A 288358-nucleotide genomic window follows, 5' to 3' on the forward strand; every position below is an offset into this window, starting at 1 on the left:
TTTCATAAAGCAACCAACAATTTGTTACATACTTCCCATTTTAAAATGACCATGGTTACAAGGGCAACAAGAGCTGCCTATGAGGGAATCCCCACAATCTTGGGGATTGTATACCATCAGTATACCATCGTCTTGATTATCCCACAAGAAAGATATAATACAGCATGCCTGTATGATCTTGTTATCCCAGTACTAGATAGGATAAGGGGCTTAAAAATCAGGACAACAGGGCCTATTTCTTATAGCACATCTTCTAAATAAAAGGCCTGAGGAGGGAGTGAAAACCTCCTCCCTCTGCTCTCCTTTGAACGAGCCAAGCAATAGAAGTCATGCCAAGCTATCTTGTGATCTCTGGCAAGAGAATTAAAGCATGAACTTCCCACCTGTGGCCCCTTGCCTTCACTCAGGGGAAGGGAGCCCTGTTTCCACCAAATGCTGAGGAGATGAGTGCTTTGTCTCTGCACAGGCTCTCCCGGAGTTATTCCACTGAGGGAACAGCTTCCCTCCCCTGAGCTGTGGGTGCTGCTGGCGAGTAATTGCCTTAGCTAAGCCCGGGCTTTTCACAGTCTGGCAGATATCACAAGTTCAGCTGTAATCTTTACTAGTCTCAAGTGTCTCTTCTCACACAAAAGGTCTGGAGTCACAGTACCTTTCAAGTGCTGCTTTCTTTTTCTACTCCCAGAGTTTGTGATGTGGCCAGATGCAGTGGTGTGTTCCTTGGTAACAGACCTGCCTTGACCACAGGTACAACACCATAAATACATAGCTGACCTCTACAGACATCATCCTGCAACATTACTTCCCAGAAACACAGTGTAGAACACCCCCACTGGCCTATTGGACTCACAGAAATCTTTGGAGTTCAGAATGCAAGTCAGCAGCAGGGCAAAAGGATCTGTGACAGCATTTCCAGTTGCATCTGCCTTATCTGCCAGGATTTGAAGCAATTCTGAAAGAATTATCTCAGAGATTTTATGGAAATATAATATTTCACAATCCACATATATAATTCACAGAGAGTATGCTTGAAACACGGAAATGTTTTTAAAGATGGACAGACATAAAAATAATCACTTCAGTACAATCCATTTATCCCTTCTTTGTTGCAATCAAATTGCAGTACCTCAGAGCAAACATCAAACATTTCATATTACTCAGTATTTTTACTGCAGTAGATCAGCATTTCTAAAAACATCTAACACCCAGTGTCCTGTCTTAACAACACTAAAACATCAGGATTCTAGGACCAAAATTGAGTTATCTATCATGAACATGAGACAAAATAGACTGGATACATGTATTTGTTCATAATGCAACTTTTGTAGGAAACATCAGGAAGGCAGGCAGGCAGGCAGGAAGGAAGGAAGGAAGGTTGGTTTGTAAATATTTTGCTTCTCTATGCCAAACAAATGCTAAGGAAATGACCACACAGCTACCAAAAAAAAAAAAATTTCAACATCCAGAAAATTTGGAAATTGATGAGGCAGCTGAATTATCCCAGTGGAGTTTGGAAGGCACCTACACTTACCCTGCTGGGAGCTAATCACACCTCTTTTAGCAGCTTTGCACCTCCATTAATATAAAGCCGATATACAATCAGATCCAGCGTCAAAACCTACTCACCACCTCCAAGGTCTGAAGCTCTATTAGGAAATCATTTTATGACACCCAGGAACTCTTTCACACCTATGCTGAGCATTGCATGTCCCTGAGAGGAAAGTAGTGATGATTTCAGGGGTGCTCCGCTGATGAGATCACACCTATTAGCAGTCAGGCAGCTCTCTAATGTGGTGTCAGTAAATAAAGTACTCCACAGCCTGCTCAGGGAAGCAGAAGGTAGGAAAGGGATGGGGAGCACTTCTGCTTGAGGCAAAGGTGACTGAAGTGAAGCAAAGTCATCTCTGTTTGGAGATGTGGGAGCTGTGCTGAGGGATTCAGAGTTTAGGGCAGGGTGAGCAGGTCTGACTGGGGCAGGAAGATAAAATAGTGAGCGTATGGCAGCAGGGGCACAGGCAAGGAGTGACAGGCAGGCAGGGAAGCTGCTCTCCTACCACGCTCCTCCTGCTGCTGAGCAGAGCTTTCCCAGACAATGCCTATTACCACCTGGTGATTTATAGTCCTCTCTCTCAGATGAACCAAAACACATGTCTCTGCTGATGGACTGTGTTCTGCAAAGCATGAGGTTTTGCAGTACAGATGCTCCGTGTTATCGCCTACAAAGCAAATGTGGGAATATTTATCTATTTTTTATAATACAACAATATATTTTCCCAGATTCTCTTGACTGAACACGTTGCTAACAAGAGTGCATTCAGCTTTCCTTATTGTCTTTGGAAGAAAGAGAGAAAATATTAAAAAGCTGAAGACTCAAAGGTAATTTTTAAAAAGAAAAACAAGCTTTCAACCCCATCTGTGATTCTTTGTTCTCACAACTGTTCTAAAATCTACATTACAATATTGCTCATTAGCTGCATCTTATTAAGCATGGCATTACCCAGAGGAGATTGGTCATACTAACTGGTCGGTTCACCACTGTAATAGAAAACAAACAATGTCATACCATGTGAGCAGGCATATTGCATGCTAGTAGCTGAATGTAAGCCCTCTTTATGGGATAGAAGTTGAGTCAGATATTAAACAGCACTGAAGTTCTAACACTCAGAAGATTGATGGAAAGTTTGTTGTATTTGTTTCAAAGTTTATAAGAGCATCTTCCTTAAACATTCATAAGACCATTTCAATTTGTACAGCTTATTCATTGATAGGTGTTAATAGATGCCAGGAAGTCAGACCATTTGTCGTAAAATGCATTTCCTTATAATGCTTTCTTAAACTGGAATTAAACAGATCACCACAATCAATTCTTGGATATATAACTTGATGTGTGTTTCTATTGATTCTCAATCTCACTGACATGAATCAAGCATATTTCATTGTGAAGAATAAGATATCTCAAAGGCTTTGAGAGTCACCAAGTATATCTTAACCACTAGAGGAAATGCTTTTGTGAGAGTCTGTTTTAGAAAAGGGGCACTTTCACATCTCTATGTGTTCAAACAATTATAACTTGTCAGTTTTTTTGTGATCCTTTGTCACTTGAGCCTTCCTGCCACAATCACCAGGTTAGTTTGCTTGACTATTAATGATGTTCTCCCATTGTCTCACAACTCCGCTGCTCTTGCTCTCAGGCAACTAAGTCCACATTATTTTTTTCTACTGAAATTAGGTCGACATCTGTACTACTTTTGAGGCTTTGAAAGTATACCTAGAATAACAATATCTAGCTACTAAACGTAAATGAGTAGATTTCTTTGAAATGTATATATGTGCTACTAATAAACGTAATTCTCAAACATTTACTAGAAAGTGCAGCAAATACATATATATGTACAGTACTTTAGAGCTGCTAAGAAAAACAAATTAAATTAGAAAAGAGTTTAAAATATATCATGTTTGAAGGTAATGTTCGTATCATTAACCTACTTTGAGCTATCTTGATCAATTCGAGGCTCTACTTAAAATTATATTAAAAAAAAAAAAAGGAAAGAAAAAAAAAAGAAAAAGAAAAAGAAAAAGAATTCATCACAGCAGATATTTAATTTTAACACCTTCATCTGTTAAAAAAAATGTAAAAATAAAGGAGAAAAATACAAAATAATCCAAATAATAAACCAACCTGCATATAAGCAATCAATGCAGCTGCAAACGGACAAGCACAGTTCTGGCAAATATTAAAACAAGATTACAGCCTCTGACATGTTGAAGTAATCCACCTGACATACTCATCTGATAGTAACCTTACTGTAGTATGACACTTTGTTTTGGACACAAAATTTCAAGGAAGATATGAACCCATCAAAGAGAGAACAGAAGAGTATGACCAAAAGTCATATGACGTTACGTAAGAGGAAAACAAATATAAGTTAGAACAATTATAAAATAATGAGATGATCACCTTACAGTACATAAAAAGTTGTCTTTGGAAGGAAGAACCTCCTCTTCACTGGTAGGCAGTAATGTGTTTAAATAACAAAAAAGCAGATTACAGTTAGACATTAAAGAACAGACTGTTATAGTAAAGACAAGCTCTGGAATAGATTGCATGGAGAGGGTGTCAAATTATTTGCCGATCTTTAGGAAAACCTTGCCTAAATATTTTATGGAGGAGATCTGGTAGAATTAACCCTATCTTGTAGTAGTGCATGGAATGGAAGGCTGTAGCTTTTCCTATGATTCTATGTTCTTAATTTTAAGCATAATATGTACTAGATTCAGTTGGTCTTTAATTTGCATTAAATGGTTTCCTGAGTTGAAACAAACCTTGAAAGAGTGAATGAATTTAGAAACCTATGAATGCCAGGCATTCAATATCAAAGGTCATTTTTGAAAGTTGACTTTAATCACTTCAGTTTCCAAGAACACTATATGAAATCAGCTGCTAACAACTTTGACCAGATGTGCATTATCAAACAACCTCTGTAGATGCCATACCTCAGAAATACTTGAATTCCTCTGAATTTTCTTTGTTAACAGAAAATGCTTGCAAATTCAGAAGCCATGGACTAAACTAGAATAGAGAAGAGACTAAATGACTGCTAGGGGTGCCTTCTTCTAAAACCCCTTTTACAAACAGGAATACACTATAATCTTGTTATGTTTACTTCTAAAACTGTCTGCCTCCTTCTGATATCTTCATATGATGTAGGAAAATTTGCATTTCTCAGGCTGTGTTCACATCTTGAAAAGAGATAGGACTTTCCATCTCCAGAACTTTATTTTGATATCTTCACCATCACTAAACCACATAAAAAGAACTCAGACTTCAGGTAATGTACATCAATAAAGTACCACAAATGCTGTGGAAATTTGGTAATTAAGAACAGTGGAAGATCTAGCCTAAAACTGTAGTTGAATGGGGAAATGGGGCTCTGCTAAGATTTACAAATCTTGCATAGAGGGATAGCATTTCTCTACGAGGTGTTTTGTTTGTTTGTTTGTTTAATATTTCAGTAGTTTGCAGGCAACTATAGAAGTCCTTATATAAGCAAGCTTATTTGAGTAATTTTTTGATTAATATATCCCCACCAAATTTGTTTGCATCTTGGATTTTGAGAATGGTGTATGCATAATCATTTGTTACTACCACAGCCACTGTTTGCTCAATTGATTGTTTTGTTATTGTCTTTATGTCTGCTCATTTATACAAGTGAAATTATCTTGCCTTTTTCTCTTCTCTCACTGTTTTCTCAGATCATTTAACAACGAGCTACATTTTCCACATAGCCCTTTCAAATGGGATGAAAATGGAGAAAAGTATTGGGGAGGGACAGAAAACTGAAAAGTCGGTGTCAAATCTGTACTAAGTAATTTGCTTGCTGACAGTGATTTTTCTGTTTTTCCAAAAATCATTGTCTTCCTGGTTACATGCATTTCATTTTTCCTATAAGGTCATACTCAGTGATTCATTCCTGCAATTTATTTTTATTTCAATCTGGAAATACTGAGATTGTATTTCTCTTTTTCAGGAAACAAAACAAAACAAAAATATATTTTTTGTAGTAACCATTAAAATGCACTGAAAATTACAAAAAACAGGTAAGTCATTATATTCCCACTTCTTTGGTGTTTTTTTTTTTAATATTATTTACAATATTATTGCCACCTCATTCCTGAATAACCAACATTGTATGCCATAGCCTGCAGTGAGGGTCTTCTTGAACTCTGCTGCTGGGTGTGTGCTAGATTGTAGCCCAGACCATTTGCCTACTCAGGACACGCTCACAGTTTTTTATCACCTCCACATATCACAGGCTGGGGTGCCAGGGTAATCAGTTATTGATTACCCCTCCTTCTGTCCAGGAGGATAGGGAAGAAATTGGCACATACCTCGCACCAACTATCAGAGCATATTATTTCTCCTTTTTGTCTGGATGGTTAGCAAATGTGAACTAGACCAGAGACAGACTGGAAGTGTGCCTGTCTGAGGAGGGATTCCTTCCTTTCACCTTTCACTGTGCCTCAGCATGGCGCCTATACATCTGCGCTGACCTCAGTCAGCTTGCATACTCAAAGTCTAACAAGTGTGAGACAAAAGTGAGTTTCACAGGCTTAAAAAATAACAAGTATTCTGTTCCCTGAGTAGCAATATGTTAGTCCTTAAATTATGTAAGACACTAAATTGCAAATGATTGTGCTGTGGCTAATATTTAGGAAACCTGCAAATAAACAGCTGGCCTGCTTGGTTTTTTTGTTGTTGTTTTGTTTTGTTTTGTTTTGTTGTTTTTTGTTTGTTTATTTGTTTTGTATATATCTGTCACCTACCCAATGTAATATAGGAAAGTATAATACCATTTTGCTTCATTAAATTAGCTCACATTGTTGTGGGCCTTGTCACATAAAATAAGAATGTTTCTGTGTTCTGCTAATCTGCAGAGTGAACAAGGAACAAAAAGAGTGAAGAACAAGGTGGGAAGGGGAAAAAGCAGAAAATAGCCACTCAGCATAGGCTGTCAGTTGAAGAGTAAGATGTCGTCTAGACATAAAATAGAGATTGTCACAAACAATTTCCCCTGAAGTAGTGTAGAAGCAGAGAACCAAAATGTGGCTATCCGAGCCATTGCTTTTTCTTAATATCCTGTTATTATAGCACAGCTAGGCCCTATCCTGTAATAAGAGCAAATAATATTATTAAAAGGAGAATCATGTGGAGAGGAGAGGAGAGGAGAGGAGAGGAGAGGAGAGGAGAGGAGAGGAGAGGAGAGGAGAGGAGAGGAGAGGAGAGGAGAGGAGAGGAGAGGAGAGGAGAGGAGAGGAGAGGAGAGGAGAGGAGAGGAGAGGAGAGGAGAGGAGAGGAGAGGAGAGGAGAGGAGAGGAGAGGAGAGGAGAGGAGAGGAGAGGAGAGGAGAGGAGAGGAGAGGAGAGGAGAGGAGAGGAGAGGAGAGGAGAGGAGAGGAGAGGAGAGGAGAGGAGAGGAGAGGAGAGGAGAGGAGAGGAGAGGAGAGGAGAGGAGAGGAGAGGAGAGGAGAGGAGAGGAGAGGAGAGGAGAGGAGAGGAGAGGAGAGGAGAGGAGAGGAGAGGAGAGGAGAGGAGAGGAGAGGAGAGGAGAGGAGAGGAGAGGAGAGGAGAGGAGAGGAGAGGAGAGGAGAGGAGAGGAGAGGAGAGGAGAGGAGAGGAGAGGAGAGGAGAGGAGAGGAGAGGAGAGGAGAGGAGAGGAGAGGAGAGGAGAGGAGAGGAGAGGAGAGGAGAGGAGAGGAGAGGAGAGGAGAGGAGAGGAGAGGAGAGGAGAGGAGAGGAGAGGAGAGGAGAGGAGAGGAGAGGAGAGGAGAGGAGAGGAGAGGAGAGGAGAGGAGAGGAGAGGAATTCTGCTCCATGATACCTGGTGATAGCATGTCCTCAAATATGTCTAAAATCTGTGGCAAGTACTGTGGTAGTGCCCTGGGTAACAGACTGGAAATGCTACAGTAACTTCCTCTTTCAAACTTTTCCAGTATAAAATGTGAGATTTATTAATAGATCAAGTGGAACAGTGGAATTTTCCTTTTACGTTAAAAAAAATAGTTAAAAGAATTCAGTGTTTCTTGCACTTTGGGTTGTCATCAGATTTTCAGATTTCCCGGTTTTAATATACCATAGACAATACTAAAACATCGAGCACTATAAATGAATGTTCCTGATGATAGCAACCATGGAAAAGCCTGCACATGGCAACACATGTTTCAGTCCTTCTTACACCAGTCCTTTGGTTTTAAACAAAAGCAGATGACATCAGAGAGGCAGATGGTCACATCAGGGAAATTGCTCTCTTGCCAGAGGAAAAGCTGAGAAGCTTATGGCAGTTGTGTGGCATCCTTTCTGGCATATGAAAAGGTTAGTCAACAGGCTGGAACTGTGGGATAAGCACCGTATCTTCATCTACTGAGATCGTCTTTCATTAACTAATTTAGATGGAGGTGGACATAGAGGCGGGTGGAAAGGAATGTATCCTATGTAACTTTTGGCAGTAAATGCAGGTGCCTACATAAAGAGCTTAATCATACGAATTTTTCCCCATAGTAAACAGAATGGGGAAGACAGAGAGATCTCAGCAGATGTTCTAGTCCATCTCCAGAGGAAACCATCTATCTTCCCTGATCACATACAAGCCTAGGAAAAACTAAATTTTTGGTTCAAGTAGCTCTATCAGATGCCTAAACCTGGGCAGCATTTCTTAGGCCATTACCTCAAATTTTCTTCAGTCACCCTTTTGATCAGATGAGTTTAGATCATTCTTTCTATTTCCTGAAACAGAACTATTTTTTTCAGGCTGCCTGCAGATTTGAGAGGACAACATTACATTATTGGGTGGTTATTGTTTGTTTGTTTGTGTGTTTGTTTTTCTGCATTTGATTTTTATTGGACCATTGGAAAGAAGAGGTTTCATTCAAAGCAGACCCTGAATCCAAAGAAGGGGATTCAAAATTACTTTCCTTTAATCACCTCTACACTATAACATAAATTTTATTTCTATCTGTTCACTATTTTTCTGTATCAGTAGTAGATATCTCAAAAATAGGGTATTTGAATTGAGACATATTTTTCAGCTTTTAGTGTCTCTTGAATCGTTTCACTTGTTTTGATTGAAATTTTGTAGTGGGAGGGATGTTGAAAAATCGAATGACTAGTGAAGTATAACCAGCATCCAAGATAGTGTGAAGAATGTGAGGCTAAATTACTTAGGGGCTGATATATAATACTTTTGTCAGAGACTTATACTTGTTGAGGTATAAATTGCATACAGAGGAACTTTAATGTGTGGCAGTTTGTGGAATTTTGCCATTAGGTTGTTTTTCAGTATGAGTGGAAGAATTTGAACAACTCAGATACTATCCATCATTTGATGGATATCCTCTAAACAAGTGTAGGGTTGTGTGTGGCTTTCCAACAGCCTTCTACCCATAGACACTTAATCCTCCCCAAAATATTCACACTTCTGGATACTCACCAAGTTACCTGTATACTGTTTAGTGTCAGTGTCCAAAGAGTCTATCTGGCTAAAAACAGACATCTGCAGTGCACGTGCCTACTTCTGAAGCTGTTATCCCAGTGTCCCATTTAAACCACTGGAGAGAATCAGAGTTCTGTTCATCAGCTCCTTAGGAGATGTCTTCACAGATTCTGCTGACCTAAACCTTTCACTTCAGTTAACACATGCTTCATTGACCATAAAGCCAATCTGGGGTGACTAGCTCACATGAAGATGTCTATGATGTTGGTGTCTGAAGTTAGGTGAGAAGACTTCTTTTTGTGGTTAAAATGGTCACAAGTGAACCACAGACACTGTCTACTGTCACTGCAGTACCTGGTTTTGACACAGGCTTTCAGCACCCCTAATGGAAAATATGGCTATTTCTCAAGTCATTCTTGGATCTCTATAAAGCAGTGCCATTAATATGACTTGTTTGTGTGGGATTTTTGTTTGTTTTTGTATTGTATTGTATTGCATTGTATTAGCTTGGTTTGGTTTTAATAAATACAGTATCACATACAATGTATGCTTTGACATTTCTTTTTCTGGAAATCTAGTCCCCCTCTCTGTGAGACCCTCCAGTGCTGTTCTTGTCCAAAGGAAGTTCCAGCAGGATAAGGGAGGGAGGGAACAACAAAGTCCATTAATTTGACTAACATGTCTGATGTTGCTCCGGAAACTGTGTTTCAGTGGCCTACTACCCATCTAGACCATGGTAATTTAGTAGCTGCTACTTAACAAGTAGTGGGTCATGTCTATTATTTGCTGAGAACATTATTTTCAAAGATTGTTCCCTATCATGTTTCAAGAATATAATACACCAGCCATTTCCTGAAGAAAAAAAAAAAAAAAGATACAGTCCTTACTTCAAAGAGTTAGCAGTGTTAAAGTTGTTTATTTAGCTTGTAAAGCATGATTTACTTCATTTTTCACTGTTGTGTATATTCTGAGGTCTTAGGACACAGGAGAAATTCATACACTGAAATCTTTTACTACTTGCTTCCACCAAATGGGATATTCGGGTGACTGAAGCTGGTATGTGATGTCAGTGATAGGCTCTGCTGCAGGCTAGGATTTGTTTTGGCAATCAGTCCTTGGGGAGGCTTTCGGCATTTACACGTTCAGATTTCTTGGGTGGCATTTGAGCACCAGGAGGCAGCTCAGTTTCTGTCCATGGTGCTGATCTCTTCGGAAGCCTTCCTGCTACTGCTTTTTTTTTTTTTAAAAAAAAAAAAAAGGATTAAAAAGGCAAAAATAATAGGTTTACTGGAAACTCAATGAAATTATGGGGAATTAAATGCATGAATTAAATTTTAAAACACTAATACTAATTATTGTATTATAAATACAATAATTAATAATTAATTTAATGCTTAATAATTCATATATTATAAATATTAATGTATGCCTCCTGCCAATTTATGTCTTGAAATTACAACCCAAAACCCTTCTACAAATTACAAAAAGAAGTTAATCAAGAAAATTCATAAATTAAGATAAATATGTGTCTTTCAGTTTTCTTCTACATGCTTCTTCTTGTTACTTGTTGTCATTTAACCCATCAGGAAGCTAAGCACCACCACACAGCTATTCGTTCACCTCCACTTGGTGGGAGGAGAAAGGGAATCAGAAGAGTAAAAGTGAGAAAACTCGTGGTTTGAGATAGTTTAATAAGTAATGTAAAAGATGTGCACACAAGCAAAATAAAGAATTCATTTACTACTTCCCCTAGAAAGGCAGATGTTTCGCCATCTATAAAAGTAAAGCTTCATCAAACATAACAGTTACTTGGGAAGACAAATACCATAACTCTGAATGTCCACCCATCCTCAGTCATTGTGATGTTCTCCCCCCTTTCCACCTCTTTCTTTCATGCAGCTTTAGTGCCAAGAATGATGTTATATGGTATGGAATATATCTTTGATCAGTTTGAGTCAACTGTACTGGCTGTGTTCACTACCAGCTTCCTGTACACACACAGCTTACTTGGGGTTGGTCACTGTAAGAAACAGAAAAAAATCTTGCTGTGTAAGCACTGTTCAGCAATAACTAAAATGTCGGTGTACTATCAACACAATTTAATGCAAATCCAGAAGATATGAAGTGGCATAATACAGATAATTAACTCTATCCCATACCAAATCAGTACATTAGAGAGAGGGTGTACATTAGAGTACATAAGCAGAGAGGGTGAGATTGCATTTTGAATGCTTACATTCAGATTGATTTAAAACAAGTATATATCCACAAAACACATGTAAAGAAGCATTAAGTCAGTAAGAAGGCAAGTGGGAAGGGCTACTGAGTTTCAGAAGCACCTCTCATTTATTGAGATAAGTTTCATGAGTTTTATATGAGAAATGTTTCTATATTGCCCAAAAGTCGTTTCAGATTTGCTATCTTCCACAAAAGCACACAAGTTCTTTTTCTTGTTCTCATTACATCTAAGAGATGCAGGATGGATAGCCTGTAAACCACAGAGCATGTAATAAATAATGAATCACTTTGAAACATTACTTTTATGAAAAGTCACATACAAGTATGATGTTTACTTGTAATTTGTTTAAGTTATAAAAACACTAGCAGAGAGTGTGACTTCCCAATAAATCTGCTGGAGTACAGGGTAATGAAGCCTAGCTTCTTTTCTTTTCTTATTTTTTAATTTTTCACCTCTGTTAATTTATGAGCCCTTTCCAAAATTATGCTCCAAAGCACATTTTTTAGTAAATTCCCCAAGTCAAATGCATCTACAGAATTGTCACGAGGTTCACTTCAGTTTCACATTTTCCCAGTTTCAAGTTCAAGGAACAACAAACAAATCACTGAAAAACACCAGCTTTCATGCTATTTGCATTTGCCTCCCAAATATGTCAAAACAGTAATACCTTAAGGATTATTTCACAAATGTGAACTTATTTATTTATAGTTATTTTTTCCATAAATAAAGCAATAGAAGTAATTATTCTAATTAGAATATGAATTATTCAAAACTGCCAAAGAAAATTGTTCTGCCAGTGTCAGTTGCATTTCTGCTTTAGTAAAAATTACATTCTAAATTGGAGACCTAAGCTTCTTACAGATCTATAAACATGTTTAGCATGTCTATGCAAGTTTCCTACTTACTTGTGCTGCTGTGACTCAGGTTTGCAGGAACCATAGATTTTAAAAGTTCACCTGGTCTTTTCTTGAGTATACCAAGGTGACAGCAATTTTGACCATGAAGTGGGCTCTATTTTGACATGAAGGCACCCAGAGACCCCAGAATGCCTTACAAACACAACCAAGGAGTAGCTCTAGGTAAAAAGGTTTTTTTTGGCCAACATTTGATCTTATCCTACTAGCTTCAAAGGTGCCTCAGGAGATTGGTATTGGACATTCTAATCCCAGTCTTCTTTCAAAATCCTTCTTGCTGGGATCAGATGAAGTTTTATCAAGTATCTCACAATGTGGAATCATTTTTGCCATTTACACTTTACTTTGCAGACTAAGACTCCTGTAATAAATCTATAGCATTTGGGGACTCAGTTTTATTTCTTTAATTCACCCATTTTTTCACATCTTGATCCAAGTTTCACTGAAGTCAATGACAATAATTCTGCCAGGCACTGAAACAGTCCCCTTGAATTGGGATTACGCACTTACTGATACATAGAAGCTACGAGACATTATTCAGAATTTTATCAATATGGATTTGGATGCCAAATATTTTCTGACTGCATTTAAAGTACTAGCTTAGATCAGAGAAATAAAGGCGGGGGGGGGGGGGAGCGTTTTTTTGATAAAAACATTCTCAAGATAAAGAGGACATTTTTGTCAACTGTTAAGAACATTCTACTGAAAGTATTAGTTAGCTTTGACTTATTGGTTTCAAATACCAAAAATGCAGTAACTGAATTTATCATTTAAAATTTGTAAACCCATTACTGGAACCACTGAAATCTACAGGATCAGCCTCATTAACAATTAGTTATCCATAGGAAGATCTGAACTACGGATAGCAGAGCCGGGTTCATAAATAGCAGTAATGGACACCAAAACATAAAAGTAATGTTTAGTTTAAACAACTTTCATTATAGATGTGGTAAGGAAGCAGTAAAGAATTAAAAAAAATAACAAAATGGTTAACAAATAAGAAAGAACTATGCTCTGTGCCAAATTAATCTATGTACAGGGTCCTACAAAATGCCCAGGCAGTATCTAAGGTTTACTGAAACCCTTAAACTAAAATAAACATTTTTACATTGTATCTTAAAAATAAATAAATAAAATAAAATAAAATAAAATAAAATAAAATAAAATAAAAAGTAAAATAAAATAAAATAAAATAAAATAAAATAAAATAAAATAAAATAAAATAAAATAAAATAAAATAAGTAAAATAAAATAAAATAAATATTATCAAGGTAATCCAGTTGTTTTCCCATTCTGCTCCAAATCCTTTGAAATTACTTTATGAATTCAAAGGGAACACTTTTCTGTTCTTGAAATTTAAGTTTGTTTTTTTTTTTTAATCTCATGAATTTCAACCAACATGTTCTAAAAGAAATAGATATTCTCCATTCAGCTTCAGCCCAGTGTTATGACAGTCTGCTAGACAACATTTATGAATGTGCATTAGTAAAAGAAAAAATACAAACCAATGTACTTCTCCTGCGAAGTTTTAGATTACTCAGCAATCACAGAATAGTAACTCGTGGTCATAAAAGATTATCCTATTGAAAATAGATAGCATTTGAGACCAGAATTATTGGCTTTGTGAATCTTGTCATTAAATATGCAAGTTTTCCAATTTTACAGTTTTACATAAATTTAGAATATCTTTCATAACATCTAACTCTTGTAGAACTTATAGTTAAACAGTGCCTTTATAAATTCCTAAACACTTTAAATACCACATTTCCCTCACATTCCTCCAAGGATATATCTACCATGATATTCTTTTCCCACAGTAATTACAAACACTCTGCAAATTCCTGAGAGAAGTAGATGTGTTTATAAAATCATATATCAGATGAATGTGATGAGAAGAATGACTTCAAGGAGGATAAAATCAGAATAATTTTACTTTTTGTTTTCATTTTAGCTGTAAATATTATTTCAAGTTCTCTGGCTTAACAATAATGAAATGAGATATTTTCCATTTTTATGTAGCCAGATGATTTAATTTGAAAAGACTAAATTATATTTCTCATAGATCATTTATAAATTAGATCACAGAATTCTGAAAATGACTGAATTGTGTCCTGATGGCTGTATGCAGCTGGTTGGCCACTGAGAAGCTGACACTTTTTTCTTTTTTTTTTTTTTCTGGTAACATGAGTGGCTTCTACAATAAGGATTACCATTCTGATTCTCCTCTGTTTGCCCACACGTTTTGCCTTGTGTGTGTTTTTTAAGGTACTGATAAGAACATACAATAATTTTCCTAAAGGAAAGGAACTGGGAGCAAATGAACTAATACGGATGTTTAAATAGATACTGGATAACTTTCAAGATAGAATAAATTTTAAATCTTTGCAGAAGACAGGTCTCATTTTTTCTGAAAGCCTTAGAAGTATGAACAAACACTGAGATATCATGCCTAACGAGATAAAAAAAAAAAAAGTTTGATTTACCTTATCCTAAACTCCTAAACTCCTCACAGACTCAAGTCAATATTTTCAGTTTTTCCCCTCAAGAAATCATTGATTCTCTAGCTGAAATGTATGGGCATGAGTGTAGAGAAGTTGAAACCAAACAGCACCAGCTTCTGATGTATCAGTTTAAGCACTGCCATAGATAAAATAATTTATATTGTTTAGTTTCACTTACTGGTAATGACTCACATTTCCTTCATTAGATTTTTTCAAGGAATTTCCCATGAATAAATCTTAAGGGGATTTTCTTCTTCTTTTCTTTTTTTTTTTTTCCATGTTCTTTGTCTGTTCCTACTTGGTCAAAATTATGCAATAAAAATATTCAGAGAGTTTCTTTAAAAGTGTCTTTTGTAAGATGACAAGCACCACACCTATTAATAATGGTATCATTTAAAATAAAGCTTAAAGTATATCTTCAGTTCATGGTTAACCAAATGCAATTTATGTGTGGTTTCATTTAGTGCTCATCAACTTTATACTGTATTTTTTGCATTGAATTCAGTTGGCTTTCTGATTTCTTATTAGAAGGTGGCATACGGGGATCTATGAAAGGAATCAGAATTACAAACATTTTCACAGATTTCCTCTAAATACTGAAGCTCTATTAGAGTAAATATTGAAAAGTATGAAGATGGGTTGTTGTTTTATTTCAGTGATGGTACAGAAAAATATTTTCTGTAAATTTTTCTAAAACTGCCTTTGTAAGACCATCTCCATGCTATCGCACACACGCACACACAAATCTTCCTAAACTGAAATTTGTAAACTTGATGCTTTTGAAAACCTTTCTCAGTTCCTATGTTTTTTTGGTTGGTTGGTTGGTTGGTTTGGTTTGGTTTTTTTTGCAAGACAACAACAGGAAATTGTCTGGTAAATAATGAACAATTTGAATTCAGACAAATTAATACAAATCCTTCATGACTGGCACTGGGACAACGTAGCAGATTTTAAACTAGCTGAAGGTGTTTTAAACTCACCTGCTAATCTTTTCATCCAAAAGATATTTTTTTTTCTTGTGTGCTAAACTTAGGATTACAGGCCATCTTCAGCACATTTTAAGAATATTCATATAGTCAGTAATAACACCAAAAGTGTTTCTGAAGCTGCTCATCCTCCTTTGATGGCTTTATCTTTGGTGTAATAGGGCAGGTGACTGTCTCCAAACAGACCTGTGGCCCATTTCTGCATCAGTTCACACATGAATTTGTGACCTTATTTGCTGGGGTAGAGCTCTGACATTCTCCATTTACCAAGCACTTTTTTCAGCTTTTGTTTTGTATCTGGATTTCTGTTTTCTGAGTGGATATGAGGCTCTAATGTGGTCTAAAGATCATAATACACAGGCAGGCATACCCCTTGCCTTCTCAGGTATGTGACCACTGACACACTGTAAGTCATCATACAACTCAAATTATAAACAGCACAAGTGCTAGCCTAGCTGTGTGTTTCTATGCAACTGTCCACCAGTTCAAAGGTCCTTTACTGTAAGCTTAACAAAATGTGGGTCTCCTTTCAGACAGATTTATTGCTCAGGGATATGTTTCCCCAGAAATCCAATAAGCATTTCAATCAGCTTGATCTTACCTAGTTCAAGACACCCCCAAAAAGGTGGATCCTTGGTATGTCTGTTCCCCTTTGCTGGTCCCAGCTCAGCATCTTTTCCAAAAATCAAAAGGAGAATGACAAGCATTACATCCAAGTAGTTTGCCAAATAGCTATTTTGTACTATGTCCTATGTTAAGAGTCACTAATTTGTATTATAGTTTTATTTCGTTACAGTTATTTTATTTTTCTTACTTTCATGTAGTTCACTGGTGCTGATCTACAACGCAGAAAGGCCTAAAAGATGTAGTTTCTGTCTCAGGGTCTTCCCTTCACCATATGTTTACTAAGTACTTATCACAATGGAGATTTGATGTGACTGGCTCCTGGGAACTGCTGGCAATATCAACGTTAAATAACGATAACAATACACAGCTTCCTCCCTTGCTTCTCTTTAATTATATACTCTGCACAGTTCTAATATAACAGTTTACCATAAGGCAGTGTATATCTTAGATCTGATTCACTCTTATTTACTCTAAGTTTAAAAAAATAATAATGCAATACAGCTGGTGTGAGACAATAAAAAAAAATGAACACGTTCTATTTTCTCTTTCAATCCCTTAATTTCTTCATTTCTAAATTTTTATGATAGCTTTCTTACAACATGTGTTGAAAAGCTAGTTAACTTCAGGTTGCCTGAAATTTCTCACAATAAAAGGCTTACTTTTAATTGCATACAACTTTGCCAGGGATCAGGCTACCAGCTGAAATTTTTCATGCCAGATGTCTGACTTAGATTGAATATTGATTTTCTTTTCTTCAGCATTTCAGGAAAAACAATTTTAGTTATTTCTGAGATTTCCGTAAACATGGAGTAAAGAAGCAGTAGAAATTGACTGGAACCAAATTTTAAACATATAACACTATAAAAATGCCACCCGTTCCCTTAGCGTGTTATGTAGATATAAATCATCAGAATCTGTGAAGCACTAATACCACGCACTGAAGAAACACCTGGAGGAAATCACCAATTCTGTTTTCATTATAAAGTTTGAATGAAGTGCAAAATATGTAAGGCCACATGATTAAAGAGGAAGATAAATTAAAATCGTGAAGATTTACTCTCATTGAAAGAGACAGTCATCTCAGGGAAAAAGTAGTATATGATCATGAAGGTAAAGACTATAATTAAGACAAGAGAACTGTATTAATATTTCACACACTATCTTAACTCTGCTTTTCTTATGTTTGTAAGTACTTAACTTTTCAGTCTTGTCACTCTTCACTGTTTGTGTTGGGTTTTTTTAAGATTATAAATCGACAGAAACTATGCCACACTATTAAATAATATGTCACGTGTAGTATTTGCCACAGAAGGAAAAAGAGTTTTTGCTTTGACATTTTATCCAGTTTACAATCAAAAGTGTCATAGCAGTGAACTGCACTGCCTGGAATCCTGAAATCTCAAAACTGCAGCTGTATCTGTATCTTCCCTCAAGGTAACAAGGGACTGTTACTATCTTCAAAATATATCTTCCAAAAGAGTTCTCGTCCAGGTGTTTTTTCTGAGCTGTTGAGCAAATAGATGGATAATTTCTTTGGGGACTCCATGGTTAATAAAGAAACTGCACAGGGGAATCTAAGATGGATGCTAACCCCCAAACCACAAACTCATTGTGAGGCCCTTTTTTGGAATAATTTTACCATAAACCTTTCTGTAGCATCTGTCTCAGAAAAGCTTTTATTACAGGGTTTACAACAAGCTGTAGCAAAAGATTTCTTATGAAGGGAACTCTTATCAAAACCTTGTGCTTTTTTGTTGTTGTTATTGCTTTGTTTTGTTTAAGGAAGCTAGTTGTTTTTTTAAGTAACTCTGTAGTCTGATTTTATAAACAACATCATTACACTATGCAACACTTAAACATAGAAATCTGCCAGAAAATACAGTTTTACCTCAAAAGTGTGTTCAGACACGCAGATATTTATTTTTTAGAGGTTTTATATTATGACTTAAACATGCGGCAGCTCAAATACTATTAATTATCTTCCTTATCATAAATGTTCACTCTATTTAGACTTCAGTTTCTGTCCCTCACATTTCCCAGTATTCAGATTCCACCCAAAGACCAACTAGCAAGAAGCATTAAGACAAATAAACTAGGTGGCAATTAGCCTCCCTGGCCATAACCAGATGGTTTAGATTGGATCAACTCCACCTTTTTCTAAGCAAAATCTCAGTAATGGACATGGGTTTAAAAAAAAATAAAAAATCTTTACTGGTACCAAGAGAGAGTTCAAATAACTATATGTAGGCTGAGGAAATCTTTGGAAATATAAATTGAAGGCTCAAGTCATCTAATTTGGGATGAAAAACAGTGTTCTGAAACAATCTCAGTAGAGCCCTGTACCTTTGGTCTTCTGCTCCTTTATAGTTACCCTGCCCCTGTACATACTCCCCGCAAAAATATTCAAAGGATTTGACTGTCACTGAAGTAAACATACATTTTAATATTTAGAAAATTGCCACAAAAAAAAAAAAAAGGTGAGAAGGAGGAGAAAATTTGATGCCAGTTAGAGGAGTAAATCTCAAATACATTCAAGTAACTTACTTTGCATTGCTCCAGGTTTTCACTGTGGCTATTTAAAGTGAAATCTGGCCCTTTACTAGTGTTTAACAAAGTCTGGAAGATAAAACTGATAGCTCAGCGCAGAATGAGACTTTGGAAGCTTGCAGCAGACTGGAGCTATTTGAGAAAAACTTTGTTTACTGAGGTACGCATATTCATCAGATTATTCTTCAGTGCTTCACATTGATTCAGCTAATTCAACCTGAAAGGAAAGAGCAGTAAGCCAGTTCTGCCAACCCACCCCGTCTTCCAATTTTGGACTGCCATGTGATGGAGTTAACAAGTCCAGTGCTGTCACTGTTCAAAATAGGATTATTGCAGTTGGGCAGGGGCTGTCTATGGTGATGGGCAGCCGTGAATTTCCAACATGGATAGAAAGACTTGAATGTGATGTGAGATGAGTAAACGTAGGCCAACTTTCTTAACTATGAAAACAAAGTTTTAAGATTACTGTTTGAATAGTGTGTTTTGCAAGCTATTTTCTTAATATATATATATATAAGAGGATAAAATAATGTTCATGCAAGGAATTATTATTTTAAAAGCAACAAAGTGCCAATGGACTGCCCAATTGCCTTTCCTGGAAAATATGATTTCAGATCTAAGTGTTTCTATACCAGAAGAAAATCTTTTTGTAAATGTGTTCAGGTCTAGTATGGAAGTTAGGAACTCTGGCATCACAGTGCATGTTTTCCCAAAAGCCATAAAATTTACTGGAAACCATTTGTGCACACCCTCAGATATAAGAAATGAACCTTATGTATGGCTCTGTTTGATGGATGGGGTACAGCTGGCATAATGCACACAGGGATCCAGTGGAACAGGATCCTTCGCTAAGACAAGCACTAAAAAACTGCCTGAAATGGTACTAGTGGATTAGCAAAGGGATACTCAATTATTAAATCAATTAATGTTCACATCTCACTAAAATGATTGTTTCAGTCTTTCTATCTACATTCAGGCAAATGCAGCTTAAAAACCCAAAGCCATATCTGCTCAAGGAACCTGTGGTTTAAATGAACACTTCATGAGAGACAGAATGTATGATTGAATTTATCTGTGGTTAAATCACTACAGGAGTAGATACAGGTGTAAGGTAAAACAGCTACTGAAGTTGATTCACTGGTGGGAGGTTGTAAACCATTACAAATAAAAATTAATAAATTTTCAGGATTCATTTTAATGAATTTCATTGAAATTTAATTAATTTAAATTATTTATTTTTTAGAAATGAATAAAAATAATGTTTTGCACTTCAGTCCATAAACAGTGGTCAATTAAGCCCACTAAGAACAGGAATTCTGACGTACTCTTCAGTGAAGACTGAAGCTAGAATTTAATCTAAGAAAGACTTATTAATTAATTTATTTATTTATTTATTTTGTCATCGCATAGCATTTTTTGAATGTGCCTAAGAAAGACTTTTGGTTAACACATTTTCCTAGAATTTTCCGTACTTTATATTGTCATGTGTTTCTCTGTATTGAGCTGCAGTAAAACAAAATAAAAGGTAATTAATCCTTTCCATAAATCTAATTTAATCTAATATTAGCATTTTAGCATTCCACCATTTTCTATCTCGTTTTACTTGCTGGAGTTCACGTATTTACTTCTAGTTGAGACAGCCTTAGCATTGTTTTCAATGTCTCTGACTTCTACTTATTATTGATGTTATGTTTGCCTACAATGGGATTTCTGTTGAGAAGGTGCCATGATGCTCCCCTGTATCTAAAGTGCATCTCTGTTTCCTTTTGCAGGGAGGAGTTTTTACTGCAGTCTCCCAAAGCAAGCATTGCATCACTAGCGTCACTCAACAGTCCATGAGATGATTGGCTGGCAAATATAGTAACTTTTATAGCATATGATTTGTTGGTCACCTTTATTTGGGCGTCTTCAACCAAGCCAAGAGATCCGAAAGCAGTATTACGTGCACACTTTGCAAATATGCAATCTTAATTCTTTGCACAAAATGTACATAGTAAATGGCTGGGGCTAACATGCTCCTTGTCATGATGGGCTCACCAGCCTCTGAGTGGGCAGCCGAAGGCTCTCTGCTGGCCAGACATTTGGCAGAGAGCAGGAAGGAGCCAGCTCTCATGTTGTTCATTGCCATGGGCTGAGCATTGCTGGTCTACCACCTTCCACTTGTTTTTGTATCTTCCCAGATCACGGTTTTCCTTCTTGAGTCTATGATGATTTTATACAGTCTGTTTGATATTAGTTCTGACTTGAACCAGTCTCAGCTCTTTATTCCTATGGACATTTCATCTCTACTTTTCTATCCTGCCTGGACCAACAACCCATGTTACCTGCCTCTCATGGGCTGATAGTGACTGGTGAAGCTCAGCGTGACCTTCCCTTGGTAAAAACTGGGGCAACAACATGTATGGGTCCTCTTTGCATGTGTACCCTCATTTTCAGCCCTTAGGAGCCCATTGATCCAACATCATTTGCAGACAGAGGCCAAGTGCTCTTTCACAGAATATCTGATATCACCATTGCTCTGCAGGTGGGCTTTGAAAAAAGGCATGGCAAAATGGGAGACCCCCAAGTACCAGCAGTACTGTTGGTGGGAAACAGGGCTGCAAAACAGGTTTGGAAGGGAACTGTGGGGAAGGATGGTTGCAATCAGCCCCCTGTAGTCTGCCCCATGCTGGGTCCAAGGGCAGTGCAGGAAGGGTGCCAGGGAGGGCAAAGAGAGCACAGAGTGCACCTTCCCTCTCCCTACATTTGCTTTCTCTCCTTTCTCCATCCCTCTTTTCAGCATGCCTCTGTTGATCAGCTTTCTTTTCCTCCTCTTTCCCTTTGGTTCCACACGATCCTGTTCCTTCCCATCTTCCCCTCATCCCCTTTTGTTTTCTCACCCCAGTTTTACTTCCTGACCCTGTTTCCCTGCCATGGCACGACAATCACTCTCCCTTGAGTCATCCTTAGCTCCCCACAACGTCCCTTAGCACTCTGACGTCTTTCCCCCTTCCTCCCCCCAGCTCTGACGGACACGGTCCTCTCACCCCACTCAACCCTCCTCCTTTATAAAGACATTTTCCTCTTTTTAATCCACGATCCCCCCGCCGCAGCCTCAGCTCTCGGTGCACCGCCGGCACCTCCGGGGGCGGGGTGGGGAGGGAAGGAAAGAGACGCTCCCACCTTTACTCCTTCCCCCCCCCCCCCCGCGGCAAAACCCGGGCCGGGGGCACAGCTCCCCGAGCCTCACCCCCTCCGCCACCCCGCGGGGATGGGCGGCCGTGCCCGGGGGGCTGCGGGGCAGCGCGGAGCCGGAGCTCAGGTGGGGCGGGCGGCCGGGGGGCTCCGCTCCCCGACGGCGCGGTGGGAAGGGGCGGACGGGCGGGGGGGGGGTGCGCGGCCGAGCAGGGCGGTGCGGAGCCCCGCGGAGCCCCCCGGCAGGTAGGGCTGGCTCCGCACGGAGCCGTCGGGGTGCGGGAGGGTCTCGGAGGCGCCGCGGGGTGGCAGCGGGAGAGGAGCGGAGAGGGGAAGGGGGCTCCGGGAAAGGGCTCTCCGGGGAGAGGGGAGCCCCGGGGTTCGCCCCCGCTGCGGTTCGCCCTCCTCGCCTTTTTCTGCCGTTCGACAGCTTGCACGCTTTCCACTTGAAAGTGCGAGCGCGATTTGATTAATACTTTTTCCCCGCTGGAAAATCACCAAAGAGAAAGCGGAGATTTTTAAACGTGGGAGATGTCAGGAGGAGGAAAAGGCTCAGCATCCCAACACGTAGACCCCAAAGATGTCTTTTGCTGTTGTGTTTATTACTTCTCTATAGTTCTTATATCACTCGAAACAGCTCAGTGGCTTGTCTTCTAACTGGAGGCTTCGGTAATAGCCCTCATGGCCACGATCTTCTACCCTATTCCATGTACCATTTCTTGATGGAAGAGTTCCCTGGCACTGGGGACTTGGTGACTAAAAGAATTCTGAGTTCTCTAACAGATTTCTAAGACCAGCATAGCTTTCAGCCACATCATTCATTTTCCATCGTAATCGCTGGTTACAATTGTTAGTTGGTGCTCCACAGGCGTTTTAATTGGTATTTAAACTTAATTTCAATTACAACTGAAAGACTCATTTCATAAATTCACCAGAACAGCCTCTTTAATAACCATCTGAGTTTTCTTTGCATATTGATTCTAAAAAGCATCTTAGCAGGTTTGTTAAAAGCAGACGTATTATTGCATTTTCTCCAGAGGTCTTAATGAAATAGCAATCAAGGAAACAGTCAGGACTTCAACATGCCTTTCCATGTGGAAGGGCTGGTGGCCATAGTTGTATTTTACCTGGCTATCCTGGCAGTTGGGATATGGGCTGCTTGGAAAACCAAGAACACTGGCAGCGAAGGAGATCGCAGCGAAGCTATTATAGTCGGTGGAAGAGATATTGGCTTGCTAGTTGGTGGATTTACAATGACTGGTATGTAAAAATTATTTTTCCCTTTTTTTTTTTTTTTCCTAACCGGTGTATAGTTTGTCGGTTTTCCATCTGAATGAAAGAGAACTATAAACTGTATGTTAAATAATACAAAATGGAGAAAATATCTATACTTTCTTTTCCAATTGCTGCTGATATTGTTTAGTGAAAAGCCAAGTAACATCTAGATAAAAACAACAAACTGTTTAAAATTGTACAGGAAGAATATATTATATTTCTTATTAATTGCTTTTATATTCATCTGTAGAACAGATATGTTTCTGACAGAAATATAGGAGTTGCATGGATTAATAAGAAATCCAGTTTTAAAATAATTGTTATTGTTGTTAAAGCCATCCAAATTCATGAGTTATTTTTGCTTAATCTCAGTAAGGCAAAGTTTATATGGAAAAAGATTTGAGGGAGAGGGTTTCAGCATCAGTTTAGAATAAGATTCTAAAAGGAAATTGGCATAAATCTAAATTTATATGTCCACTGACTTACAAGCAAACTTACTTTGTGGATTCTTTTAGTGTCTTTCTTTTTTTTTTTTTCAACAGTTTGACAAAATAATACATTGCTGTGAACAGTAGTATCAGTAGAAAAAGCCTCAGTGAAGAATGAGTTCACTAATTTTGTAAGCAGTGCTGTCTGACTCCCAGAGCCATTTGAACCAGATAACATGTGGGTAAACAAGTGTTTCACAATGTGATTCAAAATCTCAAGTTTTGCAGCTAACAGATGGGATCGGAACAAAACTACTTTATAAGAAGAGTGAATTGGCCCACTCTTTTTATTTAAGCAATTTAATTTTATTTAAGCATGCTTAATTGTTTTGATATTCTAAATTCTATTCTGGCAAAGCCCTTTCAATTCCCAAATTTGATTTATGAGGTTATGGGAGTTTTCATTCTGTCCTGTAGTGGTTTCACATTTACCTAATAAGGAAGAGATGCATAAAAACTTGAACCAAACTTCTGTATTCTTTAATCGGGAGTAGTCCCCGTCTTCTTGTAGAGTCATTTTCCTCATTGAAAGATTGAATATTTGGATAAAGAGTAAAGGATGTTTGTAAAAGTTGTTAAAGTTTGAAGCCAGGCAATTGTTCTACTGTTACCACTTCGCTATAATGTCCTGGAGTACATCTGATGCTTCAGTAGCCATATATCCATCAGCTACTGAGGCATCAGATACGACGACGTTCTACTTACAGCAAAAGCTGGTTTGACTGTTTTCTGCCGCATTAAATGTTTTCAAGACCACCAAAACCAAAATATTTTGTAGAGATATTGCTTGCCGCAAAAATGTAATCATTAAGTTGGTGGAGTAGAGATGAAACAAGACATTCCCTGCACAGGTGGCTGTAACTAAGAGCCTTGCCTGTGGAAGAAGACACAAATTCTCGTCTCCTTAATCCAACCTTACAGGAATAGTTTTTGTAATAGCTGAAGCAGAGATGAGACTTGAGATTAGCCTTGCTGCATAAGAGCTAACTTTTATAACTACCACAATTCACACCCACACATGCTCATTCTATTTCATGCAGCCTCTGGAGATGTAGTATATCATCTCTGTGGTAGAGCATCAGATTGACCCTGAAGTCTTTGCTCAGGTAAAACACTCTGGTTTAAATATCAGGGTTTACACACTTTCTCACCTCCACCTTCCATAAATATGGCAATTAAAGCTTGAGATGCCAACTAAATTCCACTTTCACTTTTGGGGAACCACAGCTTGCACATAGAGCCAGGTGTGGACACAAGCCTATGGAATCAGGGGCTAGTTAATATTTTATCTCAGTGAGAGTGATTGGGATACGTAGTTTGTAAAGCTATAACAAAACCACTGTGATATTTTACAGCTTTAGTTGTCTAAGAATTAAAAAGCAAAGCCTATCTATAAAAGAAAAACTAAACTTTTTTAAAGAGAAGAAGGATAGAAAGGATATTATTTATATGTGCGTGAAACACTTCGGATTATGATTAATTCTGTCTTTCTTGCTTGAGACAAACTCTACCATGTTCCATACTTAGAAGGGAGGATGACAGGATTTAGTCTATAAATTTAAAACATTCAGAGCATAAGGAACATGACTTCATAGGATGGACTAGAGATTCCTGAGTATTTAGTTCATTTTCTAAATGGCATTTAAAAGCTTTAAAGCAAGTGCACTCCCTATGAATAATGGCTATGGACAAACATGGATTCAGACTATGATCCTGAAGAAAACATCTATACCAGCTACCCACTGAGATGCCTGAACATGGAGGTTGATTGGCACTCGACTGAAAGTGGAGTATATCTGCAGCTATCAAAACAGGAGGGAAAATCTTGAATTCTGGATGGATCACAACAGCTCATATTAAAATGATCTAACATAGTTTTGCAATAGGCATGACTTTAATTTGTGTATCATTTTTACATGAGGATAATTTTACATAAATATAATTAAAATGTTGGATTAAATATTAGCATTCCTTAATTTGTAGGGTGAATTTCTTAAATGGTGCCTGTGACAAACTTGAGTCTATCCTGATTTTGGTGATTGAGATTAAACCCCAAAGGAAATATTTGAAATGACGTAATTAAAATCCTTACAAGTGCCACTAAATTGTCATAATCTATTAATGTAATTATCATTTTACTTGGATGGAGCTTTGTATCCTTGCACACGAATAAAAGAAATAATATTAATATTATCAATATTCTGGGGCTTTTTAATCACTGGATCAGGAATTTCATCTTACAGAACTTGACGATTCAATAATTTGAGTGGTTAGACAAGCAATCATTTACAAAGAAGTGCCAGAAAAATCTGACCTGCTAATATATATCAATATATTTAAAGAACTCTGAGATTCTTTTCTTTGTTCCTCAAATGAGCTAAGTGCAGAATTACACTGCATATCCTCAGTATTTGCCTGATTGTTTTTGAGGGTGTTTATTTTAAATGGACATTTGTATTTGCAGTGGTTTGGGGTCCTTCAGATGTCAGGCAAAGAGAGGATTAAAATGGATTACCACGAGTATTTCTATAGATTATTAAATTTTATATTCCTTTTGTCTGATTTAGAAAAAGAAAAAGAAAAAATTTCACCAAAAAAGGTATTAGACTAACTTTAAATTGTGGCTTATCAAACTGAGGATCAGAACATTAATATCTTCGGATGAAATCCCCTCCTACCATATCCCATTATTTTCTTTCTAATATATTTACTGATAACAGTATATCCATTAACCCCCTGACAAAAAGCTGTGTAACACATTTCTAACACTCTGGGGTCCTTGGCAGGTGTTCCAGAAGAGCAATGTGCACACAAAAATTGATCAGCAGCTAATTTTTAAACTCCCAATCAAGAAATGAAGTAATCAATTAGAAAATGAGAGCTAAATCCTACGTGCCAGCCTACCTACCAATACCTGTTCATAGGATGTCATTCCTGTCCCCAGGCAGGGAAGGGCAATGGCCCCTGCAAAATCCTACAGAACTGAAGTGACCTCGTCCCCTCCAGGCAAAAACTAGGGAGCTGGGTACAGCATTCCAAGATCTCCTTGGAGGGCACACACACTTTCAGTGGCAACCCCAGGCAAATCAATGCTGGACTCTGAAGACTTCTTGCACCACAGCTGCAGTTTTGCTGAGCATTTTTCCTTGGCTATGGAATATCTTTTCCTATCTGGAAGTGGGTATCATTCATGCAGTATTCGTGCTCATGCTTTTTCCAGGGAGGGAGACAAATACAAATATTTTTCTAATTATTTATTCAGTAACTTGCTACAGTGTGCAGGTGCTTAAAACATATTCTCAAAGTATATTCTGCTTGAGACACAATAACCAACACACATCCCAGGTGTATATTGACTCCAGTAACCAAAGTATCATATTCCCACCTACTTCACTAGATTCGCATTCTTAAGTGGCACAAAATCCCAAATGTCTGATGATTTTCTATATAGATTCCGTACCCCTGTATCTTCCTGTCAAGGATCAGTGGTCACCCATCTTCTCCATGTGATTCCACACGGGCATCAATCACTTGTCTCTGTAATGTGCAGCAGGTCTCAATACCAAAAAGTCTACCAATGCATGGGGTCACTCCTTTGCATGAGGATACATGGGGTCACTCCTTTTGTTGCAGATTTTCTCTGCATACACTTTTTTTGTACAGGCCCGTTACAGTATTTCCAACAACAGTTCTGTCTATTCCTGTGTTTCAAAATGCAGGAGGGGGGACAATTGCAATGCTGCAACTTCCAGAGATCTTTGATTCTAAAGCCATGGTGCAATTTAGCATCAAGTAGTAATAGAGACGTACAACAGTTAAGTGGAAAAGAGTGGTCAGCTAGATTGTCATTAAAGCTCTTTAGGAATTTTAATTAATTCTTCATCATTTGTGTCCAACTCCATTTCTTTATCTGAGACACAAAATTCTGAAAATTACTTCACTACAGAATTAATTATGAATGATTTTTGCAAGTACAATCACAATAAATTTCTGCATTTGAGAATTTCTTTCAGACATACTGTAGATCCAAAATTCTCAAATGTAGAAACTTCTCTTGAAGGCAGAGGATCAATTCTTTAAGGGTCTGGGGACAGTATACTAAAATAATGCTGTTTCTTAGACAAATGTTCAGAAATACTGCAGATAGTACAGTTCACTTCTGGAATATATCTTCAGGGAACACAAAAATAAATGAGACAACTTTCATAACTTAAATAGCAGTACAAAACTATCACAGCCCTATGTAGGGATTTCCCTACTCAGGGAAATCAGAATTTACTAAATGTGCTTCATGTAGCCACAATTTAAAATTTAGTAAGATTTTAAGGGCACTTTTTTCATAAAGGCCCTCTTAAAATATGCATGAATTAAACTCTTGTCTAGTTTAAACGCTCTGAGTTTTCTCAGCTGGGATGACTTTGTCATTTTTTTGTTTATTGTTTTTCCTCTGCTCTCCCTCCTTCATTTGGACTAACACAAAGAAAATGATAATGATTAATAAGTTGATATGCTTCATTCATTGTAAAAAAGTAGTGAGGGATTTGGGCCTCACATTTTCACTCACTGTGCAGAGTCCATCTGGTTTCTCTTTCATATGTTTAAGTTGTAAATTTTTTTGGATTAGGACTACATTCTATAGAAGGATGTCATGTCTGGGACTTGTACAGTACACATAATAAAATATCGTTATATTATAAGTGATGATGATTTCATTCTACAGCATGGAAGGTTTTCCTTCTTTGTGGGCATTAAATATTTTTTCATCTCTTCTTTTTCAGCCACATGGGTTGGAGGAGGTTACATCAATGGGACAGCGGAAGCTGTATATGTCCCAGGCTATGGTCTAGCTTGGGCTCAGGCACCTATTGGTTATTCCCTTAGTCTGGTTTTAGGTAAGCAAGCAACTAAAGCTAACAGTCTCTGATTTTAAACAGTTCTGATGACAAGACCATCATCTGAAATGACACCACTAAGGTCTGATAAAAAGACACTGAGGTAAACTAGATCCCTTTTGCTGATAGGCTTAGGCTATTAAAAGGAAAAATGTGAAATCACTATGAGTAGTTTGATATCTCAAGTCCCCTGAATGCCTCATCGAGACCTAGATGATTATGAGCATAGTGATCTATGGGGGTCATAATAAGAAAGGGATTTTGTTTGTTTGGGGGTGTGTTAATTATATGTGCTTGATTTTATATATTCAGGTTTTCTTTAAGAGCCTATATGATCTGGAAAATAATATCAGATTACTGATTTTCAGATTATCAGATAATATTCTAAATCTTGGACTTCAAGAGTGGCAAATATCCTTGCAGATTAGAGAACTACTTACGTCTTTAAATCTTCAGTGAGAGTATAAATAACTTGCTTAATTTTAGGCAGGTAGTCTAGAGCAGAACCAGTTTGTTGCCTTAAAATTTGTTAAATGTCCTTTTAACTGTAGTAAAAAACTCCAAATCATGTGCCAAAATGCAAATACTGAATCTTGTTGTGTGCAGGGTTGGTGTGTAAGATACAGGCAGCATTGTAATTTTAATGCTGTGTTCTGTAACTCCCCAGGTTTAGTCTCAGACCTTCCTTACTTTTCTTAATATCAGTAAAAAAAATCTCTAATCATGTCTCAGCTGCATGGAGCAGCTCATAACAGAAATGTTGCCTTGTAAGCCATGATGAATGCTCCACAAAGCTGTCAAGTGCATCCTCTGTTTGTGAACAGATCATGTCCCTAAGGGAAGTGCTGGTGCAACTGCTTAGAAAGAATATGTTTGCAAAAATGATCCTGTGTTTTTCATCTTTTATTAATACTACTGGTATATTAGACTTTTAATAATACTTAGCCTCTCAGTCTATTTCAAGCCTTTTCTCATGGTCCTCCCAGCTAGTCTGTCCCTTTGTTCCCGTTGGTTTCTTTTCCAGCTCTTCTTGCCCCTATTATTTCTTCCTGTACAACTCATTTTCCCCTTGGAAGTGCTTTCCTATGGTCTGTCCTGGTTCTCCTCTCTTCCCAGGCAGAAACCTTCCACATGATGCATGTTCCTCCCTGGTGTATGCAGGCCAGCTCTAGTTCCAATAGTAGTTCCCATCCATGACAGCAGCGTTATTTCCTGTAAGGCAAACAGTAATGGTAGATGTCTGCTTGAAGATCAGTTGATGTCATTTTGAGGTCATTAGGGTCATGATCGATCTGTGTCATTAAGTGATCATTAAGATCATAGCCATGAGCATCTTCCAGGCTCATAACCTCTGTAGAATTGGCAAAATTAATAATAGGGGGTGAGTTAGACACTCCCCTCATTTCCAGCTGTTTTTTTTTTGTTGTTGTTGTTGTTGTTTTAATGAAATCCACATTTTTTCCCTGAACTGATAAGTGTAGGCCACTACAGAGAACAAAATAAACGTCTGCATCATGTGACCACACATCCCTTTGTAGAGCACAGCAAGGAAAGCGTTTCTGTAGGTATGATCCGTATGTGAAGATTTAGGGGCAGGAGGAAGAGTTGTTTACACTTTAAAAAATTATAAATACAATAATAGAACCATAGAAGAAATATTATTGTTTCAGACTGAAAGATTTAAGATTAAATCAATCTCTCTGGTAATTCAATGCTCTGCTGCATAGCATTTTTTCTAATTTTTCAAGCAATTCAATTCTAAAGGTTAACATATCTCCTATTACCTTTGACAGATGTTTGAATGGCCTAATAGATTATATTACCAGTGATTTTTTTTTTCCTGTTTTAGCTGTATTTTGTAGTGATGATATAACAAGTAGAATAGGAATGGGATTCATGAACAATGCAAAAATAGTAGAAAAAAAAATCTGGAGGTTTTCTGCCTGAAAACTACTTGTCTAAAGAGAGTGTAACACAAGGGGTATAAATACATTGTGATTGGTAAGCAAGTAGCTTCTGTTCAGGGAACTTAATGAAATGAAGAAATGTCAATGGTATAAGGTAAGACAGAGAAATTCAAAAAATTTTCTGGACAATACAATGGATAGATAACTTGTGATGAAGAACCTAACTAAAGGTCTCCAAATACTGTACAGTTGATCTTATTAGGATCTCCCTGGTCTTATAGTTTTTTAAATGTAGTTTATGTATTGTATTTCAGCAGTTTTACTGTGAGAGAAGTCTACTTAGCTGTAGACGCGCAAGTATTAACAACACAGGTGAATGGCTGTTTCAGCTTTTCAGAGATGTATCCTTTTTTTCCTTTTTTTTTTCCTCCCAACCAGAAGGAATTTGTAGACTGTATATTAGAAATATGTTAGAAATATGAGGACTTTGTACATTTATGTACATAGGCAGCACATATGTAAGCCAGGCAGAGCAGAATTGTGATATATCAAAATTTCTGAACATGCACAGAAATAACGGAATGATGAATGTTCAGGGAGCCTGACACCTGCAGAGCCCAGAAGGCATTTGACCTACCCTCCAGGTGGAGTAGGGTTGATTTAAGCATACATTATAAATCTGAATTGTCCTGGAAGAATCACACTTGCTGTGTGCATACTATACCGTGTGTGAACTCATATTTATGATCCAGTAATCCCAGACAGTTTTATTTTTAGAGTAGCCTCATGTAAAGAAATCAGACCCATAGTCATGCTGGGTTCTGCTCTAATTATGAACAGAATTAGGTAGAAAAACATTTCCTTAGGCTGATACAAAATTACACAAAACCCTGACAGCATCCATAGTGGCAGGTGGAGAAAACTGAACCAGACAAAATAAAACACTAATTTTTCATTATCACACTGTAGACGTGAATAGTGTGAGTTTGCTTATGTAACTCTGTAGATAGATGTGAGGTTAGAGTTCCCAGCAGATATTTTAATTGTACCTATTTCTTAAAAAAAAAAAAAAAAAAAAAAAAAAAAAGTATACATATATATATATTTGTACCTTTAATTCAAATTCTATGTTTTACCCTTTAATAGCAACACATTTCTCCACTGCAGCCTTCTGCTACTTTTCTTTGTAGGTGGTCTGTTTTTTGCAAAACCCATGCGATCCAAAGGCTATGTGACAATGCTAGACCCTTTTCAGCAGATTTATGGAAAAAGGATGGGAGGTCTCCTGTTTATTCCAGCTTTAATGGGAGAAATGTTCTGGGCTGCCGCCATCTTCTCAGCCTTAGGTAAGGAATTAGCATTATAAAAATTAACTTGTAATGGTTGTAAATGATTAAGAAAATCAGAAATACATAAAAAGCCTGGCTTCAAATGCTAACTATCCTAACTAAATGACACAGAGTGTGGAAGTTGTCTTGGTCCTACGGTAACCAGAAGTCAAAACTAATAATGGCACTCCATTGATTATTTCGGTAATGGAAAGACATGCAAGATATCTATTCATTTTCAGGTACCCTTAAGTGGTCCCTTGTCAAAGCAGCATGGAAAGATTTAGCCACAAATTTCCCTTAACAGTGAGGGTGACATGAGTCATTGCAATTACTCCTTTTATGTCAAGGCTGATTGAGCTTCTCTTTTATACCATTGAGACCACAAGAGACAGCTAAAATTTCCCTGAAAAATATGGAACATCATTGACGATGCATCTAAACAAAACAATCTTTTGCATTAAAAAAAAAAAAAAAGACAACTTCCCATAGCACAAATAATAGAAGTAAATCAAGACGCAGATAAATAAATTTAAGTATTATTCTATCTGACATGGCTTTCTACTAGACAAAATGAAGAAAATGTTTAGGATTCAAGAAAGGATACAGAGAATTAGTGGAACTATGACTCAATAGAAAATCATGCAACTTCTCATCCAGTCCTGAAAAAATAAATCAGTTTCCAGGGTTTTTAATTATATTTCAGGTTTGAATTCAGCAATCCCTTCAAGAAGTGAGAAAGCCCTTGAGCTGAAGCACCAGCAGTTGACTTTTACCAGCTAATCATACTCATAGTGCACATGCATGTGGCAATGCTTTCTAGCACAAGCTATTTTAAACAGAAAATAAATTTTGAAGGTACTCTCCAACTGTGCTCTGATGAACTGCAAAGCAATGGGGAGCTTGTTTACCACAATTTCGTCACAAAACCCTTAAAGGACTAAGAACAAACTACATGCTGAGGTGATAGGAGCTGAATAGCTTGAAGAACTCTCTGAGTATTTGGAATATACTTTCTTTTTGATTGAGGACAAGCTAATCTGTGATATTTCAAAGCAAGTGATGTGAATGCCTTTCTAGTAGCTTTATATTAACAGCTGACAGCTAAAGACTATCAGTGACAATAAAGGTCTTTGAAAATTTTGACTATCTGTGAATAGACCTATTTATATTATATCTCCTGATTTGCACATCTGTCCTCACTGATGAATGTTTAATCCCAGTACTCTTCACTTGTTGATCTTACTCATGATTCCTTGCTTGGCAGGGTTATAGAAGGGAAAGACAGGACTTTCAGTTTGTGAAAGAAGTTCAAGCCTGTAATTCTAAGACACATGAATCTTGAAGGCTCACTGGAGAACAAAAAGCCACCTGTCAGCTCTCTGCAACTCTCATATACCACACATCATGCTGTGTCGTACTGCCAGAACTTTTCCACCTATGTGGTCAAGAATATTCACCTGCCATATCTGCAAGGACTAAAAGTTATTGCTAAGCATTTAATTTAAATTATCCTAATTAGAAAGAGAGGAAATTTTAAACATAGTGTTAAAAGACTGCAATCACTTGAAATAGCTAATACATCTAAGAAAAGTGTATAAACACCTTGATAGCAACTGGAAGCATGCTGCTGGAGGACATAAAAATTTCAGGAGACTTCTGGAATACACTGACAATTTCCTGGCAAAAATAACCAGGGAACTGATGGATGGCATTGCTCTGCTGAACCTGATACTTGCAAACAAGGAAGAAATAGTTAGAGATGTGAAGGCTGCTGGTAGCTTTACCTGCAGTATTCAGGAGATGGTGGAGTTCAGGGTCCTGAGAGGAAGGAACAAGGCAAAAAGCAGGATCACAGCAACAGATTTCAGGAAAGTAGATTTTGGTCTCTTCAGGGGTCTTCTTGGAGAAATCCCATGGGAGATGACACTTGGGAGAACAGGGGTTCAGGAGAACCAATTGATATTCATGGATCACCTCCTCCATGAACAGTCCACCCCAATGATCAGGAAAACAAGCAAAGGTGTCAGGAGGCCTGCATGGATGAAAAAGGAGCTCCTGGCTAGAATCAGACATAAAAAGGAAGCATTCAAATGCAGAAGCAAGGAGAGGTTACCTGGAAGGAATACTGAGATGTTACTTGAGCATTTCGGGGTGGATTTAGAAATGCCAAAGTCCATACACCTTTGAATCTGACAGTAGAGGGCAATAAGAATGGTTCCTAAATGTACATAAACTAGGTAACGTGTAGGCCTGCTGTTGAATGGGACAGGAGACCTGAGGTCAAAGGATATGGAGAAGGCTGAGGTACTTACTGCCTCTTGCCTCATTCTTTGCTGGTAAAACCAACCTTCAGGAATATCCAGACCCTGAAAACCCTAGGAAAGTTCAGGGCTAGGAAGACTTGCTGGAAAAGGATCGGGTTAGGAAACGTTTAAACAGACTGAACAGACACAAGTCTGTGGGACTTCACAAGATGCATTGCTGAGTGAGCTGGTTGATGGCATTGCCAGGACACAATCTGTAATATTCTAAAGATTGTGGTGATCAGGGATGTTCTTGAAAACTGGAAGAAATACAAATAAAAAATGCCACTCCCACCGTCAAGGTCAAGATGGAGGGCACAGAGAACCAAAGGCTGGTCAGCCTCATCTCGATCCCTGAGAAGGTGATGAAGCAAATAAACTTGGAAAATGCTTCCAAACAATTGAAGGATAACAGAAGGATTGGGAGGAGTCAGCATGGATTTATGAAGGGGAAAAAATGCCTCACTAACTTGATTCCTTCCATGATGAGCTGACTGGCCTGGTCCACAAAGGGAGAGCAGTGCATCTTGTAGATACCAGCAAGACCTTTTGACACTGTCTCCCATAATATTGATAAACTGATGAAGTACATAGTAAAGAAGTGGACAGTGAGGAGGACTGAAAAGTAGCTGAGCTGCCAGTCTCAGAAGTCTGTGACCAGAAGCATGGAATCCAGCTGAGATGGCCACACACCCAGTGGAGTTCCTGCAGGCTCAATACTGAGTCCTGTGCTGTGTAATAACTGCTTTAATGATCTGGATGATTGGCCCTAGTGCATCCTCATTTAGTTTGCAGAAAATAAAACTCTGAGGAGTTGCTGACAGATCAGAAGGTTGTGCTGCCATGTAGAGGGACATCAACAGGCTGCAGAAATGGCCAAGAACCTCATGAAGTTTAGCAAAGGGAAATGCCAAATCCTGGAGAAGAGCAACCTGATGCCCCAGTACAGGCTGAGCGCTGACCAGCTGGAAAGCAACTTTGAAGAGAAGGTCCTAGAGGGACAATGTCCTAGAGGGCAATGAAGTTGATTCTACAAGCTGTTTTGTGGAAACTGACTGGCAAGATCAACATTGTGGTCTGTTTTCTGCAAATGAAATCTTATTTGATGGTGCTTGCAGAAGTGCATGTTTTCCAGGTCAGCAATGGTTGTTGAATTCTCCAGTTTGCAAAGAAACCCAACTTTCTCCTATATAAATAGTTCAAAGATGCTTTAGAAAAGTCAGTGAATGATTGTCTCGGTGGCTGATGCCTCCTCTACCATTTCTTCCCTAGTCAAAAGGGGCCAGCTCAGAGCACAAGTGAGATACAAGAGTATCTTTACTGCATTTATACACTTGTTCCTATGCAGCTGTAACTCATCCAGGGAGGCTTCAGGTGTCTATATGTGGCTTCTTTTCCCCAGACAGAAGATTGTAGTCTTTGCAGAGCTTGAGCAGTTCTGCAAGTAAGGAAAAGCTGTTGGGACCCTTCTCTTCTCCATTTGGTAAGAACTTGCAAAATGATAGATCTTAAATTTAGACCAACAGGAGTCTTCCTTTTCCCACTCCTACCAGGGGTGCAGACGGGATGTTCAGAAGATAGAGAGGGTTATGTCTTCATGCTTTTGTAGTGTCAGACTGGATAGCAGACCAGTACCGGTATACACAACCTGACAGAGGTGAACCTTCTCATCATTCTGTGACATACACTAACACAGTGTTTTGTTTTTTTTCCCCACAGGTGCCACCATAAGTGTGATCATTGACATTAATATCAATATTTCAGTCATTGTTTCTGCCCTGATTGCAACTATGTACACTCTTGTGGGTGGGCTTTATTCTGTGGCCTACACCGATGTAGTTCAGCTATTCTGCATCTTCTTGGGGCTGGTAAGTTTGGCTTTTTTTCCGCTTTGTTGAAGATTTCTCCTTGAGAATTATGACAAATACTGAGACCTGTTGCCCAGCTGAGATTTTGGAACTTTGTCTTCACTGAGAGGGCAGAGAAGAAATATCTCCACTCACAGAGCAATGACTTTAGAATCTGTATTTACACCAATGTACAGCCCATACTCTGACAATACTGCTGACAAGAGGTAAATTTCCTGCTGAGCATCTAACTCAGAATAGTACTGGTTCTGATTCCTTCCCTATCTGCCCATAAGACCATATCACAGGCACTGGAAGGAGACATCAGATGCAGAGAACAGTCAGTAAAACAGTCCAGAAACATTGGAATTGGACCTGTGCAACTGACACTCTCCTACTTCTCTTTCCTATTGCTGTCACCTACTCACACAACTTAGTTAACCTCCAGCTTTAAATCATCTTCTGGGTTTTTCCCTCTTTTTTCTCCACTGACTTTGGAGACCATAGTCTGGGGAGTATCACCAGAGGACCCTGCCATTCAAATATGACGGTATGATTTGTCCATCAGTTATCAATGATATGCTTGTGGGCAGCCTTTTCCCATTTTACTACTGTTCTTTGACTCTTCTCTGAAAAACATCAGTGCAACCAAACAAGGCTGCAATCAAAGTAGTTGCTGTCTTTGCTTGCCAGTGCCAGTAATAGATTGTCACAGTTGTGCAGAGAACTGTGACAGGCTGAAATAAAAGGGTGGCTCAAGGTGAAGGAGCTGAATTGTGCCTTGGGGGACCTAGGGTTGTTTCTCCACTTTCACTGGAGTTCCTGGGCTCCTAGGGAAATTGCTTCAGCCAGGCTTGCACAGGTGGCCACTAGCCAACCCTGTGTGAGTCCTCACTCTGTGGTGTCTTATCATGAGGCCTGTGGCCTTATTTGCAGAAGTGCTAAACATTCCCGGTTGTAACTGACTTCGTGGGAATGGTGCTAAATACTCTGAAAAAGCAAATCCAAGTTCCAGCTGGCCACCTCCAATGAGAAGTTATTCCAGAGCTTCTTCTCTCACATTTCTTTTCTTCACCTGCACAGTGGGGAAAATACTGTCTCCTTCCCTAACGTGCATGTTAATATTTGTGAACCATTCAGTTTCCACAGATGGTGTACATTACAGAAATTCCCAAAATGAAGTAAATCACTCATGCACTACTAAAGACCCTCATCCTGTGGGAATAATAACATGAGATCCTGTAATTAAAGGCAGCATGAACCTTACAGGGAGGGGAAGACAAACAAAGGTTGTGTAGCAGTTTTCTATATGGTTGGTTCTGTAGCTTTAATAGTGTTCTTTTAATCCAGGTTGGGCACTATATGTAATTTCCCATTTAAAATATGAAATAATAACGTCATGTAGAAGAAATCATATGCATTACCGTAGGAGTCATGAGAAGCTGGAAGCTTCAGATAGCACCTAAATGGTCATGCTGTAGGTGAAGTGGTTTTAGATGAGATGGAATACTTTCACAGCAAGTGTCGCAGCAGAAGATGTTATAGGCTCAATGTCCCAGCTTCCCCTACAGACTCTGGAGCAGTTTGTATTCCCACTGGCACAGAGCTTTACTGCTTATTCCTCTAATGTCTATTCCTTAACAGAGAGGCGATGTTTGTTATAATCACTTCTGTTTGCTACCCTGGCTCCTCGTTTCAGGCACAGTCTCTTCCTTATGCTGCTGTAAACACTGGCCCAGCCCAGGCACCCCATGTACTTCCCTGGTTTTCTCATACAGCCCCATGTAGTTTCTCTCCTTCCCTTCTCACTCTCCTGTACCCACAACTGCAATTCTCTGCTCCATCCTGTCTTTACCTCGTCTAGTCAGTCATTCCCTGATTCTGTGCTGTACCCACACTATTTACGGCCTCTTCATCTCACCTATATTATTAATTCTCCATTCTAAACTCTTAGCTGTCATGCAGAAGTCCATTTTTTTTCTGAGTTTTCAGTCCCACCAGTTCCAAATCCTTTTACTTCTACCCCTGATCTCCTAGTCACAACATAAAGTCCCAATTTCTACTTCACTTCCACAAGCTGTTGTTTTATTTTTGCTCCATTCAAAAAAGTGATTTTCCTATTCTCATTAGAAAGAGCTCAGAGAATAAATTGGGCAAGAGGAGAGAATTTAGGATTATGTCTGTGTTAGCAAGCTAAACAGTGCCTAGGTAAAAATACAAGATCATCTATACTATTTAATTGTTGGCAGTCCTGGCACTGTTTTGGCCCATGCCAACCAGTGCTTTCCCAGGTAATACCCAGGAGCAGTTCAGGGCTGTCTTTTTCAGCAGGGAAAGGAAACCTAGACGTACAGATGTGAGCTGTGACATGACAGTGAACTGCAGGGCCAGATAAAGTGTCTTGACTTGTTATATTTTCTAATATAGAAGTAGTCCTTGAGATCACCAAGAGCTAGGTTGCTGTCAGGAGCCAGAACGGATTACAAAAGCTCATAATGTGCTTGCAATGCAGTCCCTATTAAATCCTGGGCTGTGGCATGGAGGCTGCATATGGATCTTCAGAAATTTACCCCATGAAAATCTCATCTGAGTACGTGCAAACTACATCTCTTCAGAAGCTCATCTCTGACATGTATGAGACTTAAGATTCAAAAAGAACAATAAATCCATTTGACATTCTCGTTCGCTGTAAATTTCTCAAAAAAAAAAAAAAGTATTAGTATCCTTTCATTTTGGCAATATATTTATTTTTTCCTCCAAATATCTTGGTTGAAACATTTTGGTGATATTTCCCAGAAAAGCCTAAGCAGACACTGAGAAGCAAAATTTTCCATCCAAGTGCTTAAATTTGCAAAGTTTAATATGTAACTGAGAAACTGTACTTGATAAACATCCCAATTAATAGGCAGGGCTGCAAAACATAACAATAGTTCATGTCTTCATCACAAGTGGTTGCAATTAGTGTGCAACAAAGAAGAGGAGGATGTTTGATTTCCCATCTCCTTGCACCTCCATGCACTTAAATCTAATCATTTGGACTGTGGTAATCTGCTTATATTTGGATATTGCTGAAGGCTTAAGGATGCTTTGCTTGCAATGGTCTGCTCCAGAGAGCATAAAAACTGGTTTTCATTTCAGTTAAGAACTACCAAGTTCTTACTTGGTAAGAAGTTACTGAGCTATCACTGAAAAATTAGTTGGAAAGTAAATGCACAAAAAGTCTGTTGGTGAAGGAAATCCATCTTCTGGCAGAAACTGTTTCCAGGAAGAATTTCACAACAGATGCTCCAGATTAAAAACAGAGAACTGAAAATAGTGAAGAACCCAGAGTGAAATTGTTCTTGAGGTAAAAAAGTGCTGTGACACGTGTATTGAGTAGTTTACACATTTTGTATTGAGTATTTTATATATATATATGTATATCTCATATAAATATATTTATACCAACTGATGTCATCTACCTGGACTTCTCTAAGACTTTTGATACAGTCTCACATGACGTCCCAATCTCCAAATTGGATTTGAAGGATGGATAAGGAATTGGCTTGAAGGCCGCACCCAGAGAGCGGTAGTCAATGGCTCTATGTACAAGTGGAGGCCAGTGATGAGTGGTGTCCCTCAGGGGTCTGTCTTGAGACCAGTGCTGTTTAATATCTTTATCAATGACATAGACAATGGGATCAAGTGCACCCTCAGCAAGTTTGCAGATGACACCAAGCTGAGTGGTGCAGTTGATACCAAAGAAGGAAGAGATGCCATCCAAAGGGACCTGGACAAGCTATAAAAATGGGGTCCATGTGAACTTAATGAGGTTCAACAAGTCCAAGTGGAAGGTACTGCACCTGGGTCAGAGCAATCCTGAGTACAGACTGGGAGAAGAACTCATTACGACCAGCTCTGCAGAGAAGCACTTGGGAGTTCTGATGGACAAAAAGCTCAACACACAGTGCAAGCTTGCAGCCCAGAAGGCCAACTGCATCCTGGGCTGCATCAACACAGGAATGGCCAGCATGTCAAGGGAGGTGATTGTCCCCCTCCACTCTGCCACTTGGAGTGTTATATCCAGGTCTGGGGCCCCCAGCACAAGAAGGATGTTGATCTGTTAGAGAGGGTCCAGAGGAGGGCCATGAAGATGATCAGAGGGCTGGAGGATCTCTCTTATGAAGAAAGGCTGGGAGAGCTGGGGATGTTCAGCCTGAGGAAGAGAAGGCTCTGAAGAGACCTCATTGCAGCTTTTCAATATTTAATGGGGGCTTGTAAAAAAAGATGGAGAGAAAATTTTTGCTCAGACAGATAATGACAAGACGAGGGAGAATGGTTTTAAACTTAAAGAGGGGAGATTTAGATTAGATGTTAGGAAGAAATTCTTCACTCAGAGGGTGGTGAGACACTGGAACAGGCTGCCCAGAGAAGTTGTGGATGCCCCATTCCTGGAGGTGTTCAAGGCCAGGCTGGACAAGGCCCTGGGCAACCTGATCTGGTGGGTGGCAACCTGCCCATGGCAGGGGGGTCAAAACTAGACAATCTTTGAGGTCCCTTCCAACCCAAGCCATTCTATGATTCTGTTTTGGAGCAAGAGATCTGGAGATTCACCAAAAGCACCCCTCTCTTGTTATGATACAGTTTTGTTAAATTAGAAACAAATTTTCAATTCTTCAGTTGTGTTTGTGATGTCTCGTCCCCCTATACTGAGAAATCCTGAATCTTTTGCATGCTTTTATATGTAGATATTGCTCTATAGTGTGGTTCAGGAAAGGGTGTAAAGACTATATGCGGAATTTAGGGAAAACATAATGAAAATATATAAATGTGTCTCCTGCTGGTGGTATGATTTACACTGATTAATTCTCTACTCACACTCACACTGTCCGGGACAGAGGTAAGCTATCTCTTACCAAGCTCTCTGGATTTTGGAGATGTTCCTCTGGCACATAGTCTGACTATTCTGCACGTGAACTTGTAATTTGATTTGCAGCATGCAAGAAGAAGAGAAACAAACCAACGTTAATATAATTTCATGGGTTTATCATGCCTACATTAGAATTGAACAGAGTGTTTCTCTTTGGTTACAGTGGATCAGTGTACCCTTTGCGATGTCCCATCCTGCAGTAACAGACATTGGGTTCACAGCTGTGCACCAGGTGCACCAAGCACCTTGGCTTGGATCTATCAACTCACTTGACATTTACACATGGCTGGACAATTTTCTTTTACTGGTGAGTGGTGGCTTGTGTGAAGGAATGAAGCATCTAAGTGCTCACACTGTGTTACTGTTACAGCTGAAAAAAAAAAGAAAAAAAGCAGAGTCTATCCGAGTTTCCAGCAACCTGAAAACTCTTACCCTCTTGACTCCTGCTAAATATTTCTGCACATTTGAATGATTTCAGTGAAATATCAGTACAATATTGTGGCACGGCTGTCAAAGTCAGCGGTGCCAGGAATGCAATTTAAATATCATCAGGCTGCAAGACTTGACTTATGCTAAAATTAATTAAAAGTGTGTGGCTAATACTTAACTGATGTCATTCTTGGCAAAGGAATTTATATATTGCAGAAGGCAATAAATACATTACACAAATGATTAAATATTCCTTAAGGTGAAGGTGATGTAGCAGAAGCTTTGCAGAGATGGATGGATGAATTCATACACACACACACATGCCAGAATGAACTGAAGGTTTTCATTATTTAACACCCATATATTACACATGGGATTGGTGGATATTAAACGCTTTCCATTAGAAAACATTTTCCATTCTCAGTGTCCCTGAGCAACTCTACAGCACTTGTTATCATACTCTAGTTTGCGATTTTTTTGTCTGTATTTTTTTAAACAATCTCAGCCAAACATCTTCAGAGTTTTCTGACAATAGAGTTAGTAAAACGCATCATTTTATCCAGTTTAGTTTTTTTTAGACATTCTCAGAGAGCAAATGTATGGCATTAGCACAAGTAGCTGAATTCTGTGTTGAAAGTTTGAAGGTTTCATCTCTGCTGATGAACAAAGGAAAGCTCTGATGTTGCAAAATTGTGACACATTTCCTTTTCATCTTGTTTGTTTTATTAGAGCTCAATAAATTTACACATATTTTGAAAGCTTTGTTAGGGGAATGTTATTAATACTGCAAAGGAAAGCACTCATAAATAGTATGTCAAAATCTGAGTTGCCTGTGAAATATTCATTTGATCCCTGTGTGTGCATGAAGCATATATGAAACACCTGGACACACACTATTAGATCCAAATGCCTCCTGCCTCATTTAGTGTGTAAAACTGGACTGTTCATGTTTAGTGAGCAATTTGCTTTGTTTTCTTTCCATACTGTTTAGTCATAGGCAGTTATTTACTCAGTGGAGGCTATTCAAATGTTGCTCCAAAGAGAGAATTTTAGCACTTGTTTTTCAGCCTTTGATAAGACTCCTTTATATCATATTTTGCAGGTATAACTTTAAGTCTAATCAGGATTTTCATTTATATATACCCAAAACAAGAGAAGAGTTACCACCATAAAATAAAACATTCTTTTACTGCTTTGCACCTAATTTATAGTGGTATCATATTTGATCAAGACAGTGGAAGAATTATTTTCAGATTCTCAGGTTGAATGTACACAGAACTTGTTGCCTTGTTTAGATGATCACATGCATTCACAGTGCAAGATAAAATTTTGCTTTCAAATCCTATCAGTAACTAACCTAATTTTGAGGAGAGAAGCCAAGTTCTCCAAATATGAGATATACCAATACTATTTTATAAATTTTTGTAAGGCTTCATCAAATATTTATGCAGCTCACAATACCTTGAGATTACAGAACTACACAAATGTGAAGTGTTGTTGCTAATTGTACAAAGGAAAACTTGTCTAGAAGAGTGGGATTTAAGTAGTCTTACAAAGGTCCAACATTACTTGCAAGAGTGCAAGTTACAGCTATTATTAACTGACTGATATTCAATAAATGAATGAAAGAGCAGCATCACAGCTTTCAGCATTCAAAAGATGTTTCTATGTTCTCTCTATATGATGATAGCAAAGAAATCCATTGTCAGCCCTCAATAACAGGATGTTGTCCATTGTTTTTGCAGACATTAGGAGGAATCCCATGGCAAGCATATTTCCAGCGGGTTCTTTCTTCATCATCTGCCACATATGCTCAAGTTTTGTCATTTCTGGCTGCTTTTGGCTGTCTTGTGATGGCTCTTCCTGCAATACTCATTGGTGCAATTGGAGCATCCACAGGTAAATGATTAAAAATGAGTAGTATAATAAATGTGTAAAAACCCCATTACGTTTTTAAGTTTTTCCCATTAAGAAAAAAAAATCTCATGGTCTAAGATGAGGACAGGTAGATCATTCAACAGTTACCATCATGGGCAGAACAGACTCAGCATAGGGAGATTAATATTATTTGTTGCCTATCACTAGCAGGCTAGTACAGTGAGAAACTAAAAGCAAACTAAAAATACCTTCCCCCCATACATCTTCTTCTACATCTTCCCCCTGAGCAGCACTACAGTAGGGCTCCATGGGCTGCAGCCTCCTCCAGGCCACATCCACCTGCTCCACCGGGGGCTCCTCCACGGGCTGCAGCGTGGAGATCTGCTCCGTGTGGGACCCATGGGCTGCAGGGGGACAGTCTGCTCCACCAGGGGCTGCTCCACAGGCCGCAGGGGAACTGCTGCTGTGTGCCTGGAGCACCTCCTGCCCTCCTGCTGCACTGACCTGGGAGTCTGCAGGGCTGGTTCTCTCACATTTTCTTGAGTTAGATGCTAGTATTTTTATTTTATCGTAACAGTTATAAGTGTAAAGTGACTGTGGTTTTATTCTAGTTGTTTCAGGGAAGTCATTTATCAGGAATTTATTGTCTTGATCAAAACACCCTTGTCACCTTTGTTGTCATAGTGAGAGTTGTCCCTATTGCAGTGACCATGTAGCTCAGCTGTTAGAAAAGCTCTATTAAAAATGTTTGATACAAGGCTTTGAGCTTTGAGCCTGTAATAATTCAAGCGAGTAGTTAAACACATCACAAATGAACTTGGATCTCAGGTTGATTTTACTGAGGAAAATGGTGTTTATGAGTCATGTAGATTTAATACTACACATTCTACTGCATTACCACAGGATGTGGTCAAACTTAGCTTAGAGGTAAGGAAAAATGCTGAGCAGAATTAAATCTGCCTAACAGAAATCAGTGGGACTGTGCCTCTCTCAAATGCTTAGGTCCAGCCCTAGCAAATTCAGTCACTGAATACGAATGAAAATGTAGCAATATAAATATTTTACTATACATGAAGTAAAGCTATACTGTAGCTGATGACTGCACATTACTCACAACACACTGGTGTCCATGTTGCAGCCTGGAATCAGACTGAGTATGGTGTCCCTGACCCCATGACTAAAAAAGAAGCGGATATGATTTTACCGATTGTGCTCCAGTACCTTTGTCCAGTCTATATCTCATTCTTTGGCCTTGGTGCGGTATCTGCTGCCGTCATGTCATCGGCTGACTCTTCGATTTTATCAGCAAGTTCTATGTTTGCTCGGAACATTTACCAGCTCTCATTTCGGCAAAACGTGAGATTACATTTCCATTTTTTACTTTTAGAAAAAATTTTCAGTGAGACTTTTACTAGGTGAAGCACAGAGTGTCATTTCTTAATGAAACACCTCTTCCACATTCCTGCCTATGACTAGAAAAAGTATAGCATTTCTTTCCTAACAGTATATTGAGTAAATTGAAAGTCACAAAATATTTATGGTTGTAACCAATGGCACAGTTGAAAAAGATCAGGGGAGACAGCTTTCAAGTGTTTTCATGGCACTGGAGTTTATTCTAAACAGCTCCTAATTAGTGTTGCAACCATAAGTTTTACCTAAAATACTTAATGAAACAAGGCATCTTTCTGAATTACTGATTTCTTAGGAAATCATTTGACACAGAGGAAAGGCACAGAACAGGCTAGTGAGTTACAGATTTTCTTAGGAAATGGAGAAAAAATATTCTGACAGATGTTTTTTTCTTGTTGATCCATATTGTGGTAATTTTTAAAAGTTATTTCTACAACTCTGTTGTTGTTTTTTCTTTGACACACTATCAAATTTCCGAACTTTTTCCAAACAAACAAAGATTAATAACTTGACAGCCACACCCCTTGTTTTTTTTTCCTGTGCTTGAGATAGAGATAGAGATAGAGATATTAGTTTGTAAATATTATTGAATGTCTTGCAAAATTTCCTTTTACAATGTAGTGTCTTATACATACTCTGCTCATAAATGAAAGCATATGTATATCACCACAAAAAAACACCTAACACTGCACTTTTTTTGCAGGCCTCAGACAGGGAAATCGTGTGGGTCATGAGAATCACTGTTTTTCTGTTTGGAGCATCAGCAACAGCAATGGCACTGCTGGCTTCATCTGTTTACGGCCTGTGGTACCTCAGCTCTGACCTTGTTTATATCATCATATTCCCTCAGCTCCTCTGTGTGCTATTTATTAAAGGAACCAACACCTATGGTGCCATTGCAGGATATTTATTTGGCCTTGTTCTCAGAATAACTGGAGGAGAACCATACCTTTACCTTCAGCCCTTGATCTACTATCCTGGCTGCTATCCAGATGAAAATAATATCTATATCCAGCGATTCCCATTTAAAACACTTGCAATGCTTACCTCCTTCTTTACTAACATTATAGTCTCCTACATAGCTAAATACTTATTTGAGAGTGGGACTTTACCACCAAAGCTGGACTTCCTTGATGCTGTGGTTGCGAGGTACAGCAGAGAACACATGGACAAAGCAACTCTTGTAAAAAGTGACAATATTGTATTAAACGAACTTGCACCTGTAAATCCACGACACAGTCTGACTTTGACTTCAACATTCACAAACAAGGAAGCCTTTAATTATGTTGATTCAAGTCCAGAGCTGTCCAACACTGAAGATAATTAAAAAGTCCTATACTCACAGACAAAGCAATGCAAAGCAGGGTATTCTACAAAGAATAGTCAGAGTCATTTTATCAGAAGAAAAACAAAACTTTGGAATAAAATACCACTTTAAGTTGGTTCTATGACCAGGAGCATCCCATAGGAGGAACTCTTATCTGGTGTTATCTGACATGTTGGATAAGATCATAGTCTGTTTACTGAAAGATACACTCAGATCCCTTTCTTTCCACCCAGAACTATACACTATGTAATTAAAAAAATATTTACAATTGAAAATATAAGTAGGAGAAAAGTGCAACAGTTATTTAGCTAAGACATCATATGAAGAAATTATAATACAGTCACTTTGAAATACTATCAGTCATTTTATTGGAATTGTATGAAAATATATTGTCACAGCTATAAGTGATTTATTACTAAAGAGCTAGTTGCCTGGGCAGACAGATATATAACTTCCTTGGGTTTTTGGTTTGGTATTCTTTTCCTCATAAAGTGTTTCAAAGAATACAAATCTAGTATTTTATAATTTGTATAAGACAGTAAAATGTGCAAATATTAATAAATTCCTTATGGGAGTGCTAAACATTATATATTCATTAAAAAAAAAAAGATTAAATCACAGGTTTAAAGTGATGTTATACCTAACGCAAGATGACCTTAAGCAAAGTATGTAATTATAGGTGTTCTTTTTTCCTGTGTTTAGTGGCTGTCACCAATGGAGGATAACAACAATTTTAAAGCAATAATTAGAGTTGAAACTCAACTTGTGAAAAATGACAGAACTTTTATAAACTGAATAGAACTTTGCAATGTTGTAGAAAGAAGCCTTATCTTGATTTATCATCAAAATGAACACTAAGCAAATCAGTCTGACACCGAGCAACCACAACAATGGAGCAAATATTGAAAAGTAAAGAGAATGAAGGAGGCTGCTTGAAAAAATTAAGATTAAAGGGCTTTCCATGGGGAAAATGCCCATTTTTCACTTATTAAAAAAAAAAAAAAAAAAGCATAGTCTCAAATACAACAAAAAGTCTTTTGGGTTGGACTTGCTGGGATTACTCTGGAAAGAGTAAATTTTCCATGGAAAATCACCTTTTCTCAAAAAATTGATTTCCTATGGGAAGAGAAGCTTGGTGGAGAGCTTTCCATGTCTATAAGTGTCCACCTCCAGAAGCAGCAGCAGCAGCTTGGAGGGGATCTGAAAGGAAAGCCGAACCCACAAGCACAGCAAAACACACAGCATTGTCTATATAGACTAGACTCCTTTATAACAGCTATCCTCCTGGGCAAACTTGGTGGGTCTGTGGAGCACCAGCAGCGGTCAGGCACAGGTGTGACTTCACTCATAAATTGTAAAGCTGGCTAGGAGCATCAAAGTAGGGAGATTAAGCCTCTTCTGACTTCGGTCTGGCCAGCAGGGAACACGCAATTTTGTTTCCGTTTGCCCACGGCTGAGATGATTGGTCCTCATTAGTACCGTGCCTTTCACAGTGGAAGATCTAATAGCTAGTACAATTAAGAGTTATGCTCCAGTAATTCTTTTTAATATCTACACATGATACAAAACATGCAAGTGAAATCCAGATATCTTCCTCTTGCTAGTCACTGGTGAAAATTTCTTCTTAACATCTACAGCAGGAGGAAATATGCTGGAGGATAGAAAGTGTAAGAATAGGTTTTGCTGCTAAAGGAAGAAGCCATCAACTTGTACATTCAGTGTTGACATAAACTTTCTCAAGGTTGAATCCTTAGATATGTTTTTGCTCCTTTTGTGGAGTTTTAATGGCATATATATATTTTATATGTAGATAAAATTAATTTTAGAGATATTATTTTTTCCTGCATACAGTGCATTAGGAATAATACTACATTTGAGTTCTGGGTATGCATTGTGAACTGCAGTATTACTCTGTGAAAAAGTATTGGGTGTGGTCTGGGCAAAGGAAATCAAAATCAAGATCTACACCAAACCCCAGAAGAGTCAATATAGCAAAGAGAATATAAGTTCCTGTGGGGTGAGTGAACAAGCTACTGATGAATTTCAGGGTGCTGCAGATCTCACAAACCAGACACGAGCCCAGACTGTTCATTGCCTATTGAACAATGGAAAAGAGAAGCAGAAAGAAATCGCCTGGAAGAAAGAGAGGGAAGAACAGAGCCACTGGTGAATTATCTGTTTCTGACCCGAATCCGCTAGCCTGAATCCCTTTTTATGAGGAAATACCAAGTGAGTTTTACCTGCTTCCATAGCCAATGCTTTACATTGAGGTTTCAAATTAAGTTAGGGGATCCTGATTGACAGCTACCTATAAATTTTCCTGAAATTTTTATCTTACTTTTGTTTTGTCTAGGAATTGGTAAAATTTCACTATGAGAAGCTGCATATTGGCCAGCAGCATTTCTGTATTATGTATTTCAAAATTCTCAAGAGTGGGAGAAGAGGGAAATGGGCAAGGGGATTCAGCTGGACTCTTTTAAGGTATTTTATTTCTCTTGTATTCCCTCATTGCTATAAAAACATAAAGGCTTTTAAAATGCTTAATATGAAATGTCAAATGAAAAATTAAAATGTGTTGGTCCAAAAATTTCAACCCAGATGCTTTCAACATTATCAGAATATTTTATAGTGTTTATCCTATTGAATATTCTTGTGAGATCACTGTGATTTTGCAAAGTTTTCCTGGTTAGATGGAACTACACTTTCTGCGAGAAAATGGTTCCTACAAGGTTTTCCAGTCCTCTCTGAGGAAACTGAAAGGTTATTGCACTGTTACAAGCCATGGAAGGTTTATCATGCAAAAGGTAGAAGCAACACAGAAGTCTGTTCATAGTTTGACCTCAGCTCTGCTTTCTACATGGCAAGTCTCCGAGTGTGTCTTTGCATGAGTCCAACAATGGCTGCAGTGGCTGCACTGGTGGGCTGCACTGTGGACTGGATGATTTCACAATCCAAACTAAAACAATCCATGCAAAGTCTGTTTACAAGTTTTCTTGCCTTAGCTCATCTATCCTACCAGTAGATTTATACAAAGCTGATCATATAACCAAAGGCCGTATCTATGACAGCTGCAGAAAAAAAAAGAAAAAAGAAAAGAAAAAAAAAAAAGAGAGAGAGAGAGAGAAAGAGAGAACAGAATACAACCAAGTTGTTTCTACAGGCAAAATGCCAATAGGATGTGATTCTTCAAGTAGACTTTATTTTCCTGTGAATCATCAAATGTTCCTTCTCCACTTTTGCTATTTGTAGACAGTAGTAGTGTGTGCAGTAAATTGGATCTACAATGAGTGAAGTAAACAGCTCGTTTTCAGACACAGAGGTTATTGTTTCTGAGCCTAAGATTTCTAGATAAAATATTCATATCAAGATCATACACTTCACTTTTAGATTCTTAACATCTGTGAATAACAATTATTTGACAGGTTTTTTTACCTCCTTTGCATGAAATGTGTTCATAAAATCAAAGTTAATACGTAGCTGAGACATCAAAAAAAGTTATAATTTCATCTATATTTATCCATATGGGATAGTATATGTATTATAAATAAAACATGCTTTTGTGAACCTGAACTGAATGTAAACATTAAGTGATCAAATAAAGTAAAAGTCAGACTTAGTCTTTTATTTTCTTATAGTGCAATAATTTAGGATTTCAAATATTTCTCGTAGGAAAAAAATTGTTACTCATTTTTCCTTCTGCCCTTCAAGCATATTTGATCAAGTACCATGTGCAGTTAGACAGTGAGTTATTGTAAGTCTGTTATTAATCAGGGCAGTATTTGTGGCTGTTGTTAAAAATTAAAAAGTATATTTTTGTCTGTGTCAGAGATGTTATATAAAGACTATAACTAACAAAGCAGATAAGAAGCGTAATATAGATATATATGTTTTAACATCATTTGTATTGTATTCAATAGTGCCCATGCAATTCAGGAAAATACTGTCTAGTTTTGGGTCTGTTTTGTCCATCTATTGAAAATAAAGGCATTTATTTTATTATCGCTCAGCGTCACCAGAGGTTTTATGTCATGGGTGCAGCCCAGTAGAAGTGAGGTGAACTTGGCCAAGAGGAATCTGGCCCTGGCCTGGGGGTTCAGTGGGGCTGCAGCTGAGCCTCCCTACAGACCTGCTCCAAAACCTGGTCCTTGTGTCAGAAGCAAAGTTCATATCTCAGTAATCTCCTCCTCACTGTCACAGCCATGAAGAACAGCAGAGACCCCTGAGCCCCACGAAATACAGAAATGGGACTGAAGCCCAACAGGACTCCCTCCCACAGATGCACTGGGAGGGATCTTTCTCTTGCAAGTGTTGTACTAGAGTACAGGAGGATTGACAGCATTGGCAGGGTTGACAAGGAGCACAAATGTGCTATGGGAGCAGGAATGCACGTGCCTAGAAGTTGCAGGTTTAGTTCCACCTTTCATGAGAGTGGACTGGAGAAAGGGTTTGACAATTCTTCACATAGAGGATGAGCCCTTTGTAGAGGGACATAAAGTCATCATAGGCACTGAATGTGTTATGAATGCAATTATGTAGAAATCAAAATTTTAGCTGACTAAAAATGAAAGCTCTGCTTTTATCCTCCTACTAAAATCTTGATTTAATATCCAAAGACACAAATATCTACTGTACACAAAGACACAATAGCTATTGTAATGTTACTATAATGACATGCCAAATATACAGTGTATTTTATCTCCCAGCTGCTTTACAAAAATATGTGGGCAATACCATCCACCCGTGGATGGAAGAAATAAGGAGCACTGGCATGTTTTCAAGGGCAGAGGCACCCACTCATGGAGCAAAACAGAGCCTATGAATATCAAACAATGTGACATAGCTCAGACATTTCTTTGATGCTGCAGGGCTCTGGCCTTCCTTGCAGTTCTGGAGCTGAATTCCCACTGGTACCTTTGAAAAAATAAAGCACATGTTAAGGCAAAAGCCCGGATGTCTTGTAACTTACATCTCAGAATGAAAGCAATTCCATAATTCTGCTGGGTTAAAAGGACAAGAAAAAAAAAATAAGATGTAGTGATGATTGCTTTGGAAGCATTAATGAACTACTTCGGCACATGACAACGTAGGTAAAATGTCATATGCAGGCCAGCTGTGCCAGAACCACAGCAAAAATTATTCCATATTTTCCTGTCAAATTCACAAAAGGGAGAGTGGGCATAAAAACAAACAGTGGAGAAGTAAATAGGCAGAGAAAGAAATTAAGCTCTTTAATATAAGCATTTTTATCAAGGAATATTGAACCATTCACTTTCCACCACAGCCACACAAAGACTGATGACAATAGAATATTGAGCAATTACATGAAACGTACCCTCTCTTTAGAGTATATTTAGTTACCAAGCAGTTTAATATCCACGAAAGGAACTGAAAAGACCACAAATACTGAGTAGTTTTCCACTTGAAAGTAGTGAACCTGGGTACATCAAAACACCATTAATTCTTCCTGGCTGGGACAGTACTTCCCACTGGAAAGGTTGGAGGAGAATTACACCAGACGTGGGACAAAGTTATAAGAGGTTTAAAGAAGACATTGTTACAATGTGAAATGATACCCAGAATTGGTGCCAGGCCATTAAGGTTGTCCCCAGACTGCTTTTGTCTCAAGTCATACATCTCTCTCCCATACAGCCCCCAGGCATAACTAAGGGACTAAACTGATCCAAGGGCTCTAAAGAGCCTTTCCCAATGGACTCTTCACAAGCAGTCATCCTTTTGCAAGAGGTTGTTGGCATAGCCTCAAGCCAGATGTGTTCACTGTCCAGGAACATGCCTGAACACCTTCAGTTTTGTGGTGTGGATACAGCCTCATGGAGAAACAAAGCAGTTCTCCTCTCCTGATCTGGGCTTCCTTTGTGGTCAAAGGAGAGAAGCTGACACATATGATTAATCTCACCAAAATACACACATTGCCAGGAGATGGATCACAACCTAGAAATACCCATACAAATGTCTAAACATTGGTGATGTGGCCCACCCCTTGCTCCTTGAGGAGGAGGCTGAAGCCATGACTATGATCACACCAAACAGATGTCTCAGGAATTGGTGTGAGGGAGAGGACTTTGAGATGTTTAGTCTTTAGGAACCACTCACAGAAAGAGCATAGTTCTCAGGGGAGTTTACACCTGACTGCCTGGAGCACTGACTTTCTGCAACCAAGACTACAAAAATAGATGAAGGAAAACATCCATCTAGGAGGCAAGTGTTTTGTTATGGCTGGGAGAGATTTATGCTGTCTCCACTGTCGGTGTTAAAAAATAACAGGTGAAAAACAATGTAAACAACAAGGCTGTGGTCTGGAATAAGGCTATACTAAAGAATAAGATAAAAGACACCAGAACAAAAGAATGAAAGAAGGAATGAAAGAAGGAATGAAAGAACAAACGGAAGAAATTGAATGAACAAACTTCTGTGGGTGAGAGAATTGATCAGGTTGGCTATATTGAACTGATTTAGGAAATATCATGAAATCAGAAGGAAGTAATGAAGCTGTTTGTGGAGTAATGCAGGAAACCTGGGTAATGAGGTGAAGAACTAGAACTACCGAAGCAGAATGTGACAACATCAAATACAGAGTAGGGAAAGCACAATAGAATAGTTCTCAAGATGAAAAAGGATTTGTAAAAAGCTTTTGCTGAGGTTACGTAATGAGTTATGTAGGACTAAAGAATTTATCTTGAAAGTGAACAGAAACAATTTTAATATTATTAGTGAAAGAAATACTGCTTCAAACTGTATGATCATGTCAACAGTTGAACTCTGCCAGAGCTTGGGGAAAAAAAAAATAATACTGTTACAATGGCAGGAAACAAAGTATTTTTGGCCCTCCTGGTAGTAGAGTTCCTCCTCAAACAATCAATGCACAGGTAAGAAGGGGGGCTATTTCGGATTTGAATTAAAGTGTACATACATCATTTGAAAAGATCTGGTGACAGAAAAAAAAAAGAAAGAAAAAAAATCTTGAATGCTGAAAGAGATTAAATTATCTTTGTATACAAAGAGCAATGAAAGGAGATATTTAAGCTGAAAAAATTATGCATTAATTCTAATACAAATGAATATACAATAGTAAAGAATAAATCTGGAATGGAAATTAGGAACAAATTCCTCACCAAATGATTGAATTTCTGAAATAGTCTTCTAGTTGGAATATTGTAGATAAAAAACAGAAGTAGTGCAATTGGTAGCCATCTTTCAATGTAAAATGTCAGAAGCCAATCAATTCTTAGCCACTTGTTAGTTCTTCCAAGTACGAGTTTTCTGTGGTTATGACTTGAAGCACTAAAATTCGCTTACTTGTTTGGAAATGGATGAGGCATATTTTGCCAAAATACCAATAAATTTTACTGCAAGCAAAAGAACTGAATATATCCTGCCAATTTACTAATGGAATGTAATTATTATCTGCACGTTAATAACTGAGATTAGAGTGCTGCACTGCACTTTGTATTACTCTATTACTCAGCAGTTCACATCCATCAAAATGTTGGACACAGTTTTCAGGAAGACTTAAAGAGAAAGATGCCCTCAAAAATGATGGGTCACAGAGAGGATGTCACGCAAGGAGTGAAGCAGCTCCAGTTATCCATCTTGTCATGATTTCAGCATGATTAGGTAAAACACAGATTATCTTTGATGATATTTTGACAACAGACGTTTCTGCTTTATGTTAGTTATGCCAGTAAAAGCTGCAGAGATGTGACAGCAAAATTCTTCTGTTAGGTTTGGCAGAAGCATGCCAATGGTGAGAGGAATTAAATGGTGCCTGCTGCCCAACAGCCTTTTGGTCCTCATTCTGTGTCTCCTTTCTTTGATGATTACATTGTTCTGGGTTATTGCTGCATAAAATTTTAGCCTGTCCTTGGCTCCACAGTAGGTGCTCTGGGCATGAACTTGCATAATGCCTACATACTGACCTTGAATCAGGTGAGAGAGCTTTCATTTAAAGACAGTTGTGTTATCTCATAGAATAACCAACAACAAACAAACAAATGAACAAAAAACAAGTTGTATTGGGTTAAATTGTATGCAATATTGAGCAATTCTACAAGCTATTACTTTAACAAATGTTAAGGCTTTTTTTTTTTTTCCCCTCCTATATACTAGCACATTTGAAAGATACCAGAGTGTCTTAATTTGCCTTCTTTCACAATAAGGTTTTCACTCCAGTACTCCAACTCACTTCACTCCAACTCCAACAGATCAACCACTACTGTTTTCATCCCATGAAGTGCAAGCCTAGTTGCTCAGCATGTGAGATGAATACAAATATAAACAATGGAAAAGATTTCTAGACTGCACAGTGTGCATTCTTACACACAAAGTCAATGTGACAGAAATATGACAGATAAGTAAACTGATTACCAGCAGTAATATAATTGGCCGATGCTGGTATACCAGAGAGCTATGTAAAATTTAGTATTCTGTGTGACTGTAAAAAAATGTTACAGCAAATAAAGAAACTAATAAGTTCCCCTGCTTCATTCCTGTACCCTGTCCGTGAGGAAACCAATATTTGAAGAGATGATGTCTTTTTATATCTGTTGTCTGTTATGCAGGATATTGGTTAATGTATACTTTAATTATACTTTCAAAACAAAATAGTAACTGCAGATCATTGATAAACTTCAGTAACTAGATGCAAGACACAACCTCAACAGGACAACTGCCATTTCATAAGTTTTAAGGTAGGTTATTAAAATGAGTTATTCAATATGTATCATAGAATCATTAAGGTTGGAAAAGACCTCCAAGATCATCTGGTCCAACTATCCCCCTACCACCAATATCACCCACTAAACCATGTCCCTAAGCACAATGTATAAAGCTGCACAGAACAGTAGGTTCTGGCTTATTACTCCATGATAAAAGGAAAAATATATATATATGAATCCTAGTTCTAATGGGAGATTATTTTACTCCAAACTTTGTCAAGACAACTGCCAATAAAAATGTAAATGTCTGGAAAGTCATCTCATGGTGCCTCCAGATTGCAGGCACAAGATCAGGAATTCTTCCTAGCATCACACTTGAAACATGCTGTCCAGCATGATCAGCTGCACATGTGGAGGCAGAATTTGTAGAAACACTTACTGTGGGAGAAAATGAAAGTAAGATTCAGACCCAAAAAGTTAAAACTCTAGTCATCCAGTGATCCAGTCATCCAGTCATGGTTACTGCCAAGGGCTGATTGGTATTCCTCTACTGCATAAATTAGTACGATATTTGCACACTGCCTGACATTTGATCATACACTTACTATAGCAGCTATCCATGCAGCTAATGACTCCACATTAAAGGGAAAACACGGTCATTCAATTTTAGATTTGAAAAACAACTTTATATTTTCCATCAGTATAATTTCTGTTTTTCTGCTTCTAGTGAAGTATCCTCAAGGATTTCACTTTTCAAAATTGCTTATAACATCATGGAAATGTCTTTTTAGCAGAATAACATAACATTTGAATAAGAAAATAAATAAGATAGATTTTCATAAGAAGCTTATTTTGATGCTAAAAGGGAAAGATGGAACCTTCATTCCTGAGCAGGACCTCTGGCAGGATTTCAGTGCTGATATTTTAAGGGGAGCTCATTTTCAGAAAGCTCATTTTACAGAAAGTGTTGAATGTTAGCTCCTGGAATATTAAATCTGTTGAAGCTACTTCAAAGTAGATATACAAACTTAAATCTGGAGCTTTTCAAACAGTTCAGTCTTATGCCCAGTGAACTGAGTACAATGTATGCTTAACTCATCTCGCATGAATGTTTGCATTAAAACTTGGGATGCTTGGCAAAGCCTTTTTAAAACTAATTTTCATTCATAAGAAGTTTCTATTCAGATACACTATGAGAAAAGTATATGCACAAGTATAGGCAAGGCACAAACAAAAATGAGTTAAGTCTTGTAGCCTATATGTTCAAAAAGAAAGGTTTTGTATGAGGGATTTCTCATGTCATTCTATTTCACCTAATCTAGTAAAGCATTTCAAGTTGCACCCCTCACCCATTTTCCTCTCAACATTAACTTCTGTAGATTTATGTTGCACTACAACAACCTAAGGAATACTGAAAAGGTTTTCAATGGGACTAGAGAAACTATCAGTAGACAGATATATTTCACAATATTGTCATTTAAAAATGAGCACACCAAAAAATGAGGAAGTCTCATAGCAATTACAGTATCTGCAGTTGTGAGCAGAAATGTCAGTGAAAATAGGCATTTGGCAGTATGACACTGAATGGCATTATCAGGATAATGATGAGTGTTTCCATTACTCAGTTTTGTAATGAAGGCTAATGGTCCTGCCTCTGCTGTCACTGTATGCCAAAGTAGTTTAAAAACAAATAGTGGGTATGCAAGTAAAGGCGTACAAACTGCAATTGAATATTCAAAAATAAAAGTCACATTAGTGAGATTCTTGTTAATCACAAAATGAGCCATTGTGAGAATGTTAGCAGTGAAGAACATCTGATTTTCCACCCCATTTGAAATGCATAGGCTGGAATTGTTCTTAATCATGCAGAATGTTGAGGGTAATAATTTCCTGTACCAAGACCATTATTAAAAAAAAATAAAAATGTTGTGCCTTACTTGCAGTATATGTCTGCAGACCTTAAGCAAATTGGGAATAATGATAGGCACTAACAGCGAATAACCTTGATTCCTAAATCAAGGCATTTCCAAAAGCAGAAGAGGGACTGGAAACATTAGATATGTTTGTCCTGCACCCCTCTATGGCGTGGCTATGTGATAGCCAGTAGTTACCTGTATATAAATACTTTGTATGAATAGACGGCTTCTGGATAGGTAATGGAGTCTTGCAACAGTCATTAAGACATCAAGAAATTACTTTTCTAAATACAGATCTACCAAGATTCATTGAAACTGAGGATCTGTGACAAGGAGTTAAAAAAAAAAAAAAAAAAAAAAGATTAACGTGGATGGTATCCTTTGCCTTGCAAGAGAAGAAACATTAGAGAGGGCTGGAGCAGGCCTTTGATGCAAGTTCCTTCTTGCAAGACTACACACTGTTTGTCCTAGCTTTGGTTTTCTAAGCTGCACTAAGAACAGAAGATAAGGGAAAGGTAGGATCACATATTTATTTGTTCTAACAAATATTTGCACCCTAATGAATATTTGCACCAGACTATTGTACTAGTGTCCTTGTCTAATTTCTATAGCTTACACAATTTCTTCCTTTGCTTACATCTTGATTTTTACAATTTTTGCAAAGGCCAAATATCTGCTGGTTCACTGTGCTGAAGAACAATATGAAAACGTAGGGAAAATTATTCACGTACACCTAAGGAAGAGTATATGTGTAAAACTATGAAGGATAACATGGCAGAACAAGGGCAAGCTAGCTAAGCACACAACTTCTGAGCTTCCTCTTATATCTTTGCTTATAAAAATAAAATAGTAATAAAGTCCAGCTTAGGCTATGTGCTTCTCAAGCATCCTGTTTTATATACCTAACAGAAGCCTTGGAACCAGAAGGGTAATGGCATTGTCTGCAGTACAACGGACTGGATAGCTGGCAGATCCACTCAAAATTGTCTTCCCAGGTATCTTGGTCATGGGCACCTTTGCAAAGCAGGTGTTTGATGCCGCTGTTCTAGATCAGGCCATCTGGGCGGCTAGAATGCCTGCCCTGAACAGTTCTTGGGGAAGGGCAAGGGGAATGGACTCAGCCCATCTGCCTGTCACTCACTTGTTGGCTGGCCAGAAGTAAATCTTTTTGTATGTAGAAGTATGTATCTTTTTTCCTCTGCTTTTCCTTGTCTCACCTATCTTGTTTTGATTTAAGCTCTCAAAGGCAACATCCCTTTCTATCTGTATGCAGTGTGTCTAAGGAGAACTAAATTTGTCTGGAATACCTGCATACTGTTGTAATATAAATAATAATGGAAGCTATACATACATCCCTAGACCTCTGCTTTGACAGACACTTCCCCTGTACAATATTATTAGCAATACTAACTTGAAAGCTGGGTGTTCTTTGGCTCTCATTTGTTCTAAGTAATGTCTGGCAGCTTTTATATAACCTTGTGAATGCAATGTGGTGTTAACAATTAGACATGCAGAAGAATTTCCTGTAGTAGAGTATTTATAAAGCTGTCACATTGCCATGCAAAGATACCCCCTTCCAGTCAGATACTGTATCTGGCACTCAATTAGCAATTGCTAATTTGGTATGATAATGTTTTTTTCAAAGAAGCATTTCATTTCACATAAACTGCCTACTCTTTTCCAAAATTCATGTATTTGACAGGGAAATTAGAAACATCTTAGAGGCTTATAAATTCAGTGTTCTGCGTCTATGCCTGCAATGATCCTCCCTCAAAAGAAATGTGAATCCTGTAGGATTACAGGTAATGAACTTTGTAGTTGTTCATTTCTCCAACCTGTTTTTAAGGTCTGGGTTATTGCTCTTACAATTTATCTGTGCTTTCATTATCTACAACTCAAGGTTTTACTATGTATATCTCATCATAGATATTTCAGTTGCATTGCTGGCTCTTTCAGAACTGTTCTTTTTTTCAAATAATAAAATGTATTTTGAAGCCAATTACTAAAGAAACCCTGAAGTAACAGCATGTCTTCGACAGCCTGTCAACCATATGCTGCCAATATCATACATTAATACTAATCCTGTGTTAGAAAACAACCATTCCCTGTATTTGACAGTGCATAACTTTAATGTTAATTGGATTTTTCATATGCATGTAAGTAATTTTCTGAAGGGCTTTAAATTGCAAACTCTTTAAGCCAGGATTTATGTTTATACTTGTCTCCTGTTCTGGGCCAAGTATTATTACAAAAAAATAATTGAACACAATAGCATTTTTCATATGGTTCCCAGATTAGTTACCCAATTGGTTAAAATTTAATGTTTTTCTTGTAAACTTTAAGTTTTGTGCACAACTGACAATGTAATCTCAAGAACACTGAAGCAATTCTAATAGTATTGCAAATAGAGCAGTAAATTAATTGCATGCATACATAGAACCTTGTAAGTACATAAGCTGAGAGAACTTTATTAGAACTCACATTTTAAGTCATTTTAGGATGAGTTGAAATGTATAATCTTTGAAATATGTTAACTTATAGTAAGAGAACAACAATGTTTCATTCATAGCCTCAATCCATAGTTTAGTGTCTTCTGCTAGTAGATTTTTTCAATTATCTAAAGAGAAATATGTATAAGTGAAAAGTCAAAGGCATCTTCAAAATAACTGTCAGGAATTCCACAGTAAATATACTGTGAGTAAAAATATACGTAATTAAAACATGTTATTTTATAGTTGCATTATCCTCTTCTTCCAAAATGATATGGATGATACACAGATATTCTTCTTGGAACAAAATCTCCATGATTATTCATCTTCACTCTTCTAGACCCAACGGAAGAAGAACTACTTTGCAAGTCAATCATTTTGAATGGACATCAAAGTGAAATCAAGAGCGAGAGTGAAATATAAATCACCACCACCAGTTCTGAGCCCGTTGCAGTTAAAATCTCAAATGCAAGGTCAATGCGGGTGGAAATGGGAAGCTTCAGATGCTGAAGGTCTTGCTTTCAATAAATAAAATGCTTGGATGTTATTGGTCTCTTCCCACTATACCTTGAACGGACTGGCATATTACATTGCTGCCACCAACAGTTCATGAAAGGTTTTGGGGAAGGTTGGTTTAATTTTGGAAGTGATTTTTTCAGACTTACTAACATTAACCAGCTCTGCCAAACCCTAACATCTCAGGCAGGACTAAGATAAACTTGTTTCTACACAACAATTCCAGAATAATCCTGAGCAAATCAGTGTCACTTGAAATAGAACAGAATGAAATTAAAACACTTCAGCAATCCTATATTTAATGAAGATATGAGTGTCTACTTGATTAAAGCACTGAATAAAAGTAAAGCTATGCTACTGCTCTGTAGCTGCCCTGCAGTGAACAGGCAAAGATATTTGGAAGCTTTTAGCAGCACTAAGATTTGGCTTGACACCAGTATAATACCAACCTATTCCCTTACAGGTCTGTATTCTAAAAGAGTACTCTAATGTCAGTATTTATATAGGACAGCAAGACATATAAGTGCATACCACATTCAAATAACGAAGTAGACAAAAGTCATGAGGAGGAAAAAGCATAGTCGCCGCAGCCACTTCAGCTCTTCCCAGACTAAATCTTCAAATTCTTTGCATTTTATCCTGAGAAAAATCATTCAGTAGTGCTGTGGGTTTTTTGTTTGTTTGTTTGTTTTGTTTTTTCTTTCCAATTTCCAGTCTGGTTAATCCAAGATACTCTAAGTTATGACAACTTCTCAGCAGACAACAGAAATTGATTGTTAGCAGAAATTAGGATGATATTTAACATCTGATTTCTTTAAGGCACTAAGAAGACCCTGAGAGTTGCTTAGACAATGCCCATATACCAGTATATAGAAGAAATAGAACAATGTACAGGTCTCTCCTACTTTCTGTGCTCTGCCACTTAGCTCACACTGAGATACATCACAGATCAAAAAAACATACTTCTGAAAGAGTCACTAAAATTAGAGAGCAATATGAGAGAGCCCTGTTTCAAAAGACCTACTAGTTAAGCAAAATAAGAAGGAATGAATCCATCAGCTCACCATAGACAGAGAGGTAAGGCAAGTTGTTACAAAGCATGATGAAAGAGATGTTTGGATGCACATCTGAAGAACTACAACACATGGTATTCAGAATGCATGGTGTTGGGCACTCACTTCTAAGATGTGTGTTACTGTCATGTCAAAGGACACTTACTAGAGTCCAGCGTTTACCTGTTTCAGAGAGCCCTTAGCAGGGCTCTCACTGAGACAGTCTCAGAAATTTGGAAGTATTTATAGTTCAACCTTTGCCTGTTTCAGAGCCCTGCCAAGGATTTATACTATCCTGAGTATTCTTCACCAAAGGGTGAAGACGCAGAGCTTACCAAGAAGGCATTCCTGACTGGGTGGAGGAGAAGAGGACACAGCATCTCCTCAGTTTCCAATTTCATCTTTCCCCACCAAGCTCTTCTTTTTTTCTCCCTCTAACTTCTTCTTCTTCTCTTTATTTCTCTTTCTTCTTCTCTTATTTACACCAACTCCTAACACTCTTTTATATCCTAACCTTATCTATTCCCTCCCTGGGGTGATGTTTAGCATGATTTGGCATGACCTTATCAGAACAAGTCTGACTGTTCTCCATAGTTCCTATGTTGGATAAATATGTATATATATATATATATATTGTTTGTGGTACATACATGAGGCCATTGTTTTCTGCACTGACAACTCCTGCAGCTTACATTTCCTCATCAACGGATGTCATGAGAGTTACCTTCATACAGGCCAGTTCTTTAAACACAGCAAAGGCAAGCAGTCTAAAACTTTGAGACAGCCATTTTAAAGCTAGCTAAATGTTTCATTCACATCAAGGGAAAACTTGTACTCTCACAACCTTCTTTATTACAGGTCCCTCTGTCTGCCTCTTCTGGCACTCTACAGGATTGTGTTTATTGTTGACTTTAAACAGCTGTCCTGTTCTAAGACTGCAGTGTGATGCTATACACAGTAGAGTTTACCAGTTTCTAAAGTGCTTTCAAATTCTTTAACATAAAAAGTCCTGGACACATACTATATTATTAATAATAGGAAGATAGAATGTTCCTTGCATAGAGAGTTTTTGTTATCTTCTTGTTGTTTTTAAATTAGCTTTCTGTTTATGTTTCTTAGGAAAATTAATATTCTTCAGCTGGATTATCATCTAGTATGGGAGACTGCATTAATCAGGCAATTTAAATATCAAAATGCAATATGGCGAGACAGATATAATTGGCATTTGTACATCTTGTGCACTAGTTTAAACTGATTGCAGAATTATGTCCAGAATTCCTACTGTAGCCAAAAGCAATTTGGTGTTCTCCTAAAAATAGATTCTTGCTGAAGACTTGCATTGCAGACATTTTCCAAAATGGTTTCTGATTTCAGTTATTTTATTCTTGGGGCTGGAACTAGATGATCTTCAAGGTCCCTTCCAACCCAAGCCATTCTATGGTTCTGATTCTCATGGGCTCATTTTTCTAAGCCTCTCCCCACCACTCCTTATACCTGCTATTCATGGGTGATCCACTCTTTCAAACAGTGGACTCAGCACACGCTTGGTTTGCAAGAAAACTTCACAAATGCACAATTAAAAGAGTAAGTAGAAAGTGTTTATGTGTCATGAGGAAAAGATTCCTCGTGATTATTTCTGTTTGATTTCCAAAGCTGATTCATTAACCAGCATTAACCATCCATAGGAAGATGTGTGTGTTACAAATCTAAGCTACTGATTCTATACTGATAGCTGAATGGAGACATTGCAACAATTTCTGCAGTTGGAGACTTTAAATACAGAATGGCAAACAGACAAATGTCTCCCTGAGGTGCTTTTAAGAAGCAGAAATCTCGATGAGCTCATCACTTATAAAACCTGAATACCTGCCTGGGGACAAACAACGTGAACGGTAGAGGAATCACATGGTTACGTCTCTCTTCAGGCTTAACATCCAACAAAACTTATCTGGTGATTGCTGCTACACAGTACATCACACACCAAAGCAAGACTAGGCAAGACAGAGGTTACATTAACACAGAGTGACATTTTGTTTCCTAGTCATTCCTGTACAGGATGAGATTGCAAACTCTTCAAACAAAGTAGGTTTTACAGATTATTATTCTGTTCAGTCTTTAAACACAAACATGGCTTTTAGAAATCTTGAATGCTTCTGCAGGACCTAAGCAAGTGCATAGCATTTTATCTGTAAAATGTAATCATTCCTGAACAGAATTACAACCACTAAACCACTGACTTTCATCAGCTCTCAAACCTTATAAATGCATTATATTACCATGCTGGAGTTTGTGTCTGATATGCCTTCTCCTGTAGGAAGAATCAGATATATTTTTCTTATTGTTTTCTAGGAAGTATTTATAAACCCTTAAGCAAATAAAGCTAAAAACATGCACGTGAGTCTCTCTTTTAAACAACTCACCAACAAGCTGTGACAACCTGTTTTATGAGCTGGACTCAATGATAGAAGTTGGACTCAATGATCTTTGTGGGTCCCTTCTGACTCACGATAGTCCATCATTCTGTGATTCTTTGCTTTAATCTGGAACATTCCAAGTGTCCTCAAGTTTTCCTTGCAAATCAGGTTATCTTCACAAACGGGATGTATTTTAAAGGCTTGTTTTGTAAGCATCCTTCTGAACATCTTTCAAAGACCTGGAGAGAGCTTCCTCCAAGGGCCAGTTTAGCCTCAATGACGTAAATTGGTTTTGTTTTCTTTTCTTTTTAATTTCTGCTCAGCAACACAGGGATTCTATGAGTCACTTACTCCATGAGATGTGCAGGATAGTGCAGGAAGCCTCAGTAATTGTTAAATTGAGATGTGGAGGAAGGAATCTTTTTTCTTAATAACTGGACTTTAGAAAGGGAAGACTGTCTTCCACAGAAAACAGGCGATGGTCTTGGGCCTTCAACACATAGCCCCAGTTGCACACAGCCTGTGGGCAAGGGTAAAGAAGGAGGTTTGCACTTGTCCAACCTGCTATGCATTTAGGAAAGAAATGTGATTGCACAGAAGATATCTTTGACAACACCTTTGCTGGTGATCGGCATGGTAAAATTGCAGCCTAACTATACAACTGGCTCTTTGCCATCTGCAACATCACTTATCTGTGAATAACACAGCAAAGCTCAGGATTCAGAGATGAGAAACCTTTCCCCCTCCTTTTCGTGTGTATAAGTGTGCTATACATTCTTCAGACACCTACTGGCATCTCATCACAGTAAAGGTCCAGTTAGTCATCTTTCCACTGTTCAGCCTCCCTGTGTAATACCTACCTTCCTTGGGGGCTAACATCAGCCAAAAAAGGAGGTGTCTTTTCTCCTTGCTAGATTACCATACGGGCAGTATCCGTGATGCACTGCAGGTTCCTAGGAGCAAGCAGATGATCACCAGCTCCCCAGTGATCAGATCAGCCTGCATTCATGCAGGAGCTCTGTATAGATACATAGATGGATAGGCTATAGTCTGTAGTTATGATTAAGAGTCCTGCAGAGAGCTAAAACATACTGTGCTTTTCACAATATTGCTGTAACTTGCATGGTATTATTTCAGCTTAGGTTCTGTCTACTAAAAGAATCAAGTCAGATTATTAATAAAAAAGAAAAAAATAAGAAAGAAAAAGAATACGGGGAGGAAGCAACCTACACTAAGTGGGCACATGAATATCACTGTGTGTATACACGTGCATTTCAGGGAGAAAAAAAGAAAAAAAAAAAAACAACAAAAAAAAAACCAAAGAAAACATTTTGTTGTTGTTGTTGTTGTTGTGTTGTTGTCTCTGTTCCACCAGCTGATTTCTTTGTGACTGTTTGGATTTCCAGAAATGTTACACAAAGATACATATGTATTTTTTTAAACCAGTCATTACTACTCTCTTATTTTTCCAACTCCATTTATGACCATTTCAACTATCCACTCCAGCTAGAGGCCTGAGCTATCAATGACTAACAACTGCAGGAGCTGATTTTACATAAACTAGGCAAAAGTCCAGCAAGCAACTCAGAAACAGTTGTTTGGCCAGATTTCATGATCTGAAGGAGCTCACTGTGGCTCTGCTACTTGTATCTCTAGCTCTTACAGGGCTGAAGGCTGGACTGTAGTACAGGACAGATCAGCTGTGCCTTGTCTCCCTTCATCCTACTTAGAGCTAAATGGAATAAACCAGCACAGCAGGAGTAAATGAGCCATAGCAAAATTGATCTTAACCTCCACCCCCCTAATCTGGCAGCCAGGCACTAGGGCAGGAGACAAGATAATTCCCATCAGCTTCAGTGGGTTTTGTAATTCAATTTGACAAATCAAATAGATAGCTCTTATTAACGTAACTAAATGAATTATTGCAAATGGGAGAGGTGGACATCGATCTGTCTTCATGTATGAATTCTTTGGAGGAGGGGAGACTGGCTTTAAATTCAAGCTACTGCTGCCTGAGGTAGGAAATCACTGTAATGAAGCAGTTCCACAGTTCTGATACCCCCAAACCGCCCATTTAACACCAATATCAATAAAGATAAAAGAGAAATATGGAAGAGCACTATGGATAAAGAGCTACCAATATTCATGCCTGAACATTCAAGCAACTGTTCAGGGCCAGATTTTCATAAATATGAATGCCTGCTTTGTTTTTTGCTGGTGACAGAATGGGACTTACAAAAACATGTACATGTCATTTATTTTGTTGAATACCAATAAAAGACAAGAATATCCTGACAACGTTCGTCAGGAATAGCACTTTCTATGTAAACTGCTTAAATAATTCTTCACAATACATATGGTGCAAATACATAGATCGCTTCAACAATGAAAGCCTGCAAGTCCAGCTATCTAAAAGCAGGTATATAAATTCAGAGCCTAAAGAAATATGAGTGTATCTATCATGCTATCAGGGCTGTGACACTAGAACATCCAAGTGTCAAACTTGTATACGTCATTTGAAAAGGTATTTTCTTATACCTTCGTATTCTCAATAGTTAGGTCTGAGAAAGCCAGTGGGTAGCTCTTGTTCTCCATCTCATTCTTTGCCTGTATTCAAAGACAAAAGTTCTCACTGTGCAGATGCCAAGCATACCTATGCTGGCTGAAACATAACACAGAAGACACTCCAGTAATGGAAACATTAAACAAAATAATATAAGCAGAATAAAGACTGATTTAGCATGTTGTAAAGAAAGCCTTCTTGGAACCTTGTAAAGTGGGGGACTTCTGGGAAAAGAGACTTAACAACTCTTGGACTCCTATACCTATCACTTTCAAGATAAGACTAGCAACATATCTTGCCAAGTCATTATGCTGAACACCTGAGATTCTCTCAAGTGGTTCAGCTAGAATGGTTTGGCTTTCTTCATTCTGCAAATTGATTATGTATTTTCTTTTGTCTCCATCCAATAAAACATTTTCCCTGTTCAACTGTGCAAGAATGTTTGGATTTTTTATTGTTATTCTTGCCAGAACAGAGAGATTTAGTTTTGCATTTGTAAGTGTTTCTTTTGATTTGGTTGATTTGGTACCTAGGTACTTCTGGCAATTTTTATAGTATTTATTCAGGATTTTTAAATTATAGTTCTAACATCACAGTTGGTACAGACTTAAAGTATGCAGTGTACAAATGAAATATTAACCTCATAACTATTAGGGAAAAAGTATTTCTGGAATGCAGCATTAGCTTAGATTTCTTTTACTAAAAGTGTTTGACTTGTACATCTCATGCATCAGCTCACCATTGTAAGGAAGGCTGTCTCTCCAACAGAAGAGAAACCCAATCTCTGACCAGTTTTGATAATTCTGAACAATTAGAGTGCAACTGAAGATATTCCCCAGCTTTTTACCAAAGTGCCCCTTTAATGGCAGAAGTACCAGCTGCAGGGACAGAGGGCATTACAGCTGTTGTGAAAGCATGGCCTCTCTGCAAAGAGCCCTCCGTTGCTCCTGGCAGACTCCATCAGTCTGCAGTTTCAGGTAATTTCAGTAGGAAGTTGTGTGAGAAGCATAAGCATCAGATAACTCTGAGAAGAAAACATTTCCTTCTCTCTTCTTGTGCCGTAATGTATAAGGATATTACAGTGACTATTGAATAAAAAACATCGCAGCACAATAGTGGGAGAGAAATCCCAGCTTCCCAAAGCGGGTCCATGAAATGAACCTTACGTCTGTCCTAATTCCTTCCAATTTTGCATTTCTGTTACAGGAGTAACAGTTTTGTTAACTAGAGGAAGGTACACAACCTTCTTTTTTTTTTTTAACAGAAATATGTGACCATTACTTTTGCAATCCCAGCCATCATTTCAAGAATGAGTTATTGATATCTGTTTGTTGATCCAATATACCATGTTATAATGCACCAGGGACTTCGGATTAGTTCTGATTTCATCCCTGCTTTATGTTCTATAAAAATGTGCATTCCCTCAACAACTAGTATTAACAGACCTTCCTAAGATATTGCTGGACAAATTACATGGCCTCCTGAATTTAATTAACTGCTCAAGTCAACATATTCCAAATTAGTTTCTAAAATGGACCTGGGGCAAACACTGAAGCAGATGAATGACAGTGATTTTTACTGCTCTAAGTCACTGGTGTGCATAGCTCAAATAATCCTTGCTCAGGCTGATGGTAAGGTAGAAGTTCACTAATCCCAGAAGGCCATGAAGGGAAAATAAGGAAAAAAAAAGCCTGAATGTAGCCTCTGTTTCAGAAAGTGTAGATAGGCTACATCAGGGGAAGGTTCAATATGCAACACCTCTTCTGTCTCAATATGGATAATAGTCTGCTGCTCGACACTGTCAGAAACAGATCTGCCTTTTAAGTATTCTGCATGTGTGTATGCATGTACATATATGTATCAGTATGTATTTTAATCTGGAAGAAAAGAACTTAGTGGGCCACATTCAGGTGAAGAAATACTGTTGATAAAACAAATCTACAATGCAAGGAGCCCTGGGGAGCTTTGAATGAGACCTGAAGATGAAATTCTCCTTCCTCTTAGGGAGAACAAATAAATTGATAAAGCTGTCCTCACACTGGCACTGGAGGAGGTTAAAATGTCAATGATTCTCTCTCCTCATAAAGTAAATCCCAAAAACCCAGATAGGCTCCAGTCTCTTGCTCCACATATTTTCTTTGTGTGTTCTTCTTTTCCTTGGGCTACAGGTTAAGTTAGCTTTTCCAAGTATTCCATCTTTTAGATGTAATTAAATAGAAACATATATTTCCTACATTTTTCTCAACTTCTTGTAATCCCACTATTTCAGATCACCTGGGAGACTGCGATCCTGTCATGACAGCTGTAAAACAATAAGAAGACAGACACATACAAGCCCTTCTCTTTCCGCCCATTGGTTTCTGTTTGCTCCCTGAGCAATATGTTATGGTGTAGAAGTCACACATAGAAGACTTTCACTTCAGGCAATATTAGACAACAAAGCCTAGTGCCCCTGCCTTCTTGATGGCACCATCTCAGGATGACATGGTAGGATATATTCTGGCACTGGCATGTTGGAATGGAGGGATACAGGTTCCCTAGGAAGGACAGTCAGGGGTGATGAGGATGGACCATCACCCTCTGTGTCAATGTATAGTTGGAGTGCATGGATCTCCACCCGGGGATAGATAAGGATCCAACCAAGAGCTGATCGATCACCATTAAAGGGAGGGCAGGGACAAGAGACTTTATGAGGGTCTGCTGAAGACTACCTGATCAGGAAGACCAAGAGGATGAGGCCCCCTAGAAAGATAGGAGCAGCATCATGTTGACAAGCCCTGGTCCTCATGGGGGACTTCAGCCACCGCTATATCTGTTGGAGGAACAGCACAGCAGGGCATAAGCAATCCAGGAGCTTCCTGGAATGCACTGATGATAACTTCCTTTTCCAAGTGATAAAGGAGCCAACAAGGAGAGGTTCTATGCTGGACCTCATTCTCACCAACAAGTAGAGGCTGGTGAGGAATGTGAAGCTCAAGAGCAGCCCTGGCTGGAGTGACCATGAAATTGTGTAGTTTAGGATTCTGAGGACAGCAAGGAGGAAGAAGCAAGCTCCCTACCCTAGACATCAGGAGAGCAGATTTTGACCTCTTCAGGGATATTCTTGGTAAAGTACCATGGAACAAAGCCCTGGAGGGAAGAGAGACCCAAGAAAGATGGTTAATATTCAAGGATCATCTCCTCCAAGCTAAGGAGCAATGCATCCCAACAAAGAAGAAGTCAGGCAAAAACACCAGGAGGTATGCATGAATGAAACAGCTTCTGGCCAAACTCAGGCAGAGAAAGGAGACCTACAGAGGGTGGAAGCAAGGACAAGTAGCCTGGAAAGAATACAGAGAAATTGTCTGAGCATCCAGGGATGAGGTTAGGAAAGCTAAAGCCCTGATAGAATGAGATCTGGATGGGGATATCAATGGCAAAAAGAAACACTTTTATAGGTATGTCAGTAGTAAAAGGAAGACTAGGGAAATTGTGGACCCTCTCCAGAAGGAAGCAGAAAACCTTATTACCCAAGATATAGAGAAGACTGAGGTACTCAGAGAGATTTTTTTGCCTTGGTCTTCACTGCAAGTATTCTGGCCACACCACCCAAGTTACAGAAGGCAAAGGCAGGGATTGGAAGAATGAATAACCGTCTCTGTAGGAGAAGATCAGGTTCAAGATCATCTAAGGAACCTGAAATTGCACATGTCCATGGGACCTGATGAGATGCATCCACAAGTCTTCAGATCTTCATCTGAAGAAACTGGCAGATGAAGTTGCTAAGCCAGTGCCCATCATATATGAGAAGTCATGGCAGTTTAGTGAAGTTCCCACTGACTGGAAGAGGGGAAACATAACCCCCATTTTTAAAAAGGGAAAAAAGGAAGACCTAAGGAACTACTACAGTCTCACCTCTGTGCCCGTCAAGATCATGGAGCAGATCCTCCTGGAAACTGTACTAAGGCATATGGAAAATAAGGAGGTGATTGATGACAGCCAACATGGCTTCAATAAGTTCAGATTGTACCTGACAAATCTTGTGGCCTTCTACAATGGGGTTACAGCATTGATGGATATGGGGAAGAGCAACTGACATCATCTACCTGGACTTGTGCAAAGCATTTGACATTGTCCTACATTAAATACTATCTCTAAATTGGAGAGACACGGATTTGATTGATGAAACACTCTTCATCTCTTTTCTGAATTTGTAAACCAAGACAATTAAGGTAGGGTATGGGTAGTTTTCAACGATTGGTTAGTCCTAAATATCTTGGTCTCCTATTCACTCTATTATGTTCTTCAGCTGGAGTACACTCTCACTTTGACCGTCCATTCCTCCCTTTTGCTACATGGGATCACATGTGATAGAGTTGGCCAGAGCTGGCTTTGAGTCAAGACATGAATAGTATAGAGATGATTCACTTTCTTAAGTGCTGGAAGATCAAGCAAAAAGTCTTTGTCTGAAGTGATGATCATGTCCAGCTATGAAGAATTAGATGCCTTCCACCTTTGGCTAATACCAGAGTATGAAAAAGGGAAAGCAGAGATAAACTGAATCTGCAAGACTTCAGATACCTCTCTGAAACCAGAAAAAGAATGTACCGTTCTATCTGTGGAGACAGGAGATAACTTCCTGACACAGTTGCAGTGTTTTCTTGCAGTGAATCTCTTGAGTTCTTACCCATGTTACTGAACTAAGTAAAGGAGTTCTGGTATTAATGCTGCATGGTCTGATTTTGTTTTTTTCCCCTGACAGCAAAAATGTTATTTCAGCAGTAAATTGTATGGGGAGACAGTAGTTTTGATGACTTGTTTACTGGGAATAAAAATGAAAAAGCCATCACCTAAAATTTTACTGCCTTTCAATGCCAAGATCAGACTGAAAGAGACAAAGGAACAATACTGGCTTTATTAGCAATACTTATTGCTCTAAACACTAAAAATTAGGAAAGAAGTAATAATCTGTATTTCCATTGTTTGGAGGATCCTGTGGGATGAAAATGTGCATGTGTATTTTGAATAAAAATCCAGCACTGGGCTCACTGCTGTGCCGAGGGAGACAGCATCTGGATAGTGTTATTACATCGTGTTCATACTGCTTCCTGTTTTTTTTTTTTTTCTGTAAGTAGTATTTTCCATAAAAAGTTGTATCTTTCATTTGTGCATTCATTTTATGTTTTGCTATGTATAACTAATAGTTTAATAAGCCATTAAAGCATATTATTGTTATTATCTAAGCTTCTGGTTCCATTGGCTATCTCTCAGCTGATGTGCTTGGGAATGCTTCCAAGCATCTGTGCTCTGCTATCTACACCCTTATTGAGTACTGCCTAACTATAAGAGCAAGATTCAGGCACGCAGCCTTCTTCCCCTCCACTATGCATAGCTTTCCACAGAGAGAAAAGCAAATTGCTTGGGGTAGGCAGGAACCATGGTGTGCTCTTTTCAGAGTCCCATTCCAGACAGCTGACCCTATGCCCTGGGATGTACTTCAATGTATAACCATCACTCAGCCACATGAGAAAAGGGATGTAGTAGTTGATTTTGGTCCAAATAATACATCCTCAAACACTGTGTCCTTTAAAGGCTGGAGGAATTGGTTTTACAGTCACACAATTTTTTTGGAGAGACAGCTTGTGATCTGCCAGTCCTTCCACCTTCTTTAAATAATTTTATCTTACTGAAGCTGAGAATGCCAAGTATCTCCAGTAGCACTTAGTCTCTTAGGTTTTAGCAAAACCTCTCTCAGCAAACTAGAGAATAAATGAACGTTACATATGTTTATCTTGTTCTTCTGCCAGGCATGGTTCCTTAACTATCTTAGCCGTGAGCTTTGCTGCATACCAGAACTATCCCTTAGCTTTCCAACTCTCCAGGCAGTGTTGTGAGCAGCCAAGCATGGCACATTGCTGTACAAACTATTGAGGGGGATACAGCTGCCCAGCAGCTGGTATCCAAAGTTAACCTTACAAACTCTTATTTCTATACACACACACAAGTCTAATACAGTCCACTGCGTGTTCACTAATTGGTTACACAGTTTATCTGTTTATTTCACATGTAAATGTATGAAAACTCATGGCATACACAAATGCTTTTCCTGATAAATGGAACTGTGCCCACTTGCAAGCATTTTCCTGGAAATTGTCAGATGTGTTTTGGACCTAGTTATGCTGTGGGGTTTCTGTTAGGCGTGTTAAGCCTGACAGGGCCGGTGTTTTACCACACTGCAGGACCTGTCAGCAGAAGCTGACAATTCCTCTGCCAGTTGCCATGTACAATTTTTGTGATTAAATAAGCACAAGGTTGTTTTAGAAGTATAGAGAGCTCTTCAAAGGACATGGGTCTGTTGTCCACATTGCCTATCCCACTGAAGAGAGAAGATACCTAAGGAGAAAAAAGTGATTGGTGATTTGGATGTCTGTGGTACAGAGCCCCAGATATGCTCTGTATGCATGAAAAGCGCAGCTTAGCGAAAGCTGTTGTTTTCCATTGTGAAGGGGAAACTTAAAGCAGCAAGTGAAAGGCTTTTTCAGTGTGAGAGAAGCCAGCACAGCTTCTGTATCACTATGATCTAAACGCTGCCCTGGTAGTGTAAGGGTGAGCATGAGATCATGCAGAAGCAGAAGTAGAGCCAGCAAGCAGGAGCATCCCAATAATTCATCCAAGACAAGCAGAAAAGGTGATGGATGCTACACTGACCACAAAAAGTTCCCAAAAAACAGTAGTGTCTTTATGGCAGGTATATGTTTTGCCTCAACTCCCAAGGAATAACACAATCAGTTCTGAGGAAAGCAGGAACCCCTCGGTGCAAATCCATTAGTTGAGACATCTGAGAATAATGAGGCACAGAAGTGTTGCTCTCTTTTACTTGCATTTCTATGGCTGGATTTATGCCTGTCAGGTATTTACAAGCTAAGAAAACCCTAAAATTTTTTTATGTCTGTCTCAAATAAGCAAACAGAATTATGTTGTCAGGCAAAATTTTTCCATTCAGCTACCTTCCAAACTGCTGGCATCACTCCCAAGGGGAAGTCTAAGCAATAGCTCATTTTTCATACAGTATTGTTGGGAACATGAGATCATCTTCATACATTCAGAGTTCTAAGACAGTTCTAAGACCAGCACCTATTGCTTTGAATAAGCTTATTTTGGACAATACAATGTTATGTAGTGATACCTCACATAGCCTAAACAAATGGGTGTGGTAACAATAGCAACTTAAATATACCTGGAGAGCACACTGCCAAAGCTAATGTAGCCTGTTGCTGGTGTAAGGTTGCTTTCAGCAGCCATGCTACCTGTTAAATTAATTCTCCCTCTGTTAAACCCATAGCTAAAGCAAGGTCTGTTACCCAAGAAGCAAATCTGTGGCTAGGTAGGGGAGCAAAGACCCATGGAAGAAAGAGTGAGATGGAGCCAGAAACCTTGCACATGTCCAGATAGCAAAACTTATCTCATGGGACTCCAAGTGTCTCTCTGAAGAGAGGTATAAGATTGGGGTATAAGATGTAGACATAGCAGCCAGATCCCTCAGGTCTCTTTCACATCTAGTTGAGGGAGAGGCTGTTTCTATAAGGTAGGGGTTAACTTGAACTCAGAAAAACTTATTTCTCCAGGGGCTGGAACTCTGAATGTTTCACATAATGTTATTCTCTCTCTGATTCATTCTGTTGGACACAATACATTACTCATTACATAGACATAGTGCAACCTCCTCAGGATCATCAGTTCAAAGAAAATCCCCTAGAGGATGGAAAAGTTAAAGTGGAAAAAAAAAAAAAAAAAAAAAAAAAGAGTCCTTGCAAAGAGAAGATTATGGTAAAACTGAGTGTTTAAAGTATAGCAAACATATTTCAGGAAACAGAAAGTTACAACTATAACCAATCAGTCTGTGCGAATACTTATACTGGAACAAGTGCACTTATACTGGTTCAAAAAACTAAGGCCACTACCACCCTCACATGTGGTATTTGCAGTTCATCAGGCTAAATTTATTTACAGACATAATGTACAATGCCACTGCTGTGGACACACGCCACTGACTGAAAAGAATATAGGTCTGAGAGGGTCCAAGTAGTGTTTTAAGAAGATACTGTTCTTCAACATTAAATAGGGCTTAGGAAGAGTCAAAGTAATCTTTGATTTGTTGCTTCTTGGACTAATTTCCTTTTGCTGAGGCCACTCTTGAATATGTATGAGAAGATGAAGGAGAGGAAAGGGAGTTAGTTTATAAACACCACGTGTTAACAATTCTTTTCCTAAATATAATGAGGTGGAAACTACCAGGCTTTCACTTTATCTTGTTACTCCCAAGTCTTAAACTCAGATAAAGCTCCTGAAGCATTAAGTAGTCTGCTTTTACCATTCACTTCACAACAAGGGCATATTTCACAACTCCTTTTGGCATGTGTGTGTCTCAGAATACTAGGATTAACTTCACTGTCAACTTTCAGAAGTCAAACACTTTTCCAAAAGCCTATCATATGAGACACCTGTACTGAAAGGGGTTTATATGCATCCTGTAGCTCTGCCAGATTGAGCAGAAGATATTGGATACACTGATTAGATAGTATACATCCAGACAATATAATAATGTCATTTATCAAGGTGTAATAGAAAGCTCCCCAAATACTTCAGAATAGTTACATCTCATAAGTAAAAAATGCATTAGTCTTTTCCCTTTAGCTTGTGAAATTTGGTTTCCATCTGCTTTATACTATGGTTTATGCCCTCTTTTCTAGAGAACCTTGTACAACATGCCTTTGTAATGAATAGTCTAATCCAGCACAAAACATCAACATAAAACATGACCGTAATGTGGAAAATCAAACATTTCTCAAGCTTATCGTGGTAAAATTCAGGTTGCTATGCAGTCATAACAGTGGAATTATTTTATCAGCAACTGCATGTATCCCAAATATGTGGCTTTTTTTTATTCATTAATATCAAACATATCGATAAGATCCAGCTGAGAGGTCTCCTTGAAAATACAGAGGTCTAAGATTTCTTGCATTCACCTTACAGGGGTATACTTCGTATCTAGACATGTCATACTAACAATTTGTCTCTCATGTAAGCTTATCTGAAGGCCAAAAAATAAAAATTAAACTAATCTTTCATCCTGATAATATTTAAATATTTGTAGACAATTATCATATTTCTCCAGGTCCCAGCTTTAGTTTCCAAGCTACAGACATTTAACTCTCTGCCTTTCCTTCAAACTCAGTACTTCTTGCTCCCAACTAGAAACCTAATTTCCTTCAAATATTACTCTATGCATTCCACTTCAAAAAGGCACAACAAAGGTTAATAGTATCACTAGTTATAGAGATAAAGAATTTCTTCATATACCATTCACACACACACACACACACAAAATAAAAAAAAGATTTATATTATGTTCTTATTTGTCATGAAATGGTGGAGCATCATCACTTCATACCCAACAAGGACTCATACTGTTGTTTTATTCTCCTACTAAAAGAGATGTAGAAATCTTTCCATATTCTAGATTGGAAAAGTACAGTCCAGTTCAGTTTTCTGTGCCTAGTACTATTAACATGAGTGAATCTGATCAGATGAGTCAGACCTTCTCCAGAAAGTAAATAGAGTTTATTTCTTACCAGACAAAAAAAAAAGAAAAACAACAACAAAAGTTACATTGTTTCATTTATGTATATTACATATGCACACACATACACATTTACATACACATATAAATTCAGTGATCCTAATCCTGTGAATTTTTTCTATGTGAATAATTCACTCAACAGTGATCAGTGGGCTTTTGTACTCCAGTAACAGCTCATGTCATTAAGATTTAGGGTGCCTGGGATACTAGTAATGGAATTATAAAATCTACTTCTAAAAGAATGATTGATGCAATTAATTACCATCCTTCAGTATAAAATAAAAACTTTCTGAACCCTAGACAAAAAAAAATCATGAGGCAAATAGAACTCATAATAAATCTCCTGTATAAATGTTAACAATATGGACTCAAGATGAAAAATTCACTCTGCATTGCCATGTTGAATACTCTATAAATAAAACATATTTTCTTTTTCACTAAGTAACAATTCAATGAGTTAAAATAATTCAATGTAGTTGAAAATGGTTAAAAGCTGTCTATAGCAGAGTGCACGGTAAAGGTCCTTATTGACTGATTAGCAATTTGTTTCTACAAACACTGCACAGCAGTTGCCCTACTTTGCAGCAGGCTATTAGAGCCTAATGAAAAATGTGCATTTTCATTAGAGCTAATGGTCTTGAACAGAAGCCCTATGCTTCTAGAAGGCCTGCTGTACTTAAATTCTGGATTCTTGTCTGTGATTATAGCTGTTGTCCCCTGGTTGTATAATATATACCCATTGCAGAGTTTCATATCACAGTGAGACCCCAGTGAACGTCAGGAATGAAGTCCATGGTTCTAATAGGAAGGCACCCTCCTGTGAGACAAGGCAGCAATTCTCTTGGTCAGCAGATAGGCTGAGGCCTGAATGACAAGAAGCAGAAACATTTTTTCCGTTAGCTGGGCGTTTTCTGCTGTTGACATTTGGGGTTTTCACTGAACATTAAAAACTTCAACACAGGGAGTGATAGCGAACAGTATGAGGTGGCATGATGAGGAATCACACAGTAGGCAAAGTCCAGAATTAATTAAAGAGCACCATGTGGGCTGGGGATTCGGTTATATACAACAGCACAGAGCTGAGCAAGGTGTAGGCACCAAGGCGTGCAGAGCAGAGCAGTGCTGCAGTGCAACATCTCTCTGCTAGGCATAGGGCACTGGATGCCAGCACAACTCATAGTTCACCGATCCACAGTAACAAAAATGTAAAGATAATCTAAATAGGCAAGTAAAATAAAAGCAGGACTATTGAACTATTTAACAGGTGATAACAGAGGCAGAGAGACCACAACTAAGCAGTCTTCCCAAGCCTCACCTGAGCTGGGGGCAGAATGGAGATCCCCTGAGTGCTAGCACTAGTTTTCAGTCCCCCAGGTGTCTGTAATACTTTCTTGTCCTATTCTAATAATGCTAGCCTACTTTGATACCATCCTTATTTTGCAATACTAGGGAGCATTTTCTGCATGCTATGACAATTTAAAGCTTGCAAATCAGCTGATTATTTTCCCAATACCGTCACATTTGCACTGGCAACAATATGCTTCTTGCAGTCTTTGTTTTCTACATTTTTTGGAACATTCATTGCCAATTTTCAGATGTACCTTAATAAGCATACATTGGTCCGATTGTCAAGTGGAGCTGCATATTTTCCCTCATGTATTACTTCATACCAAATTTGGGAGTGAATATATCCACACTAAGCATGTAAATCTTTGTATCTGCAGGAGTATGTGCACACATATATATGTATGTATACACATACAGGTGCATGTGTTATAGGTTACATGACTTGTGTATAGGGCTAGATGTTTATCTGATTTGGCTTCATGTGCATTGAAGCCAGTTTTCACAGGTATCTTTTGTCTACATACACATAAATGCTCTGCAGGGAGGTTGGACTAGATGATATTCAGAGGTCCCTTCCAACTTCGGCCATTCTGTGATTCTGTGGTAAGTTAGATCTGCCTATATAACCTACATATGTGCCTGACTTTGACACTTGCCTTAATTTTTCTTCTGCTTTTCTTACATCCTTGAAAAGCACAATGCCTGGTCCTTATCCACTTCTTGTTCACAGTTACAGTGAAATTTCCCAGGATCTGTTGTCCTAAATAAAAACTGTCCACTTCCCTCCATTTCTCCCTCCCCATTCTTAAGGAATGATTTCTGGAGTGTTCTTTGTTTTCCTGCCTTCTGTTTATTCTTCATTTTGCTTTCCACTTCTTCAGGTGAAACACAGCTTGTGATGGTAATTACAATAACAACAGCGGTGATTTTTTGTACTCTTAAGATTTTGCTTCCTGTAAAAAAATTGTTATTGATTGTTCATCAAGGTATCTGCAGCAACCCATGATTTATATCCACTTCAGTTTAGACTTTTGTGAGGGAATTACATGTCCAATGAAGTGAACAATTGTTCTGTATCTGTAACGTTACTTTTTTTTTTTTGATTGCTAAGCTTTTTATAAGAAACTCTTTTATTAACTTCTTAGTTCATGTGTTGTTGTTTGTTTCTTTTCGCTAAGAATAAAAAATAAAATCTGAAGCTAGTCTTAATGAAATAAACATCTTCTTTCTGAAAACAAAATAAAAAAAAATAAATAGATAAAAATATACAAAATGTAGGGCACATTCACACCCTGTCTGAATGAACTGAGGACCTGAGTAAGTTATCTAGTTTTGAGACTAGCATCAGGTGGTTACAGCCTAGAAATGCAGTTCCCGTGCTCTAAGTTTGCAAGTTACAGAGCAGATATCTACACCTGTTGATTATACATCTTTCAGCCTATGTGTGTGGAAACACCCAAGACATCCATTTCACCTAAAATTTTCTCAAGCCTCCCACTGGAAGTGATAGATAAAGGAGGTTAAACTGTGCTCAGAAGAAGAGTGGTAGTTCAAGGACTACCAATAAGGTATATTGTGCTGTGTAATGCACCAACTTGTCAGTTCTCTGTCAGTGAGCCACAAGTGTTTCAGAGGATTTATAAGGACCTGCTGGCCTGGAAACTGATGTCTCAGGGCATGCAACCTCATTCATGCCGAACACAAAAATACTTGGACCAAACCACTGCACACTGAAAATACAAGATCTTTAGACCTCTTTGTGGGCAATGTTTACTCAAAGATTTTAATAATCTTTGCAAAATAATCAAAATGCATCATATCTTGCTCTGAAGCTAGAATTCTCAAATGTTTCAAAACTCCTGTCCTCTCATCCTGCCACTCAGCATGTTCCCACTGCTTCAATTTCCACTCACAGCTTTACTGGCTGGGCATCATTTTACAGCAAGAGCCTATGCAAATAATGTGTCTTAGAAACACACTACAGGCATCTCACAGGCAATCACATTAACTGAGAATACAAATTACACTGAGAGAACTGATTTACTCATTCTGATTGCCAAAGTATCACCTAGCACAGTGCTTCTCAATCTCTTTTAATTAGAAAGCCAACATAATTTTGTGAAAATCACACAGACCAGCTTATACAGTGCTGTCTCCATAGTTTTATTTACAACCAAGGAGAAATCATATTTAATTTTGAAAGCTTATACATTACTTCCATTGCTAGCTTACTTGCATGTACATTTTCACATATTGGAAACATGTAGAGCTTTGTACTGTTCAGTCATGTATCACAATGACTGGCATTTTCTTTCATGGTTTAATAAATGTTAACTTGTGGCTTTCGATGATATGAATAAAGAATTAGTTACTGGATCACATTATCTGTGATATAAGCACAGGCACAGTGGTCCGATACATACCAACAGGACTAAAAGAACACAGGGTTGTAAGGTAAGGCATGTTTGTAGGCAGGACATGAGTCAACTTCATTATTCAGGGTAGTCAGGAATTAGGAGGCGGCTAAGTCATGTCAATTCTCCTCACTTTTTAAGAAGAGGTGAGGAGATTCCTGATTAAATGTACAGAGTCTCTGTTTGTCCATTCGTACCTCATCAGGTTGAGCCTATACACACCTCTGCAAAAAATACTCCTTTATGTTGGTTTGGGAAGTGTTTTGTTTGTTTTTGCTCTACTGATAATACGACAATTCTGATGCTTTTACATACTCCCCTCTGTGGTAAAGTGAATGTGTATCTTCCACCTCCAGATAATGCTATGCAGTGTTAAAAATGTATCTAAAGTCTTAAAGGGACATTGGGGACAGTCATCCATCTTCACTAACTCTCTCTTTAATGTCTCTTCAGAGTTACTTATAAAGCTAAATTTGCCAGAGCCACCAGGCTTATCCCTCAGGGACTTCTGCACTTCAGTAACATAAAAAATAATACTAAAGGCATTTTTCTTCTTCTGCCTAATAATTCCCTCAAGATAACTTGTACATTTGAAAACACAGCTTTACATTATCTTGAACTGAAAGTGGGTTTTATGCTTCTTTGAGGAGAAGCTCCTCAGCTCTACAATACCTGTTATTCCAGGGACACATTATCCTCCACACTGACAGCACATGAAATTTATTGAAAGCTGCACATCTTTAAGAAAACTGACATGATAAATGTGACTATGCTGCTCCCTCTCTGAGACTGTAGATGCTTTCTTTGCTTATAAGCTCTATCATTTTATAAAAAGTGAGAAGAAGGAAAGGCTGTTACTAAATTTTAACCCACTACATTTCCAGAAACAGATGCCTGGTTTCATGCTTTCCTGAAAGAATGGGACTCAAAGAGTAATCTTCCCAATGGCTAATAGCTGGGCTTGGCTTCTGCAGTGAACTCAACTGACCTTCGAAGAAAAAGAAAATTGCATTATGTCAGACAGAGTCCAGATGCCCTGCCTTTTTCCACAATAGCTCTTGCTTATATAGGAGCTTAAGTATATGAGACTATTAAAGGAAATCCTAGGGAGATTACATGAGATATGATCGTACGTAAAACCTTAAAATATAGAGGAGGAATGAACCCACTGTGATTTTTTGTTTTGTTTTGTTTACAAGCATATCTGCAGCTTGATTGATGTTGCTATAATCCGTCTTAAATTACTACCATTAATTTAGCACATTAGTCATTAATTATTTACAGCTAGACACAGGAGCATTTGTCATAAACATTAGAAGAAGAGGAGAAAAATGGCTCTTACTAACATGACTGTGTATTTAATTTTGTCATATAATACAACCTAAGCCATTAGTCACTGATACATTTCCTTCTGGAAAGGGCAAGAAATCAGTTATATAGTTGCCCAACAAAATTATAAAACATACTTATTTTATGCTGCTTAACACAAGCTGACAGTCATAATCAAAGAGGCTTTCTCCCTCTCTGAATCTGTAATTTTTATCACACCAGAAAACCCTACTTCCTCTACTGTGGTCTTTTTCTCTCTCCCCTGCCTCCCAAAGAACGTGTATCAACAACCTGCAAAGAGGTGTATGTTAAAGGCACTGTCATGCTGGCCAGGAGGAGCCAGCTGCTGCATTGTGTCAAATTCATGACAATGCAGCTGCTGAGGGTGGAAAGCACCTCTAGAGATTGTGTAATACAAGCCCCAGCTCAAGCAGAGTCAGCTGGAGCAGGTTGCATAGGACTACGTCCACCTGGGATTTGTATATCTTCAAGGATGGAGACTCCACCACCTCTGTGGGCAACCTGGTCCAGTGTTTGACCTCCCCCATTTTAACCAATTTTTTCTTAAATTTAAATGGGGTTTCCAGTGTTTCAGTTTGTGCTCATTGCCTCTTCTCCCATCACTGGGTACCACTGAGAGGAACCTGGCTTCAACTTTTTTACCCCACTTGCCCCACTGCCAAATCAGGTATTTATGTATTTGGATAAGATCTGCCTGAGCCTTCTCTTCTCCAGGCCAAACCATCCTGTCTCTCTCAGCCTCTCCTTATACAACAGATACTGCTGTCCTTAATCACCTTTGTGGCTCTTCACTGGACCCACTCCACTGAGTCCGTGCCTCTCTTGTACTGAGGAGCATGGCACTGGACCCAGCACTTCAGATATTTCTCACCAGTGCTGAGCAGAGGGGAAAGATCTCCTTCAACCCGCTGGCAACATTCTTCCTAATACAGTCTAGGATGCCAGTAGTTTTCTTTGCCAGAAGAGCAAACAGTCAACTTCATTGACTTCTAGGTCTCCCAGGTCTTTCTTTGCAAAACTGCTTTCATGCTATTGCAGCTAAATGTATGTAAGCATCTACTGCATACCTTTTTCCTCCACATGTCAACGGAAATCAACACAGAAATGAGAGAAACATTTCCAAGCGAAACTTAAGATTCTTATAGTATTCACAAATCTGGTGGGTACTTTATGTCACATACAGTTTCTATTCCCTTCACAGTGAAAAATAAATAAATAAATAAAAACAAAATAAAATTGGCAAGTAAATGTTCTCTTGAACATTTTTTACTGGGACCCAAGAGCTGTACCAGCACTCCGCTCTTCTATCTGTGGGTAGAGCTGGTTGGGGCCCTTTCAGCTTTCAGTAGGCAAGCTATGATGAGATAGGAATGGTAATTTGCTATCTTAAATAAACAAATAGGTGACTGACAACTGTGGGAACAGGGTATGCAAGTTCTGGTTTACCTGGAGGGATTTTATTTCTCCACTGAACACTCTCATTCACTGTCTGAGCTTTATAGCCAGCTGATTAATCTTCCTGAACACCCGGCCACTTGAAATAAGTTCTGGAAGTTCCTAACTGCTAATTAGTGAATCCACGGAACATCTGACATGTGTGGTTCTTTAATGATCTTGATTTATTAAGTATGTTTCTTAATGCCTTGTGCAGTCAGATATGCAGAAATATTATAGGTAATGGATGCACCTAGGATGAACAATTCATCTTGTAAATAAGCCAACAGAGAGTGGGATATAAATCAAGGCATCTGTTACATGTCATGTCAGTCTAAAGTACATTTTTCTTGTATTTGTTTGAATGCCTTGTGGTCCTTAGTAAATCCCATCATCATGTCTGCAGTATTGTCCAAATGCAGTATGGTATGGAGAGAATTAATTGACTGATCCTCATGCATTTGACAAAGTAAAGTAGTGGTGATCAGATGGCTTATTTTTACTGGCACATATCATCAAAAATAGTATTTTCTACAATAATATGGTACTAAACTTTTGCCTAAGTGCATGATGGATGTTTTATCTGTGGTATCTAGTATCTGGACATTGATGGACTGGATTTACCCATGCTTCTTCTGCAAAGGACTACATAAGGATGTATCTATGCTAGAAGACATTAGCATAATGATCCTGAATGCAAAAAACATGGGCACAAACAACAGTGTGGCTTGATGCCACAGACAATTAAAATATTGTAAACAGATTAGGCAGATGAAAAGAATAAGTGAAGTGCCCAGAATTTGAAAGACGCAACCTTGAGTGTTTTGCAGATTATGCTGATAGAATTCAAGCAGGAAACAAGCAGGGACTTTGGGATTCTTCCTATATGAGTTTATTCTTACTAGTAAAGCTAAAGAGAAAATAGTTCCCGTATCCCACTACCCAGACACTGGTGTTGTAACTCCAGAAAGAGGAAGAGAGAACTGTACGGGAAAAGTGAAGCTTCCATGAACATTGCACTGATGAATCTTAAATTAGGCGCTGGTCAAGTTCAAAGTCATGCTCTGAGTCTGATAGAAGATAGGAACTGTTCATAGCAATCTAGGTTTAATTTATAGGTAATTAAAGCTAAACAACATCATTATTAGATGGAGTTATTTACAGCCTATTATTATTATTATTATTATTTCCTCACTCTTAATACAGCTGGTAACTACTAGGAGCTAGAAATGGTGTAAGAATACACATTGAGATTGTTACTTTGTTTTGTCTTCAAGAGGTTTGTGCTATTTGTTTTTAAATTGCATGGTGACTTGTTAAAGAAATATTTCAAAGTCAGTAACACCAGTCCTTTGAAATTGTTTAGCAGTGCAAAACAGCTTTCAGGGTTATATAAATATTTATACAAAAATCTCTTCAGAGGCCTCTTCAAATAGTGAAACATGGTGGTAGCAGACCCTGCTCTATCAGAAAGGGCCGGTTGAAGCTTGTACACCGCAAGTATAAAGCTAGAAAAATTGTAAATTACTCCGGCGTATAGTTCAGCACAAAAAAGCCACAGACCTGGGCAGTGCAAAGAATTCCAGCTCACCACGAAAGGATAAAGACTGGGATAAAGACCCCAGAGTCAGCCCAAAAGGATCTACCTCTTGCTTTTCTTTTGTTTTCCTAGTTAGAAAGATCTAGTCATTTTCTGCTGGCTAGTTAGGGCCAGGAAGAAACCAGCTTCCCATCATCAGTGTATGACAGCTGCCATATATGCTAGATAACTGCCATGACAGCTAGATAACAAAATAATAAAAAAGCTAGATAACAGTGAGGATTGTCAAATATTCTTTTTGCCTCTCAGTGCTACCACAAGCTTGGCTTTAAACTGCAAGGAGCATTTACTGTCTGCTGAACCCTGAGAATACAGGCTTCACCAAGGAGGCTGTCAGTGCCACCCCTGCCCCTCACAAAGTGATAACGCAGCCCCATCAAATCTGTAAAATGAGAGTTGTTTACTTTGACTGTTTAAAACTAGCAAGCTTTTTTGGTGCCCTGTAGGGGCAGACAGTCAGAAGACCGCATGCCGCTCTGCGCTTCTTGTCACAGCAGTATAACTCATGCTGATGTCTTAAGCAGTTCACATCATCAGCTTAAGTGCTTTATTATTTTTGGCACAGAGACAGAAGAAAAGGAAAATCTGCAGGACAAAAACAGAAATATTAACTTTGCAAGACGCTGGATCCCTGCCACTCTTCTGATAAAAATGAGGAACATAAGCCCTCTCTACCCCCAGTCAGATCCATTAGGAACAAATTGCACTAACCTCTACACTGGTATTAAGTGGGGATGTGAATAATCTGAAACTAACTAGAATTTCAAGTATGATTTATGTATTGCTTGCTGGGAACTTTCCATTCACTCTTACCTATCTGCCAGACCTCAAATAATTCATTGTTTTCTTTCAATATGGTCAGCTGAAACAGATGTAATGCATTCTTATATAATTTTATTTAGAAAACAATTGTTTATTATTACCATCATGACCTTCAATAAAAGCCTTAAGTTGCATCTATGGCTTTTTATTTAATGTTGAAACAATACTACACAGAGAAAAAGTATTCTAAAAATTATTAGAATAAGTATAAATTAAGAATGAATATTCCAAGGATTACTCTACACAGGCTTCAGAAGAAAACGATTTGTCAATCCGACTCAGCAGATGATTTCTAGAATTTTCCAATGGCAGGACATAAGCTATCTATCCTTCACAGCCTGGGCCACATCTTAGTGAATTCAGACGACTAAACACTTCTAGTCAGTCTTCTCAAAGCGCATTATAGACGTTATCCACTACATCTTCCTTTTGCAATTAAAGAGCATGCCTGGCTCCAGCTGTGAAGAGCATCTCTAGCTCCTGCTAGACCCAGCTCCAACATGGCATGCTGTCACACAGCAGATTTCTGCTCCTACCGCTCACTGGAGTCTTCCAGTAGAGACAGGATGGCTTGGTGTGCCAGGTTCCTCTCAGCAGAAGTTGATGTTACAGAAGGCTAGGAGGCAGCAAAGACCTTGTCCCAGTAAGGAGCATTCAGTGATAAGTTTCCAGGACTTTCTTCTCTTCGGGCTGGTGGATTACAAGGTGTTTCCAGGGTTGAATATACTCTCTCTGATGTCAATATTTCATTTCCTGCACTGCTCAGCTACTCTGCATGTACTCAGTGTAATGCTAATCTGAACAAGAATTTCTTGGTGGGAGGACATAAAAAACAAGCTTCATGATGGGGCTTTCCTTGAACTCACCAACACTGATGTTTGCTTAAAAAAAAGTTAGATTTCTACTTTTCTAATGGACCCAGTATTACAGGATGGAGTCAATATCCACAGTGTAAGTCTGAGCACTTCTAACTTGTACAATTCAATTCAGAAGGACAAGGTGTCCTGACATCCTGGCATCCTACACAATTAATGGAGAGAATTAGGCACAGTTACGTAAAGGCAATCCAAAAATATCCAATGTGCTGCACAGAAAGCCAAGAAATTACAGACAATAAAAATTCTCAACTCCTCCATAGATTTTAGATGTGGTCTATTGGCAAGATAAAGTGAGGTGCTGTTTTCTAGTGGTAAGCACCTCAAGATGCTTTCAGGGAGAGGTCTCTTTAGGCCCTGAACCATGTCAAAAATGCCTTTTTCGGAGGAGCAGGTCCTCACCGTATGTCTATATGTTACTCTGAGTGAGAGAAACATCCTTGAAGCCTCTGCAGCTCAGCAGACAATAACATAAGAGTTTTCAAGGCTGAGAGGAGACATGTGAATACCTTACTATGTAACCTACTGACAATGACATTAACCTGGAGGATGGAAGGCCTGGTCTCTGGTTTACTGGGTGAACAAATGCCAGTGGTCTTGCCAAGTTATCTCAGGGTGTCTGGACTACAGTAATCCTCTAGGGCAGGGAAAATTAAAAAGAAATATTCTGGATATCTTCACAGCAGTGGTAGGGAAGGCTTGCAAATCTGATCCTGTGAATATACTTTCAGTTTCCATGGTATCTCACTGTAAAAAAAAGGAAAGTAAACTTGGTTGTTACAATGCAAATGCTGTGGTGGGCTACTAAGGCAAAATAAAAATATTATTATCTCTAGATCTCCTTTCCAAAGCAGTGTTACAATAGTCTTTACAAACTGGAATACTTGCTTGAATTATGATAGAAAAATGAAATATCTATATTAGTCTTCTCCATCTTAGATGTATAATGAGAAAGATGGATATTTGGACAGGATCTGTTTATTTCACTGCCAGTAAGAAAATGTAAAATTAGAAAGTAATAACTGATTCTCATGCCAGCTCCAAAATTGGATTAAATTAGACAGTCCTTGAATATGTCTGTTTCATTCTGTTTCATTCTTTAAGTAAACAGTAACAGAGCAATTCAACAGCCCAGGATCTTTATCCTTAAAAAATAAAATAAAATAAAATAAAATAAAATAAAATAAAATAAAATAAAATAAAATAAAATAAAATAAAATAAAATAAAATAAAATAATAAAAGAAAATAAAAATAAATTAAAAAAAAATGAAATCCTCATTTTACAAACTTAGAGCCAAAGCACTTAGGAAAAAAAAAAAAAAACCTTCTGAAAGAGCTGATGTTCTCTTCTTTGTAAGTGCAGTGAATAACTAGTTCATGGGTAGGCTGCTGAACATGTGTTAAATTATTCCTGCAGAAGTTAGTAAAATAGCATTTTCAGAATAAAGTTGAATAAAGAATTCAGAGTTTCTGTAAATTCAAACCCACAAAAATGCTGGTGGTTTTTTATATACCTTTTCTCCACACCCATTATTGATTTTTGATCTGTTTATTAGGCATATGTAGAGCAGTATGATTCAGGAGACATTTCATTTTTTCTGTTTGGCTTTGCAAAAGCATCTGCACTCCTAAAATATCCTCTTCATTCCAGCCACACTCTTCTCTAAGGCAAGAAAGTGGCCTATAAAATGTTTTGAAAGTTAATTTTGAACTAGTACCAGAATGGCTCTTAAAAGCAAGCCTGTACTATAAAATCCTGCTTCCAGCTACAATTTGTTGATGTCTAATGGCTATCTGACAATCAGACAGTCTGTACCCACATATGAAAGAAAATGGGTATACAAAGAACTTTCAACATTTCCATATCCCAGCTAGTAATAACTCCAAGTCAAAATACAGCTCTCCTAGCATATGTCAAAGAATGGAAAGGACGGGTCAGAGGGGCAGTTGTTTGCGTCACCATAGGTTTAGCTAGACAGAATGCATTAAGAATATTTATGAGTTGGAGGAGCAGAGTCGTCCGTAATGCAATTGCAGCTCATTTAATTGAGAAAAGGGAATGAAAAACGCTTACCTCAACATGTCTGCTTAAGCCATCTTCTGATTTACTCCATTTGTATCAATACAGGAAGTCAAAGAGGCAAATTGAATTTATGGGTCAGTAGAAGATAAACCAATTTTCTCTGGAGAAACCCAAGTAACATAGCTCATACCTAAGCTGCCTCTTCTATTTGCACATCAGTCAGTGTACAGAACATTTCACAAAGCAGTAAACTAGTTTAAATGATCCATGCATGTCAGCTGCCGTACTGCTCGAGCACCATCCCCATGGTGGAACTTTGCTTTTTATGTGACCACTGCAAAATTCACCCTCCCAACCCCTGCCTGAGTGAGGGTCCCGGGACAGGGCCACCCACCCATCTTGGTGGCTTCAGTAAGGACCTGCCAAGATGCCGGGCTGTTCCCCTGTTTTCCTGCCACACCACAGATGAAGATGACTGTCTGCTCACTTATGAAGTGACAGCCAGCTATCAGGACTAACAAGTGCTCCTGGCCATCGCCTAGCACCAATTCAATGACTGCACTGTAAAAAGCCTCCACCACCACCACAAGCCTTTCTCTGATGGTTAACATAAATGCGTGCCTTTCAGGGTTGCTTGTTCTAAGTGGCTTTTCCGATTATCTCAATTAATTCCAAATGAAAAGCAACAGTGAGTAAGATAAAAAGCTTTAACGTAAATAGACACATAGTGACAAATACAGCTGATAAGACAGAAGTTTTTCTAGACTTTGCATTTTTCTAGACTTTACATTTTTCTGACAGAAAAGGCCAGACTTATCAGAACTGAAATGTTCTAGGAATGTGTTGACAAAATGTCCAAAAAGATCTGAGGATGATTTCCATGGAAATCTGGTTTGTTGCTGACCATTTGCTCCCTGCATGTCTCCCAACGGCCAACATGGCAGAGAGGCAGGAATTAAGCAGTAAGCAACTCCAGAGCCAGGGGATCTTATTCCTAGGGAGCCCATGAAGTATGTTTTGCTTTTGAAACATTGTTTGAAAAACCTTTCTCCACAGTTGGCCAAGATGGGAATCTTACCCAAGACCTTCACATCCACATCACAGTTTTCTCATTTTTGAGCTTAGCTCCAAGCCTGTTGGGCAGCATCATTTACTTGCTCTGTATAGGCCAATATGTACGGCAAACAGCAGCTAATCTTGACTGGTGCAGACAATCCTAATCCCCTCAATGACTAGTAAACTATGAACACACAAGAGAAACTGAGGTTAAGTAGTGCACAAAATTTACCTTTAAACAGACTAGCAAAAAATGTCACACTGTGTAACCCATGAATGTGTGTCCTGATAAGGCTAACTACTTGGGGAGTTATTATTTTTTTAATATTAGGTCAGATCTTCAGTTGGTATAAGTCATGCCTTAAGACAACAAAGCTATGCTGATTTATGTTAGATAAAGATCTAAGTGTGCCTGCCAATAAACATTCTGGTTTAGTTTTCAATTAAGTTTCAGTGTGAAGGTATTTGACAGATATTTTTTATTTTGTAGCTACTCTGTATTCTGGATGTATCTGCTTTTATCCAAATCAGAAATACAGTCTTGTACTTTAACTGGTGATTACCATCTGAATTTCTATTATCAAACACAGGACAGCCATTATTCAATCAATGCAAGATCTGACTTTGCTTTTTTAATCAATGGTAAATGTTCTGAGAAGGGGCCAATTTTGTAGCTGCTTGACTGATGCCTTATTGCTGTCATTAGTGGCATCTTTAATCCATATCAATGGCATAGTTTTGATTTGTGCCTCATGTCAATTAAGAAGAGCTGCAATTAGTTTAGGATTTAAAAGAAGGCTTTATATGAAAGATAGTCAAATAGATAGCATCAATAGATAGTATATGCAGGACATTGTCATAATATCTTCCATAGTTTAGAAAGTACCCTTAAAGACAGGAGTAGTAAATAACATGTCCTCTGCTAATAGCAGAATAATATATTGCTTATTAGCAGTAGTATATCATAAGAACATTAGAGTCTTATTTTGAGTTATATTTCCTAGAGTTTTTATTGAAAAATACAGATGTTCTGTTCCCTTTCTTTCCTTCCTATGATTCTTTCCTTCCACTATATGGCTTCACAACAGTTTGAACTCATCGTCTGAGCCACAGGAGGTCCTGCAATATTCAGTGAGCAAGAAGATGTTTAGCATAAGCAAGCAGTCATAGCCCACTAAGAGAAATGGTAAATAAACTTAGCCTTGATGTCAAGCTTATGTGGATGCGCAGTGTCTGGCAGGGGCAGTATGTGTCAGAGCTTACTCTCTTCTGGTCGAGAAAGACCACATAAAAACACCACATAGCATATATGCTCTCAGTTCCCCTTACAAAAGAGTAAAATCATTTTCACAATAATAAAATAAAATAAAATAAAATAAAATAAAATAAAATAAAATAAAATAAAATAAAATAAAATAAAATAAATTAATAAAATAAAATAAAATAAAATAAAATAAAATAAAATAATAAAATAAAATAAAATAAAATAAAATAAAATAAAATAAAATAAAATAAAATAAATAAAATAAAATAAAATAAAATAAAATAAAATAAAATAAAATAAAATAAAATAAAATAAAATAAAATAAAATAAAATAAAAGGCTCTACACATGTCGAAGTACAGACCACTGGGGAATCTGTGATCTGTAAAACATATGGGAATTAAAACCTCTTTGTTTGGACTTTTTCCTAGCCATCAAGTGTGTTTTGGATGCCCAGCTTTTACTATTTTTGTGGAACTCATGGCCTTCTCTGCTGCATCTTCACCCACACTTTAGTATAAAATGTGTCAGAGTAAACCCTTGGCTGAAATCCTGCACCGTTTGAAAGTAATCGGCCTAGAAAACTGCCTCCTATGGAAGTAAATACTTTGCTGGCAGGGAAGGTCATCTTGATGACAAGATCATCTAACATGCGTGTGTTATAACCAAAACAGAAGCAATCATGAAGTCACTTCAGGGACTGGAAAACTTTTACAATGTGCAGGGCTCTTTCCCCTTATTTTGCCTTTTTCTTTTTCTTTTCTTTTTTATTTTTTTTCCCACAAGAAAGGGAAATGAAGCAGGAATAATGAGCAGAGAAGTGGACTGGAGCTCAGATGTTAGTGGGACGTCTGCAGAGCCGGGCCAGACACTTGTGGTTTTGCTCTTTGGAGGGAACATTAAACCAGAGGAAAGTCCGGCCAAGTTCCCTAAGAGCTGCCTGGTGAGTTAATAATGTCTGCTTGGCCAAGGTCACCACTAAGCAGACTGACCACAGCTGCTTTGCAGATGTGGTGCAGACCTCCTAGGTGGGATCCAGCTGACCTTTGGATGTCAGATGACATTCTTATTTTAGGATGCAGATTCCCATGCTGTATATGTCTGAAGTTAGGCAGGGTGCATCTCTCCCATAGCAGTGTGAACTTCAGTATGTATTTGCAAACACATAAAACCCTTTTTTCCATGTGAACACGGGGTTATCCTTCATATATCCTGGAAGAACTGCACAAAAATCATTATATAAGGAGGCTTACATGCAGTTCTCACTGTGCTCATTCTTAATTTTATCTATACTTTCCCATAGTCAAGATAAGGCATACAAGGTGATTGTTTCACCATTGAAAAGAGTGTATTCTGGCCATTCTGGAGGACAGCTACATGCCATCTCCTTGCACCAATGAAATTGTGTTTATCTCCTGCCCTGAGCAGCACAAGTCTGATCAACAATGGCTACAGATTAGCAAACGTATATTTGTATACTAGATTCTGGTCTTTTTCATAAAGAAAAACAAATTACAAAGAATACACAATTATTTTTAGCACTCAAGTCTTAGTTACAGGATAAAAAATTACCAAAACACTGAATTTACTACCACTGAAACATAAGTTGTCTAATGGCAAAAAAGTGCTAATGCACATAGTTTTCGTGAGTCCATGATTAATGTTGAAATTGAAAGGCTGTAGGCTGATTTAAATTGGCCCTCATCTTGAGAGATATTAACAAAGAAGGGGGTTGCTTTTTTTTTTTGCCTTTTTTTTTTTTTGATGGGGTTGTGGGTAGAATAGTTACATAAAGCTTTAATTCAGTAGGTAGAACTGCCAAACTCAGCAGGGGAAATAAGACATGACGTGTAGAAGTTACAGAAGAAGGATGCAAAAACCATTAAGGCTTTAGCAGTGTCATTTATAAGGACAACATAGCCTGAAGGAAGACTGTGTATGTTTTAGGAAGGGGAATCCAGAAGCAAGACTTACAGAGAATTAATAAACAAGCAAGTATAATCTACTGTTTGTGACAGGTAACAAACTGACAGGCTCTACAATGGAGTTATTTATCCCTGTACTGTGAACAACATGGAAAACACCACCAACAATGAAACATTTGCCATTTAACACAGAGCTGCCCCCAACCCTAATGTGAAAGGATCACATATGAAAAAAATAAATAAATAAATAAATAAAAAGCACCATGATTATGCCTCTGTGTTTCTTCCTTACTAACTAGATAATCATCAACAGATAATTAACCGTACTTAAACAAAATTATAATCTCTCCACTCATTCTCCATTGCCACAAATCTGGACATGTCAGTAGCCTTAGCTTCCTTTCCTTAAAGTTCTCCAATAAATGTTTGGATTTACAATTTGGGATATTCAAAATCAGGGACAGATACTAACAAAACTTCTGTATCATTCACAGGAGTAACAAACAGGGATGCATACATCCATCCTCCTTTTAAGACACAGTCATTTTCTTGTTGCAGACCATGTAGCTGTCCCACCTTTGAGGTCTTCTTTGCATAGAGACGCCTTTGCGGTAGACCTGGCAACCATTTGTCCTTCCCACATCCTCTTTTTTGGTACCTTTCATGCAACTAGTATATCAGGGTTTCTTCTGATGCATTGTAATTTATTTGCTATTTAACAGTTCCACATACACCTTTTCACATATTTCTCTGCAAGAAGTCCTGGCCATGTCCAGATAACAACTGGGAGGCTCTATACTGGGATAAAGATTGCCCAAGAGTAGGTATGTAAAGACATATTATGTTCCATAATATGAGCACCCTGAGAAAGAAAAATAAGTTGATGTTCCCCTATCCCCACCCCAGTGCCTCCCAAACATGCAAAAGTAAGAAAGACATGTCTGGCTCCATTCTGGAAAACTATCAAGGTAGGGCCCCTGCACCTCTGAGAGGACATTGCTGTAGAGTACAAATACAAAGAAACTTCCAGATTCTGAACTGTCTTAAACTAATTTCTTTAACTTCTGAGTTTCTTTTGGACCTCCTTCAAAGTAGCCTCGGTTGCTACAGAAAACTTTTGCCACATGAACTGATAGATGACAAATTAAACTAAAATCCCACCACCTTTGGCAAATGCCACCCGTATCTTGCTGCCATCATAGTTTTCCCACTGCTAACAAGCTTTCATTTGTTAATAGCCTTTGGCTTTTATTCACTTTGTGCTCATATTACAAACAGTCTTAACATTTCTGAACAACTGCCAGTCCAAAGTTTTGTTTTCCTTTCTATTTTGGTTGTGTAAGAGGACCTTATGTGTTTGGCTCATTAACTTTATGCTGTCTGGGAAGTGAAGGCAAAAGCTCTGCTTCTAGACACAATTTGCATGTAGCTGACAGCAGCAATTCATCAGGTTCTTGGATCTTAAAATATAAAAATCTTTGCCTCCATTTAATTTCTAAATCAAGTGACTTTCCAAAGCTACGATCAGGCAACATCAAAAATAATAAATAATAAATAATAATAATAATAATAAATAAAATTTTAAAAACTTCTTACTTAAGACATTCTAATTGTCATGGTAAGATTGCACTATGTAGGCTTTAAGCAGGCCTTAGGCATCTAAAAATCTTGAAAGAATCATTGCTATAAGGTAACTCAAGACAGAAAAACATGTGTGGTCACTTACACACAAATTCACCCTTCTATATGAGGACTCAAAATTACCTGAAGGGAAGTCTGGGATTTCTCATTTGTATGATATTTTTAGGAGGACAATTAAAAATAATTTGCATTATCAACACTTAAAGTGAACATTTAAAATTTATCAATCTTATAATACTATTTTGTATTTTAAATAAGCAACCTGTGTCTACAAACAAGTTTGAAATCACCTCAAAGAGAATTCAACCTTCCAGGCAGAACAGTAATCATAGGACAAAAATTAAAAAATCTGAATTTCTCTCTTAGGTGAAGATAGTGAAGGGGATTACCATTGATTTTGATTCAGATACATTCTAACTGTGCAGATCAACTTTTGCAGTCCTTTTTAAGCTGAAAGTCTCACTTTATTTTTTCTGAAGAAAAGTTATGTTTACTTCAAATACAATGTATTTGATTACCTTTTAATTTCTTTTAGGGGCTAAAGTGTTAACCAAAGCCTTAAACTCAACTTCTAGTTCTGTCCTACATGACTTGGTCATGTGTCCAAGAGCTTTGTCTCAGAGCTACTGGAATAGGAGGAATTTAGACACCAGGATCTAGAAACACCATCCAGAAATCTCTGCTTGGGAGCATTAGAAACTGCTTAACTGTGCAGTTATCACAATAGTATACATGTTTTTGTTCTGTACTATAGAGGTCCCTGACTTCTGAAGTCCCAGAGATGGTCAGCCTTCCTGGCAGACTAATAGGGATTCTCAGACCTACGTCCAGATAAGACATAACTCTGAAGCATTCCCACACCTTCCTCCTACCAGGCCACCAGCTGAAAAAATGCCTAACACACACTGGCAGGTTCAGGTTTTCTGGAGGTCAATGGTAGTGAGGACATGTTTTCTTCAGGAATGGTCCTGGTTTCTTAAACAAACAAACAAACAAAACATTTTTATTATTTTATTTGATGCACTTTAGTTTCTTTTGACCCAATTGTGTGTCAAATACTTGGGTGAAGACCACAAACTGGGAGCAATACAGACTCCTCCATTGTGTCAAAGTCTACATACTCCCTCTAGACTGCGCAGAAGATATCTTACTGAAAACTTGAAAACTAAGATTTGGGCTAAGGTTTGGGTTTGTGACCTGAGCTGTAAGGCGAATGTGGTAAGGTCTGGATTGATTAGGCTGTGTTTTAACAAATCTGTAATTATTTTCAGGTGTCACTACTAATCACACTTTACCTTTAAAAACATCAGAGCAGGAAACCTTAATGCTTTGATCAATACTCATTGACAATACTGTATTTTATTCATTTGCTTACTGACAAAAGCAAAAAGAAAAACGATGCTCTCTGTAGGTTGCTTCATTCTTCAGATACATTTTTTTCTCCTCTGGGGACATAAACATATGATTTGGAAATGATCAGTAACAAAAACCATTGTTTAAATCAGTAATGCTTTCGTTTTTCAACTGTTGTGCTATTTTATTTAAAGAAAAAAATATGAAAAACAAATGTGCTACTAATCAACTCAAATTTGAAAGGAGCAGGAACTAATGTAAGGAGGATGTTTATTTATGTTTTGTAAAGCCTTTGTACTAAACAATTTGAAAACTCAAAGCCACTGATTTTGAGATTTTTTTAATCTACCATCTATTTAGGAAATATTTGCATCAATTTCTTACTTCATTTATTTATTTTATGAAAACTTGAATAGGAATTTTTCTGATCTAACTTTGTTCTTTACTCAAGGCTATAAACTGGAATTACAGTCATTTGTCTTTGTAAGTTTACTTAAAAGGAAACAAACTGAATTTTCAGGAAATCATATAACAGTTTTTTGTGAAGACAAAAGTAAAAAGAATGTATTTTGGAGATGCAGCTGAAGGCACTGCAATTAGCTACTGGAATAGAATTAATGGCTTGTCACTAAAAAGCCAATTCTCTGGCTGAAACATCTGGCTGGGATATGGCAATTGGCTGCTACAGACATTATGCTGATGTCACATTATGCTATAAGAAATAGAACAATATAAAATCACAGAGAGAATGAAGATCTAGTTTTATGGTCCTGTTGCTACCAACCAAAAACATGGGGAAAACAAAGGACACTATGTCTGCTGTCCAGTTCATAAGTATAATTGTTCGATTTATAAGTGTTCGACGACATCCATGCTTTCTCCTTACTGATTTTATGAGAAAATTTAGGCTCCTAAAAAAAATATATATATTATGTAGTCATTGCATTTTCATTTCCCATTGCACTTACCTAGGCACTTGCAATAAAAAAAAATAAAGAAAACTGTAAAATCCAAGAACTGTTTTATTCAGTGTATGCTGTTGCCACACATTTCAACTATCTCTTTGGTTTTCCCAAATTAAGCTAAAGTAAGTATTGCTATCTTGTACACTGTGCTAATTACAAGAAATAAAGCTACTGTCAGTGCAGAAACTGAATTTGTTTAATAAATGAATGACATATTATTTTTCATATCCCACTCTGTGTTTTATTTGTGTTTTATGTGTGGTAATCCTCCAAATTAGTTTTTTTCCTATGCTAGTTCATACATTAACTTTTTGGAAAACAATGGAAAAAAAAGAAAAGAAAAAACAAAAGAGAAAGAAACCCTGGTGAAAGAAAGCTGTTAATCACAGAAATACACATTTTTCCTTTCTGTTTTACTGAGCCAAATCAGTCCTTAAAGCTATCCAGATGCTGCAGTTTCAGAGGAGCATTGAAGTAGAATACACAGAATTACTCTAATTGTCCCGAAGTGATTAAATTTAAAAGAGGCAGCGTATACATCAGCTCAGGGTTTTTTTTTTCTTTTTTCTTTTAGAATAACAGATCAAACTCTCAAGCATATGAAACTGTTTGTGTATTCTTGTTTTTCCTTAAGTAACAGCAGCACAGTTAGAAATTCAATCTTAGTTTTGCTGTCTGCTTGTTAGTATGCCAAAAGATCTCTTCTTCATCCATCCTGCAACATTGCTGTTTCTTTTTGTTCTGCCTCAGTAACTTCTGAACTTCTTATCATCTAGGTACACACACAACAGCAGGTGCATTAAAACTGCACCCTTTACAGAAAAAAACTCTGTTTCCAAGGTAAAAATAGAACAGATTGATGGGGTCAGCATTAAAGTGGCTCCCTATAACAAGTTAAAGACTCCCATCTGTTCCATATACTAATGTGGCTGAAGCCTGCAAGGAGAAAAGAAAAAGATCAATACAAATTTATGGGCTCTTCATAAGCATTAAATTAACAGCAAGAGAAATGCAGGGTTGTGTGGAAGGGAGGCTCATGATCCTCCTCTGAGGCTTATAAAGCTAACTGAGCACAAAATGATATAATTATGGTGTTAAATAAGACTTCTAGGGTAACAGTCCTAGATGGGAAAAAAAAAAAAAAGGATGCTTACTACAGCCTTTATAATTAAAGCAGCTTTTCCAAAAGGAAGTCAGCCCAACTTTTTGGGGTCAGCTACCCCCAGCTCACTCTCCCTTTCTGTCTATCTTTCCAATTTCTCATATTAATACTTAGCATTTCCAGTTCCTCCATCTAATTGTTTTCTCCTATACATCTCCCATGATCTATATTTCAACAAGATTCAGTGCTCCAGCTGAAAGCTATTCACTGGAGTTGGCCTCCATCCAACACTGCCTCTTCTCTAAATTCAGTGTGGCTAAACTCCTCCTCTTGGCCATCCCTTCACCATCAGCCATTTGTTCCTTCAGGATTTCCCATAAATTGCCAGAGCTAGCTCACATTGTTTCCTCTGCCCTTTTTTTTTCTTTTTTTTTTTTTTTACCTCCTTATAGTAATACCTTGTTAGCCTACATTCACACTTTTTTTCCTTCTCTTTCCCTGTGTTCGGCTTTACCTGTGAAACCCATAAGATGTCTCTAGCACCTGCTCGTACTTTAAAACTTTTTGTAGAAATCCTGGTCCCCTGCTGCAGATTAATTTCTGATATCTTCAAGGCTAAATGAATCTGTGCCACCAACTTTGTTGAAGCTGGACCAACACTTTCAGTGGTATGGTTCTGTACTTTTGGACTGATCCTCAGGCCCTTCCCTTTTCTTCATGCCATTTCCCTCTCTGTATAGATAAGATCCCTAATTTCTGCCAACTGATCTCCACTGAGCTCACCTCTCTCTCACCCCTTAATGTTGTCTCTGATTTCTTGGTCATCTCTGGTTCCCTCTAATTGCAGCATGAATATATGTTCGCCTTTTCCACCATAAGCCTACCTCTCCATTAAGTTACTGGTTAGTCCCTTTCTCATTCTCTTTCCCTCTTTCCCTTTCATCATTATACTCAGTTGAAGCACAGCCTGTAATGAACCTTTTGGTGTCCCTCTCTTCTCTTTAGTCTGACTCCTTCTAGTGGCTTTCCACCAAGCTGGCAACTACCAGTGCCTGTGGACATTCCTCTCCTGGCTCAGGATCTGTCTCCATCTTACCTCACCCCTTCAGATGCCCGCAGTATGCTCTGTCAAGTGTTTCCTGATCTTGTCTGCCCTGTTCTCTCTTCCCTCTCTTCCTTCCCTTCCAATTATCTTTCAGCATGTTTTTTGGAAGATGTTCCTCCTTTTGCTTCAGTTATCTATGAGAATCCTGTAACCTTTGTCAACATACTTTTTCTCCCTCTCCAATTTTTTGCTCAGTAACTTCATCCTCAAACACAAGGTGCACTGCTGACTCTGTGCAGATGACCATTTATGCATAAAAGCTTTCTCTGTGCTACCTCAGTGCTAAAATTTCAATGCAGGCTGTCACCTAACTGCTTACTGAAACAACTCTTTTATTTGGTCGAGACCAATGCACTGTTCAGGTCTGTACAACCCTCAGCAGACTTCCCCTTTTTGTCAAATAAAATAATAATGGCAGCAGTTTTTTAAAGGTTGTTGAGGTTGGTATCACCCTGGCTTGAATCACATACCTTGTTTTAGAGAATGAGTGACCTCAACAGTACAATTCAAGAATTGCTTTGCCAGTTGGCCTCAGTACAGAGAACAACCTTAAGAACATCCCATTTATTACTGCAGACAGAACCTAAGCTGGAGGCCTAAACTTTCCTCTACACACCTGAAATCATTATTCAACTGAATATCTGTCCTTTTTTGCAACTATTTTTCTCATCACTACTCAAAAGGAAGACTTCTGTAAACTCCTAACTAAGCCTTTGCTCACCTGTTGGCTGCAGTGATTATTGGTTATGAAGTCCTCCCATTTCTTGGGAAATGGTCCAGTCACTGGCAAATTAATTAAAAAGCATCACCATAACTACTTTTTATATATTAAAAAATATAAATAAATGGTAGTCATGGCTGCATTTTACAAAGACCCTGTGGGAATGTGCTATGAGTTATATACAAAGGCTTATCAGATCAAGCCCTTTGGAGGAACAAAAGTAGAAGGACTTGTTTCCGTCTCCCAGTTGGCCTCATCTCAAACCACTGTCCTGCTGAGCCTGGGCAGTCCTGGGTATGTGCAGAAGAAGAATTCCCAGGCAGTACAGCAGCCGTGGCAGCTCACAACTCCCCCACATTAGGTAGCTGAGCAAGATTTTCAGGATCTAAATGCCTTCTCAGTCTCACACCACTCAACAATTACTCTGCACTGCAACAGTCTTCCTTGGCAATGAGTCAGAAGGACTTTTATGGATACAGCTTAAAGTATTGCTCCTAGCCATCAAGAGGATAAATATAATTTTGAATGTTAATACATATAATTAGAGTGTTTCCAGGAGTCAGTATTTTCCTTGTCTTTACAGAAATTTACCTACATAAATCTCAGTACAGAGGACTTCATTCCACATGCAGTCACAGCAAGAAAATCTTGGAAATCATTGCTTTTTGGAGATTAAGTAAGTTTAGAGTGGGGGGTTATTTTCTGTTTTGTCATAAGTTGTTAATAAATAATGTCAGTCTTGATGCTGAAAAGCAACACATCGATTAAAATCAGCTCTCTGAAAGTGAGCGTCTTCTGATTTGAAAAAGTGAGACTAGTGAAATTACCATATAAATTAAAATATAAATTAAAATAATATAAATTAAAATAATAAAATAATATAAATTACATTGCTATAATGCAATTATGGGAATTCATTCTATTACTGAAAATATATGGATTTATATTCTAAGCATAGATAACTGTGTTCAAATTTACCTTGAAAACTGGCAACAAAAGTGAGATAAGTCATTGTTTTAACTGTGTTTCTGCGAGCTTGGAAGTGAAGGAAGTCAGCTTCTCTAAATTTGGAACAAAGCTGTGCTTATTTTCCATTTTTTACAATTTCATCCAATTTTAAGCTGTTTCTGCCTTCAGAGTGGTATAATGGAATTATACTGTGTATAAATCAAAGGAGGAATTCACAGAGAGGATGGAATAACTTGCACAAGAACTATAAGGACATCAGGAAGAAAAAATGATAAGCCTCAGTATTCAGAAGTCTTACATCCTTTCATATGCTCCACATGTACAAGGTTCAGCCTGGCTAAATATCACTATCACTTATATGAGAAGAAACTTTTTCAACATTTCCCAGGTGCATGCAAATACGCTAAGGTTATATGCAGTCTAATGGCTTTCTGCTGCTAAAATATAATGAGTGAATGAGTCCTGGTGACCAGGGGCAGACGGAAAAGTGGAAAGTTTTGTACTGCTTTCAATATGTTATTATGAGCCATTATATGTGTCAGTATTTCCACTACAAATGACTCAGAGCCAAGGGAGATAACTGCAAAACATAACATCAAAATCAAATTACAGGGTGTACATAATTTGTTTCTGGATACGGGCATAATTGCTATGTTCTGCTTTACTGGGAAGCTGTTTGAATCAAGACATCCAGACTCTATATTGAGATATATCTGTAACCTCGAGTGAGTTTTGATGTTCACAGATCTTTGACTAAGTTCAGAAAAGCTTGTCCGTGTGTTTACTGGACTCTATGAAACTTAGGGAAGAATCTTCACAGCTTGCACAGTGACCAATTTTTTCAACACCACATCCAAGAAAGTTCTTCCTGAAAACATCGCAACCCTTTTAAATTTGAATTAAAGGCCTTTCTCCTTCCAGGGAGACTGCTTTATATGCATGCACACCTACCCACGTGTCTTATTAGGTTTAAGGAATCTTCCAACTGCTTTTGTTGGGCCTTGTCACCCTCATGATTAAAGAATAATACGAAAGTTACAAGGTGCTGAGCAAGCTGTTTTACACACTAGCTTCAGGCATGCTGTACACACTAGCCCAGCCCTTGGCTGCCTCGTCCCCTGGTGCTTCCACCTGTGACCCCTCCCTATTCCTTGTCAGAACTGGATTAAGCTCTCTGCACCATCTTTTCACTACAGTTTACTCCTTTATCCCTTCTCTTCCTCACGTGGCAGCAACCTTCCTTCTCCCCAGCAAGCCATCAGAGCAGAGCTGGTGAACAGAAGGGATCATATGAGGAGTATATTGGTAGGTGAAGGGGACAGATGCATTGATGAAGCATGTCCCATGCCTTAGGCCACTGATGGAGATGGACAGGGTCCTGCTGTCATCCTGCTCCACCATGGGGTGAAGTTCCCATCAGGAAGTTCCTATGGCTCCTCTTGCGATCCAAATCAGATAGGAGTGTGTTTGGGACTTAAAATGGGGAGAGGTCCTGTCCCCAGCTGTGGCATCTGAAACTGTAGGATTCCTTGACTAAAAGGTCTGATAATACTGAAACAGTAACCAGTATTGTAATAATATCACTTTTGGTGCAGTCGGCGATGTTGACAGTATCCCTCCTCACTAACTTTCTTAAAGGCTCATCAATCTCTGAGATAGAAAGAACCATTCATCTTTTAGTCTAACCCCTGGAACTAGAATTTCACTGAATATTTTCTATATTAGCTTTGAACTTTGAATCCAAGTCAAGTATTCCAGAAACATATCCAGGCAGGTTTCTTAATCTTAGAATCACAGAATCACAGAATTGTTGAGGTTGGAAAGGACCTCTGGAGGCCATTTACATCTAGTCCAACCTCCCTGCTCAGGCAGGGTCCCCTACAGCACATTACCCAGGATTGTGACCAGACAGCTTTTGAGTATCTCCAGGGAAGAAGACTCCACAAACCTCTTTGGGCAACTTGTTCCAGTGCTCAGTTACCCTCATATTAAAAAAGATTTTCCTCATGTTCAGACAGAACTTCCTGTGTTCCAGTTATCCATTGAGTGCCCATTGCCTCTCATCCTATTGTTAGACACCACTGAGAAGAATCTGGTCTGATCCTTTTCACACCTTCCCTTCAGCAACCTATGCACATTGATCAGATCCCCCCTGAACCTTCTTTTCTCCAGGTTGAACAGGCCCAACTCCCTCGGCCTTTCTTCATGTGAGAGATTCTCCAGTCCCTTAACCATTTTAATAGCCCTTTACTGGACTTTCTCTAGTAGCTCCATGTCTTTTTTGTACAGGAGAGCCCAGAAGCTGGACACAGTACTCTAGATGAGGCCTCACCATTGCTGAGCAGTGGAGAAGGATTACCTCCCTCAGCCTTCTGGTAATGGGAATACACCTCATCTATTTTGAATTGCTCCAGGAGATAGGCCATAATCACCACTTAATACACTTGCACCTTGTTTAAAATCTAGATTAGCCTAGAAAAGATTCCGGTCTTAAAGTCTTGTTATATTTTCTGATGGTGCATTAAAGAGCTGTAGGTTTTCTGAAACTTTTCCTGGGTGTATGTATCAGTAGGCAATGAAGATATTTGCACCTTGAATAATTTAAGATTACTGTGTTCAGTTTTGTCCTTGTTTTCCAGACTATAGCTCTGACTTTTCTAAAATCTTTTCATTTTTTTTCAGCAGAATTATGAAAATTGGGACCCCAGAGCTGAAGTGTTCCAGTGATAGCCTTGCTAGTGTTTACACAGAAAGTCCTGCCTCTCTTCTTAGCTCTGACTTTCCTTATACTGCCACAGGTCACATCAGCTCTTCAATGGATAGGATAGCTATCTCAATGAAATGCCTATCCTGCTAATTACATACTGTTCTCCTAAGATCTTTTCAATGTCACAACATTACAGTGTCCTATCTGATAAGTGGCACCTGCATTCTTTGTTTGAAAATCTACAACCTTGCATTCAGTAGTCTTCAAAGGTCTATGACTCAAATCAACCCACTTTACAAAATAGTCCACCTCACTCTGCATGACTAACCTGTTCCTGTCTCTATTTACTTATCCAGTAGCTTGTGGTCATCCGCTCATTTTGAAAGTAATGATTTTCTATTTTCTCACAGCTGATAGATACAGTTATTGAACAACACTGAATAATGTCTGGAGCAAATCCCTGCTTTAAATACAATATAAGCAGTGAATGTGTACATAGATTTTGTTTCTCTTGTGATTTTCATACAGGAACCTCCTGAAAACTAAGAATGGCAGGTGAACTAGCCTCCAGAATTATTCTTTCCCATAGAACAGAATACATTGCGGTTATACACTCAGAGTACTGAGTAAGAATGCCTTTAATTTACACAGAATGTATATACAGTCTCCTGTAAATAATGGTGTTGGAACTTAATCAAAGGGAAAACATAGCAATAACTCTAATGGAGCTTTCTCTTTCATTATTCAGAATGTCTTTTCCAGTTATTCTTGCCAAACATCTTATCTTATCCTATCCCAATCTGCAACAGGCATTATATGGAAAATTTGGTGGTTTTTTGGGAGCAGCCTTGTAAATAAAATGGATTAACAATGTTAACTTTGTCTAGTGAACAACTGGCTAGTCAGAGCATTTTGCCGTCACTGCTGAGTTTTCATTTGTTAAGACAAAGGACATGTACAGAGATAATTGGTAGAGAGACTGAAATCCACCAACCATAATCCGTGGTTGGGTTATCCCAACCCATGGCATGATGTAAGAGAGATCACCAATGCAGGAGAAAACAGACTTGCTTTTATTTTGCACAGACCACCATATTCAGACACTTTTGACAACATAACTCCTTGAATTCCTAGTCCCTTGTACTGGGTTTACGTGGCAAGGCTTTGGTAGCAGGGGGCCATAGGGGTGGCTTCTGTGAGAAGGATCTAGAAGCTGCCCCACGTTAGGTAAGGGCCCCGCTGCTGACCAGAGCTGAGCCAATAAGTGATGTTGTTTTGCGCCTCTGTGAGAGCAGATTTAAGACAGGGAAAAAAACAACACTGCGCCACACAGCAGCTGGAAGAGTGAGAGGAACACTGAGGAACAGTCTTGCAGGCACCAAGGTCAGTGAAGAAGGAGGGGAAGAGGTGCTCCAGGCGCTGGAGCAGAAGTCCCCTGCAGTCTGTGGTGAGGACCATGGTGAAGCAGGCTGTCCCCCTGCAGCCCATGGAGTACCACGGTGGAGCAGGGTTCCACGCTGCAGCCCATGGAGGAGACCACGGTGGAGCAGGTGGACCTGCACCGACGGAGGCTGCGGCCTGTGGAGGACCCCCGCAGGAGCAGGCCCCAGGCCGAAGCTGTAGGCTGTGGAGAGGAGCCCACGCAGGAGCAGGTGACCTGGCAGGAGCTGCTGCCTGTGGGGGACCCAGGTTGGAGCAGTGTGCTCCTGAGGGATGGACCCCGTGGTACGGACCCATATCTGGAGCAGTTCTTGAAGAGCTGCTGCCTGTGGGAAGCCCATGCCGGATCAGTTCAGCCAGGACTTCATCCCGTCGAAGGGACCCCATAGCACAGAGGACAAGAGTGACCGAGAAGGAGCAGAGGAGAAGCTGCGCTATAGACTGACCATAACCCCCATTCCCCCGTTCCCCTGCACCGCTCGGGGGGGGGGGGGGGAGGTACTTTTGGTTTCTTTCCTTTGTTTCTCACATCTCTAGCTTGTTAGTAATTATCAATAAATCTTACTATCTCCCTATGCTGAGTCTGTTTTGCCCATCACGATAATTGTTGAGTGATCTCCCCGTCCTTATCTCAACCCTTGAGCCCTTTTCATCATATTTTCTCCCCATTCCTCTTTGAGGAGAGGGAGTGAGAGAGCAGTTGTGGTGGAGCTCGGCCACCCACCCGAGTAAAACCACCACATCCTTTCACCTCGTTCATAACTACTCTACAACAGTCCCTGTTTCAGAAATAGTTTGTTATCTTCACAATCTATAATATTTCTTCTTCCTTGACTAAAGGAAAGAATGACAATTTCAAGGGTGAAGCTCAATTCCATCTTCTTTAAAAACAATGGAAATCCTCTAGACAGTGCATTGGATACAAGATGAGGTCCTTGAAAGCTCTTACTTTTTATTGTATACTTCCAAAAACATGCTTATAAAGCATTAACTTAATTTCAAAATTGTTTGTTCAAGCAGTACACTTTTAATATCTCTGGTCCTAGGCAGGGTTCCTGATGAGACTTTCATGAGTCTAAAGCAGGAAATGTTCAGGCAAATTCAAAGTTAGCTACAGTGTGCTGGGTTATCTTTGAAGTAACAGGATAACCTGCGCAACCATCATAGTGATGACATGCTAATGCCGAAACACATTTCTCTCCTGAAGGGAGAAAACATATTCCAAGTTTGTAAAGCAAGCAATCTGCTTCTCCCATGGGCTTTGAAAAATAGAAATGGGGGAAGGGGAGAGGGATAAAAGAAAGCTCAGCAGATGTTCAATGCCACTAAGGGATAAATCATAACATATTTTTTTTTCTGTGAGCCTTGCCCTTGGTATATGTCCTTCCTTTTCTTCTAGAGTTCAATTTTTTACAAATCACAGTGTGAACTGTGGGAACCCTATTTATACTTCAAGCAAAGTACTCAGTCAGCCAACTTCATCTTCCTTCCTTAAGTAAAACCACCAGTGATTCAGAGCACCTTGCCTCATTTTTGCACAGAAATATGGGAACAGCTTTTTATTATCTCTCTCCAAAATGGCTCAGGTTATAGCATGAGTTTCTTTCTCAGAGGTGCCATAGTAATTGTAAGTGTCAACGATTTGAACTGACATTGAAAAAAAGTTCATTAAGTAGAATTTCCATTCATTAATGATAGATGAGAACAGCAGTAACCAATTCTCTAAATAATACAAAACTAAAACAATCTTCTCTCAACTACTTTACTATGAAAAGGTTGAAAGCAAAATAAAGAAAGTGGTGCATGCTAACAAATAATTGCTATAATCAGAGACAGGAAAACAAAACAAAATGCCAGATAAATCAGGTCTTGCTCATCTTTAAGGACCATATATTATGCCATTTGCTTTTTCTTAGTATGATTTCTTCAGGGCAATGGGGAGTTCCATGTAAAAAATCAATAGTTCAATCTGGCCCTATAAACACCAAGTAGCGCAGCCATCTACAGCATTGTGACAGATTCAGGAGAAGATGGATGAGGTTCTCTCCTTGAAATTTGTTCTCTGAAAGCAGAAAAATAACTGAGGGGTGGCATACTAAGAAGAGAATAGACTTAAAAAAAAAAAAAGAAGGAAGGAAGGAAGGAAGGAAGGAAGGAAGGAAGGAAGGAAGGAAGGAAGGAAGGAAGGAAGGAAGGACAAGAATTTAGGATAATTAGAAAAGTCAAGTATATTGTTTACTTTCCATAGTGTACTACCACTTTCCAAGTGGTTTCCTCATAACCTTTCTCAAGTGTACTTTGTATCACCCAAGCCCAAAGTATCACCAAATAAAACAGCAACTGTGATGAACATAGCTGTTGTGCTGCCTCATAATAATACATCACTAAGGTAGCCCTGGCTTCCATGTCAAGGGAGAAAACAGCAGCTATTTTTAAGGAGTTGTGGCAGACCAACATATGTGCAGGTAGACAAGAGATATGACTGCACTGACTTGAATGTTTAAGCACAGACTATCATTCCTCCCTCCCTTACCCAAAGGTGGAAACACCTGAAGAAGTCACCAATTGCTCAGGGGCACCATGAGAGCTCTGGACATTACATTTTCTCATGAGGTCCCTATAGGACAGCATTCAATGCAGTAAAATTCATTATATTATTAAAGAGGTGCAGGAAGTGTTCAGTCTCAGTCAAACTCACATTTAGGTGAAAAAGACGATGATGACCCCAGTTTTTTTCTTAGCCAAGCAGAGAACAAAATGGACACTACCATGATTGTCTTACCAAACCTTCCCAGAGAGAAGTGCTCATGAAACTGTGATCTTTCCTAATTACATCCTCATGGTCTGAGATGTTCTGTACAATCACTTCAGAACTGCTTACAAATAGGTTATGGATTACAACTCTGTGGCCACTTTCCTCCTCTTCCTATTTAATGCTTAAGCATTAAATTATTATTTAATGCTTAAGCATTAAATACAGTACTGAATGTTTTGTTTTGTTTTGTTTTTAAGAGAAAGGAAAAGTTACCCTTCAAACTGTATAGCATATTACTGCATATTTCATGTGCTCACAGAAAACTGCAGATACTTTTATGAGTGGCTCTTAAGCACAATGGCATATTTCTGATAATATAAAACTTCAGGATATGACTCACAATAGAGCCATGCCTGGTAGACATAAGAGAAATGCTTAAATGCCTTCTTGTGTGCTCGGAATCCTGCTATAGTCACAGCGCTCATCGCACCTGCAATGTCAGACAGTCTGCAGACAACCAGAAGTGCTGTAGAGTGTCTGAAAGAGCAGCTATACTTACTTTTCTCTCTGGGTTGCAGAAGCAGAGTCTTGTAAAGTAGTATTGTCTAGGCTGTAATAAACAGAGGCCAATCCAAAATGCATAAATATAGGTCCATTGCATCCTTTAATTTGGCCTTGTTGGTCATTCACTTGAATACTCCATGGACATATTCCCCAAAATCTGTTGTGAAAGAAAACCATATCTGGTTTAGATGTCCACAGGAATTTTGTGTAGGGGAAGAATAAGCAAGAAATGCAAGATTTGATTCTTTATGGAATCATGTAGAGTAACAAAGAGTCGGGGAAGTGATACAACTCCGCATGCAAAGTCACCCTAATGAAGTAGCAGTGTACAGCTGAAGTGCAATTGGAAGGCTACTCTAATGTTCATTTGGCACAAACACTGTCTTATCAAAATAATCAAACTTTGAGAGCACTAAATGGACATCTCACATTTCTGCCCAGCTCCAGTGTAATCCTTTAAATTGCTCATGCTTGCCCTATAATGGCAAATGCAATCAAATAAATTAATCTTATTTTCTAATGTAATTTACCATAAACCAAGTTCCCTTATAGCTTCTGTGCTACAACAGTATCCACATACACAGAATATCCTTCTGAACCTGCATGTGACTTTGAGCTAGTGTCTTGATGTTACAAATGGAAAAAGTAAATTTATACTGACCTGTAATTCAATGAGAAATGGCACAAACTGTCTCCTGAAGGTCTATAAAATTGTGTGTGTGTGTGTGTGTGTGTATATGTGTGGATGTATATATGTGTGGATGTATATATGTGTGGATGTATATATATATTTGTATATATATATGTGTATATATATATATTTGTTGCTATGGAAGCCTTTTAATAAGCAATATTAATACACGTGTGGGTGTATAGGGGCAGACAATGCACGGGTATTTGGGAATTTTTAACAAGGTGACAATTCAGTGCTAAGTTAAGTAAATTCAACTTCCTAATATTCCATATTTCTCATGGTACAAAAATAAGAATTGCCATACCACAGACAACCAGTGGCCCATTTAGCACACAATTTTCAGATTCAGGCTAAGTTATTTAGATGTACTTTCCTACCACTTGCTGATACATTGTACACTATTCACGGCATTGTCTGCATCAGTAGACTACACTTACATCAGCTGAACACACTGCTTACCCTTCAGGTACAGTCTAAACAAGTCACAGTGAGTTTTCAAGTTATCTGAAGACAACATTATAGGTAGAGATCCGCTTTCACAAGACCTTGACATGAGAAAAACGAAATGCTGTCTATAGCAATGGTGTAAGAAAATGTTCTGCCTTTCTACTCTGCTCCTCAATCCACTATTTTAATGGGTCAACAGTTACAAAGCTTTCCAGATTAAAGGAACTGCTGTATGATGGAGGGAAGCAAAGACCAGGCTGAGGAGACAAGATTCTTCTAATCAGTGTATGTATGGAGCATGAATATTTACATCTTATCTCCTCTCCTTTCACAGTCAACAGAAAAAAACAGAAGCTTCAAAGTAAGGACCCATCTCAGAGACATCTCATGCTTTTCTCAGGGCTACACAGTGCCCAGCAGGAGGCTGGATTAGCTGACTTCCAGAAGTCCTTTACAACTCTACGTTTTCTTTGATTCCTTCTAATAGCAAAGTTTCTCACCATCGAGCATTATCCCCCAGAAATGCATAGTGCAAGTCCACAACCGGCACTAATGGATGATGAGACATTCTGATAAGAAAATACAATAAAACCTTTTCCTTTCTAGTAGGAGCCAATATAACACAAGGCATTAAGTCTCTCACAATGGTCAAGAACTGAATTGTTCCATCTATGCTGTGACATCACACACAAAAGCACATAGTTCTGCAAAAGGCTATAAATGTTACAGCAATAGACAGTCTTGTAGACTGGACTTTTAATAGGGAAACAAGGAGAAGAGATGAACGTTAAAGTTTAAAAGTTTTGCTAAGCAGTCAATAGGGGACTTCCTTTGGAAGTGACTGACCGCTCTTCCAGAATAGGTGCTGTAATAGGTGCTGTAATAACCGATTTAGAAGAGGAGAGCAGTATAACGTAGATATTTGCCTGATGTAAACTTCTGATGTCCAAGAGATATGATTTATCTCTCCTAAATCTTAGTTACATAAGTCTAAGTGAGTCATCTTCCATTCCTTATACTTTGAGTAAAGAGAAAGAGGCATCAGGAAATGGTGGCTTATCACACATACTTCTGTTACCTTATATGAAAAGAAGTTTTCTCTGAAGATGTTTGTTTCTTTCTATTTACAGTACTTGGAGCTGCCTCAGGTAGTGAAGAAGTTAAATAAATGTTATGCATCTAAAATTAGCAGGAGGGAACCCCAGCTGTTGAGTCTGAAGGTGGTCTGCATACATGAAACAACCTAGCAAATGTGGTGACTATGGAAGTGTGTACCTTTGTCACGAAAGATATTTGTCTAAAAAAAGACAAATTCCCACTTATGCCAATGCAAATTTAACTATGTTTGATTTCTGTTTTAGTTAGTAGTTCTGCATCCAGATATGCATAGAATAAGATTACTTTTATTAAAAAAAAAAAAAAAGCAACACAATTTTTACTAGAAACAAAGTATCTGCATGTTTATGCCTCAAATTAGCATTGCTTACCAAGTCATTCTCCAGAACTTGTTTATATAAAGAAATTGATTTATTTTTTTTTGCAGTAATGTTGCTTTGACTTTCCGTGTTACATTTTATTCCAGCAAAATGACATTTTATTTTTACTGATGTTTGTTTAGAAAGATGGCAATGAAACAAATAAACAAACAATTTGGTTTTGGACTTGAGTCACAAATGTGTTTTATGTCTCAAATGCAAATGCATTTTAACCCCATGACTACTTTAGCTGAAGAAGAGAAATTTGGGGGGAAACCTAACAGCAACCTTCCAGTAGCTAAGAGAAGATAACTGAAAAGGTAGAGCCAGGCTCTTTACTGAGATGAATAATAGGAGAGCAATAAACAATAGTCACAAATAGAAACAGGGGAGGATCCAACTGGGTATAAGAGGGGGAAAAAAGTGTTTTATTATGAGGAAAATTTAGCATTGAAACAGGTTGCCCAGTGAATTTGTGGAGTTACTGGCTTCGTCGGCCTCTGAGACCCAACCTTAGTAAAAGTTCTTAGCAACCCTATCTGAACTTAGCATTGTTTTGAGCAAGGAGGATGACCTAGAGACCTCTCAAGGTCTCCTCTAAGCAGAATCATTCTATGACTTCACAGTCACAGACCTTACATCATGTTTCAAAAAAATCTTCTGATTTAAATGAACCCCCCAGCAATTATGATGACATTTCTAGCTTTCTGTTTCCACAGGATAGAATATATGGATGCCTTGATGAAAAATACCTCTCGAAGTTCCCATAAAGGGAGAGGTGTTTTCTGGCTGACCAATAACTGGAAAACACGTATTCACTTTCTCTTTTAGCAGAATTGCTCTTATAAAGAATCCAAAATAAATCATAAGGATTTACTGTTATGTTTGTAAACAGGTTAAAGGGAAGAAGAAAACTATTGCTTCCACTGTGTTAATGCTCTTCCTTGAAAGGGAAAACCCAGTATAAAACAAAGCCTGCTCTGGAACTTGGTTAACTTGATAAGAATTCCTTCAGCCCATAAGTAAATGGCTAAAGAATAGCAGCAGACTTTCTGTTGCTTTTATTGATTTTTTTGCTGTGCACAATCTAGCTTGCACACAGAGGCAGCTTTTCACTTTATCTTTTCTCTGTACTAATGTAGTGGAAGCCGTTGTACAAATTACAGCTGAGCTCCTTAAGATCAAGATTCATAGCTATGGGCTTTGTCAGTGTCTTTAAGTAATTTAATAAAGTAGTAATGGTGTAGCTATTGGATTGAATGAACGGTGTTCAGATAAGGAAAGCTCAGCTTTTAAAGACGCATCATGCTACTTTATCTAGCAAAGAACACATGTTGCATGTAAGAAAAAAGGTAAGATTCATAAATGTTTCAGGAGGTCAGAATTAGAGAATAGATGTAGGAGGGGGATACTGTAGGGGAACTTTATTTTGTACTCTTTTTTTTTTTTTTTTAAAGGAATCAGTATTGGTAATTTGGTAATTGAAGGATATATTTTCTTTCCTTTACTTTTTTTTCTGTTCTATTTCTTCCACTTACCTGTGAGCATACTACTTATTTATTTATGTATTGCTTAGTGGCAGCCAGATGGAAAGGAGGATAGATGGTGCAGCTACACTATCACTTAGCGTAGTCCATGGGAAGCTCTGTTACACCAAGACTGGCCCAAGGATAGAGCTGGAGGTCCAGTATTCATCATGCTCCCCTCCTGCATCATGAAGAGTTGTCTCAAGAGAGAAGAGAAGTCTTCATCACATATGTAACCTAAGCCTGGTATTACCACTGAGAAGTGAAAAATGGCCCATATTTGTTTATATATGTATTTGTGTAGATACATAAATGTATGTGCATATGCATATCTATATACATATTAGTACACGCAAACATATATATGCATATTTGAATAGAAGGTTGATTTTTTCTACATGTTTTAATATTAATGTTAATTATTTTAATGCCTTCTTATGCAGCAAAGAATAAACTGTAAGGGATGGGGTGTTGTATTAAGAATGCAGCACTTTGGAGGGTCTTCAAGCATTGGAGTACATACTCAGCGTATTCACCTGGCCTCCTACAAGTCTGGCCTTCCCTTTCCTCCTCCTATTATGATTTGTTGAGAGACAGTAATAGGATTTTGACCTTTCAGTCTTCCCACACCTTTGGTGAGGTACAATGCAGAAAGTTTCATCAAAAGTCCATGGAAAGGTTCCTGCTCCAATGCACAGTTGCCTCCTGGTTAATCAAGATTCTGGTCTCATGATATCAACCACATTCGTACAGAAAACTAAACAGTCTTAAAAATGTCCATATTAATGCTGTTATTATGGGCCCTGTAAGGAAAGCATTTAAGTCAAAATAGGGGTTGTAAACAAATTAGTTTTGTTTCAAGGATAGCTTGAGGGCAAAAGCATTATGAGTGTATTAGTAATCTTTTAAACTACTCACTCATCACAATCTTTCAGTGGGTTCAAATGACTGCTGCATTTAAAGTAATCAAATACTTCGACTGTTTAGGTTGCTTATACACTGTTATCTAAAGTATTTTGTAGATTGATGAAGGAAAAACAAATGATGCAGTGTTGGACAAATGAATCCTTGTATTTCTGATGTCAGGTGGCTAAGTTAAGTCCCTTACTTTAAGCCCTCAAAAAACAGCTTTTCTATAAAGTTTTGCTAAATATTTAATTTTTTTCTAAGCTATGACATTATTTCAGCACCAATGCATGGCAATACTCTTTTGGCAATTAAAAGGGTCTGGCATAATCACTGAATAGGTATTATTATACTTTTTTTAATCCACTGAACTTCTGTAAACTTCTGTGTCATGTCACACAACTTTATTTTGGACAAATGAAAGTTCACTGTTCCAATTTTAACAATGTATGACATTTAGTGTTTTATCATAAATAAAGATGAGTTCTCTGTCAGGCTAGAACAAACATAAAGAATAACACTGCTTAACATTTATTGCCATAAGAAATTTTACACTTGATAGAAACAATTTTGAAAAAAATTAATTGTGATAATTTAATTATTAATGAATCCCTCTTCCTTTTACAGGGAGGAAATATCAGCTCTCTGGAAATCAGCAGAGAAATAATAAATTGTGACAATAACTCTAACAGGAAAAACACAGTCAAACTCTTGGTCTGCTTTTCTGAGCCTGGATATCTGCATCTGAACAAAGTCATATTAGACACCTACAAGAAAAATCTGCATTTCCTCTTTACTCCATTGGCTTTTAATGTCAACTCAGCAAGCTTGAAAATTAGATTTTTATTTTTATTTTTATTTTATTTAAACATCATCTCAAGACAGATATAAATTACTTGTTTTAGGAATATAGTCACAACAAACATTACCATGTTTATTTTCTCCTCTCACTGGAAGACAAGCTTCCCTTTGGACAATTCCAAGGTTTCTGCAGCAGCTATAGGTTAGCAATGCAGGTCTTCAGAGTCCTGAATGACATGTTAGCTGTTCACCCTTCAGAGATGAGCTATATATATTATGATGCTTCAAATGGATTTCTGAGGAGAAAGAGGGTCAGAACAACCAAAACATCACAAAAAAAAACATGGAAAACTGAAGAGCAAAAAAAATATTTTCCAATTTTTCCAACAAAAGAACTATGAAGTAGTCATTAAATTTTCAGACAGAAAGTTCCAAAACAAGAAAATGGTTGCCTTCTGACACAGAGCATAAGTATATTTTGAATGTCATATAAGTTCAAAGTGGAATCAGAAACAGTCGAATCAATTCAGGGAAAATAATCCACTGGGGTACTTTAAATATAAACAGTGTTCAAGCCAAGATGACCCAGTACTACCTATGCTCAGAATATGGAAGACCATACTACAAGAAAGGTTGTTGTTTCCCATCACATTTCCCTAATTACTAACTACTGAATGCAGTGGTGGAGGTAGAATAATGAATATTTAGCTTGACCCAATTCTTTTACTCAATCTCGAGATTGAGGGAGGATAAATGGATAAATGGGAATATGACTAAACCAAGGAAACTGCCAGTAGTCTCCACTCCCAGTGCTCAGTGACCTTCTCACAGCCCTGAACTTTGTCCTGATTTGTATGCACTATTTCTTCATCTGAAATTGTGCAAAGGTTTCAGAATTAAATGCAATTACTTTAAAAGGATCAATAATATTGTAAGACATCTCAGAGTACAGAGTGTACCTAAAATAAATTTTTAACTTCTTTTTTTTGGAGGGGAAGATGTTTGGAATAGGATTGGGCATATGTTCAAAAAATATTAAAGATGTGCCTGAATCAGATTAAGTGCTAGCTCTGTGGGTCCTAATATCTTGGCATGTTGCCAGATAGCAATCTTAGTGATTGAGTCATTTTGTACACGGAGACTTTCTTCAGATAATGCCCAAGTGAGTCATGAGATCTAATCCAGTTAAAAAGAGTCATGAGGCCCACAATCTTAATTACATTTACGCTACTAAGCACAGGAATGCTTAATGGAAAAAGACAAGAATAACTCATTTTGAGCCCCTTCCAATGGAGCCAGAATAGAAACGGCATTGCCAATGCCTGAAAGCATGAATTTGTCTCTCTGCAAAGTGTTTCAGTTACAAGGTCCACACGCATTGGAATTGTCACAACACCATTAGTGAAATTAGAAATGTGGGGTGAGGGGTGTGGAAGATGCTAGAGCTGATGGTCTTCCCAGAGAGTGTGACCTCTGCTGATCTCACTCCGACTGATATTCTCTTAGATGAGTTCAAGTGACAAGATAAAACAATTTCATGACTGCTAAGTCCAGATAAACATAGACTCAAGCACCACTTTTCGTTATGCATACAGGCACAAGCCGCATTTTCCTGTGCTAATGAAAGAGTGGGTTTGTTTTCTCTGTCAGCTGGACATAACAGAGATGGAGTCTTACACAGGGTAAGCAAGGAAAGGTCTTTATTCTGCTTCTTGTTAGAATGCATTTATTTATACAAACTGCCTCATATTTTCATGGTTTCTTGAAATCTTTGTCTAAACAGGTATTCATAGATTAGTATTTTTGAAGTAAAAATAAAAATACCACACTGTCCAAAGACACTTGCTAACTTATCTACTATGGCCTAAAAAGGAGCTTAATTACTCTTCATCTTTTTAAATAATCACATTATATTCTAGGGTTGTTGAGTTTCATATATGAGAGGTAAATTTCATTCTACACATTTTCCCTGTTGTTTTATTTGCAAGAAAACCATAAAAAATGCTGAGGAAACGGTACAAGTCATGTGTAAGTAAAACCTCAGCGGCCCATCCCTGTGCTGGGATGAGACACAGGGAGCAGCAAGTCAGACTGCCTGCACATATTGCCATATGGGCATGGCTATGCATCAGCAAGCAGCACGGCGCAGCACCAGAGTTACAAACAGGGTACGGAGGAGCCTGTGCTCACACCTTGTGCAGGTCAGGGGGTACCTTAGGGCTGCTCCAGCTCCAGGTCCCAAATGCACATGAAGAGCCAGAGCTCATCAAGTGTGCTCTCGGAACACAGCTGTCGGTGACACTTCCATTAGTCATGATGTGAATATTTTCATCTTTAAACTCTTCAACTACAATGTTTAACATAATTTCTTTACTGCTCATTTCTGCAACTAATTAAAAACCGGTGATCATTAAAATTGGATAAAAGATTTCTAATTTACTACTTCACACCTTGTCTTGACTGAAAAGGAGCTTTAATGCCTTGACATAACGAAATTGGTTGTTAAGTTCCAGATTGCTGAAGCAAGTCTTCTATAACAAGATGATCTGTCTTCAAGTCATTTTTGTCTTGACAGTTGCAGACAATGATTTCATCAAGTCTAGCATAAAAATGCCCTATTTTCTTTCCAAATGAATTCTAATCTTGTAATCCAGGGGACAAAAAAATAAGCTTGAAAAGGTAACACTTCAAACAATGAGTTTAAAAAGGTTTCAATGTACAGCACCTAATTTGCTTTGAAGCAATTAAATAGTTTGTAAGAAAACACCACAGATAATGAAATAGAGGTCATTAAGTCACTGATATCATCTTAAAGATCACCATTAACAACTAACTATTTAACAAAAGATTCATTGATCCAGATTTAAATTTTATACACCACTGTGAAAAGTATGTACAGATCCACATTTTAGACAATCTTACTAAGCCACAGGCATCGAGAATTGAGACTAATAGAGACAGGAGAAATGACAGTCATCAACCTGTTTGCTATCCTGTTTGCCTAAAAGACATATCATGCAAGAGTTTTGCAGGAGGATTTGGCCTTCTTGCCAAAGAGAGCCTGCAATAGAGCCAGGAATGGAGCCTATTTCTCTCAGTCTTTACGGAAAGAAGTACAGCTATTCACATGAGAAAAAGTAACAAGGATGCAAAAGGCTTACAGATTAATAAAAATAAAAAATGAGTTAAAAAGCTTGTAAGAGAAATCTCTCTAAGCAATCTTCATTTTGGTCTGCTCCAGCAAACTCTTTTTTTTTTTTTTAACTAGCTATTAAAATATAAAATGCCTTGTGAAATATTTTCATTGTCTCCTCACAGCCCCTTTCTGAATTTGTGCCAGTAAAGCTATTAGCAGTGATTGAAGGTGAGACAGCCAAGATGAAATTCTCTGGAGAACAAGACAAGAGACACCTTTCTGCCCTCAGCCTATCAACTATAATGAATGATAGGCACAGTGCATGACAGGGACTGAAATAGGAGACTGTGACAAAGACGGGCTCAGGAGTGCTTCAGAATAATTCATTCACTTGCATTTGGCAGCAGCAGGTCATAATATTTTTGTGTAGCTACGCTGTCAGAGCAAAAAATAAAATACAGAATGGCATTCGCATGCTGATCCTGTTTCCATCAAAAAGAAAGGAATATTGAGTTAAACAAATGCTTAAGTTAAATTCTCCCTTCTGCTTTCCACTGTCCGTAAGCACAAAGGGCAGTATGAGGCAGCTGCATGAAGCTGAGGAAGGAGCAAGGCCTAATTAGCAATGTATTGATTACAACTCTTTCTTTTCCTTTCTCCCTCACATGATGGTCCACACTAGAACAACTCAAGGCTCTACTCGCTGGCTAAGGTTGGAGTCTTTAACTGTATCCCTGTTGAAAGAAGAGTTGGAAACACAGCACCACCCTTGGAGAGTAAAGGGAACAGAGAAAAACTCAGAGATCAAATCCCAAGGTGGAAATCAGACTCCTAGAAGCAAACTTGCCATCCCATCTATGATCCCACAGCTGTCACCTCACCTTACAGACAGCAACTCTCCATCCACACTTCACCTGCTAAAATCAAAGCACCCAGGAACCCAATGCCTCCATGCCCACATGGGCTCACAGGTACAGTATCAGCAGATCCCAAATCATTGAGACAAATTCATGGACAACAGGTCCAGAAATGAACCCTAAAAGCAGGGTCACCCTCTAACATCCCGACCACAGCCATTCTGGATGGCCAGGAGTCTGAAGAGTGGGGACTGGAGATCAGGCTCCCAGTCCAAGCCCTGGGATACACTTTCCCCTCTCAAACCTAGTAGGGCGTTTCCTATGTTATTCGGGGTTCTTCTCTCTTTGTCTTTGATAAATTTGAGCTAAAAAATAATTGTTAAAAAAAGCCTATTTTGTGATGCACAGTGCAAATGTTATACAAATTCCCTCCAGTTTAATCCCAGAAATGAGAACATTCATCTAGGATATGGAAAAAAGAAAATTATTTTATACAGTGACATTAACAGGTTCAAGCTTTCATTCCCCACTCCCTTTGCTCATCACAACCCTAGAAGCCATTCCAAAAGACAGATGACTATCTGCTGCTCCTTTGGAAACATGAGAACAGTGAAATGAAGCAAGCACTAGAGTTAAGCAGAGCACACACCCTACTCTGAGTCTTGTTTGGGTGCATCTTGATGTTATAATGGAGAGTTTTTATAAGAGAGGAATAAAATGGTTTTGCAGAAGAGACTGGCATACCCTCTATTTAGTGGGTGTTTTCCTTAAAGATGGGAGATGTGGCATTGAATTCCCACCAGAGAGGAGAGGATATTGAACTTCTGTCCATCATGTCACAGATGACTGTACCGGACACTGAGCTTACCACCAGGGAAGAGGAAAGACGCTTCCTCTGGTGGCATCATACAGCCATGACCCCTTGCTCTCTTTAGAATAAAAATGAGCACAGCCACTAACTTTCAGCAGTTTTGTCCAAGGAGTCCCCAGAGAAGAAGGGCACTTTTCTCAGGCACAGGACAGGCTGTCTCAGCAGGTTTTTTGTCGGTCTCTTCTGCATTGCTCCCCATTCTCTGTACAGAGGTCATCACCATTCAGACTGAGTTCTGGTGGCCATTTTAGGAACTCAGCATCTAATGTTCTCCAGGAACGTGGCCCTCAGTCCAACCTCTTGATAGCAACAGCTAACAGCAAATCCCGCCTTCATCCCAGTAATACACGGACTAGGAAGATTTGCAGCTTCCTTGCTTTGTTCTAGGCAAAAGGATAATTTATGGCAAATTGCCCTACAGAGAAGTGCTTGGGGGTACTGGTGGATGAAAAGCTCTATGTGAAACAGCAATGTGCACTTGTAGCCCAGAAAGCCAACCGTATCCTGGGCTGCATCAAAAGCAGCGTGGCCAGCAGGTCGAGAGAGGTGATTTTCCCCTTCTGCTCTGCTCTCTTGAGACCCCAGCCAGTTAGCTTGGAAAATGTACAGAGGACAGCCTTTCTACACTGATGCAGGGATGTTATGAGGGGTTTGACTCATGGTTTTAACGTGGGTGGTTAAAGTTCGGTATGTGTTTTCCCCATACTAAAAAGAATGAATGAGAAAAAATGGCTGGTCACCAGATATTATATGGTGAGTATTTGAACTTCTCAAGGCTTCTGCAAACCACAAACTCCTTGGGTTCATTCATTAACAACACAGAAAATATGCTTTAGACTTGTGAGTTACTATAAATTTGACACTTCAGACAAATTTGAAAAGGGATTTTGAAGCCTTATACTTCAAACTAAACATTGTGTAGGGTACACAACTAGGCCAGACTCCTTTAAAATGATTTAAATACAATGTAATCCAAAAACTTAATATTGAGAAACTGTGATGAGCAAAAGCATATGTTTGGGTTTGGATCGATGCATTATTCATCCCAGGTATTTGTTGGGTCTATATCTGTGCTCTGTTCTGAAAACTGTGAAGAGCTGCAACCAGATAATTAGCAAAGTGGCAAATATGCAGAGTTAATCTAACAATTTTCTGTTCTTAAAGTGATTGATTAGAAGCCAGTTCAGAAATGGATAGATGCCTGAGGGTAAACTAATATTGCTCTATAGAATAGGAAATATGTACCCCTAACACCATACTGTCAGTTCCCCCTGCTGATTCATTCATTCATACTAACCAAGTAGTTTAGTCATAAAAGCTGACTTCTTGTATCATCCTATATAAAGGGGAAAAAACCTTGCCCCACTGAAGACAGCAGCAAAATTTGTGTTGTCTTTATATGGTTTTCCAGTAAAGGAGTAAGAAATAATAAGACATCAAAATAAGTGGGGTACAAATACTCCTAATGTAAAACTGGTTAGGTGAGTGCAGTGAAGATGGATTACAAAGCCTGATTTAAAAATATGTGGGAGACATTGGGGGGCAACAATAAGTTTATTTTTTATTTATTTATTTATTAGCTAGCATTTCTCATCCATAACAGAAGCCCAAATATATCTGAATTCTGCTAGCGTGTAAGAATTAGAAATTTGCCTGGAGTATGTACTATGTAGAAGTGGTAGACTCGATTTAATTCCCCTGGCTGAGGCAGGGTTTGGCATCATGTGCAGCTGCGTGCAAGAGAAAGCATACAAACCATCCCAGACTGAAAGAAACTTCCAGGGATGCTGTAATTCATAAGACATAGAAAAAAAACAACCACCATTTTTTATCTCAGAGACAAATATTTACTTTCCAGAACACAGTTATTTGCATCTTATAAGGAATTACTAATCAGCTCTTCTGAATTAGAAGATTTAGTGAATTAGTGATTCCAACTAGAGCAGAGGATTTAGGCAACTCCCTGCCTACCACCTTTCAGAAGTAGATAAACTCCTGACTCCTTACATGTCTGGAAGTGAATATGAGGCTCTCACAGGACTTCCTAGCTTTCATGCCATCTGAAACCTAGCCTGGTTCAGAGGAAAGTAAAAACAGAAAACAACAGTACTGCGCAGAAGGTTAGGCTTTTTTATATTTTTAATGCAATTGTCAACACAGAAAACAGCAGAAATGGCCACAATCTCTTAAAGAAAAAGAAAGTTTAGTAGCCCCAAATTATTTCTCACCTGATTATTATTATCAGACAGCAAACAAATAGGGTATATGAAATACCACAACTGCATTTTATAAAGTTGGAATCTAATGCCTTTCAAATTAAGTTTGCCTTTAAACCAAATCATATGTTTCAAGCAAACCTACTAATTTTACGTGATTCTGCTTTCAAACTCCAGTTCAACACAGATTCCCTCACAACAGGGATATGGGCTTTACTTGAAAAGGTCACTCTGAGCCTTCTTATCAACCTTGTTTCAACACATGCTCAAAACCAGAAAAGTCTCTGCCATGGCTGGGAGCAGGTGGCACAGGCTGTCTAGGAGACAGTGGCTCCAGTTTCAGCAGCAAATGTGGGTAGAACATGGATATGTGGAAATGCTTGGTAAATATTTACATCTGTAACCACTACTGCTCTTTCTAACCTAGCTTAATTCCTTCACACAGACAATATTTCCCTTGAAAAAATGAAGAAACCTTTCTGAAACTGGAAGAGTTCCCCACCCCTCTTCCTACAAGAAGTTATACCGATTCCAGAGGGGAGTGTTTGCACAGCAGGGAACTGCTTAATGCAAGGAAGAAGGGCAAATATTATCCTGAACAAGATGAAAACAGATGTTTCCAAGCACGCACGTGTATCACTGAGCGTAGTGAGATAGGTCAGTCTCTATGACTGGCTACCCAAACAGCCCAGCCAAGTTAGCTCACCTGGAGCCAGGCTGCAGGTACAGCTCAGTTTAAGGTGAAGCCATTTCAGTGTAGGCATTTGCATGTAAATGTATACATATAAGTGAGGATTTGAGGCTGCTGTTTGAGTCAGTGGAGACATGGGGACTGATTCAGTGGCCCAAGCACCACATCCCATCTCTTTTGCAATGCCTTGCCGTTGAGATCTGCCTGCAGACTGGTAAATACAGCAGGCACAGGACCGGCCAGAGACCCAGTCCCCTCTGGGGCAGCAGCTGGAGGCCAGACGGATAACTAGGGTACTCCACATATGCTTAGGCACCTGAGCCATGCCCCTGGCTCACAAGTAAATAATTGCAGGTCTGCATCTAATTTGGGGTGTTTTACTCCAGAGCTGATTAAGACTGACTAAAACCTACCCGGGATATCTCTGCACTGGAGATACACGCTGTCTATTCCTCCTACTGCATTCAGGAAATTAAAAGCAAAACTATTTCTGTGTCCACAGGTACCGACATTTGTGTGTATTGTATGACACACCTCCAACTGACTCTGTTCTAGAATTCAAAGGTACACTGACTTTTGGCAGAGGAAAAAACAGTCTTAATTCAAGAAACCTAAAAATAAAGATGGGCTCTTCTACCTATACATCACATTTTTTTCTCCAGAAGATATATTAGCAAGGTATCCACAACTTGTACATAAGTTACTCATCTTCTGATAAGAGCACCCTTTTATTTTTCAATACCTGGCATTTAAAAATATCTGACCAGTCTAACAGTTTTCCCATAAACATAAAAAATACAAAGCCTTTCAATATACAAAACTGAAATAACTATCTCATTTTGCGTATTGATTCCTTTCAGAAAGCTTTGAGGCCTGCAGGGAGCTTGCATAAGAAATTCTGATTAATGTATTTTGTCACTCTCCTCTCAGAGGCAAAACAGCATAAATAAAATAAATAGCAAAGTAGTCTCTCTCCAATGCATGATACAGGGGCAAAAATAGTATAAATCATCTTTAAGATGTCCATGGGGAAAGTGCTTTCAGAGCTGTGTTTGCTTATCAGTTTATAAATGAAACTGTAACCTTTGCATGTCAAAGGTAACAAGCAGGACATAGGAACAGTTTATTAAAAGCCATGATTAGCTTGCTTCAGTGCTGAACACTAACCTGTTTCTTGAAAATCTGTTGAGCGAAGGCTCAGCTGTTTCATTTCAAGCCTAAACAAACTGCACCTGAACACAGCATTATTAACTCCTCCATTTACACTCAATACATTTCTGGTTTGTTGTTGTGAGAGTCAGAGGGGCAGAGTCAACATCCCTTATCTTAGCTTGCCCAGATGCCTTTTGCATGTAAACTGAAATCCGAATTTTCTCAGTGCCTACTACTTGGGTTAGAGACAATTACATTATGTAGTCTTCTTTTCTAAATTACTCCTGTGCAGTCTCAACCTTAGCTGCATGCTGATATGATTTGTATCCTGTAAACTGTCAGAGGACTGATGTTTTATTGTGGATGTGATGACTGCAACAAGTGTGTGACTCATTACCACATCTTTTATTGATGGGGCTGGGGGTTACACTGCAGGACATCAGCAGAGGAAGAAAGATGATTTGCAAATTAAACTCTGTGCAAAGAATAGCATCTTGCGGGAGGCTAGGGCCATGAATTAGTTGCCTCTCTAGGGGGTTGTTTTTCTACAATCATGTTCTCAATGGTTTAGCATTTTGCAATCTCCAGTCTGATTTTCTTTCTTAGTCACAGTCAATTCTCTTTCTCTTTGCCCGGCCATGTTCTCATTGCTGCATGCCAAAATGAACCTGCTTAAATACAAAACACACAGTGGTAGGCTCTTTGCTGTTCATCTGTCCTTGAGAACCCTCAGTGCAGAAGTAAATCACGACTCATGAGTTCCTCTTCTCCAAACACCTTGCTATTCTGTTCTTACCTATGTTGTTTTTCTTCCCCAGCTTTCTAAACTGAACTAACATCCAGACACTAACTCCGGCCAAGCTCTCCTCTAACATATATTACTTTCACTCTGTTTATAGATAAACAAACCCACAGTTTGATGAAGACCAAGGACTTGACAGACTTCGTGTATTTTTTGTGAAGTAACAAGATTGTTCCCAGGTCCCAGTAAAGCCGCTCACCTTTAATTCTCCACACACCAAAACAGCAGTGAATGAACAGGGCCATTTAGACCTACAGTTTAGGTTGGCAACCAACAATTACTTCAGGTGAGGCTTCCTGCAGAATCCCTAAAGGGATAAAGGGCTGCAGGTAATTTTGAACTATTAATGCTCCCTGACAGTCCTGAGTGGATGCAGGGACTGTGGGATTCCTGGAGTCAGCCAGAGGAGTTGCAGTTCTGGGGTTTGGCTAAAAAGAGTTATTCAGGAGAGTTTTTGTCTCAAGCTGTTTCAGCGGTGCGAGAGAGACAGAAAGTGAATTGGAGGGGACTGATAGTGGAACAGAAAAACTAGAGGCTGCATTTCTAAAAAGTAGAAAAGTATGTTTACTGAGCTGGGGCAGGGGGAAGGGAGAGGGATGGGAGTAATTGGAGGGCATTACAAGCTTCCCCCCGGAAAGAAGAGTGAGGAAAGGGAGTTATCCAGGACAGCAGGGAAGGCAGCTTTATTACAGACACACGATAACATCATATGCAACAATCTTATCATAGGCTACAGCTACAACAGAACAAATAATCTTATCCAGGTGCTGGGAAGACCCAAAGGAATGTACCACTGCAGAACTGCTGCAGTTTCCCTTCGTTTTGCTTTTTCTGTTACCTCCTATTTAGTTTCCTCTTTTATTGACATACTGAAGATCCAAATCAGGTTTAAGTTAGCAAAGTTAGCATTATCTTTCACTAAGCGATGGATAGGTAGTTAAGGTAGGTAACCCCCTGGGGACAGCGAAAGAGATATGACAATAAAGACATCACACTGAAAATATTTTTTTCCTCCATTAAATGTTCCTGTCATCTTGGCAAGTTTTGCAGTCAATGACTTCCGCTTGCTTTTTACCATAATTAGCACGTTCTTGCTCCTACATCTATCTCTTCAAACCAAGGATTAAGAAATATTTGCTAAACTATTAGTTTTGTTATTATATGTTAAATATGGAGATTTGCACATCTCCGTATTTTGAATCCAACAAGGAACTATCAAATATTTAACATGTGGCTCTGGCACAAGCAATCACTTCAGAAGTTACTCATCTGTTAAACAAATAAAAAGTATTTTTGCTCACAGTCACTGTAGCTATAATTCTTTCTTAAAAACACAAACAAAAGTAGGGCTTGTGCTGGATTCAACTACATTTGTTCTGCACAACCACTGACAATATTAAAGGGGAAAGTAATACAGAACTCGTGGCAAACTACTCTGGACTGAAACTGATAGATAATGTGAATCTATTTAATGCTTGTAACCATTTAAATTAGAAAGAAAATATTAAATTTCAGTATGATGTGTATTCTGAGACCAGACAGGGATTTGGAGATCTAATACACAAAAGAGCTCTTGTAAAGCAAAAGTTAATTGTCAGAACTCTTTGGTGTCACCTTATACACTACTGCTTTAGAAAGATCAGACAAAACTAGACATTATCTAAGAAGAATCTTCTTTCAGTTACAGAAAATAATCCATCAGGTACCATCTTTCCGTCACTTTAACTTGAATAAATTATATGAGTTAAAACCAAACACACTGCCCTTAGCTTCACCCGGTGCTCGCACAGCAATAAGCAATCTGTCTGGCTCCATCTTTTTCTTCCTCACAACTGTGATAAAGCTCTTCAAAAATGGCAATATTGAATTTTTGAATATCTTTATTGTTTTTTGATTATTTGATCTTGTGGTTATTGATACACTTCAATTTCTTATTAACATACTTTTTAAGGGTTTTGAGGAACACGACATAACTAAACATTAATTGTGTAAGTGTAGCTTAGATGAATTTATAAGCACTTTGCCAGTATATATTAGCACCCAGAAAATATCACAAACTGTTTTAACTAAATAATAAGCAGACTGAATATCTCCAGTAACTGAGCTGCTACTAGCGTGCAGAGAACTCAAAAAGTTACATGTAAACATCAGTATGAGCAATTTTTATGCAGACATACTCAAAAAAATAAATAAAATAATTTTAAAAAAAAAAAACAAGAGTGAGAAAAAGACATTATTCAACACCAGTCATTTTGGCTATCGTTGAATGAGCTTGATTAGCTAACCACCTAGGTCCGTCACTAGTTTTAAGCATGTGCTAATATCACCACCCAGTCTTGTTCAATGAGTCACTACAATTGGCTTGATTTTGGAATGATTTGCAGGGTACCTTTAGTAGCTATGGCTGAGTTAATAGCTCCTTGGAGTGCTGGCACAACAAGGCCTCACTTTCAGGAAAATGACTTACGACTATCTGTGACTTATGTCAAATTAAAAGAAGAAGGGGAAAATGTGGTTCTGCAGAATCTCTAAAACACTTCTTGCTGAAGCAGCTGTTCCACTAAAGACAATCTTCCTATCAGTTGAGGACATCTGGCAAATTAAACATCTGGTTCAGAAACACACTGGGAGACCACTGAAACCCGACCATTCTATAAATGACATGCAACCTTCTATTTTTTTCTGATGCTGCCAATGTACCTCTTCACAAAGCATTTTAAAGAACTATTATTTTAACCTACTGCAGGTTTTTACTGCTGTTAGCTTCCACAAACACTGCACAAAGAAATAATAAAGCCATTACACTCACTTTTCCAGCCTTTGTCCTTTGATGAGCTTGGGGAGGGAAACGAGAAAAAGATTTATCTCCCACAGGCAGCAAGCATACCTAAAAAGTGTGCTTGTATTCCTCCAACAAGAACAATGTATTCTCAATTTTAATGATAGTACTTCTTATGTTCCCTGTTATTTTCACAGTTATAATAGATTTCAACACTTACAGCAGTGTAACTATGAATCCTTACCAGTGTACAAAATCCATGTGTGAGAAAATTTTAATTATTCCACAGCTTCCACTGCTGAATGGCATCACATTGAGCCATGTTTTATGCATCAACCACAAGCTTGACTTAACAAAAAAAAAAAAAAAAGAGCCTGTATGTCAGTCATTTGCTCTATAAACTGTAGCTCTGGGGCGGACTTTGGCCTGAAACAAAACAAGAGCATCTTCATGGAAGTCAATGTGAACTGTGTAGCAGAAAGGTGCTGTAAACCTGTATTCAGAAACAAGCACTTTCTGCCAGAGAAGATAGAACTTTTCTTGCCAGACAAGAAATCTTTTCTGGAATAAACGCTGTGATTGTTACAGTTCATAATCTTTATATCTACATTCATTTCACCTTGTACCCTACATTCTCATATGGCTGCAGACACTTGGGTTTTTTCATCCTGTGAATGGGCCTAAGGGCTTTTGTAGCAAAGGCTTCTTTGCAAAAAACCTCCCTTTTTGTGTTATCATCGCAAGTTATTTTATTAAACCCACCACAATGGGTCAAATAACAAATGTGGACTTAATCATATTTTGTGATGGAACACTGAGAAATGCAGCAGTGAGAGAATACAGCTTCTCTAACATAATGGGTGAGGATGGATCACTGATCTGAGGGTGCAGCTAAGAGATGCATTGCTCTGAAGCACAGAAGAAATGTGTCTTCAGCAAAGCTCCACCCTGCTTGTCTCCCAAAGCTTCCTAACAGCATAATTTTATTTAGATTTCTGCTCTTCTATGTGTGCAAAAACGCCATACCTTTCCAATCACCCCTTCCATGCTTATTCAGTTGTACAGGCAAAGGCTGATGAAGAAAGACATGATATATGCTTTTGATGCATCTTCATGCCAAATAACTGCATCAAAGGAGTAAAAGGACAGGGCAGGCAGGAAGTGGGGAAGAGTTACTTTGATCCTGTGCTGTTGCTGTGTGCATACAGTGTACAAGTCACAATCTATTGATTAGAAACTACAGGAAGAATTGACATTCAGGTATGAAAACAAATTATTTTATGTGAGTTTTCATATTCACCACTCAGGATATACCTAGGACCAAAAAAAAAAAAAGTGCCTAATTACTAACTGCAAAGCCATGTTTGTGCATCTTATCTAAGTTAATAGTAGACACAGATGGACATTTAAGAGTAAAATTTGGTCCGCAGTCAAGATGAGAACCTGTGGAGAAGTTATGTTTACCATATCACAGGCAGTACAACAGGGTTAAAAAGAGCAAACTTCATCAATAATTCAGGCACCAAGCAGATTCGATTCTTCATCAGAAAGCTTCAGCAGGAAAAATCAAATCCATACTCTTTATTCTGGCATTCAACAGTATACACTGCCTTATTAGAAATGGCAACAGGAAAGTGTTTCTCCTCTCTCATCTTACTCTCATGAATGTGTTTTGTATAAGGAATAAACTGGAAAAGTCACCAGCAGGTAACAAATTCCTGAACATTAGTACTGACAAGGGCTGGATTTAAACCACTAATTTCCCTAATCCCTTCAGTTCTAACATCATTTGCAACAATCCCCGCACCATATCCAAGAGTATGGAGCACTCTTGGTTTTAATATTTAGCTTGCATGTTTTCTGGAGATGCTCTTCTATTGGTACCATGAATGGTGTGCCCCAGAAGGTTCTGGTAACAAAGTTGTGAAGTCTGCTGATGAGAAAAAACTCCCTTACCAGCACTTTTTAGAGTATATCAGTCAAGTAACCGGTAAATTGCTAAAAGAGATAGCAGTCGCATGGCCATTAGCTGTTGGTTGTGGGGATACACATTGCTGGGCATGGTAGTGTTCATGCAGATCCTATGAGCCTGGGGAGCTTGGCTTTGGAAGCCCTGGCAGGCACCATGCTGTAGCACTGCACAAAGCTGGCATGGGTCTGGAAATTCTAGGGAGGGCAAAACAGAGATATAGCGTTAGCTGCACCACAACAACATTTCATTCACTTTCCAGCTCCTGTGTTTGGCCTTCTTTCCTTTCCCTGTATGCTGTTACCTCTCCTGGCCTCTGGAGTGACAAACCAAGGTTTTGTAAGTGAGAAGTCAGCGAAGTAGTTAGCCATCATTGTTATAACTCTGTATTTACAACAATGCCCAAAAGGAAGGAAAAGTTTTGTTTAGGTTTCTGATTTTACTTTTCCTCCCTTACATAATTCTTACGGAGTTGACTATATCACACTCTAAATACTCTTCCCATACAAATAACACCACTACTTGCATACGATCTGTCTCACTTATTTTAACTTTCCCATTTCTAGGTCCAAAGCAGATGATATACAATGTCTCTATTCTGTTGGATGCAAGAGCCAAGACAATAGCAACTAATTCAACTTCTTCCTTCATCTAAGAATTGCCTGCCAGCAGTGCCTGGTTCAAGATCCTTATCCTTGCAGAAGCAAAGTCAGGGGAACGATTTCCATCATACCTGATTAGAGCCCCTCTTGGCTACTCAAAATTATTCACCGGTGAATAATGCATGATGGTCAGGCTGTTCATCAGTGGCTCTGAAGGAGCAGTCCACCACCAAGCAGTTTCCTTGACGCTGATCAGTGCTGATTAGACATCTCCCTGGGCTTCCGCAGCTCATGCTGGTTTAGCCCCAGGATGGGGTCTCTCACTCCCTCTCTCCATCCCTGCACTTCAGGATGCTGTTACCAGGGCAACTTCTGCTGAGGCTTTAGGTTCAAATTCCAGTATCTACCTGTTCAGTGTTCATAACTCCTTGTTATTTTTCCTCTCTTTACTAATTCTTCCATAGGCTTGTTTCAACAAAAACATCTGGTAGATGGTTTTGGAAACCAAACACCAAAGTGAAGAGAGACATGAGCATCATTGAGAAGACTGCTTTAGTAAAACAGGGGTGAGCTGAGAAAATAAGTCCAGTTGGCCACAATGCTTCAGCCAAATTTATCTCACATCCACGGCCCAACACCTTTGAACTCCATCACTCCCACCCTTACAGCTGGCCCCAAACATGCCAGGTTATTTTGTGGTCTTTGGGCCAATGAGACAGACTAGGTGCACACTGGACATTAATACAAGCACTTGCATTATGCATGTGAAAAGCTCAGTTACAAAAAGTTATATAGGCTGTGGACAAACAGTCCAAGGCCTCTGGGATCCTGCTGAACAGATGTGATGTTCTTCATGCAGAACTCAGTGACTGAATCAGGGATCTGTGTGGTATTTTTTTTTATACTCACAGTGATATACAACATCCTGTGTTCCTGAAAGTCAGGTGAAGTGAACACTGAAGGGAGTTTTCCCACTTTTTCAATCCAGTACCTCAACACCGTCATGACCACACACAGATGCTATTCAATATGTGTTGTGATTTTTTCCTTTATTGGTTACTGTTCTTCTCTCATTCACATAATCCAGTCTTGCCCAAATAATACATAGACCCAGCTTCTCCATGTGCATCACTTACATTTCCAAGCTCCCTCCTGCTGCCTCTGCTTGGGGCAGAGATATATGTCCATTGCTTCCAAAAACTATCTTAAATGAATGATCTACTCATTTCAAAAAAATGTAATGCAACCTATAATGAGATAACTTACCCCATCAAGTGATTAACACATTTTAAATGGTCAAACTGCATCTGAAACCTGATTATTCTAAAGGAGGCTGGTTCCTGACTTTAACTAAATAATTCACAGTTGCTAACAGAACTATAATTATAGCCCAGTAACCCTGAAAGTGCTCATTCCAGAATGGATGTCTGAGGCTTATTCTCAAGCCTGGAGGCAATCACATTTGCTGTCTTTTGCAATTGGCAATCACACAGGCACAAGAGCCAAAATCTGCTTGGCCTCCAAAAAAACACTTTTCAGCTTGACCTGTTTGTCTTGAAGATCATTTTTTTTAAAGGGGGAGGAAGAAGAATGGCAAAAGTGAGAGATCTGTGTTGGCCATGTTTCAGGCTTGGGAGCCACAGTGAAGGAGTTCACTCTTCAAAATGTATCATGCAGTTCATTTAAAGAGTGGAAGAAAAGAAATTGCCCATAGGCTTTAAGATGTGGCATTCTTGTACAGAAAGAAAGGTAGGAACAGGATGTCCAGAAAGGTCTCTGTTTGCACTTTTAGGCAAAATTGCAGCAGACCTTACAAATTTAGACAACTCAATATTTAATTAAATTGCTGATCAAAGCTGCTTCCAAAGGCTGAAAAGGACTGGAAGATGGTTTTCTGTCTTGTCCCCTTATGACACATAAATTTCAGCCCTGCATTAAATACATTTTAGAAAGAGCATTGCATTGTGAACCTGGTCAATTAAGGCTATACATTTTTATGGGTAGAGTACTGTATTCCCCAGTGGCACTGGCTGCCTTTTTACATTGAATTTCTAAGCCGTCTTTTATAGCAGCGTATATTCGTGAAAGCATTCAGAGGCGTACACACTAACAAAGCACAAACAAAGGGTGCTTGTATTTTAAGCCACACATTGTAAATACAGAAAAGTTGACCTTAAGTCACTTATCACAGTAGGAAATGGCAATAAATTATATTCAGGTTTACTCGTTTGAAATGTTGTGTTTACAGAATTGATCGCCTGCGGAAAGAGGTGCAGGAGAATCCAGTGTTTCCTGGTCACTCTCTAGCTTTAGTTTGGGGTGTCTGAATGGTAACACACAGCACAGCAAGCCAGCCTTTGTATGCATTTGGGAAACATCGAACAGAATTCCCATCGAAAGTTCTGAAAATAGAAAAACTGTGGGAGTTAAGACTGCTCAGGCTATTTTTCTGGAGCCTACAAAATGCACTAAGAAAAAAGTGCCTAGGTTACTTATCCTTTTCCTCTGTTAAAGCTCACAGTATGCCCTGTTTAGGCCATGTAGTTGACCTGAGCACAGCCAGTGAAATGAAGGCAACCCCTGCTCATGGCTGGCCAGCACCATCAAGACGGAGCATAATTCACAAATAGTTCAGCAGGGTTGGGCTAAAAACACAAGCACAAAAACCTGCCTGAGCTGCACAACAGGAAATCAAAGGAGAAAGATAGGGCTGAAGTCTCATCTGCTGCCAGCAGCCTTGCTCTCTCCTGGAAGGAGGCCTCAGCCTGGCCCCTGAGGGAGGGGGCTCCTTCAGCCTCCAAACCTTGCTCTTTCCACTAGCTGGGAGCACCAAATCCAGTTCCACGGTTGTCTGGGGAGATTTCTTCCTGCCTCTCCAAGCACACAATGGAAATTGCAACGGGGCTGTATGGTTGTGATCCTCCCAGCCTTTGTATAATTTATCTGAATAGGTGTTAGCCTGAGTGTTGGAGAGAGCAATCTCTGCCATGGGCCAGAGATTGAACCATTATCCAGCTCCAGTGCCTTGTCCACAGACCAATGAACACCTCAGAGAAGAAAGACATTTTAAAATTGCACTTATTTCTCAGCTGAGGAGGACTGGGTCTGAAATAAAGGAGTGAAAACAAGAATTCTTCATGCTGTTCTCAAACTAGACTTGCTTTTTTATGCCTTGCTGAGAGAACTCATCCCAGATGACTGTGGCAATACGCAGAGATGAATATCAGGTGCTTCCTGCATAAGGAACCAGAAGCTTTGTGGTTTGTTATCCCCAGTATCACAAGAAGAGGGAGAGGACCTCTTTTCAGACTTCTCATCTGCTTCATAGCAAGCATAAGCTAAAAGTCACGTCCTCCAAATCTCAAAATCCTAGGAAGGAAGCCAAGTTCTCCCTTCAATATATCATATCAAAGCTGGCCCCATGCTCATGTATCCTCTCCTCCCTACAGCTCAGATGTACTGGGGCACCCATGTTTCTTCTCACAGGAATCAGAGGAAGGCCAGGTCAATATCCAAAGCCAGCAGCCAAAAAGTGTTGCCAGGTCCAAAAGACTGGCCTGATTTAAACATCAAAGTTCAGAAGAGGACTGACAAATAAACAGCAAACAAAAACTGAAAAGGATCTTCATCTACCCCATATGTGAATACCAAGTTGCTGTTTGACACCAGTCTCCTCCTGTTCAAGGAAACCTGAGCTCCTAAATCAGGACATAAAATTTCACTAGGCACCTGAAAGTGAAGTTTTCCAGCCCTTGGGTTCCTTTGTAGATCTAGTATTTACGTTCCTGCATCTCTCTGTGGAAGCAAATCAGCAAATGCAGAAGCATAGTGGGGTGAATTGACCCCCTGGCAGACGCACGGTGGTCTCCAAAGCACTTTCACAAGATGTTGGGAAGGTGAGAAAGGGTATTTTTTATCATCAACAACACCAGTAGATTTTTCTGTGAAGCTATAAAACAAATGTTGAATTTGCTGAAAACCATAAGGGAGGGAAGTTATTTTGAAGTGAAGCAACAGGTATAGGCAGCAGATGGAAAATCACAATTACAATTACACAGCAGGGTACCAATTATTTTCCCTCGCTAGCAATAAACTCTTGGATTATTAAAAAAAAAAAAAAAAGTGAAAATGTCAAGTCTACATCATTTTTAACTTGGGAGAATGCAAACCCTTCCTTCTTGCCAGGGTCAGAAAGGCTGAGGACATGTCATGTGGGGGATTTTCCATGCTGCTCGGGGCCAGCTCTCAGGAGGTAAGAGCGGTGACGGGCCGAGAAGGGTTAGCCGGCCTGCAGGAATTTCCAGCCGTTGCTCAAATTATTCATAACAGTGCCATCTGCTGGGACCAGCTCCCCGGATAGCGCCTGGGAGCCAGCGCCTCGCGGAAAAGTCTGTTAGTTGGTTTTTGTTCGTAATTAACTCAGGTGTTTTGATAGAGGAGGCAATGGCTGATGAATACTAAAGATTTTAGAAGTGCTCTTTGCATTTCATTAAAATGCATTACAAAACGTTTTGGTAAAGGTCAAGCCACTCTGTACAGTGCTCAGTTTCTTTAGATTCTTTTAAATCAAGAGGGAGACAAGGGATTTTTTGTTTTAATTGATAACTCTCCAGTGTGATAAAAGCTTAATCAGTAAAGCACTTAAGCTAATGTTTACCTTTAAGCAACTAAGTGGCTGCTCTGAAGGTGGTGCTAATAGCTGCGTTTCCTCTAAGTCCTGCAGGACATGACCTGAGATCAGAAGAAAAAAATAAAAAATAAAAAATGCTTATAAATGTAGCTCTCTCATTTACCAGGGAATCGCACACACAGTGTCTAGATTCAGAATCTAGATTCAGAATGACAAGTGCATGTGAAGAAAAAATTTAGTTCGTAAGTAAGGAAAACACACACTGCAAAAACCACACCACTGCTTGAATTAGAACAGAAAATGAATCATTTGAAGTCATTAGCAAGCCAATATTCAGCAATTAAAAAATTCTTATATTTTCAAATTAATTCTAGACTTTACATAACTGATGCTTATAACTTCAAACTCTTCATGGATTTTTTTTAATATACTAAAAATATTTCTCTACCCTAAAAGCATCAAAAACAATATTAATGTAATTTTACAAACTTTATAGCAGCTCTAGCTTTACATTTGAGAAACTCTGATAAGGACCGTGTATAAAGCTAGAATTTAAGCTGTGCTTATCACTCTTAGGTGACAAACCTGAGCTAGCTGTGGAGTCTGTCTCAAATATTAAAGACGTTTGTTTTATCACTTTATGTACTGTGCAAAAAAGCTGAAGAGGGAATAAGTTTTGAAAGAAAAATTAAAGACGTCCAGTGAAATTATCATGTTGAGCTTTTTGTAAAAAGAAATATATTTTTAGAACTTGTAATTAAATTTTCAAATGAATATTTTGCTATGTTATAGGTATCAGAAGTATAAAAAAAAATCCAAAAGTTTATCTAAATTCACAGATGGTAACTCTATCAAAGGGGTATGATGTTATATTCTTGGTTTTGAGAAGTACCTTTTTATAGTCTTATGCATATTCAAAGCCCATTTTCAATCAGTTCTGAGTGCACAGCACCACCACAAATCTATCCCCAGGTCCTTCGTGCTGCTCTCCAGGCAATGCGATACACATCATTAGTGACCAACTGTGATCATTTTGTCTTGCAGCCTACTGCCACGTCAACAGAAAGCTTTTAGCACCCATGTGCAGTGTGATTGCCTCCGCAGGCACCTGGGGAGTCTCAGAAGGCCCAGTCAGCTCCTTCAGAGCAGTGGGAGTCACTTAAATCCTCGGTATCCAATTTTTTGCCAGGACATTTGCCTCAACCCCAGTAGGATGGGATTTCCTCAAATGCTGGTGATCCCTCAAACATCTAGCTCAACAGAGAGTATCAGAGCACACTTCTCAGAGAAGTGTTGTGCTTCGTAGAGAAACTATAGGTTTGGAAGAAGAAAAAAAAAATCTGAAACTAATCAGACTTGGGTTGGTCGATTCAGGAACCAACAGATGGCTACAGCTGTCATGGGAAACTGTACAAAGTGAGAGAGATAAGGAGCATCTAATATCTGCCCCAGCTGTGAGCAGGCCCATAAACACCTACTTCAGTGACGCTGCCACATGCCAGCTCTCAATATCTGTAGCATATCCAGCAGGTCCTGGTGCAGCATCGCCATTTGTGGTATTGGAAGATTTAATTTCGTAATCTAGCTCTTACATCAGTTCTTCCAGCCGCCTACATCAGTGATTTAAGAGCTCATTAAGAAATAAAGCAGTAGAGACATAAGCACAGAAGGCTAAATGCCATGAACTAATAACAGGGCATGAAAAGCAGCTCCAAGGCTGTTATCTGCACCATTCTTCTAAGAGCCAAGCAGGAGTCCAAGCATGACAAGTTACTGGCATCAAAGCAGGTAGAGACAGACAAGCTTTGGAGACCAGCCAGACTTCCTTACTAGAAAAAAAAAATATATCACATTTTAGCCATAGAGAACCTGATCACTCCTATGATTTGCTACCAGTGTTGTGTGACAATGAGAGAGCAGGAGTGACCGGCTGACGTGGGAGGTAATACTGAAATTAGGTTTTACCATTAGAGTAAATGAACATGCAGTAAGCCTCCCAAGTGAAGATCACCGAGTGCTCACAGGACACCGCTCAGAGGACCCTTTGGATGATTGTTTCTCAAGCAGTTTCACAGATTAGAGCCCTTTACTTGCTGAAGCATGGTGTGTTTTTCCCGAGAAAGGGAAAACAGAGTCCTTCTGAGAGAGTAGCAAGAAGTAAGCTGAATTTAGAGGAAAAAATGGGATTGCAATTAATTTTATTTTATTTTATATTTTAGAGGTAAAGTACATGTAAACTAAAGCATGGAACTGATAGTAGTACCTTTTTCTGGAAAGTAAGCATGATGGGGAGTCCTGAGGCATGCCTCAGTCTTACACAGCATACTCACATACATGTACATGTATATATTTATATTTTATGCTCAGTAGGTATATTTGACAATAGCTCTTGGCATTAATGGGCTGTCTCTGGAGCAGAGGGAAAAGCTTTTGTTTGTGGGATTAGCTCTTGCAATGTGCAGCACAGCAGCAGCTGACCTTTTAACATGAGAAAAATCACACTAGTGTCCAGTTACATTCAGCCTGCTAAATTTAATCCCACGCATTTTTACGCCTGTCACAAACATATAGGATTATTACCAGGAGTCTACCACAAGTGGAAATGAAATGCGTTATTATCTCTTTAAACATGAATGGGTCTGTCACGGATGTCCTAAAGCTTTTTGCAGACACAATGCCTAGTTATCTCCCTACCTCCCTTCAGCTTCTCCACTCCCATGGCAGAGGACTGCTGTGATAAAGTTAATTTTTAGGTTCATGAGCTCAAGAGTGCTAAATAATCTCCAGTCGGGTGCTGTGGGTCAGTCAGGCTGGAAGGATTTGGGGAGACCAGCCAAGGAGCAAGCACAAACCTGAGGTACTCCCTGGGCCAGCACCATATGTGTTCTACAAGGGGTTTATTTTAAAACAGCTCTGGTGATCCACTCCGTGCTGTTGGCTTCTGCACCACGAACCACACTCTCAGCTACAAAAACTGCTTATGGATTTAGCATCACATATCTGCTGCCATATAGACCAGAGTCCTGGTCTCCCCAGCAGCCCACAGGTGGGTTTTTGTCTTGCAGATACCAGGGAGAGGAGAAGGGAGATGTTGGGTGCCCTGCTTACTGCGACAGTGTCAGGCAAGACGTGGAGCCTCTGATTTGATATAGTCAGAAGACTCCCTCCTCAGATAAGGACAGTCCTCCTCAGGGTGCTCCAACCCACAGCCAAATGCTTGCTGGTGCATGGTAGACGCTAGAGACATACTTGCAACCTTCATAAGTCAGTGCTGGTTGCCTATACGTGCTGAAAAAGGAGGCAAGTAGCATATAGCATGTAATCCTGCTGAACAACAACTAAATTTAAGTATTTCTCCCTATAAAAATACTGGTGGAAGACCTGCCAACACCAACACTCACTTAAATAAAGGAGACCATTTGTTTCAAATTTTGAGGGTGTGTTAACACACAAAAATCTTCATTTCTGGCCTACTGCTGCACTCACTGTTTCACAGAGTGCTCACACTTCTGACGAGTGTGAGAAGGCTCCTCACATGAGTGTTTCCCGACCTTACTTTCTGAATTCGATCTGCTAAGTGTTTGCTGCCAGCTGATAAATGAGAAGTAAGAATACTCATCAGTTCCTGAGTCAGTTCTGGGACAGCGGCTTCAGCTACTAAGTCTTGAGATCTGTTCCCTGCAGCTCTTGAAGATGATGGAGAGTTTTTAATATATTTTATATCCATCACAGTGTCCAAGGTGATTAGACTCCTCTGCTTAGGCAACCAAGTTGGTTATGCTGATAACCTCTATGCCATGCTGGCCCCAGGCTAGCCCATCCATGCACCCCAGGAATAGCTGGGTGTTGTACAGCCCCTCCACTGCTTCATCTCCACCACAAAATTCCCTGGAACCAGCAGAAGGTGCCACCTTTGAACAGCCATGCCAGCACTAGCGAGCCACGGGAAATCCTTGTAAGCTGGTCACAGAATTTTCTGGTTCATTACAAGGCTTACATTACAGCAGCACCAGGATTAGGAGAGCACAATCAGCACGGCTGAAAAGTCATTCAAGTGATTTGTGGCTTAAAAATATGAAAACTTCCGAATAACAGAAAAATGATTGATCATGTTGAGCAGACTACTTACAATGAAACCTTAATTAAAACTCTCAGGTAGGCTGTGCATGAAAGGAGAAAGTGAACAGCTTTCTCAGAGAAAAAAAAAAAAGAGTTTTGTGCTCAAATTTTCAGCTCCAAAACAACAAAGCACTTACACAAAGGTCTGACTTCAATCATATGCTGAAGTTTCCAAAATTAGTGAAAACAAAAATCATGGGATTTCAGAATGTTTTGAATCAGCCACATACTTAATTTCCTTGCTGAATCCTAGACAAAACTTTTATTCCTATTTCAATTATCTTTCCTCATATAAATTGAAGATTATTGAGTGCATTTTTTAACTTCATTTAGTATTTCTGAACACACTTCTGGAAACAGCTATCTTATAAAAGATGGATTCACAGAATCCTCTAAACTGGGTGATCAGTAAAAGTCCCCAACCTTTTGACACAATAAAACCACAATTCAGGATGTTGGCAAACTCCAGGTCTCATTTTTGGAGTAGAGCAGTATTAACTGTACTGCTTAGGTCAGAGTTTTTAAATGGTTTACGTGAGCCAAGAGATTGTGTTTTCCTTTGAATACTTCAGGAAATCTATGTAGCTAACTGTATGGGAAGGGTACAAAAGACAGTCTTATGTAAAATCTGGAAATGAGCATAGAGATATGCAAATAGTAAGCAGATTATGTCACTATTTTAAGTTGCCAACTTTTAAGTTTGGCATACATGTCAGTACTCATCTTGTAACCACCACCTAGTGACAGTAGAAAGAAAAACAGAACAATTTTGAATCTGAAGAAAATCACAGAGTGTGATCACTTTAGAGTATGGCTGTTTAGCCACCAAAACCCAGAAAGGTCATGGCTCATTGGTTAAATGCCATGCCATTAAGGTACAGCTCAAGGATGTTTAGAGACATTCTTTCTCACATGTGAAGCCCCATGGCTGAAGAAACAGTGCTGTCAAGTAGGTCACCTACCAGTTAAATGTTCAGATGTGGACGGGAACTCAAACCTCAGAGCTCCGCTACCACATTATAAAAATGATTGATATTCCACAAGTTGCACTGTGAACATCATGTGCAAAGATAACCTCAGGAATTCAAAGATTAGACAAGAGTCATCTTGTGTTGATTGATGGCCCTGTGTCACTCTGGGTTACGGGTTATGACCACTGGAGGCTTCAAAATGAACTAAGCCAAACATAGCAGCATCCTTTGCTCAGCGAAGCAAAGATGCGGGTCTGAGAAACCAAACTGTTCTGTCAAAAAATAAAATACTTAGCTCAGAAAAATCTGTCAGACTTTCAACACTTTTGACAGCTTCCATATTCAATGCATGCAAAAGTGAGTCTGATGAATGCAGGCAACACATTCAGAATGTTCCTTTGACATTAAAAATCCCTAATCTGGTATTTTATCCTTAAATAATTCACACATCTCTTTTATGTAGGTCTCTCTCTCTTGGATGCTCTATAGAGGAAATATCTTCATTAAAGCAAACAAAAATAAACCACTAGCATTAGAAGCTGTTCTCACATATGGTACAAAAGCATGCTAATAGTTTAATGACACTGATGAATAGCCTATATTAACTGAAGAATAGCTGTCTTTTAAGTACTACAGATATCATCCTGTATTAGGGCTGTCATTTATCATAAGAGGAGGAATTTTATCAGCAAGTAAAATGAAATGCATTCTATTAATGGTCATAGTTGCCCGATCTTTAAAATTCCACCGTAGTTTTTATGAGGACATCACTTTGTAAAATATTTGCTTTTAATTTGGAAACTTCTGTTCTTTAATTTCGTTAGGATCTTTATTTGTCATATCATTCTTGTTAAAAAAAAAAAAGAAGAGAAAGAAAAATAACAAAAATTTGGGTTATTAATATTTTGCTGAACTTTTCCCCATTTGTAAAGATGCAGTCAGTGTAGAGTTTGTGAATTCCCACGAAATTCAACAGAAGAATTTTAGATCAGCCATGGGGAATCTAAGGAAAATTGTCTATCCAAAATGATAAAAGAATAAGTGAACATAATTTTCTTAATTTTGTGCTGAAAGTACACACAAAAAAATAACTTGGATTTAATGGTCACTAGTGACTTTCTAACAGACTTTTTCCAAGACAACTATAATAGTAAAGAAATAGCTTCTTAAAAGGTAAGATATTTCTAATAACTCAGAAACCATGCTGTCAAACTTTTGTCATTCATATAGTTTAGGTCAAAGTACAAACACTTGACTGGTCAATTTTTATTCCTACAGCTTTCTCACTTCATATCTGTTTTAATTTTAAATTCAAATGTTCTTGTTGGGAAAAACTGACAGCAAGATCTTGTCCCTCTGTCTTGCAGGTGACACGCACGATTGTGTAGCTCAGCATCCCAAGAAGCAAGTCTGGATGAAGAGGAACAGAAAGTGTGACATGAAGTACACAAAAAAAAAAAAAATCACATGCCTCCTTGCCTCCTTTACATTTTCTAGACAAGAGGATTCTCCTCTAACAGATATTCTGTTAATTATAGCACGACGGTATCTGCTCAGTGCAGATTTTTCAGATGCTTTTAAGACTTCTTAAAGCCTGACACATTACTGTTTTTGAATACTCCACCACCACAAACTAGTTCTTCTCCTGTTAAATTAATAGATACGTTGCCCTACATTTTTGTGGAAGCAGGATTACCCACACATTTTAGAAATGAGACTATTCATGTGGTTTTTCTTTCATACCTTCTATTCAACTTTTGGTCAAACAACAAAGATTAGAGTAAGGAATTTTCTCTGTTTCTACATATTCTTTATAAATAGACCACTACTCCTTATATATAGACGTGTGACCGAGAGTACTTTAAAAACACAGTTCTGAACCCATTTTATTGGTAGGCATATTAGAGTCTAGACCTAGCTTGCCTAGCTCCAGGAACATGAAAAAGTGCTTACGTTAGGAGTTTAGCTGCTTTATCTGCCCTAGCTGTCAATGAAGAGAGGTAGAAGTCCACCAAGGCAATTCAGCTGCACTTAAGACTTCTGATATCATGCATTTGTAGCTTTACAAGCACAAAGGGAGACAACATCCAGCAAACAGCTGCTACTAAAATATGCAGAAAATCCAACCCAACATGTCTTAATCTTTTAATACAAACTTTAACTGTGTGATAATCATACAAGTCCCTAATAGATGTCTGAAGTGTCTAATATTACATAAGTTGAATCTTATTTTCCTAACAGTGTCAGATCTTTTAATGTGAATATTAACACAAATAAGAATCTTAACGAGCAGAATGATTTGTTTGATGAAATTTTATCACTGATCTTTTTTTTTTTTGTTCTTTGCATCTGGTATGAAGATGAATGACTTCGTATATAGCATTTAGCTGGAGTACCCTGATGTGAGAAGAGAACCTGCCAGTCTTGACAGATACAAATTAGCTGCTCAGAACAGGGTTTTCTGACACTCTTTCCACTGCCCAAGAGTGACACAAAAACAGAAGAAATGCACCCACAGGCTGGTGATGTGAGCACTCTGGAGGCCCTTCTGGCTGCCACCATATAAATACAGCCTTCAGCACCTCAAGATGTTGTTGTTGCGGTTGTAGCTTAAGGAAAAAAGTAATACACATTTTAAGCCTCAAAGCTACTTCTTAAAGCATGAGAACTTCCATTTTTTTTTGCAGTCAGGCTTCTTCTGCCATGAGACACTGAAACACAGGTTATTCTTTTCAGAACAGTGTCAATTCTTCACAAAATGTGACCACTGCTATCTGTTTTTCTATCAGCTGCCTGAAGAAAACAGGTTAACTGATTTGTCAGCCTATGGGAAGAAAAATATACGACAACATCAGCAGACTATGAATCCTAGACCAACTTCTCTCCTCCTAGTCCCTGAAAGAATGCCCAGCTGAGAGGAGAAGCATATCCATTACACTCTGAGTAGATTTAATCAATGAGAAAACTTAAATGAATATTTTAAAAGGGAGAGAACAGATTTTTCACATAATATTCCCATCTCCGTAAGCCCCACCAGCAACCCAACAGACAAGCTCTGGAGGACATAAAGGCACCTGGACTCCATCTCCCACTGACAACAGGTAACCTCATCCTGGTATCTGTTTGGTTGTTAAACTGCTCTTTGGTTTAAGGGGTGGGGAGAGGTGCAGATTTCAGTTTCAACTGAAGCTCAGGGAATATTCAGCCACTCAAAACATCTTTGTGATTTAAAATGTGAACAGACATTTGAAAATAAATACATAAAATCCCGTCATGGATTTAGGATTAAGGATCCACTGTTGTAAGTTCAGGCTGGCTTTCCGCATCAGAAACCACAGGCAAGCAGTGCTTCTTCACTTATGAAGAGTATCAGATCTTATGCTGTTAATGAATGTTCCTGACAAAATGTTGGTGGCAATAATTTAATTTTTATGCTCACAAGAAAACCTACTAAACATTTTTACAGCTTTGCTTTCCATCACTGCACTGTGTTTAACCGAGTAAGGTCTTTTTACAACCATGCATAAAGACAGCCACTGCCAAGAGAAGCATTTTTATAACCCTTATTAGTAAGATTTTCTTAATGTTCAGGTATTTCACACACAATGTTCTTTCTGCTACCTAACAAGAATTGTGACACACAGGTCTACCGTACTGAAGAAATAATAGCATATGTATTCGATTTTTGTTTGTTTGTAGCATCTTGATTCCTTTCTTCAATTCATGAAATAGTCATACAAGGATTTCCCAGATCCAAGCAGCACTAGAGTGAATAAGTGAATCACTGGGCTTGCAGAATTTCGGAGAGGAATTTGGCTAGTGATCACAAGATCGATGCTGCATGAAAATTTCTGAAGCTGCTTTCTGATTCCTCACATCCAGGGAGATTTCACTGTCTCCAAACAGATGTTTGTAAAAAGAAAACTGGAGTTATAATTTGGTTGGATAAGCAAATGTCTTCTGAACTGGGAACGGCAGTCTTCATGCAACAAAGTCCCAGCTTGAATAGCAGATGTGGCACTTAAGCAAAACTCCATTTAATTGTTCCAGATGAAAGGTCAAGATGTTTTAGTGCCTAAAGGAGCGCAGGATAGCACTTGAGCATCCTCCTATACCACAAGCAGATCCAACAATTACATTTTCAATCTCCAGTCTTAAGCTGTAATGAAAGATGTGCATATTTCTTCTCAGCAAATAAATGCAAAAATGACCACCTTTGAACAAGTCTGATTTTGTTTTGCTCTGACCTAGTTTCTTAGTTTCACACAGCCTCTGGGGAGGCTGTAGTTGCCAGTAGCCCCAAGGGACCTGTATGACAGTAGTGAACCCAAAGTAGTAAAAACATTTTGTCTCAATCACATCCTGTGTAAAGGTGTGCAGAAGATATATAGGTATTTACGGATATTTAAGAGCAAATGCATTTTCCCTGGCTCACAGGCTGTTTGTTCTGATGCTGTGGTACAAACACTCAATAAATGGTCAAACTGAAGCCTTAGAAATGCCAGTTGAAAAAGAACAGATATGAAATTATGTCAGTTCAAAGAGTGCCCTTTGCAAAGACTTTGCTTATATCCATAAAGAAGGCTTAATAAAGTGATCATGCAAATAGTCTGTTCAAAAATTTCACCAAATGCAAGTAGATATGTTCAAAAGTAGCTATGCCACAAAGCAGATGTTTGGCTTGAATAGAAATATTTTCTTATCAGTTCATAAAGGTGCTTGCTAAAAGAACCCCCCACTATTACCATGGCATGAAGCTTCTATTTGGATCCATGGATGCAATATGTGACACCTTATTCTATTTAGGAGAATTAGAATCCAGCTTTAAGAATGAGATTAATCTGTTGACACAAATGAATCAAGAATAACTTAAAATATTCACTCTAAAAGATAATGTAAAATGCATTTCTCTCCTACTGTAATTCGCCAGTTGCAGGACAGGTTGACAGGAAACCCCAGAGAAAATAAATGACTTTTCCGCTTAGCACTGCTCTGAGGAAAAGGACCGTAAATGCTCAGTTAGCACTTGCTCATCAAGCCATGTATGCCTGCAGCCTGGAAACTTGGACACATACCCTTCACCTGCGATCCACAGGCTCTTTGTTTACATTTGTTCTTGGGCTCCATCTCTTCACTTCTGGTTTCTCATCACAGCAGGAACTGCGGTGTTGGCACAGTAGCCTCCCACAGCATCTGGCACAAATTCTGGGTCTTTGTTTGAGAAGAGACGAGGACACAGCCGTGTCAGGCACCTAAAACCCAAGCAGTGTTCCCATGTTCTCTAACATAGACTTTTGCTTGAAGAAACAGCCATGCTGCCATTCAAGATTGAGACGCACGAACAGCTTCTATCCTATCTATATCAAGCAATGCTGCTTGCATTAATATCATCAACACTGAGCTTGCTAGCAAAGTGGAGCCTGCAGACAGCTGGGAATCATGTATTAACATGCTAAGTAATGTTTGTAAGTAAATTCCACCATTTCGTATATATAAAGGGCACCAAACTCTGTAAGTGTTTATTACAAGTTTCTGTTTTTCCCCTGTGGCTCTAAACCAAATCTCATTTACAAGTGAGAATGTGTTATCCTACATAGTGAATACCTGACCTTTTATTTCTACAAAGTAATTTCCAGAAACAAAGCCAAAAGCATGTACTGCTTCTGACAGGGTGACAGTGCAGCATTTCATATGCATATTTTCTTGGAAAAAGTATTTGGAAAAAGCTGTTGGAGACCAATTAAACTTTATCACCTGACTATGCATGCTCACAATAACAAGATTGTTTATTAATATGACTGCAACCCCAACACAGGCAGAGCTTGGCCAGAGTTATACAAACCACGGGTTTCAACACCGCCTCTAACAGGAAACTCTGCTGGAGAGAGGATGAGAGAGGATACTTAAATCAAAGAAATTTGTGCAGTGTGATGGTAATGGAACATAAGTGCTTTATTGGTAGGGACTGCACTTACGTATGGGATTAAACATTTTGTTGAATCAAAACCTTAGGACATTTCATTCCATGTTTACACTTTACATTTCCCTTACTATTTGTTTTGCTATTACATAAATATATCTCTGATAACTATATCAACCTTATATGGCTGCTCCCCAGACAGTCTTTAACTAACCATCACAAGATCCGTAGTAGTGTTTCTGTTTTACAGATATCTGCAGGATTGTTCTTGATAACATATGGGTTGTGACAACCAGGTGTCTGTGACAGGACACAAAATCACAGAATGGTTGAGGCTGTCAGGGCCCTCTGGAGGCCACCAGGCCCAAGCCCTGCCCCAGCAGGGCCACCCAGCGCAGGCTGCCCAGGCCCATCTCCAGGCGGCTTTGGAAGGCCTCCAAGGAGGAGACCCCACAGCCTCTCTGGGCAGCCTGTGCCAGGGCTCCTCACCCGCACAGCACAGCAGTGCTCCTGGTGCTCAGGGGGAGCCTCCTGGGTGCCAGTTTGTGCCCAGTGCCCCTAGTCCTGGCCCTGGGCACCTCTGACAAGAGCCTGGCTCTGTCCTCTCTGCAGCCTCCCCTCAGTTATTTACAGACATGGATGAGATCCCCCTGAGCCTCCTCTTCTCCAGGCTGGGCAGTCCCAGCTCTCAGCCTCTCCTCCCAGGAGAGCTGCTCCAGGCCCTCCATCATCTTGGTGGCCTCTCTTGGACTCTCTCCCATAGGCCCAGGTCTCTGGGGGGGCCAGAACTGGACCCAGTGCTCCAGGCGTGGCCTCACCAGTTCAGAGCAGAGGAGAAGGATCACCTCCCTCAGCCTGCTGGTGATGCTTTGCCCAATGCAACCAAGAATACCGTTAGCCTTCTTCATGGCAAGGACACATTGCTATCTCATGTTCATCTCGGTGTCCAACAGGACCCCAGGTCATCTCCTGATGCTTCCAGCTGAGTGGGCCCCAGCCTGTGCTGGTAACTGGGGTTGCTCCTCCCCAGGTGCGGGTCTCTGCCCTTCTCCTCGGTGGACTTCATGAGATTCTTGTCAGCCCACCTCTCCAGCCTGTCCAGGTCTCTGTGTACAGCCCTCTGGGGAATCAGCCACTCCCCCTAGTTTCCTGTCGTCTCATCATATTTGGGATTAACATTAGCTGTGCCCCACAATACCAAAAGCTTTCATTGCCTAAAGTCTCTCAGTGACTGGTAGTCAGGTCCGTTTTCTTCAGTCACTGAGAGGTGAACGCGAGCAACCAGCTTTAAAATTCAAAAAGCCTGAAAGGGAAACCTGGGCTTGTCCAGCACGTTCTTACTATTTTTTTCCAGAGTATGCTTATTTCTGGATGACTAATAGAAGTGAGTATCTAAGGACTTCAGTAGCTTCCAAATGTAATGCTAAGTTAAAATGATTTTAACATCTTTTAGAATAAAGACTGTGTTTGTCCAGCAGAGGGAGACTAGAGTTTTATATAAACATAATAGAGACTCTAAGCATAACAAGGAAAAAAAAATCTATCAGCTACAGATTTTAATATAGTTTTTGTTTTCTAAGACAGCTCTCTAGATCATATAGAAAGCTAAATATATGAAAAACCTGATGAAAATCGTACTTTAAGCCATATTATAGTACTGGATACTGATGAAGGATTCACAGCCTTCATTCCAGTTCAAGTGTGATCCTGTATAAATAACAACAGAAAACATTTTTTTCTAACATGATTTCAAAGTCCTATTGGGATTCTTGATTAAATTTAAAATGCACTCTTTCACGTGCTTTCTTAATACACATATGATCCCTGAAACACTCATTGCATGGAAAGTAGGATAAAAAGCCATAATATAGAAATGTTAGGGCTTTCCATTAGCTAATGAAAGAGCATCTATTTCCAGAAATCCAGTCACAGAACTGTCTTCAATAAGAAGTGTTCTACTAATACTTTAAAAAAAAAAAAAAAAAGCTTCATATACTAATTGGAAATATATTTTATTTCTTAGATAATCCTTTTTCCATTTTTTTTCAAGCTAGAAAACCTAAATCAAAACTGCTATATTTAATAGGGGAAAAAAATATTTTAAAGGAGATCTCACTTAAAGGAAAAAAAAAAAAACAACAGATCTAACCTCTGGAGGGCTAAAAGAAAATATGTGTTTATTCATCTAATTACTTCTAGCTTTGACTCCACTGTAGTGCTGTCTATCTGTGCTTAACTCCTTTCAGATGTTCTAGTCATTAATTTATGAATCTCCCTGCTCATATTAATAATGATACTAATGTCAAGAGCAGCGCAATATAGGCATGGAAAGCCATAAACCACAGCAGCAGCACGTATTAATGGGGTCCTGAATCAGCCAAATAGCTATGGGTTTGCAGGCCATACACTTCTGGTTTTCAGTTCACACCAAGCAAGAATTAGAAGAAACTCGATGCCACTAAATAAAAGTATGTAAGAAAATGGTGCGAATGTGCCATTATCCCTGAAACAACTCCGGTGACAGTGTGCCAAAGGGAAAATGAATCCTCAGACTGAGGAGAAGTGGAGGCAGTCCAGTATGTATTGTGAGCAGCCACAGGAGGACTTTGGTGATCCTGTGCAATTGTATTCCTGAGTCTCTCTGTGATTAATCGTTTTGTGTGCTGAAAAGAGAATTTTACCCGGAACTAAGTGAGAGACTCATACACAATTAACATACAATGATAAATGAGAACCTGCCAGCTTACCACGTGTAGATCAAGGAAGGGAGATGAGGACAAAACTAAGATAAGGGTACATCTCTCCTTCCTTTGTACTCTCTTTAAAGGCTGATCAGATACAGACTTCTGGCCTTTCTGAAAGCCCAGTGACTATGAAACCTAGTGCCAACTAACCCAGCCTCACTGACCATGCCATACAGCAAAAATGCTCCCAAGGACAGCCCAACATACCCCTCATTAACAGCCACTCATCAGCCACACTGCAGTCTCCTCCTGTTACTATTTCTGATGACGTGCCTGTAGCTCTCCATTCCTAGATAAAGATCTAAGCATTTTCAGCCAGGCTAAAATAAAATAAAATAAATCCAGTGTGCTCTACAGGGGAAAACAGCTGCCAGCAGTTTGCACTCAGGAAGAGGTCAATGAAAACTGGTAAGAAGCTCTTCACAGACAGTGCCAGGTGTCTTTAGAGGAGCCCAGTAAAAACATGATCCTGATATAAAAACTCAGTCTCTGGGCTGGCTTTTCCCCTCTCACCTCCCTGTTTCACCACAGGAGAAATCCATCACCCATTGCCTACTTTGTAAGCAGTTTTAAAGCTGCTGGTGGAGTTTTTGACCCAATTAGAGCTTATCTGGCACAGAGCGCTGTTCACAGGCTGCTCAGATTCACAGCTGCAATAAAGGAGAGCCCCTTGATAAAGAGTTCTTGGGTTTTTCTTTGTTCAGAGAGGAAATTCAGCTGACTTACTTTGGGGATTACTGCATGATCAAGATAGTTGCATAACTAGGAGGATCATAAACACCATTTTGAATTAACAAATGAACCCTCACGTGCAGGTAGGAGAAAGATAAGCAAAATCAACACGGGCTTCTGTAGTGGGGAAAAGGGCAAGGCCTCTGATTACAGAGCTCAAGAATAACAGCCACATAAAAATGATGTGCAAAACAGAAAAAGAAATATTAGGCCTTAAAGCATATTCTGTGCTTGTTCTGTGTTATTTTTTAGATCTGGTGTTGTCAGCCTTCAGAACAAAACTATCATGTCAGAGCCAAAAAAGCCAATGAAGTAGATGGCTTAAAACCAATTGAGAAGTCTTTTGACTTCTTTCCTAGTTTCTTTGCTTGTTTCCCGATTCTTTGGAAACCTTTCCTGAAATTGCATAGGGAATGCTGCCAATTTGGTGTGTGTGTCCCCATCTCCTTGGAGCAGACCCACTAACTGTATGCTATGACTTACATGGGAAAAGCCATCACCCTGTCCTTCTCTTTCCCCTTCTCTCTCACAATTGCACATCTGCCCTACCTGTCTCGTTCTGTTTGCAGTATCCTGCACTCACCTTCTGTCTTCCTGTCCTTGTTCTTTTATCTGCAGTTTTACTATGTACTCCTCTGTACTGGGAGCCTATATAAAGCATTATATTTGATGAACCAGCAATCTTGAACAGTCCATGTCGGCTCTGCTGGGCTTTGTACAAAAGCCCACTTCACTAATGTAACCTGTAATTTATAAACTCTCTGGGAAGGGTAAACTGCATGTGGACTGAGGGGTGGATTGCTGATTAGTCCACCATACAAGGGTCAGATTTGTGCAAGGATGGCCACATCCTCCTCTGATTTGGATGTACGAATTATCTTTTAAAAATGAGACAACAGAAAAATTTTTTAGATAAAAATGTTGCCTGGCCACCCAAAGGATGAGCAAACAGGAGCTTGAGGCCTCACAGTGCTTGCATGCCTTCAGTGGAACACAGAAGCGATGCCTGATAACAATGCTGTCTCAAAACAGTTTTCCATTCAAACTTGCTCGAGTTCAGTTGGAGTGACCTCCCTTTTGCCTCAGAAAAAGGACAGCTTTTCCCAATGCATTCGAACATTTCAGGATGTCTGCAACAGCAAGGAACTAGATATTAAAGTGACATTGGCAGTCTTTTGGCAGCCAGTGTTACTATGCTGTTTATGGCTGATCTGCAGCATGCTGTTTCTCTCCCAGAACCTCATATAAAGATAGGCAGGGACTTAAATTTTATAAAGAAACATTACCTCACATGCAGTGATCCCAAATCCCCTAGTCATGCTAGCTGAAAAGTAAGCCTGTGTAGAAACCTCTCTATATCAAAACCAACTTGCCCCAGCAATGAAACTGTCCACATCTATTAAATGAGCATTGTGCAGTATATGGTGAAAAATGAACCAAGTTTCTTTCAATTCACTCAGTCCTGTTGATCTTAGGTGTTCACAAATAATAAACTATTCTAGCAACTTAGATTAAACATTAGGAAAAAAAATAAATTATTCCATGACTACTGACATCAACACAGACAAGTTAAAATAATCTTGCTGGAGGTATTAGCCAACACCTAATATTGCCAGCAAAGAATCATACTTTACATGAGAATTTAAAGTAGTTTTCCTTCACAGGATTAAAATATAGTCATAAACTAAGCCAGGAAAAAAAAAAAATGTTCAGGGGTTGTTCGGTGTTGTATTTCCTCCTTTGCTCTCCTTACACTCATAGGAGGAACAGAAACTCCACCCAAGCTTTCATCCTACTTCTGCCTGAAGATCTAAGCAGGTGCACAGTCATCGATACAGCACAGGACTGAAGACGTTCAAGCATGAGAAATTCTCTGCCAAGTTTCTTTCTTCTTTTTCTTTTTTTTTAATTTCTTGGGTAAGTGCCCAGACACCAACCCAACCGCTTGCTCTGCTCAACAGAATCTATGTGAAAACAGGTGTGAGTAAATAAGAAAATTAAAGAAAGCATTTTGGCAATGTTTGCTGTTGAGATTTAAATCTGACTTTTGTCTTTTCTGACTGATATTTGTAATTGAGATTATTTGTGTAGTCTCCTCTTAAGCAGAGCTTCCCTCTGACCAGATTCTGGAGCTCTGAAGTTTATGGCTAAAATATTCCCCAAGAGAAATCCTGAAAACAGTAACTAGTTACTGGAAAACTGCAAGATCAGCACTAGATTTAACTAGATCAATTTGAATAATTAATGTATAACAACCTTTAGTTAATCATCTATCTGTTTCAGGTTATTCATCTGCAACAAATTCCAATATTCAGCAAAGAATCCTAAGAGTGAAAAGCTCCAGGAACAGAACACAGAAAAGCCCTGCAAGTATTTTTTGTGAGTATGAGACCCAAAAGATGCTATCAGGAGTTTCTGTTCTTCTTCTTTAAGAAAGAAGGGTTGGGTCCTATGTGCTGACTCCAGTGGGAGCTTTTAGGCTCTGTTCTCTTTTGAATCACATCCCTGATGACTTTTTTTGTTACAGTCAGCATTTTACACAAACATGTTTGCTAAAATATTTAAAGCTAGAAAGAATGTATTTTTTTTCTCTTTCTGTATCGGAGTAAATGGAGTGTTTTTTAAAGATGCTGAGAGTTACCAACAGCAATATGCCAAGCGTTTCTTAAAGTTAGATCCAGATTTAAGGAGCCTAAATATGGACCCAGATAGGTCAAATCATAGGCAAAGAAATCAGAGGATATGGAATTCATTCAGTAAAAGAGAACCTGAGAATGGGTGAGTAAATTTGGGTGTTTTTTTCAGAGCAAACATTAATTTCCAAGCTTTTCATTCCACGTGCAGGACACAATGGCCCTGGATAAAATGGAAAAATTGCATCTGGAAGATAAAATGATCCAAACTGAGCTGTGTGAATTGGAAGGTATTCCCTTAACAAAACCAGTATACAGCATATGGGATCAAGTGTGGAACTTCAAAGCCAGACCTGACGATCTTCTCATTGCAACCTATGCAAAAGCAGGTTTGTGTGTAGAGGAAATAGAATAGAAAAGTTTGAGATAGTTCTTACTATTGGAATGGAAAATTATATTATTCTATTGTGACTGATATTTGTTAATCCCAAAATAGACATATTTTAAAGATGTCAAGCTCTGTCAGATGTGGTGACCTACTTTTGACTTCTTTGGCAGAAATAATATCAGTGTATTACTATTGAAGTTCACACCATCAAAGTCTAATTACATATTTCCTTTGATTTAGATTATATACATACATATTAATGTACTGTAAAACTTTTACAAGATTTAAAGAAGCTTGGTATAAATTATCATTTACTAAGAAATAATAGAAACCGTTCAAGTATGAATTGTATTATGAATATGGCAAATGACTTGGCGTAAACCAGTACTGATACTTGGAAACAGGTTACTTATTTTAAAGAAATAACCAAATTTACTTAATAATTTCAGCCATTAAAATACCCACCATTAATCTTAGCTATCTGGTATTTGTATTTTTATGTATTAATTGGACCCTTAACTTGTTAATATTTCTCTTCTTTGTTAGGCTCTTTATATTTATATAAAGGAAAACAATGAATAACAGGCATCAATATTAATCTTGGATGAACAAAATCATGTACAGTTTATAGGATTCAAGAACAGACTGGGTAACATTTGATGATCATAAAAAATTAATGACTTGAATTAGCAAGAATTTTTAAGTGTTGTTTCCAGCAGAGGAAAAATAAAATTATTATTACTGAAAATTAATTACTTTTGAAGGTAGGAAAAAATAGATTTTGCTGAAAGCTTTCAACTTATTTCTAGTATACTGAAAGCAAAAGCATACTATTTTAATCAGCCTGGATTGAAATATCCCAGCCATTGAACTGAGAAGAAATAAAGTTAGGAGTCCATTTGACGTTATTTTCTATCTGCCAGAACTGCACACTTCAAGCATCATATTAAGGACTGAGTTTCCTGCCCACATTGCTTTCTAGGATATCCCTTAGTCTGTTCCCTAGATGACCTGATACAGTACCTGAGACGAGATGTAGTTAACCCAGTGACCACAGCTATAGGGGAAAAAAGGCACCCAAGGGACACAATTCTGTATCTCTTACAAGATGTTGCATTAGCTCAGGCAAATGAAGTAAAATGTTGTGCTGAAAATTCATTAAAGCATTTCAAACAGGAACATTGAAAATACTGCAACTTTTTTATATGACTGTATTTCATACAGTCAAACTGCATGAAATTTTTACTCACTCAAAGTTCAGGTATTTCATTTTTTCATTCAAACTTTGAAAACAAGAAGTTATATTAGCTGGATTTTCTGAGGGATGAAAATTGGGATATGTCAATTTCACTCTTCTTTTCAAATACTACAGTCTCCAAATTGTATTATGTGAGTTTATCTCAGAGTTTTCCTCATTACTGGAGTAGTAGCAGAGAGGTTTTCTGTTTGCAAGAATAAACCTGTCCAAAAAAAAAGAATCTCTGAAATAGGTCTTTGGAAATTACCTTTGCATTCCTAGTTATGCATTTTTTTTTTCTCCATGGTTGTCTCTTTAAATTTTGTCACCCACGTGCTGTGCTGTTCCTTCTTTCTTTGAAATGGAGTCCATCCATCTGACTTTCAGTTCTCTAGCAGAAGAGACTCTCATCCCTCCCTGAGAGAAATATCTAAACATTGATATTTTCAGGTACCACATGGACACAGGAGATAGTGGATATGATTCAACAAAATGGAGACACTGAGAAGTGTAGACGTGCCAGTACTTACAGACGCCATCCTTTCCTTGAATGGTATATGCCAGAGCCTGCGCCTAATGGTTACTCAGGTGAATATCAAAGAGAATAGGTTTGTATGTTAGACAAAATGAAGCAAAACAAACATCCAGAACTGATGCCACATTTTTTTCTAGGGAAGGTCCCACTTTATTTGCCCCTGCACTATGCGCTATGTCAGGCATCAGGGCACTGATTTAACATAAACATCGAGTGCTACTCAAGCCAATGCAAGGCTGACAGATAGGGCACAGGCCCTGCTGAAGACCGTGTGGCTCCAGAGTGGCATCTGAAAGCTGTGTGTGATAGATACTCACAGTACCTAACACGGCAGCAGATGGGCATCACGTGGAAACATGAGTGCGAACTGAATCCCATCCTGTGACTAGGGGCTATATGGAATGGAAACCTATGTCTTGGATATATTTCCAAAATGTGAATGATGTGTTTTCTGTGGGTTTGGTATTGTTTTGAGTAACTGCTGTTAAATTCAAGGGTCTAGTCATCATAACAAGCTACTGGGCATTCAGGGAACTGGCAGGCCTGACTGTTCTGCAAAGACAGCTCCCTGCAAGACCCTTCCCCCAGTAAGGACTCCCATCCCACACAAATCATTAAGCCAGACTCTCTTCGCATTTGAATCCAAAAAGCTTGAATGACTGCAGTAGAAGTGCTACTTTTTGTCTTCTAATCCAGACTGCATTGACATAAACAGAGACACAAAAAATGATAGAAGTTGACAGAGGATGCTAGCAAATAAATGAGAGAGGTCATGACAGACACTTAGGGGGGGAAATAACATATCTCCACATATCCCCAGATATTCTCATGGATTCCCATATATCCAGAACTACTCACAATCTACTCTGCATACAATATGAACTTTATCCATCATTCTCCCAGCTTTTCTTTACATGCTATCCAGAAAGTCTAGTCAGCTACTCTGTTATTCTCATATCCTAGGACAAACAAACAAACAAAAACAAAAAGCAAACAAACAGAAGAAACACCTCTTACTTGCAAAGAAAAAGGAGATCACTAAATATTGTGAAGGAAAAACATTGGGTGGGTAAAAATAAATTAGTATTCATCGTTATCCCTCGGCTTAGACATGGGCCCAAGAAAGCAAAGTGAAGATATGAATTAATGTTCTCCCTTTTCTTCTTGAATACATAGGTACAATGCTGTCTATGTTACACTGCTACCTAGTTGCTTTCAAGAAGTCAGTCAAAATCTCACCTATGAGAGTAGCAAAGAAGTGCTAGCAGAATGTAAAGAACAGGTCAGTTCTCATAAAATGTTATTCCATAGGCCTGGAGATAGCTGAAGCTATGCCTTCTCCACGAATCATAAAAACTCATCTTCCTGTGCAGATGGTGCCCCCCTCCTTCTGGGAACAAAACTGTAAGGTAAGGTTGAAGAGGTAGGACTCAGTCTACTTCAACTGGAAAGAAAGTGATATAAAACAGGACTCAATATTATTTCGAGTCTTTGTGAAAACTGAAGGTCTCCTCAGCTATCTTCCCTTTATTGTGCAATGTCTGTGGGAAACTAAAGAAGTTATAACTGAGTTATCTGAGTCTTTCTTGCAGTTTTCTCTCAGGAGAGGCTCAATATCTATGTCGCAGCCATGTGTAAGTTCATATTTCTCTCTTTCTCTCTCTCTCTCATTTTCATACCCAATAAAGATAATCTATGTGGCGAGAAATGCAAAAGACAACCTGGTGTCATACTACCATTTCCACAGAATGAATAAAGCACTTCCTGACCCAGGAACCATGGAAGAGTTCATGGAGAAATTCATGGCTGGAAAAGGTGATGAACTGCGATCAGTTGTATAAGAGATTTTGATCGTTTTAAAAATGCATGGCATTGATTTATCTATTTCAGCTACGGTTTGAAATCCAGTGCTGACACTCTGTGGAAGAATATCCACTAAAGGTGTTTTAGTAGTAGCTTCATTCAGAGGGTTTTATAGCACCAAAAAGGTGAATCCTATCTTTAAACTCACATTTTGAAAAACAATTGCTGCTTTTTATTCCACTATCATTCAAAAACATATATGATGATTTTAAGGTAATCTCTCTATAAGGTTAAAAGAAACCTGCTTGGAGGACAGCTGGGAAGGAACAGCAGCTCAATGGCTGTACTCTAATGTGACACACAAGAATGTAAAATTTAATTTTGTATAGATTGTGCAGTATGAATTTGAGCTAAGAGAGTTTTTTTACCTCAATTCACCTGTCTAAAAATCAGGCATCTGAACAAAGCTGGTCATCTAGCTAAGGACAGGCAACCCCAGAAACTGATTCTTCCTCTTCTAAGAGAGATGCTGGTATCCAAAAAATAAAAACCTGGTCATTTGGATGACGGTCTTCAGTTTGGGTCAGTAAAACTTCAATAGGTCCTTTTTTTTCACTACCATGTTGGCCTAGAAACACCACTGTCTGGACCAGCATGAGAGTCTCATTTCTAAATGAGACATTGTGTCTTGTGTTAGACAGGCTGAGCTTGTGAGCCCTCTGTCCCAGTGCAGACGTTTAGAATATAGGAACCTCTGTCCAAGCTAGTCATCTCAGTACTTGCTGGAGAGAAACAGGCACTTCTGATAGCACACTAAATAGTTAAACCAGTTAGGAGCATAGAGTAATGCAGGTGGGAAGGGGCCTTTGGTGTCCGTCTGGTCCGCCCCCCTGCTGAAAGCAGGGCAAATTAAAAGCGGTTTTATCCAGTCAACAAAATGAGCCACATTCTGGAAATGTCTGCTTCTCTCCATCAAAAGGGCAGCCTAGATTTTTCATTCAGGTGTAAGCATCTGCAGTTAGACATCAATCCTGCTCTGAGCATCCATATACCTAAGGGATTAATAGCATGAAGGCTGTGTTCAGTACAGAGCACAGCAATCATGGCCACAGTGATTCAAAACCAGCTAGGAAACAACCAGACACTGGTTATGGAGGATACGTGAGTGCCTAAAGACAGATCGGGCATTTATAACTGCTGCTGCTCTTCTCCTTTTTCAGTGCTTTGGGGCTCCTGGTATGACCATGTGAAAGGATGGTGGAAGGCAAAAGACAAGCACCGTATTCTCTACCTCTTCTATGAAGATATGAAGGAGGTAAAGACTGAATGTGTGTTTATAGAGCTTTTCTTGAAACCTGAAAGTTTAGCAGATATTATCTACACTCAACAGTTGTCTATTGTAACTTTAGCTGCATCAGACTTCTCACCCCAGCAACAACCACAGTGTTAACACTGTCATTTCCTTCTTTTTCTTCGCTCTGTATCTTATCCCGTTTTCTTCTCTCTGCAGAATCCAAAGAGAGAAATTCAGAAGATTATGAAGTTTATGGAGAAGGACTTGGAACAGGAGGTTCTTAACAAGATAATCCATAACACCTCATTTGAGATAATGAAGGAAAATCCCATGACAAACTACACTAAGGATTTTGTGGGATTAATGGATCACTCAGTTTCCCCATTCATGAGAAAAGGTACTGAAGTTTATTGCTGGTATCAATTCACTCTTCCTGGTATAATTCTGCCTCGAAATAATCCTTCCCTTCAACTACAATTCTCTTGTAAGTTGTGGCTAATGGGCTTCAAGAAATACTGGTAAAATATATTTTATTTTATTTTTTCCATAGGAGTTGTCGGGGACTGGAAGAATTATTTCACTGTGGCACAAAACAAGAAATTTGACGAGGATTATAACAAGAAAATGGCTGATACATCTCTTGTTTTTCGTGCAGAATTGTGATTATTAGTAATGGGAGTTATTCTTTATGATCTATCGGCCTTTCCATTTTATGTATTTTGCTTTTCCTCGTGTCCCTAATATTTCAATATCTTTCTTTCACATACCACTGATTTTTCATTATGATGAGAGTTCCCGAATTATGAGGAAGTTTAGACTGGTCTATCTGAAGAAAATAATCCCTCTCTCGATACTTGTCATCCAACTCTCCCACAGTAACTTTTAGCACTAACTAAAATATTTCAGACATGTTTTGAGTTTGTGTCTTTGTTAAACTGCAGCGTTTTCAAATCAACCTGGCAATTTCAAATGAGAAATTAGGAACCAAAAAAAAAAAAGTGTTAAAAGAATGCACAAAGTGTGGGCATTATATGTCATTCCCATGCTGTGCAAATATTTACCAATAAAGAACAATAAACAATTTTAAAAGGTGGTCAAGTATAAACAGAGCAACAGAATTGCAGAAAGTAGAATAACTTCCTTTTTTTTTTCTTCCTTACTTTAAGCTGGACATCATAAATGTCACTGAGATGAAAGCAACATTTCCAAAAACACTAAATACCCATTAATTCCGTTGACAAAACTTGCTAAGGAGCTATATAGAGGTGTTTATCTGTAATCCATCTGTGGAGGTATTTGTCCTTACTGCATCAAGTCAAGAAGCTCTTGCCATTGTTGCCTGTTGAAACGGATATCACCAACTTCTGTAAATATTTGGAAAAGTTGCTATGAAGCAGGACAAGAGTCACTGTGGCATATACTTGCCTCTTCTTCACCTTTGCAAATGCGTCCATCAAATATATCATTACCACTTCCTCCTTTTCTTTGCTCTTCTCTTGACCAAATATGCAAACAGCCTAATGAGGACTTTTAGTTGCAATAGGGTCTGGTCAATATTATCACATAATACCTTAGCATTAGCACTGGCACTGTAGCCATTCTTTGGCAGGAAATTAATTTAAACAATAAACAGCCCTTTCTTATCATAGACAACTGTTACCAATCCACTTCTGAAGAGTTCCTGTTTAACTGCATTTGTCCTCTGAATGTCAGAGGGAAAACTACATAGACTGCCACAGCTGGAGGAAAATTCTGTTTTAGTCTCTATAGCTAAGCACAAAATGTTTGCTGTGCGTATTTTCTCTTTGGTCTGTGGAAGGTTCCAGGGATTTAACAACAGCAGCCACTGCCAGCACACGCAGACCATTTCAGGCTAGCGATTTAATCTAAATATCTAAATTGAATGCAGTTCTCTAAAGGGCACCAATATTAAGTTTGGAAACAAACAAAAGGCTTCTCATTAAATGTGGAAGTTACATTGTCAGCTCCCAATCCAATGAGTTTCCCTTAAAAAATGCAGGAAACACTGGAACTAGAAGCAGGCATTTGCTATACAAGTGCAAACGTAGGTATTGGGAGGGCTTTAGGTGAATGGAGATTCCTGCCTCCATAAAAAAGATGTCTCCATAAACCAACTACCTGAGAAAAAATCATCTGGCAGAGGTGCTGCTGTTTGCAGCAAAACTAAATATGAGCCCGGGAAGCTTTCTGTGGCTTCTCTAGCTTTTGTTCATTATTAACTTACTGTCACCAGAACGAGGAAAAGGCGTTGCCTGTTCTATGGCATTTTTTCATTCTCTTGGGTCACTCCATGAAATTACATGAGTCAGCTGTTTGTCAATCTAATCCTTGTTCAGGGTCATAGGAGCCATTGGTAAATGGAAAAAAATGCTTAACTCAGCAGTTGGGTGACATTTTAGAAGTTGAGCTGTACAAAAGGTCACATACATAGATGACCTATTTGCTCCTCCTTTGAAATCTCTCCATCTATTAGAAGGACAAAAATGCTGAAGGTGGCTGTGGCAAGGTAAGGGTAATAGAGGCTTGAGTTATATTGGCTAAGTCACCTTTGTTCTCTCTTCCTTAGGTAAACCTTCACCCAACTGGAATTCAGCTGCTCTGAAAAACAAAGAAAGTACCACAGGTCAGAGAATGCAATAAAAGGGGAAAAAAAAAAGGAAAAAAAAAAAAGGAAAGAGGGAAAACAACTACCGGATGTGTGGGTAAATAAAAACTGTCTTTCCTTATCCCATTGACATTATCCTTATATATGTTAAATGTGTGTGTGTGTGTGCATATATATATATATATAAATTCAAAGACAGAAATATTAACCTTTATAACAAAATATAGCTGGCCTGGGAATAGAAAAGTGGGATGTTTCTGCCTTTTATGCCCTCTTAAGCCAGCACAGCTGAGACAGATCAACCTGTGGATTCAGTCATAATTTGTAATATGTTATTAACTGAATATTAATTCTCTGTAAAACTACAGGGAACAATGAATTGTTATAAGTGACAATAAGTGGATTTGTAGTTATTGGAAAAGTTTGGAAAAGGGGTTAATAGGTTGCATGCAACCCCCAGTTGGCCTGAAAACCAGTGTTTTGGTGTCTATAATGACAGTATCACAACAGAGCTGTGTGCATGGTTCTGGGTAGATAACTGGAGGGTGCCTACATCTAGAGTGCCTTTAACTTACATATCTTTATGTTTGTCAGTTGTTATGCACAGAAGAGCTTTAAATGATGTGTTATACAGAGACTGTTTACTAATAGTGACTTAAGGGGGTAAAAAGCCTAATTTATTTTGATACTGTAAATCGATGAGCATCAGCAGAAGGAGATTGTACATATTTAACTAAATTATTTCATGTCAATCTGAACTACTGTCAAGCTTCTGGTGCGAACAAGTAACTCTCTATTTACTGTGGTGATAGAACTGTGTATAGAGCTCCAGTCAGACATACACCCTGAACATACACTGGTGCTTTATTTTTGTCCAGTTACCTAGAACTATGGTTTTACTGAGTTTCTTACAGAGGTGCAACTTCTGTGTCAGCTTAAATAGAACTTGTGTCAGTTTAGCTGAATGCAACCCCACAACAACTTTTTCAGTGCCACTTGTCTCTTCTAAGCATACCTGCAGAGCTTTAATAGCTGAGAAACTTTGTTATTAATCTCTAAGAAATGTCTGAAAATCAGTGTTCATTAACGCGCTAACTGTTTGCATGTGCCTGTTTTGTAGCTCTGCACTAACAACTATCAGAACAAATCCTCCTGCTGGAATGAATGAAGGTTCCTGCTTGGACAGAGAGGTTTTTACCAGGAATTGCTATATGAATTCTAGGATAGTCATGATCTCACTGTACCTTGACAGTCTTTAGGAACTAGGAGAGCCATTTTACTTTCAGGTGGAAGGCATCCATTTACAAAGCAGAATGGGAGAAGCACCAAGCTTCAAAATAAACAAACAAACAAATAAATAAATAGATTAGAGGCAGAGAAGCAAGTTGCTCTATCTTCTTAGCTAGCATTCAAAGACAGAGGAACACTGCTTTACATTCCACTAATTGTAATGCAGATGATTTGCTTCATGCTTGGATTGAAAGTTATTGTTTATCCAGTAGGAAACCGACCATTGACAGAGAGTAGCTGCTACACCACTCGTCCTGTTTTTATAGGATAAGGGTATCTTAGCCTATAACATACACAATATAAAATTTTTTATAATGATTTATGTCAACATGTTCAGAAGGAACCTTATCTTTACAAGGTTAATGATTAATTCTGGAAATTTCCAGAAGTTTGCTAACATTTTATTTCAAACCTGGACTGAGGCTTCCACTCCCCTGCTGTCTTCGATGAGTCATGCAAGTCCTGGCTCAGTGCAGGCTATAGGTGAGGGAGGCTAGAGGCACAATGAGAGAGAAAGTCTAGCCCTCCGTACTTGTAGGATGCAACCAAACCAAGCCTCCAGGCCTGAAGCCATGGGCTTAGGCTTGATAACCTGTCTCTGTCTGGCCTCCAGACCAAGCACAGACTTAGGCACTGTGTAGGTGGACCAGGAATGTCGTCGTGCAGCAGCGTCCCGTGGTTAATATTGAAGAGGCAAATGGATCATTTTCTAGAAGGGCCTTAGCACAAGCTGCTGCAAGGGCAGTTGGTATTTATAAGCAGTGTGAGCTCAGACTGTATGAAGGCTCACAGTTGAATCACAGGCTCACAGGTCATCTAACCTGATTGTGGAGACCCAGGGATTATGTCAAAAGCAGGCCACTCGGGGTCCTTCTCTGGCAGGGGCAATACAGGTATAGGTAGGGTCTCAGGCTGGACATCTAAAAATAAGGAAACTAATTTATTTTTTTAAAAAGTTAAAATTGGGCCTCTTGATTCACAGTAACCTGTTATTGTGCCAATAACCCACAGTGATCTATGTTTGCTACTATTTCTGTTTGCAGTTCGAAAAGCTTTCACGTTCAGTCAACAATGGAACAGTTTTCTAGAGCCAGACCCAACCCCTGGAGCTCAAACAAAATGTTAGTTTCCTTGTTTAATGCTAACCTTTAAACAGGCTTGGTGGGCTTTGCAGTTTAGTAATAGAACACCAGACTCCGCACCTCTCATCTCCTGCAATTTCAGAGCAGAATTAAGAGCTACATAAACTTTTTTTTTTTAATACCTAACAAAACCCTTCACACATAAAGTAGTATAGAGATAAATACAGAGGTCAACACTGTCCCTGCATCTTACAAGCATTCAGAATAGCCTCCCCCTTCACACCCTCTTTAATTCACTTTATCTTCAGTCTCTACAATTCCATTACAGTGGGAACCTGCTAAACCCGAACCCACGTCAATATGGCCCAAGAATTTATGGTTCATTTGCACAGGGCAGGGAGAATACTTTAAGTTGCCAAACAGGGGTGAATAGTTAACAGACTGTAAATTCATACCCTGCCTTCCTTTATACTAATTTTGCATGTACAGAAGCCGCAGAAGTAACTCAAAGCAAGAAAGTTAGCTTGCCCAGAGTGGTTCACAAAGGAAAGTTTGTGATCCACAGAACTGGCTGGAAAGTCAGATTCTACAGAGCCAAATATTTAAAGCATTAGCTCTGCAAGCTGCAAACATTCCTCAGGTGCAAAATTACAGTAATTTTCTCATTTTGTTCTCTTCAGAACATTCCTGCAGGTCTAATAATTCCAATGCTACTGAACAAACATTTCTACACTGCTTTAGTGGAATAACCAACCACAGTCCTGTGGAACTTGGCCTTTCAGTGAAAGCAGGATTTAAAGTTTGTTATCCTCTGCCTCAACACATCTCATAAACCTCCTGGCAATCTTGTTTTACATAAACAATGCTATTTAAAAAATGAGAACTAATTATCTTTACAAAGATAATAAAATTACAGAATACACAGAACACATAAATTATTCTTGTTTTTCTCACTTATCTGGTCCCAAATTAGCTGCATAGATGTAATTTTACTGGCTCCTTCTGGATAGATAAGATAAGATTCACAATCTGTTTAAGAAAATTATGTAAGACTATTGCAGGTATGAATCAGCATTTTCCCCAAGAAATATGAAGCAACTTTCCTGTAAGAAATACTTGGTTGTAACAAATTGAAACAGTCAACAGTCAAAATCTTCAATGCTTATTGTTTTGTTTATTTTAGGAAGAACTATTTTATTCTGCTACTACTCCCTATATAGGATGCTTCCCAATTGCTGTTGCAATTTAGGACCCAAATGAAAGACCGTCAAGACTATTTTATTTGCCAAATGTAGCTAAGACCTCTTGCACAAAATGAAGGGGGAGCATAGTGAGAATTGGCCCAAAAAACACACACCCTACAAGAGCAGGGAGCTCTGTCAGGGGCTGAGTGCCTCCAGCTAGAAACAGGTGGTGTCAGCCTGTGATGAGTGAGCCAGTAGTTCAGTCTCTTCAGTACAAAGAGATCAGAAAAACCTTTGTGCATCTGCCTTGGCCAATCTCCAAAATCATTTTCCGCATAGTCAGGAGATGACCCAAGAGTTGGATCATAACACATATTTTCAGAGGATAGATGGCAGGAATGCCTTTAACAGAAACGTTGCTTTCTCTGTGGTTTTCCAAAAAAAAAGCAGCTAAGCTTTTCTATAATGTTCTCTCCAGACACCCAGCTTCAGTCAGAGACGGACCTGGGAGGACTGAGCCGTGCAGTATGGCACAGTTTAGGATCAAATGCTATGGCTACAAGATGGTTTGGCAAAGACTCTCTCCAGAAAGGCTCTTCTTGAAGTTGCATGAAACCTCCACCCTAGGCTGTGGCACCACAGGCCTGGGTACCCAGTTCAGAGCATCCCAAAGTGGACGAGGAAAGAGTGGGACTTCTGAGGAGTGTAAGGATGGAAGTTGTAGAAAAGCAGCTTCTGGTGGTTTGGTTATGGAGATCTGTTCTTGGCCAGCAACCTCTGTGAGAACAAGATTTAGATGTAGAGCTTAGCGATATGGTTTAGTGGAGGACTTGTTAGTCTTAGGTCAGAGGTTGGACTCGGTGATCTTGGAGGTCTCTTCCAACCTAGATGATTCTGTGATTCTGTGATTCTGTAACAAAGAGCTGTCTGCTCCTGCCACAATTGCTTGCCTGCTTATGTTACAATATACAATAAACATACATTATGTACGGTGAATGCATATGGGGAAAAAAAAAAAAACAAGGAAATGCTTTCTGAGGTATGCACAAACAACCTTTCTGCCTTTAGTCACCATTTGTCATTTGAATTTTAAAAGAAGAATGACAATAGGAAGACCTGGAAAAATACAAATTATTCGTGCGAGAGTAGCATTTTGCATAACGTGAGGTTTTTTTACAAAAACAATAAGCATTCTCTTATGACACCATAATTAATTCCGTGCCATCCAATATCCACCTGGTGAATTGCAAGTAGAACAAAGTGTCTAAACTCTTTTCTCCCAAGCAACTTCTCATTAAAAATCAATTACTTCTCAGGAGAAACATTTCAAGCATTACCAAACGTGCTTGCATGACTACAGGAAGAAACGTGTGCAGTTTGAAAACATTGTTGGGCATCGCTCCCCTCAACCACCTACGGAGGAAAATGGCTCCTAATTTAAAATAATGAACGTCAAGCCTTAGTAACTCTCTTCTACTACTTGCTCTGGTAGATATATATGTATATATGGATGTATATGTGCGTATATGTGTGTGTACATGTGTACGTCTGCACGAACGCCCCTCCACAGGGGACACCACAGCCGGCTCCCCTCAGGACAGCCCGCGTCTGCCACAGCCCCGCCCCCTCAGGGTCCCGCGGCTCGGGGGCGGGGCCACGGCGGCCGAGGGGGCGGGGCCAATCCCCGAGGGGGCGGAGCTCCCGTGCCGGGCCTATTACAAAGGGGAGGGGGGTCGGCGCCGCGCGTCACGTGGCCTGCGGGGGGATGACGAAGGCGGAAGCGGCGGCGGGGAGGATGTAGCGGCGGCCCTCGCGGCGAGCCGGCTCCGACATGGAGGTAACGGGCAGGGGGGGACGCGCGCGCGCCGCCCCCTCCTCCCCTCCCCCTCCCTCCCCCAGCGGTGCCGCGCGCCGCTTCCCGCCTGGCGCGCGGCCGTTACCCCTGAGGGGAGGGGGAGCAGCTGTGAGGGGCTGGCAGCGCACCGGGGGGGGGTCGCGTCGCCATTTCGCGGTCCCGCGCGGGTGAACGGGCCGTGCGGGGTGGTGGGTGTCCCTCACGTTCGTAGCCCGCACAGGCAGCCGCCCGCGTGCTGTTCGGGGGCAGGGAGGTGAAGCGCCACGGGTGGGGTCGGTTATTGGAAATGTAATGGGGTGCGTTTTCTTGCGTGATGCATCGTTCTGGCGCTGTGCGTGTAAACAAGAAGGGCATCGAGGCCCTGGAACGTGCCCAGAGAAGGGCTACGAAGCTGATGAAGGGCCTGGAACACAAGTCCTGTGAGGAGCGGCTGAGGGAGCTGGGGTTGTTTCCCTCTGGAGAGGGGGAGGCTTAGGGGAGACCTCATTGCTCTCTGCAACTACCTGAAAGGAAGGTGTGGGGAGCTGGGGGTCGGCCTCTTCTCGCAGGTAACCAGTGATAGGACTGGAGGGAATGGCCTCAAGTTGCACCAGGGGAGGTTCAGGTAGGAAATGAGGAGACATTTCTTCTCAGAAAGAGCAGTCAGGCACTGGGACGGGTTGCCCAGGGAGGTGGTGGAGTCACCGTCCCTGGAGGTGTTCAAGGAGAGGCTGGACGTGGTGCTTAGGGACATGGTTTAGTGGGTGACATTGGTGGCAGGGGGGTGGTTGGACCAGGTGATCTTGGAGGGCTCTTCCAACCCTAATGATTCTATGGTAAAAATAATATAGAATCATCTGGTCTCGGTGTAGTATGGAGAGAGGTGTGCCATCATTTTTCTTAAGCAGTACATCCAATGTGTTATCCCTAATTATACTGTGCAAGTATACTGCTTGTAGTTGCAGACGTTAACTAACAGGAATGCTGAAATATTAGGAATGTCAATGTTGACATAGCTCTGTGTACCGTGAAATCGGAAATACAAACTTCTTTAGAGCTTTCTTTCTTAAATGCTATATTTATGTTTAATGGTCATGTTATTTTCCAACAAATTTGCTTTTGCTTTCTCAAAAAACTCTAGCCAATGTGAGAGTCCAGACTCTCGAGAGAGAGATAGCTAAACTGTATTTGTCCTTGGTCTGTACTTGAACTCATATTTCTAATTAGTCTTTCATGCTATCTCTCTCAGCTATTCTCTCAAAATTGTTAGTCAGTCATTATCTGTTTCCAGTTTGTTTTTCCCATGGTTTCTATTACAAGGTTTTATTTATGAGAATAAAGAGAGTAGCAAAATAAGTGAAGGATGTGGGTGTGTGTACACACGCCCTCCCCCTCTCTCACACACGCACAGAGCCTTTTCAAATATATTGTCAGGCCTAAGCTTTTAGTGTTAAGTATGTTATTTTTAAAGAAAACAAGAACATAGTTGAGGGGTACAATTTGTTCAGAAGTTGCTGAAGTTTGATTTAACTGCTGCTTCTCTACAAGCTTTATTTGGTTTGTACATTTTTAGTAACAAGACAGTAGGATACACTATTTTAACTGCCTGTAAATTAAATGATTTTCATTAGCGTGACAACTCTAGATGTCAAGTAACGAAGCCATAAGATCATACTGATTTAGCAGTTTTCAATTCTGCTGTTTTATTGGATTAACCACAATAGATCTCTCATTTTTTCTTCTCCGTTATCTGTCTTACTGGTCATACAAATATTGTCTTTTTTTTTGAGTTCCCACTATACCAAGTTACTCTCCAGGTTTGTAGACTTTCACTTGGTTCCTTTGGTAGTGTACATTAAATAAAAAAAAAAGTTCAGTTCTCCCATATTATCTTTATTTTGTTGTAGGTACAAGATGGTGGGCAAGAGATGGTGGCTTCCTCTGTCACACCAGGGTCGGGCAAATCAAAGGTAATCAGACCTCACAAATCTGGTTTACTTGGATAACAGTGGTTGAGAGGGTAGCAGCTTAGCATGCTAGCCATGGATAATAGGAAGACATAAAGGTATTTTTAAACAATTTCATGTCTTCTAGGTGTTTTGAAAACTGACATACGAACGCTATGCTAAGGCTAGAAAGCATGAAACAAAAATTGTTACTGGTATACTTACTTCCTGTCATAATAACCAATAAAATATTGAATAGCATCTAGCTCTAATAGTAGTCCGTTTCATAATGTATGTAGGCTTCTTTGCATATGTTGGAAGTAAAATAAACAATGTTGATGTTAGGTAAGTGTGCTATAGTTAAAACACTGTTCAAATTATGTTACTCCAAACACCTTTGTCAGTCTACTGAAATGTAACCCTTCCCAGCTGAGTTCTCCTTTCTAGCTGATGCTGCATCTGTAATGATAGAACTAGATAACATAACTTCTGTAACTTGCCCTGTTATTGTCCTTAATGAGTGTGTGCTAAGGCTTTCTTGTCCTAAAATTTCACTCCTTGGAAGTTGGATGCTAAGATGCACTGTTTTCTGTTTACTTCTGGGTTAGAGGAAGTTGGTTTCTGTAATATGTACTTTTTTTTTTTTTACAGCTGGACACATTGCCCAAAGAAGATCTCATCAAGTTTGCCAAAAAGCAAATGATGCTTCTGCAGAAAGTGAAATCAAGATGTACAGGTATTTGACTGGAGAGGGAATAATTTCTACCTTAATGCTTGGTACTATCTGATCTTTCCTAATTTCGCTGTACATATTTGCTAGGTAGATTTAAATTCTAGGCTTTTCCTTTTTTTCTCCTTCCTTTGATTTCCATATTTTTGTTGGAGGATAAGGGCTTAAGTCCCTAGAGTGAGAGGTATGGAAGAAGAAGCACTGCTTTTGTCAAATATTAAATTAACTCAATTGTATGTGTAGCATGATGGAACAGTGTAGCTTGTGCAAGAGTGGAAGTGGGGCTTGCCATTTTCTGTTCCCCATACCTGTAGCAGGGATAACCTTTAAGAAATCAGATGGGAGGGGGAACATCTCTATTAGGTTTTTCATAATTAGTCCTGTTGAGGTGTGCAGTGGCTTCTTTAAAAATGTTAGCTATTCTATATTTGATCACTTGCTTCTTTAGACAAGAAATCCTGAAATACAGAAAACGAAATTCTGTGTTAATACCTAAAAGTATCCTGAGTATGTCTGTCCTCTCATGTGCTGTCCCCCTCCTCTCTGCTGTCCCTTTTCCTGTAGTGGCTCCCTGCTTGGACTAGTGTCACCTCCCCTTGTTTGGAGTTACAGTCATGCTGGTTGCTGGTAGCTGCCCAGCAAAGCAATAAGGATAGGGATGGGCTATACTGGGTGTTTCTTCGATGGGGTTATTTGAGAGAACTTCTTCTCCAACCTGCTGCCTATTTTTAGAGATTTAGTAGGAAATGCATGTCTCTTCTCTGGCTTAAATTGACCGTGAAACAGAAGGTAAGACAATTGTCATGGTTTTGTTATTTGTTGTCTCTCCACCCAAACAAGGAAGCTTTGTTTCCTGAGGAAATCAGGCTAAACAGCAGCAGCAGAGAAGTAGCACTGAATGCTTGTTCTCTTTCTGTTAGCCCTTTGTATCACTTGGCAACAAAAACTGATGGAGTAAGACATCTGACTTGAACAGAGTGATGTTAAGTTTTGGATTTACTAGGAATTCGATACTGTGATAAAGCATCAATTCCTGCTTGATGTGAAACTCCTATACTACTTTTTATTGTTTTGCTCAGAGCTAGAGAAAGAAATTGAAGAACTCAAATCTAAAGCAGCTTCTGGAGGAGCTGATGACATTATTCAGGTAAGAATCCATAATAGGTTTCTGATGTATTGCATAATATTAACTGAAATAGATCTACAGACATGACTTGTGATATGTAGTGAACAGCTGTAGAACTGTTATTCAAATCTGTGGTCTATCTTCAGGAATTCAGGATGCTTCCTAAAAACCTCTTTTTTCCTCCTTACCCTACATCCCTACTCTGCTTTTCAGGAAACAGTTCTTTGAGGGGAAAATGTATAGAATAATAAAATTTCCTCAGCAAGACTTTGTCCTTGTGTAATAGGTTAGGAAGGCTTTTGTTTATCTCAGAATGACTGCTATAGATAGACTTCAGCCATTTAGAAGTCTTTTGAGACAGTCAGAAACACAGAATTAAAGCTGCATGTCACAAGAAATACTTTTGGGAAAAAGTAACTGGAATTATTCTAGTGCCAAGAGCATCTGTCTCAAAGTAAGGGTTATAGGCAGCACATCAAAGTGAAAATTGGCAGTGAGGAGGACTTTTATCAACTGGAAAAAATGTTTTTAATAATTTGGATGGTGATTTCTCTTCTACAGAAGGGAAGCTTTTTTTTCCTCCTCTTTCTACATGGCAGTAAAAATAAATCAGCTGATGACAACCAAGATTTTGAACAGAATCTATTAAGCAACATCATTGTACTAGTCTGCCTGTTCCCATATCTGATGTATTTGGGCTGCAAGTAACTTTTAAGATCAGGCTGGTCTACTTAATTAACAACAACAAAAACATCCTGACCAATATGCAACTTCTTACTGCTTTGCAAAAATCATTCAGGCTTCCGTTGTTAAGGAACCTTTTTCCCAATAATTTCTTTCTTTTTAAATTAGGCTCTCACAGAAAGACTGGATGTTGTGCTTCTGGAAAAAGCTGAAAGTCAGCAGCAGTGTGTAGCTCTGAAAAAAGAAAATATTCAAAGAAAACAAGAAGCAGAGGTACTGAAATGAATAAAGCATTACTAAAATATTTCAGAATGATGGTGTGTTTTTTAGTTTTGTTCACGTGCTTCATTTCCATTTTAATCTTTTTCTTAACTGACCTGTGTTCTGTTATACCTTAAAAGATCTAAAGGCTTCATATGTAATTTAGAGGCTACAGAGAACAGATACGTCAGTGTTTTCGTTGGACTGACAATAAATGTAAAATTTCTATATGTATTTGTTAGATCCACAGCTGTTCAAAAGTAATTCAGTCCATGCATCAATAGCCTAGATATGCAATGCCTCCAAATCAATTCTGTCTTTTTATGGTAAATGGGAGGTTTTAAATTCAGGTATTCTTAGGAAGCAGCCTGTCAGTTAAGTCACCTAAATCATGTCAATAATCTCAGTTAATAATAAAGTGAAGACTCAGTCACATGGAACTGATGAACGGCTTTATATTCTAGCTACTTGAATATGATGTTATAGAGGTAATTTGGTCTTTAATACATGATCACAGTAGTTGCTTTACAAGCAGACAAACATGATCTAAGACTTAATTTTTGTTTTTCATTCTGTAAACAATTTTATACTCTGTAGAGTCTTCTGAATTGAGTTGTTCCAACATAGCTGGCTGTTTAAAAACTATAGCAGTTTTTAAAACTAAGGACTCCTAAATCTTCTAGTTTATTATAAACAGTTTATTTGGAATTTATATGTGCTAAATTATCAGCATTTGATGACTTGTATGTTTGTTTAGGCTGCAGTGGCCAAGACAGAAGAATTGCAGAAGCAACTGGAGCAATCAAATACTGACTCTCTGGAAGAAATAAAAGCCTTGAAGAACGAATTAGTAAATGCACGATCCAAATACAATGACGATTTAACAAAGCTGAAAATAGAATTAGAAGAACAAGTGAAGAAACAAACGGAGCTGGTAGAACAGATTGAATGTCACAGTGATAATCAAGAAGAAGTTAAAAGATTACAAGACAATGTCCAAGAAATTAAATCTACTTATGAGGAGCAAATTTTGTGCTTGACCAAGCAGTTGGAAACTGTGAATGATGACAAAACCAAAGAAATTGCAAGCCTGCAAGAAACTATTAAAAGCAATTCTCAATGTTACCATAACGAAATCAACGGTCTGAATGAAGAGCTTAAAAAACTAAAAATTGCCCATCAAGAAGAGGTATCAAAGTTGATGCATCACATTGAAATATCTGCTAAAGAAAATGAAGAAAAGCAAAATCACATAAATGAGTTACAGCGCAATTTGGTAGAGAAGGACTTAAAAACAGAGAAAAATGTGAAAGATGAAGCATGTGCTTCCACTGACCAGCAAGAACATGACTTGGAGCAGCTAAAAGCAGTAAATAAAAATCGAGAGAACAAGACAGATGTTGTAGATATGCAAGAAGAACCTCGTATAGAAGCAAAAATGGAAGAAAAGGTTAGACACCTGGAGCATAGCTTAGAAGAACTCCAATCTCAACATGCTATTTTAAAAGATGAGCTAACTTATATGAGCAATGTTAAACTAAAACTGGAAGAGGAAATCCGTCGCATAAAGGATGAGTATTTTCATGAGCGGGAAGACTTGGACTTTAAGATAAATGAACTGCAGCTTACTAAAGAAGATTATTGTTGTGTGATTGAAAAGCTAAAATCGGAGCTTCAAACAGCTAGACACCAATGTGAAGCCACAGCAGAAGAGCATAAATTAGAAATTCAGACTTTGAAGGAGCAACATGAGAGAGAAATTTCTGAACTAAATAAAACTTTATTATCCAGTTCTGAAAAAGAAAAGATGGAATTAGCTTTTGAAATGCAGGATCTTAAAGAACAACTTGAAAGGCTAACTCAAGAGAAGGAAGAAGCATTGTTCAATTATGATACCCTGAGAGAAACTCTGGAAACACTACAGACTGAGCTAGGAGAATCTGCTGGAAAGATCAGCAAGGAATTTGAATCAATGAGACAACAGCAAGCTTCTGATGTCAGTGAACTACAGCAGAAACTCCGGGCTGCTTTCAATGAGAAGGATGTTCTTCTTGAAACTGTGAATCGTCTCAAGGCAGAAACAGAAAAAATGTCATCTAATCAGTTAGAGATAGAGGAACTTAAACATAAAGTTGTTAGTCTTCAGGAGGAGAATGACACAATAGCAAGCTGTGTCCACCAAAAAGAGGTTGCTATAAAAGAACTGGAAGAAAAGATCATATCTCTTTCTGATCAAAACAAGGATATTTTAAGTGAACTAAAATGCTCAGGTGAAGAGAGAGAAACCCTTCAGGAGAGGTGCAAGCAAGAACAAGGAAAAGTTGAGGAACTTCTGCAAGAAGTAAATGTTGTTAACCAGTACAATAGTGACCTGAAGAAAAAGCTGGAGGAATTAACAGAAAAACTGAACGAAGCTTTAACTGCGAAGAATGAAAATGCTGAACTCCGAACACAACTGGAAAAACAGGTCGACTCTCTGGTGGGTGAAAGAGAGAACCTTTCATCTGAAATGTATACTCTTCGTGAGGAAAACAAGAAAATCATTCAGGAAAAAGGTGATTTAAGTAGAAAGCTGGAAGAGATTACGTCTGAAAAAGACGGTTGGTTAGTGTCGAAAGAGCAGTCTGAAAACTTAGAAAAGAAACTACAAATGATCACTGCAGAGAAAGACCATATATCATCATTACTTGAAAGTGAACAAGCGCACAGGTCCCTTGTAAGAGCTCAGATATACCACATCCTTGAGCAAGTGGGGTCCAGCATTTCAAATTCTGATGAGGACTGTGATTTTCTCAGCTTACTACAAATTGCAAATGAACGCTTGGCAAAAATGAAGGAAGAGCAGTGCCTTGCTCTGCAGAATGAGGAGAAAGCTCTTCACTTGCAGAGGGAAGTTGAGAGACTAGAGGAAGAAAATGCAGCTCAGTATACAGAACATAGATCCCTGATTGAAGACTTTGAAAAAGAAAAAAGTCTTTGGAGAGAAGAATTGGAAGGAATGTTGTCTGAAAAAGAAGCCCTTCAATGTGACATCCAGGAGCTGAAGAATGCTGGTGAAAAATCAACGATTGAAAATCAAGAGCTTTTAGCGAAGATTGAAGAAATATCTGGAAAACTTGCTTTCTATGAAAGTCAAATACAAGAACAGCAAAAAGAATCCAAAAACGAAGATGACTTAAAGTTCGTTCTGGAACAAAAGGAAACTGAACTTAGAAATGTGAAAGACGAACTGAGTTCTCTAAAGGTTATATTTTGTTATTGAAGTATACAGACTAAACCTCTAAAGTCTTCAGAATTAAGGTTCAAAAAATACTTTCATTCTCTTTGTTTTTTCTTTCCTTGGCCTCAAAGTGAGTTTCCCTTCTAGGAAGCATGTGTTTCTGAGTTGCCTAGCACCTCAGATTCCCTTCCTTCCCCTCAGTTAAAAAAAAAAAGTCAAACAGCAACAAAAATCCTAATGCTGTTTTGATAAAATGTGCTTGTATTTGAAAACGTTTTCCTATTGGTTTTGCCAAAAGTGCTCACTTAACTAGACGGACTAACTGGCCTAATCTTTCACCTTTTTCTGTGGCTCCATCTCAAACAAAACTGTTTGATCTGCGTTAGCTACTTCTAACTTCAGGTTGTGGGTATTGATGGTTACGTAAAACTGACAGCTGGTCAGTCAGTATTAATGGTCTTCCATTTTTTGTCCTTGAATAGGATGGAAAGCAGCTGTTAAAAGGTTGGAATGTTTTCCTTTCAACATAATTTTGCTTTTCAGTTATCAGGCTAGTTACCAAGCTAATATGAAATTGCACATAAAGGCTTTCTTGGTAATGAGAAAGTAGACGTAGTCCAGCTTGTAGCTGGAACTGCTAGTGGCTTGTTGAAAACAGATATCACAAAGAAGCTTCTTGTAATACTTCTCATATCTTTGTTTATAATACAGAATGTAATGGAGACATTGACAGAGAAAAATGATCAACAGTCTTCAGTAGCAGAGCTTCAGGAAAAAATTGGTATCTTTCTTGCTGTTGTCTTTTATGTAAACAGTTTTGTGGTTTTTTTTGGATTGTTAAACTTTGAGTTTTTCTTTCTGTGCATAGTAATCCTGCATTTCCTGTATGCCAAAGAAGGTGGGGAAGTAGATACCAATGCTACTTCCTACAACATTCCTCTCATTAGGCATTCAAAGTAACATTAGCAATTTTATACCTGTTATCATTTGATACTTCTTTTTTTTCCTAAGTACACTTAACTATAAACAGTGTATTAGATTTCATCTTTATTAAATATGGAAAATAAGGAATCCTTAGGATTCCTTATCCAATAGGATCCAATAGGAATCCTTATGGCTACCAAGAGAAGAGGAAAGCAACACTTTGCTGAAGCTACTGTTGTCTCATTGCAGTAATCCCAGCTACTGTTGTCTCATTGCAGTAATCCCAGCACAATTGAAAGAAAATTATTCTAAGTTGTTACAATTATATGTAGAAGTACACAGGAATATGGCTTTTACTGTAAACTGTAATGGAAGCCTTTGAAACAGGGAAGGATTATCTGTGAGGCTGGATGTTCTAGCTTCAGAGTGAACTGAAGGGCTTAGCTGAATGAAATCTTTGAATACCTGCAACACTTTATATTTTATTTCAAACTGGTATTTGTGTTCTAATTGAATTTCATTTCTTGGGGGGAGGAGAAGCAAGTTTATTCACTTTCTTATTTATTTATTTTAGGAAGGCTGGAAAAAGAATCTGCAGAAAAAGGAGAGAAGCTAAATAAAATTAAGATGGTTGCTGTGAAAGCAAAGAAAGAATTGGATACCAGCCGAAAAGAGGTACCCTGACTGCTTCTTAGATATGAAGAATGTTCTGCATGAAGGATTCTGTTTTAATGACATATGCTTCTTTGTAATAAGATGCAATCCCTGAGGGAAGAATTGGAGTTGGTTCAATCAGAAAAAGATCAGCTGGCTGCTTCAATGAAAGATGTAATTCAAGGAGCGGAAAGCTATAAGGTAGGAATGGTACTGTATCTACCAAAGACGGTTAACTGTCAGAAAAATAGTTTGCTTTTGAGTCCTAGCCTGGATATGTGTTGTTTACTTGCACAAGTATGTTTGGTAAAAGAAATGCCAGTGCAGTTAAGTACCCAAATCAAGAAATGTATGGTTCTAGTAACAGAACTGTTTATCTACTGTCAGAAGAAAACAAGGCAATTCTTTTCTACTGGATAGTATTTTTAAATCGCCCTTTAAATCTGGCGTTGTATTTGTCAAACACTGTTGCTGATGCAAATCTCTTCTTATGAATTCTTTAAGTACATAAAATTGGGGATAAGTTAGAAAGTCCTTAAGTGATAAAGAAAAAAGTCAACAATTCCCTGGGAGCAAGTCCTTCTGGAGCACACCTCTGGGAATATGAAAGAGAAACCGGTGGCTGAGGATGGTCTGCATGGATTTATTGAGAGTAAATCATGTCTGACTAATCCTGGTCTGATTGCTTGCAGTGATAGAACAGCTGGAGTTGTGGATGAGAGGAGAGCAGTGATTGTCACTTACCTAGACTTTAGGAAGGCCTTTAACGCTACCTCTCTCAATACTCCTGACCAAGCTAGGATGTTATGGTCTAGAAGGACAGAACTTTTTTAAGCACCTGTTTTTTTTAAAAAAAATGGCTATACAGTGAACATCTTTGCCTTGAAGACAGTCCAGCTTTGGAACAGGTTGTGCAGGGATGTAGTGCCATCTCCATCCTTGGAGTCCAGTCCTTGGAAAAGCCTGACTGGACAAAGCTCTGAGCAACCTGGTTTCATCTCACTGCTGACCTTGCTTTACACCGGAGGTTGAACATAGACCTCCTGAGGTCTCTTCGAGCCTAAATTATTCTACAGTTTCATGAACTGAAAATAACTTCTCCCAATTTCTCTTGTAATGAAACTACAGCTTTAGTTTCATTTTGATGCTTCTGATATGGTAGTAAAACACCCCGTATGCTGAAATATTGGAAAGATAAGTGTCTAGGGTTTAGCACGTGCTTAAGACAAGCGATGTATATTGTAGAAATTGAAGTTTGTGTGTTTGTGTTAAGAATCTTTTGATGGAATATGATAAGCAAGGAGAAGAGCTGGATTCTGAAAAAGCCAGAGTGATTAATCTTGAACGTCAGCTCGATGACCTCACAAGACAGCTACAGGTGTCATCCCAGCAGGTCAGTTCTGTATTTGTGTCTGAGCTATTGGGCTAAGTTTTGTTCATATGACTGGTAATAATACATAGTTTTATAACCAAAGTGTGTTATGGATAGTTACTTGAAATTCATTTTTTCCTCAGCATCTGGTGCTTATCTGGGCTGTGAGAAAGTTAAGGATGTCCAGAATGACTGGCCTTTTTAGTAGGAAGGGCTTAATATACCCCAGGTCAGCTCACAAAAAAGAGCAGGTGACCAACTCTGGCTTCAGTTGGACGCACAACTTTGTTGCATGTACCAAATACAAAAACAAGTATTGGACTTGGGCTGTTTCTCTGATTTCACACCTACACTTCTCATGAAGTACAGTAACCTTAAAGTGTTAATTTTTTTTCAGTTCCTTAGACAAAATATGCCTGTTTAACCAATAGAATGTTTGAACATACGGAATTAACTATGGTGGGTTTTTTTGGATCTTCTACAAGAATTAGACTTTAGGATGCATTGGGGAGTACTGTAGTGACATTCAAAAGTCTAAGATGGGGATTAAACATCTGTGAGACACATTCTGCAAAACTAACTGAAATGGGCTTGGGATTTAGGATTTAAACTCCCAGGCCACATACATAACTACACTGAAGATCAACCTAGGTCACTGTTTTCTTATAAATAGAAGCTACTAGTGAATAGCATAAGAATAAATCACAAATAGTAGCATATACTCTGATTATTGCAGGAGTTATGTTTTTCAATGTGTTATAAAGTATTTTGTAAATAAAAACGCTGTTCAGGCAATTGTCAGCTTCTTTCACTTACACTTCATTCATACTGCATTCTTAATCTGCATGATAGAGATTGAGATAAAAATACCGAAGATGTCAAAAATAAGTCTGCTAATCATTGCAGCAGTAGCCCAGACATAGGAAGAGTTCTTTCTATGTACTGATGTGTTCTCATTGAAGGGATGGTAGTGCTGCAGTTGAATATTTTGGGGGGATTAATGGGATGGTGATTCAGGTATAAGTACAACTGCACTTGATGTGGGGCAATTGAGTATTTGAATCTTGTGTATCACTGCGGGACACAATTCTTGCAAAGAGCCAAAAGGTGTTCTTCAAATTTCTCACAACAATCATATAGAAAGCTAGGCACATGGACTCTGAATAAAATAACCAAATTGTGCTGGTGATTTTAATTTAGTCTGTTTCTTACTCTGGTTTAAAGCAGTTAAGGTGGTGAGACTTGATGCTGTCACTGGTAGGAGTGCTGATGAAAATCAGTGTGTGTTTGGTGTGTTTTTTATTTTTTTAAGTATGGATAGTATCTTATTAATCAGTCACATGCAAATTCAGCTTATCTTCCCACTACCATCATTTTAGCATGATCAGTTACATTCTGCTAATGAAGATCTGCTGGCTCGTGTCGAAACATTGCAATGTAATACTAAGCTGCTGGAAGCTCAGATACTGGAGCTACAAAAAGTCAAGGCAAAGGCTGAAAAAGAACTGGAAGCAGAAAAGCTTCTAAAAGAACAGAAAATAAAGGTAATACTGTGTAGAGATGGTGAATGGATTGAAGCATTACTGTCTGTGAATGTGACTTCTGGAAGAGTTTTATAAATTGTGCTTATTTTAGAACAAGTTCCATGCTTTTTCTTGTTACTTCACTCGGTCTTCTTTTGGAAGCTCGGTGTGTTCATTGAAAGAACTTTGCAGTACCATCGCTTAGAGTAGATTGGAGATACTGACAAAATGTGAACAACATTTTGTAGTCTTGTCAAGTTTTCTTTGGCTCCCAGTGACTTCCTGAAGAATTTTATCTTTCTGCAACCTTAGTGAGTGTGTCTGTTTGTAAACTTGTGTACTCTGCTGACATCTGTCTTGAAATTGGACTGCATAATTGAAAAGTATTTAAATTTCAGGAACATAGTGGCACTCTCCGAGAACTGGAGGAGCTTCAGACACAACTTCAGAAGGAAAAGAAGCATCTGCATAAGACTATGCAAGAATTAGAGCTGGCCAAAAAGGTACAGTAATTACTGTTGTTTGTGTTAGTACTTAACAGACTACCAAAATTTTTGGTCCTTCTTGTTGTGTTTAATGTCTCCTGTTCTGTTTTGAGGACTTTAATCATAAGGTATGCAAAAGGAAAACCATGAGGATTTTTACCCCTTTTTTCTTTAGAGAGCTGATGTGTGTACTTTTTGAGGAGTTATTTGGCAGGGGAGAGCAAGGGTTGTTTGTTTTTAGCTTAGTTAAGCATTTTATCCTGACTAGAAAGAGGAATAGAATTCAGGTGTCTGGAGTACTTGTATGGTGCACTATTCAGAAGCCACCCTTGCAAGGAGTGAAGATGATAGAAACTAATAGCTGCAAAATACCTACTGCTTAAAACTGTTGAAATTGGCAACAGATTTTTTTTAAAGCTTTTGGTTCTTGTTCAAAAACAAATTATTCGCTGAGGATATGGAAACCTGATGGGTGGGTATTGTTTGTGGGTATTGATAGTTATAAAGTCATTTTGTTAAAAGATCAAACAACTATTTCTCATTTATTTTGGGATGGGTGAGGAAGGAATTCTTGTCAACTGAGTCAGATTTTTAAGTTTGTAAATTGTTTGCATGTAACTTGCAGGATGCTCAAAAGAGTACACTGATGGATATGGAAATAGCTGATTATGAAAGGCTAGTAAAAGAACTTAATCAGAAGATTAGTGATAAAGACAGTAGAATAGAAGATCTTGAGCAGGAGACGGGGATTCAGAAACAGAAACAAGAGACCCTACAGGAAGAAATAAGTGAGTAAAATATAAACAGTAGTTATGGTATAATTAGTAGTAATGGTAAAAAATTCAGATATGTCCGAAGTTGATGAGTGAGAGTAAAATTTTGAGGGAACACTAAGCAGTTACATAACTTGAAAATACTTTCCTAGAAAGTAAACTTCACTCGGTCTTCAGTCACTTGATCATTCAGTAAATGAAAGCTAAATAGCGTGACTGACAAATGGTTTCTTACCTGATTAACGAAATCATAATTTATGAAAGTGATTGGCAGTGATTTTCAGTCTGACATACCACACTTATAAAGCTTTACTAGTTAACATGTGGTTAAAAACTTTAATTTCTTCCTATCCGTAAGTGGAACTCTCAAAACAATTTCATTTGTAAGAAGGTCTTGATACAGAAACGATATACTAAACTTGCTGCAAACAAGTAGCTTAACAGTTCTTAAGAAATCTGTAAAATTGCTTAAGTATTTTTCAATATTTTTAAGGAAATATAGGAGGGGAAATTCTCTTAGCATGTAACTGTTTTCTGCACTAGAGTCACTTCAGTCAACTATGCAACAAGATGAGGAAAGAAATGCCAAGATAAAACAACTCCTAGTGAAAACCAAAAAAGAACTGGCTGATTCAAAACAAGCTGTAAGTCCAGCAGTTAATGACTGCATACTTGCATTTTTAAACTAGCTTTCAAATAATGGTCTTGTAGCTGAATTACTAAGTTGTTGTGGTTTGTTTTTTTTAATTAACCAGATGCTTCTATCATGCAGGAAAATGATCATCTAATGTTGCAGGCATCATTGAAAGGGGAACTGGAAGCCAGTCAGCAACAAGTGGAATCCTTTAAGGCAAGAAATTTCACTTCTTTGTTAATGTAATAAAGTCATATGTTAGTATTTCTTATGTAAGCAATACAGATGTGATTTGTTGTGGGTAGATGGAATATAAGCTGAAGAAGGAAAATTTTATTTTTAGTACCTGGTTACTGGTTCTGTTTCTTGAACGAGTTTTTTGTTTGCTGCTTTCCCCAAATATTTCCCCTGTGATGTTGTTTAAACAGGTTTACCCTTTCTTGCTCCTCTTTCTTTTCCCTTTTCCCCAAAACAGAGAAGTGAATAACTTTGAAGCTTTTAAATGGGATAAATTTTAAAATAGCTTAGGTATGGGAGCTGCTCAGTTTAAAAACAAAAGAATATGGCATCATCAGCAGAAATCTTGTGTTCTCTATCTGTGTAAATTCTCTTGGAATATGATAAATAGTAGCAGGGAAGCTTTTGTTCTTGCATGCTGCCACCACACCCACCACTGTAATTTTCAGTTTTCTCTTTAAAAAATACCATATATTTTATTTAAGTATATCATAACTTATGTCTATTTCTTATAATTTTATTAGATTTTAAATTTATATTCACCAATTCTGTGCAGGGATTACTGTAATACAAGCCTATGTGCTCTGTGGCACGTCCCCTTGAAAATGGAAGAAAAATGTTTTTCATACTAAAGACTGAGCTTTCACCTGGCTTTTTCAGATTCAAGTGTCTGTATTAACATCGGAAAAGCATAAAGTCCAGGAACAGCTGCGAACCTCTGCAGAGCAACACCAGCGTACCTTGAGTGCTTACCAGCAAAAAATTGCAACTTTGCAAGAAGAATGCAGAGCAGCCCAGGTACTGTGGTGGAAGAAGTCATGTCATAGACTTTAGAAAGGAGACTTAACTTCAGTCTAGAGACAGTTTGCATCTCTAAAAAATACTTGCAGGTCTTTTGCTATTGCCATCTTGTCTGTCAAGAATTGGGAATTATCTCAGTGCTTTTTGTATTTGAGTTGTGGTAGTGGACAAGCCAGCCTGTCCTGGTTGTTCTGCACCATCTGTGGTGGAATGTCTGGACTGCAGTCTTGTGTTTCTAGTAGGAAAAACCTTGTAGCAGTGGGAAGTCAGAATTCATTTAAGATGGTCAGGAAGTACGCACATTGGGGAGAAAAGAAGTAATCACCTCTTTCCTTAAAGATAAGGGGGGGGAGGAGTATCATTTGCTTATAAAAACAGTAACATAGCTACCACTTTAAAAGAAAAATCAATGAAGTGTATTTGCAAGCACCTTTTAATATGCTGCTGTATGAGCAGCTTCTTAATTGGCAGCTAAGTTGTGTGGAGTTGACGGTAATGCTGAGGTTTTTATTATTTCTGTTTTTTGGCCGTATGACAGTGTTAGATGTGCCTGGAATTTACTTCTGTTTTTTGCATTAGAAACAGGCAGGCTCAGTAGGAGTGTTATGTTCCAGCTGTACTTACACAGACTAGTATGCCAATGTACAGCTTGTACAGCTTGTTTTGTATGATAGATGCCAGTCCTGCAGATAAGTAACATGAATGCCTCCCAAAAAACATCTCCTTTTTAAAAAGGTGAACTGAAATGGGCAAACTCTGTGGTTAGTCCTACAGGAGGCTTGCCTGAGTTCCACTGGTAGATGTGGATCACTGTGGAAATTCGAAAATTTTAGTCATCTCAGGGATGACTAATGAACCTGTAAGCTTCCTTAAAAGCCAAGAATGGAAACCTACATCTGTATTTTCATAGAAAATAGACAGCATGAGTACTTGAAAGGTCTTACTGTTCAGATGGGAATAATTCTTGCCTGTATACTATACAGTAAAGGACGAAGCCATTATGTTGTGATGCAGTTTTCTCTGTCCACTGTCTCAGCCATGTATCAGCTGAGTTCAGAAGAGAAGACAAACCAAATACCCTTACAAGGAAGGTATCTTACATTATTTATTATCCCTTCAAGGCTGACTTAACTTCTCAAAATTATGCGTAATTTTCAGGCATATTAGACATTTGACACCTAGGTAGCATAAAAAGAAAAGAGAACTAGACCCTTTTTTCTCCCCTTCATCTTTGTCTTCCTTTAAAGCTGTTTGATTGAGCCCTTTACATGTGAATATCTTGTGAATGTAATTGTTGGAATTTGCAAATATTCTTTCCTTTCTTGAAGACTGGGATGTTGAATATCAGTGGCTTCTTGCTTTTAAGTTTCAAGATTGACAATAGTATTCCATTAAAATCTAAAGAAAAACATGATCTGTTGCAATACTCCTGTTTTATCCATTCAAAAGAGGAAAGTGCTGCTGGTGGTTCATTTTACTTCTTTTTTCAGCGTAAGGTACATTGTAGAGCACATAGGTGAGCGTAGTCAATCGCATAACTTACTAAGAATTTATCTTCTGTCATAGGCTGAACAAGAATCTGTTACATCTGAATTTGAGAGCTACAAAGTCCGTGTTCACAATGTTCTAAAACAGCAGAAGAATAAATCTGCTTCTCAGACAGAAACTGAGGGAGCCAAACAAGAAAGGTAAAACCAAAATTTTTGTGTACGGAAGAATACTAGTACTTGAGCTATTGTGCTAATGTCTGACCAAAAAGTGGAAAAAAGTGTCTATAGAAATAGAGCTATTTGACTTTTAACATGACTTTCTAACTGGCTCTACCTATCTGAACAGAAGAAAGATCATCAATTTTTGAACCACGTCTCAGCTCTCAGTAGTACTATGCTGGTTTCTAATCCCTTGATTCATCTCTAATATATTAATTTTTCTGCAGGTTACCTGTTTTTTTCAGTTGGGGGGAAGTGTATAGTGTTAAGAAGATTTTCATGGTTCTTGTGAGCAGAAATTGGCCAGTGTCATCTGTGTAAATTTGAGACATCACTTTCTCTGATGTAAAGCACTGAAGCAGTGTAAGAACTAAGAAGTGAACACCAAATTGATACTGCTCCTCTGAGCTCACTTCTTGATTTTTTTCAGGAAGGAATGGTTTAGTGTAGGTGAAGTTCTGCTGGAGTTGACTGAATTGGCAGCCAGATTTAGACTCCTATCAATTATTATATATGGAAAGACTTGAAAAAAAGGTTACATTGCAGAAAGGTCCATGGAGATCATTTAAATATAGTTGTGAGCTGTGTAAACTCAGGTTCACTTCAGAATGTGTCTGAATATCATTGAAAATAGATCTGTTTCTGTAAGTTATTTTTAGAACTGGTCGATGGCTGACCTTGGAGACAGACTGGGTGTTTTTGCATAAGATGTCGTAAGTTGTTTCTGACATAGATCTTAAAACAGTACATAAAATTGCTGCTGACAATCCACCAGAGGGAGACTTGTGTTTTGTTAGAAGACTTGGGCTTTTTTGGTTGTCTGGTTTGTTTGTTTAACGTATCTACTTCTTTGAAGCAAGCAAACTGCAGGAGTTGCATTTCTATCTCCTGTTTAAGAAGCTCATGAAAGAAGGTCACTTATTAAAGTGGACAAGTAATAAAATAATAAGCAGATAATTTTCAAAGGAATGATTTACAAGTATTAACTCTAGGGGTTAGCGGGATATACAACTCATGAAATAATGGAAGTAACAATGTATAAATACAGAAAGCATAAAAGGAGAATGTGTTTGACTTAAGACTTATTCCTACTGGTATATCTGATTTTGGTAAATTCTGTTGGTCAGAAATATATCTTATTTGGATTGATGCTGCTTTCTACTCCTTTGCCAGTTTCTTGGGGAGTGGTTGGAGAAGATTACTGTCCACTTTAGTAAGCAAACAGAGCCCACCACTACTTTTAAGTAGAAATTTTCGCCTGTCTGCATGCCAGATATTCTCCTTCTCTCTTGTTCCTCCAAACTGGATTGAAGCAGTAAGTGGTAGCAGTCGTACCTTCTACCCCAAAAGTACATTGCCAGCAGTTCAGATGGGATGTGATAAATCCATTTGCACCTGTATTGAAACATGATCAGAACTTTCCTAAACATTTCTGCTGCAGTCACATTCTAAGATTATTTTGGTCACAGTGCTGTAGTGATTTTAAATATGAAATAAATTCAGATCAGCCATGTTAAACATTGTGGGTATCATATAGGTTCTGAGATAATATAACTCTTTATAAATATATCTCATTTCTTTTTTCCTCCTTACAGAGAACAGTTGGAAATGGTGATAGATCAACTTAAAGTTAAGCTACAAGATGCTCAGCATAATTTACAGATAAATACAGCTGAATTCCAGGCGTTGCAGTCTGAACATGACACCCTACTGGAAAGACACAATAAGATGCTGCAAGAGACAGTTGCAAAAGAGGCAGAACTCCGTGAAAAGTAGGGTCTGCTGATGACTAGATATTGATACTTTACTTTGTGCAAACCTGAAGGACTGGACAGCTAGCTGACTTCAAACAATGCTTCCCAAAGAAAGGGTGTAGCTACAGAGGGAAGTTAAAGGAACTTTCAAAAGGATAGTTCGCTACTTTTTGTCAGCCTTCAGAGGTTTCAGCAGTGAAAATGAAGTAGTAGCTGATGAGAATGAGATCTTTGCAAGCTTTCTACCTGTTAAATACCAGATTTTTGAAGTTAACCTTTTTTAAGCATGTTAAATTTGCTGACTATTTGCTGTGTCCAAAGCTCAGCACTACATTTGTGTTGGACTTCTCAGCTACATTTTATGCATTTGCTTCTGATTGGAAAAATACTGTGGTTAAATGCCAACTATTTCCATGAGAAAATATCCACCACCAGGTGCCTTTCTTACAGAAGGTACTTTTTTCAAGTCTACTTGCCACAATCTTAATTTGCTATTTCTTTCAGAATGTAAGGAATCTGTTTAATCTGCATCACTTCTTGAGAAACGACACGAGGACCTACTTGAGCTCTCAAAAATGTCTTTCTGTGCCTTCTCTTTATTTTTAGGGTACAAAAAACTCACATGTAATACTCATTAGAAATTACAGTTTAGTCTCAGGAACTCTTGACTTCTTGTCTTTATCTTTGTACTGTTTTAGCTGTTCCTGATAGCCATGTGATGATTCATTGTAATCAACTGAATTATATCATTTTGCATTTCTCTGGAAACCAGCTATACCACAGTTAGTTTTCTTTCGTAACCAGAAAGACTAGCTCTTTGCTTCTCTGGCTAAATTTAAGTTTGTATGCTTATAAGGGCAAGTCCTGTGCTTAGTCATTCCATACATACACTCGTTTAATTGCTTGTGACAATTTTGTCTTGCTTCTGGAGTGCTGCCAAGTCGAGTACAATTGATGCAGTAGTGACATTTTTCTTTCCAAGAACGGTTATTCTACCCATTTTTCACTGAGTTCTGAAGTTTAAAAAAAAAAACGAACCTTATCATAGAAATGTATGTTTTCAGAAGTTCTGCATGAGTGTTTGGTAACTCTTTTAAAGAGTTACCAAAGAAATACAAAGCAAATGACATGCCTTGTATGAGGAGATAAACAGTTGTGTTGCAGCTTCAGAGTTGAATTTAAACTAAAAAACTTTAAAACACGAGTATTTTGGTGTTTGTTTCTCACATTTTATGTGTATGCTGTTTTCAGGCTTTGCACAATACAATCTGAGAACATGGTCATGAAAACAGAGCATACCCAGGCTTTGAGTCAGCTGACGGCCCAGAATGAAGCTCTCCGGAACAATTTCAGAGATCAAGTCAGGAATCTGCAAGAAGAGCACAGGAAGACGGTAGAGACACTTCAGCAGCAACTCTCCAGGGTAGAAGCTCAGCTCTTCCAGCTCAAGAGTGAACCAAGCACTAGAGGTAACTTTTGGTCATGAAACCAGGTTTTCTCAGGTTACACACTCTGGGGGAATTACTTATATTTCTGTACTTGAGTGCGTACCTAAAACAAGGCTATAGCGTGTGGGTCTGCAATACAATAGAAACTTACTATGTAAAACTTGCAGCAAGCCGTATCAGTCCACTGATACTGAGTAAAGAACAAGCTTTTATTACTGTACCTTCAGAATCACTATCACTTGTTTTATGCAGCGTATGTATCATGAGACAGATGGAGGGAAATCACTTTGTAAATATTAGGTGCTCTCCCTATCAGTTTGTCTCAGATTTTAGAGAGGTTAGTGGACCTCTGCCTCCAAAATGAGGGGTATAGCTACAGAACAGCATATTGAAAGGTGTTTTAACGATGTTTAGTATTTGTGTACTTGCTATTTGACCCCATTTCTAATTTAAAATCTTACTCTGTTCAAGCTCAAGCACTGTTTCTTATTTTCTTTAAATTTTTTTTCTACTAATTCAGATGTAGTCAGTTATTTGCTAGGAAGCAGTAACAGTTTAAGAAGTCGCTCTTTCCATGTGTTATTTAATTGCAGAGCAGTATCTGATTGTACTGAAGCAGCACAATAGCACACAAAGTATTAAAACTAATTTACACCACCCACAGGACTAGGCGGAAAAAAAAAGCTAATACTGTTTTGCATCAAAAAGATTTGGCATTCTTGTCATAGCTACAACAACTTCAAGGATGTTGCATTAAGGTTTCATAGCCACTGAAATGAACGTTGCTAATCAAGTTTGGATTTAGAAACTGGCTTTGACTGAAATGGTCATTTTGAGGTGAAAGGCTGCATTTTCCATTTATAATGTCATGCTTGTATCTGGCTCTCAAGGCTGTACTTTATGTACTGCTTTCTAATTCAAGATTGGTGCACCTGTGAAATAACCCAACCTATTTCATTTTGATGACAAACATCAGTAAGTATCTTTCAGGTCCAGCTGTTTCAAATCCAGCAACGAAGAACTCAAGAGAACGGCGAAACATTGACCTCCCTGTTCTTGATGTGCACGCCGTAGCCAGGGAAGAGGGAGAGGGTATGGAGACAACAGACACAGAGTCCGTGTCTTCTGTTGGCACTTACATTCCATCCTTGGAACAGCTTCTGAACTCCCCGGAAACAAAGCCTGGTAGGTTGAACACGTTTTTAGAAGCATTTGCCTGTGTAAGCTGCAGAAGTTTGCACCCTCAAAATACATGAAAATGTTGTGTTCTCAGGCTCGTAGGTGCAATACACAAGTCTAATTAGTGCCACTGAGTATACCTTGTCCTGAAGTTCCATATGAGTCTTTTCCTTCAGTAAGGAGTAACAACAAAAACTTGTGACAGGATTTAGCAATTTAAAGACTGTATCTGTAACTTTCTAAAGGGAAAAGAATGGATGAATAAGGCAGAATAGTTCATCACTCTTAGTGTTCTGGACTAGTCTTTACTTAAGACAATTAAGTGAAATAACTCTCCTTAATGAAAACATAGGTTGTGTGTTCATCTTTATCAGAACAGGAATTCATATTTTTTTCAGGAAAATGAAAGCCAGTGCAAAGAACAGTAGAAAACAAAAGAGTAGAAAAAGTAGAAGAATAAATAGTAGCATCTAGTTGTGTTTTTAAAAGTCTACTGAATACCGTATGGACAAATGTTGAAAAATCTCCATATATGGGTGGGAAACAAGGGCTAAATTAAAACCATATATCTTGATGTACTTAGAAGGGGACCGGCAAATCAGTTCTAAGAAACTTATGTATACAAAAACAGGTCGCAAAATGAGCATGCAGCAGCAGAAGTGATCGCTATTAATTTGGCAGCTTGAATTTGCATGGATTTCATTTCCTGTGTTAATGATGTCCTAATGTTAAGTTAGCCTTAAGTAGATGCACGTTTTTTCCTTCTTTCTCAGTTTTCTTTTCCAATTCATTGCAGAACCATCTCAGTGGCAAACAGAGCTCAGCAAGGATGAACTGATTCAGAAATTAAACACAACAACGAAGAGTGCTGATCACTTGAATGAATTACTTCGTGAATCAGAAGCAACCAATGCAATCCTAATGGAACAAATAAAGGTTAGCAGATGTGCAGTGAATGTGGGGACAGCTCTAATTTCCATGGTCTATTTTGTAGACCAAATGTTTAACACCAAACATCTTTCAGAAAATCCCAGTCTATGGAAATTTGGTGATGCAAAACTTAATTTTGGGAAGGGCTTCATTCCACAAAAGAAATCGGTGTTTCCAAAGTGAACTTTTTTCTTTTCCAGTTTCTCTTATGTGGGGTGGGGAGGGGAAGTTTTTTTAAAAAAGCAGAGTTTAGAAGTTTAGTGTCTAGTACTAGTGCCTTTACTGTTTTCATTTAGCTAAAACCAGTAAATTCTGAGGAAAACAGTTTCTATTCCAGTAACTAATTTCAACTGTCTTAAGCTAAAAGATGATGTATGCATCTCTCTAAACATATTAATGCAATCTGGTTTGATTTGATTGTACCTCCTGGAATTTCCTAAAAACATTTTTAAAGTTAACATTCTCTAAACGTAACTTTCTTTGGTAAATGATTTCTTAACGACTGATAGTTTTGTTAAACCTCTGATCCAGGTTTTCTAACTTATCAATTCTTTATCACTGAAATTGAATAGTATCTCATAATTATTGAACAGATTTTATCAGAATAATTTACTTTTGATCAACAAACTTATCTCCGGACAACGTTACCACCTGTTCAAGCTTCATTGGATTTTTGTCCAGAATATGTTGCTATGCACACATTGTCCTTTCTGAAGCAAGCTGAATAATTCGCTTTTTAGCTCCTCAAAGTGCTATTGTTAATTGTTTTTCTGTGATGCAAACAATATTGTGTGGTCTTTTTTTCCTCATCTGCAGCTTCTTAAGAGTGAAATAAGAAGACTGGAACGAAATCAGGAGAGAGAAAAGTCTGTAGCTAATCTGGAATATTTGAAGAACGTTCTGTTGCAGTTCATATTTCTAAAATCAGGAAGCGAGAGAGAGAGGCTGCTGCCAGTAATAGACACCATGTTGCAGCTCAGCCCTGAAGAGAAAGGAAAGCTGGTTGCAATTGCCCAAGGTAGGTGGGATTCAAAACATTGTCACAAAAAAAGGAAAAATGGAACTAAAGGCAACTGGAGTTCTGTGCTGTCTTTTATGTAGACTTTTGAGGAAAAAACTTGCTTAGTAGCAAACTTAGTAGCATAATGCCCGTGAGCTAGCAATAAAGTCATTCTAGTCTTTTGGGAATTTACTATTCAGTTTTCATAAAACAGATAAATACCTGAAAACATAATTAAAATTTAGGTGAAGTGTAACTACTTCTGACACGTTTTAGAAAGATGATGATAAGCTGTAAAAATGTAATGTGTTCATATTCTGAGTAGGATTAAAAATTTCTGTCGAAGTGACCTTGAAATGGAGGTTCCAATAGGTTAATGATTTTTCTTGGCAGGTGTTCTAAAAAGGTAATTAAAGTGGTCCTCTGAAGGCAGTACTGCAGACCTAATATTAGTTTCAATATCAGCTTTAATTAAAAAAAAAAAGACACCAAAATATGCTTTTTGTTTAAGAACTATTGGAACTAGGGAGGGAAGGCAGAAGAGTTAAGCCTTTAAAAGAAATCAACCCAGAAGCTATGATGGCATGTAATAAGAGTGTTTGACAAGTAACCAGAACATTATCTGGTTTGTCCCCTTAAAAATCCTTTTTAAGGTATTGTTTGTATCTTCTCAAAATCAACATGTAGCTTTAGCACATCATTAGCAACTGACATATACTCTATTATTTTTAAAATAATTTATTAGTTCTGTGTGTATGTATAAGCACTTAAAAACTATTGAACAAAAACACAATGTGTAAAGTGACAATATAATGCATTCCATGATAATCTCCGCATTTGGAAATATGACTTAAATTAAGCCTATAGCATTTCAGTGTTCTGGCACTATAATGAACACTGGCTGGATCTTTCTGAAGAAAGATGATGAAATGTTTTTTTAAGTGCACTTTGTGATTAAAGTCCCTGAATGCGTTCTTGGCAACATGAAAATAAGTACTAAATGTTACCTCTTCAGCAAGTTTACAAGGACAGCATTTGAAAACCGACATTGGGGAGGAGGGTGTCAAGATCAGTTTTCCAAATGATGTAATGTCTAGCACAGTAAATTTAGTTTACAGTAAGCTTTTCTTCTCCTTCAGGTGAGGAAGAGAGTACCTCACGGCCCTCTGGCTGGGCTTCCTACCTTCACAGCTGGTCAGGACTTCGATGAGACAGTGGAAATACTGAAGTCTTAAACACATTCCACCATTGCAAAACAAAACAAAAAAACAGTTCAATGCTACAACACCGCTGGGTTGTCCTACTTTAAGATTTCTCTATTTTCAGCTTTTTAGCTTCTTCTAAGGAAGAAGCCTTAGTAGCTCTGAAAGGCTGTCCTGTGCTGTTTGACAGCAGTGTACCTCTTGTTAGAGCTGATGATCAGAAGTATAATGAGAAGTGACAAATTAACTGTAAATTGCTTGAAACAGAATCTGGCAAATCTGTGACAGGTGTTCTGATGTTGATTTAAAAACTTGATCTAATAGTAACTGGAATAACTAGATTTCAGACTTAAAGCGTTTTGAAGTGTTTACAGTTTCTTTCACATGTTTTTGTCAGCTCACTAATCTATACGGTTCGTGCTGTTCTTCTGCATGTAGAAGTTAAAATAGTTATTTCCTTTCTGGTGATGCTTACAAGGTGTAAGATCACTTGGAAACAGAAGCGGGATTTTCTGTTTTGACTAAATTTTTAGTCTTGGTTATATTTTTCTTCTGCAGTAGCTGGACTGAAGATATGAAGGCAGTGGTCCACAAAATTTAGAAGGTGCCTAAAACTATATGAAGCGTAATGTTTGGCACATCTGGGGCATGGTACTGTAATGGAGATTAATGGCATCTGTGGAAGTGTTGGGATAGTATTCCAATACCAGCAGTCATAAGTGAGCGGAAGCTTTAGGAGAAAAGGTATGAAATGAGAAAAGCTATGACTTTGTAACCTGAGGTTGGAAGCTTGTGTTCAAGACCAGGAAGAAATGTTACGTTTACTGTAGTGATGCCTGTACTTAAAAGGCTACTCATAGTCATATTGAAGATACTAAAGGAAGAATCATGAGTTCATACATTAGATTCCTGGTGGTGACTTTGGAGGGAAAAGGACAGATTTCATCAATAGATGTATCTTTTAAATGTCCTGATGATCGAAGTGTTACATTCTTCTGTCACTTCTGTGTTTGCACACATCGTTTGCACAAATCTTTTGGACAGATACTTTAATCTCTGTTCCAGGCTCTTCAACAGAATGTTTGTGTTTTTTTGTTTGTTCGTTTCCAAGAAAAATAAATCTCTGAAACAGAAGTATTTCTTCTATTACTAGCACAGCACCTTTTTTTAAAGCTTGTGTCGCTTTTCCCTTGCTAGTCCATACTACCTTTCACTATCCTAATTTATTTGTACATTACTAAGTGCTTACAAGTGCTTTTGTACCCTGCTTACCTTCCAAACAGAGTCCTTTAATGTTTTTTTCCCCTCCTATGCCCTCTGTGCAGTTTTACAGTGAATCATTCCCTGGTACACATACCAATGCTAAATAGTATTCATTTTTCTCTCCATCTTAGTTGAGGCCCTGAGGAAATGATGCTTATTCCTTTAATATTACTTTGTACAGGGCTGAAATGTATTTGCATATAAGAACATAAAGTCAGCATGTACTGTGAATAAACTGGTTGGTAACTGAGCTTTTAGATTTTTTTTACTTGTATATATTTCAGTGCACAACTGACAAATCCAACATACTTTATTTAGGTGTTTTAATTTCTTTCCGTACTCTTGGGTACTATTTTTCATTTTTCTTCTATTATATGCTCTAACTGGAATCTTTATGGTTTGTGCTACCAGTGAAAACACCCTGTTTCAGGTCACAAAACTGAAAACTGACAGTATAGGGCATCTGCAGTTTGTAAATGTAGATTTCAAGCATGGAGCGATATTTGCTTTTTGAAATGATAACCATACCTTCAACATCTGTGATTTGCTCCAGTTCTCAGTTGTTTAATTCTAACTCTCATTTGCAGCTGAACTTGATTAATGTCACTCAAAAGAATGCTAGAACAGAGCGAGGGGAGGTTTCAAATAAGCATAAAAATATGTGCAAGTCATTCTCCTGCTGTGACTTTAACAATGGGAGCACATGAGCGAAGGGGTACAAATTCTTTTCATTTGGTTCAAACTTTGCAGCTGATCTGGTTTAGTTTCTTCTTCATGTCTGCTCAACTGTCTATAAAGAGCTGTGACAAGTTTCTTTTTAAATGCATATGTCAGAACAGAAGATTATTTATCGTTGTAAACTGTGAATAAATGTATGCAAGTAACATATCACTGGCTGTACTAAGTACCAGTTGCTTATTGACTTTCTTCAGGTCTGAGTTGCATGCTCACTGATTTTAGTAAAATTCAAGTATTATACTGATGAATGTAGTGGACACCTCTTGCATCGCTATATATATTTTTTGTACAATGGAAGATTAAAGTCTTAATATAAAACTATTTTAATAACTGCTACTAAACTGTGTTTGAATGCTAAGATTGCTAGAATTTAACCTTTGTGGCAATAAACTCTGCAAACAAACGTATCATGGTTTAATATGCGCTTGCATTAAGTGGCATAGAAGAATGTGGAGTGGAAGCAGAATTATTTTGCATAGTGAAATTTTTGCTATATGTTTGTAATGCACAGCATTGCTTTTTGAAAGCAAATCATAGCTACAGTTTAAAGTTGTAACTAGTGCTGCTTCTTGACATACTGTGGTGCTCTTTGTTGGAAGAGCACTGTGCTGACGTTGCTTTCTGGTTCTTTTCCTTTCTTTACAGTGCCATATTTGTTAGGATATTTTCCAGAAAGTGTAATCCCTGTCCAAGGGGTTTGAGCTTTGCACTAAACTTTATCTGCCTGCTTTCAGTGCTAGCTTCAAGACAGTAGGGCACAGCTTAATAAAAGAGACCCTGCTCTCACTATGCAGAGTGATCCTGAGTTCTGACTTTGTGGGCGCTGTGGCCCCATTTTAACTACTTACGTGGGCTTAGCAGCGGGTTACACGTGTGCCTTCTATGTTCAGTTTTCCACAGAACGGAGCCCCATCTGTGCAAGTGAAACATCTTCCATTTGAAAGAGAGGAAGATCAGAACCTGTAAAGCTGTAGTGTGGATGTGACCAGTTGGGTTTGGGGTTCAATAAGGGCCAGAGGGAACCCATATTATAAGTGGTACAGGGGAGACTAGAGTTGGGTTTTCCTTTCCTGACCCACCCCTGCCTTCCCCAGTGCATGACTAAGAACTTAAATCTTCCTTGCTGCATCTCCCTGCATCCTTCTGCTTGGGAAACAAGTATCCTGAAATTGTTGAGGGGAAAATACTTTAAAACTGTCACCAGTTTGTAATGAGTGGCTTTGAAGGCAGCTTAACCACCTGTGCTTTGCCTTTTGCCTTGGCTTCACCTGGTGCACCACTTCTTCCTTAACTACCTGATCATTCCACTATTACTGCTACTGTGAAATTGTCTCCCCAAAGAGCCTTGCAAATAGCAGTTAACACCCCCGAGCCGAGAAACCGAATGTATAAAGAGATAAAAATGTGTTGTAGCAATTTCAGAATTACTAGGGCTGTGATGCCCTTTTCATGTGGCCATCACTTCACTAAAATTCACCTTTATGCAACAGCATGCCTTTCTTTTTCCCTGAATGCCTCTTCTTACCTGAGGAAATGCTGCTCAGATGCAAGGTAGAAAAGGGGCGTGTTTGCTGTAGTATAAAGAAAAGAGTATGTGGATCTGGTGCAGTAGCTGTGTGCTCTTTACTTTGGAACACAGTAATAGTGATGGCAACTTGGATGGATGGAAGAGGAAAACCAAAATTAACATTTCTTTTAGAAAAAAGTGTGAAAAGAAGTTAACCTAAGAGCAAACAGATATAAAACAGTCAAAAATAGAAAGCCTGGAGTTTAAAGTCAACTTCTAATCTTGAACATACATGTTTAGGGGAAGAGAGAGAATTATCCATCTACTTCTCAAATTCAATGATCTAAAATATACAATACTGCCTTGCAAGGATGAGATTTTAGGGTCGGGAGCTTCCTTCCTGTCCTGATCAAGGCTGGACTGAATAATGAAGGTAGAGGGTAGTAAAGCGAAGTGGAAAAATGCACATCAGTTCCTGCTTCAGCAATTAAATCTTCTGGTATTAGCAAATCATTTATTCTTTCTGCTGACAGCTGAATGTCTGCAAGCATCTTAAGAATCCAAGATAATCAGTGTAAAAACCAACGTGCTATTTTGGGTGCAGGCACAGTCTCAGACCTCGTATAACGGCCTCTGAAAGTGTTTTAAATTGATAGACATTGGATAGCAGCTGCATGTGAGCGTAGGATTTAAGGGGTTTACTGTCTCATCTGAAAGCTTAATTGCTTGAAAATCGAAGCTTGTTCTGAGAACACTCAGACCTTTTCCTAAGTGGATGCACGTATTCGTTTTTGGATCTCTTGCCATTCGTAGCGCACAAAACATCTGAAAAATAAAATCCGTGGAAAATGTTGCACAACTCCAGGAAAAGGCTTTTACTTAAGTACTGCTTTACCTTCCTTATTCCCCCTTGCGGAGTTAAGCCGCTGATGCTCAGCAGTGCTTTTGGCAAGGGAGGAGGCCAGTCATAGCATTTTGGCTTTTGGTAGCTAAATATTTATACAGACTAGTTCATGTTCCTCTCACGAGTAGTCAACAGGGATTACTCAAACCTGCAGCCGCAGCAGTCTAGGTGAAGCTGTTGTTGACGTGGTGGCCCTCACGTTCTCTAGCAGCCTTTCTCTTGGGAACCACTCAAACCAGTTGTTTGCAGAGAGTTAGGGGATAGTGGATATATCACATTTTTCTTGCAGGACAAGGATTTTCAGAAAATGGAGAAACGCTAATGATAGATTTTGTGAGAAGCTGAATGGAAAAAAAAAAGCTTAAAATTGAAGAATTACATACTTCAATTACTTTGGGTTGTAACCTGTTTGTTTCCCCTCTAGTTAATCCCAAGGTATTTGGCTGACTTCTGTGCTTCTCGACTCTTGAGCTACATTTTCTTTCTTTGGAGGCCCTCAGAGTAGTGGCATTAGCAAAAACATCCATGTAGCCATGCAAAATGATAGATGTTCTAAATGCACTAGGAGAAAGATGTGGGACTTGTGACTCCCAGCTGCAGGCAGTTTATCACTGAGTGGATGTTGGAGTTCTGTAATTCTAATTGGTTGCAACAAATAAATATAATTCAGCAATTATTTTATTTTTCCCCCTATTTTTTCCCTTCTGCTAAAATACGGTCCACGTGTGACAGAGAAAAAGGGAGGTGTCAGCAGGACAAGGAGATCATCGGATCCTTGCCATCAGATTTGTGCCCTACCTTCTGCGGTAGAACAGTGATGACTTGGAAAAAATATTTCTGATGGGTGGGTTAGGAATATGGGGTGGATCAGGTAGTGGCTTATTTCTTGTGAGGGGTTGAGTATAATAATGGTCTGATGAGCAGAAAGGATGACTGTGTAGCGCTTTAACTCTTCTCATGTCTTCTTTTATCAATGTAGACTAAGCCTTCAGTTTGGAACAGGTTCCCTGAACTTTTTTTAAAGCATCACCAACAATAAACATTCCTGTGGACAAATCTCCATACCCTTCTGTTATACACAAGTAACATACAAGCATAAATAAAAATGTGAGCATAATATCATGATCACTAAAAGTTATTAAATTACTTTGTAAAGTACCTGTTTTGTGGTGCTGCCAGAAGCTTTTTCTTCAGCCATTAGTGCATCCATCCAACCACTGACCTTGTCATGAAGCATAAATTTATGCTGCTAAGCACAGAATTTTAATGATCAGTTTTGCAGGTTTTTGAGATTGATCTATAAGAGTTATGTCCTTGTTCCTGCACTATCCCTTTCCAGCTTCCAAGAAAAGGTGAAGAATATACTAGGCATGTCTAAAATGCATGAAGCAGAAATTTGCCTTTGCTTTTATAGGGATGTCAGAACAATCACTAGAACAATGCTGCTAGTATTTGGAGTAAACTACACACTATAAAATTATAGAATATCCCGAGTTGGAAGGGACCCATAAGGATCATCAAGTCCAACTCCTGGCACCGCACAGGTCTACCCAAAAGTTCAGACCATGTGACTAAGTGCACAGTCCGATCGCTTCTTAAATTCAGACAGGCTCGGTGCAGTGACTGCTTCCCTGGGGAGCCTGTCCCAGTGTGCGACCACCCTCTCGGTGAAGAACCTCTTCCTGATGTCCAGCCTAAACTTCCCCTGCCTCAGCTTAACACTGTTCCTGCAGGTCCTGTCACTGGTGATAACGGAGAATAGGTCACCTGCCTCTCCCCTCCCCCTCGCGAGGAAGTTGTAGACCGCGATGAGGTCCCCCCTCAGCCTCCTCTTCTCTAATCTGAACAGGCCCAGTGCCCTCAGCCGCTCCTCATACATCTTCCCCTCTGGGCCCTTCACCATCTTTGTCACCCTCCTCTGGACGCTCTCCAACAGTTTAATGTCCTTTTTTGTACTGTGGTGCCCAGAACTGCACACAGTACTCGAGGTGAGGCCGCACCAGCGCAGAGTAGAGCAGGACAATCACTTCCCTCGACCGACTAGCGATGCCGTGCTTGATGCACCCCAGGATACGGTTGGCCCTCCTGGCTGCCAGGGCACACTGCTGGCTCATGTTCAGCTTGCTGTCAACCACAACCCCCAGATCCCTCTCTGCCGGGCTGCTCTCCAGCGTCTCGTCACCCAGCCTGTACGTATAGCTGGGGTTGCCCTGTCCCAGGTGCAGGACCTGGCATTTGCTCTTGTTAAACTTCATGTGGTTGGTGATCGCCCGGCTCTCCAATCTGTCCAGATCCCTCTGCAAGGCCTTTCCACCCTCATCCGAGTCCACAACTCCTCCAAGTTTGGTGTCGTCGGCAAATTTGCTCAAAACACCTTCTAGTCCTACATCCAAATCATTTATAAAAACATTGAAGAGGACTGGCTAAAACGGAGCCTTGAGGGACCCCACTAGTGACCATCCACCAGCCAGATGTGGCCCCATTTACCACAACCCTTTGAGCCCTGCCCGTCAGCCAATTGTTCACCCATCGTATGATGTTTTTGTTAAGTTGTATGCTGGATGTTTTGTCCAGTAGGGTCCTATGGGAAACCGTGTCAAAAGCTTTGCTGAAGTCCGAAAAGATCACATCAGCTGGTTAAGAATTGATTTCATATATATATAAAAAGATATCGAAGATTTCTGTGGAGCTCAAATAGTAGTCAAAATGTATTTGTTTCTACAACTGAGTTGCAAAAAGTTATTAATGCTGAGCAAGAACTTGAAATTTAATTCATAATTTGTAAATTCATTAAGGGTTTTGCTAGCAATGTTTACCTGGACACCCTGTGTTCAAAAATTATTCATACTTAAATGATCAGAAGACACTCATGTCTTCAACAGCCAAGATGCCTTTGCTGTTGCTTTAGCCTCATAGTTTCTAAAGTATGATAAGAAGAATGCTGGCACCATTTACAGTTGAAATCCATTGATTGTATTAGGATAAACAAACATGGGTCTGCTATGTTAACCAGCACTACAGTCAATAACAACAGGAAGAAGGATGCAGCACCTGCAGTTCCATGAAGTTCTGTGGTTTCATGAAGTTCATGAAGTTTTATGAACTCTGAGGTTGAGACCCTCAAGCATAAGGCTGGACAGGACCCTGTGTAGCAGATCCTAAACTAGAACCTTTTTGCTTGATAGCATCTGTTTCTCTAGGCAGAAGTGTTTATATAACGAAAATCTACAAAAAAAGCCTTATTGCTGAAGCTGTGAAGATCATAAAATCATGAAATATCCCAAGTTGGAAGGGACCCACAAGAACCATCAAGTCCAACTCCTGGCTCCACACAGGACCACCCAAAAATCAGACCATGTGTCTGAGAGAATTGTCCAAACACTCCTTGAACTCTGGCAGGCTCAGTGCTGTGACCACTACTCTGGGAAAGGACCCTGTGAAGACAGTGAAGAAGACACAGTGATAGGTAATTTTTAAGTGCCTGGGCTATTATTTACTCAAGTTTCTTCATATTATTATGTCAAAATTGTGAAACATTTTTTCTGGAAATGGAAAGAACTCGGTGTAAAGATGATAGCATTCGTCATCACAGATCATAGAATCATTAAGGTTGGAAAAGACCTCCAAGATCATCTGGTCCAACTGTCCCCCTACCACCAATATCACCCACTAAACCATGTCCCTAAGTACCACATCCAACCGTTTCTTAAACACATGGGTCTGTCCCTCCAACACGATTTCCTTCTTTACTTCTTTCCCAGGCCTACAATAATGGTCTTGTTTCTTTGGCATCAGCAATGCGGATAATTTGGGTTCTGAATAGGTAAAGAGTAGGTAAAGATTCTGCACTGTCATTTCTACCACTGCCAGCCCTGGCAGAAATACCAACTACACGTTGGTATTTCAACAATGATGGAAGGCTTAATGTTGCCCAGAAACGGAACATCAAAAGCATATATTCAAATAAAACTGATTTTTAGTTTGGTCTAGCATGGAGACATAATTAAAAAATAAATAAATGTTAATATTGTGATTAAGACGCTGGTCTGGAGACATGGAGTCATAAATCCCTGCTCTGCCACATGCTTCCTTTGTGAACTTAATTTCAACTTCTCTGTCCCCACCTCCTCACTTGCCTTCTGGGGATACTTGCACTTACCCTCCTGATACTAAGCACGTTAGTGGCAGGATGGCCCAGTTAATGATGGCTTCATAGGCAGATTACCATTAAAAAAAAAAAATGCATAGGAAGAAAGTGGTCATAGTCTTTCATTATACAGGATTGGAAAAAATGACATTTTTTCTTTTGAGTTTTGTGGTATGCATTTGTGAATCCTATTAAATTATTAATGTAAGTACTCTGGACTGAATTTTACAAGTTAATTAGGATGCCAGAATGCTCTAATACTATGTAATGGAGATCATTAAGAATTGTTATTTCTGATGTACAGGAAGTCAAAGCAAAAATTTAAGACAGATCCGAAAGCCAAGGCGCAAACTTGCTGTAAAGTGCACAGAGTCTGGGGAGGCAATCTTTGAAACTGAATGCCTATTTTGTTGTTAGTGTGCTTCCAAAAGCTGTTAGCACTTACCATTTGGCATACTGCTTGGTGGAGGCTCTCCCACACTTCATGAGTGCTTTTGTTACTTTGAAATGAGATTGCTAGCAGATCGTGCTCCTGGGCTGTCATCTTTAAAGGCACCGGAAAACTGCACAGGGTGCAATTCACTCGCTATTAAAGCTATTAATGCATTTACTAAAGGAAGAACCACAACAGCTGTGCTCATTGCCGTGCCCTGGCTGTTAATCATTTCCAGAGTTGACCGTTTTGGTGTTTGCTGCCCTGGTAGGGGCAGGTATGGTGCAGTACCGATGGCACAGGCCCTGTTCCAGGCCACACTGGTCTGAGGCGCCGCTTGTGATCTGAGAGGCTGCTTGCAGCCAAACTGGGGTTAATTAAAGACTTTCGAGAAGCTGCCTACAAGTAAAGTGGCAGACTGCCCAAAGTTGATTAGAAAGAAAAACAACAGGGGTAGTGTTACCTTCAACAGGCACAGAATGAGTTCTTACCTATTGAGATGATATATGGAAGTCCTGCTGCCAGATGGTGTGTGGAGGGTTTTGTTTGGTTGTTGTTTTTTTTGTTTTGTTGTTTTGCTTTGCTTTCTTTTAGCAGAATCGCATGAAATGGAAGAAGTTCGCAGGGCCCTCTGGAGGCCACCAGGCCCAAGCCCTGCCCCAGCAGGGCCACCCAGCGCAGGCTGCCCAGGCCCATCTCCAGGCGGCTTTGGAAGGCCTCCGAGGAGGAGACCCCACAGCCTCTCTGGGCAGCCTGTGCCGGGGCTCCTCACCCGCACAGCACAGCAGTGCTCCTGGGGCTCAGAGGGAGCCTCCTGGGGGCCAGTTTGTGCCCAGTGCCCCTGGCCCTGGGCACCTCTGACAAGAGCCTGGCTCCGTCCTCTCTGCAGCCTCCCCTCAGGTATTTACAAACATGGATGAGATCCCCCTGAGCCTCTTCCCCAGGCTGCGCAGTCCCAGCTCTCAGCCTCTCCTCACAGGAGAGGTGCTCCAGGTCCTCCATCATCTTGGTGGACTCTATGCAGTGTGCCCAGGTCTGTTGTGTACTGGGGGCTCAGAAGTGGGCCCGGTGTTCCAGTGTGTCCCCATCAATGCTGAGTACAGGGGAAGGATCCCTTCCCTTTTGTGTGTAATTTACTTCACTCTGCGTACAGAAACGTATTCCCTGTGATACTCCGATTTTGCTGTGCTTGTACCCCTAACCTCGGCAAGCAAAACTGAACCATGCCAAGAAGCAAGCAAGCAAACAAAAGCCCGCAGCCTGCTGTGTCTGTGTTTTCGCACTTGCAGCGCTGCCCTGAGGCACGCTGGCAGGGACCTCCGGCACCCCAACACATGGCACCGGGTAGCACCGACCCGCTCCCCTCCGGCCCCCGGGGCGAGGCGGGCTCTGCCCGCGGGGGGCCGGGGCCGGAGCCGGGAGCGGGGCCGGGGGCGGTGCGGGCCACGGGCGCCCCCCGGCGGCGGCAGCGGCGGCGGCGGCGCGGGGCTGCGGGGGGGCGGCGGGCGCCCAGCGCCATTACAGCGCCGCCCGGCCGCGGCGGGATGCTGGGGGTGGCGGCGGCGGCGGGGATGACCAACAGGTAGGAGATGGCGGCCCGGACCCCGCTCCCCGCGGGACTCCGAGAGCTTAGAGACGGCAGATTCCGCCCCTCTGCCGTGCGGGCTGGAGGCGGTGCCGAGGACCCGTGGGTGTCTGGCGTGGTTTGGTGCCTGCCCCGCGCTTACCGGGCGGGGGGACGTCGAGAGAAAGGTTGAGAGTCCTTAAGGAGCCGTACGTGCAGGGAAAAAGGTTACTGGGGACGGGTTAGGGGAAGCAAAGTCTGCTCTGTTAATTGCCCGGCACTCCGGAGCCTCACCCATTGTAAACGTTTCTCGGGAAGAACTAGCCCGAATCAAAGCCCTCGGCGAGGGCTGCACGGACATGGGGAAGGCTGGGGCCGGGGGAAGGGGAAGAAGGAGCCGTTCCGGGACGACCTGAGCCTGCCTCGTCCTTTTGCTGCTCCTTGCCGAGCCCCGTTGCTGCTCGCACTCTCCCTGCAGCACCCGGCGCTCCTGGGGGACGAGCAGCAGCGAGCCCCGGGGTGCAGCCGCGGCACCCCGCGTCCCCGCCACGTGGCGTGGGGCTGGGGGCGGCCCCGGGGACAGCGAGCCCCCAGATCTGGCTCTCGCTGCCGTGCACGCTTGGAAGAGGTAAGGTGGCTCCGGTGTCTGCGCTTACGAAGGTAACTGCTTTTGTTTCAGCCGCTTGCTCTCTGAGGGGGTTACAGGAGCTCCCCAGCTGGGCTTCTTTATGCATTTGGTGTTATTCCCCTGTTCCTGGAAGCAGCCAAGGTGACAGCATTTGTGCTGCGGGTGTTCAGCCCCGCACAGGTGCTTCGCCTCTTCAGGTGAGTGCAGCCATCGCCTGCTTGGCCGCTGCCCCGCTGAAGCTGTCAGTGTCGGGCCAGCGGCACTGCTGCTACACGCTCCCCAGGATGTGAGCTCAGCTACACCCCTGGCACCGCCAGAAATTTTGGGACAACGTCAGGCTGGGGCCTCCGCGTGCAGAAACTTGCCGCGGTGAAGTAGGCAGAGCGTGCCGGCGGGGAGCCCACCTCCCTCTTGGCTGCACAGGGAGGAAGTTTCTGCAGCACAAAACAAGTGTGGTTCCTCCAGCGCCTCTCTTCTCATTATTCTTCGTATTATTTTGGTCATGTTGTCATATGAGGGACCAGGGGGTGGAAGGAGGTGAAGACTCTGGATGGTAGCAGGGCTGTGCCAGGGCAGAAGGTGCTGGTGCTTGGGGGCGCGAGGCAGGGGAGCTGCCTACGAGTCACTCTGCTGTGCTAGGTTCAATGTAAAACTAAAGCCAAGGTCCGCATAAAATGCGTTGTGAATTATGAGAGGAGGGGATTCAAAATCAGTGTGTTTTCTTGTTTTGACTCTTTGGGTGGAAAAAACAGCAAAAATACAAGTGTTCCATTCAAAGCAACCTTTTAACAAAATGTAAGGTGGTCTCAAAAGCTTCTGCATGTTGAAACTCCTAAGGGATTCCAGATCTTGACTTTTTGTTCCGATATAGCTAGGTAAAATAATCTATGTTTCGGGGAAGAAAACCAAAAAGGGAAAGAATGACTTGAGGTCTCCCTCCAGACCTGTGTACGGAGGTGGAGCAGACATCTAGCCAGCATGTTCTCTGAAATTCTGTTCTTTCTAACTTAATATATTTATCTTTTCAACTTTATGGATGCTTTATGGATGCTTTTTGAGCTCCAGTTGCTGCCACTACTTTTGTTTCTTTCAATGCGAGGAACCTGCAGGCTGTAACCTGAATGCCTGTAACCCCAGGGCACTGCTGTGGGAGCTCAGTGTCAGACAGAGGAAGGTCTTCCACGGGGGAGAGGGGTTTTTTGGGTGGTGTGGGATGTGCAGTTGGAATGATGCTCGGCAGCAGTTTGTCGCTCCAGATTGCTGAGTGTGCATCGTGGTGCCGAGAGCTACTTGCTGTAATGCATGCATGCTTGCTTTATAGTTGTCCTCAGGTTATAGATTCAATCAAAAATGCACCCAGCATTCAACATCTTAATGTAAGATGTAAGAAGTGTGATGCTTGGATTGAGAGTGCATGAGTTGTTGGGCTTTTTTTTGGCGGGGGCACAGGAGGGGGACCACAGGCTGTTTTGTGGGCAGCTTTTCCAGCTGGTTGTGTTGAATTCATCTTGATGTGTTATTGTTGGAATAAGTTTCTTACGGGATTCAGAGAAAAATATTAGCTTGCAGCTCAGAGCCTTTATTATCTTAAACATTTGTAGTTTCCTAATGCAAACTTAAGTTTTTCTTTGTAGTAATAAATCAAGGCCAGTGTGCAGTCAAATACTGAACAAAGCAAGCTCCTCTTTATTCACAGAATACTTGTGTTTGAGAAACTAGTGTAGACTCATTGGATTTACAGCTCGTTCGTGTGAAGCTGAAAACTGTGGGCACTTTATAGTGCTACTGGCTTTGAAAGGCATTGATAAGGGAAACGCGAAGCTATAGGTGATCCTGGAGTTAAATCTCAGCGGTAATGCAGCGGTCTTTTTCTTAGAACTGGCTCTGGATGGCTTCCGCAGGGGAACCATTTAATGGCTGATAATGCACGGAGCATCGTCACTTGCATAGTTAACAAATTCTTTTTCAAGTCACAATAAAATATTTATTATCAAAGCACTTAAGGCAAGCTATTCTGCTCTTGCAATTGTGGTTTTGTACTGTGTTGGGCTAGACATCCCGAATCATCTGTATTTTGTTCGTCCCAAATCCAAGTTTAAAGGTTTTTTGCTGTGTGGTTCGATGCAGTCTCTTACTGCATTCCGGTGTGGGGGCACTTTAACTATTATTTGTGCTCAAAGCAGCCTGACAGTTGGTGGGAAAATTACTTACGTAAGGTCTTTCCATGATGGCAGGTGCTGATGAGGAGGAAAATCAAAACGACAGTTGTGTTTTGACAGCTGAAGTTGTACATTGTCTAAGCCATCCACGGCGTGAAGCGGGCATATGTACGTGCTCTGTTGTTTTTGTCATTGTGGAGATGTGCTACGGAGCACATCCCCGATACGGCTTGTGCACAGGCTCTGGTGTTGAGGCGGAAACATGCTTTAAAAGAGTGAAAGAAGGATGGGAACGTCCTAATTCAGCTTGACAATTGGGGAAAGCAGAACAGAAGACTGTGCCCTGGGGGAAATACTTTTCTGCAAATTAGGACACTCCTTTGCAATTACTTCAGTGCTTCCCATTCCCGAAGTGTCAAAATCTGTATGGAAATGCTTACTTAAGTTCTTTTGAGCAGATAAAAGAAAATCAAGATACTGCAATTTGCATGGCTGGTTATCTGTGCCTCAGCAACCCCTTATGTGGGACAGTTTAATGGATTTGTCTCAGTGCGTAGAGACTGTTGGTGAATTCTGCGGGGCAGAAGCTGGTTGTCTGTCTAGGGGCAAGCTGTCTGCGAGCCACGTGGACCTCGTCTCTGCCTGAAACCACCTTCCTCCTGCACTGGGAAGTACGTAAATGGTCTGGAGCACCTCCCCTAGGATGCATGAAGGAGAGTGTCATTACCCAGGATGAGTTTTTATGCTCTGTGTTTGTCAACCCCTGTTTGCATTAAGTAGTTTGAAGACCTAAGCATGCTCCGGTGGATGGACTTTTGATGGATCAAAACCTAAACTGGTGGGAAGAGTTGAGTTAAAATCTTGGGGTGTATTACTCAGGTCATGGGTGGGGTTAACTGGAGAAACTAAGACTGTAATGACTTGATGCGTGGCCTGGCCAGTCAGGGGAGGCGGCTGAGCTTAGAATTAAAAGGGTTTTCCATGTTAATGTGGTGTTTTACTGTGGTGGGGGGGCACTGGGAAAGACAGCAGTGAAGCAATAGGGTAACACCAGCAAGTATTTGGGAGGCAGCGACATGGCAGGGTGGCTCCTGTCCAGACCTTGTGCTGGCACGCAGCAGTGGTGGGGTTGGTGTGGAAGGAGAAGACTGCACGCAGAAATGGGTTTGGAGACGGCTCTGAGGAGAAAAGGGGGCTCTGTGAGGGTGCTGGGGAGTGGGTGGGCAGGGAGCCCTCCCCTACTGTCCCCTCTCTCCCGTCCCTGGCACGCTCAGCTGCTGGCTCGGGAGGGAGAAACGCGGCTTGGCAGAGCCTGGATGCGGCCCCGGCAGGCTGAGGGCTGAATCAGCAAAGCAGCCTCCGCTCACAAAACCCTCCGGCGTCGGGAAGTGCTCCGTCGTGAGGAAACGCTCACGAACTGGAGCGTATTTAGGTTCGCAGATGAAAACCATGCGCTTCCGAACTGCGTCGGTAGCAGGGCAGGCCAGCCTTTTGCGGCGGGGAGGCCGACATGTGTGCTAGATTAAGTCCCTTATTTTAGCCAGGCCCTGCTGGTGAGCGGGGTGAGGCTCTCCTTGTGGTGATCGCTTCCCAGCCCCGGGCCTGGCCGGCTCCCAAAAGCAGGGGGCACCGTCCCGGGCCAGGCCGGGCCCTGCTCCCTCAGAGAGGGATTTTAATCAAGCCCAGGGAACTGACACGGCTGGAAACTGGGGGCCAGATAGGTGGGCAGGCGTGTGGATTGGAAACCAGGTTTGGCTCGATCTGGGTTGATTCCTCTCGATCTTGTGAACAGTGGTGATGTTGGGGTGGAAGGGAGATAGGCGCTTTGTCTGACTGGACCATGTAGCCACAGCCCTGGGGAGCGATGCTAAAGGTGGGGCTCCTGTGGGGAGCGTCTGGGGACCTGCAGAAGGACCGAGCCTTGCTCGTTGGGGGCCTGGACCTGCAGTGGACGCAGAGCAGGAAAGGGGGCACTTCCACACCCTGTTGGACCCGCCAGGGTCAGTCAAGGAGGCCTGCCCAGGGGAAACCACTCCTGGAGTGTTGTCACAGCACTAGGGTGCAGAAATTCAGCTTGAGAGGGAGCTTCCCCTCCCTGTGACAAGTAGGTTGTACCTAGGGCATGGAGAACAGCAATGCCTCGACACCAGTTTAAGTCTATGTAACGTTTGTCAGCATGGCTGATTTCAGCAGAATCTGGTTTGAATTCAGGTTTGAATGTGCTGGGGGGTGTCTTCACCCACTGCTTTCAGGCCCTGGAGGAATCATTGAACTCTTGAAATAAATGGAGCAGCAGTCTCTGAAGTGGGACATGCCTGCAGCACTTTTACACACCCCAGAAAACAATGGTGTTTTCTTCTCTCCTGTGCTTCGTTTTGTAAGTGTATGCAGTTGCAAGAGAGAGGCAATGCTCCGGTTATATTAAGAAGGAATCGAAGTGGATAATTTTAAAGCTGCTGTTACCGAGAAAAAGCTGACTTCCGAAATCTTTGTTCCTTCATTCACATTTTTTCCTTTTTGTTAGCCAGCCTCAGGAAATGAGAACATTCTTTTGGCTTTCCATGCCTGAGTCACATCTTATATATATCTCCATATATATAAAAGAATATGTTAAAACATCTGGAGATGTTTGTTTCGAAGAGGTATTTGTTTTGTATTAGGGTCTCTGAGCTTTAAATGTTTGCACAGAGTTGGATGTTCCCAGAGTTTCCCATACTTCTTTGGTTACAAGGCTATGGATACTGCTGTCAGAAAAGCCTAGGGAAATACGCTGGTGACTTGGGGAACATACAAACAAGTAAAACCTTTAAAGAAAGTGAGAATTTGCTATTTTTTCTCAAAAATGTTAACTGTCAAAGAGGTTGTTTAATATCACTTGCGTCCAAATCTGTAACTGTTTGATGTCTGCCAAGCGTACTTCAAAAAAAAAAATAGGTGTGAGGAGGAATATTCCAGTAGCTATTCTCCTGTTTGTAAAAACAAATAATCTTTTAATTACTTCCTTCCTTTTTTTTTCCTCTTTTAAAAAAAGCTACTACACCCATCTCTGCCGTTGGGTGAGCTGACCCTTGCTTGGCCCCTGCAGCGCTGCGAGTGGGCGGCGGGGTCTCGCCGCCTTGCGCCACGCTCTCAGCTCCTGCCTCCCACCAGGGTCAAATGGAGATCGTGAGACTTGGTTTAAAAAAAAAAAAGAAAAATCTGTTTAGTCAAAGCCAAGGCCAAATGTTTAACTTTGGGGGGGGTGGATAAGGAGAATAAAGAACATTTCCACCCGTAGATGTTTAATGTCACTGCACTGAGGATGGGAGAGCGGTGATGGAGGATGCTGCTGGTGACCCATGTGGCAAGTACTGGCGGAGGGGTAAAACAGGACAAACCACAGCACGGCCAAGTTTATGGTTCAGATAAGGAACCTCTCACTGTTTAAGTATTTTCATTATACCCTGTGTTTTCCTGTAGGTTTCTTTCATCTTTTATTGTCAATGGATTATAGTGGGCTTAAAAAGGACTTGCTTGTTGAAATGGTTGTATAAATACGATCCTTGGGGTATGTGTTACTTAGAAAAGTACTTATCTTCCTGAAAAAAGAACTACCTCCTTTTGCCCCTTCAACGAGCTTGTTTGCCGTCGTGTATCAAAGCAGTGCGATTTCTATAACTGTATCAAAGAATAGTGGCTTATTGTTAATTGTTTAAAATAATCTCAGAGCCTGTGGGGCTTGTTCTTTTGGCTGATTTCCTGTTCATTGAGAGACTGAAGAACTGTTTCAGGTTCTCATTTAAAAAAGAAAAAGGAGGGAAAAAAAAAGGAAAAAAGAAGGAAAAGAAAATTATAAAAGAACTCCTGGAACCAAGACAGTCCCTGGGGTGAACTCACAGATTTGCAGCCCTGTAATGAATCCCCTCTGTTGTCATCTCTAACCAGCTACAGTTTCTCTTTTTCAAAGAGAAAAGCCCCTCTCTTTCCCCCCTGGCATCCAGCTCCTGTGACATTATCCCCCATTAAATTATGTCACCTAACGCCATCCGATGCCATGCTGGGAACTTGATGTCTTGGGACGCTGGTGCCGAGCTGCTGGCTTGCCAGGCTGAGACGAGCTCTGGAGCATGGACATCTGTGGGACAGCTTTGCTGTCAGGGGAAGCAACAGGGGAACGATAAAATATTCCCGGTGGTTCTCTTTCCCAACAGGAAGCCCGGGCTACATTAAATCTATTGACATTCAAGAAGTTTAAAGCTGCTAATGATGTCTTTTTATAGAAGTTTTAGCACAAATGTATTCTCAAGGTAGGGCAGAACAGTGAAATAAGCATTTTGTGTCATCTGAAGTAAAGTTCATGTAGTTATTTTTACCGGACAGATTTTGGTAACGTATGGCTGAGTAGCTGTGCAGTGGTTTGATTTGCAGAAATGGACTTGCTGCTAAGTCCATGAGTGCACAGGTAAAAAGATGTAGCACTGTGGTTTCCATGCATGTACAAAAATAAGCACTGAACTCTGCAGAAGCAAAATGATGGGGAAGATGCTGGGTTATAAGCCAGTGTGGCCAGCAGAGCCGCTGCTGCTGTCGTAGTGATCATTTGGGTGGTGGCAGCGTGGTGCTGGGAAATCACAGAATCATCTAGGTTGGAAAAAGCCTTCAAGATGACCAAGTCCAACCATCAACCTGACCTGCTCTGTCCCACCACTAAGCCATGTCCCTTAGTACCACATCCACGCATCTCTTAAATGCCGCCAGGGATGGGGACTCCGTTGCCTCCCTGGACAGCCTGCTCCAGTGCCTGAAGAAATACTTCTCCATGAAGAAATATTGCCTAATATCCAATCTAAAGCTCCCTTGGTCCAACTTGAGATCGTTTCCTCACGTCCTATCACATCCTACCTGAGAAAAGAAGCTGACACCCAAAATGTGCTCTATCCACCTTCTGATGTCACACGTGGGTAGGCATGAAGGATGCTGATGGTACTCAGGTCAAGCAGAGGATTTTTCTTTTCTGTGTTGAGTAATGCTCCTTGTTTGGTGTTTGCGTTACAGATACTTACCAGTTCTCCCCACCATGGCATGGGGAGAATAAAATGAAAAATGCCTGAGTCCAGATTTTCTAACACAGCATGAATCCCTTTTAGCATAAGTGTTTGTAAAACGATCAGGGCTGTAGTTCCAGACCACAAGATTTTCCAACAGACTTTGAAATAATACGTTGTACACCCTGTGCACATGCTTTAAATAGTGATGTTCTTGTAGTTGGCCTTGAGGGTAGAGGAGAGACAGAGTCTACCTGAATTAGCTGGAAGGGGATTCATAGTTTGACACACTAAAAATATGTTCTGCATACCACGGAAATATCTAAAGTTCGTCTAAAGTTCGTGCTGGATCTAAAGTGCAACAAACCAAAAGTATTTGTGCCATTGGTGTCTAACAGTTCAGACTGTAGTGCTGAATGTTTCCCTAGCGCTTGAGTGGTAATGTTGCAAGGATGTTAACATATTGCATTGACTGAAAACTTCTATTTCATTTGCCTTTTTCCTTATATTGGTAGAAAACAGGGAAGGCAAGTAGCTCATAATACCCGTCTCAAATATTCTTATCTTAAAGCAAATGTTAAAAAATTACCAAAAGGACATATTTTGGTTTTGGAAATTCATAAACAGTAGAGTATATCTAAGTAAAAATAATGGAATTAATTTATTTTAGTCTGAACACTGTATAGTCCCAGTCATGCAGAGCACTTGAGTTAAATTCCCGAGTTCGCTCAGGTCAAGTTGTGAGTTTAAATTTTCATTTCCTTGGAGTCCAGAGTTCAAGTGCACGGAGCTGGCACGTCATGCCGCCTGAAGGACAGCGCCTACAGTCACTCTTGGTGTCCCTGACTCCAAGAGGAGTATATTAGCTTTCCTATGAGATATATAGATACATATCTATATATATACTTATATATATTAGTACACGAAGCATTTAAACCAACCAAACAGGTAAAAGTTGCAGGAAAAAAATGTAGATTTTTTTTAAGCAATTCTGCTCTAAATTATTGAATAACTTTGCTCATTGTTGTATACAAGCAGCTGTTGCAATAGGATATTGTCTCCAAAATATTCCTAGTAATCGCCTAGTCAGGTATGTAAATAAACACAGGATGCCTCTACTAAAGTCTTTCTTCTGAAGCAAAAAACGTGTCAGAAAGAACGATTAGCATTTTAAAACCAGAGTAGATGGTGGTACTGCATCAAAAGCGCTGTGGTAAGTGGTACTTTGCTCCTGCCTCTTGCCTTCACATGTTGCCACTGCTGGCATTTTTCTTTTTTTCTTCTGTTGGAGCTTTGCAACTGCCCCTTGGCGGGGCAGTTTGCTTGGACCGTAGCAGAAGCCCGTGGCATTGCTCCCCTGAGCTGGGTTTCGTAGTACGTGACAGCAGTTTCAGCCCTGATCTCCAGAACCTCCCACCAGCCGTATCCCGATGGGCTCGGCACGCTGCGATGCACCATCTGCTCTGTATAAATGACAGAGGGGCAGCGAGAAGCAGCGACAGCTTCTGGGGACGTCCACATGTGAGGCAGCGGTCGGGAGGCTGACAAGGTGACATGGATATGGTTGCTGTCCTGGGAAACTAGCCGGGCGGTGGTATCACATTTGCTGTTTTTTTCAGTAAACACTGCTTTATTTTTTTTCCTTATATATCACATTATCTTATATTACCTTCTCATGGCACGCTAGGATGTTCAGTTTTCTAATGGCTCAGGTGTATCCAGTTGCTTTTCTTCTGTAAATATGAATTTACTGCGCTAACAAGTGTGTGTTTTTACAGGGGACACCTTCAATACTTAATCAGTCTGAACCACAACAGCGACTTGTTCTTGCTCTCCAGCTTACGGCCACGCTATTAACCAGTTGCACTAATCGATATGTGTGGGGGGAAAGGAGAGGAAACTGCAGCTGAAGTCAGAAATTGTTAGCTTATTCATTAGCTTTTAAAGAGCCAAGCTGAGGTCATCTCCAGCTAACTGGCCGGCATGCTGCTGCTTGCTTCTCGAGCTCTCCTTACAGAGTCGCTTTCTGCATCGCCCCTCTGGCTGTATCTTTTGGAAGGTGAGGCCAGGAACCCAGTGGTAGTGAAGACCAAATTGACCCACGTTTTTCCAGGACTACAGGGGTGTTTTTTAAGAACACAGAACTGATTTCTGTAATGGAGGAAATGTGTCCACCTTTGAAAATAAAAATTGGAGTATTGCGGTTCAGAAGGGTTTGTCTGCACTTCCATGTGAAGAGGGAAATGAGCTGGACCACCATCTGCATCTAGCATCTCTTTAAATAGAGCAGCTTTTGCAGAGGGATTTTAGAATGTGGGGGTTCCTTATCTTTTGCTGCTTGACAGTGATGTGGAAATACCTGAGGATCAAGTTTTAAGAATATTCTCCCTCCACGCCACCCCCCTTTTTTTTTTTTGCCCTTTTTAACTCTAAGAATGTCAGTTTTGTTCTCCCTGCCTCCTGTATCTGGAAAATTTGGGCCATGCTTGTTGGGAATGGATATAGGTTTGTCCACCCTAAGGTTTTACTGTGTCATCCCTTTTGCTATTGCTGTTGTCGTGTTCACAGCCTTTAAGAAAAGGGAGAGGTTTTTTTAGTCTGGATGCGATCTTTGTGAAAATAACCACCACCACCACCCCCCAAAAAAAAGAAAGTTTTGCTAACAAAAATAGTTGTTCTATCTTTTTTTTGCCAGCTTCTGTGATAAGAGTTGAAATGATTACCCATCAGAAATACAGGTGATTTTTCCCTTCCTCAGAATCAAGTTCCTTTCAAATCCTTGACAGTGGGATGTGTTGCTTACTTCGGAGAAAATAGATTAGTGGAGCTTTGTGGCATTTCCTCAGGACTGCGTGCATACAAATAGAGGAGCCTGCACCAGTTTAAGGTAATATTTGATTATCTTCTGCGTGTTGTTAGGAACACAGAAATACCTCAAGCCATATGTTTGAACACTTGTTGCTTAACATTTCTGATAACACGTGCAAGTGCTGGAGTGATTAACTGATTCCATGCTGGCGGGTGGCAGCAAGTCTTTCCCATTCCCATGGAAGCCAACTGAAATTCTGCTCCAGTCAGTGGTACTTGCTTAGACATAGGGGTCCATAGATGGCCAAATGAGACGAAATACGTACTAATACGTGGGAAGTAATTGTCAGTTTTGAAACCGTTTTTCTGTGTGTCAGGTATAGGTAGGAAACTATCCCTTTTTTGAGTTAGTTTTGTCAGGATGGTACAGTAAGGTCGATCTTGTAACAGTTACAGCTCAAGAAGGTAGTTTCCTAGTCTGTTCTTTCTTGTATTTGAAGAAGAGCAGCTGCTTATTAGATAAGTGGGCGCAGCATGTTTGCCCATTTCTGTGCCCGCAGATAAATGCCTTCAGTTGAGGATGTGTAGGTTGGCGTTTACGCCTGGTAAAGTGCATCTACTGTAGTTTTTGTCTCTATAATTAGTAGGGCTGTTTCAGCTTTTTTCATGCAAAAATCTAGATTTTAATTTAAAAAAATGATTGTTGCGTTATGTGACCCTGTAGCTTCACTTATGCCATTTTTAAACAGATCCTGGCAACACCCTCTTGCTACCGTAAATGAGTTTGCATAGCTTGGCAAACCGTCATGCAGGTTTACGGGTGAGGAAGAAAGTGAAATCCTGGATCCGCAGGCTGTGAAAAGCGAGCCCGTGCAGGTCTGCTCGCTCAGGAGCTCGCCACCTGGGTGGCAGCCGGGTTTCAGTCTCACCCGGCGGGGCATGAAAAAGCCGGGGAGGAATTAAGGCAGCATAGCGCTGTTAGCATGCGTGGCGAAAGGCGCCGTTGTGTTTGCACCGAGGGCCAGCAGAGCCGTGGCTTCTGCTTGCACCCACGTGCAGGGCTCTGCAGCGTCTGTGGCAGGACACTTTGGTGCGGGGAAGAAAGGAAGATAAGACTCAGAGTTTTAATGTCTGTCACTGTGGTTTTTAAGGTGCCTGGCTTATTTGGGCTGCTTGCTCAACATTTCTTGTGTTACTTTGCATTATAACAGTACTTTTCCAATGACGTTAAGAGCAGCACATTAGGATTTAATGGTACAAACATGATTCAGTATCTTCTCCCAGTCCATCATTAACCTGATTTGATTCTATACAACTGTAATGATTTATCCATTAAGCTGCTGAAATCATAGTCTGCGCAGGTTGTGTTCTGTTTGTGTCCCTAATTAATTTACATAAGGCTGCTGATTTCTGCTGAACGCTGAGCACCGCCACATCAGGTTACTGTGAGCTACCTGTTGCCTTCTCCTCTGTAACTACCTCTGTGACAGCCAGCTTCTGGAGGGAGAGGTTGGGAGGCAGTGTGAGAACACAAGGGCCTTGGTCCATCCTGGGCTCTGCTCTCAGCTGGGTCTTGATGCCATCAAACAGCAGCAGGGGGAGAAGAGGAGAGGGTCTTCCAAAATATGTCCAATATATAATTTTTCTTTTTTTAAATGAACTGGATAGGAGAGTTTGTACTGAATTGGTGTTCAGCATCACACTGCTGGAGCAATTTCAGTCCAGCTAGAGAAGCTGTAAAATGGGCTACACATAAACCGTGCCTCTAAACCACAATTTCAAGGACAATGTAGCTTACTGAAGGTCAGAGAGCAGGGCCAGGAATGGTATACAGAATATTTATTTATTTATTTATTTTTTCTGTTTGGGAAAGAGAGGTTAAAAGCAAACAAACGCAAGCAGCAAACAAAGGAAGCCTTTGCTTTGCCAAATGTCTTGCTTATAAGAACAAGAGCAATGAGATGCTCTTGAATTGGCATCCGTCTCCTGCCTGAGGGGGAAAAGAAGAGTCTCGGTTGTTCCTTAGTGGTGTCTCTTTTCAAACCCTTTCGGTTTTTATATCCTCAGTTATAGGTTGCTTGGACTGGTTGTTCTGTGTTTGGGAAGGTGCCTTTGAGCACTCAAAGCATGTATTAGTGTTGGCTGGATTATAAAGCATCCTCTTCCCCTTAAGTAGAGGATGTTGCTCTGAATAAAGAAGTGCAGCGCGTTCCTCTGGCTTTCTGTTCAGAGGGCGAAGGCAGCCTCACGCAGTCCCGGCGGTGATATTCGCGCCTCCCTTTGAGTAGGTATGTGCTTTTTGGCATGGCTGGCCTGTATGCATTCCCTAAGATTTTATTTAAAATATGCATTTCTATTGTACTTTATCCAAGTACAAATAATGTATTAATGAAGGTCTCTGTAACTGAAAGGAATTCAGCTGGAAATCCTGTGGCTTATCTGACCACAAGGAAAGTTTTATTTTCATTTCTTTTTCTTCCCTTTTGCCTCTTGCTTCCAGTATTTAATTGCTGCTCCATTGTTCCTGGCACTGACGGTTAAAGCTGAGGGCTGCTTTCTGTTTGTTGTTATTATTATTACTGACATCTTCTTGCATCCATAGGCTGAAAGTTGGGACGCGCAGAGACCAGAATTTAAAGAAACTCTGGGCCACTTTGAGTTCATTCTTCATGGAAATCAGATGTAATTTCAAGTTTTAGGCACAGGATAGTTTAAGATAATTTAAACCTGGATTTAAAAACTTCTCTTCTATAGTGATCCCGGGAATATAAAGCATGGAGTCCCATTTCTGAACATTGTGCATGTGAAGCTGTTCTCCTTCATCCCAGCAGCACTTCAGATGTATTTTCCCAACTGGCTTTTTGAAGGTGCTCCCATTGGGTTTGCTTCCATTTCACGTAGTATATTTCACATGACATTGGTGTATGTCATCTCCTCTGGCTGTATCTCTGTCTTAAATCCATTTACTGGGATTCCTGTGCTTTCTTTCCAAGCATTCACTGCTAACCACTAGTAAATCTGGAACATATTGGGACTTGGTGGGATGTTGTGTTTTCAAGGATTCATTGTTCCCCTTTATTAGCTGTGGCTGGCTATTGCCTTCCCCTCCCTACCTCCCACCCTCAGCTGTCTCTACTCCTTTCTTGCTGCACCAGCTTTTTCTACCCGAGCTGTCCCTGTTCATTGTTGTCTTTGTCTCCCCCCTCATGCAAATCCCATTTGAGCCATTTTGTCTGCAGTAACAGCAAGATGTTTAAGTAATTTGAAATGGCTCAGAAGAGCAGCCAGAGGCCTGGCATGAAGGATAAGATCTGAAATAAATTAGAAGAGATGTGCGACATCGCATCTTCTGCTTAATTCTCTTTTTCACCATTCTTTTTGTTTTGAACGTTGAGGATGAGGAAGTGTCTTGTTGTGTTTCTGTCACTGCCCAGTGTATTTTGAATCTCTTACATAAAGAAAAACTAATCTGAAATCTCTTCAGTCCTTGGTTGTAGCAAAAACAGGCACTGTGGCATTAAGTAGCGGGTTTCGTTGCAGCAGGCTGGCCTCCACTAGCACTTCAAGCTACTGCGGGGCACTTTTCCTTCCCCATTTCTAGGTTCACAGTCAGGTGGGAATGAAAAGTGACGAAGTGCCTCCACCTCCAGGTCATCACTGCCCCACAGGTTATGAACTGCAGCATGGGGGCTCTCCTGTGGAGCCACCGAGCCAGGCACGACCACTGCTGCTGCCCCTGTGCACACAGGAGCAAGACTGGGGCCCACTGATGCTGCTGGGGGGATCCCACGGCTGAACTTCCTCTGCCCAGTGCTGCATTGGGATTTTTATGCTTTAAAAAATGAATAAATAAAAACTTCCTCTGAGCTTTTTTCCCCCCTAACGTTGAGGCAAGCCAAATTATTTTTCCATGTGTGGTTTCAGATGAAAATACTTTTCTTCCTTTTTTTCTTTCTGTCAAAAGAAATAGTGGAAAAATTGTTGAGTATTATTCAAAAACTTTATTTTTTCTTCCTAGGCTTGCTCTTTACTTTGGACTGATGCCTCGTTTTTCAGTAGCAGATGATAGCTACTGAAATAGGCATCCACAAGAGAAGCAAAGTAACTTTTTAAAAATTAATTTAGTACTCTTTTTATACCTTACCAAAAGGGAAACACCTTATGCATAAATACGGGATCGGTGGTTGCATGTTATTGACATTGTCATGATCTAGAAATGTTAATGAAATAGAGATACTGTGAGCTGGTGCTTTTTTGCTGTCCCAGTGGAATTTTGTTATGCAGTGTGTTCAAAATAACTTGGCATCCTTGCAACTCTGTATTACTTAGAAAGCAGGAAAATAAATTTCGGAACTCCTTTCTTTCATCGGAATACCCCATACACAAAACTAGTGTTTCCTTTTTGTCACACACAACATCTGGGGATTTTGATGTCTTCTGTTCAAATAAGGTTGGTGATAGCTATTTTGAAAGAAGTACATCAGGGATTTTTTGGATCTGTATGGTTGTGGTATTTTCAAATTACTTCTTTGTAAGTTTTGAGTATTTATGGAAGCCCCAGGTAAAGCATGTTTCTTTCTAGGGCTTATGCATTTTTCATTTATTCCTGTCATTATTATAAGCATGTTACTTGAATTAAAGGAAAAATAAGCATATCATTCCAGGATGAGTTCTAGTGCTACTCTTCTACATTTTCACAATTTTTCCCACAAATAAAATTGGGCAAATGACCTCACACTATAGCTTAAGTTGTGGGAAAAGAAAAGTTAGTATGTACGTGCTGTTCTGAGCTCCTGACATGCAGCTGAACTTCATGACTGGCTGTTTTTATGGCAGTGAAAATAAATGGAAGTAGAAGCTGGAATGTCCATCGTCAGAGGAAGTTCAAATGATGTACCTAAAATCCACTGTGGATTAGCCCTGAATTTAGACTTTAGTCTCTAACTGCTTGTTAAGGATACACCATGACAGTAATTCTTTATCTTAACATGATCATTTATACACATTACACACTTCATAGGGGATTTATTATTAAAACCATATTTAGATTGGTTTTAAGGTCTTTGTGAATGCTACTTTCTCACATTCTTTCATGAAGGGTGTGTGTCTGGAGAGGTACTTAAAAGTACTTTTAATGGAAAAAAAATCTGAGAAATACCACACCCTGTTACTCCAAAGAGATCTTGTGGTGTTTTTCTTTTGCTTGTATTTCTTTTTATTCTTTTTTTGTTTCCTGAGATACATGCTACCTGAAAGTTGCACTGGAATATTTTATGGTGGTACTGGTATAAGAGCCTGTAATGGTGGGCCAGAGATGGATACCAGAGAGCAGATAAGTACTGATGTATCCATATTCCTTAAATTAGTGTTGAGTTGTGCATGGGATCATCTTTAAACCCAAAAAATCATCTCCCTTAAATCTAAACAAGGATGGCTATCAGAGTGTATGCAAGTCAATTTGAAACAGCTCGTAAACCACTGCAGTCTTCACGTATGAACAAATGCACTTCCTCTGTTCATCTGGTTGTTCATCTACCCATAATTTTTGCCATTAACTTTCCCCCAGCAGAGCCCACAAGTAACCTTTTGTGCTTGTGGTGGTGCCCTGAGGAGGTAGAACTGCAGAAAGGTGAAACTTGAGGTGATCCTTATTTTAGTCCCTACCAAGGAAAACAGGCTGTGGAGGAGCTGCCTGGGGGCAGTGGAAGTGGATTTTGGTAAAGACTGGGAGAAACAGAGGGGGGAATAAGGGACACGTAAATATATGACCTTCTGTTACCCCACTCCAGTTTTCATTTCCTGTCTCTTTCATAATTTGTCTGTAAATCATTTCTGCTGGCCTCAGATTGAAGCGATTGGGTTTCAGCAGTTGTCTGCTCATTGTCTGTAGGCGTCCTGCTTCTGTCACACAGCAGCCACTGTCCTCACGTTATATCTAGCACAGAGGTCTCCAAAGTGGGATACATGACAATGCATTGAGATATGGGAGAAAAAAAAAACAAAACTTCGGTAGTATATGTACATGATTTATAAATAACTATACATAAATTGGGGGTGTGTGCTCAGTATTTTTATTGATAGGGGTATGTGATCAAAATAGTTTGGAGACCACTGCTGTAGCAGACAGTAAGTTCTTTTTTTTTTTTTTTTCCCCTTATTTGCCACTTCATCATGTCTCTGCTAAATTCAGCCTTCTGCAAATACAGCCTTGCCCCAGCTTGCAGACGCTGTGTAACAAAACTAATCCCACAAGTAATTCCTCTGAATACCACCCCTTCTCCAACGGAAGACGTGTCCTAAGTGCACGGGCCGGGCTGAAAGCAAAGCGTGTTCGGGGCCTGCCAACTAATTTCAATGCGTTCGCGTGAGTGAGTGTGGTTTGTTTATTTTATTAATTTATTTTGAACGGAGGCTGGTGGTTACGGGGTGCCGCGCCGGGCCCAGGGGCGCTGGTGGGAGGGATGGAGGCGGAGGGGCCGCGGCCTAGCGCCAAGGAAAGGACGCGGCGCCCCCGGGGCGGGCGGGCGGCGGCAGGAGCGCGGGCTCCCGGAGCGCGGGCCCGGCGGGCGGGCTCGGGCGGGACCCGTCAGCCCCTCGCGGCCCGGCCGCGCCTCCGGGCCCGGATTCCTCCGGCTGCTCCTTCGCTCTTTGAAAAACACTTCCCCGCCCTCTCCAAAAAAAAAAAAAAAAAAGTGGTGTAAGAAATGAGTGTGCCGCCGGATGTCCCCTGCCCAGCTGTGTCTCCACCCGGTGCTTTGAGAGACGGTTTTTGAATGCCAGCCCTGCTGGCAGCTGAGGTTGGAGCTTACCACTAATGAATGCTTTGCGCACGAGTTCAAGCCCTGAAACCCTTCCCTCTTGCTTGAGTTAAACTGTTGTGATTTTTTTTTTTCCTTTTTAACTCCTGCTGGAGCGTGCTTCCAGGCTCCAGGTGGCCTGAAGTGAATATGCAAGCTCAGAGCCCTGCCCTGCACCCTCTCCTTTTTGACCCATGATAAGTGATGCTGCCTGTCTTAAATTCCCAGGCTCAGCTGCGTAGCATTTCCTAAGTTTGCAGGAGTGCTCGAGGGAAAATAGTTTAAGGACCATGAGATGCTCAAACGTAAGAGTCAGGTCCGTACATAGCAGAGGGAAGCAGACAGTGGAGGACTGTAATATGTAAAGACATTAGTCATTTGGAGAATGCGTCTGCTTTGACACCCCCTTCCAACCTCAAATAAGGGAAAAAAAACTGCCAGAGGAATAAAATTCTAGGGTTACAGTACATTTAAAATTCCACAGGTGAAAAGAAAAAAAAAAAAGGCAATGCTCTTTGTTACAGCCAGCAGGATGGAGTAATACCTCAGCTCATCCTGTAGCTATGACTGCTCTGCTTTGCTGTAAGGTGTCCCCATCTTTCAATGGAAAAAAGAATCAGATGATAGCGGCAGCTTAGAAAGTTTGTGCATAGCTATTGTCACATAAAGCAGAATTAATTGTCAGAGCTTTAAAATATGTGCAGTGTGTTTACTGGCTTTCTGCAAATTGGCACCCTTAGAATTTTCTGGTAGTAATTGCACCAGAGCTTTGTGCTTCTAAAGTCCAACATAAGACTTTAATGGTGAATGATTACATATTTTTTTGGTTTTGTCTTCTGAAGAATACCCTTTTGCTTCTTACCAGCTTAAACATTCAACACACAATCCTGCCTCTTTGTTATGGTATGTAATCCTGCACCTTCCAACTGTACTGCTATAAAAGCACTGATCCAGAAAATAAGTCCTTGGATAAGCCACTTGGTGAGGGGAGGAGGGTGATGGGCAGGGACTGCAAATCTTCTTGGGTGATGAAGCTGGACAAGGTGCTGGTATGATTTCTGCAGATGTAAGACCCTAGTGCTGCTGGCCTGAAGGGGTGGAGGAGTTCCTGAGCATTAAAGCCCTGACATGCAACATAGACACGCGGATTGGAATGGGCTGGCCTGTGAAGAGACAATTTTCAGGCTGCCATGACTTCAGAAAGCATGTTGTATGTATTTCCAGTTAGCTAGAAAGTCCCTCTGCCTGGAGAAGATGAATCTGTATGCATCTTTGCACTCTTCATTTTCTTAACTCCCCAAATAGAATGGGAAAAGAGCAAGAGGGGAAAGCAGCATGGTGGGTGAGGTGGAAGGATAAGCACTGAAATCTTTTGTTACCCACATGGTAATGATTTCTGTTGCTAGTATGCAAGTATTCTAAACAGTGTGTAACAAAAAGCTTCAAGGAAGTTTGGTGTTGACACAGATTTATTCAAAAATCGAAACCCGGCTAATAACGTGATTGATGTTCAGTAGTCAAAAGAGTTATTTGTAGGTAGGTCATCTGAATCAGAGAGCCTACAGCCCCTTTCTGAATCTTTAAAGTACCTTACAGTTGTCAGAGGTTGTGTTGGGAACGCTTGAAATTTTAAAGAGTGACTCACTGTATTTTCCCCTCCAAACAATTAAGCTGAGTTCATCTTCACTGGTCTGATATGTAATAACTTGTTTTTCCCATTTCTGCTGCCTAAATTTATTCCTCTAGTCTTGTTAAATGTAAACCTTTTTAATGAATTTTTATGGTGCAGTCAATCAGTAACTGAGAAGTTCACATCTGCAAGTAGGATTGCCACAGATGTCTGAATTACACCATAATTCTGTGCAGTTTCTTGATCTAGGCATCGAGCAAATCCTTCTTGAAAGAAATCCAGGCTTTGCAGTCAGTAAGTTTTCTGGCTTGTTGCTGTTTTGCCAGGCAGGCGTTAATGCCCTAGCTCTCATTTCTGTTCTGTAGTGCAGCCCGGGCTGGGTAGTCAGGTCCAGAGAGATGTTGTCTTGGCTGATGCTTCAGCAAGAAACCTGTTAGATGCAGTGAGATTCGCATAAATAATAAATGTCACCTGGTAGTGTCCATGCTCTGGCTTTCTTCACCAGCCAAGCTGCTGTCCTTTTTGCAAAAGTATAATGGGACAACGCTTGCAGGGCCTGGTGAGAAACTTCCAAGCTCTGGGGCCAGAGAGCTTGGGAGGAAAGTGGTTAACGATAGTGTTAGCCAGGGTATGAGTGCTGGATGCTCTGTAAGAGCCATGGATTCAGCGCTGTCTCATTTCCTCTTCCAAGTCTCGCTGGGGACAGGGGAGCCCATTAATGACATTTTCCATCATGGGCTTCAGTTTCACAGCATGAGGCTGGTTGTGCAGCCTGCTTCCAGCTTCACACAGCTGGCAGTGAGTGCAGCTAGGATCAGTATGAAATGTGTAAATAAGTTCCTAAAGGGGATTTATCTTCTGCTCTTCCCATACCATTCCACCGACATAGCCTTTCCTTTTGCATTGAATTTTGTTTATTTTCCCCTGGCTGTCACTGTTATCGTTTAATCCTTAAAGATAATAGCAATGTGCAGCAATAATGTTCAGGAAGAATGCTTTTCTCAACATTCATGTCAAACAGTGAGATACAATTTCGGTAATATTTTGGCTTAATCATGTGCCTGTGGTGCCAGCAGTAGTACAGAGACCACTGTAATGCTTGTTAGGGATGCGTTTTGAGAGCCCATATAAAAGGCCCCAGAGGGCTAGCAGAAGAGTGAATGCATGGTTTATACTTGAAAAAGGTGGCAAAAATAGACTGCTGGAGGATTTAAGACCAATAAGCCTAACTTTGATCCCTAGCAATGTATGGCTATGGTTAATGCTCAGTATATAAACACTAAGAGAATGGTACAGTATTTAAAAAGAAGCGTGGATTTCCAAGAACAGATGAATTCAAAGCAGTCAGTATTCCAGCTCTGACAGGTGACCTTGCATAGGGAGCAGAGGGGAGGGAATGAATGAGGTCTATCAGTGGATGCTGGCTCGCACAAAATTCCACCAGCAGGCAAGAGAAAAGTATTCCAGAGCCGTCGTGGTTAGCTTTGTTGGAGCACAAGCCTTGCAGCTTCTCCTGCTTCTTGTATATACCCATTCTCTCCTGCCCCTGCTTTGTCACTGTCCTGTGCCATTTGGTGAAGTTCCACTGCTACCACCTCACCTTCCTTCGTCTTCCCCTTCCGAGATGTGTCGGTTTGGACTCCAGGCTGGGCCTCACCGCTGCGGGCTGTGTTTTGTAGGGAAGCACTTTTCACTTAGGAAGTGATCGTCTAGGTGAAGTTGCCGGAAGGAAGTCGTACATATGCTAGAAAAAAAAATAATAGCATTTGATCGGGAATTGTTGTTATGACACAAAGCCACCAGCGGACCCTACCCAACAGGACCTTACAGGAGTTCCTCCTTTCCCACCGGCATTCAATAACTCGATCGGCGACCCGGACACAGCCTGTGAAGTCCGCAGGTGCCCCTGACTTGGAGGGGTAGCAGCAGCCTCGGGGGGCACGGGAGAGGCATTCAGGGTGGTCGTGGCAGGCTGGAGAGAGGTCCACAACAAAGAGGCTGAAGTGTCACAGAGAGAAGTGCTAAGGAAAGCACTCGTGAAGGAGAATTCAAATGGCCGTGGCACGCTGAAAAGGGATCTGGAGGGTGTAGTGAAAGGACCTAGCATTATGATGTACTTGCACTGAAAAGCAGATCGTCTTTTGGAAATGTTGTGTGTAAAAAACAAAGGGTGGTCGACCTAGATTTGTTTGAAAGGGCTGTGTGTTCATTACTGAGACAGCCTGAGAGCAGTCCTGCCAGAGGAGGACAACAGAGAGGCCTTGTTAGAGCCTAAAAAGCACTCGGGAAAGACCGGAGAGAGCGCAGCACCCGCTAGTTGGTGCACTCCGCTTTACTGAAACCCGGGAACAGGGCTGCTTCCACGGACGGCAGATCTATTTTGGTTGTGAGCTAATGTGTCTGCAGTCTCCGTGAGCGAATTAGGAGGAACGTGATAGCCCTGCCCGGGAGTTAGAGTCGCTCTTCTCACCGAACAGCCTTGCCTCCTGTGTGCCCGTCCACCAGAAAGGAGATGGTGCGGCCGGCCGGGTGGGGGGGGTGCAGACAGAGGAGGCGAAGTGGGACGCTGCCCTGACGTGCCCCTGCTGCGTGCATCGGCGCGGGATGGTAAGTGCCCACGGCCGTGCTGCCTGCATGCGACAGGTACGTGTGCCTCCCCATGTGTCAGGATCCGGCCACGAGGAACGATCCAGCCGTGCCGGGCAGCTGTAGCCCCGCTGTTTGTGTTCCCCCATCACATACTGCAGAGGAGGCAGGAGGTAAGAAAAGCAGTGCTGATCTCTTCCCTTTCTGGCCCTGAGGATCCTGGCTTTTTAGGGTCTGGTTGATGCAGCCCTGGGCACCGTAAGGGGAATTATAACAGTAAGCAGGACCACGGGCAGATTCAAAGTAGGCAGCTGGATGAACATGCCTTCAGGGATTCAAAACTGGTGAGTAGCATTCATTAGCTTTGGGGCAAATTCTGTGGTTTCACTGCCCTGCTCAGCAAGAGCAATGCCGCTTTCACATCTTCCAGGGGTGTGCTGGTGGAAAGGTCGAGCTTCTCTCCTGTCATTCCCATTCATGTTAGAGAAGAGGAAGCTTTTGACAGCTCCCAACACCAAATACTTGCTCAGCGTCATGATGTGATGGGAGAGCAGCGGGCAGGGCAGGGCAGGGCTGAGGAGGGGGAGAAGGAGGAGGAGGAAGAGGAGTGCAGCCCGCAGCGGTGCGCAGCTCTCCAGCTCCATCTGCGGGGAGTTCTGCGGGGTGCAGGGATGGGGTCACCCCTCCACCTCAGGGGAGATGCCTTAAAGCTGCCGGGCAGGGACCCGGTTTGGACAAAGCCAAAGCTGTCAGGAAGCGCTGGGTGGGTTTGGTGCGAAGCAGGCGAGGGAGGTGACGAGCTGTGGTTCAGCTCTGTGGCAGATCTTGTCATCGCAGTGGGTGCAGGGACAGCTCTGTGACTTCTTGTGAGCCCCGGGTTTCAGCTGCCTCGTGTTGGCAGGGGGAGGCGTGCAGCTCACGTTCAGATGACTTCCGAAATGTGTGGAAGACATCTTCTAATGGCAAGGGGAAGCACGTCACTGATTAATGGGGAAGGATGATTGCAAACCTTGAGAGGGCTGGGATCAGAAGGTCCTGAAAAGATGCAAAATACTGTTTTTACAAAGTTGCTCTTGGTTCCAGGATTCCCCTGGCTGCGGCTTACCGTCCCAGGAGGGGTCACCTCCTGGCACCACCCCAGCTGAGGGAACTTCTCACTTTAGATGAAATGGAGAGGTGCTTCTTGCCTGCTCCCTCTTCTGTCCCTTGTGCTGAGAGTGGCACATATCCCTCCCTTGCTTGGCACCAGCTGAATTCACTAACCAGCTCCCCCCCTCCATAAAAAGGTCATCTTCTGGTGGGTTGCAACAGCTCGGAGAGAGCTCTGGTGAGAGCAAGAGATGGCCCGAAGGAGGGCACTGCTCCCTGCAGCTGGGGTTGGAGGTGAGGAAGGAGCATTGTGGTTGCGGGAGGAAGAGCCGGGGAACCTAAGAAAAGGAACCAGACTTTGCGCTTTCAGTGGTGGTGAGCTCCTAGATCAGCCCAGTCATCTCACGTCTACACCCTGCGCAGACTGGAACAGCTGAGACGTGAGTAAGTGCTTCCTTCTGCTTTGCTCGGTGAGCGGTGACCCCTCGGGGTGGCAGGGCAGGCAGCTGCAGGGTGCGACTGTCTGCCTTCTCCGCCAGCCCCTGGCAATGCCAGCACCTCCGAGAGCTCCTGGTGGGGAGCTGCCCAAACTGCCCGAAGCAGGGAGGAGGGCACAGACCTGACCTGGAGCTGCGGGGCATTCCGGAGCAGCCCTGAGGACCTGCTGCTGCTCTGGTTCAAAGGGAAATCCTATGGAAAACGTGGGACTGAAGCAGTTCCCTCCCATAGGCAACCTTTGCTTTACAACACCGGCCTAATTCCAGGCCTAGCCCATGCTCAGCCCCTCTTCTCTCCCTTGGGGGCTGCCACCCCCTCTTCTGCTGGTGCTGGAAGCTCAGTGCCAGGACCTCACGAGGTTGTCTGGGGTGATTGGAGTGGCTCCGTGCTGCACTTCCCCATTATGGCTCGTCTGCGCAAGCAGAGACCGCAGAGACAGGGCAGTGCGCGTTAGCAAGGGCTGGCTTTGTCCCGCTCTCTGCTGTAACGTCGTTTGCAAGTTTTCTTTCAGCACGGCGTTTTGGCTTGGTTATACAATAGGACCACCTAGTCTGAAGTAAACAAAACTGAAAAATCGTGTTTACCCAGGCCAAATTCCTTAATAAATGACTCAGACTTGTTTTTTTTTTTTTTTTTAAAAAAGTGTTAATTTAAAAGTTAACGCGTGTTTTCCTAGTTCCCTTTTAACAGATGCTTATTGGCATTTTCCATGTAGTCACGCAGCTTTTACAGTCACCATGAATCAACCAACTGTCCTTGGCTTCCTTTGAAAGTGGGCCTGCTGGCCTACGAGCGATATATGAAATAATACGCACTGGAATAGCAAGTGGCCTCTCTTTCATTCCGCACTGCAACAGCTTTATTGTGATTTTTTTTTTTTGTATCCTCAGGAACAAACCGCACTTACCTTGACATTTGCCGTGCTGCTTTTGAGAGACAAAGCTGCGGTGCATTCTTTCTCCTAGTCTGGTAAACTGTCTGGTGATAAATTTAATACAACTTCGCTGCTGTTTCTGTGCTTGCGGGACTTCACAGGAAGAGATAAGAAGTTCAAATGAGGAAGCACTATGCGGCGTTATAGGAAACAGCAGCTTGGAAAGATAACTTACATTGTTAATTTGTCCAGAGAAAAGGGTTACTGATAAGGTTAAGTGGCCTAAAGACAGAAATAGCAAGAAGGAGAGTGTAGAGAAACACAGTGGAGAAGAAAAAGCAAATTTAATATCTGTTGTTATGGACTAGTATTATTTGGTGCATACAATCAAAATATTCAGGAAAGGTTAATGAGATGAGTGCATTTTCTAACAAAAGTCTTGCAAGAAGGCCCTAAAAGGCAAGGCATTGTGCAACAGACTTCAGAGATGCATTGAATATTGCAGATAAATACATTACAGATAAATAAACTAAGTACAGTTTTAAATATCCAAATAGATCTGATTTCTGCAGTACCCTTAGTGGCACTATCAAATCCCAGCACAAATGTTGTGTCTCAGAGCAGCACATCAGTTTCTCCATTAAATGCTGCTGTAAATCAGAGGCTGGCCCTGCTCAGTTTCACTGCTTTGGAGAATCAAGGGCAAGTAGTCATGTTTTCCCATGCTGTATTTGCTTTTAACTTCTGTTTTGTAAAACAAACGCTAATCTGAAAAGGACAGGAATGTTAGAGGTCTTCTCCATAAACACACAAATTGATAAATACCTTTCTGAGCGATCAAGAAAAGAACAGCAATTTTCTTGAATTCCTTTATAAACTCTACAAGAATATTTTGCAACCCCTATTGTCAGTATGTGGTTGAATAGTGTGAGGAGGGTTAGATACTTGTGGTTAGAAGATATGAAACCTTTAGAAACTGTTTGACGTGCTGTGTCCAATCCACTGTTAAATGGAAGAAAGCTACCTTAAGCAAATTGCATAATATACGAAAACTGCATCTTCATAGTTTGTTCTCTGTAACCAGTAGCAGACACAAGTCACTTCATTAAGAGCACGCAGTGGAAAATGCTGCTCGGTAGATCTCTTCTTGCGTGTGTTGGAGCCGTACTGCTGTGTGAGTCAAGCTCGGGGGAAGTTCTGCCCAGATGCATGTCCTGCGTGTCCCCTGTGGAGGCTGTGGCCTCGTGAACCTTCCCCGTACGCAGTTTTTGCCATCTCGCTTCTCCAGCCCCATCACTGGCAGCTGCACTTGACAGAGCTCTGGTTGTACAGCAGGTGGCAGGGGAATGTTGTGTGTCTTGGGGGTACGGCTACTTTGACCTGTAAAAGATTGCCTGGGGTCTTTGAAGTGGTGTCAACAAGATTCAGATTGCTTTAGGAAAACTGAATTTGGGCCTGTGTCAGCACAACAGAGATGCAGCTCAGCTACTGTTCAGCCATGTAGGTTGATGACAGTAAGCTGCTCTAGGAGGCGGTGGTTGTTTTTCCATTCCCAGTTAGTCCTTGCCCAGTGCTGAGGCTGGCAGAGAAGGTGGTCTTCCAAGAGATGGAGAGTGAAGCTGTCTGCCTTCATCTCAGGAAAGAAGGTCAAAGGGTTTTCCCCATTTTGAAGCAGGTGGGAGAGTGGGGAGAGAAGGTCTCTCCTTCCCTTTGACATTGGTAGAGGTGTTTGTGGTGTAGGGTGCCTCTGTGCTGCTGTTCAGTGCTCACCTGTGACCTCAGGTGTTGCTCTTCCCAGCTGGGGACCTGTGGCTCTCTCATATTCCTTGAGATTTCTGGATTTTTGCACAGTGTTGTTGCCTGTTACTTTGCTTTTTGACTCCTGAGTGAGGAGACCCTTGAAGACAGCCATGCAGCAGACACGTGGGCCCCTTCTGAAACCCTGTGCTGGAATCAGCCACAGTTCGCCCTCTAAGCATGAGCTAATCAACCTGAGGACTGCTGTGGGAGCATAAAAAGCCACAAGTTAAGGTAAACCACAGAAGGGACGGAAGTTATCACATTCACGTTCAGTCCCTGGAGCGTCAGGAAACATATGAGAATACCTGAATGATCCCAAGAAGTGGATCTACAGCTGTTGGCTGTTCCCTCTCCAGGCTTTAGTACTTTTGTCATTTTAAAAATACAGGTGATAAAATTAAAGCTATACTTTTCTTTCAGGGAGATGATTTGCTTCCTTCTCTCTCCTTGGTTGTTTTCAGATGGACAATTTGCACGATGGATTTTGTGGAGCCTAAACTGTGAACTTTGATGTATTTGTTGTGCTCTTCGCTGCATCACATTTTTTTTACAGGGTGAAAGAAGGAAGTGGTTTGCTAAGTCACTTTTTTCTTTTTTTTTATCACAACTACCAGTAATAACCACAGGGAAAATGTGCAAACAGTGGGTATTCACTGTAAAGCTATATATGGGAAAGGCTGCTCATTGTGAACCTGCTGCCGGCGAGGATACACCCTGTTAGTAAGTGTCCACCTGTACGTACTTGGGTCTGTCTCTGCTTTTTGCTGGAATGCAAGCCATGCTGTTTTTAGAGCCAGAAGTTTGGCAGCACGTTATATGGTCTCTCAGTTGCTTGTGGGGAAATTCTGAGCAGGAGCTGTGTATGGGAACAGTGATAAATGAAATTAGGAAGAGGATAAGTAATAGTTTAGCTTGCTGGGTTGCCCTTCTACTAAAGCGAGCGGCACTGTAATAGAGGTTTGGCCAGAGTCCTTTGGCGTTCTTGAAATGTACGGAGGTGTCGTGGTGTCTCCGGTACACTTTTTGCTGTTGCTCATCTGGAAGGTTTTTAGGGAAACCGTTTTGTCCTCATGCAGGCTTGCAGAAAGAGGATTCAGGGTTCGTTTGTAGATGTACACCATCCCTAACCGTGCTGAGCAGTGGGGTACTCGGTAGTGCCGATCGGGATGGTGAAGAGGATGTGTTTTGGAAAGACCAGCACAGACTAGCTGAACCCAAAAGTGTAATTTCAGTGGAAAGAATGGATTTGTCCCACCTGGTACTGAAATTTTTCCCTCTGGTGCAATTTGAGGGAGTTCTTTATGTTCAAAAGTCAGTCACTTTGCCAGTGAAGCAAACCTCTGGTTTGGTGCTTTTTAGGTTTAAGACATTTGCTCTAATATAGAAGTCTTAAGGATGTTTTTCATGTGCTTTAAAATGTTTTGAAAAATCTGTATGAGGTTATATTTTTATTTTCTCTGCTGAATCTAAAAGTGCTTTTTGCAGTATTAAAGGGCAACTTATTCGTAATTTTCAGGATTAGTTAGTTTTGTTTCTTTCATGCTGTGAATTTATTTTTCTGTATGGAATTTTTTGCATGGATACAGATTACAAGTTTAATAACCTTGAAACCAAAATGTATATAGTTAAAAATTAAGATTTTAATGAGTGACTGAAAATTGCACCTTACCTATCTATGTCTCTTAAGTCTTTACATGCATTCAACTTTATTTTTCTAGACACGAGCTATGTTGTATGTTCCGCCTTAAAGAGTATATTTATTTTTATTTCTGAAATTATTGTACTATTTATCTCTGACCTTTTCAAGGTGACGTGGTTGGTTCATTAGTGCAGTAATAGTCTGTAAGGAACCTCTGCTTTCTGCCTTTCTTGGAAATGCCAGAGTAGAGGACTACTTCCTGGTATGCCTGATCTGCTGTGCTGCCTAGAGGGTTTCTCCGTGCTCCTTGCCTTGTTTTTTGGGAAATACGGTCTCTCTGTGAAATGGCCTTGTAATATGTTTACAAACATACCACAACGAATATCCTAGCTTCTTCTGAGCTGCTAAATCGACAAGCCGTGGTTTGTACAGCAGTACTGCGTAATTTCACCTTCTCATCCTTCTCCTGACCCCGGTTCCTCTCAGGAGCCCAGGGATGGATTGTCCTTTGAAAACCCCATTGCTCGCGGCCATGAAGAAGCTTCAGCTCTCTTTGTTGCTTTGGTGGTCATCATCTGGTTGTGCGCCGTGCGGTGGTAGTGGTGTCTTCAAGCATGTCCATGTTGTGGGGGCCACCAGGAGCTCGTCCGTCCTTCTCAAAGGGAGCATGCAATCTCCCGCCTTTGCCAGTTTCCTTTCATTTCAGTGTAAAAGTTATGAAATCTTGATGAGAACTTTGTCTTTCTCTGCTTTCAGTGCAGCATTAGTCATCTGAAAATTATTTGTTAGATGGAAATCAAAGGGGCGAGGAGAATTCATTATTGGGCACTCAAAAGAGGAAGCAGTTTTTAGGCAGCTGTCTTTTTGTTCACATTTATTTAACCTCAATTGGTGGTATTTTGGAGAAAAATTAAGAAATCCTAACTCTCCCATTCTTTCAGCGAAGGGGAAAAGTCAGCCTGGGGCCTGTTTTGAGATCTCCCCCTCACTGTCCCACAAAACCAGGTCTTGTTAGATGGAGCGGATCAACTGACCTTTCTGCAGCTCTCAAGGGGCTCGCTGGCTTTTGGGGCACAAAACCAGCCATCAGCAAAGTGCCGAAACACGGAGTGCTTCCTTCAGTTGCCACCCATTTTATGGTTCTACTTTTGTTGTCTTTTTTTTTGTTGTTGTTGAGGCTTTCTTGGCCTTTTGTAGTGTGTACCGGGGGAACCAGCTGGCTCCAGGGGCCTTAAACCCCATTTTCGGGGGTGTTTTATCTCATTACAATTCATGAGACATTCTGGATAGATCTACAGTAGTAGGGTGCTGGTGGAAGACAACTTGTTTAAAAATGCGACTTCTCAGGTTGTCCTCCTGAGAAGGTTTGAAAATCTCTTTTAGGAAGAGGCTTCTAATACTGAGACTGTAAAATGTTTCTGAAGGGAAGGTTCTCCTTCTAGAAATGCAGATTCGGAAGTGCTTGTGTGCCTTACCTGTGTTTTTCCACATATCCCAGGCTATTAAAATGTATTAAAATCCTGAATTTGCTGGCTTTGTTACCCTCACCTCCCTATCTTTTGGGGTTTTGTCTTTTTTTTAAGATGTTTATCCCATGGGGTTCAGGGTCCATGTGAGTATTTATATCCATCTGAACCCTTCAACCGCTTTCCGGTTTGTTTAACACACTTTTTTGAGAGGCTTATTTACAAACAGCAGGGAAGACTGATTCATGCTCTGTCACATGTTTTCCTTGCACTGTTACTCATGCATTGATCATCAACTGATTAACAGCATACATTTCTGGTTATAATACTAACCTGCATCTTCAGCTGCTGGTCTGTCATTCCCTTCTGGTCTCAACTTGGCCCCAGTGTGAATTACTAAAGTGAATTTGGGTTAATGAACAGATCCCTCTGGCTGGAGGGAGAAATGCTGGAACTGAGCAAGAAGGCAGCGTTTTCCCAGCAGAGGGAGTTATTGTTAAGCACATCCTCAAGCAGGTTTCCACTTGCTGGAGAAAAATAAGTGTTTTGCAGCTGAATGTTATGCATTCTTTGGGCAGAAGGTCAGGGGGTGGCAGAGCTCGGAGGAGGCAGCCGAAAGAACTTGATTCGCATCCAGATGGAGGAAAGGTTTTTCCCACGCTTGCCCTTACACCACGCTTGCACATCACCATGTAGTTTTTTATGTTACTCAGGCGTAGAAGAGGTTAAGGTAAACCAGCAGCTGTTGGCAAATCATGGCAGTAGCACTTGATCACTGGACATAAGTCCATAGCAGTGCTTTGCAGTGTATGTGGATAAAGCGCCTCAGCTCCTAGTGCCATCCACAGATTAAATATGCATGCTTTGGGATTGATTGATTGCTAAGTGGAGCAGGGCAGGAGACATCAAAACAGATGTGGGAGTCCTATTAGGCACAAGGAAGGAAACATGTAATTAGTTAATTATGTAGCTCCTTGAATCAACCATTTAGGCTCCTGTGAAGCTTTGAAATTTTCCTTTCAAGGTTCACGTGCATAGATCTGTGGCTTGATTTCTCTCTGCTCCTTTCCTTTTATCTTCATCTGCTCCAGCAGTGACCCAAGGCATTCTTTGTCACCTGAGGCTCACCACCCCGGTGTCATTCAGCACCTCACTTGCTGCTGGCACATCGCAAAATTTGCTGCCTCCTACAAACCTACCAGAAGAGTTGTCTCCATCTTCCTTCACTTGCTGCCGGGATGCTTCCCGCTGACCTGCAAAGCGGGGCCTGATGCTGGCTTTGCCACTGGCACCGTTCTCTCCATGGACAGCAAACCCTGAGCAGAGCCACCTCTTGTGTCTGTGGGAAGGCTTTCCAAGGAAAAGCATGGGAGGGAGAGTAGTTTTTAATATTTTTTTTTTTTTTAATTTTGGCTTTAAAGAGTGTTTTTCTTCCAGACCTAGTGAGAAATAGTTGAAAGCCAACACTCTGGACATGCTACTTTTGAGAGACTCACCTCAGTGATAAGCTGGGCCAGCAGTGGGGATGGAGAAATGATAAGAGGTGGAAAAACGTGCCCTTTCTCCTGTCCCCACTGCTGGCACCTTTTAACTGTGGGTGCTCTACAGGGATCTGTGTGCCCTTCTCCTGATGCTCTTTGGATTTATTTTTTTGACCTTTCGTGCTGCCTTGTAAACAGCTTTTTCTATCACTTCGAAAATCTTCAAACTAAATTTAATTGAAGTCGGGTCATCTGTTCAAAGTTAAAAAAAACCACAAGACTGTGCCACTGGAGCGGAAAAAAGAAGATCAATAACATTAATAAAGGCTTCTCTGTGTGGAATGAGAATGCTAAGACCTTGTCTTTCCTAATCTCTGTAGTTAACGTGTGTTCTCTGCAAATGAGAACTCACGAGGAAATGCACTGAATTAAAAGTACTTTTAAAAAAATTGTTATTATTCCTAAATCCACAACATGGGTTTTATCGTCATAGATTGTCCCTATGAACATAGTGAAAAGTGACGAGTCATAGCCTGTCTTAAATGATTTTTAACTTGCAGAATTCTGCTGAATACCCACAGTCCCCAAAGCAATAGCACTTGCTCGGAATTTTGAGCGATGTTTCAAAACACTTGCAAGCAAAAACACTTGCAAAACACTTTTCAGGCATGAGATATCAGTGAAATTCAGGCTTGACATATCAAGATAAATGCCTTGTAGGACTGAAGTGAAAACTCAAGTATGACCCTTGTAACACATAACAAAAAGTCATTCATAGCTTGGGATGGATGAAGGACTTGCGTATAGTTTCAGTTTAGGTTCTGTCTTTTGGTACTTAGACGCAGATGAATATCTTCCTCTAACAAAACGTTGACAGCATTGTGCTTATCAACCAGATTGCAGCAGCGACATAAGCAGAACTTTTTCTTTGGGGGAGGGAGGAAGGCCGGTTGCATGAGTGAAGAGGCATACACTCAGAAATGAAGGATGAATCTTCAAAGCGCAGAACATGAAAGGAGGCTGTGTGTTGCTGGTAACAAGAGGAGCTGTGGCAACTTGGCTGGTCCTCAAAAATTCTCCTGGAATGTGAAAGATCCAAGTAGCCCCATCCTATGCAGGAGGAATGTAAGAATGTAATCTCTTAAAACTGAATTATAAACAGGAGATAGAGGCTGGAAGGTAAGAGAAGGTTGGGGGAGCAGGAGGCACTCGCTTGGGAAATTCTTCCTGCAGAGCTAGCTCCATCTGAGTCGCTTTCGGGAAACCTTTCAGCAAGTTACTGGAGAAAAGTCATTTGCATTCTCCAGCACCTCTTTGACAACCACCCTTACAACGTGTATTTGATATTCAGAACTTAACAGTTGAGTAATTTAAGATCTGAAGCCTTGTCTCTCGTGAGAACTGGTGTGGGATCCCACGGGGCAGAAAAGGAGTTCTGCTTGGATTTCTTCCTGCAGACAGCTAGTAGCTTATCTTCAAGTCCTCCAAAAAGAAAGTATTTTCTAAAGCAGCTTAGACCCCTATCGAGGCTTGCTGAAGAAGCCAGTTAAAAATGTATGCTGTGGAGTTGCCTACCACATCTGTCTTAAAAAATAACCATCTTGTCCTCCTTTAGATTGAGTCAGATTTGATATCGGGCAGCTCTGTAACAAAACAATTCATTTTTGTTCTTGGACTTCTTGTATTCCTTTAATATATGTGCTCTCTCTGCTGGTATAGATTTTAAATTTTAATAATATCAGTTTGGTGCAAGTGAGGTTTCAAAGCAGATTTTGGTAAAAGCTGATGTCCTGTATGCTGTGCAGCCTCAGTGGCTGTCCACGCAGATAAACATGAATTTTAACGCTGCTTCACACTAATGCAACTTGCAGCAAAGCCAGGGAAGATTTTTTCTGTTAATTTTTGATGGACTCGTATCATGATTAATACCAAAGTACACTGAAGAAACTGCTACTGTAGTCAATAAAATGTTATGAAGAAATTTAGGTAATAGTTCGATTTTATTAGTTTATGAAGAGCTCTTCCATAGCAAAAACCTACTCTGTCTTCACTTTTTAGATTGTTATTATCTAAAACTGTTTGGACAAAGATCTATCTTTGCTACACTGGTATTTAAAACACAGTAAAAACTGTTGATAACGTGTAAATGTTGCTGTGCCACAGGCATCTGTCATCCGCCGTCCTGAACATCCGCCTGTAACAGCATTAACTTTTCACTGAGTCACTGGCTGACTGCAGGGAACTGTCATTTAATTATGTTTAAGCTCATCCTATTGTGCATTGAGAAGTAATTTTAAGTGCTTTGTTCGAAACTGGAATGCAGCGTGTTTAGGCAAATATTGTGACTGTTCCTTCTCATTTTCTGAGGACAAGAGTATGGATATATAGCTCTTGTTGACACTTCAATGTGTGCAGCCTTCTAACATCATATAAATCACTTGGGATCTCTCTAACTATCATCTCTTTGGCATGTTATATGATTCCAGAGTAATTTCTATTATTTTTCCATTGTGTGATGTTTTATATTATATTTTGATGACATTCCAGACTGGCATTGGAAATATTACATAAAATTCCTGGGCTGGCGTTCTGTCTGGTAATGTTGACAAAACTGGTAACAAGTGACATACTCATTAGTACACACTTTGCACTTCTCCGTTACATGAATTACAGTAATGCTTTCTTGTGTGTATTCCACTACAAAATAAGCACTTTAACAATAAACTATGAGATTCTCATCATATAGATCTTGTTTCCTGTCCTGGTCAAAACACTCATTGCAAATTGTTAGGTTTCTCTGCTTTTATTAAATGGGAGTTGATTTGATAAAACCCAACCCTTCTCCTCCCCCACACTCATCACAGAACTGAATACGGTGAATTCAGGGTTTATACGTGCCAAGAATAGTCAAAGAAGCTTCGAAATTTTTTTTTGAAACAGGAGTAAGGTTCTTTGAAACCTCCTTCCCAGTCAAATGAAGACTTTTATTACTAACCGAGATGAGGCACGCAGCTTGCAAATCTCTGCTAGTCACCTTCCTGTCTCACAGGAAACCTTCAACATTTTCATTCCTGCTTTGCAAGCGACACAGGACGCTCCATCACTGCAAAATGTGACAAATAGCTGTCGGTTACGTTCTGGTAGCTAGGAGTAGGGGAGAAAAACGAAAAAAAAGCTATTGTCTGACAAGCACAGTGTTGCTGTGTTTCCAAAAGAGTATTTTAGTGCTGATTTCTGAAGTTTCCTTGCCACACAGTTCTTGCTGGATTAATCTCCGTGCTGGAGTTTGCTGGCATGCTTGAGTAGCTCCGCACTTTTATAGGACTAATGAGTTCCTTTGTGTCGTAAATTACAGTGGGGAAGACTTTTTAGCTCATTACAGCCCGGTGGATTTTCTTTTTTGGCTAATTCCAGCTGGCTCTGGAAGGGCTGCGCCGTTCGCACGGAGCACACCGGAGTCGCTCCTGTCCGGGTCAGAGCAAAGCAAAGCCCCTTGGGGCGCTCGGTGAGCTTGTCACGGCCATCCCCGAGGTGTGATAAAGTGATCAAGGAAACGTGGTGCCCTGCAGGAGGGTGTGTACCTATGAGGAACAGGAAGCCGAGCGGCGGCTGCCTGCCTGCGGAGGTACACGGCTCCGGCGGGCGCAGGTGTGCAGGCGCCGAGCCTCTTCTCTCCGGGCATCTTGGCAGCGACATCTGGAAGGGGGGGAATCCAACCCGAAGCCAACCCCCCACCCTTACCGCCACCACCAAAAGGAAGAAAAAGCAACAAACCTCCAGGTAGAGGAATATGACGGCCTTGCAGCTGAAAGAGCTGTCACAGTCGGGTCTGTACAGGAGGAGACGGGATCGTCCGGATAGCGTGGGGCAGCCCGCCTGGCAGGAGGAGAAGCTGAGGTGAGTGCGGGCCCGTGGGCAGAGCCAGCTGGCGACGGCGTCGGAGCTTCCAGAGAGCAAAATGCCAGCGCTGCTCCGCACGTGTGCTGAGAAACAGCCCCGAAGCACTCGGGGAAAAGGCACAGGAGGGACAAGAGGGGACACGCAGGGTCCTGGTGGTGGTGTGCCTCCTCTCCGGGCACGGGGCGGGCAGCTGCGGGATGGCGTCGGCTGGCGGGAGGGAGCCAGAGGTTGTCACCTCACGGCCTGGCCCGCTGTGGTGTGAAGCCCATTTTGGCACCGTGCTGGGGAGAACAGAGGGGTTGGGCAGCTCCCCGGGGCTTGGGGAGGTCGGGGGCCTTGGTTGTGGAGGTGAAGAAGGCGGCCTGGGCCTGACCTCGGGGCAGGAAGGGCAACCGAAAATCGGAAAGCCGCTCGGTCGGTCGGTGGCTGGGCTTATCGCACGGTGCTACCCGCCTCGTGAGCCAGCGCGGGGAATTTTCACAAAGCCTGTGCTCGGAGCAGAAAGGGTGAGGGATTGTGTATAACGTGAGCAAGTGAAAACGTGAGGTTGATTTTCTTTTTAATTCCCCCCCCCCTGCAAAAGCTGTCTGCTACCACTTCAGGCTCCCCGGAAAAGGATTCTTGTGTAAATGCTAACAAAAGCATCGTCGGAGAGGAAGCACTTCCTATCCCCTAATGCCTTTTCTTTGGGTTTATTTATAGATTATTTTTCATTGTTGATACTCGTGCATCACATTGGAAGGGTTTGTAACTTATATGGGTTTTGGTACTGCACTCTCATTACCCCAATTAGCAGTTCCAGAAGGACAGGTAGTCAGATTTGGGGGATTTGCTAAGCACCTTCCTTAAAAATTATTGTGGCAAAATATATTGTGGTAGCCTATTGAGATTATTTGCCACAATATACCAGAAATACTGAGTCATTTCTAGAAATGTGGCGTCTTGTGGCTGTGATATGTGTGCTTGGCATCTATTTAGAATATTAATTCTGAATCAATTGCTTAGATGGACTTTCAGTAGCATTAATAGTGTCATGTTCATATGATTATAAACTGAAGAATACTCATATGTGCTAGAGAAAGATGCGCAGAGACTCTTGACTATTTGTGCTTAGTTTCCTTTATGCAAAACTAGCTGTGAGGAAGACTCTAGTTACGGAAGTGAAAGCTGCTTTTTAAAGCTTACATATGAAAATGAGCCCTGGTGTTTCTCTTGCCTACAGCCGCCTGCTGTGTGCATGGCCAAGGTGGGAATGGGGCCCTTTGTGGGCAGGGGGAGTTTGCCTTACACTGGCATAAATCTGGGTGTTTTGATCCCTTCCTGAGCTTCTTCCTGTTTAAGACAAATACGAGACAAGGATCAGTCTTACGAACTAAAATGCAAGCAGAGGAAATGCCAAATCGAGGCCCTTACAACCCAGCTCGGGTGCATGAGGTGCAGGAGGTGAGCAGAGCATGGCCGGAGGATGCTGCCAGCGCGGCGGCAGCCGGTGCCGCGGAGGACAGGGCTCCTCTGGTACTGCTGGCAGCTCAGCAGGTACGTGGTCAAACTGGACCTTGCTTCTTCCTAGCCCATTTTGTTATATTTCAGCCTGTGTTGCCAGGCAGCCTTGTTTTATGATTTCTGCTGCATTCTCCACGACAAAAGGATGAGGCATTGTAAATACAAAATAATGACGTAACAACAGGGCAAGGAGCAAACGGCGTGGAGAGGAAAAATCCTTTAATTTTCTAAAACTGGAAACATCTGGCTTTTTTCATGTGTGCCCCCCCACTCAGTGACACTTAGATGCCTGTCCTTAGCACATACTTTCGGGGTATCTAGAGTCCGCAAGAAAGACAAGAGGTTTCTTTCATGTCTGCTGAATACAGCTTGCCATCCTCCCTGGCTTTGCCTGCCCTCCTGTAGTTTCTCTCCCCAGCTCTTTGTTCTAGCTTCTTTTTTTTTACGTCCTGGAAGGTGCACCTGAATCCCAATGTGCTACGTAACATCAGCCCCCTGAGGAGCAGTTCACCCTAAGCTTCTTTCCCGGCTAAACTATCCTGTTTTTCTAATGTTGGGTCAGAATGTGCTTTAGTTGTGCTCATCTTCTTAGGGCATCCTCTGAGAATTTCTGTATTAAAAAAACAGTAGTTAAAATCACCGTCTGCTGAAGTCATACATGATGTCTGCTGGTTTTCTCTTTACAGCCTTTTACATCTCAGCCCAGTATGGGATTTCTCCCTCCTTCCCTTTCTGCCTTTTGTGTCGTCTTTGGTGTCTGTGTTTTGGGAGCTGGGTGCAGGTGAGCAGGAGCAGCGCCAAGGGACCCGGTGGGCGGCACTTCGCACCCCTTCGCTCTGGGTGCTGGGTGTCTCGGACAGCCTCTCCATGCTGCAAGTACAGTTGTAATTGCAGCTCTGGATCCTGCGCGGTATAAAACTAATGTCTTACGTTGACATAACTTCGTGATAGGTCGCGTGCTGTGGGATTCTGAGCTCCATAACAGGAAGCCAATCTTCTGCTTCTGCACCTGTGTCCATTCGTGTCGCTTCAGCCAAAGGTTTGACCCCCATCATTGTCTTTCAGGTCTGCTGCTCAGTTTATGATGAGTCAGTCTCTAAGCACGCTTCCCTCAGAGTTTTCCAGGAAGGACCATAGCAATACAGTTTGGCTCTTACCGTTAAGTTTCCTAGTTTGTCAGATTGCAGCTTAGAGTAAAAGCTGATAAACGCATTTTTTCACCTCACGGAGTCTCTCCAGCAGAGTCCTGCTTTAGCAAGTAGGTGCCGGATCATCTTGAGAGGAACTCATCTCACACAGCTCCGGCAACCTACAGGGCCTAATTCGCAAGCAGCAGAGCTTGCTTTAATGCACGGTTTTGCTCCTTCCCACCCAGTCACTGCCCCAGCTGCTTTGACGGCATGGTGACCCAGCAGCTGAGCTGTCCCACCAGCAGCGGTGAGGACACGAGGGGGCTGGGGAGCACCAGCACATCCGATTGAGGAAACTGAGGTCACCCACAGCCATAAATAGCAAGCCCCCGCACTCATCACCCCTGTTGTAGAAAGCTTGTATGGAGGAATTGCCCTCTGAGGGCATGTCCCCTCCTCCTGGCAGCTTTACTGACTTTATAGGGAGCTGGAGCCTGGCCGCCCCATGTCGAAGCTGGTCTGAGAGCTCACCCTTTCCTTGAACGTACAGAGTGCAAGAAAGTGCTTGGTTTACACCTCCACTAGGGCAGGGATCCTCTATTCCCTGCCTGGTGGAGGCTCAGCAGTGCCTGAACCGTGGCTGCCCAGGATGTTCCCTGGGCACATAGCTGGAAGCACACTGAGCACCATTACTGCCCTGCCTGGAGCACAGGTGGCCCTCATCGAACTGCATGCCAGCTGAGAAATCAGCTGCTTCATTATTGCTATTACTGTTATTATTATGTTTTCAGCACAGAGGGAAAGACTTGTTCTTTTCCAGCTATATTGATCTGGTGCAAACATCACTGATAAATCTTGTCTTGCGCTGTCTTTAGAAATGGTGTTTTGGAAAAAAACTAACTCTGTGCTGAGCTACTCTTCTTCACTTTTCTCAGTGAACAGGATGCAAAGGAAATTGTAAGCATACATTTATGATTAATCATTAGGAGTCACTTAGCAGTGGCAGCATGCTCGCTGATTTTGCACTTTCCCCTTCTCTTCTCATGCACTTTGTAAGAATTATGATAGTTCCTCTGAAAAATTGATAATATTGATTTCCAAGCTCAGTACAAGGCATTGGGAAAAGCAGGGGCAATTCTCTTTCTAATAACTACACTTAAAATGGATTTGATCAAAGTGTTGTCCATACCGCTCTTTTCAAGTTCATATACATTCAAATGCAATTGAAAATGTAAATGACTTTTGAAGAGATTGGTCTGTCTTACATTTATTTATTTTTTTAACCAAAAAGTAAACTCAGCATTTGCAACAAATGATCACGGGCAAGGTTCATGCGGTGGCTGTCCGTTACCCAGGCAGCTCACTGCTCCGTTCTCCTGTGCAGAAAACACCGCGGATGTTTTCTACGTTATCAGAAATCCTTTTGGCCCCTTTGGGCTCTGCTGCCGAAGCTGATGGGTACGTCTGCGTGGGTAGGTGCAGGCAGTCTCCTGCTGGGTCCATTCAGGCTCCCGCCTGCCTGCGCACACCGGCTCCGGGCTGGAAGGCATGTGGATGTGCCCCAAAATTTCAGGCACAAAGACTCCCTCGCAGATGAAACAGGAGACATAAGCACATTCCTACGGCCCACTGAGCCTTGGGGGGATAGGCTCTGCGCAGCAAAGCTCGTAGGTGAGTATAAGAAGAAATACATGAAAAAACAACAACAGAACAACGGCAGTGCGGTAGGGCTGAGCGCCTGCCTCGCCTTTTGAGGTGCTGCGTTCAGGAGCTGTGCAACGCCATGGGTCTCCTCCAGTTTCGGGAGCCAGGGACCCCACTGGGCTTTCGGACCCCTCATGGCACTGGGGAAGGCGGAAAGAAAAGCTCTGTAACTGGAAGCAACCTTAGAGTTGATTTCCACTGGCAGCATTTCCTAATAGCATCACAAACGATAACGTTTACTTAACCTCTTTCTGTAGGTAGATGTTCTGCTTCTTCGTGGTGCCAGTACCAGCAAGTCCAGCAGGAATTTTCAATATATTGGTTAAAAAAAAAAAAAAAGAAAGAAACCAATTTATTAAATCAGCAAGAGCTTGAAAATAAATGTTCAGCCACAAAAAAAAAAAAGTACAGTTCATCACTGTTGTGGTTAGAAACTCTGCTGGAATAGTAAAGAGTTGGGACCTCGAAATATTTATTTGAATCAGACGCTTCGTAACTCCCAATTAAAAAACACTTTGGCTCATCTGCTAGGTGCTCTAATTGAAGAGAGGATTTGTCCATGTAAATGTAGCATTCAGTTATTAACGTTATTAATTATAGTAACTTCCAGCCAGCAAAAATACGCTTCATGCTTATATTTTAATACTCCGATACTTAGAATTTGTGTTGCACCCTAGTTTGAGATATCCAAATGACTGGAGGCCTGGCTTTTCATTTGTGCTGTACTTTTCATTGCTTTAGGGGTTAAAATAGCTCACAATGAACACACCCTTTTTTTTTTTCTTGCCTTCTCGCTCACCCCTTGTCTTTGAGATTGCATAATAACTCCAGAGCAATTTGACTTGCTCGCTCTGACTATCGCCTCCCGTGACTCCAAATGACCGGAGGTAACTGCCTGCATGACGGAAAACCGAGCCATTACTGGTGTTCCTCTTACGCTTGCCTCATTGACATAATCTGTGATTTCAATGAATTGGTTAAGCTTCGATGATTACAGCAATTAGTATTTTTGTTGCTCTGGCAGCATTGGTTGGGTAAATAGAAGTTGTGGATTGATTTTTGCTTTTGATTTCACATGTTTTGATAACATCTTATCAAAGGTGTTCTTTACGGAAAACGTAATGCGATTGCTCGTTATTCCTTGTTCTAATTAAGTAAGCTCTCCTTTGAATGCAGTCTGTCATGCTGGACTGAATTTACGCATGGAAATATTTCTGCAGAGGAGAGAAAGCTAAATCCCATGTGAATGCCACCACTTGCTACAAATTGCCAACGTGCAGGCATCGGGGAGAACAAGTTTACAGGTTGCCCTCCCGTTTCTCTCTTCCTGTGGTCTCCCTGCTGCTCCACGAAATGCAACGCTAGCACGGTGACCTCCAGAGACCCGTGTGCCTGTTGCTCTCTGGGCACGGGAGCAGCTCCAGCTTGCCAAGCACGTTGCCTCTGACAGGGGCAGACAGAGCAGGCAGGCCTTTTAGAGGATTTTAGGTAGTTCTTGGTGGCATTCTGAAGTGATGGTTTCATATATAACGCCCCGTGTGCAGTGTTTTTGGATGGCACTGCTCAGGTGTGCCAGAAGATTGTAAGGCATCCTGGGATGCATCTTTATGTATCAACAGGATGAAGCTTCATGATTAATCTGAGTGGAGCTTTTTTCCGAACGAGAGGGACTTGTTTTATGACTTGCATGGCATTTCCCTGTAGCTTTTCTGCTTTTTCTGTCTGTTCTAACAGCCAGAATAGAGCTAGAAGAAAATTAAGTGAAAGCTATTAGCCATCAGCCTCATCAAAATAAAAAGTAGGTAACATATTGGCACAAAGCCAGTGATACCTGGCAGCATTTGTCAGCTGTGCCTTTTTACATAAAAGATCCAAAAGATTCAAGCCCTTCCAGCAGGGAATGAATGGATGAAGGTGAAAACGTTGTCTCTTCCAGCATGTTGAATCCATGCATGCCACGCTCTTCATAGCTCATAAAGTTCTCGATGCCAAGCTCAGTATACCTCTTGAACTCTGTTCCTATGCAGCTATTAGAAAAATGTTGCCCACTCAGAGTTATGACTCAAAACTGCCCTGGCTGGTCTAGTTCTTGTTCCGTATGGAAAGTTTGCATTGCAAGCTCTTTGTCTGGCTTGATATTTGGGTTTTCGTTACATTGTTTTGTACATTCCTCCTCGCTGATTTCAAAGACTGAAGCGTACACTGTATTTCCGATATATTTTAAAAGCTGTTCCTTACATATTTTCTTCTTTTCCCAAAGCGCATGCCAGCACTGCAGCCTTGGGATAGCTCCAAGAGCGACCAGGCTGTGGGTAGTGAATTTTGCCTGAAGTGTACAAGCAGTTGCTTACTTCTAAACTACATTCCTTTCTTTAGCTAATCCTCACATTATTCCCACACACTCAGTGTCATGTAACAACAGGAGGGAGGTTTGGCAGGGCTCGAGCCCGTCTGATCCAAAGCAGAAAGCTCTGCCTTCGCTCACCCTTCCCTTCACTTCCAAATAACCTGGGCGATCCCCAGCTCCGCTCCCTCAGATAGTCCCGGCAATATTCTGTTGCAAGTGTGAATTTTTCCATCTTTCCTCACAAGCTTGCTTGTGGCATCATATGCATGTGTTGGATTCATTCACTCCTGCTTTACTCACTTAGGATTGGACGGCTATTGGGGTGAAAACTGTTGGGGTGAAAACTTTAAAAGAAAAAAATAAAGCTTACCATAGCCTTTGGTATGAAAAATGCTTGCCAAGTAATGCTTTTCAGTAACTGGGACTGGAATTCTTTGTGCTTCCTTCCTTGAAATGGCTGCTACAAGACGAAGATCCTCCCTTTGTATTACCCAAAATTTTATGACCATAGTAATAGAGTCTAAAGGTGCTGTTATTCTGCATTAGCTTTATTTGTCAATATATGAGTCATGCTCGACTCTTAGGAGTGCAAATAACTTCTGGTTATTCTCTTTCAGCTGTTGAATATTAGTGCCGGTGTTTAATTTTTGCTGTAATAACTGCAGATGGCTCAGCTGCCTTCCCTTCTGCTGGTTTTAAAGCCAGGTGATGCTGCAATGAGCATGTGAAGAAAAAAAATGGGAAACCAAACCCCAGAATGACGCACAATTACGGTTTAATTTGTATATGAGAGAATTAAAAGAGCAGCAGCTGAAAAGATGTTTCCTTTACCACATGCTGCCTTCTACCCCAAACAAATTGTTTAATTCGGGCCATGAAAAATGTCATCACTGGAAGCCCGAGTCTAGAAAAACAAACTTAATGAAGGTGAAAAATGTCCAGAGAGGCTACGCTGCTGAAGGTGCAGGTTGGCAGCAGCATCGAAGAGGACTTGGGAGAGAAGGGAGGGTTGCCCCTCGGCAGCTTGGCTGAAGGTCACTCCTCGGCATGGTGTCTCCAGTGGAGACGCTGCTATAATAAGAGCGTTGTTCAGAGCCAGAAAGCCTGCTGTTGGCAGTTATCTCAGCCCTATAAGGAGCTTCGTGGACGTTCTGGACGTCTTTCCTGGTAGCCTGGGTGTTATGTTTAGTCAAGGTATTAATTATAGCTCCTGGGCGAACTGTTCAGGTCAGAGGGCTCGCCTTGTAAAAACATTGGTTCCAGCTAGGGGAGGCTGACACTTGCCTTTACGTTCAGGAAAGCATTTCTGGTGAATTACAGTGAGAGATGACATGAACTGAGTATTGGAGCTAGCAAACAGGTATTCTGGAGAGAAGTACGGCAGTACAGTGTTTTCCTAGGATTTCAAATGTCAGAAGATGCAAAAATCAACCTCATACATTTTTATGTGTTTGGGTTTTAAATTTGTTCCTTAAGCAATGAATGAGGAGCACACATACACTTAGTTGTAATTTGCTTGCAATTGCCTGGCCACAATCTATTCTCTTCTTCACTTGACTTTCCAGTGTTTGGATTCCCAAAGGTATAAATTTTATTCCTGCCCGAATGCTTTCAAGTTTTAGAACCGAATGAAATTGGTGTGGTGAAGTTCACTGTGCTATATCCAAACAGAAAGACGCCTTTGAGCTTCGTGGGCCTGATTTTGTCTTATTGTTCTCGAAAAGATTTTTTTTTCTAGAGGGAGTCTCTTTGAGACGTTGGATGTGCAGTCCCTAGCACTGAGTAGCTGACCTTTTTTATGGGTCTTAAATTAGGCACGGGGATAGAAATGATGTTATATGAAATGCATTAGTGTAATTACATCTTTAAAGGCTTTAAAATGGATTGAGTTGGAAGAGTTTGAATACAGTACATTTAGCATGGGGAAGTACACATACAGATAACCACACAGGGAGAGGTTTTTAAAGAATAACTGATAGGATGCCTTATCTCACGTAACGCAGGTATACTAGAGCACTGGCGAGCTTTTCCTGTGTGCCGCTGTGCCTTTCTGTTTTGATTTTCATGTCTGTGTAGGCTGCAAAAATAGTAGTGGGGGAGGAAGAGATGGCCATTTTAAAGAGGATCAAGTATCTGTACACACAAGAAGTCATCTCGTTTGACGCAAAACATGGCTTCATTTGGTAACGTTTGCAATTAGCAAAGAAAATACAATATATTTTTTTAATGTTGCATACAACAGAAAAGTCCTAGAGCTAACTATCACACTACCTTTCTGTGAATCCTGCTAGAGACAGATTTTTCACTGTGCTCCTCTGACCAGTGAAAACTGTTGTGTGGGAAGGTGCTGCGTACCTGTTTATTGCAGTCATATTCATTTCCTTATGAAGTGATGGAATGTGAACCTTCGCTGCTTGCAGAGACCAAAGCATTTTTTGGACATGTTTATACTAGAATACATTTATATTGAAGTATCTGAGACAGCCAGAGTTGTCTTTTTGTTTGCCCTGCTTAAACTCCCACCGCAGAAGCTTAATCATATTTCTTATGGCTAAAGGTTGAAACTTTTAGGAGCACTCGGAATTCACCTGGTTTTTATTGCAGTGGTTTCGAGATGGTTTTCCGTCCTTTTCAGCAGAATCAGGGTAGTGCTGAGCACACATGAAAATCCCACCTACAACGTACATCTTTATTACAGAAAAGATTTATATCTTCCTTCCAGTTGCCTTAAGAGACCAGTTTAACGCAGAAGGTATTTTATTGCTTAAGAGATGAGCGATCGCAGCAACCAGAACCCAAGAGTGTTTTCAATTTCAGTGAAAAAAAAGACACGAAAAACCAATTAGCACTTCAAAAGGTTGGTGCAGAAATCAGCACAAGGCGCCCCAGGTTCACGCCTATTTCGCAGCAGAGCTCCCGCTCTAGTTGTTCCGCGTTTTGCGTGCGAGGATCACTGCGTGCCATCCCTGTTAAATACAACGAACATGAAATCATCCCTACCTCTGTGGGAAGGGGAGGGCTGCACCGTGATTGTTCATGAATCCCCCGCACGTCCCGATGGGGTGCGTGGCCTCCGAAACCGGCGGTGATGCAGCAGGTTTGCACTGGGCGGGCAGCCTTATTTCGGGGGCGCGGGGGCAGGCTGCCAAGCGGCAGCTGCCTTTGCCAAGCACCTTGTTTGGAGCCGTGACCGCTCGGCTCATCTATTTGGGGAATGAAGCAAAGCGCTCGGCAGGGCTCGCCGGCCACCGAGCCGTCTCGGTAAGAGTCCCCGTGGGCTGCCACCGGGGTGGGCAGCCAGGCTGGAAGGCTCTCCAGAGAAAGCAGTTCAGTTTTTCCTGGAGGGAGACAGAAGGCAGCTTTCCCTCTGGGACAATAAAGCAGCGCGTTTGTTTTGCTGCTGTTTTTCATGACAGCAGCGGGACGCTTCCCCTCCTCTCCCTGCCGTTTCCTTTGTCACCTCCCCAGCAGTCACCTTTGGCTGCTGAGCAGATCCCCGTGTGCCAGGAGGAGCCGCTCTGTCGTCTTCCTTCCTGCCTACCTTTTCTCCCCTGCTGCACCCTGGGGAGACTTAAGATGTCCCAGTGAAAATACAAAGTGTTTTTAACAGCCTGGTTCAGATCTTGGCAGCAAGTCTCCAGCAAAACGACAAAAAGAAGAGAAAGATGGCCAGCTGCTGTGCATTTGTGGATTACCAGACCATCCCCGTAGAAGATGTGTTTTGTTTCAGTAGCAGGAAGGCCCTTTTTAAACTCCTGGCACGCTCCTTTCTTCCCTAATGGGAAACGAGTCGGGAATAACTCTGCTGGCAGCAGTGGCTAGAGGCCTGGAGAACAAGGCTGCTTCTGCTTACTGCATGTATGGAGTCGCCGTGCCTCACGGGGCTGCCCCTTGGAAAAAGCTAGGGCGGTGAAATCAGGCTTTTTGGATGGACATCTTATTGCTCCACCTGGAGCAGACAAAAACAGGGCTTGAGCTCCGGCCAAGCCCTGCAACTGGTGAGGGCGCAGCCTCCTCGGCCTGTTACAGCCCGTGTACAGCCCTGTACAAGACAGGCAACCAGACCCACAGGCAGGTAAATACGCTGGGCCACGCCGCCTCGGCCCCACCTGCCGCCATGTCCTGTGGCACGTGGGGGGCTACCAAGAGGAGTGAAAAGGAAGACACCTGACCAAACCCATTCCCAAAATCTGGCCTGCTTGCTTTTCAGCGGAAGAATTGTGGTGTTGTGTTGGCTAGGTGATGGGAAGACGGCGATGGGTGAGCCCTGAGGGGTCTCGGCCTTGTCCTCTGCTGGGTGCTTATCAGCCACCTCAGCCAGTGCTGAGAGGTGTGGTGCAATGTGGTCGTGACACAGACCCTCTGCGAGAGGCTCGAGGATGATTTTTATTTAGATGCTGAAGGCATATGAACAAGCAGTAGCCTTGACTGGGATTTCTGTCATGTCCTTTGTCATCTATTTCTCATTTCTCTGCGTGTTCCCTCTGGTCTTCTTCCTGCCCTCCTCCGCTTTCTCTGCTCCCTCTCAGACCGGCAAATTCCTTGGCTGCCAAGACTCTGTGTGTCACCAGCACAAAGTGCTTGTGGCTTTGCTGTCTAACCGATTGCTAACGGGGTTGAGTCAGTTCCACGCTAGAGGTAGTTACCCAGGACCGCTTTCCAAAACCCCTTTTCATTTTGGCTTGGCGTTACACGTTCCTGGAAGCTGCCTGCCCCAAGCATTGCGGGAGTGCAGGCCCGTGGCTGCCAGTGCCTCCCCTAGTAAGCAGCACAACATAGGTTTCTGAAGAGAGTGCAACCATAAAATGATTGCCACATTGGTAGGGCATTCTGTGGTTAAGGAATGATGAATTTTTATGATTCCTTCTTTTTTTCCCAGTCTTGCTCTCTCCGTTCCCTAATGTCCACTATAAATTACTTTCGGTGTTCAACTCTATGGAGCGTTCTTGCATTGGGTAATTGCTCTAAACCCAGCACCGACAACCAAGCTCCATTTTAACTCCTTCATCAGTTGCCCATTATAATACCCTTGGCAGTTCAGCTAATGGCCTGCGAGGCAAAACAGAAAACAAACTGTCCCCCTGTATCTATGCCTTCGCTGAAGTGCTGACAAGAAGGAAGATGCCTAGAGATATATTCAGCACATACGACTTAGAAGATGGAAGTGGAGCATTAAAGGCCATTTTTACAGTGTAATTACTATGCCGTGGTATTAAAACAATATTTACCTAATGACAGCAGTCTCCTCCTTGTGCTTTACCTTGCTGTTTTGCCCATGATAAAGTGTTGTTGGAATCCACCCCTCAGCAGACAGGAGCTGCGGACACGTTTGCCGGGGAACATGTTCGCTCACATAGGTTGCTCGTAAAACAGCTCTCCCGGGCCCGAAAAGATTTCTTCTGTCATCAGCCGGCAGCGAAGCCCCTTTCCAGCATCTGGGCTGCATGACAGCCTGGCGCTGGAATGTGCTCCTCCGCAGCCCAGCTTTTAACTTGAAGCTCTGGCAGGGCGCTGGGTAGGTCTGGCTCCGTGACACGGAGCTGTGAAAGTCAATCGCTTCGTTTGGGAACAAGGGGAAGCCCAGCATATTCTTTAGCCGCCTTTGCCTCCAGCTCCTTTGCAGTCTAAGCACAGAATATACACGCCCGTGAAAGCAATTAGAGAGATATGGACTTCCAGCGCAGAGCTCACCCCTACGCGATCCCGGAGGACGAAGAGATCGCCCACGAGGTCGCTCGCGATGGCCACAACTCTGCGGGAAACGAAGGCGAGAAACCAGTGTCAAAACTGCAGCGTAGGCACAGTGACATAAAACTCTACAAAGAGTTTTGTGACTTTTATGCAAGATTGTAAGTTGGCTCTGTTCACCTTTGGGGCGTGACCGCGGTGATGCCGTTGGCATACGGTACCCAGGGCTTTTACCGTCTGAGCTCTGGGCAGGCTGCGGGAGCTGTTCTCTAACGCAGCCTCTGCCGCTGCTCTGTGCTTGATACGGTGCCAGTTGTAATCATCGGCGAAAATTTGAGCTGTTGCTGTGAACTTAATCTGTAATTGCGTCAGAAATTTTTATCAGCAGTTGAAACTGGGTTGGCGTTTGCCAAGTAGTCTCAGATTTTAGGCTGTTGCTTACTTGGGGCAAGCGTATAGACCATTTCACTAACGCAGAACTGTTGCGTGCATCGCTGTTTTCACACAACATGTGTTTCAAATCAAAGTATACAAGTGCTTTTGCATATCGAGGAGGAAAACTTTATGCTTTCATTAGCTTTCAGAGTTTGTTTCATGTTTTTGCTTGCATTTTGTCTCTGACAGCACTTAACATCAAGTACCTTCACAGCATAACGTCCTTAGTACTCAAACTGTTGAGGTGATGACGAAGGATCACAGTTTTTATTATGATTACCGCTCATTTAAATTAATAAAGAGGATGGCTTAAGTGACTTTCTTCCCCCCCCCATCTTAGTGTGGCTAACTTTATACTTAACCACATTTTGTAGTATAATCACTGCACTTTTTCAGTGTGCTTGTCTCTTGCATATGAAATAGACCATTCCCCCGTCTGACCTCCTCTGTGAAATCTGCCCAGTCATTGTTTCACTGTGAGGACAGCGAATATTTTGATAGCAGTCACTGTTGTCCTCTTCTGCAGAGAGCTCCAGAGAGAGAGGAAAAAAAACCAGCTAATAATAACTGGTCAGATGTGACCTTGTGTAGGGTTCTTCCGTGGCACAGCGTAAGAAATAGATAAAGCACATTCCTTTTTGAACCGTGTGATAAATGTAAGCGGTGCTGTGCAAGGAAAGGGTTTGATTCTTGTTGAACCTGGTGGGAGCCAAGAGGTGTTAACCCCTCGAGCGGAAAAGCTTGGCATCTTGCACAGGACCGAGTGCTCCGTGCTTACAGATGCAGCAGATTTCTTTTCTGTATCAAAACGTGTGCCTGTGTGCACGTACATGTAAAATAACGTCTTAATAAGCTTCCACGTAGATGTTAGGGTCAGTCTTTTCGTCAGCTGTGTTACGATTGTGTGAAACTAAACCACTGCCCTGTATTTGTTCTCTGCTACCAGATGATATCGGGGCAGAGAGGTGATCCTGAAAGGCATAGTTCTGGGAGTCCAGGCATAAGTAAGAAAATACTTGCAAAGGAAAAATTGAATGAGCCTTTTTCTGGTACTAGAGTCTTATTAACTGTACCGCAGTTGTCCTGGCTGTTGCAGATGTGGACACAATCCCAGTGAAGCTGCTAATTCCTCTGCTATGTTGCAGCTAGCACACTGTCATTTTATGGTCTTTGAGAAGCAGCCAGGGTTGCTATTTGAGTATTTTTCCCCTGGTGTTGACCTATGCCTGAGTCACGGTGGAGCATCCCAGCACTGTGGCCAGAGCAGTTCCACCTTGTCCCTTGTCCATGGCCTGATGCTGGGCTGTTGTGAGCTGCTCTAACCCAGACGAGCCATAACAAACCAACCCAAAATCCCTTGACTACAAACTAAATTTCTAAAACAACTTCAAGCAATGTAAAGATGATGTAAGGAAAGACTGCCTACTCTAGTTTTCAGTAATCTGCCAGACTAAACACATTATAATCTTCCATATTTCTTGCTTAGAGCTTTTGAATCAGTGTTGTTTTATGTATTTTAGAACTATGAATTATTTTAGAGTTGTCGTATTTTCCGATGTGATGCCAGTCTTCAATTGTTGTTAACATTTGCCCGTGCTGTCTGTTATTCTGATGTATTTTACCGTTTTTACAATACTTCTTTGAATTACCTGCCTTTTCATATCATAAAAAGACGGTAAATGTATCTGTGACACTGCATCTATTTGTTTTTTTTTTAATTAATTGTTATTAGAGTATGTTGTAGGGTTTTTGTTTCTAAAGAGTTTAGGGACAGGGGGAAATGGCAGTTTTACTGCTAAAGGAACACCACAAGACATTAAGTCCATGGAAAATCTTACTCTGAGTCACAGTCAGTGGCGTTACCTTTTGGGGCTAATTTTCTTTCTGTTTCCTCTGTGTTTTTTTTATGGCAGCAACATGGCGAATGCGCTCGCGAATGCCATCTGTGAGCGCTGTAGAGGTGGCTTTGCACCAGCAGAGAAAATTGTCAACAGCAACGGTGAGCTGTACCACGAGCAGTGCTTCGTGTGCGCCCAGTGCTTCCAGCAGTTTCCTGAAGGGCTCTTCTACGAGGTAAGCCGGGAGAAGTAACTCCGGGCAGATCAGTAGCTTAGGAAGTGCTGTGGAAGAAATTGGGAGAGAGGGAGAAAAAGTAGAGGGAGAAAAAGTAGAGGGAGAAAAAAGGGGAAATGTTTCTGTGCCCATTTGGAGGACATCTGGTATAAGTTAGAACCTTATTGAAATGTGTAGCCTAATGTTATCACAGTTGAGAAAAGAACTACTGGAGATTTCCCTCCCACTGCATTTTTTTTCCTTGAAATCTGTAAGCACTATATATTGTATCAGAAATGTAGGGAAAGCATCCTTCTTAGAGGAGAGCCCTCATATAGAGGGAACTCCCAGCATTCTGCAGTCCTCAGGAGGTTTATTGCTGAGGGAGTGAGGCCTGCACAGCATCTGAATATTGCTGGTAGAGATGACCTGTAAGCCAGCGTGCTGAGGTCAAGGTGTGTTGACAGCCCAAATCAGATGTGGCCCAAGTCAGGTCAACCCTAGAATCAGGTAAACCTGGAGTTTAATGTGCTTTCGAGGGAAAAAACCCACTCCCACTCAGTTTTCTTAGCCCCAGCTGGATTGCCCTTAAGCTCAAGGTGTGTTTTGGTATCAGAATTGTTTTCTTCCGCCTTCCCTTACTGTGGGGATTCAGAGGTGGCAAGTGCAAAATGGCTTTAGTGAAAGCTGTAGACTAGTTCATAAAACCTGAAGTGATCAGTGTAAGGAAGGGTAGATCATTACCTTTTACTCCCATCATTTAGGGAATTATTACCTGAAGTTTGTGGATGGGGAGCAGAAGCTCAAGCAGATACGACAGAGTTCTCAAAAGTATCAAATTTCTTCAGTTGCATCTGAAAATCCTATTCTAATCCACTTTCACACAGAGCGTGCCAGCGTGTCAAGAGCACAACAGTTCATCTTCCACAGTAGTATTTTTGTTTCTACAGAGCCATGCTATATGGTGAGGAGGAGGAGGCTGGGGGAGGAGTGTTGATTGGAAAAGAGAATGGCAAAAGGGATTCCTGGGTTTGCTTTCTCTTACCTTGCTTGAGGATCAAAAGATTTTTCAGTGCAGTAGGGATAGTGTTGCACAATTTGTGGCAGATGAGCCTCTAGTGGTCCATAAAACATCAAAAGGTGAGCTGCAAAACGGTAGCAATTAAGAAAAGACAATACAAACAAAACACCCCCTAGATGCTTACACATTGCATTATAATTGTTAATATATACTGAGTTGCTGCCTGCCGGCAGGCATGCTAAAGGGTCTGCCCTAAGTGTTGAGACCTGAGGCAAATGTAAAGTGATACAAATATTTTAGAACTAAAACATTTGTTAATAAAATTGTCTTAAAGGAATAAAATGTATTTTCTCTAAATAACGAGGGCTTTATTCATAAAACCTCTTTCAGAAAATGGAATGGCCCTTTGTTTGAGATAACAGTTTGAGAAACACTGCTCCAGGCAGCCTGTATCTCCTAGAGGATGGAGGAGGACTGCAATGGAAAGAAAGTCCTATGTTTGCACCTAGTCCAGGAATATTACAACCTTCCTGTTGCTCACATGTTGCCATACCTGAACCTCTTTGGCAGGGGAAAGCATCCTGATGGTGTTTAAATATATTGGATATGAGCATTTTGCCTCCTATTGCTACTTTCTTCTTGAGAAATGTTGCAGAGAAAGTGGAGGGTTTCAGCTAAGAAAAGTTACCTTTTGCCACAGCTACTGTAGGGATAAAATTATGATTGGGATTAAGAGAATATCCGAAGACTTCTGTGTGGCTTGAACTTCAGGCCACTGTTCTGCCTCTAGTCCTCCTAGTGTCTACCACAAGATCTTGCAGTTCCTCTCCATACCAGCAAGCCTGCCTGCTGCTGTTGAAGAGATGATGGTTCAGATGATGGCTCAGAAATCTCACCCAGCCTTCCTCTATAGCGGCCTGTACTTGGCATCTTCTGAAGAAAGTGAAGGTCCATATTGTGCCAGCCCTTGCGCCTTTGGGGCTGTTTCAGCTTGGAAATCTTCGGCAGGGCCCTCTCCTCTGTCTCTGCACCCTTTAGGGTGTCCACACTTGTCCTGTGTTGCCAGCATAGCTCTCACCTAGCACTTGAGAGGTCAGTGAGATGATGGCAGTGGAAACCCTGCCATGGTTCCTGGTGGTGCTCCTTAGGGAGAAGGAGGGACAAGGGCAGAGCTTGCTCTTCTTTCACATGAGTTGGTGTAGCACTTAGGCGTGCAAGTCGGGAATGTAATGGGTGACAGCATTTTGGGGGAGAGGGAGGAACAGGAACAGCCCGAAGCAGGTAGAGGGTGGGCTTAGGTTTGCCAGTGCTCCGGAGATGGCTGACAGTGCTCTGAGATGATCTGTATCACCGTGAGGAAACAGTGACTGGAGAAGAAGGGCAGAAAGGTTATCTTCTTCCGACTGGTTTAATGCACCCTTGAACAAGATGCATGTGGAGGTGTGGCCAGGCAACGTGTTTTTCTGAGCAGGTTCCCTGTGGGTAAATGCAGGCATTGTTGGTAGACCTGCATCACTTCGTGTTTGTTCTGTGTCCCGTTTAGCTAAGCCAGTGTTTCTTGGAAATGATTTCGGGAAGTCAAATATTCTCCCCCTGCCTATCACGAGCGTTGCAGAGTTCCCCCAGTTAGTCATTAAGCTGCTTATCACATCTGCACTCAAACGCTGCCATGTGATAAGCTTTCGTGCTGGGTGCTCCACCGTGGTGGGGTGGAACTGGTCGGGCTGCACTGGAAGAAATGCAGGTGTAGGTAGGTCTGCTGCGCTGCAGGACGCGTCTGCAGTCTGCGTTCCCTACAGCCGCTGCCACGCAGTTTTGTAACCCAGCAGAGCGTGCGGTCCTGTACTTACAGCAGAACAGCCTGCTTGCATGGGCAGCTTTGGTGGCACCGTGCCCAGAGGGACAGGTTGTCCCTCTTCGCCTTGTAATTACTCAGTGGCTTTTTCTCAAGACCGTGTTATTCCTGGGTTCAGCAATTGTCCTTCCCTAGAGGTCTGTCCCACCGGGGACCGCGGGCACTTCACCTTCAGACAGCAGAAGTCAGGAGAGATGAAGCCTACCTGGAGTGCAGCTGTTTGTTTAAAGCCCTTTTGGGGCAGTAAGAGCCTCTTTCTATGCCCTTCCAGAAAAAGGCCAGCCTGCTCTGTGCTGAGGGGCGGGGAGATGAAAGGGTTTAGAGAGGTGCAGCCCACGGGGGAAGAAATACAGCAAAATCCTAATGAAGGACTCCCAAGAGTACTCCTATAATTGGGGAATCTGTATTGCTTTGTTATTGTAATTATCACTGAAATAGAAAGATGCATGACTTTTGCTTTATGAGGCCTAAATGAGAGGAGAGTTCCTTTTAGTTTTTGTTTATTTTTTTAAGTAGTTTCTAACTACCTATAGCGAGATAAAAGGAAAGTGCAGCTGCAGTGAGCTTCTCAGATTTATTTCTATTCCATTTGCACCTGGAGTGTGTTCTTAAATTGGGCTCTACCAAAAACTACCTTAGAGGAAGTGTCTTTAAAGAAGCAGGTTTTAGGCATGTCTTCCCATGTCCTAGGTTAGTAAAGATGCGGAGATCAGCTGGAGATAATGTTGTGGTGAAATGTTCTGAAATGAAACGCAGAGCTATGCAACTAACCCATGGACCTCCACCAGTTCAATGACCTTGCTTTTAAAATACATGCTGTGGGACTTGTTACGGAAGCTTAAGGCTTTCTCTAGGGGGGGAGCTGCTGGGTCATCCACAAATGCAGCACAAACGAGCCAAGAAGGTTGAAAATACAAACAACACGGAATAGTAACCAACCTGCCCGACACAAACCTGTTTGGTCTGCCCAGATCAACATGTGGTGGCTCTGAAATCCAAGCAGACCCGTGCATCTTCCATTGTACCAACTGTTTACACAAAGCTGGAAGCTTTCTGCTTTTCTTCAGTTTAAAAAGGATTATATTTGGCAGGAAGCAAGCACAATTCTGAACTAACCAATAATTTCCATTAATTTTCATTAGTCAGTCCCCTGTCTCTCAATTTAAAAACAACTACAACAACAACAAACTCCAATTAGAAGTTCATCTGTTTTAGAGTATTACATTGAAAAAAGCCTCGATAAATTGCTAGGATAGACTTCTGGAAGAGTCTGTATATATCTCATATGTCTTTCTGATCCTTGTAGGTGCAGTTCAGGTTGGGCACAGGAATTAAGTTTCTGCTCTCAAGTTTCCAGTGACTTCTAGACTATTTCATTAAATCACAACCCTGCCAATGGCTCTGTATATTGCACAAGTAATTACTATATCGTATTTGATCCTTGAAATTTCATAGTGTAAAAGGTTATTGCTGTATTTGCTATCCATGCACCAAAACTTAATTTGTGGGTAGCATTTTATGCTATTTGCTTTGTTTTGTGTTAGACTCAGTACAAAGAAGGAACTGGGGTTTTCCTGCTATCCCTCTTTCCAGTGTTTTAAACTGAGACATTGAAATCCAAACATACCTAATATTGTCTGTCTGGTTTTAACATGCTAGTTGGCATTTGTGTCTACTAATGATGTGCCTGAAGGTATCTAAACATTTCCCTTCACTTCAGGACATACTCGCCTACATGTTTTTACATATTTCTTGGTTAGGTTGCTAATGCAGTGCTGTAGAATTTTTTTTCCATAGTTTTTTTCTCTGTGAGTTTGAACTACAACTGAACTTCTTTAAGCTTTGAAAAAATTCAGCTCCAAATCCCTTTAGATCAGCTCCCAATTTCATCTAGTCAATTTAGAGAGTTTTGTTTCTTAAAATTCCCTCAAACAACCATTGTGAAGGAAAAGCATTATTTCTCTGTATGTTTGGCTGTACTGCTCCATAAATTGTGAGGATTTCTGTCCCTGGGGGTTCTTCCTCCCCCCAGACTTACTTCCTCCAGTGTGCTGGGCCATTCTTACAGGAAATGCAGAGTGGGGAAGGGATCAAATGGGTTCAGAGAAAATGCTTCCCCCCAGGAAAGGTTTTCGAAAGCTAATTTCCTGCCCAGAATCCTATCGGTTGCATCAGATTGTTGTCAGTCTGTCAAAATTCAGGCATCTGTTGTGAGGTAAAGGGGTGACAGAAAAATGCCACATGCTCTAAACAGTATTAAAGGATTAGTGTTTTATTAATGCCATGTGCTGACTAGTAGCTGACTTAAGGTGGGTGAATTTGGTGCCCGTTTCTCTAGCAGATGGTCAGGTTTGTTTTTTTGTGCAACTCCTCATCTTCTGCTACCCAGTTGCATCTGGAAACATCCTGGTATGTTACAGTATTTATGTCAAGGGCATGCTCCTAATCCCTCTAACTCTCGGCTTGTTTTCCATTTGCAGTTTGAAGGGAGGAAGTACTGTGAACATGATTTTCAAATGCTTTTCGCCCCTTGCTGCCATCAGTGTGGTAAGTTTTACGTTGAGGCAAAGTGCTTCCCACTGATCACAAATGGGAAGTCAGCGTATTGCTGGGGGAAGATGTGCAACCCTTCTGTATCTCCTCTGGGAGGTGGCCCCACACATCTGAACTTCCAGAATGAACTAGGCTTCAGAGAACCTGGGGAGCTGCTTTTCCTACAGGTCATCAATCAGTAGGTTTTTTAAAAAAGGTTTGCGTTATTTGAGTGAACAGCTAAGCTGTTGGTCCAGTGACCCAATGAACAGACCATTTCATGGTTATCTGTACCTACATGCATGTGCTTATATTCAGCCCTTCTCATGCAGCTGAAACCCTCCAGCGAGTCTGTCATCCCTTTTGACAGTTATAACCCATCCGTGTTGTCCTCCTCCATGGAAGCAGGGACAGTCTTCATCATCTACTCTTACCATCAGCTGATGAGTCAGCTGGTCCCCTTTCATATTTCTGAAACAAATTCCTTCAGCATCTGATGTCTAACCTGTGTAACGCTGAAGGCTGCCTTTTGTCAATTTGTCTGATGATGTAAATGCTTGCGTATCTGCTACGCTGTAATCAATTGCCAGGTTTTTTACCCTCTGTGTTCTCTGTGTGTGACACATTTGCTTGGGCAGGGCTGAGAAGTCATTACTGTACCATTGCTTGAGCTGGTCGGGAAGCTCTTGTTTTTCCGCGGTGCCTTGGCAAGCCGCTACAACTTCTGCTTATCTTAGTAAGGCCTTTCCCTTGTGCAGAGGGAGGGGCTGGGTGCTGGGAAAGGGGGAAGCAGATGTTCTGGAGCTTTGAATTTAAAGCTGCAGATTTGAACAAGGAGGGGAAAGGGAAGAGGAAGAAGGGGCTTAATGGTGATATCTGAGCAAACCTGAAGTATGCGGCAAACCAGAAAGTGTCTCACTTCATTCCGTCTGCAGGCAGGCCAGTCACTTCCCAAGCATGAGGACCTGTTGTATTCCTCCAGTCACTCTGCAGCCCCCTTCCTTTGTCCCCTTCCTGCTCCTCTGTGCCAGGGCTTCCCCGTCTGCATCCCTGCTTCTGGCCTGCAAAGGATTTTCGCAAACCCTCCTCTCTAACCTCTTCAAACAGAAAGTGCTGCTCTTCCTGCACGCCAGCATTGTTCACACACGGCTCCTCTCTGTTAGCACTGTTACTCGCCTTTGGTGGGCTGGGCAGAGGAGGCTTTACCTCTTCAGCACCCAGGAGCCTTTTGCAGGATACCAGAAGCTGTTCTGGTCCCAGGCAGAGGGGTATGGAGGAGCTACACCATGTATCTCCAGGGTTTCTCCTGCCCAGCTCCACATCTAAAACAGCTTCAGCTGCTCCTACCCTGGCTCCTCATAGCACCGGCTCTGTTAAAAGCTCATCAGTTTTACGGACTGACTTGTTCTGACAGATGGGTTAAAAGTAAGTGACTTTGCTGGAGGGTGTGACTGGCTGGCTGGGCTGCCTCCCAGGTCACTCTGCTCTCTTACCTACAGCGCCTTATGGGTCCTAACTGAAACTGGGCTTTTCCAGTGTTTGGATTTACTAAGGGTGGCCAAAATCAACAGGGCTGTTGTCAGCAGTGATGCCTCAAGCTTTCCTGACGTTTTTAGAGTCCATCAGGTTTTATTCTTGAAAAGCTATGACTTCATGGGAATGCCACAGAGTTGCATGCTAGACTTCCTTTCATCCACATCTGTTATCTGATGGATCGCTCCTCTTTGACAGCTGTTTGATTTGTAGGCTCTTTGGAGCCACGATTCAGCCTTCCTCAGCACCAGGAAGCTGAGCTCCCAGCACGTTTTAGGCAGAGTGCTCTGGGGCACTGCTCAGGGGCCTTGGCTACAACGTCCATGTAGGGAACAACTAAACACGTGTCCCGTGTGTGGTGGACATGGCTCCACTGCCTGTGCAGTGGAGTCACACAGTGCATGCACAACGGTAATTTTAACACTTTTTCAATGCCTTGCAGGACAGGACTCCTTGTGGTAGGTTAGAAGTTGTTGTGTGTGTTGGATTTACTGTTTAGTAAGTGCATTCTCCCACTGCATCTTTGCACTTTGACTTCATAGTTGTTGTTGTTTTTTTTTTTTCTTTTCTGTTTTTTCCAGTAGGTCCAACGCCACCCAAGCTCAGTTCGGTTGTGCTTAGAGTATAGAGCCCCTTCAAGGCTAGATTACAGACCTAGTGGAGTAGAAGCCACTACTGTGTAAATGACAATTTAAAATTGTCCTCTTCTATAAGAGGAGAAAGGCAAAGATGATAAGGAGACAAGAATGCCATATTATATAAAGAACTCTGTATATTTTGCAAGAGTTTGAGATCAGATGAGAAAAAAAACAGATAAAGGACTGGAAAAGGATAATTGCAGAGAGAAGGTGGAAAAAGGCTTATATATAAAGAACAGAAGGTTGTCCATCAGCAAGGACATCTGCTTCTGACCCACAGCACAAAAAAAAAAAAAAAGCAAACAAAAACAACCCAAATTACAGAGTTTAGAACCAGAACTGCAACACTGAAATTATTAATATATTCTACCAGATTTGGGGGGAGGTGGGCAGTATATGAGGAGAGGATGATGATGCAATTGTAGTGATTCACTTGTGGGTTTCTTTTAACTTTGTCTAGCGTGGTATTGTAAATTCTTGTCATTGTGTTTCTTACAGGTGAGTTCATTATTGGTCGTGTTATTAAGGCTATGAACAATAGTTGGCATCCAGAATGCTTCTGCTGTGACATCTGCCAACAAGTATTGGCAGATATTGGATTTGTCAAGAATGCTGGGAGGTAGGTCTTCATCCTTCTGTTACTGCTCATGAATAAAATGAAATGAGAGGTGGGACTTAGAAGTTATGGCCCTTAAAACTTTCCAGTTGAGATGGAGTAACTGAAGTGGCTTTTATGAGAAAAAGGTCTAAGGGTGCATCACAAAATTAAGAATGAATAGCTTAAAATATGCACATAAAATCTTAACCATTTATCTACCTCAACACCAGATTACTTGTCAGCACCAGGTCTCATCTGTACCTGGTGACATTTCAGGATTGGTAGGGTACATTCTGATCAGAGAGACAACATTCAGATGTAGAAGTATTGTATTTTTTTAAATCAATTTTTGTTTTTCCAACATTGGTTTCCAATTCGGGTCCAGTTCAGCACCTTATTCATTAATAAATGTTTTCAGCTCATCGGGATCCTTCACTTTTTTACCAGCTGTGATCACAATGATGTTTTGCAAGTGGATTATATGGCCATGGACTTCATAAGTTTAATATGACATACATGGTTGTTTTTATAGAATTAGGACCTGTGTGGCCATCCAGCTTCCAAGCTAAATTTTTAAGAGTTTGAGAGTAAAATATTCAGCAGTGAGAATCTGTAGTGAACATTGTTTTCTGTGTTTTGACACAGCTTAAATTCAAATAAGTTGAAGAAATGATAGTTCTGTGGTGATTGGAAATACAGTGATAGCCCTCCTTCTTCTGCACTTGGTTTACCTACCAAAGAAATTGTTTTAAAGACTTTTTCTTCCAAAAAAGGCTGATTGAAATGAAGTTCTAATAGATGTTTGATTTATATTTTTCACGGTACTAACTGGTGCTGGTACTTACCTATGTTTTTTATGTTGTTTCAGACATCTCTGCCGTCCTTGCCATAACAGGGAAAAGGCCAGAGGCTTGGGAAAGTACATTTGCCAGAAGTGTCATGCCATTATTGACGAACAGCCTCTCATATTCAAAAATGATCCTTATCACCCTGATCACTTCAACTGTGCAAACTGCGGGTAACTTGAGTTCTGCAAAGGAAGACAAGAAAATGCTGTTTTTATTTGATTCTTCCGTTTACATTTTAAAGTGAAATCCAGTACTGTTAAACAGTCAAAAGGGAGAGCTTTGGGTTGCATTGTAGCCAGATGTGTGTCTGGTTATCGCTTTTGGGATGGTGGAGTTAGATATTTAGTTCAAACAACAGCTGATATGTTAGGCAGTAATGAAAGATTGTAATCTGCAGCATTTTCTTAGGAAATATGAAGTCTGGGCACAGGTAAATGGTTTTGTAGCAGCAAAATGATTGATAGCTTCTTTTTCTGCAACAAAGGGTAGAAAAGTGATCCTCCTTACCTGCTTGAGTTACTATCTTGCCCATGTTATTTCTTTTTAGCTGAGTTGCATGAAAAATTTTGTTCTTTCCTTTTAAAGACATTTTCTTAGAAGCTTTCCCTTACCTCATTTTATCAGCTTCTGCAACTGTAGTCTACATAGCTTCATGTTTCTACATCCTCCCCAGAAGCACAGATCAGGGGACATTGTAGGATATAGCACACATTATTAGTTGTTTATTTTTGGTACAAAGGAAGCTATCGTTTCAGTGCTGTAGCAAAGGCTGATTTGAAAATCAACCTGTAGTATTGCGTCAGTGCCAGTGTCAGCTCATATTTTTCTTTCTCTGATGTTTTATACCACAGGGAAAATGTAAAGAATTGCATTTTCCTTTCAGTTACATTTATGTAAAGCTAAAATAAACAGGTGATAAGAGGACCAGAATAGAAGCCAAGCATGACTACAGCTTTCAAACACGTTTGAAAACAGCTCAGTAGCTATTTTCAGAGAGACTTAATGCATTGTACTTAGCAGGGTTTTCTCAGTTTACTATGGAATCAGTCTTGTTTCAAAAAAAAAATAATGAATTGCCATATTTGATGCTGCTAGATCCATTATTGTAGTATAAATCCAATTTCTAAAACAAATGCTAAAAATTAGATTATCTCCAGAAACTCTCAAGAGTTGAAATCATTCAGTTCCTTTATTCATGCTCTCAATTAATTAACTTTTGAACAGGAAGGAGCTTACTGCTGATGCTCGTGAGTTGAAGGGAGAATTATATTGTTTACCCTGCCATGACAAAATGGGTGTCCCCATCTGTGGAGCATGTAGAAGACCAATTGAAGGACGAGTGGTGAATGCTATGGGCAAACAGTGGCATGTGGAGGTAAACAATAGCTGATACATTGTCTTTCACAAATGTAAATATTAACATACCTGGAATATTGCTGATCAGTCTACATGAAAGGATTAGAAAAGTATGCAGGAATAATGAGTATATACATTCTCCTAATCCTATTTTCAACCTTCTCATGTCTGGTCTTTCACTGTGAAATGAGAGTAATTTCCAACCTTGCAGAGACCTTTGACTGTGAAGCTAAAATCATTAATCAGAGGAAGCACTGCCAGGCCCTTATAGAAGAAAATTTCACAAAGTGAAGAGCGGGATATATGGAAAGGCAGTAAAGTTCTGTGATAACTGTAATATTACTGGGCACCATAATATTCTTAAGTCTTTCACAGTTAACCTGCTACAGGTAAAGCACTTCATGGGAGGGTTTCATATTTCAAGGGCATGTACAAGACTTAGTTCCATATCTTCGTTTTAAATTAGGAAGATAAGTGGTCTATTCCTTTTGTTTAGAAAATCTCCTCCAGCAAGAGCTTTCTTCACAAGAGTGTAATGATGGTGCTTATTATTTAATCTCTCTTCATTCTGTTCGTTGATAACACATCACTTTGCTTCCTTTTTTTGTAACTTTTGGATTGAAATGTTGAAGACAAGTTTTAATTCTCCTTTTCAAGAGAATCAGTGGCTCAGTAGACGTGACATTCACATTGTTTGATTTGCTTTCCAGAAAAAATACAGTTACTTCCAAGTAATCCAAAAATGTATATAATTTTCTTCATAGCATTTTGTTTGTGCGAAATGTGAAAAGCCATTCCTGGGTCATCGTCATTATGAGAGAAAAGGCTTGGCATATTGTGAAACCCACTACAATCAGGTAAGGTTGCATATTTTTAGTAATTGTGTTGTTAAACTCATGAATTGATTTTATTAAAGGAGATGGAAGACCATAGATATTCTTCTGATTTCTCATAATCACCTGTGGTTATAAAGCTAATTAGCAGATGTTCTGTTGCAGTTAATTTATATCGGTTTCTCTAATTATAAATCTGGCATTGAAAAACATAACTGCAGGGATTTCACAAAGACTAGATGGGCTAATCAGTATCGAGTTGTTCTTCAAGCTTAGTGGCGCTTATGTAGAGCTGTTTCAAGCTTTTGCATATCTGCGAGATGAGAGCAGCTAATAACACCGAATCTTTCCCAAGAAATATAAGAAGATTTGCCATTCAGGAGCTGTGGTTTGACACGAAGCCTTTGTGAGTAGCGTGTTTTTTTTCTGCTACTCTAAGATGATCCTATGTTAGGATACACAGCATCACCCAGCTCATTCGTTCAGCTGCCTAAGACTACAAAGACTTAATTTGTCAGAGGACACCACCTAGTGACCACTTGCATTTAAATAAGAGCTATATACAGTTCCCTGCAGACGCCCTTAATTGTGCAGTGCAGCACTGTAAGGTGTAAACCATTATTATTTGGAAGCCAACCACAAGGTGTCACGTACACACCTTTGCTTGGCTGAAGTAGGCATTATCTCTGGGAGTTGTAAGGCATCTGCTAATTACAGATGGATTCTTAATTTGTCAGCGATGAAGGGCAGATGATTGAAATGTTGCTGGCACACTTGTAGGCAATAAATGCCGTGACATTAGTAGAAATAGCTGCATCCATGACAGGGCAAGAACGTACACCAGGCAAGAGTTGTATGTTGAAGGAATGTCATTCGCTACATCAGCTCCTACAGTTAGAAAAAAAATACATGAAATTTTGGGCATACAAAACCATTCATAGATAGTTACATTGTGGACAGATGTTAAGTATGGAAATGGAATGAAGGATTTCTGGCCTTTTATTTATTGATTGATTGATTTTAAGAAAAATAAATTAAGCATAGCATTTCCTTACAGCTTTTGCCAGAAAAAGTAGCATGTTGTTCTAGTCTTGCTTGTAAGTCCAAATGTTAAATTGGATGATTACTAAAGATCTGTATGTGACTTTGCTTTGACTTAAATGTTCAGGATTAGAGAAATAGTAAAACAAAACAACACAACATTTTTAGAGTGTCAAGCAGATGTAAACAGATGTTTTCATCTTCGACATTACCGAGACTTTTTCTGATAAGATGATGCAAAACTTAATAGGAAAACACAAGCAGACCTGCTAATTTTCTCTTTTTTTTTTACTGAAATAAACAGCAAAGCTACTGTGCCCATCAGCCAAAATAGAGTTTTGTTATTTTGAGAAGCTACTCTTGGTAAAATCATTCAATTAAAAATTCATTACTTCTCCTTCCTCTTCAGCTGTTCGGTGATGTTTGTTTCCATTGCAATCGTGTGATTGAAGGAGATGGTAAGCACTTTTCTGACTGTTTTCTTAACGTTACATTTTGATGGAAGTTCTCTCTTAACAGCGAAAGTAAGGCCGTTGTTGAATCCCTGGCTGTTCTCATTAAACCAAAACAGGCCATTATCTTGATCAGAAATTAGGATAGATCTGATTAGTCAGAGGCCAAATAGTAGGAAGACCTTGTAGTGAATGTTTTGTGATAGTGGAAGATCACCCAGCGTCTAAAGAGAGCTGTGGTCAGCTGGAAACCCTTTAGTAACAAGCAAAGGCCAGGGATGCTGGGAGATGCACTGGTGGCTTCCTGCCCCACCTACCTTAAAAATGAACACATGCAACTGTGAGAATGACTACATTGGCATCTTCTCAAATGAATTTAGGGATCATGATCCGGATTTGAAAAAGAATTTAGATATTTAAAGATTTAGGTGGGCTTTCTAATGGTTTTTTTTAAGTGCCTAACTTTCATTATTTCAATCCACTTCCTGGAGGTATTTGCCTATCTATCTCAGGCACCTGTCTTTTGAAAATCTAGGCTGATGATAATTTCACAAAACCAGGAAGGAATTGTAAAGATCTGTCCTGTGAAGGCATAAGCGGAAATGAGTGCTTTAATTTTGGGGGGCAGGGGGAGGGATTATTTTGGATGCTTTTTGGCATTTTATCATAGCTGGTTGTCCAAAGGCAAATCATTCTACCTGCAATAATGCCACATTACTTTGTTCCTGGTTACACCTGCCTGAAGTAAACACTGTAATACCAATGTTAGCCTCACCTAAACCAAAGCTATTAGCAAAGTGGGCGGAAGCCTCTAGCTTTTAAAAGGAGCCATAAGGTAGTTCATAGTCATGTAAATATAGGGTGAGACCCACATTCTGGGAATGTGCTTTCCCCACATTTTTGGGACTGGACTGTACCTGCAGAACAACAATCCAGAAGGCTTTGGAGGAAGCTGTATCTTCCCCTTCGCTGAAATCCTGAATGAAGAGAACTGGGGCTTGAAGCGAATGAATAACTCAGCCTTGCCTGATCACCACATCTCTGTGTGTTTCTTACGTTACATCGTGTAATCTGACTCCCATATTGTATGTGTCAGCCACTGAACTGAACAGATTGTAATGTCGTCATTTCTTTATTTTCATGGTGTGTCTTCAATTATTCTACATTTCTTCTTTCACTCCTGCACAGAAATTTGACACTGCTGTCACAAATGATGAGTATCCAGTACTTTATTTTCTCTCTCTCTGGTGAAACAGACATCTGTGGCAACAGTTTTTCAAGAGAGTGTCTATGACTGTATTGGAGAGGTTGCTTATAAGCGAAGACTTTCATCTGCTTAGTATTATTTTGGCAAGCGGGTGAATAACTGTATGCTTCTGTGGATGTGCTTGGCCCAATAGTGTAGGAAAAAAAAGTTTTGCATGACAATGTGCTGGTTCTGTTTGCTGCTGACAAAATGTTGCATTTTAGGGGAAAAGCATTGCATTGCCCTGGATCCTCTACATTTGGTTAAAAAGAGAAGCAAGTTTTGGCAAGGAACGTTGGGAAGGTATACTGTGAAAGAGAGGAGGAACAGAAAAGAGAGATAAAGAACAAAGAGAAAAAGCTTTCTCTCCAAAACAAAGAGTAAAAATATATTCATGTTTATCATGATAAAGTGATTTATCTCGTTAGTCCATAACTTTTTTTCACTTTGGTACCTCTGATTTACCAGCAGTGTCCTGATTCCTAGCTTCAAGTTAGTTTCTTCAACCAGGCAAGTGCTATAGTTTATGGCACTGCGGTCTGAGCAGGGTCTGGGGAATGAAACAGAATAAAAACATAAACACCCTTTTGCTGGATTGCTTTTCAGCTGAAAAAGTCTCCTGGTCATGTTTGAAACATGGCCTCATAAAACAGTTGCCTGAGGTCAGCATGCTATGAGATGAGGTAGAAGCAAGCAACGCGAGTCAGAAATTTGTTAAAATGGTCTTGCTGGTGACCATAGCATTGTATGTACCCTCAGAGACAGCTTTATCAACACTTCATGGTCCCACTGCACAGCATTCACATGTACCTATGTGCCTTCCTAGTCTTGCCATGTTATTGTTATGGTCCTCAATACTTGATATAAGAATCAAATGATTGTTCTTCATGTCTCGTGAACATTACAGCTTTTTCTTTATATGTATATTTTTTGTAATGCTAATGATTTCCTTTTTTTTTTCGCTTGCTCTAGTTGTGTCTGCTCTGAATAAGGCATGGTGTGTGAACTGTTTCGCTTGTTCAACCTGCAACACTAAGTTAACACTCAAGTAAGTTTATTGATAGGTGTGATGCCTTCAAAATGGATCGGTGGTTATCTTTACAGTGGAAATGTTGCTGTAGTTTAACTGTTACGGTACAAAAACCATACAATCAGCACTGAGAAAATTGCGCCTGTTTCTTCCTCTTGCTCTATTTACTAATCTACATCTTTTTCAGCTGTCTGTTCAGTTCTTCCTTCAGTTAAGTCTTCTTAACTCTCCTCCTTTTCTGTCCCTTTATTTTTTCTGTTTAACTCTAAAGGGATAAGTTTGTCGAAATTGATCTAAAACCTGTCTGCAAACATTGTTATGAGAAAATGCCAGATGAATTTAAGCGACGCCTTGCCAAACGGGAACGTGAAGCGAAGGATAAAGAGAAGCAGAAAAAGAAAAAGCCAATCTGTCTGTAAACTTTTTTTCCTTCTCACCACCACCTCTGCTCCTTTCTTCTTTGGTTAGTGCTAAGGGTGCTTTTATTTAAAATTTTTGCATGCATTCATGGCAATCAAAACCAAAATATTTTTCACACAACTGCAAACTCAGAATAATGTTATTTCATTATCTTATGTTTAGTCTGCCTTGCTCTGCAATGAGATTTGAAAGGCCTTTTAAGTGACACAGCTAATAAATATGGACACTTGGGAGAAGACTGCATAACTCGCATGCAGTACTGTAATTACTGTCTACAATGTATATAACCTTGTGGCAGTAACTTCATAGACATGTATAAATTGGAGCTGTATTTTTTTGTCTGTGCACATATGCTATGATACTTACTTTTTTCAATATCCTTGCCATTAAAAATGGGACTTTTTTTTTCTTTGCCTTGTCATTTTAGGAATAAATTTGTTGAATTTGATATGAAGCCTGTCTGCAAAAAGTGCTATGAAAAGTTTCCTCTAGAGCTGAAGAAAAGACTGAAGAAACTAGCTGAAACTTTGGGAAGGAAGTGAAGACTTATCTGCTCTCCCTGTTCTTTATGAAAATGTTATACGTATTACTCGTGGGGGGGGGGGGGGGGGGGACTTTGAGGCTGCAATCAGAGAACAGATTGTGATGCATGCCTTTCAATCAAATCGAGATATTTTGAAATTTTCCATTCTCTATACATGTACATGTATACTTATTTGTTGATAAATAGGCCACACTTACAGACTAAATTAAATATCAACTCACCTGAAAGGTTTCTGACCCTGATAATGCAGTTGAACTGGTACAAGTGCACCATTGTGCACAGTAATCTCTGTGGAATTTTAGATAGAAAATACTCTTGTGAATACCTGCAAAGACACACTTTGCAAATGTGTCCAACGTTACGGACACGTAGTGTCATTTATATTACTGAAAGTATCGATGTGCAAATTAAGCATGAGGATAAAACTTTAAGTGTCTAGGGCAAGAAACCAAACATACCTCACTTCGTGGAAAAAAAACATGCCTAGATTTCAGGTCAAATAGTCTCATTAAGGAGCCTGGTTTCAGATGATTTGAAAAGTATCGTGTTTCTAAATACAGTCACTGTACAAATGACCTGCTTCTGATAGTTTGTGCTTACATGATGAATCTTTGTACATCAGACTTAGCATGAAATATCTATATGAAGTCTATATTCCTACTGCAAGAAATGAGCATACTCAGAACTACTTGAATTTTGCTATATTCCATTCAGAGTAACACATTAACTTTTATATATGCTTTTGCATTGTATTTACTTTTTGTGCCTTATTCTGCTGGACCATACATAACAGTGTTCCATTAAATATATATATATAGTTTTATTTTTATTTCATATTTTTATGCAGAAACTATATACAAGGTATTTTCAAAAGATAACATACTTTGCCTTAATTATTCAGGATGCAAGAGGAATTTTGTTACAAATGTGAACACCTGAGGTTTAAATTTAGCTTCTTGGCTTCTTTAACTTCTACAACAGTAATGGAAATGCATATTTCAATTAACTGGCAATATTACTTTTACACTGTGAGTGTAAATATATGTGGTTTGATCCTGCTAGGATCTATTTCTTTAGTCATCCTCAAGAACTGAGCTCACAAGGCATCAGAATTCCTTATAACATACACCTGATTCTTTTATACCGTTGACTTCTATTCATGCACACCTGTTATATTTTTCCTTTTTCTATTGAAAATACAGTTACTTAGGAATTCTTGATGGTACTGTGTTATCAAGTACACGTGTTTTTTTTTTCTTTTTCACACTAGTGACTTACACGGATTTTGTGTAATTGCATCATAGCAAGCAAAATTTCCTTTCCTGTTTATGGAAAACTAGTTGCTTCAAAACATCTTTCCAGTGTCATCAATAAAGGCTATGTTATTAAAACTTGTATCACGTCTCTTAAATGAGTGTTTGAGATGGGTGGAAAAGCGGCGAGGCAGCCTTTCTTCCCTATGCTAATACCTGTGACTATGTAAATACTTCCTTATCCTGATTTAAAGGAGACATACGCCTAACCTACGTATGCACTTTAGTTTTTAGGTTTAAGAAAGAAACTGCGGTTTGTTTCATAACGAACAACTTGGTTCTTCTGGCTGTTTTCTGAATCGGCACAGTCACTAGGTTTTCCTAAAGAAAATACCTTGTCTGAGTTTAAAATGCATACCTTCCTACCACATTTTTCTCTCCTGTTTTCAATGTAATGCGGCTTTCACCTCAAACCTACAGTTTAGTGCTAGGTAAGGTATTTTTTATTGTTATTATTGTATATATTTATTCAGTACAGTAACAGTTCAGTAGCTGAATGCAGTCCTTATTGTGTTCATGACAAGAAGTCCTCTCCCCCCCCAAAAAAAAAGTTTATATAACTAGCCTGATAACACCGTTGGGATTTTGGACTATGCAATGGATCCAGGAGACCACTCTCAGCAATACGTCCTTTAAATTGTAATTCAGTTCTTCTAGTTTTTTCACGCTCCACTGAGAGCATGCACAGCCCTACTGCTCAAAGAGTGGGGTGGAAACAGTCCCTGACCCCGAGAGGCATGGCCTGCCTTGCGTGGTTATATCCACCCAGCACACGGCAGCCTCGTTTGCGCCTCCTGCAGGCTCTGCGGTAACCCTGTGACCTGAAGTCAATGTTTTTTGCTGTTTCCAAGTTCTTGATCATGAAGACTGCGCTCTGGTGCAGTAGCACCAAGGTCGTGGCCTCTGTGTCATTAACACCAGTGTATGTGTTTCAGACCCCACTGTGTAGCACTAAGAGCATGCAAGGGTTCAGGGGTTCAAAGCCTGCTGCGTCACAGAAATATTTCTGAAGGATGGGGCCGCTAGAGGCCAGGTAGTCCAAACCTCTGCTCAAAGCAGGTCTAACTTAAAAGCTGCACCAACACCGAAAGTCTTACCCAGCCAAGTTTTGAGTATCTCCAAGGAAGATCTCACAAGCCTCTGTAGGCAGTATGTCACAGTGTTTAATCACCCTCCAGGTGTTTTTTTTTTTTTTCTTCTATTCTTATTATTGGAGCCCTCTCTCCAGTGGAGGGTTGCCCAAATTCACACTGCTCCCTTGGGAGCTGTCTTTGGAGTGAACTATCATTGAAATAATACCCATGGATTTTGTCATCAAGAGCATTATTAAAAGCAGTGCAAAACAGGGAGGGAGCTAGCAATTAGACAATTAACCTGGACAATTACAGGTCTAGTGCTGAAGCTTACTTCCTGGTCTGTCAGTATTATAAATATTTCACGTAGCTGGATGTGCTTTCTTTAAAGAGGCTGAGTTTATTACTGTTTTTTTGAACCTTGACCCCTACTAGGTCTCTCAAAGGAGGCTGTGGGCCTGGGATTTAGGAACGGATGCCTCAGCTTTGCCCCCTTTTTACTGCATGGGATCAATCATGCATGAGCAAGAGAGATTCCTTTTGAAGCTCCTGCTTAGAATAACAGTAGGGAGCGCTTCAGAAAGCCCAATGGATGTAGCTGTAGGGGGAAGGAGCTGAGCCTAAAGCCTTTCTGCCTCCAGCAGTGGCAAATCCTGAGCTCAGTTCCTACCAAGGTATCAAGATGTGTAGTGAGCCAAGCTGAGTATGGTCTGGTTGCAAGGTTAGCACTAGAGCCGGTCAACTGCTGGCCTGTCTGGTGGGCTACCTTCCTGGTGTTGCAACCACTGGGGACAACGTGGTGCTAATTCCACAGAGATGCCGACCAGCGTCAAGGCACTCGACCTTGTCTGTATGAAGGCAATTTCACACGCCTCCCCATGATGAAAAGCAAAAATTTCCTCCAGTGACTCCCAAGCCAGCTCTCGGATTCTCCTCTGCACCAGCGCTAAGACTTCTAATCCTCAGCCTGGCAGGTGTTGACAAACTGCTTGTAACCCCAGTCATTTAAAAAGCAGAGGGAAAAAAAAAACACGCTAATTCTTCTTATGGAATTAGAGCCAATGTGTAAAGAAATCACCATTAATAGAGCAAATAATAAAAGAGAGGGTTAACTCTGGTTAACTAGGGTTAGGGTGTTAGGTGGCTGCTGCTGATCTCCTTACAGAAACAAGGTGGATACTTGATTTTTCCTGCAAAGATGGTAGGAGTTGTGGAGATGTCGGTAGTGCTTAGGTGTAGCAGGAAACTTGTGTATGTCAATGGGTTGCTAGAGACTGAGAAGGGGATGAATTTTTAATGAAGAGATATTCACAGAGGTATCACACGACTCAGGGACAGCCCAGTGGCCACATTTTGACCAAAGTGACTGGAACTTGCAGAAAAGTGAGCTGGGCACCTCCAGCAAGCGGGCTCCTGCTGGGAATTAAGCCATGGGGCAACTGCCTTACGGCTTAAAAAAAAATAATAATAAAAATAGTTTAAACCTCCTGTCTCAAGCTTTGCAGCCTGCTCATCTTAACAGCTGCTCCCAGCTGATTTCTGAAGGGCCATTTCCAAACTCATTTCCTAACGCCCCGTCACGGAACCCCAACGACCGCCCCCAACGGCCGGCCGCCAGCCCCGCGCATGCGCTGCAGGCGGGGTGGCCCCACCCAGCGCCCCGCCCCTCACTGTGGCGACAGCTTCTGCGCATTCACGGGGGGCGGGCGCCGTGGGGCGCGCGGGGGGAAGTTTGCGTAACGCGCGGCGGCTCCTGCGCACCCTCCGCAGGGCGGGCGCCGCAGGGGCGCGCGGGAACGTATGTAGCGTGCGCAGCGTGCGCAGCGTGCCCAAGGTGGGGCGTACGCGCTACGCGGCGGGTGCCCCCGCCGGGAGCGGCGCGGCGCGGAGCAGAGCCCGGCCGGGCTCGGCGCCGCCGCGGCCGCCATGTTGAGGCGCAGCAAGGCCGAGGTGGAGCGCTATGTCGCCACCTTGCAGGCCGCTGCGCCTTCGCTGAGAGAGGTGAGTGAGGCGTCGCCGTTTCCCTTGGCCCGGGGGGGAGAGGCGGCCGGGGCCCCGGTTGGCTTGGCTGAGGGTTGGGGTTGGGGTGGCCGGCTTCGGGGGGGGGGTTGGGGGGGGGGTTGGGGCTACCCCTGCCCCGCGGCGCTTCACGGACGGGAGGGGGTTTTTAGCAGGGTTTTCCTCGAGGCCGGTGCGAGGGAAAAGGGGTTTCCTCACGGGAAACGTCGCGGGTCTTTCCTCCGGCCGGTGAGCCCTGGGTTTGCTGTAGGAGGAGCCCGCCGGGAGTTACAGAGCCGTTCGGGTTTGTGGGCCCCTGGTTCCTAACTTCCCGGCGTTACTTCCCTTCAGAAACTGAACTCACAGATAGGCAGCACGCCGCCTTAAACTTTCAGTTTCCTTTACGTGCGGCGCGGTTAATATTTCTGGGCGGCCGCTTCGTGAAGCGGCAGCGTCGAGGGAGGGAGAGCCGGGAGAAAACGGCTCTGCTCTCTGTCACTAGCCGGGCACAGGGGTGAAAAACTCCAAGCGTTCCTATTATAGCTGGAAAATGCTACGCAGGTCTCAGCCGACTGATGCAATTCATGGGGCCCTAATCCTGAAAGATGCCGTTCTGCTGCTCTGAATTGGTTTTATCGCAGAGGCAGAATATTTAGCAGCCTGAATGTGCCCGAGCTAACCATTATACGTTAGGGACTGCATGCAGGGCCTGTGTACACCATCGTTTGTGCCTTTCCCAACAGCAACAAAATTGTCCTGTGACTTTGTTTATTCGACTTGGGTGCTGTTTAGATTAGACGGTGTCAAGTGCATCGCTGCCAGACTCACAGATACTTTTCCACAGTTTTGATATTTCTGGTGGACTCAACAAAAAACATTTCCTCTCCTTTTCTTGTGCTCAAGGCCACTGGATGCATTTAGTTTTGACTTTTGAGCGATGTTTACAACTGACTGTGTCGCACAGTCCACGGTGGAAATAGTTACTGGTTTCCTTGTTGTGTTGATTTCAGAGGGAAGGGTCTTACAAGGCTGCAAGCGTTTATTTTGAGGTTTCTTTTCATCCCTGTATACAAGGTGTCAAGTTTGACTCCACTCTGGCATGTCAGTGCGTCTTTGTGATACCTGAAAATATGGACTGAAGACTAGGAGGCCTGCTTTCATTTAAATTCACTTTTTAAAGTTTTACGTAGATAACTTCAGGGTGGGAGAGGGGTGAAGACTGGCAGTTTGAGTGTGTTTAGAATGTAGACAGTTGTTTAACGTTTTGCACCGTAGACCTAACTACCTCCAGTATTTTGGAGTTCACAAACAAAACCTGCTTTTGATCTGATGTTGGGAGCTCAGATTTTAAATACATGTTATCTAGCTTCTACCTTGAAGTTTTTGCTTGTGACTTTGTAGTTTCATAGCTCATTCCTTTGACTCATTTCCTCCTGCCCGTGCTTCTGCCATCTTGCCCTCTTGCTTGCTCAGTCTTCTGTTTTGCCTTTTTTTTCCACTTTCGTTTCCCTGTTTTATTCCTCCATAAATACCTTTCACCTTTCATCCCCAGAACAAGTGTGTTCAAGTTATCTCAGACTGGTAACATCAGAAATAAATTAATGCATCAATGCATTTTGTATATAAACTGAGAGTAAGTGGGATTTCTTAGTTGAGGAGAAAGCATTGTCTACCTATATTTAAACAGTTGTATGTGACATGTACTAGAGCAGGACTAAATAGCATCTTCTTGTTTAGTCTATCAGATTTAGGGATTCGTTTTGCAACCTTGTTACATTGGGGAAAAAAAACCTGTACGTTAAATGTAGCTGACTCCATTCTTCTACACTCTTTAGTCAGAAGTGTTTATGAGCTGTTACAAGTATTAAGGCTTGTTGCTTGCTTCACCAGTAACCTCAATTTCACGTTAGTAGCCTTCGCCGGTTACTGGAAAAACATTGTTTTCCAAATCCCACATCTTTCAAAAACAAAGCTTTGGATATGAGGAACGGACTGGAGCTGATAACTAGTTATCAAATTCAGTCTCTCAAAAGTATTAGAAGGGTCTTCCTATTCAATTACTTTAAAAGTGTTGTACGTCTAAAATGTGCTTGTCGTGTGTTTTCCCCTTCAGAAATCGTTGAAAGGATTCCTTTTTGCTAAGCTGTATTTTGACGTCAAAGAGTATGATCTTGCTAAAAGGTAACACACGTTGATGTATGCTGTTATTCTGTTCTCTAAAGCATAATAGAAAAGCTAAATGAATATGAAGTAGACTGGAGAAATCAAGATCACTATCATGCTGCTTTAAGGTAGCAGTAGACATGGGTATCAGATGCTGTTTAAATCTTTATAAAACAGCAACTTAGATAAATATCTATGTGATATTGAAAAACTTACCGTTTGAAATGGCTTTTATTCCACTGTATTATGAAGTTATTACAGTTTCTGTGAAGTTATTACAGTTAGAGTTTCTTTTTTTAATAAACACCAATACTTGCTGGCAAATAAGTAGCATCTGTACATGTAAAAATAATGTTGTTCTGTACTTTAAGGTCCAGACCAGGTATCTAGAACCAACCATGACTGCATTTCCTGTGTCACATGTTAAATTCCTGCTTCAGTTCTATGGAGGCTGGGGGGGAGGACAGAGAGACTCATATTATTGAGGAATATTGATCCTTTTTTTTTTCCTGTTCTGTAGGTACATGTATACATACCTCAGTGTGCAAGAGAGAGATCCGAAAGCACACAGATTTCTTGGACAAATTTATGAAGCTGAGGGCAACACTGAAAAGGCTTTTGGATGTTACAAGGTAAACACTCCACTGACCTCCAATGTCCTGCTTTAATCCATTGCAAAGGGACTTTTAAAATCATGCAGTTCTGGACATTTCTTAAATGCATAAAAGAAAACATATTTGTGGAAAAAGTGTAATATGTATGCTTTCCGTTGCCAAATGCGTATATGATGTACTGCAGAGGGGATTCTTCATTTGACATGATTTGCTTCAGCAGTATTTTTTTTAAGTTGATTCTTTTGTGACCTAGACTGGGTCTTCGTGCTACCTGCTATTAAATTCTTTCCATATCGTACGTTGCCCTTTGGACTAAGGATCTGTGACTGCTGTCGAATTCCCTAGCAGGGGCTCTGATGACAGCAGTAATCTAGTTGCTACTGGAAGACTAGACCTAGGGTGTTTTCTAGTTGTTTGTATTTATTGCTTTTTTTTGGGTTTTGTTTGGGTTTGGGGGCGGGGGGGGGAGTGAGATGGGGCAGGGCAAACATAATTTACATTTATATGCTTGCCCAATGAGAAATTCACCATCAGAATGCCTTTGTTCAGGTTTTAGGGAGGGAGAGGATGTGCTCAACAGTTTTGCTGCCAATACATCCCAGCTTGTCTTAGTGTGTGACTTAATTATATCTTTCTTCAAAAGTGTCCATATGGAGTTAGACTAAAGGTACTTAAGAGTCCAGCTGCCTGCGTATAGCTGGTGGTAGGGGCAGAATAGCTGGCTTTTGCATTTTTGCTCTTCTAAATCTTTTCTTTTCTGAATTTTTGCTCTTTTGAGTTGCAGCAGATGTATCTGGGTGCTGTAAACTAGTGATAAGTTTAGAAACTGAGGTCTTTCTTAATGTATTCAGAAAGTATTTACTAATAGATCTGTCTAATTTGAATACCTGTGTCTTTTCAACGAGTGGTGTAATTCTTTCCTGTTCTGTGTGGATTGCAAGATCAAGTTACCTTTTTTTCCTGACTTTTTTTCCGTGTGTGTGCATGGGGAAAACTAGCGCTCTGTGGATTTGAACCCAGCACAGAAAGATCTAGTGCTGAAGATAGCGGAGTTACCGTGCAATAATGACATCACTGATGAAAGAACAAAATACTGGGTTGAAAAAGCTGCTAAGGTGTTTCCTGGAAGCCCTGCTGTTTACAAGTTGAAGGTAAATGCCAATTTCCAACCTCTGTTCTGTGACTTAAAGAAGCTTCTAGTATCTGACTGGAGCACTTTTCCCGTGTCATCTCATGTAAAACTTCCTGGCTAAATTATTTTAGAATCTTGAGTATTAAATCTAATGGAATTAATATTCTTTAGATTTAATTCTTCTAGAATTTATTCTTCTATTTAAAGAAATGTTAATTTCTTTGCTGTTTGACACTTCTGTCTAGCTTTCAAGAAAACTGCAGCTGCAGGCTCTCATACGCTTCTCAAGGTTTCAGGGTTGACAGTCTTCAAAAATGCAGGGAAATCATGTTAGTAGTCACATCCAAAAAGTTAAGACTAGGTAGGCAGTTCTCTATTTATTGTGTGACTGGCAGGAAGGTGGCAGGCCTGAGAACTCAGACTTCCTTGCTCTCTACGCTGCTTTTTTGTTTTTTTAATTTGGATTAAAAACAGCATAAAGTAAGGAACGCTCTAATTCTCAATTACTGTGTAAATGCCTTCAGTCACACAATCTCACTTTTGCACAGGTATTAGTTTTGTGTAGCACAGCAGCAATGACACCTAGTCTTAAGATGCTTGTTTCAGACAGGCTATTCTGTGTCAGGGTATGCTGTCTTTGAAGCAAATGGTTTCACAAGCTGAACATACCATCCATAAGAGGCAAATTGTTGTGTTTTTTTTGTATTTTAAATGTTTGAGTATTTCTTCAAACTTTGTAATAACTGGAAGCTTTTCAGCTTTAATAGTTTAAGTAATGTAGTCTGTGTGGTGGAGGCAAGAGAATTGTCTCTTAATGCAGTTGTTGAAAAGGCCCACATGCAAGACGAAATATTAACGTGTTGCCTTCATGTTCAATAGGAGCAGTTGCTGGATTGTAAAGGTGAAGATGGATGGAATCAACTTTTTGACCTTATTCAAGCAGAGCTCTATGCAAGACCAGATGATATCTACGTTAACATCAGACTTGTTGCACTGTACCGCTCAAATAATAGGCTGAGAGACGCTGTTTTCCATTGTCAGGAGGCAAAGAAGAAAATACCTTTGCAGTCGAGCTTGGAATGGTGCTCCTGTGTCATAGAGACATTTGAGGTGTGTAATCATATTTTGATATTGTGATAATCTTCCATATCATTTAAACTAGCTTGTGTCTCTTAGTTCATTACACTGACAGCTATTTCTCAAGTGATTTAACTCCTTCAAATGCAAATTAGTGAAACCACTCAAATTACAAAGTACTTCCTTGGAGTTTCCTTCCTAGAGTTAAATGTTACAGAGTTGTTTAGTTTCTAATTTCAGGGACCAAACTGTTCAGGCAAATAGTTCCCTGGAATTTTGCTGTTGGTGAATGTCTCAGTAGTGGAAATAGATTATGCAGTAAATGATAGTGATTTGTTTTGGAGAAGTACTGTCTTTGCCTTTATGGAAGGATGACTGTTCCTTATCCTCTGAACCTTCTTCTTTAGGAATATCTGGAATCTGTACAAGACTTGGAGTCTGATAAAAGTAATTGGAGAACTATCAAGAAAGACTATCTGCTGGCCTATTGCAGCTTTCTTAAAGTGATGCTATCTTCTAGAGATGTTCAAGAATGCAGAGGCGCACTCAAAAGGTATAGTTTTACCTTTTCTGTATTTAAAGCAAAACAAAAAAACCTCTATGAATTGCATGTATTTTTCTAGGTCACAGAACATCTACCAGGCTTCAATTTCACTGTGTAACCAGTTTGTGGATGGGAGAGGAGACTCTCTGTTTTAGAATAAAGAAAGGTTCCTAATAGGCTTGAGCCCCAAGCTATAAGCCTTGTTTGAGTAGTCAGCACATAACCATGGGGAAGACCCAATATTATCTTGGGTCAATTACCTTTTTGCCATTCAGTAAGAGAATGTTCTGTACCTCAGCAACTATCTCATTAAAATTTCCCAGATGCTTGTATATCAGCTTTGTCCTGGTCAAGTTAACACAACACATGTTGAAATAATGAAGAATTTTAGGCATATAATATAATTGGAAGGGAGGAAGCTGCCTGCAGTAAGAACATTCACCTTCAGAGAAAACTGGATAGTGTTTCAGGGCTAGCTGGTTTCAAGGCGTACCATCTGTGTCACAGCTGAAGTAGTACAAAACAATGTTTGTAGCCAATTTGTTGGTGAAGAGCCATGTTCCCTTAGATCTACCTTCTCTTCTTTCTTTTACCTTCTCTGGAGATATTCAAGACCCATCTGGACGCCTACCTGTGCAATTTGCTTGAGGGAACCTGCTTTGGCAGGGGGGTTGGGCTCAATGATCTCTCGGGGTCCCTTCCAACCCCTACAATTCTGTGATTCCCTTTGTCACTAACTTCTATTGACATAGCTTTGTTTCTCGCTTAAGTGATGATTGTTACCTTTTTTAAAACAATGTTCTTCAGTCTGCTCTTCTTGAATGAGTATATGAAGCAATACAGGCAATGGTTGAGGAATAGGTAATGTCCAAATATGTCCCCCCCCGAACATTGACCATAAACGTGTGGTTGTTCTTCTAACATTTCGTTAGAGTCCTTCAGGGTACCTAGATCTGAAGCACTTCTAGATCATGGCAACGCTAACAGCTATTATAGTTTTGTCAGGTTACTGAAAGTGTTGACTGTTTATTGGAAAGCCACTCCTGAGTGGAGACTATTTACTGGCCTGCAGCTATTCAGATTGCTGCGGTACCTCTTATTTGGAAGAACCAGTCTAACTGTATTTTGGTCTGTCCTTTTGGTAAGTGAAGTGAATTTTACTTCAATAAACAAAGTTGAGAGCTTTGGGAGTTTGAGACGGTTATTCTGCCTTCTAGTTGACTCATCAAGTTACTTGATTCACAGTTAAATAACGTTGTCCCCAAACGTGCTATAGCTTTTACCAGGACTTTGCTCAGAATGAGTCTTTTCTACATTTTAGTCTTGATGGTGTGCTTCACTCAGTGAAAACCTATGTGAGTGGGACTGACGAGTTGTCTCATACCTTCATCGAAGTGAAAGGACAGTTATACATGCATGCTGGAACTTTGCTACTGAAAATGGCTCAGCACAGTGAGGCACAGTGGAAAGAGGCGTGTGAACTGGCAGCACTGTGTTACATGATAAGTTTCCAGGTAAGTTGTTTTTCAGTGTATGCCTTTAGTTGATGCAGTTCTTGGAATGCTCTGTTAAACATTTGTATTCTGAAAATTAACTAGTGTTTGTAAGACTCCCTCCTCACCAAATCTTATTATTCCACAATTCTTTAAAAGATTTCAAATGGCATCACTAGAATAAAAGTGTATCATCAACTGCTTTTCTTGTCAAAAGTAAATTGACTCTTAAAGGCTAATGAGTGTGTTTCCCACAGTCTGTTCTTTTCTGCAATACAGCTGAAAACATAATGAATAGTAAATTTATTGGTGTAGGGAGGGAAGAGGATGAACTGAGTAACTCCCTTATTCTTGCGTAGACAGCAGAACTAAAAAGGTGTGCTATTGTGTGCTATTTGCAAAAGATACAGTTGCCCACCTCATATTTTTCAAGGGATGTGTTATATAGTACCTTCAGAATTGATGCTCTTTTTCTTAAGTTTTCTTGTGCTTGTTTCCTAATTTTTGAGACTAATTTAAGTGATCTGCTTTGTATAGTAAAGAAGCTATAACAATTCTTCACCAGGTTCCTAAACCAAAGTCAAACCTAATAAAAGAGGAGCATACTGGACAAGATACCCTGGAAATGTTGGCCTGTGATCGGAAAAGCCAGTCTGGTAATGAAAAATAATTAAAATCCCTTAGTTACGTTTCAGTCTTATGAATAGCTACTTTAAGAATCAAGTAACTCTTGTTAAAGAATACACTTTGTGTCTTGAAATGCAATAATACTCTCTGGATTCTGACTCCATATGAAATGCAAAACAGTAGTTTGATCCTGACATCTAATGTTTTCTTCCTCCTCTTCAGCATGGTGGTAGACTTCATTCTTTCTTTTCAAGTGAGCTTTTTCTTCTTTTTATCTCAAGGACACTGAGGTAGAATTGAACTTTTTAGCATTTCCTAATCTGAAAATGCTTTCTGCCTGCTGATTCTATTTTACAAGTTTACAAGTATTGTTAGCCCAAGCATAAAATACTATTGTTGCTCCATCCTTTCCATTCCCTTATTTGTTCATCAGGTTTGCTGTTTCTGTTGCTAAGCTTAGGCAGGCTTTCAATCTACATGCTCTATAGCCCCTAGATGAAAACAAACAAGAAAAAACAACAGAACAGTAAACATCAGGTTGAATTGTTCCAGAATGGATTTTGATAAGATCAACTCCAACTTGTATTACAGCTGCTTATTTTTGAATACAGTTGCAATGCCCCTAGAACAATAATTTAAAAAAAAAAAGTCTTTGTAAATCCAGTTGTCCAGGAAAACAAATGCCTTGGGACTGGTGTCACTAAAGGCTTGGAAAGCCTATGTGCTGAAACACTGACCTAATTACAGGGAGAATATAACTTACCAATTTGTGGGTTTCATAAGGGGAAATCTTGATTCTCAGCCTTCCGTAGCAAGAACAGCCCACTGTATCAAATACTACTTTCCTTGATTAAGTTCACTGTTTATCTATGTGAAGTGATATTTTTGTCTTCTAGGTCATATGCTGCTGAAATTGAGCCATGGCAAAGAAGACTTCCTGAAAGAGGTTGTGGAATCTTTTGCAAACAAAAGCGGTTCATCTGTGCTGTTTGGTTGTCTCTTTGAGAATGGAGCTTCCAGAGAGAGGTCTTTCCTTGGTACGGATGATATTGGAAATGTCAGTATGCAAGCACCAGTGCAAGAGGAACTTCATAAATACGATCTTGGTAAGAGGTGTTACTTTCTGAAACTCAGCATAAACATGACTGTCTGTACCAGAGAGTCTTCTAGAAATACTTCATATTGCAGTAAGAGACAGCCATACTAGCTGTTCAGTGTTGCCCTAATTACTCCAAAAGAGTGATACGTAAGGAGTTTCAATTTATGCTGTAACATGTTGCTGAGAAGCAGTATTGTTATGCCTGGTTCTTAAGAATTTGTCACATACTTCCCTACTTCTATCCTTTCTGTGTTTTCTAGTCTGTTCTGATCCATTTTCATTTGCTGCTGCCTGTTTAGTTCTTTGTGTTTGTACATCGATAAGTGTCAATGGGAAGGCAGGTCTCTCTTCCTATGTAACCTATGAATACAGGTTACGGGCACAAAAATAAGGTAACTTTAGGAAGAATTGCAAACTAGTAAAAACTTCTTACTTTTGAACTTGACTTGATGATGAAGTCTGGCTTTGAATTTTGGTGTAACAAGGTTAGAGTACTAGTAGTTTTTTTACCTAGCTGATAATTTTTAGAAACTTTTAGGCTGTTAAATCTTTTCTGTGTACTACCTAACTCTCTGTTAAGTAATTTTAGACAATAAGGCTTACAGTCCTTTATCTTAAATAGCTAAAATAAAGCTTATACTACCACAACCTCTCATAAGCAGTTTATTTGTAGTGTTTTTTGTTATGTATTTTAAAACAACGAAGGTCTGTGCATGTTGCATGCAGGCTAAAGATTTTCCCTGTTAAAGAAATAAGTGCAAAAACATAATTGCAAAAAAAAGTCTGGCTTTAAGTTAGAAATTAAGTGTTCAAGCTATTTTAACATTTAACATTGCTGAAGATAGAGATTTCACGAGCATTACAGAACTAGAAAAGCTGCAGTACTTCTGTTTAATGCATTAGTTTAACCTGCTGCCTCAAAATGAAGAGTTTAAAATTTAAAATTCTTATGTACTTCAGTGGAAATGTTATCTCCATTCTTTGCTTTGACAGAAAAGCTAAAGTATTAATACATTTGGCTTGTGCACTCCTATGAAGTAGATGCTGCTTCTTCGAAAGCTATTTATATAATATAAATAGATGCCAAAATCACTTCAAGAATGCTACATCTTACTTTTAAAATGCTTATTTCCAACTTAGATGGAGGCAAAAAGATGGGAAGAGATTGCTAGGAAGCTCCTTCAGTGTGATATATATACTAAAACTCTACTTTTCATATAACGAAACCCGGCTTCGATCAGATGTTAGTCTTCCTAACTAGGATGCAGATATTAACTTCCTACAACTTTGTTTTTGCATAGGTGCTGTTCGAATGCACCGTGGTAGTCTCCAGCACCTCGTGTGGCTTTGTTTGCAGTGGATCTTAATGTCAGTGTTACCCCCAGTGCGCAGATGGCTAAAACAACTTTTTCACTTGCCCCAAGAAACATCAAGACTAGAGACAGATGCTCCTGAATCCATTTGCCTGTTAGACCTTGAAGTAAGTAAATTTTCCATGTTCTTAAATGTACTATACAATTTAAGAGTTTTGGTATCTAATACTTTTTATTTATTTATCTTTTATTTTTACAAAAACAGGTATTTCTGCTTGGAGTGGTATTCACTAGCAACTTAGAATTGCAAGAGAAGTTTAACGCTCACTACAGTGCACATCAGCCTCAGTTCTTACCATTGGCAGTGTGCAAGCAGCTCTATACTGAAAAGCAAAGAGCCTGGTGGGATGCCGTTCGTACTATTACGCACAGAAAAATAATGTAAGGCTTTTTAAGTTTGGAAATATTCGAAACGAGTTTTTAGTAGCTTCTGCAAGGGTGTCATGAATTGATCCCCATAGATTGTGTGTAAAATTCATTTTTCTTGATGTATTTTGGACATTGAAGTCTTACTGCTGGAGGGGCTTGAGACACTTAAGAACTTTCTAAAAATGGGGTTTTCATTTCTAATAATGCATTTTTAAGCTAGATGTAGGTTAGGACTAAAAAAGATGAAAAAAAAAAAGAATACTAACTGTGGAATATTTCTTCTGATATGTAGGCCAGAAACATCAGTAAAACCGAGGCTTGTAGTACAGCATGGAATAAGTACTCTGCGAGCACTGGATAAACATGGCCTTCAACCTGCCTTAATTATATACTGGGCAAAAACACTGCAAAAAACCGTAAGCTAAAATTATTTTAAAATATGTATAATCTGATGTTTTTTCTCTTATTTTGTGAACTAAACAGTAGATAAAATCAGATGAGAGAACTGTGGTTAATTTTGCCAGATAAGTTACTTGCTATAGTCGCCCTAGTGAGTTCTCTATCCCTCACTACTCTCTTAATGCTACTTTTAACTGTAGTGGTATTTTCTACCTGTATGTTACATAGCTCTGTAGAGAGGTCGCCTGAGGTTTGTCACAAGTATTAGAGAAGATACTAATTGCTTCAGAGAACAATATGTATGAATAGCAATGGGTTTGAATTTGTTGAGATGACCTGCTTTTATTCCCTTTTCTTCAACAGGGTATTAGCCTTAACTCCTTTTATGACCAGAAGGAATACATTGGACGAAGTGTTTACTACTGGAAGAGAGTCTTGATTATGCTGGAAGTAGTCAAAAAGAAGAGAAGTATTCCTGAACCTACTGATCCTCTCTTCAAACATTTCCGTAGACTTGACATCCAGGTACAGATTGATTAATCTAAAATTGAAGTAAGAGGGATTATATCACAAAAATTTATTGTGTGTGTGTATGTTGGTTGGGGTTTTCTTGCATTCTACGGCTCTATGGTGTTACTAATATAATATCATTAACAGTGATACTTGGTAGTAACTGCATGTCTGATTAAAGGCAGGGGAATCTCTCCTTATAACTTTATTTTTAATTTTAAAACTCTATTTGATTGGAAGACACTGAACTCCCTTACTACCAACTTTCTTTAAAAAGTGTTTTCCTTGTATTACAGGAATAAAAAATTAGTAATATCATTAACCTCCGCCTGCCTGATTATTTAGTGGCGTTCACATGCACTTTCTGTTCCAAGTATCGAGTTAAGTATGACTCGTCTTTTGCTTTGTAGGTCTCGCAGGTTACAGTCTATGAAGAAGAGGCACGTATAGCATTTGCAACATTGGATGCAGTTGATGGCAGAACTGATGATGCTTTGTTAGCATTTGAAGCTATTAAGAATGTCGTTTCATACTGGAATCTTGCTATAGTAAGTTCATAAATTTCATTACCCGCAAATGCTTTTTCTTCACTTGTTTTCTTCACTTGCATTCTGACTGATTCTAATTAATGTGCATATTGTTAGATCTTCCAAAGAAAGGCAGAGGAGATTGAGAATGATGCCATGATGCTAGAAGAACAAGAAGAACACAAAGTCTGTCTTTTTAAAAGCAAGCATTATCTAATGAAGATCTTAGACGAAAGCTCCTCTGATGTGTCAGTAACTGAGAAAGTAAGTAATTCTTGCTTAAAAGCTTGTTTCGAGAGATGCATTGGTTTATGTTACTATTTTAAAATGAAACCATTTGCATTCAAGTCAGATTTTTTAGACCAGACTTTACTTAAAGGCAAGCTAAACTTATTTTTTCCCACATGACAAATAACCTGCATAACTCTAGTGGGCTAGTACATTCTGGGAAACTTCTGTAAGATACCAGATCGTGCAGTGTTCTGACTACTCTGTGGTTGACAGCTTCTTTGCCAACAAATAGCTTTTGCCCATTATTTTCTTACAGAGGTTAACAGTTTCCAAATAAAATTTAAAGCTTACATGAATTGTTCTCCTACATTAACTTTGATTTGGAGCTTTGCTGAAAAAACAGTATTTCTGATCAGAACGTAGTCTCCTTCTCTGAGGAAGAATGCAATCATGACTTGCATTTCCAATAACTTTCTAGCTGCCGGTATCTGTTGAAACTGTGAGGGAAATGTTGGACGCAGTGATTCAGGAACTCGGAGAGAATGATGAAGAGGCAAGTCTTGCCTTCGGAAATGACCTGTCACCAGCTGTAGATTCAGAAGTGAAATATTCCACTTCACTGTCTAATAACTTCTCTGTCTCACCATCTAAGAGCTACAAGGTACATTAGCCAGTTATTATTTTAGGGAAGTGTTATGTTTGAATAAAAATTCAATAGGTTAAATGAACTTTTCTTCTGCTCCCCAGTTTTCTCCTAAAAATCCCCCTCAGTGGGCAGAAGGTCACAGATCTATACTTCAAATGATCTGTCAGCAAGTGGAAGCTTTAAAGGTAAACGACTTTGTAAAGTTAAACAATTTTGTCACCATGTTCAATGCAGATCAGCTCATCTTGTTGTTATAGTAAGGACTCTGATCCTAGCCTAGCAAGCTAACATTAGTTCATGCTACCACATAACTCAGTGAAAATATCTTTGTAAACATCTACCTAAAATGAGTGCAAGAGTAAAACTTGTTGCCTAAAAACCCCAATTCAGGACTCAGGCAGGGGTATGGAGGCAACCCTTCCAAGGACTGTGTGTGCAGAAAGAGTTCTGCTATCATCAGCTTGGGTATCATCCAGTTGGTTCTGGGACTTTTATTTCTGGCTTTAGAAAACACTCCCAGCATGCTGTATAGCATGAACAGATCTTGGATTATTCCAACAGCCACCTCTTGATTTTTTTTTCAGAGTTTGAACATGATTGTAATTAGGGTAGGTATCGCTCCTTATGCTTTCTTCTACAAATACCAGTGTTATACACTTACATTCTCTTAATTGAAACACTGTCTTAATAGAATGAGATGCAAAAAATGAAACACAACAATTCCAACTCGAATGTATCATCTCGTTGGCCTGGTGAAATCTATGGAACAGATATTTTGTCAGAGAGCTATCAGAGAGCACAAAATCTTCATGAAGCTCCATTAACAGGTAAGTTGTTGCTGAAATCTTAATTAAACACTTAGCTAAACTGAGGTAGACTCGTTAAAATATTGCAGAAATATTTTAAGGTTCATAACTAAAACTGATCTCGGGAAAATCCATTCAAAACTACAAAAAAGGATATAAACTCTTCTGGTGTTCATTTTCAGTTGCTACTACTGGCCCATCTGTTTACTATAGCCAGTCACCTGCCTATAACTCTCAGTATCTTCTCAGAACTGCTGCGACCAATGTAACACCAACAAAGGTAAGGATGAATGTATCCGTTCAATCTGTTCCTACTGGTCTATAGAAAAGAGTGATTTTGATTCTTGTCTTGAATGACTGCTTGTAGTTGAAAGTTACTGCATTCCACAGATAGCATTTGTTAAAATGGAGGTAGCTGATGGTTGATCTTTCTGCTTTTTCTTTGTAATGTGGGGATCAGGCAGAGCGGCCAGCAAAACTGGTCTGTAAATGTGTTAGTGCGTGTCCCCTACTGGGTATGTGTGATGGCACTTAATTTTTTTCCCAAAAGTAGTATAGGAAAGGAGAATTTTGCTTATCAAAAAAAAAGAGCCTCAAAAACACCAAAGAGCCCATTCATATTTTGCTCCTCTTCAGTGCTTGTTTTCAGATGCCATTCAAGATTTAAAATAATCAGTTTAAGGCAATCTCATAAGTTAAAGTCTAAACTAACTTTAAAACACGCACTGTTTTTAAGAGTGCATGTCTGCGTGGGCTCTAGCATAGTAATACCTTGTTCTGTCACCATAACAAGAAAAGTAATTGCCTTCCGCTATTTCTTTAGGCACCTGTCTATGGCATGAACAGACTTGCACCTCAGCAACATATATATGCTTATCAACAAACAATCCATACACCACCTCTGCAAAACACTTCTGCTTGTGTGTTTCCCCAAGACCTATATGGCACATCTTTGCGTTTTGATGGTCCTGGGATCATTTCTCCTCGTGGGGCTGGTGATTACTATAATTACAGTGTTCCACAGGCAAGCACAAATCCACAGCTACCTGGACCTGGCTATTTCACAAAGCCTTCAGTCACACCAACAGCTTTAAAATCTGCAGAATCAAAAATGATAGAATTTCCAAAATCTAAATTTGGACAGCCAGGAACAGTAGAAGGGTCAAAAACACGTCTGCCAACACCAGCACAGTCAAGTCAACCAACAACTTTTAAATTCAACACTAACTTCAAGTCTAATGATGGAGACTTTACCTTTTCTTCTCCTCAAGCTACAACACAGCCTGCTAATGCAGTTTTTAACAGCAGTGAAAGCCTTTTGGGTCTTCTGACATCTGATAAACCTTTACAAGATGATAGATACGCTGAGCAAAAACCAGTTAACAGCCACCCAACTGGTCAAAGAAATGTATTCAACTTCGGTAATAAACATATTTCAGGCATCCCTTTTACAGAAGGCATGGCACAGAATGCACGTAAAAACTTGGCTTTTGAGAGGAGTGATATGTTTAGTTTCCAAGAACCAAGCAAGTCTTTATTTATGACTTCAACTTCTGATTTGGCCAATAAAAGTCATGAAACAGAGGGAGGAAGCACCCTCGGAGATGAGAATGATGATGGTCCTCATTTTGATCCAGTGGTGCCCCTTCCTGACAAGATTGAAGTAAAGACAGGTGAGGAAGATGAAGAAGAATTCTTCTGTAACAGAGCCAAACTGTTCCGTTTTGATGCAGAATCTAAGGAATGGAAAGAAAGGGGTATTGGAAATGTGAAAATACTGAAGCATAAAGTATCTGGCAAATTCCGTCTCTTAATGAGACGGGACCAAGTACTGAAAATCTGTGCAAATCACTACATAAATACTGATATGAAATTAACTCCAAATGCTGGATCGGACAGGTCATTTGTATGGCATGCTTTGGATTATGCAGACGAGTTGCCAAAACCAGAACAGCTTGCAATTCGGTTTAAAACACCAGAGGAAGCAATGCTTTTCAAAAGTAAGTTTGAGGAGTCACAGAACATCCTAAAAACCCTAGGATCAAATGTTGACACATCTGTGGCTCAGACTAGTGAGACTACTGCAAAAGAAACGACAAGTCAGGATATCAAGAAGTCTAATGGATCGACCTCAGGGACCCTGAACTCTGTATTTCAGTTTCCAGAAGATGGAGTGACCAGTGAACCTGGTAACAAAGTCAGTCTTAAATCTGTTCCAACTGCATCTGCCCTTCCAACTTTCTCATTCAGAAAGGAAGCTCAGGAAACCTTTTCTTCTGGTGGGTTTGGACAGTCACTCCTGAAGAAGGATCAATGGGAATGTAAGGTATGCTTAGTTCCAAATGAAGCAACTGCAAAGAATTGTGTATCGTGCCAAAGCCCAAATGCAGATGCGTGGCAAACACATGGCACCCCATCAACTGAATCTGCTCCAAGTTTCAAAGCCACCGGTAACACTGTGCAGGACAAACTTGGATCTGCCTTTGCTAAAAAGGAAGGTCAGTTGGATGGCAGCATCCGTTCTGTGAGAAATGAACCTGTTGCCTCCCAGAATCCAAGCAAAATGAATACAGAAGCATCTCCTCAAGTTTCTTTTAAATTTGTATTAGATGCTCCAAAAACCATTCAAAATGACTTAGGAACTCCTTTTTCTAAAAAAGGTCAGTGGGACTGCTCTGTAGGCCTAGTCCAAAATGAATCCAATGATGAAAACTCTCATTCTTGCCAGAATCCTAAATCACAAAGTCAACCAAATGTGCCTGTGTCTACTGCTCAGGCACTTCCTGCTACCAGCTTCAGTTCTGTTGCTGATGCAACTGCAACTAAGCCACAGAAGAATACATTTGCGGAGCTTTTTGCTAAAAAGGAAGGTCAGTGGGATTGTAATACTTGTTTTGTAAGGAATGAAGGTTCTTCACCAGCCTGTGTAGCTTGTCAAACACCAAATCCATCTGGTAATTCTGTTAGTGATGCTTCATCAACATCTACTTCTGATTTGAAAAGTAAATTATCTGAACCTGCCAAAGGACAACTAGGAACAGGTTTTAAGTGTGATTTCTTAGGAAAAGGCTTTAAGTTAGGTCATGCCGAGCAAGGCAAGACACCAGCATTTACGTTTCAAATTCCTGCTGATTCTGAAGTGAAGTCTGCAAAGGAAGGATTTAACTTTTCCATGTCAGTGCCTCCAAGTGGATTTAAATTTACCATACAGGAACCTAGCAAAAATGCCACTAAGAAAGATGATCCATCCAAAGAGTGTGCAGCTGGCTTCTTAAAAAATGATGATGAAAACTTTGCAGATGGAGAACGGAAAGTCGAGCTTCTAGCTGTGCGATTCAAACAGCAAGACGTGGCAGACTCATTTAAGCAGATTTTTGATGAAGCAAAGAATGCCCAAGAGAAAGGAACACTGATAACACCTCTTTATTCTCGTGCCAATACACCAAAAGAATCTCCATGTGGCAAAAATGCTGTAGCTGTACTGGAAGAAACTACTAGAGAAAGAACCGACCTCAGCCATGGCGATGATACTTCTGAGGTAACTGTAGAGGCCTCAGAGGTGTCGAGCACATCTGAAACGCCGACAAAAACAGTGGTTTCTCCTCCGAAGTTCGTATTCGGATCTGAATCTGTCAAGAGCATTTTCAGTAATGAAAAGTCAAAGACATTCACATTTGGAAATACTTCGGCCACTGGTTCTCTCTTTGGGTTCAGCTTTAATTCTCCAAGAAAAGGCGAAGGCAATATTCCAGCATCGCAGAAGGAAGTAGCTGGACCAAGAAGCTCCAGTGCACTGCAGAAGCCTCAAGACAGCAAGGCATGCAACTTGGCTACTTCGACACATGATGGGCCCGCCAACTTCTCATTTAGAATTGTGGAAAAAGGTGAGCGTCCTTTGAACTAATAATTTTTTTCAGCTATGCAACTTACTAAGCAGTCATCTCTTAATGCTACTCACATAACTTTTTTTGTCTCAATAATATATCTCTTTTTCTTTCCAGCATACTTTCTTCTCTCCCCTTCTTTTGAGGAGGGGGGAGTGAGGGGAGGGGTTGTGGTGGGTTAGCTGCCCAGCAGGGTAAAACCACCACACTAGCATTTTAATGGTATGGTACTTCTCTTTGATTTCATGCACTGCTTCCTACCATTGCAAGACTGTTTAACCAGATGATAGTATATAATTTGCATACTAGTCTCAGATTTATGAAGACAAACTGTTTCTTAACTAAAGTATAATAAAGTGTGGTGGCAGAGATGTTAGCTACAGTTTATTCAGGTGAGTACGGTAAGCTAGTATAGCATTAAACATGAATTTTCCTACTGTGACACATAACTACAGAATGCTTCCAAAGCATAGGTAAGTGTGTTTTCCCCTCTTTAAAAGTACAGTTAAACACTTACATCCAAACAATTTATTTTTTAGGATTTAATTTTAGCCTTTTTAAATCTAATCCAATGGCCTTTTGGACAAGCACACCTTCCTTGCAACCTGACAGTAAAGGTATTTACACGCTGCACTGAATGTGTGATAAAAACACTTTAGCAGGCATGGACAGTAACCCAACTGTAGCACAGCAGTTGGCTTAGTAATCCTTACAATTAACATGCATGCTGGAAGAGAGTACTTAAAATTCTGTGTCTGACTACTGTATTTGTCAGGTAAGAGAATGCCTTTGATGTGTGAGCACGATGGATGGTCTTTTTTTATGCTTTTGGCTGTTGTTTGCCTTACTTTTTAAGGGTATTTAGAAACCTGCCTTGCACTTCACAGTTTTACTGAACACACACACGCTGCATCTATAAAATTCTCTTTTAGTAAAGGAATTATATTCTTTTTTTTATTTTTAAAGTGTGACTCTCTTCCCACCTGAGGTCTTCCACTTCAGTGAAATATGCTTGAAGATTTCTAGACATGTTAACTAGTAAAACTTAAAATATATTCAAGTTATGTGCTGGAAATGCTTAATTCAGTTTCCTTATTATCAATGTTAACTTCTGCAATTTTAAAAACAAGGCGTAGGCAGAGATGAGAGAGCCAAATTTAGCTACTGTTTACATGTACGTGCTTCATGTATAATACGAAGTCCACCTTAGCTAGCCAAAAAGCTTTTGCTGATGTAACCATCTTGTTTACATGCAGAACCCTTAACCAAAATTACACCTTACAGCTTGATTGTGTCATCATAAGATGTTAAAAACAGTACTTCTCCTAAGTTAGGCTTGCTGGAAGCATACTCAAGCTAGTGCAGTTATGCAAGAGCAGTTTAATTTTCAAAAACAAATTTTTATTGTAGCTTGCACAAGATAGTCTTCTAAAGTTAGTGTCTTAGACTGTTAAAAACTGTCAAAGTCATTTCAAACACCGTTTTTCCAGCTTAGTATTTCTAGAGAAGCTATTCTTATTCAAACGCTGAACTCATGTCCACCTTCTGCATATCTGATTGAGAGTCAAATGTTCTGTGTTTTTAGGCATCCACGAGTCTATTAATAATTTGATTTCATTTTCATCATTGAATGTCCATAAAATAAAGTGAATTAGCATTCTGAGCTAATGCATAAATGCAAGAACTCTTGCTGCCTTGAATTCATTTTGTTTTTATATTGGGAACAGGGAAGGTGTTTTAAAGAAATGAAATAAAAAATCATATGCCTTTCTGGTACTTCAGACAGTTCTTCATTTCTGCTTTCCTGATAACTAGGGTATGGTTATATACCTTGCTTTGTTTACAGTTGGTGTTACCTTCAGTGTAGGTTTTGGTTTTGGTTTTGAGCTCTGACTGGCTTAATAGCAAATGACTTTAAGTCCTGTCCGAATTAGCTTTTCAAGTCTACATAAATATAATTTGAGTTTCTCATGGGGAACATCTTTCAGGGAATGGTTTCTGAGTTTTGCTAGGGCAATGTTCAAAAGAAATTTAACCTCATAAGTCATTTTCCATTGAGGTGCGAAACAACTAGTTTTTTCTTAGCTTTTTCTTTGGCTCTTCTCATGAGCTTTTCTCAAGTATTTTAACAATTTTAATTCATAGTTAAGTCAATTGCATGTGTTAAGTTTTAAACTTCAGTATTTTTATATTTAGCAGATACTCGCTGATATGTATGGGGGGACAAAACAATTATTGTGACTAGCTAGATATTTACATCTACATGATCTTTATATCAAAGACGAAATAAAAGCAAAAATGTAATACATCAGTGAAACTGCTTCCAACTGTTGTGCGCGGTATTGCTCTTTCTGTTCCTTCCATATACTAACAACTGTGTGGATTTTTTTCCCCGAGTAGAAAGCTGTATCATCCCAAAATCAACAGCCTTTTAGGAATATACTGTATGTGTGCATGGCACTGTTTTCATCGCAGCCTGTGAAAATACATTTAATCTGTTTGCAGCAATTTTAAATAAGCAAAGTTAACTTTCTTGTGGAGAGGCTGAGTAGAAACTGATTTAAGTGATCCCATGAACATCTCGCTCAGTCTTCATATTCTGAGGGCAAATGCACATTGTAATCCTTTCTGTTGCTCAAGTGTTCTGTCACTTCAAGTGGATGTTTGGATTGCTGGGATTGTAATCAGTGTTTGATCAACGTGTGAAGAACTTTACCTGTGTATTGATCTGAACTGACTTCTTGACGTTTGTTTTATTCAGTTTTTATATTTACTCAACCAAAGTGAGACACTTGCTTAACTAATCTGAATGAATAAAGCATGTGCTAGCAGGCAGCATACCTGCCTACCTTTGTAACACAGTACTGCATTTACTTTATACAGGCTCAGAAGAGCTATTGAGATAAGACTGCTGGCTATGAGTTTGAGCTTCTCTCTATGCTATATTAGGAACCTGAAGTGATTGACTCCCCTTGATTAGAAGTTAATCAGCTGGGACAAATGTGGAGCAGGCAACACTGCAAAAGCACTTATAATTGAACTGGGGCTTAGAACTTCGAATGCTGCTTTTATTCTAGTACTACTTAGGTTGCTTTTACTCTGCTGGAAGATACAAATGGGAAAGCTACTTTTAAAAAGCAGCTTTATTTTAATATGTCAGTTGTGCCAGAGTATCGGGGCATGTCTAGGAACACTAAATTTATCTTCTCTCCCTGTCTCTTTTTGCAGAAATGAATGTCAAAATGCTTGAGCAGGAAAATCAGTGTTCCTCAGGAACTGATTAATTCCTAGCTGAAGCTTTAGGTTCCACCTTGACTACGTTGTGCCACAAAGCTGGCGAATATTTTATTATGAAAAGAACAGTGAGCTTTTGAGAGCCCACTTCAAATTCTGCTGACTATCTTAGTGCAGACCTCTAGTGCAGTATGTTATTGTGTTATCAAGTGGGCTGACTTATTAAAGCAATCAAATGATTCTTGGAAACAGATGATATATGGATATTGATGTGCTTATGGGGTAATTCTTATTAATAGTTAACCAGTGTGTTTCTCTTAAGCCTTT

The 288358-nt window shown here is 40.3% G+C and overlaps 5 protein-coding genes and 3 long non-coding RNA genes across 23 annotated transcripts in view; 5 read left to right on the forward strand and 3 right to left on the reverse strand.

Moving 5' to 3' along the window:
* Window positions 1-9882: 9882 nt before the first annotated feature.
* Window positions 9883-147407, reverse strand: LOC308199499. The gene is made up of 4 exons (XR_013954687.1): window positions 147264-147407; window positions 132222-132295; window positions 10809-11003; window positions 9883-10213 (listed from the first exon to the last, which is right to left on the reverse strand). It is a non-coding gene; the product is annotated as an uncharacterized lncRNA (long non-coding RNA).
* Window positions 21186-51947, forward strand: SLC5A7 (solute carrier family 5 member 7). Of its 2 annotated transcripts, none has more exons than XM_080603714.1 (9): window positions 21186-22098; window positions 23009-23231; window positions 28513-28626; window positions 31724-31879; window positions 35887-36035; window positions 41087-41230; window positions 43098-43251; window positions 44369-44586; window positions 45344-51947. In XM_080603714.1, exons 2-9 carry the CDS (start codon window positions 23054-23056, stop codon window positions 45965-45967), a joined length of 1737 nt encoding a protein of 578 aa, XP_080459840.1. In that variant the 5' UTR covers window positions 21186-22098; window positions 23009-23053; the 3' UTR covers window positions 45968-51947. The 2 variants fall into 2 exon arrangements, with proteins under 2 accessions (XP_080459840.1, XP_080459841.1); XM_080603715.1 differs by lacking the exon at window positions 21186-22098 and adding an exon at window positions 22133-22640.
* Window positions 146666-155659, forward strand: SULT1C4 (sulfotransferase family 1C member 4). The gene is made up of 10 exons (XM_080603741.1): window positions 146666-146763; window positions 148442-148597; window positions 148964-149059; window positions 149525-149702; window positions 151389-151526; window positions 152785-152882; window positions 153162-153288; window positions 154497-154591; window positions 154787-154967; window positions 155121-155659. Exons 4-10 carry the CDS (start codon window positions 149531-149533, stop codon window positions 155231-155233), a joined length of 924 nt encoding a protein of 307 aa, XP_080459867.1. The 5' UTR covers window positions 146666-146763; window positions 148442-148597; window positions 148964-149059; window positions 149525-149530; the 3' UTR covers window positions 155234-155659.
* A 6820-nt stretch (window positions 155660-162479) lies between these two features.
* GCC2 (GRIP and coiled-coil domain containing 2) lies at window positions 162480-189586 on the forward strand. Of its 2 annotated transcripts, XM_080603695.1 has the most exons (24): window positions 162664-162715; window positions 164377-164403; window positions 164494-164556; window positions 165184-165268; window positions 166342-166409; window positions 167241-167345; window positions 168091-170577; window positions 171265-171334; window positions 172052-172152; window positions 172234-172332; window positions 173405-173524; window positions 174883-175047; window positions 175425-175529; window positions 176137-176299; window positions 176828-176928; window positions 177057-177134; window positions 177816-177953; window positions 179523-179644; window positions 181261-181437; window positions 182671-182888; window positions 183858-184052; window positions 184843-184982; window positions 185793-185994; window positions 187116-189586. In XM_080603695.1, exons 3-24 carry the CDS (start codon window positions 164515-164517, stop codon window positions 187184-187186), a joined length of 5052 nt encoding a protein of 1683 aa, XP_080459821.1. In that variant the 5' UTR covers window positions 162664-162715; window positions 164377-164403; window positions 164494-164514; the 3' UTR covers window positions 187187-189586. The 2 variants fall into 2 exon arrangements, with proteins under 2 accessions (XP_080459820.1, XP_080459821.1); XM_080603694.1 differs by lacking the exons at window positions 162664-162715; window positions 164377-164403 and adding an exon at window positions 162480-162589.
* Window positions 189587-197602: 8016 nt separating this feature from the next.
* Window positions 197603-264314, forward strand: LIMS1 (LIM zinc finger domain containing 1). 10 transcript variants are annotated; one of them, XM_080573536.1, is made up of 10 exons: window positions 197603-197752; window positions 246834-246993; window positions 252329-252395; window positions 255050-255170; window positions 256018-256167; window positions 257222-257372; window positions 258118-258210; window positions 259637-259685; window positions 261898-261973; window positions 262803-264314. In XM_080573536.1, exons 1-10 carry the CDS (start codon window positions 197715-197717, stop codon window positions 262915-262917), a joined length of 1020 nt encoding a protein of 339 aa, XP_080429662.1. In that variant the 5' UTR covers window positions 197603-197714; the 3' UTR covers window positions 262918-264314. The 10 variants fall into 10 exon arrangements, with proteins under 10 accessions (XP_080429662.1, XP_080429670.1, XP_080429668.1 ...); XM_080573544.1 differs by lacking the exon at window positions 197603-197752 and adding an exon at window positions 197836-197961; XM_080573542.1 differs by lacking the exon at window positions 197603-197752 and adding an exon at window positions 198006-198362.
* Window positions 228147-231309, reverse strand: LOC308185484. Its single transcript, XR_013943404.1, has 2 exons — window positions 231209-231309; window positions 228147-229323 (listed from the first exon to the last, which is right to left on the reverse strand). It is a non-coding gene; the product is annotated as an uncharacterized lncRNA (long non-coding RNA).
* On the reverse strand, window positions 232117-246827 carry LOC308185479. Its single transcript, XR_013943403.1, has 3 exons — window positions 244666-246827; window positions 244026-244549; window positions 232117-241763 (listed from the first exon to the last, which is right to left on the reverse strand). It is a non-coding gene; the product is annotated as an uncharacterized lncRNA (long non-coding RNA).
* Window positions 264315-267005: 2691 nt separating the features above from the next.
* The window catches only part of LOC308185370 (E3 SUMO-protein ligase RanBP2-like), a 30607-nt gene continuing 9254 nt past the window's right edge, over window positions 267006-288358 (forward strand). For 4 of the 5 annotated variants that reach the window (XM_080573358.1, XM_080573359.1, XM_080573360.1 and 1 more), the window contains exons 1-20: window positions 267006-267306; window positions 269417-269484; window positions 269987-270098; window positions 271079-271231; window positions 272092-272322; window positions 272697-272842; window positions 274155-274347; window positions 274892-274982; window positions 275850-276059; window positions 277354-277532; window positions 277631-277806; window positions 278087-278210; window positions 278557-278718; window positions 279114-279251; window positions 279348-279494; window positions 279940-280122; window positions 280209-280292; window positions 280799-280934; window positions 281096-281193; window positions 281737-284797. In XM_080573358.1, the coding sequence (XP_080429484.1) occupies window positions 267232-267306; window positions 269417-269484; window positions 269987-270098; window positions 271079-271231; window positions 272092-272322; window positions 272697-272842; window positions 274155-274347; window positions 274892-274982; window positions 275850-276059; window positions 277354-277532; window positions 277631-277806; window positions 278087-278210; window positions 278557-278718; window positions 279114-279251; window positions 279348-279494; window positions 279940-280122; window positions 280209-280292; window positions 280799-280934; window positions 281096-281193; window positions 281737-284797 (5767 nt within the window). In that variant the 5' untranslated portion in view covers window positions 267006-267231. Of the gene's footprint in view, window positions 267307-269416; window positions 269485-269986; window positions 270099-271078; window positions 271232-272091; window positions 272323-272696; window positions 272843-274154; window positions 274348-274891; window positions 274983-275849; window positions 276060-277353; window positions 277533-277630; window positions 277807-278086; window positions 278211-278556; window positions 278719-279113; window positions 279252-279347; window positions 279495-279939; window positions 280123-280208; window positions 280293-280798; window positions 280935-281095; window positions 281194-281736; window positions 284798-285336 lie in introns of all 5 variants that reach the window. The other variant, XM_080573362.1, reaches the window with a different exon arrangement.

This window comes from Anser brachyrhynchus, assembly GCF_964034855.1.
Source record: "Anser brachyrhynchus genome assembly, chromosome: 1".
NCBI lineage: Eukaryota > Metazoa > Chordata > Aves > Anseriformes > Anatidae > Anser > Anser brachyrhynchus.

What these genes read in the sequence shown, in the direction of transcription:
- LIMS1 (XM_080573545.1), top strand. Translation starts at nt 244,465, where the DNA reads ATGGACTTCCAGCGCAGAGCTCACCCCTACGCGATCCCGGAGGACGAA. An exon ending in CTGAAGGGCTCTTCTACGAG is followed by an intron (nt 246,994 to 252,328) that starts GTAAGCCGGGAG and finishes TTCCATTTGCAG; the next exon opens with TTTGAAGGGAGGAAGTACTG. An exon ending in AACACTAAGTTAACACTCAA is followed by an intron (nt 261,974 to 262,226) that starts GTAAGTTTATTG and finishes TTAACTCTAAAG; the next exon opens with GGATAAGTTTGTCGAAATTG.
- GCC2 (XM_080603694.1), top strand. An exon ending in AACAAGTGGAATCCTTTAAG is followed by an intron (nt 177,135 to 177,815) that starts GCAAGAAATTTC and finishes TGGCTTTTTCAG; the next exon opens with ATTCAAGTGTCTGTATTAAC. An exon ending in TCCTAATGGAACAAATAAAG is followed by an intron (nt 184,983 to 185,792) that starts GTTAGCAGATGT and finishes CCTCATCTGCAG; the next exon opens with CTTCTTAAGAGTGAAATAAG.
- SULT1C4 (XM_080603741.1), top strand. Translation starts at nt 149,531, where the DNA reads ATGGCCCTGGATAAAATGGAAAAATTGCATCTGGAAGATAAAATGATC. An exon ending in TCTGGGAACAAAACTGTAAG is followed by an intron (nt 152,883 to 153,161) that starts GTAAGGTTGAAG and finishes TACCCAATAAAG; the next exon opens with ATAATCTATGTGGCGAGAAA. An exon ending in GAAATTCATGGCTGGAAAAG is followed by an intron (nt 153,289 to 154,496) that starts GTGATGAACTGC and finishes CTCCTTTTTCAG; the next exon opens with TGCTTTGGGGCTCCTGGTAT.
- SLC5A7 (XM_080603714.1), top strand. Translation starts at nt 23,054, where the DNA reads ATGCCTTTCCATGTGGAAGGGCTGGTGGCCATAGTTGTATTTTACCTG. An exon ending in TTCCCTTAGTCTGGTTTTAG is followed by an intron (nt 28,627 to 31,723) that starts GTAAGCAAGCAA and finishes TTTTCTTTGTAG; the next exon opens with GTGGTCTGTTTTTTGCAAAA. An exon ending in TGGACAATTTTCTTTTACTG is followed by an intron (nt 41,231 to 43,097) that starts GTGAGTGGTGGC and finishes TTGTTTTTGCAG; the next exon opens with ACATTAGGAGGAATCCCATG.